General features: G+C 50.5%; 10 protein-coding genes, 1 long non-coding RNA gene and 1 pseudogene across 35 annotated transcripts; 4 read left to right on the top strand and 8 right to left on the bottom strand.

Moving 5' to 3' along the window:
* Positions 1-2,030: 2,030 nt before the first annotated feature.
* On the bottom strand, positions 2,031-13,854 carry LOC311515505. 2 transcript variants are annotated; one of them, XR_014710162.1, is made up of 4 exons: positions 13,734-13,854; positions 12,889-13,011; positions 5,191-5,704; positions 2,031-4,535 (listed from the first exon to the last, which is right to left on the bottom strand). It is a non-coding gene; the product is annotated as an uncharacterized lncRNA (long non-coding RNA). The 2 variants fall into 2 exon arrangements; XR_014710163.1 differs by lacking the exon at positions 5,191-5,704.
* Positions 13,855-13,998: 144 nt separating this feature from the next.
* LOC311515497 (uncharacterized protein) lies at positions 13,999-27,441 on the top strand. Of its 3 annotated transcripts, none has more exons than XM_084618605.1 (3): positions 13,999-14,121; positions 16,728-16,854; positions 22,447-27,441. In XM_084618605.1, exons 1-3 carry the CDS (start codon positions 14,098-14,100, stop codon positions 23,937-23,939), a joined length of 1,644 nt encoding a protein of 547 aa, XP_084474731.1. In that variant the 5' UTR covers positions 13,999-14,097; the 3' UTR covers positions 23,940-27,441. The 3 variants fall into 3 exon arrangements, with proteins under 3 accessions (XP_084474731.1, XP_084474730.1, XP_084474732.1); XM_084618604.1 differs by having other exon boundaries at positions 22,444-27,441; XM_084618606.1 differs by having other exon boundaries at positions 14,039-14,121; positions 15,327-16,854; positions 22,444-27,441.
* A 12,298-nt stretch (positions 27,442-39,739) lies between these two features.
* On the bottom strand, positions 39,740-40,275 carry LOC311515504 (histone H2A pseudogene; annotated as a pseudogene). Its single transcript has one exon. The product of its transcript is annotated as a histone H2A pseudogene (transcript).
* A 4,732-nt stretch (positions 40,276-45,007) lies between these two features.
* LOC311515498 (uncharacterized protein) lies at positions 45,008-59,591 on the top strand. The gene is made up of 4 exons (XM_084618607.1): positions 45,008-45,149; positions 50,728-50,854; positions 51,435-51,548; positions 52,412-59,591. Exons 1-4 carry the CDS (start codon positions 45,108-45,110, stop codon positions 53,710-53,712), a joined length of 1,584 nt encoding a protein of 527 aa, XP_084474733.1. The 5' UTR covers positions 45,008-45,107; the 3' UTR covers positions 53,713-59,591.
* On the bottom strand, positions 58,037-75,315 carry LOC311515503 (zinc finger protein 92 homolog). 7 transcript variants are annotated; one of them, XM_084618616.1, is made up of 3 exons: positions 74,500-74,675; positions 72,426-72,552; positions 66,131-70,274 (listed from the first exon to the last, which is right to left on the bottom strand). In XM_084618616.1, exons 1-3 carry the CDS (start codon positions 74,521-74,523, stop codon positions 69,685-69,687), a joined length of 741 nt encoding a protein of 246 aa, XP_084474742.1. In that variant the 5' UTR covers positions 74,524-74,675; the 3' UTR covers positions 66,131-69,684. The 7 variants fall into 6 exon arrangements, 5 of the variants coding, with proteins under 5 accessions (XP_084474744.1, XP_084474742.1, XP_084474745.1 ...); XR_014710161.1 differs by lacking the exon at positions 66,131-70,274 and adding an exon at positions 58,037-60,486; XR_014710160.1 differs by lacking the exon at positions 74,500-74,675 and adding an exon at positions 74,692-75,315.
* Positions 75,316-130,453: 55,138 nt separating this feature from the next.
* LOC311515495 (uncharacterized protein) lies at positions 130,454-139,828 on the top strand. Of its 2 annotated transcripts, none has more exons than XM_084618601.1 (4): positions 130,454-130,555; positions 134,419-135,095; positions 137,329-137,532; positions 138,640-139,828. In XM_084618601.1, the coding sequence occupies exons 2-4, from the start codon at positions 134,558-134,560 to the stop codon at positions 139,677-139,679; spliced, it is 1,782 nt and encodes a 593-aa protein (XP_084474727.1). In that variant the 5' UTR covers positions 130,454-130,555; positions 134,419-134,557; the 3' UTR covers positions 139,680-139,828. The 2 variants fall into 2 exon arrangements, with proteins under 2 accessions (XP_084474727.1, XP_084474728.1); XM_084618602.1 differs by having other exon boundaries at positions 130,466-130,657.
* A 25,244-nt stretch (positions 139,829-165,072) lies between these two features.
* On the top strand, positions 165,073-177,839 carry LOC311515502 (uncharacterized protein). The gene is made up of 5 exons (XM_084618615.1): positions 165,073-165,193; positions 165,362-165,486; positions 169,597-169,723; positions 170,461-170,562; positions 171,731-177,839. Exons 2-5 carry the CDS (start codon positions 165,463-165,465, stop codon positions 172,576-172,578), a joined length of 1,101 nt encoding a protein of 366 aa, XP_084474741.1. The 5' UTR covers positions 165,073-165,193; positions 165,362-165,462; the 3' UTR covers positions 172,579-177,839.
* Positions 177,840-188,578: 10,739 nt separating this feature from the next.
* LOC311515492 (zinc finger protein 783-like) lies at positions 188,579-204,227 on the bottom strand. Of its 2 annotated transcripts, XM_084618593.1 has the most exons (9): positions 203,842-204,227; positions 200,619-201,020; positions 199,942-200,068; positions 199,154-199,267; positions 197,833-197,946; positions 197,286-197,405; positions 191,890-191,994; positions 190,915-191,028; positions 188,579-190,595 (listed from the first exon to the last, which is right to left on the bottom strand). In XM_084618593.1, exons 1-9 carry the CDS (start codon positions 203,863-203,865, stop codon positions 189,634-189,636), a joined length of 2,082 nt encoding a protein of 693 aa, XP_084474719.1. In that variant the 5' UTR covers positions 203,866-204,227; the 3' UTR covers positions 188,579-189,633. The 2 variants fall into 2 exon arrangements, with proteins under 2 accessions (XP_084474719.1, XP_084474720.1); XM_084618594.1 differs by lacking the exons at positions 188,579-190,595; positions 190,915-191,028; positions 191,890-191,994 and adding an exon at positions 193,148-194,527 and having other exon boundaries at positions 203,842-204,193.
* A 3,590-nt stretch (positions 204,228-207,817) lies between these two features.
* Positions 207,818-215,391, bottom strand: LOC311515499 (zinc finger protein 783-like). Of its 2 annotated transcripts, none has more exons than XM_084618608.1 (6): positions 215,165-215,391; positions 214,340-214,713; positions 212,511-212,637; positions 211,162-211,275; positions 209,116-209,229; positions 207,818-208,519 (listed from the first exon to the last, which is right to left on the bottom strand). In XM_084618608.1, exons 2-6 carry the CDS (start codon positions 214,634-214,636, stop codon positions 207,957-207,959), a joined length of 1,215 nt encoding a protein of 404 aa, XP_084474734.1. In that variant the 5' UTR covers positions 214,637-214,713; positions 215,165-215,391; the 3' UTR covers positions 207,818-207,956. The 2 variants fall into 2 exon arrangements, with proteins under 2 accessions (XP_084474734.1, XP_084474735.1); XM_084618609.1 differs by having other exon boundaries at positions 207,818-208,516.
* A 6,249-nt stretch (positions 215,392-221,640) lies between these two features.
* LOC311515491 (zinc finger protein 783-like) lies at positions 221,641-232,365 on the bottom strand. The gene is made up of 7 exons (XM_084618592.1): positions 232,155-232,365; positions 230,879-231,235; positions 230,090-230,216; positions 225,873-226,028; positions 225,120-225,233; positions 224,773-224,877; positions 221,641-224,013 (listed from the first exon to the last, which is right to left on the bottom strand). Exons 1-7 carry the CDS (start codon positions 232,176-232,178, stop codon positions 222,785-222,787), a joined length of 2,112 nt encoding a protein of 703 aa, XP_084474718.1. The 5' UTR covers positions 232,179-232,365; the 3' UTR covers positions 221,641-222,784.
* Positions 232,366-233,514: 1,149 nt separating this feature from the next.
* On the bottom strand, positions 233,515-252,770 carry LOC311515493 (zinc finger protein 783-like). 5 transcript variants are annotated; one of them, XM_084618595.1, is made up of 7 exons: positions 252,699-252,770; positions 250,852-251,208; positions 249,750-249,876; positions 244,708-244,863; positions 243,934-244,047; positions 243,586-243,690; positions 233,515-236,438 (listed from the first exon to the last, which is right to left on the bottom strand). In XM_084618595.1, the coding sequence occupies exons 1-7, from the start codon at positions 252,732-252,734 to the stop codon at positions 235,300-235,302; spliced, it is 2,034 nt and encodes a 677-aa protein (XP_084474721.1). In that variant the 5' UTR covers positions 252,735-252,770; the 3' UTR covers positions 233,515-235,299. The 5 variants fall into 5 exon arrangements, with proteins under 5 accessions (XP_084474721.1, XP_084474723.1, XP_084474722.1 ...); XM_084618597.1 differs by lacking the exon at positions 252,699-252,770 and adding an exon at positions 252,055-252,165; XM_084618596.1 differs by lacking the exon at positions 252,699-252,770 and adding an exon at positions 252,055-252,160 and having other exon boundaries at positions 250,852-251,211.
* A 2,473-nt stretch (positions 252,771-255,243) lies between these two features.
* LOC311515490 (zinc finger protein 746-like) lies at positions 255,244-276,958 on the bottom strand. 8 transcript variants are annotated; one of them, XM_084618590.1, is made up of 9 exons: positions 276,788-276,958; positions 274,637-275,230; positions 272,353-272,754; positions 270,201-270,327; positions 268,137-268,250; positions 267,842-267,955; positions 265,556-265,660; positions 264,822-264,935; positions 255,244-257,857 (listed from the first exon to the last, which is right to left on the bottom strand). In XM_084618590.1, the coding sequence occupies exons 2-9, from the start codon at positions 274,988-274,990 to the stop codon at positions 256,980-256,982; spliced, it is 2,208 nt and encodes a 735-aa protein (XP_084474716.1). In that variant the 5' UTR covers positions 274,991-275,230; positions 276,788-276,958; the 3' UTR covers positions 255,244-256,979. The 8 variants fall into 8 exon arrangements, with proteins under 8 accessions (XP_084474716.1, XP_084474717.1, XP_084474710.1 ...); XM_084618591.1 differs by having other exon boundaries at positions 255,244-257,815; XM_084618584.1 differs by lacking the exon at positions 255,244-257,857 and adding an exon at positions 258,935-262,180.
* Between the last annotated feature and the right edge of the window lie 4,120 nt (positions 276,959-281,078).

Genomic DNA, 281,078 nt, shown 5'->3' with positions numbered 1-281,078 from the left:
TGGTGATGGTAGGCTTTTAGGCTGCTTCTCAGTTTTGATCATGGTTCCCCCATCTGCTGGAATAAAGGGAGGATCTATTTCCAAAATCTCTTATGAGGAAAGCCTAATTATACTCAGTAATAATAGCCAGAGAGTTGGGTGACCTCCAGCACAGGAACTAGCATAATCTTATGAATATGCTGGCTAAAGTGAGTCTAATCTGTTAACAACATCAAGAGTCTGAAATTGATGGTAGTTAACAGTCTTTAAAGCAAATGTAAAAGGTTAAGTTTTTGGTAAATCACTTACCTAGGAGATCGAGAATTAGCACACAACTGCATCTCAGGGCACAAGGGAGAACAACAGGGACAGAGATTCCTTCAGAGTAAGGCCACCCATGAGAGTTGTCGAGTGGTTGGAACAGACCAAGGGGCCAGGTACTCTTGGACATACTCCTGGCTCCCCACTAACTCCCTGCCTTCCACAGGGAGCCAGTGACAGAACTGGGACTAGAACCCAGGTCCCCGACTCACAGTCATTTCCTATGACCACTGGAGAAAGCTGCCTCTGTTATGAAGCTGCCTCCGTATCAGTCACATGCACCGTTCCCTTCAGAAATCTGTCTCTTGCCAAAAAACTAGAGCAATGGTGATGCAGCTCCTCCCCTTCTTCTGCTTAGTAAGAACTTCAGAGTCTAATCGGTTTCATCTAAATCCTCACAGTTTCCTTATGCTCTTTACTAAAAAACTCAGACACTCACTTGGATGCACCTGCTCCTTCTCTCAAGATGAGTATAGCCCAAAAGAACAATAGCGTGTAAAGAGTATTTGGCAAGAGTCAGCCCACCTCTCATTTGGGGCCCAGAGGGGACAGACTAGGAAGACCATCGCTTCAGCTTGGTTTATGTCAGAATATTAGGCTTATCTAACAGTGGCATTTCATTATCAGGTGCAATCAGTTGCTTTGGTCGCAATGCTGTGTTCTCTGAAGTGACACATGTTCCCTTTCCCCACTCTAGCCACCCCTTGAGCCCCCCTCTGACGGGCTTTGACACATCACTGTGCAGAAGCTGTTTTCCATAATCTAGTTCTTGCCTCTGGTCATTGACCCTTCAGCCACTTCGGACATGTCTACCCTAGAGTTATTTGACAGGTTTCAGAGTAACAGCCGTGTTAGTCTGTATTCGCAAAAAGAAAAGGAGGACTTGTGGCACCTTAGAGACTAACCAATTTATTTGAGCATGAGCTTTCGTGAGCTCCACGGTATGCATCACGAAAGCTCATGCTCAAATAAATTGGTTAGTCTCTAAGGTGCCACAAGTCCTCCTTTTCTTTTTACCCTAGAGTTATGTCGCCCTACGTTACGTCGGCACATGGCCACGGCAGTTAGTACATCGCTTGTGCGTGTGCATACCTGGCTGCTTGTGTTGGCGGTGCTCAGGGCCGGCCTTAGGGAAAATGGCACCCTGGGCGAACTTGTATATTGGCATCCCCCCATCACTCCTGGCCCCCACGGGCTCCCTGGGCTTCCCTCCCCCCATCACCTCTGGGCCCCGCTGCCTCCCGCAGTGTTTAATTTGTATTGAAAGAGATGCCAGAGCTGAGTCGTGGCTCAAATTAAGCACCGGCAGGGCGGCCTGATGCTGGCGGGTGCTGGCCGGGCGCCCAGCTCTGAAGGCAACTCCACTGCCAGCAGAAGTGCAGAAGTAAGGGTGGCCTGGCATATGGTGTGTTGCCACCCTTCTGCACCTTGGCTTGTGGTGCCTGATGCTCGGGCATGTGGCTCAAGGCAGGCTTCGCACTGTCGCAGGGTGACTGCATCTTGTCAGAGCCCACGGCCCTCCTGCAGCCCTCTGGCCACCCCTGGCTCACCCAGGGCACTGGTTCAGATTTTGGGGGGTGGGAGGAATCTTTATTCATGATTCCAGGGACTACTTAGGCACCTGAAAACTCTAGGGTTTTTTCAGATAATAATTTAGGGATTAGCTGACAGGAGCACTTTCTCTAATCGTTATATAAAGAAAGAAAAAATATATACAGTACAAATGCCAATTAAAGCCACGTTTAAAGTTTATATGTAAATTTAGAACAATCAGGAGATAATACAGCAAGATATTCCCCATCCCAAGCCTTGAGGTGTCAGTTCACTATCTTTAGTGGAGATAAATAAAAATAAATATAATTTGCTTACCTTCTCTAACAGAAACACTGTGTTACTGCCATTATCTCCTCTGTTCTAGTCAATTGTTGTTCATTTAAAACATAATTTCAACATGTGTGAGTAAGGGTTTTTTTCTCTTTTATTAAGAAAGGGAATTAATTTTTCTAATTATTTCGGCATCTATGTTTACTGATCACAATCATGTCTGTGACTCACTAACATTTGACTCCATCATTGCTATTGATATCAGAGCTGGAACTGCGTTTATTTTCATGCAAATTTTAAGTTATTTTACAGATATAACTAAAAATATAATTTGAACATAAGCCACCTTCATCTGCCCAGTGTCTAAAGTTATGTGTTTAGCTAATGTTTTTTAAACTGGCATTACTAAATGAGTACAAGCTAAAGGTGCATTCTAGGAGGATACTATTATTTGCTTGTACCACTTTAAATAATGAATGACAAAGCACAATATGATAATAACAGTAATAATTATAATTACTCCAACGAGGACAGGTTAGGCATTTTAGAACTCACTACTCAAAGAATTCAATGTAAGCATAAGAGAGAAATAAAATTATGAAATGCACAGACCAGTCAAAAAACTAAAATAACAGCACTTTGAAAGAATAAAATTACAGAGACTATATGTGTATTGCAGGAAGTACCAACAAGTACAAACAACAATATAAGTATGTGTTGGGGGGCGATGAGTGTGAAAGAGACAGCATTTGTGAGCTGCTGGCATGTGTGAGCTGGGGGAGTGTGTGAGAGACCGCGTGCTGCCCCTTGAAGAGAGCTGCACTCAAGAGTCTGAAGGAAAGCTCCTTCAGATACAGCAGTAGCCACCAGCAGCTCCGTCCCTCTCTTGGTGAGCCCTGTCCTCACACACACACCCGCCCCCGCTCTGTGGAGACAGGGTACATGGGCGGGGGGGGGGCGGAGGCAGCCTGACATCAGAGCCCCTCCCCGCCCCTTTACAGCAGACAGGAAGTTCCTGGGAGCAGCTGGCTAGGGGCAGCTCCAAGACAGGGGGCAGGAGCCATGGGGTTGAAGATGCCAGCAGGGGGAGGGGCACCCCTGCTCCGGAGGTGCCCCATTTGTAACAGTGCCCGGGCTTGCACCCCATTCACCCATGCCTAAGGCCAGCGCTGGCGGTGCTTGCACTCACCAAGAGCACTTGTACTGATGCAGAGTGAAGTGCACCATGGGTAGGTATCTCACTGGAGAACTCGCCACCATCCAGCACAGGGTCTTTTTGAAAGATTTTGCAATGCTTGATGGCTTTGGTGGAATGACAGTAGAATGAGCCTTTGGTCATTTGAAGGGTCGCTGGCGTAGTTTATTTACCAGATTGGACCTCAGTGAGAAAAATATCCCAATGGTTATAGCTGCCCACGGTGTCCTACATAATATGTGTGAAGCAAAGGGGGGAAAGTTTCCACCAGGTGGATGGTAAAGGTGGAGCGGCTGTCTGCTGAATTTGAACAATCAGATACAAGGGCTATTAGAAGAGATCAACGTGGAGCTATACATCTCAGGGAGGCTTTGAAAGACCATTTTAATAGCAAGCCAGAGTAATGTGTGTTGCTGCAGTGTGCTTTACCTGGCCTTGCTCTTTTGCAGCCCAGTCTGAATCTTGTGCTGATTGCTGTATATGTAGGAATATTGCATTGTCAATAGACCTATTAATTTTGTTTGTGAATGATGTTATGAGTTGTGTGACACAGTGCAGTAACTGGGAATTGGTCACTTTCAGAACTGATCTATATCAGCCAGCATATGTTGTGAACCAATAAAGATCAATTATGTTCAAAAATATATAATGTTATTCTGTAGCATTCAAAAGAAAACCATTTCAAATTTTATAAACCTTAATAAATTTAGCAAACAGAACTTATGAAGGGGAAAGAACAGTCATTTCCATTTCAGGTACACATACACCAACTGGGGCTTTCACAGGTCAGTGTATGTGAAGCTGTGATTGTCTTGTCTATGCACTGACCCCTGATGCCACATGGAATGTTCAGGGGCAGGCCAAGGGAGGTCCCGATATTGAATTCTCTGTGGGCTCCAGAGGAAGGTGAGCATGGGATTGTTGAACCTGCAAGTCCACCAGAGTCTGCAGCATCTCTGTTTGCTGTCTGAGAAATGCAGGCATGTCCTACTGCACGTCCCTCTCCTTCTCCTGCATTTTTTCCCTCTCCCCTCTATCCTTCTCCAGGATGTCTGCAAGAGTGACCCTCCAGGCCCTGTGTTTGTTCTCTCATGCAGCACTGGCTTGCTGGATCTCCTGCAACTTGTCATCCTGAGCCCTCTTCTTTCTCCTCCTTATCTGGCGTAGACATTCATGGGTGAGTAGGAAGAGACCCTGAAGGCTGCAGTGGTAGCAGCTGTAGAGAAAACACACAGAGACACCGTGGTCATTATATTCACAATGGAAATCAAAACTTAAGAGGCGGAACTCACTCCCCTTGCTCTCCAAAAGTTGTAAGCACATTCTCACTTCTGCTTGGGATTGCTTGTGCACAGCACCAGTCACAACCATGGTGAATATGGTCTGTCGGGGTTGGGGAAATGAGGTGGGAATAGCTTGGTTACATGGTTCTAGTTGTATAGGGCAGCAGCACTGAATACTGGCACTGTTTTCCACAGTAATTTTAGCTGATATCTCACTCCTGAGGGTAAGAGGCAGACAGAGCTCAGTGGCTGCTGGCATCCGCATGCCACCTGGGCCCGTATACTGCTAGTCTGAGCGCTGCAATATTGCCTGCTGGAATAATCGCTGAGTGGTATGGGACAGTGTCCTGCTGCAGCAGAAGAAAGAAGGCAGCCCTCCCCAGAAACCTTTGGCAGAGGATTGCAGAGTACCTCCATGGAAGAGTCACTTAGATCTCTATGGAGGGTTCATGGGACATCTTAGTGCACATACACAAACTGCTCCGCATGGCCCCCACTAACTCTAGAGTAAAAATGAATAAATCAAAATATGAGTGCTGCTACTCTGGGGGGCCAGCCTTGTAATTTAAAAATCAAGTGCACACGTACCCAAGGTTCCTTCCCCTGCATCAGGTTTGCCTGTGCTCGACTGATGGGACTGGCTGGACTGCGGTGGAGTAAAAAACAGGTCCTGGCTTGCTGCAGAGCTGGATCCCCCAGTTGCCTGTCCCCCATACTCCTCTTCTTGCTCCCACCTTCTCCTCCTCACTGTTCGAGGCAGGGGCCTGTGACTCAGGCTCCTCTGAAGTATCCACGGTGCTCTTGGGGATGGTGCTTGGGTCTCTGTCGAGGATGGCATGTAGCTCTTTGTAAAAGCAGCAGGTCTGCATTAGGCCAGGGAGAGGGCAGTCAGGCCTAGGCGATGGAGCCACAGTCAGGCCCAGTGATTAGGGCCAGAGTCAAGGGTCAGAGCTGGAATCAGAAGCCAGGAACCAGAGCCACGGGTCAGAGCCAGAAGCCAGGAAGGCAAAGGAGCAAATATTCCTCTGTCATAGCAGAGCTGTTGGTGGTGGCATGTCGGCAGCAGTTGCTCGGGAACCAGTTGTTTCTAGCCCTGTAGAGTCTTAGTGCATGAATGGGTAAAAATCATTTTACAGATGGGAAAAGTGAGTCTCAGAGAAACTACAGGCCTGAATTTTCAGAAGTACTGAGCGGGGATACAAGAGCAGAGGGAAGGTTTGTGCTGGAACCTCCACTGTGACTCTCTCAGTAGGCACTGGACCATGGAGAACGTAGTTCAGACAGTTATCCACTGCATCTGATTAAATTGTGGACTCTGGTGCTGCAATAGCTTTGTCCCAACAACTCCAGCAGCGTGTTTTGTCCAGGTCGGATTTCTTTGTGGGCAGGATAGTAGCATTCCCTTTTTACTGTGGCTTTAGTCACTCTCAGAAATATCTACCATCTAGCAGGGGGTATTCAGAAACATTTTGAGTGGCTGCTTTCGCACCACAATTAAAAGGGAAAATGTTAACAGGGGCAGTGGCCTGGTAGGGGTCTACTACTGATCACCAAATCAAGAGGAGGAGGTGGATTTCCAGAACTAATAACAGAAATACCCAAAACACAAGAAAGACCTTGTAGTGATGGGGGACTTTAACTACCCAGACATCTGTTGGAAAAGCAATACGGCAAAACACAATATCTCCAGTAAGTTCTTGGAATGTGTTGGGAACAATTTCTTCTTTCAGACGGTGGAGACAGTAACCGGAGGTGGTGGTGGGGCAGCCATTTTAAACTTGATGCTGATTAGCAGGAAGGAACTGCTTGCAAATCTGAAGGTGGAAGGCAACTTGGGTGACGGTGCTCACAAAATGATAGATTTCATGAGGCTAAGGCCTGGTCCACGCTCCAAAGTAGATGGGAGGGAACAAATGCCCTCAAGAACTAAATCTAGGGGATGACTAAGGGGAACATGATAATCATCCACCAATATCTGGGGGCAGATCCTCAGCTGCTGAAAACCAGTGTAGCTCCATTGTAGTCAATAGGACTCTGACAATTTACACCAGTTGAGGATCTGGCCCATGCATCCATATTAAGGAAGCACAGGAAAGGGTTAGGAGGAGAACCTTTAACTGATGAAAGGAAGATGAACCAAGAAAAAATGAGATTGGATCTCACCTTATTTTCCTCTAGGCGCTTACAAATTGTTTAATCGTTTGTTCCAGTATCTTGCCAGAGATCAAAGTAAGGCTGACTGTCTATAATTCCCCTGATCTTCCTTTTCCCCCTCTTTAAACATAGGTACTCTGTTTGCCCTTCTCCAGTCCTCTGAACCTCACCCATCCCCCAGGAGTTCTCAGAGACAATCACCAATGGTTCAGAGATGGCTTCACCTAGTTCCTTAAGTACCCTAGGGTGCATTGAATCAAGCTCTGCCAACTTGAATACATCGCACTTATTTAAATATTCTTTAACCTGTTTTTTCCTATTCTGGCCTATTTTCCTTCCCCTGATTATTAATATTAATCATGTTAAACATCTGGTCACAATTACCCTTTTTAGTGAAGACCGAAGCAAAAAACCCTTCAGCCTTCTGTGCCATCTGATAAACTCTCCTTCTGTGTCATTAGCTCTCCTTCCCCATTAAGTAATGGACTTGTACGTTCCTTTGTCCTTGTCTTACTTCTAATCTATTTATAGAACCTCTTTGTCCTGCCTTTTATGTCCCTTGCTAGTTGTAACTCATTTTGTGCCTTATCTGTTCTGATTTCGTCCCAGCATGCGTGTGCTGTCTGTTTGTAGTCATTCTTAGCAATTTGTCCATGTTTCCTCTTTTTGTACAATTTCTGTTTGATTTTCAGGTTATTAAAGATCTCCTGCAGTAGCCATATTGGTCTCATATTATTCTTCCTGTCTTTCCTTCACATCAGGATAGTTTGCCATTGTGCCTTTAATATTGTCTCTTTTACAAACTGCCAGCTCTCCTGAACTCCTTTTCCCCTTAGATTTTCTTCCTATGGGACCTCCTTACCTACCAATTCCCTGAGTTTACTGAAGTCTGCTTTTCTGAAGCCCAGTGCCTTTGTTCTGCTGTTCTCACTCCCTTTCTGCCATTAGAATAACGAACTCTGTTATTTCGTGGCCACTTTCACCCAAGCTGCCTTCCGCCTTCAGATTCCCAACTGGTTCCTCCCTGTGAGTCAGAATCAAATCTAAAATAGTGCCCCCCGGGGTACATCCTCCACCCTTCTGAAACAATATATTGACAGCTCTATTTAATTTAGCTGGAGGAGTGGCGTTTCATGCTTAAAAGCAATTTTAGGGATGTCTGAGAAATATGATGGGGTTTCTCAGTGTAACAGCCACATCATAGAGGTCCAGGTGCTTCACCACCAAGACAGCAAGCAACCCCTGCCTTCCCTTGGGGCCTGATCAGTTCTGTGGCTGCAATGTGGCTCCCTGTTAACAAACTGCTGTGGGAAGGCACAGGGTGGGATTGCGGTAAACCAGGCAGCTGGAACGTTTCATTAAACCACACCAGCATGGACTGTGACCTGGTGTGATTTTGCCATCTAGGTTAGGTCAGCGCTTGGCTGGGAGACCCCAGGGAGAAGCCAGGTACTGCAGAGAACAGTGTTCCTGAGGCAGGGGTGCCTCTCTTGTATCAGTCAGTACTGGAGCAGTCCCCCAAGTTTTTAATTCCCCCAGGATGTCTGCACTGCCAATTCTCTGATCCTCAAGGGTCATTCTAGCCCCAGGACCTTGCACCCCCAGAGGACAAGGCAGGCTTGGAGTCCATGGGGTAATATTTAAACATCACGGCCGGGCGTCCTGACAATGGAGGAAGTTGTAGGAGGCGGTGGCAGATTAACTGCGGGAGCTTTGGAACCTGTGTAGAAGAGTGGGGGCATCAGTGCCGGAACTGTGGCCAGGCTCTCTGCTCCTCTTCTTCTCCCCAAGGATCCTCCCCCTGGCAAGGCTGGAAGCCAGAGCCAGGCCATGGTAAGAGCCGCCCAGGGAGCCCAGTCAGCTGTGGGGAGCTCTGGATCCTCCACCTGCCCTGAGCGCCAGGGTGCCCGAGAGCAGCCCCTGGCCCATGTTCCTACCCCTCCTGGCATGCCGCCCAGGGCAGATGGAGAGTCCAGGGCTCCCCACAGCAGTCCAGGGCTCCTTACCATGGCCTGGCTCCGGCTTCCAGCCTGGCCAGGGGGTGGGGCCTCGGGGAGAAGAGGAGGAGCAGGGGGCAGGGCTCTGTGGCGAGGGGGTGTGGCTAACTTAAGGCCCATCTCAGCCCCCCATTGGGAAAAGGGAGGTGCTTTGTGGTGGGGGAGCTGCTCCCCCTGCTGTGAAGCACATCCCCTACCGTTCTGTACCTGTCCGAGGCGAGGACGGACAGGAGGAGAGGCGCCCTAGGGGAGCAGTGGCCTATGTGAGTTAAGCTACAGTCCAGTTACCACATCTCCACATCACAAAACCCCGCCATTAGCTAACTGGGTCCCTCGGCGTTCTGCATTTAAGGGGGATCCTTGCTACCACAGCCTTTGTTCGGGCAAAATGCACGTTACCTTCCACCTTAAAACGTCCCCTGAAGGTCCCCTGAGGTCGCAGGGCAGTTGCCCCGTTGCATTTCTCCATCCCAGTGGGACATCGTGCCGTGTTTTATTACGGCACGAGGACACAAGTGTCATGGGGAAATTATGTTGACCTGGGAGACAAACTGCTTGGAATGTCTCCTGCTCTGGAACAGGTTGGGGCCGCCTCCTGTGCACCCCCTTGTGGCCACTGGCCGCTCCGGGGCACCGTGCCTCAGTTGCCATCTTCCTCAGGCCCTCAAACTCCACACACTGGGTCAGTGCTGGAGATGTGGCTTAGCCTTCTGGCCAAGCCACAAACAAACATGTCCAACTGAAAAGTCCCAGCACATAAAGGGTTCTTCTGCCCTTCATGGGCTTTTCTTCAGTCTGCCCTCTGGGCCCTGTTCTTAATCCCTTTCTGGGCTACCTTTGAGTCTTCTCCCTGCCCCAGTATAGCGCTCTCAGCCCCCAGGCTAGCTCCACTGGTATCCTGTCTGCGGGCGCTGGCTCCATGCCTTCTACAGGAGGGGTCGGGCAGCCAGCCCCCTTCCTGTGATTCCTCTCCTAGCCTGAGCTCTCTCAGTCCTTGTAGAAGGCCCAGGTGTCCATTAAAGCATCAGAGGGCCCCTCTAGTCGCACCCCCTCAGACTGGGTATGTCTACACTGCAGCTGGGAGCGTGCCTCCCGGCCTGGAGAGACACACTCATGCGAGCTCTGCTCAGTGTAGTGTGCTAAAAAGAGCAGTGTGGACTTGGTGGCATGGATGGCGGCCGCCCAGGCTCGGACCCCAGGGGTCTCGGACACCAGTGGCTAGTCTGAGCTGCCGCCTATGCAGCAGCAGCCACATGGCTCTTGTTAGCATGCTGGCTCAAGTAGAGGAAGAGGTATGATATAGTAGAGGAAGTAGCATACCATTTTACAGAAAGGGAAACTGAGGCACCAAGCAACTAAGGCCAAAATATTCTGACTTGGGTAGCTAAAGTAGACCCCTGTATCCATATTAAAGCACTTAAATAAGTAGCCTCATTTGCAGACAGGCTGAGTACCCAGCAACTCCCCCTGAAATCAATAAAATATAATCCAGCTCCATACCATTCAGCACCCAGGTTTGAAAGGTTTGGCCTAGCTCATCTACCCAAGGTCAGACAGTGAGTCAATTACAGAGCTAGGAATGAAGCCAAGCTCTCCTGATTCCCAATTTTGGATTTCACCACCAACACCCTCCTCCCTGGCCCCTTCAGACAGATGTTGTGTCTGAAGACTGCACAGTGTGTTCTTCTGTTGCTGGACAATCTCACTAGCCTCTCCCACTGCTGAGGGCTCCGCGGCCGACACTTCTGAATCATGTGCTCTCTCCAGGTACTCACCTGGCCCCAACACCTGAACACCTCACGCTCTGTAATGTATTTATCCTCACAGCTCCTGGGAAGGTCAGGACGGGCTATTAGAATTGTATAGATGAGGAATTCAGGCCTGCCTGCAGGGGTTGGGTTTCTGTCCAGGAACCGGGCTTAGTTGCTGGCAGGAATCAGTCTCATGGCAGGAATCAGGCTCACCTTCTCTGTGGCCGGTGTCAGAGTCCTGAGTCCCAAAGAGATCTTGGCTCCAAGGGAGGTTGTGGAATCCCCATCACGGGAGGTTTTTAAGAACAGGTTGGACAAACACCTGTCAGGGATGGTCTAGGGGTTTATTTGGTTCCGCCTCTGCACAAGGGGCTGGACTTGATGACTTCTCAAGGTCCCTTCCAGCCCAGCATTTCTATGATTCTATGAAAATCTTCTCCAGCTCCTCAAAAAATGGACAGGTCACATTACTACGACCAGCACCCCTGGTTTTAATAAAAAGAAAAGGAGTACTTGTGGCACCTTAGAGACTAACCAATTTATTTGAGCATGAGCTTTCGTGAGCTGTAGCTCACGAAAGCTCATGCTCAAATAAATTGGTTAGTCTCTAAGGTGCCACAAGTACTCCTTTTCTTTTTGCGAATACAGACTAACACGACTGTTACTCTGAAACCTGGTTTTAATGTAAGTCCGAATGAACTGTTTGTTTTTATCCGGCACTGATTGGTGTCCTGGTTCTGGCCCCTCACAGTCATCTGCTTAGCAATGGCCACAAAAAGAGCTTCCTGTACCGACTCCTCTCCACAGATGTGATAAGATTCAGGGTCTCAGCATGGTTCCAAGCAACTGCTCAAGGCATGCTGTAGAGGCTTCTGGAGTAATATCACAGCAAGGCGGATATACTCAAACCCAGGACCAAGGGGGCAAAGTCTGGCCCCACACCAGATTTTAAATGGGGGACAGGACATCTGGTCAATGTGACCCCAGAGCAGCGGAGGGCACACAGGTAAACAGACAGGTCATTAATGGTTGCCTGCAAAGCAATGTGGGATAGTAGTTGGAGGACTGCCAAAGTAATACGCTGCAACATTGTCTGCACGTGAGCAATTGCCTAAACTAACTCAATTTGCAGCAAACGTAGTTCTCTTTGAAAGACGACTCCTGTGTCCTTGATAAATCCAGAGTTTTAGTGGACTATAATGAATTGCATCGTGTGTACGCAAGTATTTTCAAACTGGTTTAACTCCCCCCAATCCTATGTGGACAAGCAGGCCTGGGCCGTATCCAAAGCCCAGTGAAGTCAGTGGGAATCTTCTGATTAACTTTAAAGGGCTTTGGGGCAGACCCCAAATAACTTGTTCAAGATGTGCAGGCTGTCCATGGCAGTGTAGGGCACTGAACCCACGGCAGAGCACTAACCACTGGGCCAGGCTTCCTCTCCAATCACAAATAAGCATGTGAGGTCTTTAAAATCATTTTGTGGTTCCCATCTTGTGATGAATGAAGCCCGGCTTGCTATTTCCTGGGGAGAGAAACACAGCTTCGCCAATGCTTATCACACGGTTTGTCCAAACTGATGCCTCATGGTCCATATAAACTGATGCTGCACAGTCCATATAAGCTGATGTCACTGATATAATATTTAGCACTTTATTCTCAAAGTGTTTTGCCAACAGTAACTGCTCAGATACTACAGAGATGAATGCCATGGATATGCCTATAAATAAATATTAATGACCCGGATCCTGAGCTGTGCTTCGGACGCTTGCTCCTGGGGCTGTTTTATATCAGCTACCCATGGCCCCAAGGGGCCTTTCCAGTAGCCAGGGATCAGCATAACATAGGGATGCCTGTGCCACCCCCTGTTTTCTTGGCTATGTTCTCTGCTAAGATGGGGGCATGTAAGAAACATTATGGTGGCTCTATGTCCCCCAAGATACTCCCCTACACAGCCTTATACTGGGCTTCACAAGCCATAGTTAACCCTCCTGGCATCCCCCTGAGCTGAGAGGCAGGCGGAATTAGCTCCGTTTCTCAGGGGGAGGAAGTGAGGCACACAGAGCTTAAGTGATGTGCCCAAGGCCGCAGAGCATTGTGTTGCAGAGCCAGGACCAGGAGCTGGCTTAGCTCCTAGCCCCATGCTCAGGACACACCTCTCTCTGACGGACCCCCCCAACGACATGACACTGAGCTCCAGCTACTGACACACACAGACCATTTCTGGGCCCAGGGGCTGCTTTCTGCTGCAGCTGGGGAGGCGTGACGTTCCCATTGCATGCCTCCTACTGAGCTTGAGAGCCCCAGCCCTCGGTCCTACCAGGAGAGAGAGGCCTGGCTTGGCTTAATGGAGGGGTGCCAGGGCCTGGGAACGCTTTGGGGTTTACCTGAGAGTAGTGTGGGACCCAGAAGTCTGTTGGCAGGAGCCCAGCTTCATCGCTGTCCTGGTGCGGCAGGCCGAAGATCCAGGCTACCCCAGAAGAGGGTAAACAGGGTGCTCATCGAGGAGCCTAGAAATCCGTTTGCCAGGGGGAAAAAGGTGGAATTTGCATTTTTACAGAGAATCTTGAGTTTTTACATTGTGTGAAAAAATAAAAGCCTGTGTTAACAAGTCACTATTTTTTACTGACAGCACCTGTGTCCCCTAGTGAGTGCAACCTCCCCCTCCTGGGGTCGATTTTTGAAGGTGCTTTGAATGTACAGCGGAGCCCCGTTTATCTGCTGGACCTGGGCCCGGATGGATAACCAAAACTCGGGAGAACCGGGAGAACCGGCAGAGAGCTTTCCATCCTTTGGCCTCAGATTCTGACCGCTCCCGGCCCAGTTGCTGTCAGCCCAAGGAGGCCGGTGGTTCGGGTCATACAGGAGCCGGATAACGGAGGCTCCCATCAGTGGGGTTCTCCGGGGCATAAGGAACACATTGTGTTCAGCAGGGTTACCTGGATATGGACATCTGTGGCTAGGGAAACTCACGTTCACTTTAAACCTGGGAAAACACGGATTTTTAGGGGTGAATTTGAGGGGGTTATCACGGAAGATCCGGATCCCCGGTGATCCGGTTTCACACGCCTGGGGCCGCCCCAGCGATCCGGTTTAGCAGGCTGGGGCCGCCTGGCGCTCTTGGGCTCGATGATCCGGCGCCCCCTCCCGGCCGAGGCATTGCAGTGACCCGGGCTCTGTGCCATGGCCGCATGCCCGGAGCTCGCCCCGCCGCGCCGCTTTGTGTCCAGACCTGTGCGCGGCTGGTGCGGGCAGATCCGGAGACATCCCGGGTTCCGCGCTCCGCACATCGCCCGGCTCCGGCTCCGGCTCCGGCTCCGGCTCCGACCTCTCCCCGCTCGCCAGCCTTTGTCTCCGTCCGCACCCGCCTCTCGCCCCCGCCCCCTGCTCCAGTTCCAGCCGGTGCGCGCCTGAGCCCGGCTGCGGCTGCCCTGGGGAGCGGAGCCGCCGAGCGGGGCGGAGGAAGGTGGAAACCCCCCGCTGGAGCCGGAGCCGGCCGGAGCCGGAGCCGGAGCGCGGCTGTCTGCGGCTGAGCAGCCCTGGCCGCTTTGCCATCTGCCAGCCAAGCCTTTCTCCGTCCGCGGGGCACCAGGACAATGCCTGGAGGGGCCTCGGCTCAGGTAGGGCATTTTACAATCAACTTCCCCGGTGTGGCCGCGGAGGCGGGTGGGGGGCGATGCGCCGCGCTTCCTGGCAGCCGGGGCCGTTCCCCTCTGCACCAGGTACATCAGGGATGCGTGCAGACAGGTCCGGAGTGCCCGGAGCGTCGGACCCTGGAGGCACACGCAGACTGGCTGGCTAGCTACAGATAGGGCTCCTATCCACAGCATCTGAGCCCTCTCCCAAGGGTTTTAACCAAAGAAGTAACAGTAACAATGTCTTCCTTCCTAGCCTATGGGGGGGAAAGAACTCGATTTATTCAATTGGGGGGGGGGCGGGGGGCATATGTTTGTTTATGTGAAAAACTCCTTAAGGGACCAATAATGGAACAGTTCTAAAGCTACCAGCAGGATTTGAACCTAGGTGCTTCAGAACCAAAATAGGAGAGGCCACCACTTGAGTGGAAGGGGCAGCACTATTACATGGTAGCAATAGAAGGCTATTATCCTCTATGCAAATCAGCCACTGGCAGGAGGGGAGCACACTTCATAAGCATATTGCATTAGGATGTGGTATGAGTTTTGCATGGGAGGCACAGTGCACCGAGGCAGAAGATTGGTGCATACTCAGTGCAAGAGAGAATATCAGAAGAATTTGCGAGACACTGGGGAGGGAGTGGTCAGTAGGTGTGCATTGCACCTGGGAGAATTACAGTTCACTGGGTCCATGTGAACCAAAAAGATTGGAAACAGAAAAGGGACCAGATAGGAATAATCCGTCTGTGAAATCAAAAGATAAGGGCAGGAGAAAGGATGACCTTGCGGCAGCTGTCTGGGGTTTTTCTCTGGAGCTGAGTTAGTAACTGGGTTTTTGGGTCGGTGCCCAAACCGAAACAGCCAGAAAAAAATCTCATTGGCTTCATACCAAAGCTGAATTTTTAAAAAAATTCTCAGCAAAATGAAAAACAGAGAAATTTCATCTGGGTCCAACTAAAGATTTCAAATGTCGATTGGAAACAAGATTTGGTTTGGAAATAGTCATTTCAGAACGAACTCGCCAAACGCTTCAAAATGTTCCGCCGTTTCTGAAATGTTTGTTCGTTTTGGGTTTTTGTCCAAAACTATTAATTGAATTCGACTCACATCCACGAATCATTTCGGTGCCCTGGAAAAATGCCTTTTCCAGAAAATTCACTATTTGCCAAAAATATGTTGCCTGCATCTAGTTGTCTCCCAGCACCTCTCGTGCCAAGCAGAGGGGGGACTTCCAAGCCATCCTGCACTTCAGAATGGCCTGGACCCATCTGAGTAGGACACCTCATCACAGCAGCTAAGAGGAAGAAGAAGGACTTTGAAAATTATGGTGATTTGGGGTAACAAAAAAATGCTGTCGGAAAAGGTAAGGCCGGGCGTGAATGCAGGGGATGAAATCAATGAGGGCTCCACAATGGCTCGCCTAATAACGTGCTGCTTAAATCTGGCCATCGGTCAGAAAATTACCAAAGAGGAGGTGTGGTCGCCGAGGCTGGAGGCTGGAGCTGTCGATGGACAGCAGGAGACGGGATACATGCAGAGAACCAGAATATATACAAAGCAGCTCATCCAGATAACATGCATTGTAAGGCTTGAAAGGAATTCGCTAATGACTCTAGAGGCCTGAGCAGACAGGAAGAAGGTAGATCTTGGTGCATTGAAAAAGAGAGAAAGCTTAGCAATCGCTGTGTGGTTTGTCACACTTTAATCTCTAGCAATGTCTACTGCTATATGGATAGATATTGATGGTAGCCTAGAGACTGACGTCAAGATCTGAGCCCCATTGCGCTAGGCACTGTAAAGACATGTGGTAAGAGATGGTCCCCTCCACCAGAGGTTACAGTCTAAATAGACACTGCTGGGGAGGGGAAACAGACAGGAGGTGTTTTGCCCAAGGTCACGCAGCGTGTTGCCAGGAATAGACCCCAAATCTCCTTCATTTCAGTCCAGTTCTCTCTCCACTGGATGACACTACCTTTCCTCAATGGAAGGAATATTAAGCGTTAAAAACCCTGTAAGCAACTGGAGGCTGGTGGAACCATGAGCAATAGGCAGCGAGGGCTAATAAAGAACCAATCACGCCAGACAAATGTTATTGCTTTTATTTGGATGAATTCACAAAAGTAGCGGCTGTCAGGAGCTCACTGGCAGCAGTGAAATTAGACGCTAAGGGAGCCTAAGTGCAGGGTGTCATGAAAACTTAAGTTTACCACTAATTGGAACTGGTTTGGCCACGGAGGTATGGCTTGGAAATAGGGGGTGCAGTGGGGTGGGGTTATAAACGGAAATTAAGGGGACTGAGTCACAACGCCAGGTGAAGCTGGAGAGAGATACCCAGGAGGGTTTTGCTGGGCTTGATTTTAGGCTGGGTTTTAGTTACGGCGTGTTTCATGATCTGGAAAAAGAGGGGAGAGGCCCACAAACTGCATGCACCAATGGCATTGCAATGGGAAGCCTTTTCAACGCCAGGGAAGACAGAGGAGGATATGAAGGGGCCTAGAGAGGTCGGTAGGCTGGGCTGGAACCCCACAACTGCCAGGGACAGGTGGTGACTGAAGCAGCAGGTGCTGAGCGTTTGGTGCTTGTTATTGCAGGTGCCGGTGACGTTCGATGATGTCGCCATCTATTTCTCCCGGGAGGAGTGGGAGATGCTGGCGGAGTGGCAGAAGGAGCTGTACCAGGAGGTGATGAGGGAGAATTATGCAAATCTGATTTCTCTGGGTAAGGATCAGCCTTCGTTGTTTTACTGGGTGCAGCAGGATCATTGAAATCCCTGGGCTGTCTTTAGTCTATTATTATTCATTATTTGTTTTACAGTAACCCCTAGGGGCAACCAATCCAGGATCAGAGCCCCACTGTGCCAGGTGCTGTATACACTGGCTTTAAAAAGCTAGTCCGTGCTCCAGGGAGCTCCCAGTCCTAGGATAAGTCTTGCCTACTAAGCATGCAGTGGCCCAGATCATCAGCTGATGCAAAGGTCTGTAGTTCCATTGAGGTCAATAGAGCTATACTGATTGATCCCAGTTATGGTTCCGACCCCTGGCGTGGCATCCTTGGGGAAAGACAGCGTGCTCCTGAGGGTCAGTAACAGATGACCACCCCCGAGTGACGCTGCACCCCGTGCTGCTCCAGCCTTGACCCTCTAACCCCTTGCATGTGGGAAGCACAACCCTTTCTAATGCTGCGGTCACTGATGTGAGCCTCCGGCACCTACCCAACCCCCACAGAGGCTTCCTGTCTGAGCCCCACTTGGTAAAACAGGAAGCCTCGTTCTTGGAACCGCTCCGCAGCAAAGCAGGACACTGGAAAGCAGACAGGCGCGTTCGGCCCTCAGTGCTGCTCTCTTATCAGTGGAATGAGTCACAAGCAGAAGCAGGTCATTTCTCAGTTTCCCCGAATGGAGGGAGAGAAATTCGCCCATCACATGGCTAAAGGACCAGACGTGTCCCGCTCATGGTAGGGGAGTGGACTGCTATAGACCAGCAAATCGGGAGGAGGAGGTATTTTTAGAACAAATAGCAAAAGCATCCAAAGGACAAATCCCAATGGTAACGGGGGACTTTAACTCCCCAGACAGCTGTTGGCAAGGCAATATGGCAGGGCACAGACTCTCCTAACAGCTTGGAATGTGCTAGGGAGAACTTTTTGTTTCTGAAAGTGGAGGAAGTAACTAGGGGGCTGCCATTTTAGATTTGATGCACGATTTGTACGCATGATTTCTCCCTGTCATATAAGAGGCTAACAACAAAAACAGCACCCCGAGCCCAGCGCCGCTCAGGCCTAGCACTCCAGGCTGTCGCCTGGGTCACCTGCCCCTAAATCCAGGCCTACTACAGAACACCCTGCCATAACAGAAGGAGGGGGTAAAACGTACTTTGTTGCGGGTGGGATGGGGTGGGCAAAAAAACAGACTGTGGGAGTTTGCAGGAAAACACTACATCTCTTGTCAGTTTACTAAGAGTAGCCTATTTGGGAAATTGCTCATTTTGGGAAATTGCTCATTGCTCAATTGTTTGAGTTTCTCTTTCCCAGCCGTGTTTATTTCCCTCACTCCGAAGCCGGTGCAGTACACCAGCCCAAGTCAGGGCCAAGAATCACACTCCTGGGTCGTGCTGTTCTGTGATGCCACATATGCGCACTCAGTCCCTGGTGTATCAGCTTGCTGCCAGGGCTGTGAGCAGTTTTTCCGTTAAATGTTTTTTGAAAAGCAGTAATAATCCTGACACATAAATAACTTGAATGGGATGTTTCAAAGTTCTCAAATCGGTGCTCAGAGTCCAATATAGCTGCCTCAGGAGATCTTTAATGACCTGAAAATCAAACAGGACTTGCACAGGAAGAGGAAACATGGACAAATTGCTGAGGATGACTCTAAAAAGACAGCACCCGCATGCAGGGACAAAACCAGAAAGGCTAAGGAACAAAATGAGTTCTAACTAGCAAGGGACATGAAGGCATTAGGCATTAATTAATTAATTAATTAATTAATTAATTAATGTATTAATAAATAAATACATCAGCAGTCACAGAACACAAAGGAGAGTGTGGGTCCAGTACTTAATGGGGAAGGTTTTGCTTCAGTCTTCACCGAAAAGGTTAATAATGACCAGATGTTTAACACAATTAATATTAACAACAGGGGACAGGAACACAAGCAGGAAGAGGGAAAGAACAGGTTAAAGAATATTTAGATAAGTGAGATGTATTCCAGTCAGCTGAGCTTGATGAAATTCACCCCAGGGTACTTAAGGAAGTAGCTGAAGCAATCTCTGAACCATTGGTGATTATTTTTGAGGACTCAGGGGGGACGGGTGGGGTCCTAGAGGACTGGAGAAGGGTGAACATATAGCCGATATTTAAAATGGGGAAAAAGGAGGATCCAAGGAATTATAGACCAGTCAGACTAATTTCGATACCTGGAAAGATACCGGAATAAATTATTAAACCCATCAATCTGTAAGCCTCTAGAGGTGGTGAAGATGATAAATAATAGCCAACATGGATTAGGCAAGAACATATCATGCCAAACCAGTCTAATTTCCTTCTTTGATAGGGAAATCTGCCTAGTAGATGGGGGGAAGCAGTAGATGTGATATATCTTGACTTTATAAAGGCTTTTGGGACATCCCATGTGACATTTTCATTAGCAAATTAGGGAAATGTGGTCTAGATGAAATTACTCTAAGGTGGGTGCACAACTGGTTGAAAGACCGTACTCAGAGTAGTTATCAATGGTTCGCTATCAAACTGGGAGGGTGTCTCTAGTGGGGTCCTGCAGGTGTCAGTCCTGGATCTGGTACAAGTCAGTATTTTCATTAATGACTGGATAATGGAGTGTAGAGTGTGAAATGTACAGATGACACCAAGCTGGGAGGGGTTGCAAGCACTTTGGAGGACAGGATTAGAAATCAAAACAACCTTGACAAATCGGAGAATTGGCTGAAATCAACAAGAGGAAATTCAGTAAAGACAAGTGCCAAGTACTACACTTAGGAAGGAAAAATCAAATGCACAGCTACAACACGGGGAATAACTGGCTAGGCAGTAGTATTGTTGAAAAGGATCTGGAGGTTGGACTGGATCAGACTGAATTGAATATGAGGGACACAGGGTGGGTGAGGTAATATATTTTATTGGACTAACTTCTGTTGGTGACAGAGACAAGAAGTTGGTCCAGTAAAAGATATTATCTCACCCACCTTGTCTCTCTAATATCCTGGGACCAACGCGGCTACACCACATCCCGCTTTGCTCAGCACTGGTGAGGCCCCAGCTGGAGTTCTGTGTCCAGTTTTGGGCACCACAATTTAAGAGATGTGGGAAAACTGGAGTGGGTCCAGGAGAGCGACAAAATGATGAAAGGTTTAGAAAACCTGACCTACGGGGAAAGGTTGAAAAAATTGACGTGTTTAGTCCTGAGAAGATGGGGGCAGGGGAAGGGGGATGGACCTGATAACAGTCTTCACATATGTAAAAAGCTGTTATAAAGAGAACCATGATCAGCGGTTCTCTTTGTCCATTGAGGGTAGGACAAGTGGTAATAGGCTGCATTTGTAGCCAGGGAGATTTAGATTAGATATTAGGAAAAACTTTCTGAGGATGGCTCAGCCCTGGAACAGTGACCTCGGGAGGTTGTGGAATCCCCATCATTGGAGGTTTTTGAGATCAGGTTGGACAAACACCTGTCAGGGATAGTCTGGGTCTACTTGGTTCTGCCTCAGCGTGGGGGCTGGACTAGATGACTTCTTGAGGTCCCTTCCAGCCTGACATCTCTAGGATTTGGGAAAGCATATGCTGGCTTGAGTGGGACTTACGTTGTGCCTCAGCCACATGCTGGCCCCCTGCACAGGGTAAATTTCACCATTTCGAAATCGCTTTAAGATTGTTGCTAAAAAATCCACCTTCTGCTGTTACTATGCACGACTTTGAGAGGGTCAACAAGCACGTGGACAAGGGGGATCCAGTGGATACAATGTACTTAGATTTCCAAAAAGCCTTTGACAAGGTCCCTCTTTGACAAAGGCTCTTAAGCGAAGTAAGCCGTCATGGGATAAGAGGGAAGGTTCTCTCATGGCTCAGTAACTGGTTAAAAGACAGGAAACAAAGGGTAGGAATAAATGGTCAGTTTTCAGAATTGAGAAAGGTAAATAGTGATACCCCCCCACCCCCAGGGGTCTGTACTAGGCCCAGTCCTGTTCAACATATTCATAAATGATCTTGCAAAAGGGATAAACAGTGAGGTGGAAAAATTTGCAGATGATACAAAACTACTCAAGATAGTTAAGTCCCAGGCAGACTGCGAAGAGCTACAAAACGATCTCTCAGAACTGGGGGCCTGGGCAACAAAATGGCAGATGAAATTCAGTGTTGATAAATGCAAAGTAATGCACATTGCACAACATAATCCCAACTCTACATATAAAATGATGGGGTCTAAATTAGCTGTTACCGCTCAAGAAAGAGATCTTGGAGTCATTGTGGATAGTTCTCTGCAAACATCCACTCAAGGTGCAGCAGCAGTCAAAGTGAACAGAATGTTGGGAATCATTAGGAAGGGATAATAAGGGATAGTTAATAAGACAGAAAATATCATATTGCCTCCATATAAATCCATGGTACGCAAACATCTGGAATACGGTGTGCAGATGTGGTCGCCCCATCTCAAAAAAGTTATATTGGAATTGGAAAAAGTTCAGAAAAGGGCAACAAAAATGATTAGGGGTATGGAACAGCTTCCGTATGAGGAGAGATTAATAAGACTGGGACTTTTCAGCTTGGAAAAGAGACAACTAAGGGGGGATATGACAGAGGTCTATAAAATTCTGACTGGTGTGGAGAAAGTAAATAAGGAAGTGTTATTTACTCCTTCCCATAACACAAGAACTAGGGGCCACCAAATGAAATTCATAGGCAGCAGTTTTGAAATAAACAAAAGGAAGTATTTTTTCACACAACGCACAGTCAGTCTGTGGAATTCATTGCTAGAGGATGTTGTGAAGGCCAAGACTACAACAGGATTCAAAAAAGAACTAGATAAGTTCTTGAAGGACAGATCCATCAATGGCTAATAGCCAGGATGGACAGGGATGGTGTCCCTGGCCTCTGTTTGCCAGAAGCTGGGAATGAGCGACAGGGGATGGATCACTTGATGATTACCTGTTCTGTGCGTTCCCTCTGGGGCACCTGGCATTGGCCACTGTCAGAAGACAGGATACTGGGCTAGATGGGCCTTTGGTCTGACCCAGTGTGGCCGTTCTTATGTTCTTATCACTCTCAAAACATTGTGGGCCAGACTCATTCCTGATGTTCAGGGAAGTCAGTGGAGCTACTCCAAGGATACATGTGAGTCTAGGATTTTCCTTCAGTTTATCCAAGAGACAGTTAAGAGATGCCTAGATCACAATCTCTGAGTACCTCCATGGAGAGGAGATTTTTGATAGTAGATGCCTCTTTAACCTAGCAGACAAAGGCCGAATGGTAGGTGAAGCAAGGGAAATTCAGGTTATAAATAGGTCACACATTTTGTAACAGGCAGGGTAATTAGCTATTGGAATAACTAACCTAGGGATGTGCTCACTTCACCATCACTTGAAGGCTTTAAATCAAGACTGGATGTCATGCTAAAAAGCATGCGTTAGCTGGCCCAGAAGTTTTGGTCTGGATGTAGAAATCACTGGGTGAAATTCTCTGGCTTGTGTTCTGTAGGAGGTCAGACTGAAAGATCGGAATGATCCCTTCTGGCCTTAAAATCTATGACTCGTTACCACCACCCCATCCATAAATAATGCCTGGACTCTTTTCTCCGTCCAGCAGGGGACTGGCCCAGGCAGAGAAGCAAGAAGAAAAATGAGGAGGAATGTGCTGAAAAGTTGGAAGCCCCTGAGCTTCCGACTGGAATCGGCTTGGCCAAAGGCTCAGAGAAGGCAAAGATCTGCAGCACTCGGATCGCCTGCGTCCCAGAGCCAAGCAGCGAGGAAGGCGGCTGGCTGGGGCAGCTTGTTGAAGGTGGAAGAGGGAACAGCCACTGCATGCAGCCCAGTGGGAATCAGGGACCCAAGAAAAGGGCGAGACCACACAAGTGCGATGAGTGCTGGAAAAGCTTCACCTGGAGATCGGAGCTGGTTCAGCACCTCAGGACTCACACCGGGGAGCGGCCATATAAGTGTGCTGAGTGCGGGAAGGGCTTCAGTCAGCACGTCAACCTGACCATCCACCAGCGTATCCACACCGGCGAGCGGCCCTACCGGTGCAGTGAGTGTGGGAGGGGCTTTACCCAGCATATCAACCTGACCCTCCATCAGAGAATCCACACTGGGGAACGCCCGTACCAGTGCTGTGAGTGCGGGAAAAACTTCATCCGCAAATCCAACCTGGCCAAGCACCAGAAGATCCACACGGGCGAGAAGCCCTTCCAGTGCGCCCAGTGTGGGAAGAGCTTCGTGCACAAGTCCGGCCTGGTGTCGCACCACAGGACCCACACAGGGGAGCGGCCGCACCAGTGCGAGGCGTGTGGGAAACGCTTCGGCCACAAGTCGGGCCTGCTCTCGCACCGGAAGACCCACACGGGCGAGCGGCCCCACCAGTGTGCCCAGTGCGGGAAGAGGTTCCGGCATAAGTCAGGCGTGGCCTCACACCAGAGCACCCACACGGGCGAGCGGCCTCACCAATGCTCCCAGTGCGGCAAGCGGTTCTCCCGCACCTATGAGCTCATCTCCCACCAGCGCCTGCACACGGGGGAGCGGCCCTACCCATGCGCCGACTGTGACAAGAGCTTTGTGCGCAAATCTAACCTGGTGAAGCACCAGCGTGCGCACACGGGGGAGCGGCCCTACCAGTGCGGCCAGTGCGAGAGGAGCTTCTCCCAGAGGTATGAGCTGGTGGCTCACCAGATCACCCACACTGGGGAGAGCCCCTATACCTGTGCCCAATGCGGGAAGATCTTCAGCCAGAAGTCAAACCTCGTGAAGCACGAGCGCATCCACACCGGCGAGAGTCCCTTCCCCTGCACCCAGTGCGGGAAGAGCTTCAGCCAGCGCGCCAACCTGGTGAAACACCAGCGGATCCACACCGGGGAGCGACCATTCCAGTGTGCCCACTGCGGGAAGAGCTTCAGCCAAAAGTGCGAGCTCGTGTCGCACGAGCGGATCCATACTGGGGAGCGGCCATTCCAGTGCACCCACTGCGGGAAGAGCTTCAGCCAGAAGACGAGTCTGATCGCTCATCAGAGGATCCACATGGGTCAGCGACTGAGTGAATGTGCCCAGGGCGATGCCCTCCCATCCAGCTCTGTCTGGCATTCCAGCTGATGCCAATGGGGGGCTGACGTGCAGACCAAGGGTGGTGCTGGGTATGGATCCATCAGTAAATATCTTCTTGCCTACCAGGGAGCAAACAAGGGAGGAACTAGGGCTTTCAAGTGGGGACAGCTTGAGATTTCCAAACACATCCGAGAAAGGTTTTAAATGGCTCCTTGAATCTCCCTTGTCAGGAGAGGGTGGATATTTCAAACCTGTCTTCCGGTTAACAATCAGCAGATTGGGAAACACCATGTAATTGTTGAGAAGTCCAGGAAACATCTGGCAAAGCAGGAACCATGTTGAATAGCAGAGTGTTCCCCCAGGAGAAGAGGGGGCAGATTTGGAAGACGCAGGGCTGATTCAAACCTTGGGTTTTCCAAATGTCTGATGATGAACCTTCTGAGCTTGACTGACTCTCAGGAAGACTGTAAGATGGGGGTAGACCCCTCATCAGTACCCTCAACTAGCCAGTGGGAACATGGAGGGCTGGAAGGGGTGGAGAATGATTAATGGGGTATGAAGAACAGCTGGTCAAATAATATTCAGCAAATATATGATCTGGTTCTTGTTGAGCAATGAATCAAAGAAGTAACTTTTTGAAGCGTTCATTCAGCTGTTGAAAACTGTTCCTCAAAGAAATTATTTGGGGCCAGGTTCACAAAGGTGTTTAGGTGCGTAAAGATGCCGATAGGTGCTAGTGAGATTGACAACAGCACCTAGTGAGTCAGGCACCCCACTCCCCTTGACTCTCAGTGGTATCTCTGGCCCAGGTCCTCAAAAGTAGTTATGCACCTAACTCCCAGTGGGAGTTATACTTGGAGGATCTGGCTGGAGGCGCCTAACCTGCTTAGGAGCTTTTAAAATTTTTTGTATGCGCTTAGCTGCATCTCTAGACACCAAAATGCTTTTGTAAATCTGGCTGTTGACCAGGGCTGGCCATACCATGAGGCAATCTGAGGCAGCCACCTCAGGTGCCAGACTGGGGGCGGGGCGGCACCACTAGGACCCAGAGTTTCAAAGTTTTGGCCCAAGTGAGGGGGCATAGGGGCGTCATTTTGAGCTCCCCGCCTCAGGTGCCAACATGTTGTGGGCCGGCCCTGCTGTTGACCAATAACAGCAAAGGCCAGTGCGTAATGCTGAGCCCTTTCCCTGGTCTTCTCCCAGAGGCAGTTCTATTTCTGTGTGGCAGGTTTAATCACATCCTGGTGCGTGGGCGATCAAAAGCCATTATGCCTGATGCTCTTTCAGTGGTGAGTAAGAAATAATGTCAAAACTATCCCAATAATAGTTATTTCCTGGATGCTGAATTGATTAAACTTATCCCAACTACTTCATATATATAAACCCGTTCTTTCAAAAACATCAGTAAAGGAGGACACTGCCCTGATTATGTGGAAATATATATGCTATGACATGGCTAAGATCATGAAACCATGTGTTCTGATAGCCTTCTCTCCAGTGTGGTCCCCACACATAACCCATTAACTGAGAGACTCTTTTCAGAACCATTGTTTTAAATTAACAGTATCAACTGGATTTAAATTGGTGTCTTCTTTAGCCCAAAGAGGAAGTTATATTTTCTTCTGATCTGTCTGGATAAACTTAACACAGTGGCCTCAAACTTGTAAAACTGCCTCTCAGGCTGGTATTCCTCTCTGCGCTCCTCACACGTGATCTGACTCACCTCTTTAATGAATGCTGTTTCCTTTTTATTTATGCACTGATCTAATTATTTCCATTATGTACCATATAAAAAAGCCTTCCCCGTGTTAATAGATGCCTTTTTAAAGCACAACGTGTAGTTCAAAGATAGGAAAATTCTTCATGGTCTTTGACTCATTGGCTTTTTTTGGTCTGCTTTATGTTTTGCTTCCTGTAGTGTAACTTCCATGTCTTGCTGCCTGCACGGAGGCCTTGGTTTGAACTCTGCAGTCCTTATTGCCCAGGGGTTGGGTTATAATTTGGGTATGATTCTGTAAGTGCTCCGTGCCCGGGAGTCTGGTTGACTCCGAAGACAGTTCTGTGATTGGAATGCTCATGGGACTGGGGCCTGGTGTTTCAATTCCTCTTAGCCATGGATGGCTCCCACCTCTACATCACCTTCTCATCTGACAGGAATGCTGTGACTTCCATTACGCCGGAATGGAGAGCTGGGCAAGGAGCAGCCGGCTAACGCTCAATCCAGACAAGGCACAGAGGTGATGCAAGTGGACAGGGGAAGTGTTTTGAGGAACTGTTTGCAAAGGTGACCTGGCCCTTCACTGACAGAGTACGTTTACCCTGCCACTCACAGCAGAATCCTGCTTGGTTTCTCATTGCTCTTGAGTTTCAGCTAGCTGCGGCGATCAGAAAAGCCAGCTGCTACTTCCCATTAGCCAAACAATTATGCTCATTCCTTTCTGATGTGGACCCAGCCACAGAGACCCAAGAATGTGTTGCAACCTTCTCTATCTGGGCTTACCAAGGAGCTGCATCTTCTAAGCAAAACTGTCTGGCATCAGTCAAACAATGGGTCCATTTCTAGGTGCTTGCCCTGAATGGGCGAGAGTCCAGAGACCTCTGGGACCACCTGTCTTCTCCATTCCCCGCTATCCTTCCTACACTCAGCGGGGACGCTGAGGGTGACAGAGCCCAGATTTCATCTTGTGGCAGCAGAAGAACAAGGTTCTTGGTGAAAAGCCCACGCTTGTGACAACCACTTCACCAGCACATCAGCTCGATACACACATCTCACTACCTCGAAAGGATGCTGTAAGAAGACACCTGCTTAAACTAGCATTTCCCCATGCAACCAGGTTGTAACGACGCCGTTCTCACACATCATCAGCTACCAGTGTCAGAAAACAGATTAAAGGGAGAAAGGTTCAGAGTTTTACCTCCTACATGTAAAATGAAGGCTCAATGCCCTGAGTCACTCCGCCCCTGGCGATGAGTGAGACAGCAATACCTACGGATAAATGAAATCAAGTAGTGCATTCAGGGAACAATGCCAAAGCCTCCTTGTCGCTAACTTCACCATGTCAGTTCAGATACAGGGCAAGAACAGGCTGTGTAGCTGAGTGGACAAGGTCTCTGGATCAAATTCTTCCTGGACATAAGCAGACAAAACTCCCATTGAAATTGCTGGGAGTTGCCACCACTCACACCAGAATGGGACTGGATTTCGGGGCTTGCAAAGGTGGTGAATTCAAATCCTATTACTTGAGGATACTTTCTTGTCTTGGCATCAGATCAACTGTTATGTTTTCACTACTTAATTATCATCATCAACCAAAAATGTGACTTTATCCTTCAAACACTTAGTATCTGGAGTGATGCTTTCTATCATGTAGGCAGTTCTCCTCCTGTCGTGAATATTTACGGGATCAGAGTCTTGCTTTGTGTTCAATGAAAGTATTTAAATAGTTTTCAGAGTAACAGCCGTGTTAGTCTGTATTCGCAAAAAGAAAAGGAGTACTTGTGGCACCTTAGAGACTAACCAATTTATTTGAGCATAAGCTTTCATGAGCTACAGCTCACTTCATTGGATGCATACTATGGAAAATACAGAAGATGTTTTTATACACACAAACCATGAAAAAATGGGTGTTTATCACTACAAAAGGTTTTCTCTCCCCCCACCCCACTCTTCTGCTGGTAATAGCTTATCTAAAGTGATCACTCTCCTTACAATGTGTATGATAATCAAGGTGGGCCATTTCCAGCACAAATCCAGGTTTTCTCCCCACGCCCCCCACCCACAAACCCACTCTCCTGTTGGTAATAGCTTATCCAAAGCGATCACTCTCCTTACAATTGGCAAAAAGAAAAGGAGTACTTGTGGCACCTTAGAGACTAACCAATTTATTTGAGCATAAGCTTTCGTGAGCTACAGCTCACTTCATCGGATCCTTACAATGCGCACGATAACCAAGGTGGGCCACTTCCAGCACAAATCCAGGGTTTAATAAGAACGTCTGAGGAACAGTGGGGGAAAAAACAAGGGAAAATAGGTTACCTTGCATAATGACTTAGCCACTCCCAGTCTCTATTCAAGCCTAAGTTAATTGTATCCAATTTGCAAATGAATTGCAATTCAGCAGTCTCTCGCTGGAGTCTGGTTTTGAAGTTTTTCTGTTGTAATATCACAACTTTCATGTCTGTAATCGAGTGACCAAAGAGATTGAAGTGTTCTCCGACTGGTTTATGAATGTTATAATTCTTGACATCTGATTTGTGTCCATTTATTCTTTTATGTAGAGACTGTCCAGTTTGACCAAGGTACATGGCAGAGGGGCATTGCTGGCACATGATGGCATAGATCACATTGGTAAATGTGCAGGTGAATGAGCCTCTGATAGTGTGGCTGATGTGATTAGGCCCCATGATGGTTGCCAACTGTGCCCACATATCTATTCAGGGGACACCAACAGGAGAGTGGGTTTGTGTGGGGGGGGGGCATGGGGAGAAAACTGGATTTGTGCTGGAAATGGCCCACCTTGATTATCATACACATTGTAAGGAGAGTGATCACTTTAGATAAGCTATTACCAGCAGGAAAGTGGGGTGGGGGGAGAGAAAACCTTTTGTAGTGATAAACACCCATTTTTTCATGGTTTGGTGTGTATAAAAACATCTTCTGTATTTTCCACAGTATGCATCCGATGAAGTGAGCTGTAGCTCACGAAGGCTCATGCTCAAATAAATTGGTTAGCCTCTAAGGTGCCACAAGTCCTCCTTTTCTTTTTTAAATAGTTTGTTTCTCAGTGAAGTAACTAATCATACAGTACATCATAGATGGTTTGCTTGGTTATTAACTATTGTTATTTGATTGTATTATTTATGTAGTACCAACACTGTACATTAAATGTTACATGCATGCAGGTCGTGGTCTGAAGATCCTTGCTGGTGTCTATCAGATTAGCTCTACTGGCTTCAACAGCTGAGGATCTGAGTGGTGGAGAGAGGACTTTGCAAATCTATTCCTACACATTGTTTAGTTATTGGCCATAAAAAGCTTTGAAACTGGCAGGTGCTGTATTCCATAGAGTGGTTGCCATTTGTAACAGGTCGGGGCACTCACTGACACAGTGCCTCCTGCTGGTCAGTCCAGGAATTAGCTCATCCAGCTCAGGAGCGCCCTCTTCTGGCCAATTTCCCTGCCCTTACCTGCCTCTCTGTAGTCCCTTTATCTCCACCACATATAGGCCCCATGTCCATCCTGGACCACGGTGCCCCTTACCTTGGGGAGCTGCCCCTCACCCAGGGAAACCCACTCTCCTGAGCCCACCTCATCTCAGTGACTACTGCCAATTGTCATCTAGCCCCTTCTCTCAGGGGCACACTGAAGTCTGAAATGGCCACTCATCACTGGCAAGGGGGTGGTTGGACCTGCTGCTTTTTCTTGCCCTGGCTGCCTTCCTGCAGCCCTAGTACGTCCTCAGGCCTTTGCTGCAAGGCCTCAGACTGGGAGGTCGCCAGGCCAGAGCTCCCCAGCTCAGCCTGCCCTTCCCCAGCACTGCTCTGTCCAAGCTACCCCTGTCCCTACCCAGCAACTAGGTCCTTCTTGCTCCACTACTGGAACAAGACTCACCTCCTTCTGCCCAGGAGCCTTTCTTATACTGGCCCAGACGGGCCCTGATTGGCTGCCTCCAACCCGCTCATGATTGGCTCCCTGGGGCAGCCCTCTCCCAGGGCTGTTTTTAACCCCTTCCAAACCGGAGCACGGTGACCGCTCCACTACACCATTATACAGCCAACATTTATCGTCACCCTAGAGATGATGTCACAGTGATTTCCTATGCTAAGCATGTCTCTGATAGGCCAAAGTTGGTAGCGGCTTGCCTTTCATTGGTGATCATCAGGGATCCTAGTTGTCAGTGATAAACAAACTCCAAAATTCTCCAATAAAAAAAAAATCCATGTTTTCCCACGATTAAAATTCAGGTTATGTTTAGCGCTTTCCGTGTGTCTACAACTGTCTGCCTTCTCACGTAGTCTACAGCCTTGCTGTGTACAGTACCACACAGCACAGTGCCATCCACATGACATTTGTCCTTGCCAAACTCAGGGACACGGGGTTAGGGGTGGTTTTCAGGTTTGTGGCCTCTTTTCATAACTTAATTACTCACGGCTGGAGGCTGAAGTGAAATTTGAGATGCATTTAAACACGAAGCTCTGTACACCAGAAGCAGTTTGTTGGAATGTGTTTAGCTATGTACATTTAAAGCACATTCAAAAATCAACCACAAGAGGGGGAGGCTGCGCGCACTGAATACGTGACACTGGTACTTTCAGTAAAATCTAGTTAATAGTTAATATATGTTTTAATTTTTTCAGAAAATGTAAAAAACAAGATTCTCTGTAACAACGCAAATCCCGCGTTTTTCCACGGCAAGTGGATTCCTAGGATCCCTGGTGATCATTGTAAGAATCAAGCACTATTTTTTAGGTTTGATTTTTAAAATAAGCAGCCTGATCCAGCTGCCATGACCCTTGCTCAAGCCAGCTGTCCCACTGAAACCAGTGCCCCTCCTGATCCCGGTGGAAATACTCCTGCTGACTGACACTCGCATGAGCCAGATCAGAATTCAGCCCCTTAAAGTCAATGGGGTGACGTTTTTCATTCATATTATTGTCATTATAGTAACCTCTGGAGGCCCCTCATATCGAGTTCTGCACAAACACACAGTGAGAGAGATTTGCTGCCCAGAGACCTGGCAGTCTAGCCAAGACAGCTGCAGGGCTGCAAGGCGACAAAGGCACAAAGTGGTGCAGCGACTTGGCCGAGATCACACAGCAGCTTAATGGCAGAGGTGGGCCTGGAACTCAGGTCTCTGAAGGGTCAGTGTAGACCTCTGCTTACAGCCATCTTGAGCAGGGAGCACTGCCATGGGGACGGGTTGCAGGCTCAGGCCCTGTGTTTGTATCGCAGACTAATTCCTCGGCGTTACAGACACGCTAGCCAAGGGGGCATAGCCTGGGGGAAGAAAGGCCCCGAGAGGAACATTTCTTCCCTTTGGACTCTTGCATCCCTCAGTGCTCTGCTGCATTACTTGTGCCGGGTGAAATCCACGCCCTAGGGCTTGAGCGGCATGTGGAAGTTTCCTAGGTCTCCCATAGCCCCTGGCTCAGAGCTGAGCCCCAGCTGCTGTGCCAAGACCTGGCCCTTCCTATTTATTGCAGATGTTTAAAAAAGCTTTTGTGTTGCAGAAGCAAAAGCGCACAGTGAGGGCTGGTTTCTTTGTAGGGGCTTGTGCATGGACATAGGTCTCAGCGTGACCCAGCGAAATTACTTTGTAGCCCTGCTCTTTGGTTTGGATTTTTCAATGTGGAATTGTCTCAGTATGTTTCTGTTGCATTCAGGGCACCTTCCCTTTCGGGCCTGTAACTGTGGGTCAGTTGTACCAAAGGACTGTGTAGCCTAACGGGTAACGTGTCTGGTTTGAACTTCCAACTCTTACTGGGGTTATACTTTTATTAAATGTCTAAGCAGACTGCTCCATCACTGTGCTTCTAGATAAGTTCATCCTTGAACCACGTCTGTAAAGGGAAAAAAATCCAAAACGTGCAACATCAGTAGATCCAAGCTGGAAAATAAAAATTTCAGCCATATAGAGATGCCTATGCAATCCACTGGCAAAGCATGTGTCATGTCCCCCTCAACTGGCTGGCTCCTATAAGGATAACGGCCTACTACTGCTGTTGCTGTTGAAGTTACTCCTTTAACTCAAGTGGTAGAGGTTGGTTCAGTAGAGCTGAAGGTTTGGGATGGAAACCCTGCTGAAGACCTATGAGGCAGGGGTCCATTACATCTCAACAGCTCGGTTAGAAAAGGGTTAACATATTACGTTTAAAGGGCAACATGCAGATACGGTAATTTGGTCTCCCCTTCTGCAATTGACTGAGGCTTGATCTACACGACATACCTACTTCAGTCTAACTATGTCGCTCAGAGGCATGAAAAATCCACACCCCAGAACGATGTATCTATGCCGACCTTCACCCCCACCCCCATGTAGACAGTGCTATCTTGCTGGGAGAGCTTCTCGGGCCGGCATAGCTGCCGCCTCTCTCATTGGCTTAGAGCGTCTTCACCAGATGTGCTACAGCGGTGGAGCTGCGCCGATGTAACTGTAGTGTAGACCTGCCCTAACTCACTCCTGGGAGCTTTAAACTGGGGAGTGGCAGCTCCGTGTGTCACATCAGCCACCCAGCAGGGCATAAAGTCTAGTGGTTAGGGACCGAGATTCACGTCTTCTGGGGTCTGGTCCTCTCTCTGCCCCTGAGCAAGACACTTCCCCTCTCTGTGCTATAGGTTCCTCAGGTGTCAATGGGGGATTGTATTCATTGCACAAGGGGGGCTTCATTCATTAAAAGCTCAATCTTGCCAGCCCCTTACTTAGTCAATGGGAGACATTCCATGTACTGAGGGCTTGCAGAATAACATGGCTGCTTCTTGAGATATCAGGGCCCAGATCCTCAACTGGTGTAAATCCTGTCACTGCCCTGACTTTACATCACTAAAGATTTGGCCCCACATCTTCATAGGGCTGAACTCTTTATTTTCCTATTTAGGGTTTTTATTAAAACCCGTGAGATACGCTGGATCAGACATGGTGTCGAGATCCCCACTGTGTTTATCGAGATCCCAGAGGGGCAGGGTCATAATAGTGCACTGTATTATTATTTCTACATGGCTGCCTACATGATTCCAAGTCAAATGGAGGACAGGTCGAGCAAAGGCTATTAGCCAGGATGGGCAGGGATGGTGTCCCTAGCCTCTGTTTGCCAGAAGCTGGGAATGGGATGGATCACTTGATGATTACCTGTTCTGTTCATTCCCTCTGGGGCACCTGGCATTAGCCACTGTCGGAAGAAAGGACACTGGGCTAGAGGGACCATTGGTTTAATCCAGTATGGCTGTTCTTATGTTATATTCTTAAATACATCAAACAACTATATCCGGTGCTATGTAATATTCAGATTCTAATTAAATGAGCATATGCAGAGATATATTGGCTGCCGTTCATTCTTGTCTCCTCTCACACCTCATTGCTTCTGCCTTCCAGAGAAGTAAATAACAATGGGGAAAATTCATCCTTGGTGTAATTTAGCTCAGGGGGTCAACCTGTGGGTCATGACCTAAAATTGTGTCACCAGAATGTGTCAAAGGGTCACATAGGAGGCCTGGGCATTGGGGAGGAGGTCAACTCCAGCTTCTTGGCAGGGAGACCCTGGCGTGGCGGGGGGAGGATGCAGAACCTGCCCTGCACCACCCCACAGTGACCGCTCCTGTAGGGCTGGCTGGGCTCAGGCCCCTGCTCCGGGCGCTCTGAGCTGGTGCATAAGGTTGTGGTGTCACTCAGGTTTGGCCCAGCTACCTCTCCGTCATGGTGACAGGGTGCAGCCAGGCCAAATCTGAAGGCGTGGCAGTGTGACCCATGCACCGGATCACAACACCAGTCATGCAAATATGGCCTGGCTGGCCACCCGTCAGCAAGGGCCAAAGCTGAGCAGCACTGCACCCCTGAAGGTCACAACACCGGGAGAGGGGACCCAACCGAGCCCAGCCAGCCCCATGGGACAGGAACCGCAGGAGCCACCACCATGGTATGCAGGGTGTACCTAGTTAGTACTTATTACATTAATGTGTATATTGTGGATGCAAAATGTGTAGTAAACCAGATGTTTTTTGCATTAAAGCTATTTACTGGGTCATGGCGGGCCGTCAAGGTTACAAATGGGTCCTGAGCCCAACCAGATGGAGAACCGCTGGTGTAGATGGACTGGAATTCAGTCCAGTATTTTGTTGCATCAGGATCCAGCATGTGGGTGGTCCCTTGGCTATTCATGAGGAAGCAGCAAGTCCCAAGTGAATTGCTTGTATTCAGTTATTACACCAAGAACATAGTGGATGAAATAGCTCACTGAGCAACTCCAAAGTCTGGCATCTCCTTGTGTCACCCTAGCCGGTGTCCTCTCGCCTTCGCACCTCCTGCTGGATACAGGCAGTGTCCACAAGATGGCACTAAGGTGCAGTCTCCACTCTAAACAGATGAAGAAGATGTTTATTTCTTCCTGGGACCCACCTCCTGTTTCTGTCCCACTCTACTCAGTACTGGGGAGGCCCCTGCTGGAGTTGTGTGTGCAATTCCGGGTACCACACCTTAGGAAAAATGTGGACAAGTAGGAGAGAGTCCAGAGGACAGCAGCAGAAGTGATAAAAGGTTGAGAAAACCTGACCTGTAAGGGAAGTTCTAAAAAACTGGGCAAGTTTAGTCTTGAGAAAAGAAGACTGAGGGGGGACCGGGTAACAGTCTTTAAAGAAGACAGTGATCAGTTGGAACAGGCTCCAAGGGAGGCTTGGGAACCCCATCACTGGAGGTTTTTAAGAACAGGTTAGAGCAGGGATTGGCAAACTTTGGTCTGCGGCCTGCCAAGGGAAGCCCCCTGGCGGACCGGGCTGGTTTGTTTACCTGCCGTGTCCGCAGGTTCGGCCGATCACAGCTCCCACTGGCCGCGGTTTGCCACTCCAGGCCAATGGGGCTGCAGGAAGCGGCAGCCAGCACATCCCTCGGCCCACGCCGCTTCCTGCAGCCCCCATTGGCCTGAAACGGCGAAACACGGCCAGTGGGAGCCGCGATGGGCCGAACCTGCAGACGCGGCAGGTAAACAAACCGTCCCGGCCTGCCAGGGGGCCGTGTGCCAAAGCTTGCCAATCCCTGGGTTAGAGAAACAGCTGTCAGGGATGGTCTGGGTTTCCTTGGTCCTGCCTCAGCACAGGGGGCTGCACTAGTTGACCTCTCGAGGTCCCTCCCAACCCAACATTTCTATGATTACATCTTTCTTGGTGTCCTGCTCTGCAGCATTAAAACAAAATAGCTTCTGACCTTCTGCTTGTGAAGAAAACCTTCCTAATGCGACACAATTCATTGCTAGCTGCAGACAAAGAGCCTGAAACATTAGCTCTGAAAGGTGTGAGCTGCTCTTGATCCTATCCATGGACTGTTAACTGGCACTCCGTGCTGGGTTCCCTGCCCAGTGCTTACCCAGGTGCTCACAGGGTTGCCAACTCTCATGATTTTGCCAAGAGTTTCATGATAATGATTGTTTCTCCAGCCCCTGGCCCCCCCCCCCCGGCCCCGTGCCCACTCTCTCTCTCTCTCTCACACACACCGTGCTGCAGCAGAGCCATGCATTGTACAGCGAAAGCTAGAGGGAGCAGCTCGCGCCGCTGGTGGGGAAGGCTCTGCTCACAGGGAAGCGCTGCCTCTTCCATCTCTGCTCCTCCTCCCGGAACCAGACACATGCACGGGCCAGATGTGGCAGAGTCAGCCTCTGCAGCCCCTCTTGTTGCCCACTGGGACATAACTCACCCTGCCTCAGTTTCCCTCAGTCCGTGGTTGGCCACTGCCTCCCACATGGTCTGATGCTGCGGCAACTTACCCCTCACCCAAAGTTCCCCTCCCAGGAAACCAATGTTCCCAAACAAATATAACAAAATCAACAGAAGATGCTCTGTCCCAGCCTTGGGCGGGACCCCATCCTTCTACTCGGGTTTAGCTAGTTACCCCTCACCAGCGCTCCCTGCCTCAGGCCTGCCTTTCCTCCGGGGAGACTCCCAGGCACTGATCTCTCTCTGTGCCGGACACAACCTTAGACAACAGTCCCAGGGGCAGCATGAACAGAAGGGCCTTGGCCCCTCGTGGGCTCAGCACCCTGTTCTTTCTGCTCCTCTCTCAGGGCTTCCTCTGGGAGCCTCCCCTCTTCCGGGGCCGGTCTCCAGAGCCTTCCACCCTTCCGCAGCGCCTTGCCCTAACAGCTCTCTCGCCCTTTGTTGGCATTGCAGGACCCCTTCCCAGCCGGGTTTAGTAACTGACCAGGGCCGCCTGCTCCCTAGCCAATCGGGATCAGCTGGGGGAGGTGATCTGTCACAGCCTGGACCCGACTCTCCCTAATGGGCCAGCCGGCCTGTGACACCAGGCCTCTCCCTTCGCATACAGTCCAGTGGGACAACTGGTGGAGGAATCTCACCTCCCAGAATGGCCTGCGTGCCAGCAGCTTCCTCAAGGGCTGGTGAGTCCGGGAGAGTCCCTCTGCCAGCCTCTCCCACTCCTGGTCCTGCGGAGCTGGGCACTATCACGACCACGGCTCCTTCCCGGAGCGAGGCCCCTGCACTGCGCCCCGAAAAGTGGGGTCCCGCAGGCCAAGGAGTGGGGAACACGGACGGGAGTGGTGCTTGGCTGCGCTCGCAATGCATCGGGGGATGGGGGAAGGGCGTGCCCCTTGGTCCCCGGTCCCGTGCCTGGCGCAGGTTATTCCATCCCCTCCGTCTCCTTTGACTGCACACAGTCAAGCGCTCGGAGGCCTGTCCCCAGCAGGGCCAGCTCGCCCCGCACTCCCAGAAGCCGGAGGTGCTGCTGGCAGCCAAGGCCCTTCTCAGGCCAAAGTGCTGTGGGTGCCTTTTATTTCTGCCTCTTCTTTTCACCCCCTCCCTGGCCCAGGTGCCTATGGGAGCAGCGCACCCAAGCGAACGGAGGAGAGGTAGAAATAGCAGCCTGGCCAGCAAGCACCAAGCGGGCAGGTTCACGTCCAGCAGATGCCAGTTAACCGAGCTGGGGCTGCTGAAGGAGGCTGGCGTCCTCTTATTGCTATCGCCCAAGGTGCCCAGCCAGGGGCGCTGCGTGGGCCCTGCAGGGACGGGGCTCTGTGCACCAAGGGCAGAGCTGCAGGGTCTCCTCTGCCTGTCGCTCCCCCATAGAGACAACCCGACATCTCTGCCTCCAGACCTACCCACCACCATCCAGCCCCAGATCCCGCCTGCCCCGCTGCTCCTCTTCTCCACTCACCCCTGAGTTCCTGGCACCGTCTCTGCAAAGGCCCTTAGGCCAGGAGAGAGAAGGACCTGGCTCAGCCCGGCCTGTCCATTACACTGGCTGCTTTGCCACCTCCCAGCTGGGAACTCCAAGCTTCCTCTGGTGAATTCAGGGGAGAGGAGGAGGAAAATCAAGGGCACCATTTCAGATTTTGGTGAAGGGGGGGAGGCAACTTTAACTGTGATTCCAGGGGTTACGTAGGCACCTGAAAACTCTAAGGGAGGCAGATAACGTAACAATTAGCTGACAGGAGCCCTGTATCTAATTCCTATATAAAAGAAAGAACATTTAAATAAATATTAGACCCACTCAGCTCTAATATAACATGTTCTTGTTGTGGCAAGTCACTTAAGGGACACCAATTAGGTTTAAAATGTTAATGTATACTCTTACTTTGTTACTAACTCTGCAGAGAAAGAGAGACCCCATCAGGACTCCTGGGTTCTATCCCGCTCTGGAAGGGGAGTGGGGTCTAGTGCAGGGGTGCCATTTAGGAGGAGGTGGGTGGGCTCCTGTCCCCACATTGAGTTTCGAACCAGAGATCTGCTCACAGTGCATGCCCTAGGCCAGCTCTGGAAGGGAGTGGGGTCTAGTGGGTTACAGCACGGGGCAGATACATCTGGGTTCTATATAAGAACATCAGAACGGCCATACTGGATAAGACCATTGGTCTATCTAGCCCAGTATCCTGTCTTCTGACAGTGGCCAGTGCCAGGTGCCCCAGAGGGAATGAACAGAACAGGGAATCATCAAGTGATCCATCCCTTGTCGCCCATTCCCAGCTTCTGACAAACAGAGGCTCGGGACACCATCCCTGCCCAGCCTGGCTAATAGCCATTGATGGACCTGTCCTGCATGAACTTATCTAGTTCGTTTTTGAATCCTGTTCTAGTTTTGGCCATCACAACATTCTCTGGCAAAAGGTTGGACTGTGAAGAAATACTTCCTTTTGTTTGTTTTAAATCTGCTGCCTATTAATGTCATTTGGTGGCCCCTAGTTCTTGTGTTATGTGAAGGAGTAAATAACAATTCCTTCTTTACTTTCTCCACACCAGTCAGGATTTTATAAACTCTATCATATCCTCTCTTACTCCTCTCTTTTCCAAGGTGAAAAGTCCCAGTCTTATTAATCTCTCCTCATACGGAAGCCGTTCCATACCCCTAATCATTTTTGTTGCCCTTTTCTGAGCCTTTTCCAATTCCAATATATCTTTTTTGAGAGGGGGCGACCACATCTGCACACAGTATTCAAGATGTGGGCGAACCATGGATTTATATAGAGGCAATATGATATTTTCTGTCTTATTATCTCTCCCTTATTATCCCTTTCTTAATGATTCCCAACATTCTGTTTGCTTTTTTGACTGCCGCTGCACCTTGAGTGGATGTTTGCAGAGAACTATCCACAATGAGTCCAAGATCTTTTTCTTGACAAGTAACAGCTAATTTAGACCCCAGCATTTGTATGTAAAGTTGGGATTATATTTTGCCATGTGCATTACTTTGTATTTATCAACACTAAATTTCATCTGCCATTTTGTTGCCCAGTTGCCCAGTTTTGTGAGATCCCTTGTAACTCTTCACAGACAGCTTTGGACTTAACTATCTTGAATAATTTTGTATCATCTGCAAATTTTGCCACCTCACTGTTATCCCCTTTTTCCAGATCATGTATGAATAAGTTGAACAACCCTGGTCCTAGTACAGACCCCTGGGGGACACCACTATTTACCTCAATCCCCTACAAAATACTGACCATTTATTCCTACCCTTTGTTTCCTATCTTTTAACTGGAATGCCTGGCAGTGCTTTCAGTATCATCTAATAATCCTTAATTTAATTTAATGACAAGCCTTTTGTTATCTTAATCACCCAGCCTCTGTTTATAACAAACTCCCTGTCCCAAGGGGGAAGCTGAGAGCAGCACAGAACTCATCACAGTCCACACTCAAGCTCTGTCTGGGGCTAGGGCATGTGCTGTGAGCAGACCTCTGGTTCAAAACTTGGGGGGAGGGGGGAAGGAGCCCCCTCAAAATGGCGCCCCTGCAGGAAGACTAGGGTTAGGGGTCCAAAGAACATCCCTGGGCTGATGCCGTTGGCTCCACCAGGGAAGATTTGGGACAGACAGCCAGCGTGGAGAAGTGAAACTCTGAGAAAAGTTTTGAAAGCAGCGGAGGCCTGTTAGATAGAGAGTGGAGGCCTGCCAGCGCAACTGAATAACACAGCAGCATGAAAAGTCCTAAGGGCCAGAATCTCAGCTGGTGTCAATCAGCAGAGCTCATTCATTGAAGACTTGGAGCTATGCTGATCAACAGCAGCCAAGGATCTGGCCCTACATGATTAATTCGACATTTTAAGATGGGTTTCAAACCAAGAAATCCAATATTGTTGCATCTCTCCTCCCCTGCCAGGCCTTTCATGTCCCAGGATAAGTTTGTTTTCCTGCCTTTTACCTTCCAGCACCTTAGTGCAAATTCAGCTGCTCTTATGGGAGGAAAGATCAGGCTTCCAGACTATCACAAAAGACAGAGAGCAAAATGCGCTGCCGACAGCCATGGTTCTTTAAGCCACTTATCCATACAGCACCTAAGACTTTACGGTCCAAATTCTGGTCTGTCGAAGCCAATGGCAAAATTCCCATTGGCTTCAACAAGACAGGGGTCTGGCCCTTCCTGTGCAAAGCGCTGTGGAGGTATTAACTAGTCCACGGTAGGTAAAAATTGATTTCCTCCTTTTACAGATAGGGAAGCTGAGAGACACAGAGATTAGGGAACTTGCCCAAGGCCCAGCTGCAAAGCTGGGATGAGAACTCAGGACATCACGCCTCCCGGGCTCAGATACATCCCACGCAGCGCCCCCTTTCTCTTCTCCATATACACTTTTATGAATCCATCCCTGGCAATGAAAAGCAGTGCTGGATTTGTATCTTTTAATAGAGCACGTGGGGGGCTGTGAAAGGGAAGGGCCAAGTCACTCCTATTTCTCCTGGAGGGTGTTCTCCCCCAGCAAACGAAGACTCTTGCTCCTGGAGGATTTGCTGCTCTTGGTCTTCAGCAGCATAGCCTGGCTGTTGGGTAGGATCCCCCCCTGGAAGACAGCATCGCTGCCCAGCAGTAGTTTGTGGAGGTCCTTGTTACGGCGGATGGCAAGCCGCAGGTGCTGCGGCGTGATACATCTCCTTGGGTCATCCCGGGTGGCGTTCCCAGCCTGTGCCAAGAGCTCAGCGGTCAGGTACTCAATCACGGCAGCCAGGTAAACCAGTGCTCCTCCTTTGATCCGCTTGATGCAGTGTCCCTTACGCAGCATCTTCTCTATATGGTCCACAGGGAACTGAAACTTCTCCCGAGAAAACTGGGACTTGGAGTTTGCCTGAGGTGCCTCCCTGGTCTTCCCCAGCCCAGACATGACTGCAAATTCCTGCAGCTCAGTGGCACTCCGTGCAGTAAACAGCAAGAAGAGCGAAAGAGGCTCGGATTGAGGATTCAACGCTATGGCGGTGGGGGAAAGGGAGGGAGGAAGGATGGCAACCTTACATTTTGATTCGTTGGGTATGAACCAATGGGAAGCAAGATCCTTTATTAGCCAATGGGGATATTTCCTCTCTTTATGATGTCATTTTCATTAACAGCCTGTTGACCTTTGCAGTTTCAAGGGAGAGGTGAAGACGAGCATAGGTCTTTTTAGACAAGCTCTTGTGTAATATGATCTTAATTTACAGGATAATTCCTTTAACTCATCACGTTTACACACATCATGTGCAGAGGGGTGGGAAGATGTTGGCTTCCCCTAGCAAATACTTCCTTCTCAAACATGAACCAGCATGGGTTCTTCCCTGCGCACTCCTAGCTGATGGTCTCCTCGTCACTGAGCTACACAAGTTGGAGATGGACAAGATCGAGTAGTAAACACTCCCAAAGGATGGAGCCATGCCATCCACAGCACTTTACAAAGATGGGTAAGTATCACGCAGGATAAGTGACTACACTCACAGTGTGGCAGAATCCAGTCCTGTATTCTAATCCTTAGACCACACTGTTTCACATCTAGTCAGGTCATATCTAGCCCTTCTCCAGTCTTTTCCCACTACTTCCCTTTGGAAACTCTTCTGCACCCTCATACTTCAGTATAATGAAGGCACTCAGATACTGCGGTGATTGGCAGCAAGATAAGAACCTAAATAGACAGATGGAGATTACTTGCTGTCAGTAAGCTTTCCGGATATTCATCATATATCTGCCCTTTCTTAATCCGTCCCATTACAGCTAGTTCTCTCTTTATAACACCCTAAACAATTCCTTTTCCTGCTTGGTGTTTATGAGATCCTACTGAAACTCACCCACCTCACAGACCTTTGAAGCATGGAACTGACGTGCTCCATACCTGCCATTCCCCTCCAAGCTAAGAAACCCCGTCTGCTTCATCCACCATCTACAGAGTCATTCTGGTCACCACACACGACCTTGCCCATCCTCCCTGGGTGGATGGAAGATGCCCTCCTCCCAGCCCTCAGAAACATGCCCCGGAAACACCTTTGTACCAGGTGCAACGTGCCAGATTGACAGCTCTGGATCCTGAGCAAAAAGGTGCAAAGCTTGAGGCTCAAAACAGCCTATATTTCCCCATACCAAGATGCCTCAACGTTGGCCCATGAACCGTAGGTGCCCACTCCGTGGGTGCACCGGGGCTCAAGCACCCATGGGGGAAAAATAGGGGATGTTCAGCACCCACAAGCCACAGCTGCCCAGCGAGGCTGACGTTTGGCGGCTGGCGGGAGGCGCTCGGGGGAGGGGGCATACCGTGAGTGGGAAGAGGCGGAGCAAGGGCGGGGCCTCAGGAGAGGGGCTGAGCAGGGGCAGGAAGAAGTGGAGTGAGAGCAGGAAAAGGGGGAGCGTGGGCGGGGCCTGGGGACGGAGCGGGGATGGCGCACCCACCGGGAAAAGCACAAGTCAGAGCCTGTGCTCATACATCACCAGCAATAAAGACTGCCATGGGGTGCCACCCCAAAGAGCCCAGCATGGCCCCGCCCATGCTCTGCCAGGGAGGCCCCCTGCTGCTTGCCCTTCCCCCTCGGCCCCCCAGCCCAGGCAGGCTGGCTGCTCCTCTTCAGGGAAGTGTGCTGGGGCTAGGGGACTTGGAGTGGCTGGGGCCGCCCAGCGCTGGGGGGTCCCTGGGTCCTGGGGGTGCGCTGCCTGGCGCTCAGGGGGGATTGCGTGCTGCTCACCTGGGGGGGGCTGCATGCCGCCCGCCCTGCTTGGCACTCAGGGGGCACCCACCTGCTTGAGGGCTGGGGGGGCTGCGTGCTGCCTGCCAGGTGCTCTGGGGGGGGGGAGGGCTGGCGACTGTGGGGGTGGGGGCTCTGGGCTCTGGTGGGAGGGGCAGGGCCGGCCAGGGGCTAGTCTCCGCAAGCTGGTGGGTCACCCACCACTCATGAAGACTGCACAATTAGAACATGGTTAACATTCTGCTGATGATGCCTGAGGTGGACTAAAATCCAGCTCACTCACCCACTCTCCACCACTGCAGGGCTGACAGGAGTAAAAACCAGTAAAAATTTTGTGTCGCTAAAACGTAGCAGCTCAGACGCTGCCCGTGCAGAGGGAGTAAGGAGCAAGACGGTGCCACTTTAAAGTTCCCGCCACAATGAAGTTCAAGAAGAATCAAAATTCAGGTAAGCACAGGGCATTAAACCTACTACGAAGCCTGTGACCAAGTGGATTTTTCCTCCTTATTATGTTGTATGCAAGCCTATGTGAATCTTACCCTTTTACACGAATACTGTGTGTGCCTCAGTTTCCCTGTGTATTGCACCAGTGCCTGGGTGGTGGGGATAAGGATGTGTGACTTTTGCCGAGACCCCGGGGGCAGCTCCAGCTGCCTGCACATAGGCGATGGCCAATGCCCTCCGTAAGCAGGAGGGGGATGCGACCAGGTGACACTTTGCCCTGGAAGCGAGAAAAAGACCAAGAGAAGGGGCAACGAGTGTGTCGGAGGTTGGGTTGCTGGAAGCTGGGCAATCTCCTGTTTGGGACTTGGAGTCTGGCCCAGGATTCTCCAAGATGGACTTTGCTGAAACTCACTGATTTCTGTGCTAACAAGCTCTGTTCTACGTGGTGTTCCTGTTGACTAATAAACCTTCTGTGTTATACACTGGCTGAGAGTCACGGCTGGCTGCAGAGTTGGGGTGCAGAGCCCTCTGGCTTCCCCAGGGGTCCCGTCCATGTGGACCCGCCAAGGGGAAGTGTGCGGTGTGAACAGCGGGGCTGAATGCTCTGAGGTCGGACTGGGAAGGCCATAGCTGAGGAGGTTTTTTGCCCTGAACAGCATGCCCTGAGGGGAGTCACGTTACCCGGAGTCCTGGCTGGCTTCATACAGAGCAGTTCCAGAGCACCGGGCCTGTGACTCCGTCACAAAGCCCAAGATGAAAAGACACGTGGGAGGAAGGATGGTTTGGTCATTAAGGCACAGGGCCAGCATTCAGGAGACCGGGTTTCAGTTACCGACTATCACATACATTTCCTCTGGGGCCTTGCGTCCATTGCTTAATCATTGTTTAATCTCCAGCCCAGTATCCGACAGCGGCCAGTGCCAGGTGCCCCAGAGGCATAGGCGCCAACTCCGTGGGAGCTCCGGGGCTGCACCGGCAACCCCCCATCAGCTCCCTTCCACCCCCCAGCACCTCCCACCTGCTGGCGAGCCCCACAAATCAGCGCCCCCCCCGTCGCCCATTCCCAGCTTCTGGCCAACAGAGGCTCGGGACACCCTCCCTGCCCAGCCTGGCTAATAGCCACTGATGGTCCTATCCTCCAGGAACTTAGCTAGTTCTTTTTTGAATGGAGATATTAGCACCAACATTCCCCGTGGGGGGCTGTTATAAGGATAAAATCACTCCGCTTTGTGAACTGCTCTGCTCCCTCTATGCCAAGCACCCCAGGAGAGCCTAAAAATAAACCTGACTGTATTTGGGATCAAACACCATACAGAAGCTTGTGTGGGAGAAGGGGAAGGAGACACATACCCGTTGCAAAGCCCCAGCCCCGGGGCAGGTACATTATATCAATGAAACTGAAAGGGAGGTGAGGAGATTTAAAATTGATAGCAGGAAATATTTTTCACACAATGCACACTTAGACTGGGGATCTGCCACATGAAGTCTAAGAATGCAGTAAAATTCAAAGAGGGATGTGATGTTTATATGGCTAACAAGGACAGTCAGAGTTTCGATAGTTAATGCTAACCAAAAGGGAAGGGAGCTAAACCTTGCACTTCACAGTTTAAAGCACTGGTTCTCAACCAGGGGTACGCAGAGGTCTTCCCCGGGTTCATCAACTCATCTAGAGATTTGCCTAGTTTTACAACCGGCTACATAAAAAGCACCAGAAAAGTCAGTGCAGTACAAACTAAAATTTCATACAGACAAAATGAGACAGTCAGCACTGTTTCCCTAATAATGCACTGGGACACTTTTGTATTTTTATGTCTGATTTTTTAAGCAAGTAGTTTTTAAGTGAGGTGAAACTTGGGGTACACACGACAAACCCGACTCCTGAAATGGGTCCGGTAGTTGAGAGCCACTGGTTTAAAACAATCTCTAATGATCGGAGAAGAGGATAAAACTCCTCATGGGGCAGATTATCCCACATCTACTGTGCGGTTTCTTGCCTCTTCCTCTGAAGCTGCCCAGTGTCAGAGAGGGTACTAGATCCATCCTTGAGGGGGCCATTTAGGGGTATGGGGCAAAAATTGGGGATTGGTCCTGCTTTGAGCAGGGGGTTGGACTAGATGACCTCCTGAGGTCCCTTCCAACCCTGATATTCTATGATTCTATGATCCCCGCTCTGATCCAGTGGGGCAGTTCCTGTGTTCCTGCTCTCATGTGGCGGAGACCCCAGGCTCGGGCCTCTTGAAACAGACTATCACAGCTTGCCAGGCCCTTAACCAGAGCCCGGGTTGGGGGTTCCCAGTACCAGTGCCCGCAGGCTCCCCGTTTTTAAGGGTTGCCCTGCCCAGGCTGGGCACGGGTTAGCGCCTCCCCCCTGAACTGGCCCGCGGCCACAGCCGGGAAGGGCGGGGAAAGGGGCTGGGGGCGCAGAGCTGCAGGACACCCCGAAGCCCAGCTGCGGGCGGCGCGGCCCCGGGGCAGGACGCGCCGGGAAGGGGAGGAGACCGGCGGGCGGGGGAAGGGGAGGAGACCGGCAGGCCGGGGCTATGCCGAGCGGGGCCGCCAGGCGTCCCTGTGGCAGGACTCCCGGCCCGTCTCGCCCGCTCCCTGCTCCGGAGCTCGCTTCCCGTCCTCCCGGGGCGCGGCCGGCAGCCCGGCGCCATGGGGCGGGAGAGGCCGCGGGCCGGGGCGCCCCCGGCTCAGGTAGGCCGGGGCTCAGGGCCCGGCTGCGGGGCGTGCGAGTGGGGAGCGGCCCCTGGCCCCGCAGCCACCACAGCGGGGCCTGGAGCCTGCGCCGGGCTCCGGCCGCCTTCCCCGGCCCGCTCCAGCCCCTGGCTCCGGGGGGCGGCGTGGGGGGAGCCCGCGGCCGGGGAAGGGGAAGGGGCAGCTCCAGCCCGCCGGGCTGGGGAGAGCCGAGCCGCCTGGCAGCTGGCGGGTCGCCCCGCCCCGCGTGCCCGGTCCAGGCCCGGGCGAGCTGCGGGTGTGTCCGGGGAGTCCCAGGGATGGGCTGGCCCCTGGGTCACCGCGGCCGGAGACCCGCCTGCAGGCGACCCCAGCGCAGAGCTCTTCGGAAACCAGCCCGGCTGGGCTGAAACCTGGCCGGGGATGGAGAATCCGCCCGCCCCGCGGGGCTTCATTACCCGTCCCCATTAAAGTCCCAGAGCCTTGGGCCAGCAGGGACCGATCCAGCCCCAGCACGTCCCGGTGTTTTCTAATCATGGTTCCTTTTGTGTGGTGGAATTTGTTAGGTTGTTTTATCCATTTTGGGGGGGCAGGGCGAGTCCTGCCTACCCCCAGTCTATGTGGGTTGGTGGGAGGCCCTAGGGTGGGGGGCGTGTGGGGTCCTGCCCCCAGGGCGGGAGGGGAGGTTGGCTCCTGTCTTTTTTCTGCATTTCTTATCTGCGAATGTCCGTTGATTGCTGTCTAGCTTCCCTTCTTTTCACTTTTCTGTTGATTTTTATATCTAATTGTTGCCTTCACCTTTGAACCGGGATGGGCTGTTAGCCAAAGCTGCCCTCTTGATTTGCGCTACAAGGGGGGGTGAGGTCCTGTCTTTGACTGGACCGGCTTCTGTGGGGGGAGAGAGGAGCTGTACAGAGCTCTTCTTCGGGTCTGGGAAAAGTACTGAAGCGTCGCAGCTAAATACAAGGTGGAAGAGATTGTTTAGCGTAATTAGTTGGGACCATTCAAGGTGGAGTGGCTCGTTAACATATCTGCAGTCAGAGGACAAAAAAGTTTACAGATTGTTGGGTCTCTGTTTGGTCCATGATTTTCCATGGTTGTTCGGTCCCAGTACCTAACAGGGTTATGAATTTAATCTCCCAGGCTCCTCTTTTGAAAGTGTTGTGCAGGTTGCCTTTGAGGACGAGGACTGAGAGGTCGGATGTAGAGTGATCGCTTTGTGAGACGTGTTCACCCACCCACAGCTGACAGGGTGTTTTTGACTTTTATCATTTGCCTGTGCGAGGTCATTCAAGAGTGTCGTGACCGTCTGGTGTGACCCACCTGGTTGCTATCGGGGCATTTAGTACACTGGATGAGGTACACCACATGTTGTGATGGGCATGTGTAGGATCCATGGATCTTGAAAGGTGTGTTGTAGGCGGTGTTGAGCATTGTAGCAGTGGAGATATGTCTGCAGGTTTTGCATCTGTTTTGACAGGGTCTGGTGCTGCTTTGAGTTGGTGTGACCAGGTCTGTGGGGAGCTTGCTTCTGATGATGAGCCTGGAGTTGTGGGGGGCTGTTTGGTTGCCAGAAGTGGGGGTTCAGGACAGATTTCTTTCAGGATGGGGTCTCCATTGGGGATGGGTTGTTTGATGATTCCCCATATGGGTTCCAGTGTGGGGTGGTAGGTGACAAGTAGGGGTGTATAGTCAGGGGGCTTTATTTCTGTATGGAAGCAGGCTCTCTCGGGGTATGTGGGTGGCCTGTTCCAGGATACAATCTACTTCTCTGGTGGAGTGTCTGTGTTTGGTAAAGGCGGTTTTGAGTGTGTTAAGGTGTGAGTTCCGGATTTTCACCTCCAAGCATAGTCTGTGGTATCTGAGTGCTGAGCTGTAGATAACAGATTTCTTGGTGTGTTTTGGGTGGTGACTGGATCTGTCAGGATAGGTGTGGTGATCCGTGGATTTCTTGTATGTAATTATCTGTAGGGCTCCATTGCTGAAGGTGATCGAGGTGACCAGGAAGTTGATGCTGGTGTGGGAGTGTTCCAAAGAGAGTTTAGTGGACGGGTGGTGGTTGTAGAAGTTGTGGTGAAAATCTATGAGGGAGTTAGTCATCTGTCCAGAGGATGAAAATATCATTGGTGTCTCTCAAATATATCATTGTTTTTGGGGTGCACTTGTCTAGAAATTCTTTTATGTATAAATAGGGTGGCACATTGGGGAGCCATCCTAGCACCCAGGGCTGTTCCCATGCTTTGGACTAAGTGTTTGTTGACTGTAAAGTTGTTAGGGGTGAGGATGAATTGGATGAGTTTGGCGATGTGTTTGGGGTGGATCTCTGAGGGTTGTCCATTGTCTTGCAGATATTTGAGGTTGGCAGCGATACTGTCATTGTGAGGGACGTTGGTGTTAGGGAGGTTGTTAATGTTGCGGCGTTTGTGGAGGAAGCTCGTAGCGTCCTGGAAGAAGCTGGCCCTTTGTGTGGTGTGCGGTTTGAGGATGGCTTCTGTGAGTCCTGATATTCCTTCAGTAGGAGTGCCGTGGCCAGATATGATGGGTCTGCCTGGAGTCCCCTGTTTGTGTGGCTTTGGAAGCATGTAGAAGGTCCCTGGGGTGGGTCGTGGGGGGTCCATTCGTAGGATTTCTCTTTCTTCATTGTGGAATTGCAGCTTTTTGGCCCTCTAATCAACTCTTGTTAAAGAACTCCCCATTTTCAGACACATTTTTCTGTCTGCGTTTTTCCTCCCAGTCAAATTCACTGAAAATTTTCCTCAGCTTTGGGAAATTAGCCCTTCTGAAGCACCATGTATATGTATTACTGGTTGGGACTGTCCTCCGTTTGCCTATATTGAATGTAATCAGGTCATGATCACTGGTCCTGAGGCAACCACAGCTTCCAGGCTAGCGGTTAATTTACCTTTGCCAGCCAGAATGAGGTCCAGAATAGTTACCTCGTGTTGGGGGCAATACCTTTTGGGTTAGAAAAGTAACAATGGCATTTCTGTAGTGTCGAGAAGCGCTTGTCAGACCAGATGCCGTTCGTCGTACTGTACAAACACAGAACAAAAAAATGGTTCCACATCTTTAGAAACTCCTAGTGATGTTTTATTATTGGCTGCATGAGGCCCCCAGCACATCATTCCAAGCGGAAGTCCCTCAGAGCTGCCCAATTTTTCTTTCCCCACATTACAGACAGGTGCCTACGGAGAAACTCCCTCTGTTCCTTGACTTGATAAGGTGGCGTGTACCAGACCCCTCCCTGTGCTTTGTAATTAGCACATTGATCCATATGCGTTCAAGACCCTGAGGTTCTGAGTTATCAAAAACTCTAAAACAGGTGTAGAAATCCCCCCCCCTGTTCTTTTAGCCCCGATGTTCATCCTAAACAGGTTACAACCATTCATTTTAACATGCCAGTCTTGCAAATTGTCCCACCAGGCTTTAATAATTATAGAATCGTAGGACTGGAAGGGACCTTGAGAAGTCATCTAGTCCAGTCCCCTGCACTCAAGGCAGGACTAAGTATTATCTAGACCATCCCTGACAGGGGTTTGTCCAACCTGCTCTTAAAAATCCCCAATGCCGGAAATTCCACAACCTCCCTAGGCAATTTATTCCAGTGCCGAACCACCCTGACAGTTAGCAAGTTTTTCCTAGTGTCCAACCTAAACCGCCCTTGCTGCAATTTAAGCCCATTGCTTCTTGTCCTCTCCTCAGAGGTCAAGAAGAACTATTTTTCTCCCTCCTCCGTGTAACAACCTTTTATATACTTGAAAACTGTGATGCCCGTTATATCACATCCCTTCTCATCAGTGAGAACTTCCAATTCCGTCTGCTTGTTACCCAGACTCCTACATTGGTATAGAAGCAATGGAAACATTTCTTCCCTTCCTCTCTGTCACATTCATTCAGATTGTTTGTGAGACACGGAGTCTGACCTTCTATCGCCTTTGCCTCCTTAGCACCCTCCCCCTTTATTGTTAGTTTAATGCCCTCCTGGCTGCTCCAGCTAGTCTCCAACTGAGCTAAGCCCCCACCACCTGGGATATGCAGGCCGTCTCCTGCATCTTCCTTTGAGCTAATCAGTTCCTGTGTTCCCTTCCCTCCCACTCCTGCCCTGTCGTATGCTGACGATGTATAATAATTAGGGCCCTACCAAATTACCACAGCCATGAGAAACGCGTCACGGACCGTGAAATCTGGTCTCCCCCTGTGAAATCTGGTCTTTTGTGTCCTTTTACCCTATATTATAGAGATTTCACGGGGGAGACCAGTGCTTCTCAAATTGGGGGTCCTGACCCAAAAGGGAGTTGCGGGGGGGTCACAAGGTTATTTTAGAGGTATTGCGGGATTGCCACCCTTACTTCTGCACTGCGGCTGGCGGCGGCTCTGCCTTCAGAGCTGGGTTTCCGGCCAGCAGCCTCTGCTCTCCGGCTGCCCAGCTCTGAAGGCAGAGCCACCGCCAGCCGCAGCGCAGAAGTAAGCGTCACAGTACTGAAAACCTGCCCCCCCAACTCCTTTTTGGGTCAGGACGCCTACAATAACAACACCGTGAAATTTCAGATTTAAATAGCTGAAATCATGAAATTTACAATGTTTAAAATCCTATGACTGTGAAATTGACCAAAATGGACCTTGAATTTGGTAGGGCCCTAATAATAATGTAAGAAAACCCTATCCCCAAATTACAGATCTAAACAAAAAATATTGTGGAAGGTACCTGACACTTTCATGGTTTGCTCTGCTTGTACATGGAAGTAACTGGTTTGGTGGCAGCTGAAAAGGAGCCGGGGGTTAGAGTGGGGCACACACTGAATATGGGTCAGCAATGGGATGGAGTTGTGAAAAAGGCTAAGAACATTCTGGGGTGTATTAACAGGAGTGTCGTACGTAAGACGCAGGAGGTCATTGTCCTGCTGCTTTCAGCACTGGTGAGGCCTCAGCTGAAGTACTGTGTCCAGTTCTGGGCACCACACTTCAGGAGAGATGTGGCTACAAACACCTGTCAGGGATGGTCTAGCTTTATTTGGTCCTGCCTCAGTACAGGGGGTTGGACTTCTCGAGGTTGCGTCCAGCCCTGCATTGCTATGATTCTATTATTGTGCGCTCCTTTCCCTGTTCATGTTTGTCTTGCCCACTTACGTTGTCAGCTCTTTGGGGCCGGGACTGTTCCCTAGTCTGTGTGTGTGAAGCACCGAGTGCAGTGGGGCTCTGAGCTTGACTGGGGCCTCTGGGCACTACTGAAATGCATGAATTAGATAATAAAAGCCCCGGGTGCAGGGCCTGAGCAGCATGTCTGAGTGGAGGCTGGACTCAGGCCTGGCTTCCCTGTTAATAGCCTAGGATAGTATATGCACCATCCGAATAAGACATGAGAGAGCTCTGAACAGGCCTCGGATAGTGTCAGTCAGCCCAGTGAGCCCTGAGAAAGCAAAGGGTGCCTCCTGTTCCCTTCCAGGACCTTGACGTTACACCCATGTGAGGTGGGCTGCCCTTAGGACAGGTGTCTGCTGTCAGGCGGGTGCCCACAGGTGTGACCCTCCTGCCGGGCTGAGTCTGGGGCGGCAGGAGGTGGAAGCAGCAAGGGCTGAGCATGGAATGCTTGTCATTGCAGGGCCGGGTGATGTTTGAGGAGGTGGCTGTCTGGTTTTCCCGGGAGGAGTGGGAGATGCTGGCAGACTGGCAGAAGGAGCTGTACCGGGCCGTGATGCTGGAGAACTATGAGAATCTGTTTCTTCTAGGTAACAAGTGACTTGGGCTGGAGGATATGGGATTTTGGAGGCATGTTCACTGCTTCAGACACACTCAGAATCCCTTCAATAAGCATTTGAAATATCCTGGGATGGCCTGAAATAGCCTGTGCCCTTTGTAACACTCACTCAGGTGTTAGCCAAGCAGCCACCCTGCTTGCCAAAGCAGGAATCAGTTCTGCTGCAGGGAGCTGGCCAGCAGCCAGGAGAGAGCCCTAGCCCCAACCAAGCTAGCCTGGCTAGCGCTCACTTTGCTGCCGATTGGTTTGGTGACCTCCAAATATGCAGGGATCCACAGATGTTTCACAGATCCCAAGACTGGTTTTCCCCTCCCTGTACGTTAACCCTTTGTAGGGGGCACCATCAGTAATCAGCGATGCACTTCCAACCCTGATGATCAGTGAGACTTTTGAAGCCGTCTCTGCAGTACAAGAGTAGAAACTGATGTTTCCCTTCAGTGAAAGTTAAAACCAGCTTCACATTTAGAGCCCCAAAATCAGGCAGACAAGTGAGCTCTGCAGGTGCCAGGGACTGGCTCTGTCCAAATGCGATTTTCTCTCTAAATAAACAGGCCATGCAGATGCCAAACCTGAGATGATAACCAAGCTTGAACGAGGGGAAGAGCTGTGTGTCGGGGACCAGCAGGCCCCGGAGGGGAGAGAAATTCTTCCAAGTGCTTCCAGGGGTGAGTATTCCCAATGACTGCTTATACCCAGCTCTGTCAGCCCTGCTAGCTCAGCCTGGGACTTTCCCTGAGCTACAATATCAGGATTTGGGCTGTTGAAGTTAATGCAAGGTTTGCCTGCGTTGAGACAGACCAGAACCTGAGAAGTGAATCCAGAGCGCAGCCCGTTATAAACTGGGAGTTTTCATCAAGATTAGTGCAGTAAAAGCAGCATTCTATAAATGAACCTCTGCCCCTTGTAGGACCTTGGTACCTAAACATCATGGAGACTGGCTGGGGTAACAGTCTTTTCCTACTGCCTGCTAACGTGGTTCGTCTAGTAGCTTGGGTGGGAGACGTTAGGTAGCAGTGCTAACAGCTCGGGGTTCACACCTGACTGAAGATGCATAATAGAGTGGGTGGGGTTGCTGCAGTTGAACAGAATATCATTGGTTTTTTTCCCTGTTGCCATTTAAAAAATAACTAGGAAATTTCATTACAAAATCCATGTTAAAATAGCGTTATTTGGGTTACAGAGTCAGACACTCCAAAGCTAGGAAATGCCAAATTTATGTTTACCCGTGCAACTTAAATTCAGCCCCTTTTGTATCATTAAGATCTTTAATTACATGATCACATATTGGTTTTGCACAGGACCCTGGCCTTATTCAGTGCACAGGACATCTGTCAATCTGAATTTTCCAACATTCTGATGCTTGGCTTTGCCACCTAAATAACGTTCCTTTAATGCAGTTGTTCTGCATGGAATATGTATGAATTTTACCTTGAGAGTGTCTGTAACTTGACCTTTCACAGTGGTTAGACAGTTAATTCCCACCTCATCATGATACAGATTTCTAATATGAAGCCTATCATCTGTGCAGAATTTCTCTGTAATTTTCCATCGGCAAATTGGTCCAGGAAGAAAACTAAAAGGGAGTCGGACCTGGAAGAATGTCATAGAAGTCCAGATGTTCAAGGGACCTCATCAAAAAAGTTCAAAGAGAAAGTTTTGTGCAAACAAACCAGAAGATCCAGCAAACTCACCAGTGACCCTGATCTCCAGAGCTGCGGCACAAAAGAGAAGCTGCTGAAATGTACGGAGTGTGGGAAAAGCTTCACCAGGAGGCAGAATCTGAGCACGCACAAGAGAATCCACACTGGAGAGAGACCTTACGAGTGCAGCGAATGTGGGAAGAGGTTCAGCCGCATGCAGCACCTTGTGTCACACCAGCGAATCCACACAGGAGAGCGACCTTACGAGTGCACCGAGTGCGGGAAGAGCTTCAGCCAGAAGTCCAACCTTCTCACGCACCAGACCATCCACACGGGGGAGAGGCCCTTTAAATGCACGGAATGTGGGAAAAGGTTCAGCCAGAGAGTCTACCTGACCCAGCACCAGAAAACCCACACGGGAGAGAAGCCGCATAAATGCATGGAGTGCGGGAAGAGTTTCATCCAGAGGAAGGTGCTCTTGACGCACCAGAAAAGTCATGCCGGGGAGGGAGGGCCGTACCTATGTCCCGACTGTGGGAAATGCTTCACCACACGGCCAGGACTGAGGTATCACCAGAGAATCCACACCGGGGAGCGGCCGTACCCCTGTGCCCTGTGCGGGAAAGGTTTCGCCACCAATTCCCGCCTGAAATATCATCAGCGGATCCATTCGGGAGAGAGGCCTTATCAGTGCAGCGACTGTGACAAACGCTTCCGGCACAAGTCGGCTCTGGCCTCCCACCAGGGCATCCACACCGGCGAGAGGCCTTACAAATGCACCGAGTGCGGGAGCAGCTTCCGCCGCCGGAACGGGCTTGTCAAGCACCAGAGGATCCACACGGGGGAGCGACCCTACCCGTGCGCGGAGTGCGGGAAGAGCTTCAGCACGAGGAGCACACTCACCGATCATCAGAGGACCCACACCGGGGAGAGACCCTACAACTGCAGCCACTGCGGGAAAAGCTTCAACCGGGTCTCGCAGCGCCGGAAACACCAGAGAATCCACACGAAAAAGCGACCGGAATGTGCCGAGTGTGGGAAAAGTTTCCGGAGTGAGAAGGAGCTTGCCACGCACCAGAGGGTCCACACTGGAGAGAAGCCATACCAGTGTCCCCAGTGCCAGAGGCTCTACCATCGGAAGAACGAACTGGCCAAGCACCTGAAAAGCCATGTGGGGATGAAGCCATAACCTCGGGCTTATGGAAGGTGGGTGTGGACAGACCCACACCAGACACGTACCAGCCCTCCAGGCTCAGCACTGCTCCATTCCAGGAGTGTCTCGAGGAGACGTATCTGTGAGTTAGGAATGTGGGGAGGGAGAGGGAGTGGTCTTGCGAGGGCAGGGTGTGGTCAGGGAAGTATCTCCCTACTGCTGTCCCTGTTCAGGGCCTGAGCCGGGATTCCAAGGGGCAGGCGGGGCTGGAAAACCCTCTTTCACCAGACCCACAGAGCAAGGCAGTCCGGGAATTGTAGGCTCCAGAGAGGCCAGGACTGTAATAGGCCTGTTGAGAAAGGGCTGGGTTGGGGTATATAAGAATCTACCTTCCCTCAAATGCAGGAGAGACTCAGAGGGAGCCAGGAGGGGTCTCTGAGAAGAAGGGGCAGCTTATCTATCGTTTGGTTTGGTTTGCTCATTTTACAGAGACAGAACTTTTGATTTAGGGGTTGTCTACACACAAGTTTACACCAATTTAGGTAAGTCAGAACAAACCCCTGTGTGGACACTCTTACTTCAGTTTATTTGAGCACAGATTAAATCTGTTCCTGGCCAATTTAACATAAATGAAGTAAACCTGGTTTAAAGAGAGAGAAAAGTGTTCACATGGTTTTTTAGACCTTTTAATTAAAGAGGATCAATATCAGACCCTCTGTCAAACTGGTGCAACTGAGCATGTAAATGTTTGGGATTTGAAATGACTGTGGGACATCCCCTACCTCAAGGGGGACTGTCCTAATTCCAGAAAGATCGGGGAATGAAAAGCCCTGAACCGCAGATTGGGGTAAGGGAAAGGTGTTTTGTTTTAGAGGGGGCCATGGCCATGGCTCCTTGTTTGGTTTAGCGGGGTAACTGTATGATAGCAGTGCCCCAGCTCTGGCCTCCTGTGGCTCTGCTAAAGTTAAGGCGGAGAACTCCTTTCTCTTTAAATGTTGGCTCTTCTGAGTGCTGTAACTTGAATTGCTTGGAAAGATACATATGGAACCAGGTTGGGAAAGTTTCCCTCCGAAGTCAAATCTTGCACAGCCCCTGAAAATTCCCACAAGAAATGGCTGCTTTGTAATAAACATGCTCTGGTTCAACCACAAAATACAGGCTTGGTGCAGGAATTACGGGGTGGGGTTCTGTGGCCTGGCTGTGCAGGAGGCCAGACTAGATGATCACAAGGGTCCCTTGTGGCCTTAAAATCCACAACTATACCTTTAGCTGTGTGGTTTGTGCAGAAGGAGGAGAACCCTGAGTAACTGTCTGTAGCACACAGACCCCTGCAATAGCCACAGTGCCAGGCCTTGCAGTGGGTGGGACAGGCAGCCTCCACCTGCCAAACCTCATATAGCAGGGCTACCGAATCAAGGCCTAATACTGCACTGGATGCAAAGTCAGAGTGTCAGGCTAGGGAGCTCCCCAGATTGCAGGTAGAAGCCAGGGATGCTGAATATCAGTAACTGAGCATGTCAGCAGCTGGAACGGAGAGTGGGGAGGAAAAATCAAACCGCAGAGCACAATGGGGTTGGCAATTGCAGCTGTTGAGAACCTGCTTTCGGAACAAGCTGTGTGCTAAGCAGTTGCATGGAAAACAGCCAGGTCTGTAATATTCAGCTGGCTGGGGTCCTAGGGATGCTCTGGTCTCTGGCTGTAAAACAAAATGTCCTAGAGCGAAATGGGAGAGCTACAGAGACAAAGAGTTGCTCCCAGCAACAGCTCAGGGGAAGTGAGATCAGACCACCGATGTGCATAAGAACGGACACACTGAGTCAGACCAAAGTATCCATCTAGCCCAGTATCCTGTCTTCTGACAGTGGCCAGTGTCAGGTGCCCCAGAGGGAATGAACAGAACAGATAATCACCAAGTGATCCATTCCTTGTTGTCCATTCCCAGCTTCTGGCAAACAGAGGCTAGGGACACCATCTCTGCCCATCCTGGCTAATAGCTGTTGATGGACCTATCCTCCAGGAATTTATCTAGTTCTTTTTTGAACCCTGCAGAGTGAAGGGATTGTGTTATTATTTTGTAGGGTACCATGTTGACTGGTAAAGATCGTAGAGATGCTGGGGGCATCCATGCCCACAAGCCCCTGAAGATGCAGACACTTGGCCCTTCTTGTATTGAGCAGTGTAACTTACCTATGGCTGTGGGGGCCGCTCCTCTGTGTTCTGCAGGGAGGCACGGGAGATGAGTACACTTGGTGCCTCTCTTCCCCAGCTGAGAAAAATCACCCCGACTCCCCCTAGCACCCAAACACCTTGCTGACCCCATCTCCCTACATGGAGTCTCTCCATGCAAAGCCAATTGCTTCCTGGCCGGCCCAAGGGAGCCACCTCCTGCTGGGTCCCAGCCTGAAGACACGCTCAGGATCGGGTGGCAGGACGGTGGTTCAGGGCAAGGCAGGAGGGTGGAATCCTACTAGGGAGGGAGGTTTTGCTGAGACTCCCACCCGCATTTCCCAGCAGCCAGGAATCCTCCCACTCCCTGCTCCAGCATGGCAGTCCCAGCCTTTAACATGAGAACAGCCATACTGGGTCAGACCAAAGGTCCATCTAGCCCAGTATCCTGCCTCTGACAGCGGCCAGTGCCAGGTGCCCCAGAGGGAATGAACAGAACAGGTAATCATCAAGTGATCCATCCCATCGCCCATTTCCAGCTTCTGGGAAACAGAAGCTAGCGACACCATCCTGCCCATCCTAGCCATTGATGGACCTATCCTCCATGAATTTATCTAGTTCTTTTTTGAACCCTGTTATAGTCTTGGACATCACAACATCCTCTGGCAAGGAGTTCCACAGGTTGTATGAAGAAATACTTCCTTTTATTTGTTTTAAACCTGCTGCCTATTAATTTCATTTGGTCAACTTTGTCAACTCATCCACCAATATTAACCATTTCCCTGGTGCCAGCCTCGTTTCCAAGGGTTACAGTGTGTTCTTCTGATCTGCTCAGTGGCTGCTCATTAGATACAGCAATGCTATGACTGATATCCGGGTGTCTCACAGTGAAGGGGAGCCAGGTCCGGGTATAAAGCTCGCCTGGAAAAGGCTGTTTCTGCAGCTCTGCTGCTGTGTCCCTCTGTGACTGGGCAAGTCACTTCCCTTCTCGCTCCGTTTCACCTCTGAAATAGGGACTCTCGCGCTGACTTAGTGCAGAGGCTTCTGTGGGGGATAAAGTTTGTCCAATGCCTGGGAAGAGGTCAAGCGTTAAAGAGCTCTGATAATGAAACAAGTTCAGCTGTTCTAACTGGAGGCAAGAGGATGAACGTGAACTTGGACCAGGCAGCTGTAGAGGAGCTAAATATTTACTACTATTAAGCTTCTCTCGCTTTCTTTGCTGGGCGTTTGGTTTTGCTCCACCACGAGGCTGGAGCCTGAGGTTGCTGAGTGGAAAGCCTCGAAATGCATTTCCCTTTGAGGATCAAAATGTGCCCGCAGTTGGTAGGTCAAAATCAGCTCCCACCGCCCTCCGAAAGCACCTGCCAGACAGCTAAGAATTGAAGAGCTGTGCGTGGCTGGAAAGCTTGTCTCCCCAATAGCAGCTGGTCCAACAAAAGATATTACCTCCCCGCCCTTGTCTCTCTAATCTCCTGGGACCAACACAGCTACAACAACCCTGCCATCAAGGCAGTTCTGTTCTATATACAGGGACAGCACTGGGGGGGGCTAGTGTCAACCCAAAATTTGCCTTAGCCCTCCCAGAGACACCCCTCCCAGAGCTGGGCGCCCAGCCAGCAGCTGCCACCATCTCTGGCCACCCAGCTCCCGCCGCCAGGGCAGTCTCCCCTTCTGTGAGAAGCTGATCCATGGCTAGCGTGGCACTGGGAGAGCTTGCCCAATGCTAGAAGTGGGCATTCCCAGGTCGGTCTCTGCTGAGCTGGGAGGCTGAAGGGGGCCTCTGGCTCAGGAGTGGGAGCTGCAGCTGCTTCTGTACTGAACAAGCACTCGGGCTCCTGAGGGCTTGAGTTAAAGACACACACACACCACACACAGTCTCCCTCTCAGACAGTCTCCCCTACGCACTCCCCCAACACACACACTTTCTCCCTCCCTCCCTCTCTCTCTCTCTCTCACACACACACACACACTCCCTGCAACACACACCGTTTCTCTCGCCCTCACACCCTTGTATTGTTGTTACTTCTTGGTACTTCCTGTCGAAATGCGCAAGGCACATATATTCTCTGTCCGTTTATCTGTCAGAGTTCGTTAAGGATCACAGTGCTGTTATTTTAGTTTTTGGACTGGTCTGTGCATTTCCTAATTTTATTTCTCTCTTATGCTTAAGTTTAATTCTTTGAGTAGTGAGTGCTAAAATGCCTAGCTTGTCCTGGCTGGAGTAATTATCATGGTTACATATTGTGCTTTGTCATTTATTATTTGAAGCGGTACAGTCAAATAACAGTATCCGTCGAGAATGTAAATTTAGCTTGTACTCACCTTAGCAATGCCAGTTTTAAAAAAAAAGCTGAACACAGAATTTCAGACACTAAGCAGATGAAGGTCGCTTATTTTCAAATTGTATTTTTATTATATCTGTAAAATAATGTAATACGTATGAAAATAAATGCTACTAATAGTAAGGACAGAGTCAAATGTTAGTGAGTCACGTACATGATTGTGCTCGGTAAATGTAAATGCTGAATTTATCCAAAAAATAAATTCCTGTTAATAAAAGAGAAACTTAACCACATGTTAAAATTATGTAAATATGTTTATAGTGGAGTGAGAAACAATTGACTAAAATAGAGGAGATAATGGCAGTAACACGGAGTGAGTCTGTTAGAGAAAGTAAGCAGATTTTAAGCAAATTTTATTTATTTTTATTTATCTCTACTATCGATAGTGTACAAAGTAACAAACGTGTGTTTCTGAGACCTGTGTTAAGGCTCCAAAATTGACACCTCAAGGTTTGCGATTGGGAATATCTTGCTGTATTATCTCCTGATTGTTTTAAACTTACATATAAACTTAAAATGTGGCTTTAATTGGTGTTTGTATATATATTTTCTTTCTTTATATAGGAATTAGATGCAGGGCTCCTGTCAGCTAATTTCTAATTATGATCTGCAAAAAAACCTACAGTTTTCAGGTGCCTAAGTAGCCCTTGGAATCATGGTTAAAGTTGTGAGACCCCCCCCCCCCCCTGCAAAATCTGAAGTGGTGCCCCTGTGAGGAGGGCCATGCAGGTTTGTGGAATTTAGGGAAAAAGGTACAAAATTTGGGGATTCGCATAAAGTTACGGGATGGTGAACACTGCGTTATGGGAAGTTGATCCCATGCTCCCAATCACCTCTGTGTTACCCATTTGGGCCCCAGCATGTGTTCCCAAAATACAGTGCAGTGGACGGTGGTGAGTTGCACAGTGAGATATGTACCCACGATGCACCGCACTCTGAATCAAAACAAGCGCTCCTGGTGCCTACGCTCACCGCTGACACAGGGAGTCAAGTAGGAGAGCACTTCAGTCTCCCTGGACACTCAATAACAGACTTAAAAGTGGCCGTTCTTCAACAAAAAAACTTCAAAACCAGACTTCAACGAGAAATGGCTGAACTGGAATTAAATTGCAAACTGGACACCATCAAATTAGGCCTGAATAAAGACTGGGAGTCACTGGGTCACTTCAAAAAAATAATTTCCCCTTTGTTGACACTCACACATTCTTGTTAACTGTTAAGAATGGGTCACATGCACCCTAATTGAATTGGCCTCGTTAGCACTGACCTCCCACTTGGTAAGGCAACTCCCATCTTTTCATGTGCTATATATTTATACCTGCCTACTGTGTTTTCCACTCCATGCATCTGATAAAGTGAACTGTAGCTCATGAAAGCTTATGCCCAAATAAATTTGTTAGTCTCTAAGTTGCCACAAGGACTCCTCGTTTTTGCTGATACAGACTCACACGGCTGCCACTCTGAATACTAACTGGCAACTGTATGCTGACATAACTTGAGTTAACATAAGTTTGTAGTGTAGATATGGCCTTGGATATATGAATTGTGCGGGAGAGGTAACAGCAAAAGTATGAGGGGTTTAGGCTCCTACTTTTGTGGATCTGGACCTACTGCATCCGAAAGGCTCAGGAACAAAAGGGCACATAAAGAGAATCCCATAGCATTTATTTGTTTTTAAAATTTCATGACTTGGGGGTGTAAACTCATGATTTTGCATTTGTGTGGTTGTCAAGCAATCTGGGGGCTGTAGATGTGTGTTCATTATGTTGTAAAAGCCAAAACTATAACTGGGTTCAAAAAAGAATTAATTAGTTCCTGGAGGAAAGGACCATCAATGGCTATTAGCCAAGATGGTTAGGGATACAACTCAATGCTCTGGGTGGCCCTAGCCTCTGACTCCCAGAAGCTGGGACTGGAGAACAGGGGATGGATCACTCAGTAATTGCCCTGTTCTGTTCATTCCCTCTGAAACACATGGCACTGGCCACAATCAGAAGACAGGACACTGAGCTAGATAGACCATTGGTCTGACCAGTATGGCCACTCTTATGTACAGTAAAAATTACAGTAGATTTTTGCCTTTGAGAAGGATTTAATATGAGATAGTATGCTGCCCTTAATGAATATTTGGGAACCAGGTTCGACACATGTGAAAAAGCATTAAGGGCTGGATTGAGAGGCAAAATAAGAGTTAAGAAAGGCACTCCCCATTGGTGGATGAAATGAAAATGAAAACGTTTTGACACCAGGCCAGGAAAGCTGTCAGACTGGAAATCCCACGCTCCACCAGAATACATTTGTGCTAGAAAAAGAAAAATGTTGAATTAAAATTTCCAAATGAAAAATCACAGCACACTCTAGGAAGTGCACTATGAGAAAGGCAGGTGTCATTGCTAAAATGACTAGCAGCTATTCACTTACCTTTTCAATGATTATTTGCTATTAAGCTATAAATTACTAGCACAACGGTATCCATCTGCACAATGTTGACAAAGGTAAACGATGAAGCGCGAAGAGTAATAAAAACATTTTAAAAAGTAAATTAGAAGGAGCAAAACTATATTTAAAATTCATTACAAGGAAGTGCAATTCAGGGAATCAGCAGCGGATAAGACACATTTGTGAACTGCTAGGAGATGTTATGCAGATATAGAGTTAGTCCTTAGCAGAGGTAAGCGCAGGTGGGGGGGGGAGCGAGAGCAGCCCCCGGCCCGTGTCCCAACCCGCAAGGGCATACTGCCCAGGGCAGGTGGCGGGTCCGGGGCTCCCTACAGTGGCCCAGACTGACCTGCTCCAGCCCGTGCTCCTGGGCCATGCCCCACCCCGTCGTCACTACTCCCTGTGCCTTGGAGCCAGGTCCCCCCTGCTTGGAGCCAGGTCCCAGACAAAGCTTACGGTCCGCAAGCAGTTGAAAGGTGGTGGAAGCTGAGGAGCAGCTGCAGCCCTCAGCAGCAGCAGGAGGAGATGGGAGCACCACAGCTGCCCGCTCCATAGAGTCATCATAGAAGATCAGGGTTGGAAGGGACCTCAGGAGGTCATCTAGTCCAACCCCCTGCTCAAAGCAGGGCCAATCCCCAATTTTTGCCCCAGATCCCTAAATGGCCCCCTCAAGGATTGAACTCACAACCCTGGGTTTAGCAGACCAATGTTCAAACCACTGAGCTATTCCCCCTGCCCCCTAGAATCATAGGACTGGAAGGGAACTCGAGAGGTCATCTACTCCAGTCCCTTGCACTCACAGCAGGACTAAGTATTATCTAGACCATCCCTGACACCCAGGTGTTTGTCCAACCTGTTCTTTAAAATCCCCAGTGAGGGAGATTCCACAACCTCCCTAGGCAATTTATTCCAGTGCCTAACCACCCTGACAGGTAGGAAGTTTTTCCTAATGTCCAACCTAAATCGCCCTTGCTGCAATTTAAGCCCATTGCGTCTTGTCCTGTCCTCAGAGGTTAAGGAGAACAATTCTTCTCCCTCTTCCTTGTAACAACCTTTTACGTACTTGAAAACGGTTATCATGTCCCCCCTCAGTCGTCTCCTTTCCAGACTAAACACACCCACATGTTTCAATCTTCCCTCATAGGTCATGTTTTCTAGACCTTTAATCATTTTTGTTGCTCTTCTCTGGACTCTCTCCAATTTGTCCACATCCTTCCTGCAATGTGGTGCCCACTGTGGTGGACACAGTACTCCAGTTGAGGCCTAATCAGCATGGAGCAGAGCAAAAGAATTACTTCTCATGTCTTGCTTGCAACACTCCTGCTAATACATCCCAGAATGTTTGCTTTTTTTGCAACTCATATTTAGCTAGTGATCCACTATGACCCCCAGATCCCTTTCTGCAGTACTCCTTCCTAGGCAGTCATTTCCCATTCTGTATGTGTGCAACTGATTGTTCCTCCCTACATGAAGGACTTTGCATTTGTCCTTACTGAATTTCATCCTATTTACTTCAGAGCATTTCTCCAGATCATTTTGAATTTTAATCCTATCCTCCAAAGCACTCGCAACCCCTCCCAGCTTGGTATCATCCGCAAACTTTATAAGTGTACTCTCTATGCCGTGATCTAAATCACTGATGAAGATGTTGAACAGAACCGGACCCAGAACTGATCCCTGCGGGACCACACTCGATATGGCCCTTCCAGCATGACTGCGAACCACTGATGACTACTCTCGGGGGATGGTTTTCCAACCAGTCATGCACCCACTTTATTGTAGCTCCATCGAGGTTGAACGCCATTATCCTTATTGTGCTGTTTCCCCTCCTACCATTCAAGCTGTTCTCTCCCTCTCTGTGCTGTAAGTCCGGGGAAGCCACCCTGTATTCTTCACACCACAGAGAAAGGTTGACTCCAACTGGGACACTGGCAGCCCCGGTGCCAGCTCATGCCAAGGCCCCTAGGCCCCAGCTGAACACTGACCGTGCAAAGCTAGAAACCAGGCTGGCTCCCTGGTGTGTCACTGTTGTTCAAGCAGATGTTAAGCTTCTAAGAATGTGTTTAGACTTTATGAAACGCTTGTCGGATGCTGCAGGTATTGATCTCCCTGCGCAGCAGCCCGTGTCCTACGGTGATCATGTTTGCATTGTAAACCTCCGCCACGGTCAGTCACCACCCAGGAAAGCAGCATTACCTGATGGCAGCTGCAGGGTTCTACAGGTGATGCTCGGTCCTGCCCACCACGGAGGCCCATTGAAACCAAATGAGTCATTGTGAAATATGAACACTGACTTTAATTGCTTTCCTCCCCCCCCCCCCCGCCCCCACCAAGAGGAAACCTGCGTGTGAATAATCCCAGCAGCTTGGACTCTGGGGAGAAGGGAATAAAAAGCCCCACCCAGGAGAACTTGGGATCCCCCAGCTGCTTGAGATTGGGGAGGGCAAAAATTTCTAAGCATGAGGAACGGAGCCCCGACTGTGTTGTCTGGGTTAGCCCTAAAAAATGTCTAGCACTGCCATATTACAGCAGCGTTATCACCTCCTGAAACCTAGGACCGGAACTCATTTGTGCGTGCACGTTTACCTGCTTTAACCGTGTAAATAACGCTCATTTCTTTTCCTTACTTAATAAAGCTCTAGGTAGTTTACTCTAGGATTGGCTACAAGCCTTGTCTTCGGTGTGAGATCTAAAGTGCAATTGACCTGGGTGAAGTGACTGGTCCTTTGGGACTAGGAATAACCTGAATATTGTTGTGATTTTTGGTGTAAGTGACCATCTTTCGCACAGGCAAGCTTGCTTGGGTGGCAAGACAGACCAGAGTACCCAAGGGGACTGTTTGAAACTCCATGGTAAGACTGTTACAGTACGTGAGGAATTTATACTTGGTTGGTGAAACCTAAGTATAGAACTCACAGCCAACTTGGAGTTTGTGCCCTGGTTTTTAATGGTCTGCCTTGAGGTTGGTACTCACGCCCCTCCAGAAAGCTTAACGTAAAGCAGATTCCCTGCTGTATGTTGAATACAGGGTAAGGTCGAAACCAACTTTCAGTGAAAAACTCAAAGTAAAACCAGTATCAGCAAGACCTACAGCAGACTGGTTACAAGCTGTCTTCAACCTAAACTTTGAGCTGCCCATTTACTCGTTGACTTGAATGGGGATGGACGGTCAAAAGCAAAAAGCTCCAGAAATTCCCTTAGCATATTCAGTGTCACGTGATCTGTACCACCAGTTTTGCAGAGATAGCCACACGTTTGGGGCCTACCAGAGCGCCACTGGTGCCAGAGGCCCGCTACCCCCTCGCCTTAGGGATGTGCCTCTGTGCAGGAGCCCTGGCACCCACACTGCTGCCCACCCCCCAGCACTGTGATCATGAGCCTGGGGCCAGGAGCAGCTCAACTTCCTTGCAGGTCGGAGGCGAATGGGAGGCAGCAGACAGGGGCTGGTATTCTGCCGCTGGTACCTGATAGCTCCCCCCAAAGGTTGGGAGACGTTGCTGTAAGTTCATCGTGGCCTGCCTGGTTGAGCATTTCTGCCTCTCCTGGTGCAAAGGTTCTCTCCTCACTAGCCCCAGTCTTCAGCCTTGCACAGCAGCACCTGCTGCGTACGATCAGTCCACCGAAACTCAATTGGCACGACGAGTCATGATACAAGTGTTGCCGAAGCACAAGAAGAAGAAGAAGAAGAAGAAAAAGGACAGGCCCCTCGCCTGTCTCTCGGGGAGGATACAATACACCCAGGATAGAGTAACTGTCCATGGCCATGTGATTCTCACCGGGAGCTGGATTACACGGGTATTACACCACAATAGCTCTGCCTGTCAACTTTGCCATGGAGACAAGTCCTTACCCTGCGCCCCTCCTTGGAGCGATTCGCGCTAAACCTGGGAAAGCAGCATCTCAGCTGCGCAAGGACAGAGAAGAGCCGGGTGGGAAATGGAAACATTTATCAGGGGGCTGAAGATTTGGTTTTCGAAATACTCGTGGAGCTGCCCAATCCCTTGGATGAAGCAGGAGTGTAAAAACCACTGCCTGGGGGAAAGGGCTACTTGATGTTATTGTTCATTGCCAAGTTTAGCTCCAGTGTCTGGTTCTTTTGACAAAGTAGAAAATAAAACAGGCCCCGGAGCTTTCCCATTCCCAAGTGCTTTTTGTCCAAACATTTCAAAATGCTTCATTAAGTCTCGCTACCCTGCTTTCAAGCAGCTGAGTTTTACTCTGGCTGCAGCCGGGGAAAGTGGAGCACAAAGAGATTAAGCGGCTGGCCAGGGTCCCACACACAAATACCTGGGGCGTCCTGACCCCCACTCCAAGTCCCTCTTTCCTTCCTTGTGGAAAAAATGGCAGTCCAGAATGTCCAGACTGGACTGACCCTCATAGTAAAGACTTGACAGCAAAGCGCCGAGGGGCTCTGGCAGATATCCTGGGGAAGGAGTTCCCCGAGTGAGGTCCCTGGCCAGAAAAGACCCTACCCTCAGCCCCTTTCAGAGGGAAAGTCAGGCCAGACAGCACGTACCACCCTGCTGAGTTTAACTGCCCTAGCGGGCCAGAGGGGCGCAGTCATGGGATTAGTAGAGTGGTTGGCACGGGGGGGGGGGTACAGTGGCACAGGTGATGCACAGCAACTCCCTGGAGTTTCACCATCATTTTGATCAGAGCGACAGACCCCAGTGGAAGCTCTCCTGGGTCCCTGATGGACTCAGATCTATGACCTGCATTTCCCCTGTGTCTTGAGCCGGTCAGAGCCCTCTTTCATTTAGGTGAGGGTCACTTAGCCCCACGGGTTTTTGCTTTTTGTCCCACGCCCCAGTATCCCCGTAAAACCGTATTTATCAAAAGTCAGTCTCTGAATCTTCAGTCCTCGACTCGGACCCCTAGACACACTGTCCCCACAAGTACAGCGACTACTTGTGCTGCCACCAATGGGGGGCCGGGGGGAGGCTGAGTTAAGGGGGCCAAGGAGAGTCGACACAGCTGAGCTCCCAAGGAGTGCAGAACAGACCAAGAAGCCAGACCCAGCAAACCTGATTCAGAACCCCCCGGCCCCCGCCACAGAAAGGCCACGTGGAGAGCAGTCAGCTGAGGGTTACTCTAGGATTCCCCCCTTTCGTTTCGGTTCGGTGCCAGCCCATTCTGACAGAACACGGATACCACCCAAAGCGTCAAGCCACCCCAGCTACGCGGATCGCTCTTCCGGTCCACCGCCAACTTCCTCAGGGCGGAACGAGCCGAGAATACCTTTCGCCTTCCTCTGTAGCATGGGGCACGGGTCACTTGCTGGAGGATTCTCTGGTCCTTGAGGTCTTCAAACTACAATTTGAGGACTTCAATAGCACAGATATAGGTGTGAGGTCTTTTTTAGGAGTGGTGGGTGAAATTCTGTGGCCTGCATTGTGCAGGAGGTCGGACTAGATGATCATAATGGTCCCTTCTGACCTAAATATCTATGAATCTATGAATACCTAGCTCAAACGCACTTTGCGCTCAAGTGCTAGATGACCCTCCTAACCCCCAACCCCGCAGGAGGTGGGAACCTGCTATGAGCTCTGCGACTGACCGATCAGGAAATAGTAAGCGATCTCCCCAAAGCCCCCAAGGGAGTCAGCCTCAGAACTCAGCAGCTCAGGGCTCCTAAGCCATTGCTCACAACATACCTGCCTCTGTGGCTACAACATTCTGGGAGCTCTGCTCGCTGAAGCTAGGTCTACTCTATGAGCGAGGGGCACGAGTCTCCTGCTTGTGCATGCACACTCGTGCTTGCTCGCACCAAGCTCGCACACGTATCAATAGCCACGGGTAGCGGGGCCGCGGCTGAGCCCTGCAGAACACAGACCCGCTGCTTTCAGGCGCGTTTGTGAGCGGCCCGGCTCAGTCGTGCCACCCGGGCTGCTGCAGCCACCCGGCTAGTGACACCTGTGCTCGCTCGCTGGGCGCTCGCTGGGCGCTCGCGCACGCCGGGGCACCCCAGCCCTGGCTCCTAGCGCAGGCAGAACCTCGGGGGGAACTCGCCTCTGCTCCCGCTGGCTGAAGTGGGATTTGAGTGGTGCATAGGCCATCTGCGTGGGCTGAATTTCCCCCGCAATTCTCTCACTTTTAGACGTGCTGGACAAAATTCAGCCACAACTCCTGTTGAGGGCAGTCTATTTATTGGCCCTCTCCCGCACGTTCCAGGCTTGCACTGCACCTGTGGAGGTCAGGGATCCTCCAATGCCTGCTCTCTCCTCTGCCCACCTCCCCTGCTGGTGGTCAGAGCTGACCTCTCACTTGCACCCGACTTGCGCATCTTCTGGAAAAGAAATCCAGGGTGCTGGGCGCTGAGCCCCTCCCAGGCGGTCCTGCATGCTCTCCCTGGCACCGGCGGGCGGGCAGAATGCTCAGCGCCATGAGGAGCCCAGCCCTCCATCTTTATATGGCTCTTCCTCACGCGGTGTCTGCCCGCCTCCCAGCTTCATCCCACGAGCTCAGCATCGCAGGGACTGCCTCTTGTAACAGGCCCTCAGGACCGAGAGATCCTGCTCCATGAGGCTCCCTCTGCACCTGCTGGGACAAGGAGCTTTCTTCAGCCTATCTGGGGTTACTGGGTGTGTTTCCACTTGACCCTTTAGGGTGCTCCATGATGGGTGCTATGAAAGAAACAAAACCCGTCTGTACCCCCGGTCGGGTCTTGTCTCCAGATCAATTAGAAACGTACCAACAATTGCCAAACAAACAAACGTTTCAATTGCCTTGAAACAAAGCACAGGGGATATCCTGCACCCAAGAAGTTTGGCGGGACGACTGGTTGGCTTGTCTGCGACACCCCGGCCAACCCGCCTCTTTAAGTAGCAAAATGTTCACAAACACTAGCAACTAGTCACCTCCTGTCTATGGTATGAGCCTCAGGGCCAAACAAATCACTGGTGTATTGCCACTGAAGTCAGGAGATTTACATCAGGGATGCCTTTGGCCTATAGCTTTGAGGAGGACTCATTCTCAGGAGCACTCCTGAAATTTGCAGGGCGATTACTCGGAGCGTTGTCAAACTCACGTCCTTCCTCTGGGCACCGCTTTGAAGGACAGCCTGATCCTCAGCTGGTGTAAACTCGCATAGCTCCTTTGAGGTCACTGCTGCTCCACCAATTCACACCAGCTGAGGATCTGGCCTTAACTGGGCATCCTCTCTAGCAGGAGGTGGGTTGGGTTTGGTTTTCATTTCCGGCTGTTGTACCTGAATCCTGGTTTCTCCCTTCGCTGGTCTGCTGCGGATGGTAACTTGATTTTGCAGCTGAACACGAGACATATTAAGCCACCCCAACCACTCCTCCCCTTTTCCCTGGCAGCAAAGCTCCCCCAGGCTTTGCTCAATCTTCTTTCAAAAGGTCCCAGCTTTGGGGCTTCCACAGCTTCCTCTGGGAGACTGTGTCACAGACAAGTAGGTCTCCCTTTCGGAGACTGTTATTCAGCCTACATTTACCATTGCTCCGTTTCAGCCTGTTGTCTCTAGTGAGTCCCCCTTTACCACACTAGACATTTTTTTCCTCCTCCCTTTGGTTATTACTCTGCTCAGTGATTTCCAGTCATACACCCAATTGGTCCATTGATTTGGCCTCTCTCCTGTGTGGGCTCCCTTGTGCTGAACTGTTCATAGAGAGTGACTTTCAGAAACAAGCAGACAGCCTTCCCTGGCTGATCAGGAGTTCATACACCTGAAAGAGTTCCTTCCACTCCTAAGTCCAGAAGGCAGCCCACTTTGAGGAGGAGTTCTCCCCCAGATATGTATTTGTGCATCTTCCCATATTTAGAAGGGGTAAATGGTTACCCTGGATTTCTTGTGGCTCGTTAGACGTTCATGAAAATTGGGAGCGTCTCCAATATCTTTTGGGTGAGTGAATATCAACAAAAGATTTTCCTGGATTCAGTTCCCAATGATTGAGATGTTCACCTGCCATCTCCTTCCGTATGGGCTATTACCCCAGTGCCTCATTGCCAGGAAAAGGAAAGTTGTCGACCATGACCACCCGGAATGGGAGCTCCCCACTCAGCTCTTCCGCGCACAGGTGAGTTTCCAGGGGACATTGCAGACGCTCACCCTGGGGGAAGATGGGTGCATATCCCTCAGCCACATGTGCTCTGTCCCCATGGTGGGTTCTCTGGTGCAGGAGGAGAGGATGCTTCTGAATGAAGCCCTTTCCACACTGGGTGCACCAGTAAGGTCTCTCTCCCGTGTGAGTCTTATAGTGACGTTTCAGGTTCTCCCCCTTCTGGAAGCTCTTCCCGGACTCCTGTGTGCTTGTGTTGATGCATCTTGAGGGTCCTGACAGCATCCCCACAAAGGATGCAGCCCTAGGGCTTCTCACCAGCGTGCGTCCTCTGGTGCGTCACCAGAGTCTGCTTGTGCCGAAAGCTCTTGCCGCAATCACAGCAGACGAAGAGACTCTCCCCGGTGTGAGTTTGCTGGTGAACTTTCAGCACCCGGTGCGTCCGGAAGCCCTTCCCGCACTCGCTGCGCAGGCAGGGCCGCTCGCCCGGGTGGATTCTCCGGTGTGTCACCAGGTGCTGCTTCCGGATGAAGCTTTTCCTGCACTCAGTACAGGGGAACGGGCGCTCCCCCTTGTGCGTGTGAAAATGGCGCTTCAGGTTCTCGCTCCTCCGGAAGCCCTTCCCACACTCGCTGCACGTGTGCTTGGCGGGCTTCTGCGTAGCGCGAGTTTGCCGATGCCGTCGGAGCTGCTTGGGCACCGTGAAGCCTTCTCCGCAGTCACTTGCCCCGGTGTGAGTTCTCACATGCCTCACGAGCGACTGCCGGTGCCTGAAGTTCTTCCCACAAGCCTCACACACGTGGAGCCTCTTTCCCGTGTGGGTTTGCTGGTGAATGCGGAGATCCCCGCGTCTCCGGAAGCTCTTCCCGCACTCACCGCAAGTATGGGGCCGCTCCCCCATGAGGGTCTGCTGGTGCAGCGTGAGATGCACGGGCGAGCAAGAGCTGTCCCCGCAGCCAGGACCGCTGTACGGGTTCTCTCCAGCATGGATTCTCTGGTGGACCCCAAGGTTTTGCTTACAGCTGAAACTTCTCCCACCGTCATTACACCTCTGCAGCTCCTGCCCAGCATGAGTGAACTTGAAGAACCCGGAACGTCTGGAAGCTTTCCCTGCCCTCGCTGCAAGGAAACGCCCTCTCCCCCCGGTGGGTGCTCTGGGGTGTTTTAAAGTGGGCAGACGAGCTGAAGCTCCTCCCACACTGGGGGCAGTTATACGGCGCCACCCCTGAATGGGTTCTCTGGTGTGTTACCAGATGGTGCTTTTGGCGGAAGCTCTTTCCACACTCCAGGCAGGGGTAGGGTCTCTCCCCGGTGTGCGTCTGAAAGTGGCGTTTCAGATTCCCATGCTTCTGGAAGCTTTTCCCACATTCGCTACATTTGTGAGGTTTCTCATCTGGGCTGAGCTGCTGTGGATTTGCGGTTTCAACATGCTTTCCTTTCAGGTGGGCTTGATTTCGTTTGTTTCTCCTCCCCACAGCAAGGCTGCCCTGACCAGTGCGGTTTACTCCCTGGATAGAAAAAAGCGAATGATATTCCTTTTCAGAGTCTCTGAGTGGTGTCTCGAGTTGTCCCAGGTTCTCAGCATTTTCCCTATCATCCTCATCCTCCTTCTTTAGGAGCCTGAAATCAGCTGCTGGAATGAAAAAGAAAAAAGTATTCTGGGCATCCACATGTGTTGGTTGCAAAGACCAAATTTGTTACCACCTAACACTTGCTCCCAAGACATTTCATCCCTTGACACGCAGGTCTGCTATGCCTGCAGCTCAATATACCGTGGGTAGCAAGTGTGAGCCTGGCCCAATTATGGGGCTGATTCTGCCATTCTTGCATTAAGCACTCCCACTGAAACCAGTGGGACTATGTGGCCCAGGTCAAGATGGGGGCTCTTAACCCAGAGAGCCCAAATTGCAGCTCTCCAGACTGGAGCGCTGGGAGAAGACCCGATCCCAGTTTGACCCCCGGGGGTTTTGGGGTGGCAAAAGGGCACGGGCCACATAAACCTTCCCACATGCGGCATGCGAGTGCTATCAACCACTCCCAACCTAAGGGAGGGCATGAAACTGGAAGGGCCTGGTGTAACTCCCACCAAGGAATGGGAGAGATGCTGGGGCATCCATAGGAATGTTGGTGGGTTCGAACTTCCCCAGGTCACTGGCTAAAGTGACCTCACTCAGTTCGGTCTCAAAGCGGGGAGAGATGTGACAAAGAGGGACTGTTCTTAATGTTTCCTCTGAATATTGTGGGGGTGCCTCAGTTTCCCCTAGGCAGCTCTTAAGTATCTAGGTGGTTGGATAAGGGTGAATGATCATTGCAGAGCCCTAGAGGGCAGGGGTGTGCAGGGGTCTGGACACAGAGAATGGCCGACACCCTGTTTCCTGGCAACTGATGGCCTGGCCCTTCCCCCCTGCAAGGTGAGAGCTAAAGGGTTGGAGAACAAAGGGATCAGGTGCCCTCCTGGCCCAGGAAAGGGACAAAGCCCAGAGGAGGAGGGGCTGGAGAGAGTTTCAGTTTGGGGCTGGCTGGGGACATGGAGTGAAGTGCAGACATGGTTGTCTGGCTCACTGCCCCCCAAAATGGACCCGGCTGAGGGGTCCTGTTCTCTGCACCTACAAGCTCTGTGTTAGACCATGTTCCTGTCGTCTAATAAACCTTCTGTGTTCCCAGCTGGCTGTGAGTCACGTCTGACTGTGAAGTTGAGGGGCAGGACCCTCTGGCTTCCCCAGGAGCCCGCCTGGGCGGACTCGCTGTGGGAAGCGCACGGAGGGGCAGAGGATGCTGAATGCTCCGAGGTCCGACCCAGGAAGGTGGAAGCCGTGTGAGCTGTGTGTCCTGCAGACAGGCTGCTCACAGAAAGGAGACTTCCCCAGAGTCCTGCCTGGCTTCGTGGGGAGAAATCTTTGGAGTAAGGTGAGATAGGATGACAAATGTGGCTGTACCTTAGAACAATTTTCCAAACAGTGTGTGGTATTGAATTAAGTTTGAAGGTCCATGTAGCTAAGGGCTTCTCTGAAGCAGGCTTCAGGAGAACACTTGCTGTGAAACCTGTTATCTGAACAGGACTCACTCCTGCATGGACCCCTCAGTGAGTTTTCCTGGATACTCTGATCTCAGCCCATTCTGCGTGTGCTCTAACATTCCTTGAATCCTCTACTCCAGCTCCACAATCCATTGGATCTCATCCTCCAGTTAATCTCCCCGAAACAAAAATTCATTCTTTTCACTAAACAGTAAACTCTCCCATGGGCCCCTGGGATTGATAACGGCCTGGATCACTTTCCCAATATAGCCCAGCACGAGCACTCCTCTCTGATGGCTGCTGTTGTCTCCGGTGGTAGCAATCTGTTCACTGTTTCTATGGCCAGGAAGCTATTAAAGTTCCTACTCCCTCGCCGGTAATTTTATTTCTTCCAAATCCTGATGCTCCCAGAGCGATGGCCCTTCCTCCGGATTGTGCAGGGAAACAAGAGCAGATCTGGGAACTGGATACCCTGTTCACAAAGACAGGATGACACACCTGTCTGCAAGGTTCTCCTTCCAGCCTATGCTCTATTCCCCACCCCTGGAGCAAGAGGCTCTCCACAGTGATAGCAATCCACACCCGCATCTGAGCAGCATCACTCGTAGTGGGGCCAGGACTCAGCACTTCAATGTTCATTTGCAAAAGCTCTATGGCTTTTTATGTACCGGGAAAGCTGGGGCTCGGATATTCGTCTCAATCTCTGATCCCACCCAGGAATGTCAAAGCTCCAACACGCAGTCAAAAACAAAGAAAACTGATCTTTACCTAGTGAAATCAGATGATTGTAATTCTCCCTCATCACCTCCTGGTACAGCGCCTTCTGCCATTCTGTCAATTCCTCCCACTCCTCAAGGGTCAAATAGACAGTGACGTCCTCAAATATCACAGGCACCTGAAATCAAGAGGAACATGCGCTCAGCACCTACTGCTGATGCCCTGAGACTCAGCCAGGCAGAGGGAAGTGTTTGTAGAGCATCTTTATATTCTGCTCTGGATGGTTCATATATGCAGTCTCATTTCTGGACACTTGTAAACTCCCAGGAATAGGAACTGGGTTTTGTACAGAGTCAGTGCTCTCTAATTTATCCGGTGGCATCTGAGCACCTCAACAAAGAGATAAAAAGCCCCAAAGGAGCTTAGAAGTTGTAGTCTGAACTTTACTGCTGCTACATGGTTTCCTCATTGCTCCATCTCTACACACACAGGCCTCTCCTCCACTCTTCCTGGACATCTGGAGCTCTTAGTCTCACACAGTGCATTGGCCAATCACTTGCTAAAGGCCCCTTCTGACCAATCAGAACCTCCAGAGCAACGTCCGGTCAGTGACATAGGAGCTTGCATGAGAGAAAAGTAAAGTCCTGATTGGTTGGAGGCACTTTACTATCCAGAGGTTTTGTCTGTTGAGTAGATAGTTCTGCACCCAGCCCTTCGGAGCCCCAATTAGTGGGTTATTCCTTACAGTGCATTGAATCCATCTCCTCTATAAACTGCGCATATAGAATCTCCACACCTAATCGGAGATTACGGCTTCTCGCTGAAACACGTCTGCATGTTCTGTCTCACAGCGGGCTTGGTCCAAAGCCTACTGAAGTCAATGCAAGTCTTTCTAGGACTCCAGTGGGCTTTCAATGAGGCCCGAGACCCTCGCATCTTTTCCCTGCTCTTCGCAGCCCTGAACTCGATCCTTTTTTTGGAACATGTTGGGGTGATACTGACGTTTATTTTTGTCTTTTAAGGGTTGGGTGAGGGAGGCCCAGTGTTTACAGCACCAGCGTCCCTGCATTTTAGAACACGAGCAGCCGGCTGCAGGCTATGAAGTGCTGTAGCCCCGTTACACAGTTGCCAATTTTCACGCGGTAAATAAGCACCCCAACTTCCACAATAAGCCAAAAAAATCAAGCTAATCCCACTTCAAAACAAGGCCAGAACAAGCCAATCCCTAAGAACCCCAACACGCTATGTGACTGGATCCCCCCGGCCCGCAGTCTGGGTCCGTGCTGGGCCCGCTGCGCGCCCCTGACTCTCTCCCCGCTTGCCCTTGCTTGCTGGGAACCGATCGAAAACAATGACGCAACTAGCTACAAGCCAAACAAGCAAAAAACTAGCCAACAAGCAACTCACAAGCCAATTAAGCCAAAAACAAGCGCAAATATCTGCGTTTTTTTCACGGGTTTGGCATGTCTGCCCTGTCAGTGCCAGAAGATTAGGGAGACAAGGTGGGGGAGGTCAGATCTTTAACTGGAGCCGCTTCTGTTGGGGAGAGAGCCCAGCGGCTCCAGTAAGGGAGACGCCCTCCCCCACCTTGTCTCTCTGGCCAGCCAACAGAGGGGGAAGCGCAGAAGGGTTGAGCGTTACCCCTGCAGGGGCCCGGGGACACGCTGCATGGAACGAGCGCCCTAGGCGGGCTCTTGGCTCCGATCTCGGGCCCCGATCCTGCCGCGTGGGCGAGCCCCCGTGCTGGGCGAGGCCCCCCTGATTGCAGGATCCGGGGGGCGCGGGGCCTTCAGAGCCTGCGGGAGTGGGGCCGGGGGAACCCACCCCCTGCCCTGCCTCTGCCTGGGACCAGCTGAGGGCAGCCCTCGGAATCCCCCGTTCACAACCCCGTGCCCGGGGGCCGCCCCCCAGCGCCCGAGGGAGAGGGGGGAGCGGCAGCGAGGCACGTGTTCCCGGCAGCCGGGGAAGCTGCTCCAGAGGAGGCCGCCGGGGCCGTGCAAACTCCGCCCCTGATCCCGGTGAACCGCGGGGTGGACCTGCCCCGGGCAGCTGCCGGCCCAACCCCTTTCCCCGGGACCCTCCCTCGCCCTGCTGGGACCCACCCGCAGCATCCCCCGGCTCCTACCCGAGGGCGGGCCCCGTCAGCCATCGCCCGGGCGCTGCTGCAGCCCAGCGGGCGCCCGGCTCCCGGGAGCCCCGGGCTCCCCGCACGCTCCCGCTTTGCCGGGGCGATGCCGCCTGCGGGGCTCGCGGGCACCCCCTAGCGCCCCGTGTGCGTAACCACCGGCCGGGCTGCGCCGGGAGAGCCCGCCCCTACCTGCCGCCGCCGCTTTCAGGCCCCCCTCGGCCGGGCGGGGTTCGGGCCCGGGCTTGGGCCGGCCGGGTGTACGGAGCCATTAATAGGAGTTGGTTCTGGGTCCAAAAACCACCCGCGCCTAAAGCACGCGAGGGGCCGGGGGCTGGTTCCTCCCGTGAGCGGCTTGCCCCAGCCCGGGGTGAGGGGTGGAGGTGGCCACTGGAAGGGTCCGCGCTTCCTTTCCCGCAGAGCTGGTTTGGGGGTCGGTCAGCGGCGGCAGTTTCCCTTGTGCACGGTGATGATGCTAATCAGGACGGGCGAAGGGCTTTTTCAGCCCTGGACTTTGTTAACATGGCACAGGGCGGAGGGGCACGCCGAGCCAAACTCTGATACCTCGTGTGCAACGTGCGGCGCTGTCTATATGCTGCTCGGCTCCCAGTGGAGTCACTCCGGATTTATAGCGGTGTCAAAGCAAGAGCAAAATTTCACTGGAGTCTCTGGAATGATTGATCCGTTCTCACTTCTCCCGCCTGCATCCGACTGTAGGAGAACTCCAGGACAACCGCTTCATGAAGGAATAGCCAGCTCCCTGACCCAAGGCCCTCTTGGCACAGCGGTACATACGGGTTGCAAGGATCCCCTGGGTCTGGTATGTTTGTGGTAGCCTGCCCATTAATGGTATGTAGGGTCTCCAATGAAAGCCTGTGTCACACGGGTTATCAAAATCATTGCGAGATGTACGGAAAATAGGTGAAGAGTTCTGTTTTATGCTAAAAACTCTGCTCTCTGGGGCAGTGAGTTAAGGCAAGTCACTGACAGGTGATCCACAAACTCCTGTCAAGCGGGGGGAAGAGACATTTATCTCACTCTGGCCGGTCACATGCAAGTTAAGTACTGTACGACTCACAATGGACGGCCATTTACGGTCTGAGCAAAATGCTAGTCACTAGGTGGTGGAGGTTGCTGGACAAAACAAGAACAGCCGGGGTTCTCCTGTTTACAGTAAGACAATGAACTCTTGAGACTAGATTTGGGGTGCAGATAAACCCCCAGTTCTCCTTCCGTCTATGTGAACAAACCGCTAGCGGGTTTGATCTTATGGGAAGGGGTCTCAGCCAAATCGGTTGAAAAGGCTGGGGAAAGGACAGGGGACTGGGTGGGGGAGTCAGCTACTCACAGGAGCCAGGGCCAGGCCTTGGGAGTCCTATTTAGGGGCTAGGGAGCCTGTTCTGATTTTGTCTCATACCTAACCATGTGTTTGGGGGCAGGGATAGCACAGTGGTTTGAGCATTGGCCTGCTAAACCCAGGGTTGTGAGTTCAAGCCTTGAGGGGGCCATTTGGGATCTGGGGCAAAAATTGGGGATTGGTCCTGCTTTGAGCAGGGGGTTGGACTACATGACCTCCTGAGGTCCCTTCCAACCCTGATATTCTATGTTTCCAACATTCTGTCTGCCCCTCGCTTGAATCTCAGTTCTCTGATTATAAACATCTCCTCCTTGTCGCTCTATGTCTACCGGAGCTGCGTGACGCAGAGCGGGGACCCTGAGCGGGTGTGTTCTGCTCCTTTGGGAGCAGCGAATCTGAGAGCTCTGCGCTCAGCGGGCTTAGGAGTGCTAGTCATAATGTAGGATTCAGGCCTGTATTTCCGCCTGAGACAGAATTTTGGGCCCTGTTTGCCTGTTTGATTCTTGATACACTTATATTCTTACTAATATGTGTGAACAAAGGGATCCTTACTGAAATGTGTAAACAAAGGGCAAAAATGTGGCTTCTGCCTGGCCAGGTGGGTTTGTTGGTGTAACAGGAACAGATAAGAGCAGTTAAAGTGTTACTGGGCATGGCCGGCAGGCGTGTAACAGACAAGCACACACTTGAAGATTGCCTCAGCTCCTATCTCAAGAAAAGGTCAACCAGTCGGGAGGGGCAAGGAGGATTGGGGGAAGGTATAAAACATGAAAAGGCCAAAGAAATGCCTTTCCTGACCATAGCACAACCTCGCTCCTTACCCCTCCCATGGGGTACAAAAGAGGTGGGATGAAGACCCCAGACTCACGGCCCCCCCAAAATGGGACACAACCATAAACTGTAAGGGTATGCATTGCAGGTATAATTATGCCTGCTAAAGGGGAATGGGGACACGGGGTAAAGGCTCTGCGGCGTCGGAGCCAGGAAGGGGGACGCGGGGTAAAGGCTCCGCAGCATCAGAGCCAGGAAGGGGGTGGTCGTGCCCTCGAGTTAATTAGATCTGCAGAAAGAGATTCTGTTTGTAATGAACTATTTTTATTGCTCCAAACCCCCTGCACACAGTACATGAGATTACACAGGATTCACAGGTATTGCTGTTAGGGATGTAACTATCCTTTAAAGAAGTACCCGTTTAAACTATTAAAATTATATTGTTAACTGTTTAATCGTTAACCATCTACCCCTGGTGGGGGGCTACCCACCCTGCTGTCTCTGGAGTGCAGTGGGCTGGGGGATCATTTGCGTGTGCATGGCTGGGCGTTGCCACCCCTCGCTCTCCCAGTTTCTAGCCACTACCTAGTGCGGCTAGTTCGGCAGATCGGTGCCAGGGCAGAGCCAAGCGTTCCAGCAGATCCAGTGGTTCCCAGCCAGATCCACTGCTGCAGCCAGTTGCAAGAGAAGCAGAGCTGGGGGGCTGCCCCCGACGGTGCCCTCTCTGCCGGACACAGGCTGATCCAATGGCCCCCCAAGCCACGAAAGCGTTGCAAGCTCCCGCGCTCCCCGGGTATTGCTGTGACATTTTTGATGTGCGCATTAGGTATTACAATGTCACAAATTATTTTACCAACTGGTTTTAAACGTTAATTGGAATATATTACCGGTAAGACTAACGCTGATCGGTTAACCGTGTAACATTTTACCTCCCTAACTGCTGTACGGTTCTACCACACGTGACAACACTGCAATAAACCCCTTCTCTCACCCCTAGGGAGAGACATTGGTTTCTGCCATTGCTACTCACAGCAGCGAACAATTACTGAGTGTTCCGAGTGACGTCTGCAGCACGCGCCCAATGCCTCCGCTGATGCCAGCCGTTCTTGTGCCTTCCAAGCTCCCACAGAGGAGGAGGTGCAAAGACAGCAAGATCAAGCCCTAGCCTGGCTCAGAGAAGCACCGGGCACACAAACTTCACACTAGATTTTTTTTAAAAAGCATCCAAATTTTTGTGTGTGTCAGCGTGGTGCTGGAGAAAGGTGACAGCCCAGGAGACAGGCTGCCTCTACCCCCAGAGCATGTACACAGACAGCGTGGCACAAGCAACCCAAACCATGCTCTTGATCTGGGGAAGTCCAGTTCTAGCAGGCAGGACCATTAATTCGGCACAACTCATTCAAACCTCAGCCTCTCTGCTGGGAACACCACGAAGGGGGCTAATTTGGGAAGGGTACATGGACATCTGTCCACTGGTAAAATGGCTGAGACCCGGCATACTCATTTCCCATGGGCCACTTTCCATCAATATCAACCCCAGTGAGATTTAAACTGGTAACCCAGCAGTAGAAAGCTCTCCCTCTCATTCGGAATTGCTATTCAGTTCTCGACTTTTCTAAAAATCGCCTGTGTAGATCCTGCAAAGTCTGGTGACTCCACCAGGTCTAACACCTCAGCACGTTATGTGACCTCACACCTACCAGAAAACAGCTAAAGCACTGAGCCACCCTAAAGGTCACAAAGCAATTCCTGGAGACTTTCCTAAGTGACAGATCTGCGTGTGCGTGACTTTAACGATAAAGCTGTCTACTACTTGGACTCCTTTTAGTTCTCCAGAGCTAGACCAGCTAAGGGGGAAGAGAGCTGGATTCCAAACCCTCTTGGACATCAGTGGGAATTATTGTGGGGATTTCCTCTGGCCTGTGTTACCCAGGAGGTCAGACTAGATAGTTGCAATGGTCCCTTCTGGCCTTGGAATCTAGGAATCAACAGAATTGTTTAAGTTCAAAACATTTTCACAGGGGCAAAACTTCTGAACATAGTAAACACACAGCCAGCAGACGTGTTGAGCAAGAACGTGCCAGTTTTACTTTTCAGAGTAAAACCACCCTTTAAATAGTTCCACTCAAGTCCTACGTGCTGATATACGGTGATTTTATTAAGGGTGAATTGAACAATGAGCTTTAAAGTGTCCATCCCATCAGGTGGGTGGGAGAATATTTTTTACACTTTTTGGATGCTGTTCCTACCTTGGGAACATAATATGTTTCCATTTGTCAGGGCAAGTTTTCCCCACGTGCAACAAGATGTTGCATTTTTGTTCTTTCTGTGCAACTTGCGGCCCAGCGGATTAAGCCTCATGGCTTGTTTTATTGTAACGCACAACAGGAAAAGTGAACTTTGGAACCGTGATCACCGAGACCAGCGTTTCTCTTGCATGAGTGACCTGGTGACGCCGAAGATCATGAATGGCTTGAAAACATCTCCCACACTCTCTGCACAGGCAGGTGGCTTGGTTATGTGGGTCTCCTGGTGTCTGAGCAGCTGTTGCTTCTGAATGAAGCACTTCTCACACCTGGTGCATTTAAACCGCTTCTTCCCTGCATGGACTCTCAGGCACATTGCCGGGTCTCACTTTTGAGCAAAGCATTTCTCATATTCAGCGCGCACGTGGGTCCTCTCTGCACGAGCGAGCTGGTGACGGTCCGGAGCTGCATGATTTGAGAAGTGCTTCTCACATGGGTTCCTTTTCTTCTTGTCCTGCTCCAAGGGATCTGGGATTGTAGCTGACCTCTTGTCGCTCAGGCCAGACAGATCTAACGTTACGGGCAGCCTCCTGTTCTGCTTGGAGACGTTGCTCTCACTCGGGCAGGCTTCTTCCTTGACGGAAGTCTGCAAGGCATGCTCCCTAGAGTCCCGGGGTAATAGACTGACTTGTCGCAGGCTTACATCATACGCTTCGTCATGCCTCTCCACCTTGAGCTGGACCCCGAGAGCATCTGCAGGATTAGAATCAATGGCCGGACAATGGTCAGTGACAAAGCACTCTGACACGACAATAGATTTTGTTTCACGGGGGGATTCCAAGACACAGAACCTTTTAGAAACTTAGTATGGTCCTGCAAGGGGGCCAGCTCGGGACTCACAAATCCACTTGACAAGAGGAACTCTGCAACGTGTAGCCTCAGGCTCTTAGACCAGAACACAAGGGCTCTTCTCAGGCTTTGCTTCACCAACAAAGGTGGCGGTGTGCACAGTTCTACGTCGGTGGGAGACGTTCTCCTGCTGACATAGCTCCCGCCGCTCGTTGGCGGTGGTTTAGTTCTCTCCCGCTGGCACAGAGCGTCTACACAGAGATCTTACAGTGGCACAGCTGTGTAGACATGGCCTAAGCTGGACAAAATTGACTCCGCAAACCCACCGGCATGTTTTGGCAGATAATTTGTTATCCAGACACTGTGCTCTAGACCTGAATTGTAAAAAAGATCCCCCACCACCATCTATACCAAGATGTGAATTCAACAGTGAAATGAATACAACTCCCCCTGAGGTTTTGGGCCTGGATCTGACCCACATCACTTTCCCTGCTGAGTGCGGGTAGAGCAGAAGCCATTTCATCAGGAACAACAGACCGGCAGGATTTTGGTTTTGGCAGAGGGAGACAACTGGTTACATTTCTAGTTGCCCTGACTCCAACCATTACTGGGGGTTGCAAGGTTGGTCATTCCAACGCAGCTGAACCTTCTTCCCTGTTACTGGCTGGAGGAATATAGGTGCACAAAACTGCACCGAGTTGCCCAAAATACAGGGCAGGAATTCCATATTAACAGAGATCACTGTAGACACCTTTTCTGAGCAGTGTGGAGCACAGGAAGGGATCCCTATCCGGCCAGACACCACAGAACCCACCGTAAACTTCCCATTGATAAAGGGAGACAAGGGAAAAAAAAGCAAAGGAACATTGGTATGATCCAAGAGGGGCTGTGATGTAGGCATGCCCAGACCAACCCAGGCAGGCATTAGACCTCCTGCACGTCCAATCACCCTCTTGATACTTCACCTAAGGGCGGGGTAGTGTGTGGTCTCTGCCGAAAGCTCAGAACTCGCTGATCATCCTGGATAATATGAGAGGTTTGTACGGGAAATGTTTTAAGAGCTATGGAAAGTGTAGGATGTTACCTGTTGGAGAGAGGCGGGGCGGGGATTTCCCCCGCTACAGGCGCCCCTGCCAAAGCGCCTCTCCCCTGCGGAGCCAGCCTGCCCGGCCCGCGGTGGCCGTGGGCCTCCTCCCCGGGCTGGGGAGCCCCGGCCACGGCCAGCCCCCCGGCGGGGAGGTGCACGCAGCTGTGTTGCCACCACGGGGGTCACCCAGCCGGGGCTGCAGCCTCCTCTCACCCCCCAGGGCTGCAGGGGGGCTCGGCCCGGGCCATCCTGGCTGGGATGATTTAACTGGGAATTGGTCCTGCTTCGAGCACGGGGTTGGACTAGATGACCTCCTGAGGTCCCTTCCAACCCTGATATTCTATGATTCTATCACTTGCCGGGCCCCCCCAGCAGTCGCAGCTCCCCGGCGGGGCCGGCCCGCTAGCCAGGGTCCCGGCGCATTCCAGCCCCTACCCGAGCCGCAGTCATGGCCAGCGGGCTCCGCCCGGGGCGCAGCGGAGGGGCCCGCGGGCGGCCGGTCCCAGCTGAAGGCAGCGGCAGCCGCTTGGCCCACGCTGCCTCCTCCCCCTGGTCCCGGCAGGCTTGCCTGCGAGACGCCTGCGGCCCCCGCGGCAGAGCAGCGCCCGTGCCCGGCCCGGCTCTCGGCCCGGGGCCGGCGTCTCCTCGCAGCTCCATGGGTCCGCTCTGCGCCGCTTGGCGGGGCCGCCTGGGAGTCCGGATTCAATCCCAGCGCCGCTGCCGGAACCCGCTGCCTCAGTTTCCCCTTCTTTAAAATAGGGAGAGCAGCGTCCCTGGCACACTGGCGCTTCGTTGAGCGAGGGGGAGTCAGGTGAGATCATGTTAGGGAAACCACTAAATCGCAGGGTCCTTAAGGCTTCCGAGGGGGGCTGTGGGTGCATGTCACTGGAGGTGTTTAAGAACAGGTTGGACAAACCCCCGTCAGGGTTGGGCTGGGTTTACTCAGTCCTGCCTCAGCACAGCGGGGGGCTGGAAGTGGTGACCCTCCTCCCTCCCACATCCCTTCCAGCCGCCCCCCCCCTCCCGATTCTGTGATTTTACAGCTTGCCCCTTCAAGAACGCTGAGCTCGGCAAACCGCAAATGTCTACAAACCAGGACAGGCTGTGTTAAGGTACAAGCCAACATAACCTTAACGCTGCCCTCTTTTAGCGCTGCCGATAACGCGTACCGTCCCACTCTGCCTTTTCCCTGTACTGGACAGGGCCCCGCCTGCATTTGCTCTGTGCTCGGACAGTGACTCTGCTTCCCCCACAGAAGGCCACATTTGGGAGATTTAACTACCCCGTCGGACCCTTTTACAGCCCTGTCACACCTGCACACAGGATACCACCTAACCCTGTACTATCCCCTCTGCGTTGCTGAATCCACAGACTGCTCTCCTGTCCCACCTCGCTCCTGGCACTGACCCAGAAGTCACCCAATTTCAAGGCTGTATGGGCTGAACTCTGTACTGCCAGCTTTTCAGAAGTTGAGTTTCATTGAACTCCACATTCTGGAAGGGCCGGAGCTGTCACCAGGCCACCTTAACTCTGCGTTCACAACGGTTTTTGCCATTTAATAATGTATATTGTAATAGCTGGGGAATCAGAAGAATTTCCCTGCCCCTACTTGGCAGTGAGGTGACATCACACACCAGCTGTCTGCCATGCTCCACCCCAGAGGTGACTGCATTTTAGTAATGAAGTGATTCCCTGATATATAATTTGTTGTGGGATTCTGCCGAATGGAGGCTATTTTAATTTTCCACCTTTTCCTTAATCCTGAGAGTGACAGTAACCACTGGATGGAGAGCGTTATACATCTTCTGTAACCCTGCCTCAGTTCAGTCTGTCTCCAGCACTGTCACCTCTCCCACGTTAACCCATCACGATAGAGTCTGAGAAACTCACAAACACTGATGACCACATCCTCCCAACACCTCGGTGGTATAGGGGACCTTTATTAGGCCAGTTTTTACAGATGGGGAAACTGAGGCACGGGGCCTTGAAAGGCCAGATTCTGCACTGTGCAGAACAGAAGGTGCAGCATGATGGGGGTGGACAAGGATGTCTCTATGCCACCTTTGTTCCTTCCTAGATTCTGGGCTGCTCTGGGTTGAAGGGGTGTCAGGTGGGGGTGGCCCCCAATTAATTTAGGGCCTACTCTCACATACAGCAGCTTCCCAACTGCTGCCAATGTGCTGCTCCACAGCCAAGAACTGGCAGAGCACGGAGGGGGATGGGAGGTGGCGAATGAATGCCTGCCCTACTCTCCCCTAGGAGCGCCCTGCCCCCTCTACACCACTGGAGCATCATAAAGCGGTCCAGAATCTGACCCTAAGTCACATGGGAAATCTGTGGCAGAACTGGTACTGGCCCCAGATCCCCTGAGTCCCCATCCAGCGTATTAGCCACAAACCTCCTTCCTCGCACCTGAAAGGTGACAGCTACCTACTAGCACCTGAAGGGCTGACGCTCCAAGGGTGGAGAAGAATTGTTTGGGATGGCTCGGGTGTCCAGGTAATCTCCCATGCCTCCATGGATGGGTTTAGTAACAGGCTGTATTCGTTTGGTCAATAACATGTTTTAGTTGCATTTGATTTTTCTAAAGTTTAGGAAGAGGTAACAACTAGCACAGGAGTCAATGCACACAGACCTTCTCATCTGACAGGTGTAACTTTTATAACCCTGACCCAGTCAGGTGACTGGGGCCAGCAAATGACTCTCATACTGAGGCTAGTCCAGTCTCATTGGTGGCTCTGCTCGCATGCTAAGCTTTCCCCCTCTCTCTTCACTTTGCCCCAGCTTCCCATTGACTACAGACATCCCAGGAACTGTGGTCATGTTTGTTAAATTCAGGAGAGTTCCCTTTGATTCTTGGCCGCTGCAACCTCCATTTATGCTCCTTTCTTTTTCCCTCTTTCCCCGGAGGACCCATCAGGAGAAGGATAATCTTAAACACACATGCTCGGTGTGAGGGACTGTGACGCATTGCCAGAAAGGGTTAAACATCCTGCAAAATAAATAACCCTCAAAAGATATGTGGGGAGATAATGTTTGTGTTTTTGTGTATTTACATATGTATGAGTAGGGTGAACAATGTAATCAGCAGTCCCTGTCTATGCTGAATTCTGATAATTCAGAAATGAAAAGTACATCCTATCATGTAAATGAATTGTAAACACAGGATATCTCGGTATTCATCTCTCTTTAAAATGTACTGTGAATGGGGCAGGAATGAGTAAATGGCCTTATGTTAATTCATATATATAAGCGCTGGTGATGGACCTCCTTCAAAGTCATCCTAATTCCCAACTTGTCAAAAGACATGAAATTACATAAAAGATCCTTGGGTCCTGATTCTGTCATCTCAGATCTGCTTAGGTTTCATCAGGGAAGTTTAAGTTGCAAGACTGAGGTCCCAGTTATGCTGGTACGCCCTGAGTATGAGATTTGGACATTGGACTATAACCTATGAACTATCTCTAAAAGAACTCTTTGCAACTACAAAGCTCACCATCTCTGCTATGAATCTGAACCACAATGGTTTGAATTCATGTCTGTATGTATATTGGTCTTTTAACCATACTCTCTCTCTTTTGTTTTTTAATAGATTTTAGTTTCGTCTATAAGAATTGGCTGTCTTGTGTATTTGGGTAAGATCTGGAATATTCAATAACCTGGGAGGTAATGTGTCCGATCCTTTTATATGATGAAGTAAGATGATGTAAGATTTTCAGGAATCTTCATCACATTTGGCTTAGATACCTGGAAGATTTGACTTAGATACCTGGAAGGAGGCCTGAGGCTGGATCACTTTTGTTAAGGAAAAGTTAGCACACGTGACTCCATTTTGGTTTGGGGCCCACCATTGTTTAAATGCCAGCACATCATACACCAGGAGGAGTGATCCTTAGATACTGAATCCCTGTGAAAATCCTCCTCCTTGTCTCCAGCCTGCCTTGACTCCCAGTATCTGGTTTTTGTCAGTCTCTAACTCCCTGTCTCTTGGCCTTGATGTGAGGCCTCCCATTCTGATAATAAAAGTTACTGATGCATGGCTTTAGGACCATGCTGTGTAATTAACATATTGGTATAGCACGAGGAATGCACCAAGCAGGGATAGGTGGTAGATAAGACAAGGGTTTGTTTATTGGCTAAGGTTTCCGATGCACGAGGGCAACATGCTTTGCTAAAAAGTATATAACCTTTGTATAATCTGTGTTCAGGGTCCCCCCCGGCTAGCAGGGGAGCACCACGCTCGAGCGTAATAAACTTAGTGTTTTTTGGGAACTCTGCAGTTGTGGACTTTGTTTCTGTGCCTCAGCCTAGATTCGAACTGTGCGTGACCTATCAGGTATAATTCGCAGCATTGGTGTGCGTGTCCTACCAGGTGTAATTCGCAGCATTGGTGGTGCGTGTTCTATCAGGTGTAATTCACAGCATTGGTCCTATCAGGTGTAATTCACAGCATTGGTCCTATCAGGTGTAATTCACAGCATTGGTGTGCGTGTCCTATCAGGTATAATTTGCAGCATTTGTGTGCGTGTCCTACCAGGTGTAATTCGCAGCAGTTGTATGCGTGTCCTACCACGTGTAATTCGTAACAGTTTTGGCGACCCAGATGGGACTCTAGGCTCGCCCCAACAAGCGAGACTACACTCCTCCTCTCGGACAGCTCCAGCCGGCACAGGGTGAGTTCACCTTTGAGAACTCCGAGGAGGGGGGTTGTGAGCCGTCGCTTAGGCGATAAGGTGGCACATTTTGTGTTCTTTTGGTAGCCCATTATAGGTTCTGGGCAGAGTGTAAGTAAGGGGACCCCTTTGGCTGAAATTCTCGAGAATTGGGGGAATATTTCTGGCACCCATGGGTTAGGTAGGAAGAAAGCTGTTATTTTATGTAAGGTTGAGTGGCCAGCACTAACAACTCAAACATCTGTTAAATGGCCACCGGATGGGTCCTTTGCTGGGGATACATTAACAGCGCTTAGAAGGAGGCTGGAGGACAAAGCTCCAGCCCAGATGGATTATTGGTATGTATGGGACAACTGGGCTTATGCGCATGCGAAAGGACATCCTCTTTCCTCTTCCTTTTCTTATTCATCTCAGGAGTCTCCAGCCCCGCTCTGTGCTATGCCTGCTTCTGCCCCTCCTCCGGCTTACCCTCGGCTTTCTGACTTATGCCCGTCACCTCCTTGCTTGCCAATTGCCGTGCTTTCTGTCCAGGTGACAAGCCTCATGTGGGGAGGACTCGGGTAGCCCTTGTAAGTGAAAATATTTAAGAAAAGAGACCAGGAGGGCTGGGGGCTAGTTAAGAAGCCCACCCTCCTTGTTAATTTGGTAGTGAAACAAAGCTGGTGCTCATGGAAGGGACAGTTCAGAGAAAAAAAACAGGATCGGGCCCAAGTGGGCAGGCAACAAATAAAGAGATTGGAAAACAGGTTGGAAACTTGAAGGTCATAGTGAAAAAAGAGGAGTAAATAATTACAGGAATGGAAAACATAAATCCCGGAATAATACTTGGAATGGTAAAATCTAAGTTAATTGGGTGTCATTTTAAAAAATAAGCAAGTAATTTAAAAAAAAAAAAGTAAGAAGTTAACTCTTTAGTTGCTGGAAAAAATTAAGCAGTTGAACTTTGTAAAATACTGGAAAGAAAAAAAATGCTTGGTTTCTTTGCAGCCATTTTGGAAAAAAATGGGCCCTTTTCCAAAGAAATGCAATTATACAGTGCTACTTAATTAATATCTTATTAGGTTCCAAGGGGCTACAATAGGTGGTGTCTTCCTTTTCAGGTCACTGTGTGTTTGACAGCAGAAGTTAAAAGTAAAAGGCAATCAAAAGTCTGGTAAAGTTTATTGTGCCCTTTTTAAAGTAAGAATCTTTAACCTGTGGATCCAAAAGCAAGCCAGAAAGCATTTGTTTTAATGTAAATTACCTAACTAATAAGGTAGAGGCCACTGAAACCTGGGCTGCCTATAAAACAAATACAAGAAAATATGGGTAATTCCTCTGTTTTGCCTGCAATTAACAAAGGTATTTGTATAAAAAAAAAAAATTTTAAGCAATGACTGACTGCCCAAAAGGGATAGATCTGTGCTTTTTTTTGTCTTTCAGAAAATCAGAAAAAACTGATGCCAGCTGAAAAGCAATTCAACATCTCATGAATTTACTGGCACAATAGGAATTCTGTTCTGTGTTCTATGTCCTGTCATAGAATCATAGAATCATAGAATATCAGGGTTGGAAGGGACCCCAGAAGGTCGTCTAGTCCAACCCCCTGCTCAAAGCAGGACCAATTCCCAGTTAAATAATCCCAGCCAGGGCTTTGTCAAGCCTGACCTTAAAAACCTCTAAGGAAGGAGATTCTACCACCTCCCTAGGTAACGCATTCCAGTGTTTCACCACCCTCTTAGTGAAAAAGTTTTTCCTAATATCCAATCTAAACCTCCCCCACTGCAACTTGAGACCATTACTCCTCGTTCTGTCATCTGCTACCATTGAGAACAGTCTAGAGCCATCCTCTTTGGAACCCCCTTTCAGGTAGTTGAAAGCAGCTATCAAATCCCCCCTCATTCTTCTCTTCTGCAGGCTATACAATCCCAGCTCCCTCAGCCTCTCCTCATAACTCATGTGTTCCAGTCCCCTAATCATTTTTGTTGCCCTTCGCTGGACTCTCTCCAATTTATCCACATCCTTCTTGAAGTGTGGGGCCCAAAACTGGACACAGTACTCCAGATGAGGCCTCACCAATGTCGAATAGAGGGGAACGATCACGTCCCTCGATCTGCTCGCTATGCCCCTACTTATACATCCCAAAATGCCATTGGCCTTCTTGGCAACAAGGGCACACTGCTGACTCATATCCAGCTTCTCGTCCACTGTCACCCCTAGGTCCTTTTCCGCAGAACTGCTGCCTAGCCATTCGGTCCCTAGTCTGTAGCTGTGCATTGGGTTCTTCCGTCCTAAGTGCAGGACCCTGCACTTATCCTTATTGAACCTCATCAGATTCCTTTTGGCCCAATCTTCCAATTGGTCTAGGTCCTTCTGTATCCTATCCCTCCCCTCCAGCGTATCTACCACTCCTCCCAGTTTAGTATCATCCGCAAATTTGCTGAGAGTGCAATCCACACCATCCTCCAGATCATTTATGAAGATATTGAATAAAACCGGCCCCAGGACCGACCCTTGGGGCACTCCACTTGATACCGGCTGCCAACTAGACATGGAGCCATTGATCACTACCCGTTGAGCCCGACAATCTAGCCAGCTTTCTACCCACCTTATAGTGCATTCATCCAGCCCATACTTCCTTAACTTGCTGACAAGAATACTATGGGAGACCGTGTCAAAAGCTTTGCTAAAGTCAAGAAACAATACATCCACTGCTTTCCCTTCATCCACAGAACCAGTAATCTCATCATAAAAGGCGATTAGATTAGTCAGGCATGACCTTCCCTTGGTGAATCCATGCTGGCTGTTCCTGATCACTTTCCTCTCATGCAAGTGCTTCAGGATTGATTCTTTGAGGACCTGCTCCATGATTTTTCCAGGGACTGAGGTGAGGCTGACTGGCCTGTAGTTCCCAGGATCTTCCTTCTTCCCTTTTTTAAAGATTGGCACTACATTAGCCTTTTTCCAGTCATCTGGGACTTCCCCGGTTCGCCACGAGTTTTCAAAGATAATGTCTTGTGGTGTTTGTCTTGTGGCCAGAATTGCTGTGTTTAATTTTTCATAGGACAGTTTAGTTTAAAACTAAATAAAAGGGTTAAATCAAAATGCAGATACTTGTTTTATTCAACTTGGAATACAAAGTGTTTAAATAATATCAAAAAATGTAATATACTAAAGTTTAATACATTTGCTTATGTAAAAAAAAAATTTCATTGGCCAGATCTTTTAATTAAAAAAATTGTTAAAATTTGCACACCAACAGTCTTTGGAAGCAAGGACATGAAAGGTTAACCCACTCCCCATATTATACATGAGATCCTTCTGGCTACCTCACATTTCTAGCCAAAGGGCTGAAAAAAAAGGAAAGCTATTGGACACCAGAGGTTGTACCAAGTGGACTCCTCAAAAGTGGGTGTGCTTGTCCTGGCTTGTTGCTCCAAAGCTCTGTAATAAAGTCATTTTCCTAGAAGGGTGTATGTGGCATACATTAAACAATAAGACTAAAGTGCTGTATAATGGGCAATGTACATATGTTCCTTTTTAAACAAAAGTGTATAAGTAAAAAATGAAAGTTTCCTTTGCAGGTTAATAAAAGCCAAAAAAAAACAACAACAAAAAAAAACAAAGAACAAGCTAATTCAATGCTGTAGCTGGCAGGCTCGGTCCAAAAATAAGACACTGGCCTGCCCAAGGACACTACTCACAGCTAGGATTTGGCTAACAGCCAAGAAAGAGGGGGGCTTAAATGTGCCCAAGCAGCTGTGAGATCTGCAACACACTGCCAGACATTAATGAAATGTGTTAGGTCTCTGTATTTACAGGTAAAAGAAGTCCTGCTTCAAGAATCCTGAGCAAACCTGCCATTTGTTAAAAGCAGGTGACTGGATCTACATAAAGGTCCATCAACAAAAGACTACTCTGGCCCTATGCTGAAAAGGCCCTTATTAAGTCCTGCTAACTACCAACACCGCTGTGAAGTGCCAAGGACTGACTGCCTAGACCCATGCTTCTTACTGCAAAAAGACCCCTCCACCTCGAGGTGACTTCACTCGACTACTGGTCAGCCTGTCCCTCCTTCTGGGTTTTTTTTCTTTCCTCCTTTTAAACAGCAAAAAAAACCAAGGTAAAGTGCTAGTAACCTCTCCCTTGTCCACTGACAAAGCTAACCTGCATTCAGTATTTGCTAAAAAAATCCCCAAAGCACTACAGGGTGACGTGCTAGTAACCTCTCCCCTATGAAATGCAAAACCATGCCTGTTCCAAAAAAAAAAAAAAGGAAGAAACACCTGCTCTGCTAAAACCACCAAAATCCAAGGATTCCTGACTGCAAAAGACACTGAGAATTGGCCTTGATGGCAAAGACAGAGCATTGTACATTGGCAGGGAAAAAGTTGCGGAATGTATTCTTGGGAATGTGAAGTAAAGTGGTGGGGTGGGTTTATTCCAGAGGCTGGAACCTGTGCTTGTAGGCAAGTATAAATACCAAAAACGCCTTACAGCCACGAACATTACTCCCACCATCTGCCACCACTCCTTTGCAGGTAAAGGTTCCTGGATCCATCATAGCTACGTTAAGTTGGCGCTGGGACCCCCACCTGACCCTGACAAGCCATTGGATGAGCCACTTCACGAATGAACACCACGACCAACCCATGGACTGAGCTTTCCAGCTACTGGGACCTTCACAGCCCACCAGGACTTTTAGTGTTCCTGTTTATTGGCCTTACATTGGGGGTAGTGTTTTTTGTATAGTACAGGGGAGGATGTCGACATTGGTATGGTTTGCCTGGGGGGATCCTCTCCCTATTCCCAAGTCCAGTACAAGGATGAGAGGGCAATAGCTTCTTGAATTTAACCCGTGCTATCAAACAGGGTGTAAATCGAACGCAGTGTTGGATTTGTATTCGTACCCCCACATATTTAGGTCAGGGGGTCCCGTTGGTAGGGGTACCTATCCTCCTTAATCGAACACTCCAAGCTCAGCTATGGGCAAACACTACATTTAACTGGAATGTTACAATCCAAATATGGTCTATTGATATGGTGGCCCAGGGTAATTACGCTTCATGTGTGTCGCGATGTAAGGGCATAGAAAATACAGTTTTTGTAGGGAATTTTGTAGGGTGCAAGGACACCACCCAAATCAGCTCTGGTGCGGGAGGCCCCTCTACCTACTCCAGGACCCCGTGGCCGGTCCCCGAGGGGTCTGGCTGGTATTGGTTATGCAATCACACAGCCTATACGGTTCTCCCAGCAGGATGGTGTGGTACATGTACCTTAGGGGCTATAATACCCGCCGTGACAGTACACCAGACCCTGACCCGGGGAGAGATCCGCAATCTAGTATGGCGGGACCGACGAAGTATTCCTTTAAACCCCCTTTCTTATCGGCCCAAAGGCTTTCACTCCTTTGTGCGTTGGTTTCTGCCATGGTTGGGAGAAAGCGAGCAGGAAAAAGCTATATGTAAGCAGTGTCAGGATGAGCTCCACCCTGACATCTGGTGGTGAGGTGTGGCAAGTTGTGGAAAAGAACTTCAGGGGCAGATCTCATTTGCATAGGCACACCCACCACGCCTAGAATGAGACCATAGCTGCCCAAATGGTCACTTTGGCCGCTGTGGGATCCCCAGTGTCTCTGTTATTGGGGCAGGAAGAATAAATTGTTATTACCCTGATTATGGGAACTGTGCTTGGAACTGTACGTGGCCTTTTGTTACGATGGAGGGATTCACCATCATCTAAGTAGCACTCGCTAGGCAAGGGTCATGGGTTCCAAAACTGTGTGAATGGAGAGAGGCTGGGGACAAGTATTAATACTTGGTGGCATGGGCCCCTTGGTGAGGGCCTTACATGCTGATTGTACTTCCTCCTCTCTCCACTGTGGAATATCAGAGCTAATTTTGATTTCATTAGAAGTCTAGTTATAGGCTGCTGAGCTCACTTTGGGCTGACAGTGCACCAGCACTGGGGCTCCCCTACTATAAGCTGAATTCACCTAAGAGCTGAAATCACTGAGTGTTGTGTTAAGTAGTGGGGGAGCCTGAAGATATATTGTGGAGCAGTTTGCGGGACGGCTGGTGAAGCAGTTCGACGCGGAGCAGTGTGTGGATGGCAGGAGCTGCTTGTGGGCCGTGGAGCTGAGTGAAGGAGTTCGTGGGGCGGCTGGCGGAGCGGAGCGCAGCTGAGCGAAGGAGTTCGTGGGGCGGCTGGTGGAGCGGAGCGCAGCTGAGCGAAGGAGTTCGTGGGGCGGCTGGTGGAGCGGAGTGCAGCTGCGCGAAGGAGTTTTGTGGGGCGGCTGGCGGAGCGGAGCGCCGCTATGGAGCTATGGGGCGGTCAGCTTCAGATCACGTAAGGTGCCTCTTACCCCCGTCCCATTTCCACCCAGGTTGGGAGGTAAAGCTCCGCCGATAAACTTTCGAACTCTGGGGCTGCCCTGACCAGGGACAGAGACTTTTGGGGCATTGGACTTTTGGGGTTGCTGGACTCAAGAACCAAAGGGAAAAGGGCATGCCCCAATTTGCCTGGGGTGGGGTTGTTTTTGCTCATGGGTTGTGTTATGAATCCAGTTGGTGGTGTTTCCCCAACATAATGCCACATTGTTTCTCTCTGTTATTAAAAGACTTTTGCTACACTCAGACTATGTGCTTGCGAGAGGGGAAGTATTGCCTCTTGGAGGCGCCCAGCGGGGGTGGTATATATTTGTCCCAGGTCGCTGGGTGGGGGCTCGAGCCGGTTTGCATTGTGTTATTGGAATGGAACCCCTAGATATTGAACCCGGCCCTTGTTGCTGCCAACTCTGACGGGCAGAAGGGTTACATTTTTGGGGGCTCGTCCGGGATCGCCTGGGTCAGTACCCCTCGCAAGCACCTGTTGAGTGATCCACTACATTGGGAAACAATTTATATATTTTTTTTGTTTGTGCTTATATTTTGAGGAAATTACTGTTTGTATAATGGCTAATATGTCAGGTTTGTTGGGCCCTGGCTCAGCAGCTTCTAGCTCGGAGGCTGCAGCCTCGGCTGATGATTGGACAAAAGCTCTGGGGCAAATATTGGAAAAGGTTGTGCTGCCCCATGCTGAGTCAGACTCTTGTCGTAAGTTAAGATTATTTGCTGGGGAGGAGGAGTTTGAACCCTGGTTAGAGCATACCACTGAAATGCTGCAAGAGTGGGCCGTACCAGATGCAGAAAAGCGAAGATGCCTTATAGAGAGCCTTGGCGGCCCAGCATTAGATGTGATTCGCACCCTGAAGCTCATTGACCCTGGGGTCAGTGTGAAGGACTGCCTAGAGGCCCTTGAACACAACTTTGGGAGCGTAGAGGGCCCTGAAGACAGCTACTGTAAGTTCCTTAATTCCCGACAACAAAAGGGCGAGAAGGCTTCAGCCTACATACAGAGACTGGAGAGACTGCTTCAGAGAGCTGTCATGAGGGGAGCAGTGACTGCTGAGCAGATGGATCAGACCAGACTGGCTCAAATTGTAAGAGGAACTCAGTATCAGAACCCGATTCTACTTCATCTCCGGCTAAGAGAACGACGGGAACATCCCCCAAGTTACTCCCAGCTGATAAAAGAGGTCCGAGAGGAGGAAGAAAGGCAGGCTGCCAGTGAGTTTTGGGAAGCCCAAACATCGGAGCCAGCCAGCACAACACCACTGCAAATGGCCAGTGTACTGATGGTGAGCACCAGAGAGGAACTTGCCCAACAAATGCAGGTCCTGACGGAACGGATAGCTGAGCTGCAAAGTACCGTTGACCGAGTTAAGACTTCTAGGAATAAGAAGCCTCAAACTGTGGCGATTGAGAAGCCCGCACTTAGAGCCACCATCCCCCCCAGGCGAAGGGGGAAAGGTCAATTCTTCTGCTACCGATGTGGTCAGGATGGACACAGTGCTGCCAAGTGCCGTAATGAAGAAAACCCCTCCTTAGTGTATGGAAAGCTGAGGATCAGTTGGGAGAGATCCGGTAGCTGCCAGAGGGTCTGGGGACGGGGACCCCCCAGGTCTGCAGGATTTGAAGATTCCCCCAGAAAAGACTTTCCAGCTGGGATCACTGCAGGACTGATAGGGCCTCGAGCAGAGGTCATGGTGAGGATCGAAGGGGTGGAGTGTAAAGCAGTGCTTGACACTGGATCTCAAGTGACTATTATATTTCAGTCATTCTACCAACAGATGCTTAGGCACCTGCCTATACAGCCACTGACTGGCCTTGGCCTATGTGGCCTCAGCATGGATGAATACCCCTATCAAGGGTATGTCATAGTGCACCTGGAATTCCCAGAGGAGGTTGCTGGGGTAAGAGAAGAGGTAGACACAGCTGCCTTAATATGCCCTGACCCTAAAGGGACTTCTGATGTGTCTGTGCTGATAGGGACCAACTCCAGTCTCTTCAAGGTACTCGCGGATTACTGCAGAAGGCGGGCTGGAGACCAGTACCTGAATACCCTGATGATCCATACGCTTTGTGCTGAAGCCTATAGGAAAATTGAGAGCGCTAAAAGGGACACATCTGAGCTACCGCTTGGGGCACTGAAGTACGCGGGCACAACCCCCTTAGTAGTGCCTGCAAGGACGGAGCAAGAAGTGCTTGTCATGAGTACCTGTCTGAAAGGCAGTAAAGGGACGTTAGCAATGATAGAGCAGCCGATGGGAGGAGAGCTCCCTGAAGGAGTGCTGGTCCCCAGTGGAGTCATAACCCTACCTGCTGAAGCCCAGGAAAGGGTGACTATACTGATTGCTAATGAAACGAGTCGTGATATTTTTGTGAAGCAAGGACAAAAGATAGCAGACCTCTTTGAGCCTGAGTCGATTGTAAAACCCCAGTATGAAACTCCAGTTCCGGCAATAGACCCAGCAAAGTTTGACTTTGGAGATTCACCAGTGTCCGAGGACTGGAAAGATCGCCTGAGGAAGAAACTTTGTGAAAGATCCAAGGTGTTCTCACTGCATGAGTGGGATGTGGGATGTGCAAAAGGAGTAGAGCACAATATCAGACTACATGACTCTCGACCTTTCAGGGAGAGATCTAGGAAGATTGCTCTCTCTGAGATGGAAGATGTGCGACATCATCTTCAGGAGCTGGCTGCGAATGGCATCATTACAGAGTCCCGCAGCCCATACGCCTCACCCATTGTGGTAGTCCGCAAAAAGAATGGGAAAATCCGGATGTGTATTGACTACCGCACCCTAAACAGCCGTACGGTGGTCGACCAGTACACTATGCCTCGAGTGCAAGACGCCTTAGACTGTTTGCTGGGAAGCCAGTGGTTCTCTGTGTTGGATCTTCGAAGTGGATACTACCAGATCCCTCTGGGAGAAGAAGATAAGGAGAAGACAGCCTTCATCTGCCCATTAGGGTTTTATCAGTTCGAACGCATGCCCCAAGGGATTTCTGGAGCACCTGCCACTTTTCAACGTCTCATGGAGAAAGTTGTGGGAGACATGAATTTACTGCAAGTGTTAGTTTATTTGGATGACCTGATTGTGTTTGGAAGAACCTTAGAGGAGCATGAAGAAAGACTTCTTAAAGTGCTTGATAGGTTGGAGGATTATGGTCTGAAGCTTTCAATTGACAAATGCCAGTTCTGCAGAACCTCAGTGAAGTATGTGGGTCACATTGTGTCCCAAGAAGGTGTGAGTACTGATCCTGATAAAATAGAAGCACTCACTACATGGCCACGTCCAAGTAACTACAGAGAACTCAAGACCTTCCTTGGATTTAGTGGCTACTACCGCAGATTTGTGAAAAACTATGCTACGATTGTAAAGCCTCTGAATGATCTTACCAGGGGACATCAGTCCAGCAAGAACAAATCTAAGTCCAAGAATAAGGGGAGGTCCCCAAAGCCTCCTGTGCAGAGACACAATGGCCCCTTTGCACCATTTGGGCCACGGTGGGATGAGAGATGTGAAAGGGCTTTTCGAGAAATCATTACTTGCCTAACTCATGCTCCAGTCCTAGTTTTTGCTGACCCAAGCAAACCATTTATCCTGCATACTGATGCCAGTTTGGAGGGTCTGGGAGCAGTCCTGTACCAGGAAGTGGAAGGCAAATGTAAACCTGTAGCCTTTGCCAGCCGAGGATTGTCTGATAGTGAAACTCGCTATCCCACCCACAAGCTGGAGTTTTTGGCCTTGAAATGGGCCATCACTGAGAAATTTCGAGACTACTTGTATGGTGCTCAGTTCCAGGTGTGGACAGACAACAATCCACTGACTTATGTGTTAACAAGTGCTAAGCTGGATGCTACAGGGCAGAGATGGGTGGCCGCCTTGGCTAGCTATGAGTTCAGCATTCAGTACCGATCAGGGAGAAGCAATGTAGATGCAGATGCATTGTCCAGGCGTCCGCAGGCTCCAGAAGTTGCTGTGATACCCACAGATGGAGTGAGAGCTATTTGCAGTGTGAGTCGCCGAGAGCCAGAGGCCCGTGAAGACTTTCAGGGATGTGTTGCAGAAGCTTTGGGCCTGCCCCCTGAATGCATGCCTTCTGCTTCGGTGAACTATATTGCATTAGACCAATCTCCTTTGCCCATGCTCAATGCGGCTGACTGGCAAGAAGCCCAGCGGCAAGATATTGACATTCGTGATACACTACTTGCCAAAAGGGAGGGGCGAAGCCCAACTGCGGTTGTCCCACCTAACCCGGAGGGTAAACTACTATTGAGAGAATGGACCAAACTAAAACTGATTCAGGGAGTGCTACACCGAATGACCACTGACCCTTTACAAAAACAACGAGCACAACTAGTACTGCCAAAAAAGTACAGAGCCCTGGCCATGAGGGCCCTGCATGATGACTTTGGGCATTTAGGGATGGAGAGGACCCTGGAACTTATTCGTAGTAGGTTCTATTGGCCCCGAATGGCTGAAGATGTTCGCAGGAAATGTGAGACTTGCGCTCGATGTGTTCAAAGGAAAACTCTGCCCACGAGGGCTGCATATCTCAAGAACATCACCAGCAACAAACCTTTGGAGTTGGTATGCATTGATTTCTTGTCTGTAGAGGTAGACAAGAGGAATGTTGGAAACATTCTAGTAGTGACTGACCATTTTACACGGTATGCACAAGCATATCCCACACGTGATCAGAGGGCCACCACCGTTGCTCGAGTATTGTGGGACAAATATTTCTCAGTCTATGGATTCCCGGCTCGGATACACTCTGATCAGGGGCGGGATTTTGAGAGTCACCTTCTGAAGGAGGTGCTGAAGATAGCAGGAATTAAAAAGTCTAGGACAACGCCTTATCACCCCCAAGGTGATCCTCAGCCAGAGAGGTTCAATCGAACCCTATTAGATATGTTGGGAACTTTGCGACCAGAGCAGAAGGCAACCTGGAGCCAGCATGTCGCATTTCTGGTGCATGCCTACAATGCCACAAAGAACGATGCTACGGGAGTCACCCCATATCTCTTGATGTTTGGGCGAGAACCAAGATTACCCATAGACTTGTGCTTTGGTGTATCAGAGGATGGAGATAGCTATGAAACTCATCAGCAATATGTATCCCGACTAAGAGAAAAGCTGCGGGATGCTTATCGCTTAGCTACCGCTGCGGCTCGGAAGAACGCAGACCGCAACAAACATCGATATGATGCTAGAGTGCGTTCGCAGGAGCTCCAGCCGGGGGACAGAGTCCTGCTGCGAAATTTGGGTATTGCTGGCAAACACAAGATAGCTGACAGATGGAAGGCAATACCTTACCTGGTGATGGAAAAGCTGGGAGATCTGCCGGTCTACAAGATCAAACCTGAAGACGGTCCAGGGCAAATAAAGACGGTGCATAGAAACCTTTTGCTCCCTGTGGGGGAATTGGTAAGCACCCCTTGTGAGATGGGCCACGGCAGGGCCGCCGGGCAGAACAGAGGTGCTAGACCAAAGCCGCCATCCAACACAGACAGTGGGCCCCCTGCAGCTAACTTACCCCTATTCTGCACATCTGAGAGTGAGTCTGAGGAGGAAGACACAACCCTGGTGTATCCTGGGATGGAGACAAGATTTCAGTCTCGATCAGCTGAACCAAACGAGAGTTTTCCCTCTTCCGCCCTAAACCCAATGGCGGAACTATTTAGGCCCCTTTCTGATACCCCGGTGCTGCTGATGAGACCCCCCTGTGATGACACACACAGGTTAGATGTAAGCAGTGTCAGGATGAGCTCCACCCTGACATCTGGTGGTGAGGTGTGGCAAGTTGTGGAAAAGAACTTCAGGGGCAGATCTCATTTGCATAGGCACACCCACCACGCCTAGAATGAGACCATAGCTGCCCAAATGGTCACTTTGGCCGCTGTGGGATCCCCAGTGTCTCTGTTATTGGGGCAGGAAGAATAAATTGTTATTACCCTGATTATGGGAACTGTGCTTGGAACTGTACGTGGCCTTTTGTTACGATGGAGGGATTCACCATCATCTAAGTAGCACTCGCTAGGCAAGGGTCATGGGTTCCAAAACTGTGTGAATGGAGAGAGGCTGGGGACAAGTATTAATACTTGGTGGCATGGGCCCCTTGGTGAGGGCCTTACATGCTGATTGTACTTCCTCCTCTCTCCACTGTGGAATATCAGAGCTAATTTTGATTTCATTAGAAGTCTAGTTATAGGCTGCTGAGCTCACTTTGGGCTGACAGTGCACCAGCACTGGGGCTCCCCTACTATAAGCTGAATTCACCTAAGAGCTGAAATCACTGAGTGTTGTGTTAAGTAGTGGGGGAGCCTGAAGATATATTGTGGAGCAGTTTGCGGGACGGCTGGTGAAGCAGTTCGACGCGGAGCAGTGTGTGGATGGCAGGAGCTGCTTGTGGGCCGTGGAGCTGAGTGAAGGAGTTCGTGGGGCGGCTGGCGGAGCGGAGCGCAGCTGAGCGAAGGAGTTCGTGGGGCGGCTGGTGGAGCGGAGCGCAGCTGAGCGAAGGAGTTCGTGGGGCGGCTGGTGGAGCGGAGTGCAGCTGCGCGAAGGAGTTTTGTGGGGCGGCTGGCGGAGCGGAGCGCCGCTATGGAGCTATGGGGCGGTCAGCTTCAGATCACGTAAGGTGCCTCTTACCCCCGTCCCATTTCCACCCAGGTTGGGAGGTAAAGCTCCGCCGATAAACTTTCGAACTCTGGGGCTGCCCTGACCAGGGACAGAGACTTTTGGGGCATTGGACTTTTGGGGTTGCTGGACTCAAGAACCAAAGGGAAAAGGGCATGCCCCAATTTGCCTGGGGTGGGGTTGTTTTTGCTCATGGGTTGTGTTATGAATCCAGTTGGTGGTGTTTCCCCAACATAATGCCACATTGTTTCTCTCTGTTATTAAAAGACTTTTGCTACACTCAGACTATGTGCTTGCGAGAGGGGAAGTATTGCCTCTTGGAGGCGCCCAGCGGGGGTGGTATATATTTGTCCCAGGTCGCTGGGTGGGGGCTCGAGCCGGTTTGCATTGTGTTATTGGAATGGAACCCCTAGATATTGAACCCGGCCCTTGTTGCTGCCAACTCTGACGGGCAGAAGGGTTACATATAGTTAACATTTCAGCTGCTTTGGAACTAATGGCAAATGCTACTGCAGATGCTCTCTCTGCCCTTCAAATTGAAGTCACCCAGCTATCCCAAACTACATTGCAAAACCGCCTAGCCCTGGATTATCTCCTTGCAAATCAGGGCGGGGTTTGTGCTCTGGTCAATTCAAGCTGTTGTGTATGTGTAAATCAGCACCATAGGGTGGAAACTGACATCCACATCCTCAAGCAACAGGCAGCCCTAGTCCACCACATCAGCCTCGACACTACCAGCGCCGGATTCCAGGAGGTCTGGGACTGGCTCACCTCATGGCTACCGGATGTGGGGACTTGGGGACGGCGTATTTTGTATTTACTTTTTTTTGACTGTTATTGTTTTTGCGTTATTTTTTGAATGCCTACAATGCTGCAGTATGTGCTGTCGGCAGTTGCTAACCCTGCAGCGCGGTTACTCAGCCCCGATATAGCTTACTGACGTACAAAAAAAAAGGGAGGACTGTTAAGGAAAAGTTAGCACATGTGACTCCATTTTGGTTTGGGGCCCACCATTGTTTAAATGCCAGCACATCATACACCAGGAGGAGTGATCCTTAGATACTGAATCCCTGTGAAAATCCTCCTCCTTGTCTCCAGCCTGCCTTGACTCCCAGTATCTGGTTTTTGTCAGTCTCTAACTCCCTATCTCTTGGCCTTTGATGTGAGGCCTCCCATCCTGATAAGAAAAGTTACTGATGCATGGCTTTAGGACCATGCTGTGTAATTAACATACTGGTTTAGCACGAGGAATGCACCAAGCAGGGATAGGTGGTACATAAGACAAGGGTTTGTTTATTGGCTAAGGTTTCTGATGCACGAGGGCAACATGCTTTGCTAAAAAGTATATAAGCTTTGTATAATCTGTGTTCAGGGTCCCCTCCTGGCTAGCAGGGGGGCACCACGCTCGAGCGTAATAAACTTAGTGTTTTTTGGGAACTCTGCAGTTGTGGACTTTGTTTCTGTGCCTCAGCCTAGATTCGAACTGTGCGTGACCTATCAGGTATAATTCGCAGCATTGGTGTGCGTGTCCTACCAGGTGTAATTCGTAACACTTTAAGGGAACTGTGTTGTTGGGACTTCTGAGTAACCAGTGAGGTAATAAAGAAGCTATTTTAGTCTGGCTTGGTAAATCTAAGTATTGGAATATCCACCAGCTTTATGAGGATTGTCTGCCACATTCTTTGCAGTTCACCCTAATTGAGTGATCTCAGCTGGCCCCCACTAGGACCATCGGTCACAGAGACAAACTGAGATGCAGTGATTCTGGCAGAAACTTTTAGAGCTGCGTTTGCCCTCTAACAAGGTCCATGCAGCTTTAGGCTGCACATGGAGGCCTTACAGGGCAGGAGGGCAAGAGTCCTGTTGTATACAGCTCTGGTTCGACTGCCCTGAGTGTTCTGTTCTGAGCACCACTTTACCTGAAAGACATTGACGAGCTGAGAGAACGCAGAACTGGGGAGGATATAGGCCCGATTCTCCAGCGCAAGGTGTCGTCATTCCTGCCAGGGCTCCGTGGGCGTAAATTGCTACCAAATCAAAATGATGGCATTTTACACTGGTCTAAACAATGACACTGGTAGGTCCCTGCTTTCAGGGCCAGTCCCTTGCTGGTTTTGCAAGATACAGTGTTATTCCTCCATTTCTGTGAATGCCTGCAGACTGGCCACCTCCAGGAGCACCTATTGAGTTCTGGGAGGAGCTTGTGCCTGCCCACACCTGAAGGCCCCTCCCACAGCCTAAGGGGAGGAGCTACCAAACCCAGGGCTCAAGTGAGGTTGGGGGATAATGACAGACAGGGTCAGGAGTGAGGGTCATAGGTCCAAAATCAGAGATCCAGAGGGGGACACCAAGCAGAGAACCCCAGACAGCGCCCACTGCTCCTCGAAGGTGTCTAGGGAGCCAGCAGACATGGCCCAGAGGAACTGCTCAGACGCGTGATCGAAGGAAGGAACAGAAGTAGTCCTCACAGTCCCACAGCACCTCCCCATCCAGTATCCTCCTCCTGGTGGAATCGATGGCCTCCTTGGCCAGCACCAGGAGGAGATTGACAAGGAGGTCTCGTGACTTCGTGGGGCCACGGAGAGGGTGTGCGTAAATCAGGAGGTGCAGGGAAAAGCACAGCCAGAACCGATGGAGAAGATTCTGGAGGAGAAGAAAAAGGGGCTACAACCTGGCGCACTCAAGGTAGATGTGCATCAGGGTCTCCCTCACGCAGCAAAAGGGGCAAGTGTCAGGGAATCCTGCCAGGTACATGCCCTGGATCACAGCTCCATGAAGGAGCTGCCAACTAATATCCCCCGTGGGCCATGGGATCAGGGCAGAATACAGACTGGCCCACCAGGCACTTCCAGGAGCAGCTGAGACAGTGACAATGATGGTGTGAATGAGCGGGTGGGGAGAAGAGGAGGGTGAGAGCTGGGAAGGGCTGAGGAAAGAGGGACTAGATCGAAGGATAAGGGAAGAGAAGAGGAAGGAGCAGAGGGAAAAGAGGATTAAAAAGTCGAGAAAGTAAAAGAACAGAAGGTTTCAAAGAGGAAGAGAGAAGACAGGATTTGGAGCTTGGAGGCCCCTAGTTGAAGAAAGGCCACAAGAAGATTGAGGAGGCTGGAAGGATCAACATATGCGTTAAATCCTCCAGCCTGGGCTGAGAGACATTTGAGAGGGAGACATAACAGTCTACCAATATCTGATGGGGGTAAACACCGAAGAGGCACAAGAAATAATTACTGGACAGGGAAAAGTTTCTTTAGTTTGTGATCGATTCCCCGACCCCCCACTCACACCCAGCCGAACAGTCTCTACTGCAGTGCAGTACTTCTCAATTACCAGCTTGCAGTGACGGGCACACAGCATCACACTGCTGCTGCGTACTCAGAAATTCAGTAGTCACTATGGTGTGCAAAACACCCTCCGTGGCTGGTAGCGGGGATGCGACGGGGCATATACTGCATAGACCCATGGAGAATAGCGCCATCTCCTGCTTTCCCCCAAACTTCCCAAGACCGTTGTATTTCATGCCAGTGTGCAGCATGGATGTGCAAAGCCTGCCCCAGGAAATGCAGTATTTCACAATCAAGACGTTAAGAAGCTGCCATGGAAATCGCTCTGGCACTCAGCTACAAGGCTCCTAAATAGCAGATAAAGGCTCCCCTCCACAGCTCAAATTATCTTGCAGTCCATTAAAAACAGGATAACAAAGGTTCAGCACATACGCACTGACAGTATGGACCACTCTGGTGTTCAGACTTGCCGAGATTTTTAAGTCATTGTAAGTCATCATGATTCCTACTTAGGGACTAGGGCCCAGAGGAAATTAGGAGCCTGAATATCTTTGTGGATCTGGGCCTATTTTTTTTCTGCTGATCTCTCATCTTGGGTGTACGACTGCTTGGGAGCCCAAATGGAGACATCTGTCATCAGTGGTGACTGAAAATTTGAGGCTGTATAAATCTGTGATCAAAAGATTCCCTCCTGCAGCGCATCTCTGTCAGGAGCACACGCTGTTTCACACTGCGCACCCAGCACCGCACCCAGCTGTGTCATCTCTGCAGCTCTCCCACCCAGGAGCCCATGTCCAGCGATGGTTACCATTCAGCTCATTGCTCATCAGATACAGGAGGTGGCAGCTGAGGACTGCAAAAAATGTTCAGATCTATTCAACGACAGACTGCCAAAACCACAGCTCGACGTCCTGCTGCTTAGTTAGGCCCTCCTCCAGCAAACCACTTAAGCATGTGCAATGGGACTATTTGTATGCTTAAAATTAAGCATGTGCTTAAGTGCTTTTCTGGCTCAGAGCCAGAGTACGTGTCCTTGCAAAACACAGGTGTAATCTGGTAGACTGGATTTCACCGTTTCACCGATGAGTGAGGGACAGTGTAAAACTGGTTTGCAGGCAACTGCTTGGGAGATTTGATCGGTGTTTGCTGGTTTATATATTACTATGAAACACCATGAAGCCTTATTAGTCATTTAGCAAACCCACACGCAGACTTCAGCTCCCTACATCTCCAAACCAACCTCTGCAAAAAAAGAAAAGAAAACCCTTCCACTTCTGGTTGCTTGGTTTGGCGTCAATCCAGCAATGCACTTAAACACATGCAGTGAGACTGCTCACATGCTTAAAATTAAGCATGTATTGAAGTGCTTTGCTGGAGAGGGGCCAGCAGGTCTGGGCTCACAAATCACTGACGATGCTGTGATGAGAAAACCAGACATCAGGCTGGAAGGTGCCTCTGCAGCCCTGGGTAGGGGACCGTGTAAACCTGCCTTGCACACAGCTGGCTGGAAGATTAAACCAGTGTTATATGTTGGTTTAGATTTTGTAACTATGAAACATCATGGAATCTTATTGAATCGCTGAACCGATTTCACTAAAAAAAAAGTCAGCTCCATTCAACGCCTTGTCCCCACCTCAGCTTCCGGCTGCTTAGCTTGGCCCCAGTCCAGAAAAGCACTCAAGTGCATGCAGTGGGACTATTCACATGCTTAAACTTAAGCATATGCTTTAGTGCTTTGCTGGACCAAGGCCAGAGCGCGCGGTCTTACAAATCACTGCTGGGTGCCGGAACAAAAAAACAGATGGATTTTGCCTTTGCAATACCAAGTCAAGGACGGTGCAAAGCCGGCTTGCACAAAGCAGCTTGGGAGAATCGTAACAACTCCATAGTAGAAGTTGAGTTCTGGAATGCACTTGAAAACGAGACACAAATTCTTGGTTGTTTTTATATGGAGGCAGCCTTATTCCGTGTGACATTTCCTATGGTGTTAGCTGTTACGCCCTTTGAACTTCCGGAGCAGTTTTGGCTGGATTCTGTGTAATCCATTTGTAATGGGTGGCACAGGGGCCGACTTTCATTTTTGTAGGTGGGCGCTGCATCCTGGCTCTGCCCTAGGGTTGCCAACTTTCTAATTGCACAAACCCAAACACCCTTGCCCCGCCCCTGCCCTGAGGCCCCACCCCTTCTCTGAGGACCTGCCCCCACCCACTCCAGCCCCCCTCCTTCCGTCACCTGCTCTCCCCCACCCTCACTCACTTTCACTGGACTGAGGCAGGGAGTTGGGGTGCAGGAGGGAGGTGAGAGCTACAGCTGGGGGTGCAGGCTCTGTGGTGGGGCCAGAAATGAGGGGTTCAGGGTGCAGGAGGGGGCTCCGGGCTAGGACAGGGAATTGGGGTGCAGGAGAGGGTGAGGGCTCTGGCTGGCGGTGCAGGTTCTGGGGTGGGGCTGGGGATCAGGGGTTTGGGGTTTAGGAGGGGGCTCCAGGCTGGGGCCAAGGAGTTTGGAGTGTGGGAGCGGGCTCAGGGTGGGGACAGGGGATTGGGGTGTGGGCTCCAAGAGGGGGCTCAGGGCTGGGGTAGGGGTGTGGGAAGGGGTGCAGGAGCAGGGTCTGGGAGGGAGTTTGGGTGTGGGAGGGGGTTCTGACCTGGGGCAGGGGGTTTGGGGTGCAGGCTCCGGCTGGGCAGTGCTTACCTCAAGCGGCTCCCAGTCAGTGGTGCAGCGGGGCTAAGTCAGGCTCCCTGCCTGCTCTGGCTCCACGCTGCCTCCAGAAGCGCCCGGCATGTCCGGCCCCTAGGCAGAGGGGCCAGGGGACTCTGCACAGTGCACACTGCCCATGCCCACAGGTGCCGCCCCCGCAGCTCCCATTTGGTCACAGTTCCCGGCCAATGGGAGCTGCGGAGCCAGTGCTGGAAGCGGGGGCAACACACGGAGCTTCCCTGATCACCCCTGCACCTAGGGTCCGGATATGCCGGCCACTTCCGGGGATCTGCGTGGAGCCAGGGCAGGCAGGGAGCCTGCCTTAGCCCTGCTGCCACACCGACTGCATTTTCAATGGCCCCAGTCAGCAGTGCTGACTGGAGCTGCCAGGGTCCCTTTTCAACCAGGCATTCCGGTCAAAAACCAGATGACTGGCAACCCTACTTTGCCCCGTGGCCCTGCCCCCACTCTGCTCCTTTCCCCAAGACCCCATCCTCGCTCCCCCCTCCACCTCCACTCCATCCCTTCCCCAAGCCCCTGCCCTTGCTCCACCTCTTCCCATCCCCACTCCACCTCCTCCCCCCAGTACCTCCCACCTGCCACCGAACAGCTGATCGGCAGGGGCCGCTGGAAGATGATTGGCTGGTGGCTGGCGGATGCTGAGCACCCTCTATTTTTTCCCCATGGGTGCTCCAGCCCCGGAGCACCCACAGAGTCGGCACCCATGGGCATGCCGAGGGCAAGGCGGAGAGGATGCAACATTGCAGCTCTAGCCATCTGGAACTGGTTTTATACCTGGCTCAAGAAAATACCATGAAAGGGGCCTACCCTGAATTTTCCCTTATTCAAAATGGCCACCATCTCTTATTACTGCCAATGGGTTGAAGCCGGAAAGGTCGCCGCCATGGCCCTATGGGCGGTATCTCCCTGTGGAAGAGTGAGGCTGCCCTTAGTAAAGATGGCTGCCACCTCCCACTGTATTCAATGGGATTGAAGCCCTGACCACAGACATGATGGCTGCCACTGCAGGGTTCAGGGGGCTGGACAGGGCACAGGGGCTGTGAGGAGCAGCAGAGGCCTCGTGAAAGGGGGACAGGGAGAGTGAGGGGCAGCAGGAGGCAGATTTAGGGGGTGCAGAGGTTGTGGGGGGCAGGAGGGAGGGTGATGGGAGACCAGGGGAGTGTGGGGCAGCAAGGAAGCTGAGGGAGATGCAGCCGGAGTGGGGGGCAGGAGGGAGGCTGAGTGGGGAGCAAGCGGGAAGTGTTGTACAGGAGGGAGGTTGAGGGGGGAACGGAGGTTTTGGGGAGCAGGAGGGAGGCTGAGTGGGGAGCAGGGTGGTATGGGGGCAGGAGGGAGGCTGAGGGAGGAATGGGGGATTTGGGGGCAGAAGGGAGGCTTAGGGGGAGCAGGGGGAAGTGTTATATAGGAGTGAGGCTGAGGGGGAATGGGGGGATGTGGGGGATAGGAGGCTGGCTGAGGTGGAGCAGGGAGCAGGAGCGTATGGGGACAGGAGGGAGGCTGAGGGGGGAGCAAGGGGGAAATGTTGTACAGGAGGGAGGTTGAGGTGTGAACGGGGGATTTGGGGAGCAGGAGGAGGCTGAGCGGGGAACAGGGGAGTATGGGGGGCAGAAGGGAGGCTGAGAAGGAGCAGGGTGAAAGTGTTGTATAGGAGTGAGGCTGAGAGGGGAATGGGGGGCAGGAGGGAGGCTGAGGGGGTGCACAGGACAGTGATAGAAGTGGGAGATGGACAGGATTGGATGGCAGCTCCCGCAGCTGGGGGTGGGGGTGGGGAAGGGGAGTCCCCTCTGAGCAGCCAGGAGAAGGAAGGCCGTGCTGCAACATTGCTATGTCTACACTGCACTTTTGTCATTAAAACTTTCGTTGCTCAGGGATGTGAAACCCCCCCCCCCCCCAACAACAAAAGTTTTAACAACGAAAAGTGCTGGTCTGGACACTGCTTCGTCCCCTGCCGCCAAACTACTGCCCCTCGTTGGGGGTGACTTTATTTTGTCATCAGGAGAGCTCTCTTCTGGCGACAACGAGCAGCTGTGCCGTTGTAAGGTGCACAGTGTAGACGTCGTCTGACTCTCGTGACTGATGACTAGTGAGTGCCACAGGTTGACTGTGCGTTATGTGTAACACTTCCTTTTGTTTGTTTTAAACCTGCTGCCTGCTCATTTCATTGGGTGACCCCAGGTTCTTGTGTCATATGAAGGGGTAAATACCGCTTCCTTATTTACTTTCTTCACACCATCCTGATTTTATAGACCTCTGTCGTAGCCCCACGCTGTCCGAGTCTGAGTACCCCAGCTGTGATAGTTTCAGGATTAATCTACTCCGCATTTTTTGCATTATTCTTGTGGGTGCCATAAGTAGCAGGAAGTTTTACAATGCAGAGAACTTGCCCAGTGGAGTCTACAGCCAGAATGTGCAATGTAACACATTATGTTTCATTTATTTATTAGCTTCAAACAGCCCTTGACAATTTACCCTTATCCAAATGAGAATATTGGTTGGAACTCAAAGTCAATGTAATGTTTGTTATCATAGACTCATAGAATATCAGGGTTGGAAGGGACCTCAGGAGGTCATGTAGTCCAACCCCCTGCTCAAAGCAGGACCAATCCCCCAATTTTTGCCCCAGATCTCTAAATAGCCCCCTCAAGGCTTGAACTCACAACTCTGGGTTTAGCAGGCCAATGCTCAAACCACTGAGCTATCCCTCCCCTCTTTATAATTTGTATAAAGAACTTGTAAGGGCATAATTGCATGTGAGACTGAGCATATCTAAGGGTAGTTAAATAAAGTTAAAGTAGAAGATATGGGATAGTGTCTCTGTTGTGTTCATTTGGATGTTGGAAAAATACACCTGCTCCTTATTATTAATTGCTGTATTATTAAATAAACACTGACAACCTGAAATCTAGTCAATTTCAAAAAGGTCTCACTGCCAAATTTTGGGTGGTTTTGTTGTTGTTTACAGTCGTCGTTTCCTATTTTTCCAGACATCTTTCTCTCCCTTGTTGCTGTGTGAAAGTCCGGCACAAGCAGTAGGGGAAAGTGCCTGACTATACAGAAGGAACAGTGACACCAGCTTAACCCAGAGAGCTGTTGAATGCACAAAACTCACTGGAAGAACAGATTTTTTCTCTCTGACTTCTTTCCGCCACAGCCCTCGCAGGTGTTCCTTGTAGTAACTGGAGGTAAAACTGTCAGACAGAAACGTGACTTTATTTTAAGTTGATGCTGTCTATTTAAGCAGAAGGCTGCATAGATCAAGATGGACCATTGCACACTGGCACACACAGGTCCAGATCCACAGCCCCTCCTCAGATCAGGAGCTTTAGACCCTAAGGAGGTACCTCAGCAGACAAATACAGAAAACGAGGTATGTAACACCATTAGCAATGACCCAGTTCTCACTGTCTCAAGGTGTTTGACTACACTGTGAACATACCCTGAGAACTAAGCCACATAGCTTTTTGGCCAAGAACAGCTCTTGGCCCTCAGTCCCATGGAGGCCTGGCCGTGGGCCCTCCAAATACTGCAGCCCTTGATGTTCTGGGGCCTCCAAATATGTTCCCACTTTGTCAAAGTGGCCTGAATCCTGGGGCAGCTCTGCTGTGCGATTAGGCCAGCTTCCATGTGCAGTCAGTGACTCCTCCCCCTCCTCACTGGGCTCCTAGGCAAATTTCCTTGGGGTACCCGCAGCTCCCCCAGTTCCCAGGCGGGGAGTCTCCTGGCTCTCTAAACTGCTAGCTTATGTGCCACTGCAAGTGTCACCCTTCGTGGGGTCTCTCCTAGGGGAGACCCATTCCTCCCCCTGCGGCCAGATTGATGGGCTGGGATCCTCCTGGTAAGTTCCTGTGGAACTGTCCCTGCACAGAACTGTCAAGCTTGCCCTGGTAGACAGAGTGTGTGTATCTGTCTTCTACTTTGAGGCACGTTCCTCTGTTGGTCTGCCCTGGACCAGCCTCAGTAGTTCACAGGGGTGAGGGCCCGCGGTCCCTCAGGCCCTCCTCTCCCAGCCAAGGGACCACTCCAGTCCTGAGCTGCTTCCAGTCCTGCCTTTGCCCATGGAGCTTACTGCAGAGACCTGCTCTCCCAGGGCAGCCAGAGCACAAGCACCTCAGCTTCCTACTGCCTCCCTGCCGGCCATCCCCATCTCCTTGGGGACACCTCCAGCTGTCACTGCATGGGGACCTTCCCTTATGCTGAGGTCAAGCCAGCAGCCAGTTCTGCACTGTCTTGGGGTGGGCACGTCAGGCTGCCTGTACCTGCCCCGGGTCACCTTCTTTTGGCTCTCCGTGTAGCTTTACCTCTCCCAGGAGCTCACTGGCCCAGATCAGGGTCTTTGGGGGCCTCCCCTCACCCTGCCCCATCCAGTCTCTGGCTGGTCCCTCCAGCATCCCTGCCAACAGCCCCACAGCCACCCTAGAAGGAAGAGGGAGTGGCAGTCAAATGGCCATCATGGAATTCCTTGTTTTTGGAGGGTGGGGTGAGGAGAACAGAGGAAGGATTTAAGCTTGGCAATTTTTTGAGCCAGACTCCACTTCCGATGCTGGCATTTTCTGCTGCTGGCCACAAGTTCCCAAACAGAGCAAGTTTGAGGGCAGCCCTCGAATCATGGGAGATGGCTCCTGAACCGGCTGGAGGCAGAGAGACTATTATTTATGTTACAATAACATGTCGACGCCCCAGTCAAGACTCAAGGTGCTTGATGCTGTACACCTCTCACGATCTAGGCTTAGGATAAGCACTGCAGACAAGGGGGAGAGAGAAGGCTGGGTAACATTAAGGATGATTTTGCAGAAATAAGCAGGAGTCGCAGCTCAGCACCTGCCTAGCCAATGTGAGCGGCCAGTGTCCAGGCAGAGGTGAGTCTTCGGGGAAATCCGAGGGAGGATAAGGTGATGCCCAACAGTCCGGCTTCACAGAAGAACTGCCACCTCAACTCTGCCCTTGTGGGAAGCTTGGGGAAGGAGATGCTACAAGTCTGAGGCAGTTCGGGTTACAGATGCGATCTGTAGCGTATGTTGGCTGTACTAATAGTGAAGTCGGATTCCCATTTACACCAAGGATTTTCACACTGCGCTGGCAGTGGGGGTAAATGTAACTGATACATTTTAAGGCCACTTTTCCCTGCAAGAGCTAGAGCCTGCCACCGTAGCTACACTTCCATTTTGAGCGCACCAGTTTGATCTGGAAATTACCCCTCCAGCTCCAGGGCAGACGTCCCCTTTGTGTGACTGGGACGAAGGCTGACGTCTCTGGATGGGTCTGTATTGTGAGGTGGCTCAACTTCATTCCCTTGCTGCGCAGGTTGTACGTGAGGGAGGTCTATGTGTAGCAACACACAATGCAGTGTTGTTTCTGCAGGGTTTTCTCCCCCTGTTCCTGAGTGGGATTAGAGCAAACAGAGACCCCTGTCCAGCAAAGCACTTAAGCATGGGAGTAATCCCATTGCACATGCTTAAGGCCCTGAACCAGTCAAGCACTGGAGTCATGTGACTATCCAGCCAATGAGATGACTCACATGCTAAATTAAGCACGTGCTTAAGTGCTTTGTTGGAGTGGGGCCTAAGTGCTTTGCTGGATCAGGGGGTTTTTTTGTTTTTTTTTCTGCTGACAGCAGCAAGTCATCAAGGCGCTTATCCAGCAAGGCACTAAAATGTGTGCTTAATTTTAAGCACGTGAGCAGTCCCATTGCACATGCTTAAGTGCTTTGTTGGCTTAGTGCCTAACTAAGCAGCAGGAAGCAAAGCGGGGCGGGGGTGGGGGGGGTTTGCTGAGGCTGGAGCAGGATGAAGCTGAACACTGTTTTAAGTGAAGCCTGCTGAGGGATTGAATGAGACCCTGTGATATGTCAGAGTCATAAAGTATAAAGCAGCCACCACCAGGATCATTAACACCCGGCTCTGCTGTGGAACAGTTCTGGTTCTTCCACACCTGATACACCTGACTCAAAGCCCCAGCAGCAAGAAAACGAAACATTCATCTGCCTGGCAGTACATAGCCTCTACTCTTCTACCCAATGGTACACAGCTTCCCACCGCCGGACACCAAAGAGCACACGCCAACCATAGCTTTAACTCCAGGGATACCAGCCTTCTTCCCTCCCCGTACCAAAGCGCCCCCATCCACAGTGCTGTCAGCTTCAAGAGATCAAAAATCACGAGTCAGACCCTAAAAATCATGAGGTCGGCCCAAAAACCATCAGTCGTTTTTTTCTAAATCCAATCATGGTGTAGTCTGTGTTTTGACACTTTAAACTCCCCTCTGTTCCTCTACCAACCTGTGTGATAATTTCAGGTTGAAAAGTCAACCGTTAACACATACAAAATATACGCCTCAGCCTGGCTGTTCACATGGAGAAAGCACTTACCCTCTCCTTGTCCCTGAGACAGGGGGACTGCTGGCCATTTCCTGTTACTGTCTTGATCCAGTAATGCTACTTCCCTGCCTCCCCAGTCTCCTGCCCCCAGTGCTCCAGGACCTGCTCTTTGCTCTAAGGCAACAAGTGAAGGCAGGGTTCAGTGGCAGGCCAGGTCTGTGTCCTCAACCCTGAGGCTCTTGGACAGAGCTCTGCCCAGCCCTGAAAATCACGGGAGGAGCCTCTCATGTCATGATGACAGCTCCTCCTGGAGGCACCAAAATCCTATGGACATCACTGTTTATTTCTCTCCATTCTGAGAACTGGCCATTTATTCCTACCCTTTGTTTCCTATCTTTTAACCAGTTACTGATCCATGAGAGGACCTTCCCTCTTATCCCATGACTGCTTGCTTTTCAAAAGTCCATTTACATTAAATACATTTTTTAAATGTTTTGATATTTTTTGTTTTAGAAATCTAGAACTGTTATGTGTTTTGGTGTAACTTGCATTATCCTTATATTAAGTTTGCATTATCCTAACAGAACATTTAATTTATTCATATATGTTTTATATGTTGCAGGTCAAAGTGAAAATGAAAAGACAAAAATCAATGCTACAATTTTTGCACTCAAAGACCGCAAAAACCAACCAAGATGAAGAACACACCAAGAACCAAGAATATACCAACATGTCATCTCAAGGTTCAAGTGGTGTATCTACATCCAACCAGCCCAAAGCACACATACAGCTACCTACTGAAGAAACAGTGTCTCCAAAACCTAAAGGCAGTTCCCGATGTTTGTCGGTCAAAGTTTTCCAACGTATTGAAGTTACAAAAGATGACTACTGGCATACCTCTTGCAAAAAAGCTTACGAAGAAGGAAAGCTTTGCAGTGCTACAATTGGTAAAAGTGGAGGAGCTTGGTTTGGCAGACCGATCAGCAAAGCCAGTGCTGACAAACTATGTGAAAAGGCTACAAAACACCAAGCCTCTGGATTGCACTGACATGCAGAAAGCCTTATTAGCCGGTTACTGTCAAAGCCAATTTTAGAAGTACTTAATGAGGCTGTTAAGAATGCTGGTGACACAACACAGTTTATGTGAACAAACATGGCTGTCACATCATACTTTGTATTTAAGCAAGAGATACCACATACTACAGGCTGGAGGCCATGTTAAATGCATTGTCACTTATTAATCCTGAAGGTAGACACTGGTTCCGAACAAGACCAGCAAATGCTCACTGTCTTTCTGCAAGAAACTCAACTGACTGGTTAGAAGCATACAGTGCAACAGTGAAAGACTCAGCAGTTGAAAAAGTGAAGAACTCTGTCACCACATTCAAAATATGTGCATGCATGGCTGATGAATGCATGGAAGCAAATGCGTGTCAAGTATTAAGACATTGCATATCTTATCTTGATGTCAGAGGTAGGCCAGTAGCTGCATTTCTAGATGTTCTGGTTATAGAAGACACATCGGCTGTATCTGTGACATCTTAGAAGAGTTAAATGCTTGTCAGTTGAACCCAAAACAGATGGCTGCTTGTGCATTTGATGGAGCTGCAAACTTCTCTGAAAGACATGGTGGACTATAAGCTTTGCTCAGAGAAAAGTCTAACCCTAATCTCTCTTATACACACTGCAGAGGCCATCTACTCCAGTTAGCACTAGTACGAGGTGCAAACTCTTCAAAAGACATTAAAAAAGCCATAAATTTAATGTCTTCATTATACTCTTTTTTTCAGCAAGAGTCCGAAAAGACTGAACATCTTGGAAAAAACAGAAGATACACTGGTTCTGAAGTTCAAATTAGTCCAACCTGGGAAAACCCACTGGCTTTCTCATGAGTGATCCATGGATGTTGTCTCAAAATTACTGCAACCGTTATTACTGGCTTTGGAAAGAATCTACCAAGATGGGACAGATCTAAGTAGTGAGGATGGTGGTCTACTTTTGCTACTATGTTCAGAGAAGAGTATCGCCATTCTCCCTCTTGTAAGTCTACCGTTGAAACCAGTTGAGTCATTAAACAATATCATCCAGGCATCTGCTACAACAATAGTAGATCTCTGTCCAGCAATGGAAGCTACATTTGGCTCAATCAGAGAGATATCCATTGAAAACATACTGGAAGAAGCAAAGACTTCAGTCCAGAAGTTGACTAATGAAGGCCCTTATACTGACTCCTTAAATGAAGAGGACAAGAAGTGTTTGTTGAGACAGCTGAAAAAGTACACAGACTTGATTCTTACAAATCTACAACAGCAACTTCTGGATTCTACTCAACCTCTACAAAGTTTTTGCCGACGCCTGTCCTATAAAACACGGACAGTTGAGTGGAGTGAGGCACTATCAGCCATGGGGCTGCCATGTGCTCAGGACAGAATAGAGAATTTGAACACACAGTGGAATATCACATGATGAATGAATGAAGATTTGACTGCAACTTCTTCTTTATGATCACTAGTGCCACGACCTGATGTTTGTGTCCTGTTTCCTGGGCTGAAAGAAGTAGGAATTCATCTCTTGCTACTCCCAGTCACAACAGCTACAGCTGAGTGTTCTTTTTCGTTCTGTTTGGATGGGCCCATGCTTTGGGGGGGGGGCCTCACAGACCTGTGTAAACTTTGCACTTTGTGGGCCAGCCACTTATCAGGGGGACTAGAGAGTGACAAGGCACAGCCCTAGGTTTCTCATCTGGAGACCCCACATGTCTCACCCCAGAGATGAGCTGGATGTGGGAACTAAACATGAGTTCAACATGGAAAAGATCAATCAAAATACAATAACCCTTCAGGAGCTGGATTTGGTTTCATCTAGGACCTCAGTGCTTAAGATTCCAGCTCTGAGTTCACAGATACAGCTCTGTAGTGGGTGGCTGCCCCACTCCGATAGGCAGAGGTTAAAAGCAGCCAAGCTAGGCTGATTGGGGAAGCAGCCACAGCTGTGGCCAGCTCACTTAGGGCTCAGCTGACCCTGATCAGAGGGATGGGGGCCAGGAACTGAAGGAGTCTCACTCTAGCCCTGGAGCGGGAAGGGCTATAGCTGCCTGAGAGGAAGGGACCTGAACTGGAGCAGCGCTGGGGAATAGGGCAAGAGAGCTGGGGAGTTCCAGCCTGGTAAAACCCCAGGCTGCAGGCCTTGTTGAAGGCCTATACAGCCCGGCAATAGGCAAAGGCAGCAGGTCCCACCCCCTTGCCAGTGATGAGTGGCCATTACAGACTGCAGCCTGCCCCAGGGAGTGGCGGCTAGATAATGACTGGCAGTAGCCACTGAGGCAAGGTGGGTTTAGAGGGTTGGGGGTTCCCCTGGGAGGGGAGACCCAGACTGTGGGTTACTGCTTGGGGCAGAACCCTGAGGTAAAGGGGCATCAGGGTCCGGGAGGGACACGGGGGCCTGAGGCAGGCAAGACACCAGCCTGCAGAGGGTGCTCCGGGCTGGAACAGAGCTAATTCCCAGGATGACAAGAAGGAGGCGCCGCAGCGGTGAGTCTTTGCCTCGCTATAAACTCCCATAGGATTGCAGCACTCACTATCTGAGACCAGGTGGGGTGAGGTATCTGTGGGTTGGGTTGGAAAGAGTGCCCAGTTCCAGGTCATAAGAACAGCCCTACTGAGTCAGACCAATGGTCCATCTAGCCCAGTATCCTGCCTTCCAACAGGGGCTGGAGCCAGAGGCTTCAGAGGGAATGAACAAAACAGGACAATTTATCAAGTGATCCATCCCCTGTCTTTGCAGTGAGAGGTGTAGGGACACCCGGAGCATGGGGTTGCTTCCTGAACCATCTTGGTTAATCACCATTCATGGACCTATCCACCAGGAACATATCTAATTATTTTTTGAACCACATTATACTTTTGACCTTCACAACATTCCCTCGCAATGAGTGTTGATAAATGCGAAGTAATGCACATTGGAACACATAATCCCAACTATACATACAAAATGATGGGGTATAAATTAGCTGTTACCACTCAAGAAAGAGATCTTGGAGTCATTGCCAGTATAGTCTAGCCCTCAGAGTTCAGAGGTGCTTTCGCATGAATTCACGGGGTGAGGAGAAGTCACCCTGCTAGTTCCTACAGCTCACTCTGGCCACTGGTTTTCATCATGCCACCGTTCACTCTATCGCTCCGTCCCCAATGGCCCTGCACCATCACCTTCTGCTGCCACCTGCCACTGTGACCTCCGCGAGTCGGTCTCTGGAGGTTCCTCCAGCCCTCGGTGATTTCAGCTCTCAGTGGGGAAACCTTGCTGCTGTGCAGGCTGGGCCGTCGCTTCCACAGAAACGCTGTCCCGCAGCCGGTCTGAGCACTTAGACCTGATTCTCAGCGATTTCAGCTCTAGTGGTCACTTAACAAACCAAAAGACTCTCTGTGGAGCCTAACTAGTTCTCTTTCCCTCTAAACAGGAGAGGGGGGCAGGTCAGATAGTGCCTGTGACTCTTAGGCAGGGCCCACCCCACCAAGCAAAACCCCTGTCCCCAACCTCTGTCTCTCCACTGGGGTCTGGCATCCAACCCCCCTGCTTAGCGAGTGCTGTTCAGTTGAGGGTGACCCCCCCAGTCAGGACAGGCTAAGCACAGATCTGCTGCCCTTTATTCATACAATAACAACAACAACATTTAATTACCCCCACATTCAAATTTAATTTTTTTATTAAAGCTAATGCTAAAATTATATAACACACAGGTTAAGGAAAGAGTGTCTATACAACTGGGTATAGTGTTTAGATTATCCAAAAGTACAAAGACTGGGTTAAAAGTCATACAATACATGTAGTACATAATCTGCAATAACCCAAATTTAGGTGAATAAATTTAACGATACAGTTTAGATATTAATATCCAAATATTCGAGTACATCACTCATGAAAGGTTATACAGAGGGTTGGTTGTGGAAAGCAAATATATCAATGAGTGAAGATTGTCCCTCAGCACCTGAGAATTTATTAAGATGATGGTTTTTTTTTAAAAAAAAGAAAGGTACAGAGTATAAGCGTAGACGTTTCTGGTTATCAGAGAATAACATACAGATTATCAAGGGGTGTGAAATTCGGTTTAAGATTGGATGTCATAAGGAATATATAATCTGCAATATCCCTGATTGGGGTAGAAGGTTAACGGGTCAAAGTACAGACATTGAGATATGGGGGTATGTTGTTCATATAATGGCCATGTTCAGATGTGGAGTATAATGAGTGGATGCTATGATGAGGATGGATTGACCTGCACTTGGTGAGATTTAATGTTCAGTGAGTTTATGGGTCCAGTTCATATGGTCCAACGGAAAAAGTCTCTCGGTCCCTTTCTTGTAGTCGATGTACGATGTTGCTCGGGCTCACGCCTCCTGGTACTGTCGATGGCCAGTGATGTGTTCGATGAGGCCAGTCAGCCTCACCTCAGTCCCTGGAAAAATCATGGAGCAGGTCCTCAAGGAACCAATTCTGAAGCACTTAGAGGAGAGGAAAGTGATCAGGAACAGTCAGCATGGATTCACCAAGGGCAAGTCATGCCTCACTAATCTAATTGCCTTCTATGACGAGATAACTGGCTCTGTGGATGAGGGGAAAGCAGTGGATGTGTTGTTTCTTGACTTTAGCAAGCTTTTGATATGGTCTCCCACAGTATTCTTGCCAGTAAGTTAAAGAAGTATGGGCTGGATGAATGGACGATAAGGTGGATAGAAAGCTGCCTAGACTGTCGGGCTCAACAGGTGGTGATCAATGGCTCCATGTCTAGTTGGCAGACGGTATCAAGTGGAGTGCACCAAGGGTTGGTTCTCGGACCGGTTTTGTTCAATATCTTAATAAATGATCGGGAGGATGGTATGGATTGCACCCTCAGCAAGGTTGCAGATGACACTAAACTGGGAGGAGAGGTAGATACGCTGGAGGGTAGGGATAGGATACAGAGGGACCTAGACAAATGAGAGGATTGGGCCAAAAGAAATCTGATGAGGGTCAACAAGGACAAATGCAGAATCCTGCACTTAGGACGGAAGAATCCCATGCACCGCTACAGACTAGGGCCCGAATGGCTAGGCAGCAGTTCTGCAGAAAAGGACCTAGGGGTTACAGTGGACGAGAAGCTGGATATGAGTCAACAGTGTGCCCTTGTTGCCAAGAAGGCCAATGGCATTTTGGGCTGTATAAGTAGGGGCATTGCCAGCAGATCGAGGGACTGTGATCGTTCCCCTCTAGTCGACATTGGTGAGGCCTCATCTGGAGTACTGTGTCCGGTTTTGGGCCCCACACTACAAGAAGGATGTGGAAAAATTGGAAAACGTCCAGCGGAGGGCAACAACAATGATTAGGGGACTGGAACGCATGACTTATGAGGAGAGGCTGAGGGAACTGGGATTGTTTAGTCTGCAGAAGAGAAGAATGAGGGGGGATTTGATAGCTGCTTTCAACTACCTGAAAGGGGGTTCCAAAGAGGATGGGATCTAGACTGTTCTCAGTGGGAGCAGATGACAGAACAAGGAGTAATGGTCTCAAGTTGCAGTGGGGGAGGTTTAGGTTGGATATTAGGAAAAACTTTTTCACTAGGAGAGTGGTGAAGCACTGGAATGGGTTATCTAGGGAAGTGGTGGAATCTCCTTAGAAGTTTTTAAGGTCAGGCTTGACAAAGCCCTGGCTGGGATGATTTAGTTGGGGATTGGTCCTGCTTTGAGCAGGGTTTGGACTAGATGACCTCCTGAGGTCCCGTCCAACCCTGATATTCTGTGATTCTATGTAGATGTCCCTGGACCATTGTATGGTTGGTTGTGGAAAGCAAATATATCAGTGAGTGAAGATTGTTCCTCAGTAGCTTAGAATTTATACTACACATGATCTTAGCCACCTAGGCTGAGAAACGATTTGTCACCCAACACCAGCCAAAACTGTAACTCAACACCAGCAAAAATTGATCACTTAGGCAACACAAATCTGTCTGCTTGGATACGGAGGCAGAGTAGATGTGTTCATGTAAGCCTTTCTCCCTCATCCCCCAGCTGATCACTAGCTGTCAGGGAAGAGCTCATTCAGACCTTGCTTACAAATCAGAATATAAATTATTACGTTAGCCAACATCCCCAAAACAAATGCGCCGACATTGTCATAAAAACAACAGCTATGTGAGGAAGCCAGTATTTGTTCATACTTTTCAAACGCTGTTATGCTTTTTCAGGTATAAGTATTTTATCACATCACGTATATGCTTTTAAAGTGTGAATTAAAGTTTCAATTTCAAATCAGATTTCCAACCAATAACTATATTGGCAACACTGCTTAATTAGTTGACCACTGTGGGGGTGCTGGGAAAATTCAGGGGTGTGTGTGTCTAGGGAAATCCCTGAGACTCCAGAAGCAATTTATCCCTAGGTCTGACATCCTTACCCAGCTAGGTCAACATTTAGCACTTCTCCCTCATCAAATCCTGATACAGCTACAACCTTCCACTCTTCCCAGGAGACACAGACAGCGATGTCACCTAACCTCACTGGGCCCTGCAATCAGAAGCATTATACACTCAGCACCTTCTGACACCCTGAATCTTGATGTAAGAACCCACAGCCTACAACCAGGATTGGAAGGGTTTGAGTCAGCTGCTGATTCTGCCTCACCACCTGGCAGGTGGCTCAGGCAGGGTGGCCACCACATGGTGCTGAGAGATTGACCCCTGCAGGAAGTCGTGCCCTAAAGGGCATGAGCAACAGCCCCCTGTGGTTTCCTGATTGGCGCGCATTTCCCATATAAACTAGGAAGACATTTCTGGGAGCTGTCTGAGTAACACAGACCTCTGGTGCACACCTGCCTTGATCTCATACTCCCAGCTCTCAACATAGGCTTGGCTCCTTACCCCCATCCCTGGTTTTCTGTCTTTGGCCTAAGACTGTGGCTGACCCTGTAAGGATGAGGCCTTTGTCTGTGGCCATATTAAGAGAGCAGCAGCCATGAGCTAAGAAGCAGAAAGTCACATCCTCACATTCCATCTAAATAACATTAAAACAATGTAATATTGGGCTGTTCAGAAGGAATCCTGTCCTAATAACACCCATCATCACAAGATAAAGAAACAAATCTTAAGATAGTTAAAGAAAACTTTGTTTGATAGCATTCTGTATGACAAGAAATCACTTATCAAATTGTGGTTGTGAAATTCCTATTTCTTTATTGTTTTGCCTTTATGGTCCCTACTTCTCTATTGTTTATCTGTATGGTCTCTGTCTGGCTCTTTGATTGCTTCTGTCAGTTGCATAACTAATTTTGCTAGGTGTAAATCAGCCATGGTGGTGAGGTATGATTGAGGTATGGAGCGGCGAACAGCAGAGTGGCTAACAGAGGGAGTTTGCCTGGGATCTGTCTGAGAGGAGGTACACTAAGGGCTGCATTAGGGAGGCTGTGTTGGTGAGTATCTGAGTGTCTGTTTTGGGGACAGTTGGACAGTTTGACCATGTGCTTGATTGGTTGTTTGTTTGAAAAGTTGTGAATTGGGAGTGCTTTTTTCCAGGTGAGTCTCGAGTGGGCCTGACTGTTATAAAAAGCCAGTCAGCTGTGAACCAGCTGAGCAGTGAACAGCAGAGAGGCTAACAGAGGGAGTTTGCCTGGGAGTTCACCCGGGGAGAGCCCACTGAGGCTTACATCTTGCCGGCTTCTCTGAGTAGTTACTACAACTCCTGAGGAAGCTCGTAGAAGGAAGGTAATATAGATGGGGAGCATTCAGCTGTTGTGACCTGCACTGGGTATGCCATGTTTGTCTTTCTTCCACAGGACAGAAGTGACTTTGTCTGTACAAAGTGCAAGCTGGTCTCCATATTGGAAGAGAAGGTTCAAGGTCTGGAGAAACAAGTATCGACCCTGCGTTGCATAAGAGAAACTGAAGATTTCTTGGACAGACATCAGGATATGCTTCTACGGGCACAACGTTCTGAAGATTCAGAGCAGGCTGCGCAGCAGAGACAGGAGGATGGTGAAGAAATTTGGCAGCATGTGACCTCCAGAAAAAGAAAGGGGAGCATCCATGTACCAGCAGCACAGATACCAGTAAGCAACCATTTTCATGTTCTCTCCACAGGTACTCATGCGGAGAGTGGGCTAGATGATACATCTAGGGAAGGGAACAGAAGGAGACTCCGCCGATTGGAAGGCATGAGATGCACTGTCCTAGGGATGGGGGTTCCACAACCACCACTCCCAAGAGGAGGAGGCGGGAGGTGGTGGTCAGGGACTCTCTCCTCAGGGGGACTGAGTCATTTATCTGTCGCCCCGACCGGGAAAACTGAGACGTCTGCTGCTTGCCATGAGCTAGGATTCGCGATGTGACGGAGAGACTGCCAAGACTCATCAAGCCCTTGGATCGCTACCCCTTCCTGCTTCTCCATGTGGGCACCAGTGATACTGCCAAGAATGACCTTGAGCAGATCACTGCGGACTACGTGGCTCTGGAAAGAAGGATAAAGGAGTTTGAGGTGCAAGTGGTGTTTTCATTCATTCTCCCCGTGGAAGGAAAAGGCCGGGGTAGAGGCCGTCAAATTGCTGAAGTCAACAAGTGGCTACGCAGGTGGTGTCAGAGAGAAGGCTTTGGATTCTTTGACCATGAGATGGTGTTCCAAGAAGGAGGAGTGCTAGGCAGAGACGGGCTCCACCTAACGAAGAGAGGGAAGAGCATCTTTGCGAGCAGGCTGGCTAACCTAGTGAGGAGGGCTTTAAACTAGGTTCACCGGGGGAAGGAGACCAAAGCCCTGAGGTAAGTGGGGAAGTGGGATACCGGGAGGAAGCACAAGCAGGAGAACGTGAAAGGGAGGGCTCCTGCCTCTTACTAAGAAAGCAGGACAAACAGCAAGTTATCTCAAGTGCCTGTACACAAATGCAAGAAGCCTGGGAAACAAGCAGAGAGAACTGGAAGTCCTGGCACAGTCAAGGAATTATGATGTGATTGAAATAACAGAGACTTGGTGGGATAACTCACATGACTGGAGTACTGTCATGGATGGTTATAAACTGTTCAGGAAGGACAGGCAGGGCAGAAAAGGTGGGGGAGTTGCATTGTATGTAAGGGAGCAGTATGACTGCTCAGAGCTCCGGTATGAAACTGCAGAAAAACCTGAGAGTCTCTGGATTAAGTTTAGAAGTGTGAGCAACAAGGGTGATGTCGTGGTGGGAGTCTGCTATAGACCACCGGACCAGGGGGATGAGGTGGACGAGGCTTTCTTCCGGCAACTAGCAGAAGTTACTAGATCACAGGCCCTGGTTCTCATGGCAGACTTCAATCACGCTGATATCTGATGGGAGAGCAATATAGCAGTGCACAGACAATCCAGGAAGTTTTTGGAAAGTGTAGGGGACAATTTCCTGGTGCAAGTGCTGGAGGAACCAACTAGGGGCAGAGCTCTTCTTGACCTTCTGCTCACAAACCAGGAAGAATTAGTAGGGGAAACAAAAGTGGATGGGAACCTGGGAGGCAGTGACCATGAGATGGTTGAGTTCAGGGGGAGGGATAGCTTAGTGGTTTGAGCATTGGCCTGCTAAACCCAGGGTTGTAAGTTCAATCCTTGAGGGGGCCATTTAGGGATCTGGAGCAAAAAAAATTGGGGATTGGTCCTGCTTTGAGAAGGGGGTTAGACTAGATGATCTCCTGAGGTCCCTTCCAACTCTGATATTCTCAAGGAATCAATTCTGAAGCACTTAGAGGAGAGGAAAGTGATCAGGAACAGTCAGCATGGATTCACCAAGGGCAAGTCATGCCTCACTAATCTAATTGCCTTCTATGATGAGATAACTGCTTCTGTGAATGAGGGGAAAGCAGTGGATGTGTTGTTTCTTGACTTTAGCAAGCTTTTGACATGGTCTCCCACAGTATTCTTGCCAGTAAGTTAAAGAAGTATGGGCTGGATGAATGGACGATAAGGTGGATAGAAAGCTGCCTAGACTGTCGGGCTCAACAGGTGGTGATCAATGGCTCCATGTCTAGTTGGCAGACGGTATCAAGTGGAGTGCACCAAGGGTTGGTTCTCAGACCGGTTTCGTTCAATATCTTAATAAATGATCTGGAGGATGGTGTGGATTGCACCCTCAGCAAGGTTGCAGATGACACTAAACTGGGAGGAGAGGTAGATAGGATACAGAGGGACCTAGACAAATGAGAGGATTGGGCCAAAAGAAATCTGATGAGGGTCAACAAGGACAAATGCAGAATCCTGCACTTAGGACGGAAGAATCCCATGCACCGCTACAGACTAGGGCCCGAATGGCTAGGCAGCAGTTCTGCAGAAAAGGACCTAGGGGTTACAGTGGACGAGAAGCTGGATATGAGTCAACAGTGTGCCCTTGTTGCCAAGAAGGCCAATGGCATTTTGGGCTGTATAAGTAGGGGCATTGCCAGCAGATCGAGGGATGTGATCGTTCCCCTCTAGTCGACATTGGTGAGGCCTCATCTGGAGTACTGTGTCCAGTTTTGGGCCCCACACTACAAGAAGGATGTGGAAAAATTGGAAAACATCAGCGGAGGGCAACAAAAATGATTAGGGGACTGGAACACATGACTTATGAGGAGAGGCTGAGGGAACTGGGATTGTTTAGTCTGCAGAAGAGAAGAATGAGGGGGGATTTGATAGCTGCTTTCAACTACCTGAAAGGGGGTTCCAAAGAGGATGGGATCTAGACTGTTCTCAGTGGGAGCAGATGACAGAACGGGGAGTAATGGTCTCAAGTTGCAGTGGGGGAGGTTTAGGTTGGATATTAGGAAAATCTTTTTCACTAGGAGGGTGGTGAAATACTGGAATGCATTACCTAGGGAGGTGGTGGAATCTCCTTCCTTAGACGTTTTTAAGGTCAGGCTTGACAAAGCCCTGGCTGGGATGATTTAGTGGGGATTGGTCCTGCTCTGAGCAGGGGGTTGGACTAGATGACCTCCTGAGGTCCCTTCCAACCCTGATATTCTATGATTTAAGGATTGTTTTACAACATGTTTGGATTGTTTAGAAAATGATTTAGTAATATTTTAGTAAAATGATTGGTTAAAGTGCAGCTAAGCAAGACTCAAGTTTCACTATATAAAGTGGGGTCCAAAAAGAAGTTCTTTGGAACCAACTCCAGGACACAGCCCCAAGCTCAGAGCTGCCAGACCTCAACACTCTGCTAATGACACCAGGCAGAAGCTGGAGTTTCCCCAGATGACCTGATCCTGACTGGCCATCAAGAAAAGTTCATCTGTCTTATTGGGAGTGGTGAGCACTGTATGCTTAGTGTGTACAGTCTGTTTTGATAATTGTTAATAAATAGAGGTTAAGTAGGATATTACTGTGTAAAGCTCTTTCACTGGTAAAAGACCCCACAAACCCACAAAAGATTAAGCCCTGAGTCCACAGAGAATGGGTGTTTGCTCTGAGTCCACAGGGAATGGTGTTTACCCAGAGCCCTTGGAGCCCACGGAGGAGTAGAGCCCGGAGCCTATGGAGGGGTAAAGTTAGGTGCCTTTCGCCTGGAGCCCTAGGAACTGGGAAAGGGTACGGGTGCCTAAATCAACCGGGTTATGCCATGAGCCCTAGGAACTAGGTATAGGTGGGATGTCCTAGGGTGTGCAGGCAACAAATTTAGGGTAAAGTGGGTGCCTTATAGTGTGTATAACAGAGAATTTTGTGCAGGTAACAACCCTGGTGAAAGAACCTGGCCGGGTCTGGACTGACCCCAGTTCTCAGTTTGGTAATGGACTCTGACTTTGCAGCTTTTACCTGACCTGGCCTGGTCCCAGACTGATCTCTGCCCTTCGGCCCTGATAGTGAGCAGCTTGCTCCATGTCCCCGGGCTGGCCCTGACACGCAGCCTGGTGTCGTTTTTTGTTTTGTTTTGGGTTTGGGGAGATTGCCCCATCAGCTGCATGGAGAAAACCCCGGAAAAATCATGCAACTGATTGGGCAACTGAGCTGTATTATCTGGTCCATGGGCCCTTTCTGTGGAAGGGAAATCCCCCTTTTAATGGGGGTCCTGGGGAGGTGAGGTGGAGCCAGGAATGGCCCTGGTAACACAGCTACATTGGATCTGTGCTGGCGGAGGGCGGGGGGGGGGGAGTGTGGGTGCTGCAGTCTTCAGATCCCATGTGGGGGGGATAAGGGATAGCTGAGAAACCCACCGTGCTTGGGGAAAAGACCTGCCCTGTGGTTTGTTCTGTAAACCCCATGGAATGATTTGGGGAAGCATTAAAGGGAGCTGCAGGAGCTCAGCGCCCCTCAGGATCAGGCCCACAGGGTAGATTTTTTTTCTGCTGGTATTTCAGTGATCAGAGAGTCAAATATTCTGTGTGTTTTCCAAACTCAGCCTTATTGCTGCAGAATATCTTCTATAATGAGCGGGACTTCAGGAGCATCTAGTTTCGCTGGATGAGGGCTCCAGCCGGGTGTTTCTGACATGAAGCTCAGCAGTGAAAGGATTAACAACATCAGCCTTTAAAGGGCACCACCACCCCTGGGCAGGTCATGTTTCCTTGGCAGCTACTGGTGCAGCCAGTATCAATGCAGATCCCGCAGGGAAACAGGGTTACATTCAGAAGCCTCTACCCAACCAGAAGGGCTGAAAACTTGCCATTATTACTAACAAAATGTTAGACTCTGAGGACCACAGAGAGCCACTGAAAGGACAAATCCAGAGATCCCACCCGATCTCCATTGTCCTTGCCCAGGTCTCACCTTGGCAGAAGCCCCTGCAGCCCCTTCCCCTGTCACTGTCGCCTCTGAATTATCCATCTACAGATTCTAGGGGAATCGCGTTTCTCAGGGATCGCTGGGCAGAGGGCAGAAGATCTGGCTTTTTGGTGCCCGGACCTCTACATTTTACCTCCCCTTGCAGCTGGGCCTCTCAACCTCAGTGGCTTATTGATCACACAGCCACTTCTTGACCTCAGAACTGCTCTGCTCAGTGGCTACGGTGGGACTGCGTCCTAGAGCCTGTGTTTGCTGCCGTGACTGCTGGTTTTCATTTTCACCAAGGGGATAGAGACATTGTAAGGACCCTGCTGGCTCATTCGAGAGGGTGTATTGGGGAAGGGGGGGACACTGTGCTAGCCCCTCGTTTAACACCGAGCCTGCAGAGGACTCCACAATCCCTCCAGCACAGCAATCAGTGAAGGAGGTCAGAGTGGACCTGGCTCAGAAGGGAGCTGGAGGCCGCAGCCTGGGAGCTGGCTGCAGAGGGACGGCTGGAGAGCAGGCAGCCTGAGAGCTGGGGCTGGAGGCCCTGGGAGCCGGACAGACACATCCTGGTGCTGGCTGTAGCTACAGTGGGAGGACACAGGGCTGTGGCCTGCAGGCAAGCGGACAATGTGGAGAGCTTACCCAGGCCTTTGTTAGGTGTCATATCGCTGGACTAGACTGCTGCGAAGGACTGGGCAAGGATCAGTTGGATTCTCTTGGTTTAACTGGGGCAGTAACCATGCCCAGGGTGCCTGCCGCTGTTTATTTCGGCCAGCCCTAGGGAAGGAACCCTCTGTCACTCAGGGTGTGTGACTGTTGTGTGCGGAGCCCAGGAGGGCTGGAGTCTGAGGGACAAAGAATTGGGACATCTGGGATGATCCTGAGCCCACAAGAGTGGATAGCTGGCAGTGGGTACAGAGCACCCTGGCAGATTTCCTGAGACAGCCACCTCAAAAGAGGGACAATCTTAGGAAAGCCCAGGCAGGTGCCAGCCCTGCTGGAGCCTGTAGAGCCCGTTGCTTGGACTCCTCTGAGCGCATGGTGCACCCCATGAGCTACCAGGCCACTCGGGACTGGTGTCCTACAGCCACTCCCTGCAGTGGGGCTGGTTACAGCATGTCACAGGCACACTGGTGGTAGCGTTGTGGACGTCCATCACCAAGAGAGCCAATGTGCTCCTTGGTTCTAGCAAGATGTCTCCTGCACCTCCGGTAGCACTGAGCCTGGGGGTGGTTATGACATCAGCTGTTGGGGTAAATGGTCTCACTGCTGACTGGGCAGGCTGCCGGCCACTTTCTGTTTGGCTCTAACACTCTGTGACACTTGCAGCCAGGGTATCTGGTTGGCCTTTGTGCCATGGTATTTCTTCTCTCCTTTCCTGGCATGTCTCTGCATCAGGGTTAACTCAAGACGTTTGTTAGATGCTGGCACCTCTGCCCATGGCTTGCTGAGCTGGTGACTCTGATAAAGTGCTGTGACGGGTGTTGCAGAGTTCCAACAAAGCTCAATACAAGACCCCTTGAATCTGCTGGGACTTTTTAAATAGCTGCTTCTAGGGACTTTTCCATTAATCCAGTTGCTGTGAGGGGCTCATCTACCAAAGAGAATTGTCAAAATGAGCCACTCCTGCATTATGGACTAGTAACTCATCTAGAAACTATAGTACAGAACAGAATTATCAGACACATCCATAAACATGATTTGTTGGGGAAGAATCAACACGGCCTTTGTAAAGGGAAGTCATGCCTCACCAATCTCGGAGAATTCTTTTGAGGGTGTGAACAAGCAGGTGGATAAGGGTGATCCAGTCAATACAGTGTACTTGGATTTTCAGAAAGCCTTGGACAAGGTCCCTCACCAAAGGCTCTTAAGAAAACTAACTAGTCATGAGATAATAGGGAGGTCCTCTGATGGATCAATAACTGGTTAAAAGATAGGAAACAAAGGGTAGGAATAAATGGTCAGTTTTCACAATGGAGAGAGTTAAACAGCAGGGTCCCCCAGGATCTGTGCTGGGACCTGTACTGTTCAATGTGTTCATTAATGGGGGTTGAACAGGGAAATGGCAAAATTTGTGGATGATACAAAATGATTCAAGATAGTTAAATCCAACACAGGCTATGAAGAATGACAAAGGGATCTCACAAAACTAGGTGACTGGGCAACAAAATAGCAAATGAAATTCAACATTGATGAGTGCAAAGTAATGTACATTGGAAAAAATAATCCCAACTACACATATATAATTATGGGTTCTAAATTAGCTGTTACCGCTCAAGAAAGAGATCCTGGAGTCACCATGGATACTTCTCTGAAAATTTCAGCTCAGTGCACAGCAGGGGTCAAAATGGCTAACAATGTTAGGAACTATTAGTAAAAAGTGTAGAGAATAAGACAGAAAATATCCCAATGCCACTCTATAAATCCAGACCTTGAATATCGTGTCCCATTCTGGTCACCCCAAAAAGGATAGAGTGGAACTGGAAAAGGTCCAGAGAAGGGGAACAAAGATAATCAAGGCTATGGAATGGCTTCCATACGAGGAGGGACTAAAAAGATTACGGCTGTTATCTTAGAAAAGAGGCAACTAAGGGAGGGTATGATAGAGGTCTGTAAAGTCGTGAATGGTGTGGAAAAAGTGAACAGAGACGTATTATTTACCTTTTCCCATAATACAAAAAACAGGGATCAGCCGATGAAATTAATAGCCAGCAGGATTCATATAAACAAGGGGAAGTACTTTTTCACACAATCCACAGTTAACCTGCGGAACTCATTGTCATGGGATGCTGTGAAGGACAAAATTATAACTTGGTTCAAAAAAAGGATTAGATAAATTCATCCAGGAGAGGTCCATCAATGGCTATTAGACAAGATGGTCAAGAATGCAATTCCATGCTCAGGGTGACCCTAAACTTCTAACTGTTCTGTACAGTCCCGTTGAAGCCCAGGCACTGGCCACTGTCGGAAGACAGGATACTGGGCTCGATGGCCCATTGGTCTGACCCAGTCTGGCTGTTCTTAATCTTATATTCTTAATCCCACACTTGAGCAAACTGCTCCTCAGGCTGTGTTGTTGTGTCATGATTAAGCACATTGCAGGGTGTGGGAGCTGAGGGTGCTCAGCCCCTCGCAGACCTGGCAGTGGCAGGATCAGGCCCTTTGTGAAATTCTTTTTGGAGGAAAGAGAACACCAGGAAAGGTTGGTCCTCGCTGATGACCATTTACAGCCATTCTCTTCCTTGGGGACAGAGGCCGTGCACTAGCCAGAGGCAAACACCCTCACGCTTCACCTGCGCCCTGCCTAAACTGAAACTCCCCCACATCTTGCTTTGCCACTCCACTCCCTCCTTTGGTTTCCAGGGCTGCAGGTGTTGTTGCCGCGCTGTCACCGGGCAGAAACTGAACCAGCCACCTCTTTCCTCCCACACCATACGGTTTAGGTGCTGGCTCCTCCTCCTGAGCTCACTCCCTCTCTAACAGCAGCTCTTCTCCTCCAGAGAGACTCAGCATCCAGTCTCGAGGGTGCCACCAGCTGTCCATGATCTGCTAATATGCACATTTGGGATGGGATTTACTAGTCTCTTGAACCTCCCACAATCCTGTCCTTGACTTGGTCCCTGTACCCCTGTCACAGGGGAGCCCCAGGGACAAAGGCATTTCTCCTCGAGGCTCAGGGCGGCCACTCTCTCCCTGTATCTTTCCTGTAAGACCTCACCTAGACATAGCTTTTGTACTGGTATAACTATTTCGAGTAGGGTGTGATTTTTTTTTAACCACCTTCATTATATCAATATAACTGCTAGTCTGGACATGGGCTCACCAGTATAACGACACCTTATAGCTTATTCCCCTTTCTGACAAGTATCAGCTATACCAGGATAAGCTCCTTTATACCAGCAGAACTGCGTGCACAGTAGGAGGGTTGTCCCACTTTCGCTAGATCGGTGTAGTTAAATGGATTCTAACGTGTGTGTAGACAACACGTAATCCTCTGTCCTATCAGCTCGCCATCTGCTTTTCAAATCTCAGCCAAATCCCCTGACTTTCTCTACCAATCTCTTAGATCGTGAGCTACTCTCCCAAGGGAACCTCCATCTTGGACTGGATATAGAACATAAGAATGGCCATACTTCATCAGACCAATGGTCCATCTAGTCCTGTATCCTGTCTTCCAACCGTGGCCAGGTGCTTCAGAAGGATGAACAGAACAGGGCAATTGTGAGTGATCCATCCCTGTGGTTCAGTCCCAGCTTCTGACGGTCAGAGGTTCAGGGACAATCGATGAGTGAGGTGCATCCTGGCCATCTTGACTAACAGGCATTGATGGAGCTGTCCTCCATGAACTTACCTAGTGTTTTTTTTTTTTAACCCGGTTATACTTTTGGCCTTCACAACATCCCCAGGCAATGAGTTCCACAGCTTGACTGTGCATTGTGTGAAGAAGTACTTCCTTTTGTTTGTTTTCAACCTGCTGCCTATTCATTTCATTGAGTAACCCCGAGTTTTTGTATTGTGGAAGCAGATAAATAACACTTCTCTATTCCCTTTTTCCACACCATTCATGATTTGATAGACTTCTATCATACCCTGCTTTAGTTGTCTCTTTTCTAAGATGAACAGCCCTAATCTTTTTAATATCTCCTCAGATAGAAGCTGTTCCATACCCTTGATTATCTTTGTTGCTGTTCTCTGAAACTTTTCCAGTTCCACTCTGTCCTTTTTCAGATGGAGTGACCAGAACCGGGCACAATGTTCAAGATGTGGGTGCACCATGGATTTATATAGAGGCATTATGATATTTTCTGTCTTATTTTCTATCCCTTTCCTAATGGTACTTAACATTCTGTTTGCTTTTTTGACTGTTATTTTCAGAGAACTATCCACAATGATGCCAAGATCACTTTCTTGAGTGGTAACAGCAAATTTAGGCCCCATTATTTTGTATGTATAGTTGGAATTATTTTTCCCAGTGTGCATTATCTAGCACTTATCAACACTGAATTTCATCTGTCATGTGGTTGCCCAGTCACCCAGTTTAGTGAGACCCCTTTGTAACTCTTTGCAGTCAGCTTTGGACTGAACTATCTTGAGTATGCAACAGGAAAAATCCTGCCCAGGTTCTCCCTAGGTGGACTGCATGTGTAGCTTGCTAGGTTCTCAGATTCCTTTTCCTACACTCAGTTTCTCTCCCCTTCTGTTATTTTTTATCTTATCTGTTTTATTTAATTCTATATAAAACATTTTGGGGATCTAGTGTACATGAAAGCTGTTATTCCTTGTATATTGTTTGAATGTAAGACACACGGCCCATTATGCTAGCTGCTGCACAGAGAAGTAACACAGAAAACACTCGTTGCCCCAGAGAGTTCACCATCTAGGTGTCAGGATGCAACAAGTGGATATAACAGACTGGGGCTGGGAGATAAGAGAAACAAAACTATACAGAAACAGAGAAAAATTGCATCATGTAACTGCAATCTTTTTATCTGCCTAGACGCCCCCCCCCCTCATCTGAGCACCTCCTCCCAGATATTTATGGGTTAATCTTCACCTGCTCCCTGTGAGGTAGGGGAGCATCACTGTCCCCAGTTTCGTGCTGGGGACCTGAAGCACAGAGAGGCTAGGGGATGTGGCCAAGGGTACACAGGAAGGCTGTAGCAGAGCCCAGAGTAGAGGCCATCTCTCCTGGCCTGAGGGCTGCTTTCCACCTGCTCCATCCCAGGTTTCGGTGTTGGGGAACTCAGCCAAGCAGAAGGAGGAGGAGGGAGAAGGCAGCATTTGTGCCAAGCCAAGGTGGAGCGGGGGCGGGGCGGGGGGGTCCGTTTATTAGACCGTGTGCAGGGTGCCTCCAACAAGCAAACCCTGTAGCTGACCTCTCCCCCCGCCACCCCCGCTGGAGAACAAGCCTCCGTGGGTCGGGAGCCAGCAGAGGGCAGCAGCAGGCTCGCCGAGCCTGCCACTCGGAGGCAGAGGAAATGAAGGCGAGTTCCTCTGAGTCAGGAGCCATTAGCCCAAGAAGCTGGAGCGCCCAGCGCCAAGCGCCGTGAGTGCGGGCGCGGGGAGCCGGGGCGCGGAGCCCAGCCTGCGGCCGGGCGCTGGGGGGACCCGAGCGCCGCCGCCGCCGCCGGGTGGGCGCCCTGCTCAGGTGGGCCGTGGGCAGCGGGCGCGGCGGGGCCGCTTGGCCCCAGCAGCCGGGGCACGGGGCGAGCGGCGGGGCTGGGAGTTCGCGGACAAGGGCGAAGCGCCGGGCCGGGCCGCCCCGTCCGGGCCGCCCCCGGGAGCCGAGCCGAGCCTGCCGCGAGCCCTGCCCGGGGGGCGACGCAGGCTCTCGCCGCTGGCCCCCGCTCTGGCAGCGGGACCCACCGGCTGCGGCGCTGGCCGGAGGGGCGGCGGGAGCGCGGGTCCCGGCAGGGGGCCGGGGTCCCGCTCGCCCCGGGGGGCAGGGCCCTTCCCCGGCGGCACCAGAACTGGAGCCGCCGGCCGGGCTGGCCCCGGGGGCTCCGCGCGCCTCTCCCTGCTGCAGCGGCGGCTCGGCCGGACTGGAGCCGAGCCAGGCGGGGGGGCGGCTCCGGCACCGGGGGGGCGGCTCCGGCACCGCGGAGCCCGCCCGGGGCTCCCATTGTCCTCGGCGGGGGCCGGGGCGCCCCGGGGTGGGCGCGCTCCGCCGCCGGGCGCGGGGCTGGGGCAGCAGGGTGCGGTGCGGTGCGGGCGGCCCCTGGGAAGGGCCTGCCCGGGGTGGGGGGGCGCCCAGGAGTCTCGTCCCGTCCCCCCGCCCCCCCGGCCAGGCCAGTCCAGTCCCGTCCCGTCCAGCCCCGTCCCTGTCCGGCCCTGCAGCCCCAGCCGCGCCGCCGGCTCCGACCCGCGCCCCGCCGAGCGGGGGAGGGGGAAGCGAACAAAAGGCGGCCGCCTGCCAGCCCCGCCGCTGCCGCAGGAGCAGCCCGGGGGGGCCGGGCGCGGGGGGCCGGCCCCAGCCGGGCGGGCTGCGCTCGCAGGAGGCCGCTGAGCGGCTCAGCGCTGGGGCGGGGGGAGCGGAGCGGAGCAGATTAGCTCCCCAGCCGGCCGTGGTATGCAGAAAATGTTGAGCTTGGAGAGTGTGTGCAGGGCATAGCCCTGTGTGTGTGCGCGTGTGTGTGCACGGCATAGTCCTGCGTGTGTGTGCGTATGTGTGCAGGGCATAGCCCTGTGTGTGTGCGCGTGTGTGCGCGTATGTGTGCAGGGCATAGCCCTGTGTGTGTGCGCGTGTGTGCGCGTGTGTGTGCAGGGCATAGCCCTGTGTGTGTGCGCGTGTGTGTGCAGGGCATAGCCCTGTGTGTGTGCGCGTGTGTGTGCAGGGCATAGCCCTGTGTGTGTGCGCGTGTGTGCGCGTATGTGTGCACGGCATAGTCCTGCGTGTGTGCGCGTATGTGTGCAGGGCATAGCCCTGTGTGTGTGCGTGTGTGTGCGCGTGTGTGTGCACGGCATAGTCCTGCGTGTGTGCGCGTGTGTGTGCACGGCATAGTCCTGCGTGTGTGCACGTGTGTGTGCAGGGCATAGCCCTGTGTGTGTGCGTGTGTGTGCGTGTGCGCGTGTGTGTGCAGGGCATAGCCCTGTGTGTGTGCGCGTGTGTGTGCAGGGCATAGCCCTGTGTGTGTGTGCAGGGCATAGCCCTGTGTGTGTGTGCGCGTGTGTGTGCACGTGTGTGTGCACGGCATAGTCCTGCGTGTGTGCGCGTGTGTGTGCACGGCATAGTCCTGCGTGTGTGCGCGTGTGTGTGCACGGCATAGTCCTGCGTGTGTGCGCGTGTGTGTGCAGGGCATAGCCCTGTGTGTGTGCGTGTGTGTGCGTGTGCGCGTGTGTGTGTGCAGGGCATAGCCCTGTGTGTGTGCGCGTGTGTGTGCAGGGCATAGCCCTGTGTGTGTGTGCAGGGCATAGCCCTGTGTGTGTGTGCAGGGCATAGCCCTGTGTGTGTGCGCGTGTGTGTGCACGTGTGTGTGCAGGGCATAGCCCTGTGTGTGTGCGCGTGTGTGTGTGCAGGGCATAGCCCTGTGTGTGTGTGCAGGGCATAGCCCTGTGTGTGTGTGCAGGGCATAGCCCTGTGTGTGTGTGCAGGGCATAGCCCTGTGTGTGTGTGCAGGGCATAGCCCTGTGTGTGTGCGCGTGTGTGTGCAGGGCATAGCCCTGTGTGTGTGCGCGTGTGTGTGCACGTGTGTGTGCACGGCATAGCCCTGCGTGTGTGCACGTATGTGTGAAGGGCAAAGCCCTGTGTGCGTGCGTGTGTGCGCGCGCGTGTGCAGGGCAAAGCCCTGTGTGCGCGCGCGTGTGCAGGGCAAAGCCCTGTGTGCGCGCGCGTGTGCAGGGCAAAGCCCTGTGTGCGCGCGCGTGTGCAGGGCAAAGCCCTGCGTGCGCGCGCGCGTGTGCAGGGCAAAGCCCTGCGTGCGCGCGCGCGTGTGCAGGGCAAAGCCCTGCGTGCGCGCGCGCGTGTGCAGGGCAAAGCCCTGCGTGCGCGCGCGCGTGTGCAGGGCAAAGCCCTGCGTGCGCGCGCGCGTGTGCAGGGCAAAGCCCTGCGTGCGCGCGCGCGTGTGCAGGGCAAAGCCCTGCGTGCGCGCGCGCGTGTGCAGGGCAAAGCCCTGCGTGCGCGCGCGCGTGTGCAGGGCAAAGCCCTGCGTGCGCGCGCGCGTGTGCAGGGCAAAGCCCTGCGTGCGCGCGCGCGTGTGCAGGGCAAAGCCCTGCGTGCGCGCGCGCGTGTGCAGGGCAAAGCCCTGCGTGCGCGCGTGTGCAGGGCAAAGCCCTGCGTGCGCGCGTGTGCAGGGCAAAGCCCTGCGTGCGCGCGTGTGCAGGGCAAAGCCCTGCGTGCGCGCGCGCGTGTGCAGGGCAAAGCCCTGCGTGCGCGCGCGCGTGTGCAGGGCAAAGCCCTGCGTGCGCGCGCGTGCAGGGCAAAGCCCTGCGTGCGCGCGCGTGCAGGGCAAAGCCCTGCGTGCGCGCGCGTGCAGGGCAAAGCCCTGCGTGCGCGCGCGTGCAGGGCAAAGCCCTGCGTGCGCGCGCGTGCAGGGCAAAGCCCTGCGTGCGCGCGCGTGCAGGGCAAAGCCCTGCGTGCGCGCGCGTGCAGGGCAAAGCCCTGCGTGCGCGCGCGTGCAGGGCAAAGCCCTGCGTGCGCGCGCGTGCAGGGCAAAGCCCTGCGTGCGCGCGCGTGCAGGGCAAAGCCCTGCGTGCGCGCGCGTGTGATTCTGTGCGCTTGGTAGTGCTCTGTGGGTGCATGTGTATACACACTATGGGTGCATGTGTGCGCTGTAGCGTATATTTTATAAGCTATAGAGTAGTATCTACAAATGAAATCATAATATCACGAAACCAGACAAATTCCAGACGAAGTTACTTTGAAACGAGACATTGGAGCGTTCCGCCCGGCCAAGGTCTCAAGGGGCCGTTTCAAGCCTTGTGCAAAAGCTCGATTTCACGGTTTTTCCCCCTTTCTAAACCAAATTTCGCTGGCATGGGCAGGTTCCCGTGGAACTGTTCGATTTTGACAAAGGGGCGTTTTCTGACCGAAAACCATGGTTCTGTTGGGCAATTTTGGACCAGGTCTGATATCCAGCTGTTTCGGTACTTTCCTGGTCCCCATCTCCATGGTCTCTGTGCACCTTGCAGTCCTCACAACTCCCCAGTGTGGCAGGGGTGCAGTATTATCCCCATTCGCACATGTGGAAACTGAGGCACAGAGCGCTTAGCAGGACGGGCAAGTCTTTCTTCTGTAATGCATGTCTGACCAAGCAGGTGTTGGCTCTGGTTCTCCACCCACAGAGGATCCCAGGCTTGGAGTGGGCTAATGGGTCTAACTGGGGGTTATCAACTCTTCCACTACAAGATGGATTGTCGAAGGAGGGTGCTTAGACAGCCCGCCTTTACCTCTGGCTTTTTCTCCTCTCTCAGGTGCTTTCAAGCTGGGATGAGCGTCTCCCCCGCCACCTGGCACTCTGGAGCAGTTCTTTAATCCTCCCAAACCACCCATATCCGTCCGGATTTGTGTCCCGGAGCAGGATTGGCTCCAGGCCTTTTTCCCCTTGGCACCATGGATTCCTCAGCTGCTCTGGCTTCTGCTCCTCCTTCTTCGGCTCCCTCTGGGTCCCGGAGCCCAATGTTTTCCTCAGGAGCCGACCGAGAGGAGTGGGGACCTAGGTTCAACTGTGCCCCTTCCACTTCTGCTGCAGCCTCCCAGGGGTTGGCCACATCTGGCCGGAAGAGGAAAGCCAATTTCTCCAACGACGAGACAGAGACTCTGGTCTGGAACGTGGTTCGGCACTTCAGCGCCCTCTACGGCTCCGAATCCCTCCGAGCTCACCCTGTGCGGCGGAAGCAGCTGTGGACCCAGATCCAGAGCCGGGTCAACTTCCTGGGCTACACGGAGCGCTCCATTGATGATCTCAAGCACAAGTGGCGAGACCTTCGGCTGGACGTCAAGAAGAAGATCACCTCAAAGAAGCATCCCCCTATGAACAGGGCAGGAGGGCCTCTCCACAAACCCCGCCTCACTCCCCTGGAGAAGATGGTGGCCTCTACCTTCTTACAGGCCAGCCATGATTCAGAGCCCGAGATCATCTTTGACCCCGGTGAGCTAACCTTTGGGTTTCTCTGATAGCAGGTCTGATGCACATGAGCTCACAATGGTGGTAGGGTCAGGGAGGTCTATGGGTAAAGGAGATGGAGCCAGAAGACCATTCCTCCAGGGAAAGGGGCTTTCATGAATATCTGTTTCCATCCTGTTGTCATCATCTGAACACATCAGCCTCACCTAACAGTAATGTAACAGATCCCTGGCCCTCTGGGACTTGGTTCCTGGTGAACATTTACTTATTGTGCTAGCTCAGAGAGGATAGTGAAAAAAGACTTGTCAGTTTTGCCTTTTTTCTAGTCAGTCTCCCTTTTGGGTTTTCCTGCAGTAGGAGAATACTGTCATGTCTGGGTGGCAAAGGCTGCTGGGAAATGTTTATACTCAAATAGCCAAACTAAAGGAAATAGTTTTCCCTGGAATTTTTTTAAAAAATGGTGAAAATATTCCTGTTGCTCTTCGGTTTTGTAAAACTTTTTTGTTTTTAAAAACCTCTAAATACTGCGTCTAGCCTGATCGCATCCCTTTTACAGGTGACTTGCAAGGGGGAAAATCATGGGTTCGTGCCCTCTTTTGACTGCATGGGCATGTGTTCTTCGGAGTCAACAGTGCCACTGTGAAATGGCACTGGAGCTGTGCAGTGGTTGCACTTGCTGACACGTTGTGCTCACTTGAGCTTTAGCCTCTATCCTTGGATAAGCCAGCCAACCGGAGTTCAGGGCTTTTGGATGTGGGCAGGATTTGGGCAGCACTCGAGTTAACTCTGCAGTGACAACAAGTCCTCAGGTGTATCAAGTAGGGTTGAAAAGTTTCTCCCCCCACACCCAAAAACCAAAAGTGGGGGATGGGGAGGCACAAGGGAGTCTGCTTGTTTTTACATTAGAAATGTAGGTTTCCTCTGGTCTCTCTTTCCTGTGAGCCTCTCTGCTCTACTGTAGAACTTGAAGGAACATGCATGATTTGTCTGATGTCAAGAGTCACCTGATGAAGGCTCTGATTCAGCAAAGCACTTATGCACCTGTCTAACTTTTTAAACATACTCAAGGCCATCCCTCTTAATCAAAGCACTTTAGCACATGCTTTGATTTCAGTTATACTTACCCACACTGCTTAAAGTTAAGCATGTGCTTAAGTGCTTTGCTGATTTGGTGCTAAAGTTAGGCATGTGCTTAAGTACCTTGAAGGAGTGGGACCTAATTGAGAGAGTGATTTTTTTTCCAGAGTGATTAAAACTCTTTGTTTTATTTGCTTTTTGTTACCCACTATTTAACTCAAGTGCATGAGACACACTTGGGAGAGAAACCTCAGGGTTAAAGACTCTCTCCTCCTTCAGTGAAACATGGAGAGAGCTCCTAGTCCAGATGTCTGGAACTACCACTAAAGCAGGAAAGACCAGACTGGACATTCTCAATATGTTGAAGGTCAAACAAACAAAACCTTGGGTTTTTTGTTTGTTTAAAGAACCATTTCAGGCAGCCTTTTATACTTTATAGAGGACCAAAAATAAATAAAAGGGGCCAACTCCAATTTTCGTTCCCTTTGCTGCTCACCTTTAAGATCAGATCAGATCACTAGCTTTTGGTGAAGGAGGGACATACAAGCACAAATTGTTAATTTAAATGTATACTGTAAAAAATCCAGGCTGTTTTGGGGCTAAACACGGCTTATATAAAAACACAATGGAAATATCCTGTTGGACTTCATAGAAAATCCTGATCTTTCTGTAGGGTGTTTTTGGACCGTCCTGGAGCGCTGATCAGAGACTGATCTCCCTGCTATAGAATTTTATAGGGCCGTTCTGAAAACCTATAGAAAGCATCTAGTTCACTTAAGTTCTGTAGTTTGTTGGAGTAATTTTTACATGCCTCTGTGGGGTTCATTCCAATTCCAATGGCTGGGTTAAGCTAGACAAATTCAGATTGGAAATGAGACACACATTTTTAATGGTGAGAGTAATTAACTGTTGGAAGAATTGACCAAGCGTGGTGGTGGATTCTCCTTCACTAACAATTTTCAGTCAAGGTTGGATGTTTTTCTAAAGTATCTGCTCTAAGAATCATTTTGGGGCAGTTTCCTGGCCTGGGCTATGCAGGCAGTCAGACCAGATGATCACAATGGTCCCTCTTGGCCTTGGGATCTATGAAAAGTCCTATAGGATGTTTCCCTTGGGGAATCCTAGCCTGTGATAGCATGATAGTCGCTATCCTCTTAAGTCAATCGTCTTTCTCTTGCAGACTTGTTCTTCCCAGGTGCGTCCAAACAATCGATCATGTCCTTCCAGCCTGCAGTCAGCCACCCCAGCATCTACATAGACACCAACGGGCAGCCCTCTTCTTTGCCTGACGTGGAAGGTTCTGCCGTGCCTCGGCTCGCAGTCCAGAGTCCAGACCCTTCTGTGATCTGTGAATACAGCCGAGGCGAGGGGCAGAGCAGTTCAGGTAGGAGTAATGGAGAAGCTGCCAGTAGCCACAGTGAAGGCCAGGCTGACTGTCCAGGGCACAGGCCTCTTTGATAGTTGGGGAAAGCAGTGGCTGGTGCCTGTTAAAGGCTCAGCCAGAGGCTCCTGAGCATGGGGAAAATGATCACACTAATAATGACTTTTTTGTGACGCGCTGTCTCCTGCAGGCGCCGCGGTGGGGATGCTGTTGAAGGCCAAGGAGTGGTTACATTTGTTATTAAAAAGGGTGAAATGATTGTGACTCTGAGAACCTGGGCCAAGCATGTCCATTACGTAGCCACAGTGAAGTTACACCCGGAATGGAGTAGGGCCCCATAGTCAAATCTCAGATCTCCATGCACTCCTGGAGAAACTCTTTGCAAAGATGTGTCTCCACTGTCTGCTTCGAACAGCCCAGTGGTTAGCTTCAGGGCAAACACTTGTGCATTCACAGTGCTCAAACTGTGGGTGACTATTCCAGTGCTCTTGCCCTCTAGTGTCCAGTGTTCTAACACAAGAACAAGGAGACAGTCAATGAAACGAAAAGGCAGCAAATTTCAAACTGATCCTAGACAATAAACATTTTTCCTGCAGCACACAAGTAGCCTGTGGAACTCACTGCCACTGGATATTGTTGAGGTCAAGAATTTAGCAAGATTCCAAGATAGAGTGAGCATTTATATGGATGAGCAAACTAGCCAGCATTATCCAACTTAATCCTCAAAAATAAATTGGAAGGGATGTAACAACCTCATGGTTCAGGGCTCAAGACAGCCTCAAAGTATTGGGGTTTAGGAGGAGACTCCCTCTGTGGGGCCAGATTATCCCATATCTGCTACCGCAGGCTTCTTACACCTGCCAGCAAAGTAGCAGGTTCTGGCCGCTGTCAGGAAAGGATACTGAACGTTCCTGGTGGGTCTGAGCAGCGCCCATGCAGCCCTGCCAGGGGTCTGTGTGTCTGTGGCTGCTTTGAGTGGATTTTTAGTAAGAAGAAGATCCTGGGGTGTTCCCAGGGATGTGGGGAGAGGGGACCAATTGGGAATCTAATGCATGGCGCCACAGACGGTGAAGCAGATAGACTTACCTGCTAGCTTCTCTTCTGTTTCAGCCGAATCGGGGCCGGAGCTGCGAACTCCAGAGATGTCGGCCATATCCCCGCCTCTGAGAAACGAGTCCCTTGTCTCCTACGCCTCCATGTCGGAGGAAGAAGAGCGGGAAGGCCAGGAGGTGGACGGGTGCCCCGGCGCAGCGATGGGCCTTCAGCCTGTCCCGGAGTCCCAGCTGTCGGCCGAGGAAAGCGCGAAGGCATCCCGGCAGGCCATGCTCATCCGCCGGTGCAATTCCCAGGGCTCCATGAGCTCCCTCCCCGAGGATACGCTCAACCACGTGGACGCTCACGCAGACTGGGCCCACGAAGGGGTCTCCGACCTCCCCTCCTTGGGCAGGGTGCTGGACGCCTCCCAGCCGGAAGAGGAGGAGGGCAGCCGGGGCCCCGAGGTGGGCTCCTTGCCCAGGGTACTGATGGGGCCCACGTGGGAGAAGCAGCAGCAGGAGGAGGAGGAGCAGCATCAGCAGCAGGCGCGCTCCCCGCTGCATGGCGCGCTCACCGAGGAGTCCCTGCCCTCCTCCGCCTCGCCTCAGGAGGACCAGCCCCCTGCCCCGGTGCCGCCCTCGCGGGGCCTGGGCTGCTCTTGGCTGCGGGAGGGCAGGAGGGAGAGCTGGAGGACTAACATCCACCGCCTGCTGGACCTGGAGGAGCAGTGGGACCAGCTGTACCACCAGGAGCTGGCCATGTGGCAGGAGGAGCGGGCCACGCAGCGCGAGGAGCGGGCGCGGGACAGGGAGCTGCAGTTCCGTCTGCTGGGCGTCCTGACGGACATCCGGGACGAGCTGCGCTACCTGCGGCAGGAGCGGGCCGGCGCGCGCCAGAGCCAGGCCCCGCCCGCCGAGGCCGAGGCCGGCGGGCTCTTAGACCAGCCGCCCAAAGCGGAAGTCAGCTTCCCCGGGCCCACCCTGGGCAGCGCCGGCTGGGGAGAGAGCGCCATGGCCAGCAGGAACCCCTATGGCAGCCGGGGGCGGGGCCGGCGCCGGGGCCGGCCGCGTGGCTCCGCCTCCAAACACAGACGCCTCTTCCTGACCAATAGCTAGGAGTGGCTGGGGGCTGTCAATTCCAGTGACGGACATGGTGTGCGGACAGCCCTCCCGGAGCCGGGGGGTGAGCGCACGGGGTGGGCACGCCGCGTGCGCCTGGACATGGCAGGGCAGGGGTGAGTGTGGTGGGAGGGGGGGGATGCCCGCTACAGAGGCTGCGTGTGTGTGCTGGAGGCGTGTGTGTGGCGGGGGGGAGAGAGGGGACCATTTGGGAATATGCCCGGTGTGCAAACACCTCGGTGCGAGTGTGAGAGCTGGGGAACCGACAATGCCAGTGTAAGTTTATGGCAGGTGTGGGTGCACTTTGAGTGTCTGCACCAGCACCTCTCCGGGGGGGGGAAGGCGTGTGTGTGGGGGGGGTGTGCGACGTGGGGAGAAGTGTGCGAGCCTGTGGTGTGCATGTCAGTGAGAATGGGGTGTGAATGTATGGGCTGCAGGCAGGACTGCAGATATGGGGGGGGGCGAATGCATGTGCTTGTGAACTTGCAGTGGCAGATGTGAAGGAATGCATGGGTGTGAGCACGTGGCACATATACGGGAGAGCTCTGCAGGGCTGGTGTGCAGTGGGAAGTGTGTAAGGCCATAGTGGTGCGTGTCTGAGTGCAAGTGGGTGAGCATGTACTGCATTGTGCGTGTGGACACAAGTCCAGTGTGTGTGAATGAGGCAGCCGTGTGGCAGGGGGATTTGTTTGGGAATGGAGGGGTGTAAGTGAGGGTGAGCAACCCTGGGAGGCTGTGATTGGTTGCCAGGGGGCGTAGGAGGGGTGGTGTCCATGGCATGAGCGTGAGCATGTGTGCTTGTGAAGGTGGTGTCTGTCTGAGCAGTGGGGGGGTGTTAGTGCCCAGTCCATGTACACAGGATGTGTGCGCACACAGCTGGATGTCTGTGGCCATGGGGGAGAGCCAGCTGTGCTCAGGATGGCAAGGTGTGAATGCAGGGGGGCATGCTGTGTGTGTGTGTGTGAGAGAGAGGGGTGTAAATGACTGGCTGTGATTGCACCCGAGAGGTGTGTGCACAGGAGTGTATGACTGCCCGGCAGGGCACGCTGGGGGCACAGGGACAATCAGGCAGCGGCGCACTTGTACGAGCAGGAGTGGCTGGGGGTGGGGGCTGAGTGCACGTACGTACGTGTGTGTGTGTGAGCGCACGGGGAGGTGAGTCCGAGCAGCGGTGGGAGGGTGCGTGTCTGTCGTGCATTTAGGAGAGATGCTTGTGTTGTGGGGGGCGTGTGCATGTGAGCCGGGGGGGGGGGAGCTATTTTAAGACAAGGCCGGGGGGGGTGGCTGCATGGAAATGCTGCACTCCGCCATCTGGGAGGTGCGTGTGTGTGTGACCCGGGGCATGTGCCTGACGGCAGGGGGCAGATGTGCAAGTGCGCTAGGCTGAGTAGGGTCGCTACTTTCTGGGGGGAGGAGGGGAATTAGGAATAGTCGCTGTCCTGCGAGAACATTTTATGCAAATCATTTAATAACCTAATTTGCATATAACCATAAACTTCTGTTTTAAAAAAAAAAAAACCCAAACCCAAGCCTGTGTGTGGACTCAGTGCTGGTTAAAGCTGGGGGGATGGGCACTGCACCCATTCTTGGTTAATATTTAGTGCCACTTTAGATGCCCGTCCTCTGGCTCCGAAATGCCTCTTTGCATTGGCAGCTTCTCCCTGCAGCTCCTTCCCCCAGGCTCTCCTGGGGCAGGCTGGTCAGTGGCCGGAGGACAATGGGTGAGTGGATGGCTACCGGGGTGCTGGCTTTCCTGACCAGAGGGCTGATGGGCAGGATGGTGTGAATCCAGCTGAGGGCGAGTCATTGGCCTGATGGATCCTGCTCTGCACACGCCTGTTCCCTTATACAATGCTCGGTGTTCCCAAATAGCTCTCGAGCAGACTGGGAACTCCATCAACTCTTTTTCCAGGTGGGACATCTCTTAACACACTGGCTGGTGCCCGCGTTATACCCTTAGCACTGGGCTCTCCCCAGGTGGCTGGCAGGCAACATGTCTCCTAGCACTGAATCCTAGAGCCAGACTGACTGTAGGAAGTAAATCGTTGGCTAGGAAGGGGCAAGGGTGACCTGACTCTGTTGCCCTCCAGCGCATAGAAGTGTGGTGTGAGCTGTGCAAGACAAGGACTTGCCCCTTCTGTGTTTGGTGCGATTCAATCCCTGCCTCACTCGTGGCCAGCTGATTGACCCTGCCATGACGGGCAGCTCAGTTCCTGCCTGGTCCTTGTGGGTGTGTGTGCTCCATGGCTCTGCCCAGAATCATGGTACCAAGCGTGCTCAGGTCTGGGCTGGATTTCCTGTTTGGAGATGAGACCCGACAGGCAGCTCCATCCACTGTGAGGCAGCTCCTCCTGGTGGAGTCACAGGAGAACTGGAGTACTTGTGGCACCTTAGAGACTAACCAATTTATTTGAGCATAAGCTTTTGTGAGCTACAGCTCACTTCATCGGATGCAGAACTGGGCTCTCTCTTCTCCACCCCAGGAGCATTCTCTAGGGCAGCCTGCAGACCTGGGAAGGGGAATGCAGCTGCTTCCATGGCCAAGCGGGGGCGCCACAGAGCCATCCAGCCCAGAATTAGATGCTGCTGAGTGAACAGACCCTGGACACGTTTCCTGCAAGGATTCATGCCCTGGGCGGGTTCCATTCATTTCTCATTTAGAAGCAGAAAGGCTCTTTTCCTGTTTTCAAGCTGGCCCTGCTGGGCGGTGTCCCCTCGCCACACGGTTCACCCTTCCTTGGTGTAAATCAGGCTAGTGCCAAGGAGGTCAATGCAGGAGCTGGCTGTGTGCTTTTGAGTAAAATCTTGTTCCCTCCACATTGCAAACATGAGAACTGTGCCCACCCAGGGCTTCTGGAAGCAAAGTGTTCCCACGTGCATGTGCCAACCAAGGAATGCCTTTTCCCAGGTAAGACAGAGGCAGCAGGATCTGATGCGGGGGTGGGACTGCACTGGGGCATATTACTCTGTGTCCTGCAGAGCTAATTAATACACCGGGGCCTGGGCTTGAGTGGAGGTGGACTTTGGTTTAATGGAAGATACCCAAGGGCAGTGGCTCTCAACCTTTCCAGACTACTGGACCCCTTTCATGAGTCTGATTTGTCTTGTGTACCCCCAAGTTTCACCTCACTTAAAAATGACTTGCTTACAAAATCAGACATAAAAAGACAGAAGTGTCAGAGCACACTATTACTGAAAAATTGCTGATTTTCTCATTTTACCATATAATTATAAAATAAATCAGCTGAAATATAAATATTGTACTTACATTTTAGTGTATAGTATATACAGCAGTATAAACAAGTCATTGTATGAATTTTTAGTTTGTATTGACTTTACTAGTGCTTTTTATGTACCCTGTTGTAAAACTAGGCAAATCTCTGATGAGTTGACATACCCCCTGGAAGATCTCTGCATACCCCCCAGGGGTTTGCGTCCCCCGGTTGAGAACCACTGCCTAAGGCAGGGGTGGGCAAATTTTTTGGCCCGAGGCCACATCTGGGTATGGAAATTGTATGGTGGGCCATGAATGCTCACAAAATTGGGGGTTGGGGTTTAGGAGGGGGTGAGGGCTCTTGCTGGGGGTATGGGCTCTGGGGTGGGGCTGGGGATGAGGGGTTGGAGGTGCAAGAGGGTGTTCTGGGCTGGGACTGAGGGGTTTGGAGGGCAGGAGGGGGATCAGGGCTGGGGCAGGGGGTTGGAGTGCAGGAGAGGGTCAGGGGTGCAGGCCCCAGGCGACACCTCACGCAGCTACCAGAAGCAGCAGCATATCCCCTCTCTGGCTCCTACACAGAGGTGCGGCCAGGAAGCTCTGTGCGCTGCCCTGTCTGCAGGCGCTGTCCCTGCAGCTCCCATTGGTTGCATTTCCTGGCCAATGGGAGCTGCGGGGGCGGTGCTTGGGGTGGGTGCAGCATGCAGAGCCCCCTGGCTGCCCCTACTTGTAGGAACCGGAGGGGGGCCATGCTGCTGCTTCCAGGAGCTGCACGGAGCTGGCGGGAACTCAAGGGCCACATTAAAACATCTGGAAGCCTGGATGCGGCCCCCCGGGCTGTAGTTTACCCTTAGGCCAGAGGTGGGCATGGAACTCGCACCTGACGCTCTCACCAGCCCCGTAGCAGCACAGGTGTTGGAATTGCTGACTTCTCGTGGTCCCTTCCAGCCCTACTCTGCTGTGATTACCCGAGCCCATGGAAACGGGAGTCTCCGCTTTTATCAGTGGAACCCTTTCTACTCTCCGGATCCACAGCGAAGAGCACTTCTTGTCTCTAGCTCAGCCTGTCTTCGCAGCGAGCAGGTTTGGCTGAAGCCGTTGGCACCATCTTCCTCCCTAGATTTCCCATTTCCCCAGTGCAACTGTGCCCTCATGAGCAATTCCCACCCAAAGAGATGTTTGCTGTTCCTTGTGCCCTGTGCTGGGGCAGAGCGGAGAGCCAGGCTGGCATTCTGCTAGAGTGGCTCCTTCCCAGCCGTGCTGGAAGCCAGATAGTTTTTGCCCCATTCCCGATATTCATAGACTGTTTTATCACCTCCGGGAAGTGTTAACAAACCAAGGAGAGATGGTAAGGTCCAATGACAGGGCTCCGGGCTGGGTGGGAGCTGTGAAGCCTGGGTTCTATCCCTCGACTCTGCCACTGACTCCTTACGTGACCTTGAGAGAGTCCCCTTGCTGCTGGCTGCCTCAGTTTCCCCATCAGTAAAGTGGGGTTAACACTGCCCCTTTGGGAGCTGTGGATGAAGGGAGCTGTACAGGGGCTGGGTACAAAATCAGCCTCTTGCTAAGCTTTGTTCCTCTTTCCATTCCCTCCTCACGGCACACTGGCTCTCTGGGGCTGAGCCACGCAGTTGGAGATGCAGAGGCTCTGTTGCTGTACGAACCCAGTGGCGATAGGCGCATTAGTTAGCGTCTCCTTGCGGAGGTAACTCGTCCTTCCCTGCCCTGAAATGCTCATAATCCCACTAGCTTCCTGACCGTCACTTTGCTTGGGAAGCTACTTGCTCATTTGCTGCCTACCCAAGGTCCCTCTCCACTTTAATCCTTCCCAAGCCTCCCCTCCTCTTCCTGGGCCTGTGTGATCCTGCTGACGCATGAGCCTGCCTGCTCTATTCTGGGGCTGCACTGAGCAAATCTGCTTAAGGAGGGGAGGAAGCGGGTGACTTTCCCCTCTTGATCAGCTGGCAGCTTTTCATGTGCTACTGAAGATCTAGGGTCCCTTGGCTCTGAGTTCCCCTCCCTTGGGCCTCGCAGAGCATCAGGGGTGAGCTCAGACTCCCCTGGGGCTGGTAGACGGGTCCTGCGACAAATCCATGGCTGACTGGGCCTGTATGGATTGCACGCTGCAGCCATCCAAACCATCACGCTGGCAGCTGATCCTCCTCCACTGACAGCACAGGGCTAAAGGAGAATCTTCATATGGTGCCAGCAGAATAGAGCTTATGACACTACTTGGTCTAGTCCCGTAGAGGTCAGTGCTGCACATACACACTAGCCAGAGATTACAACTTAAATATGAGAACAATGGACAGGAAAGAGGCCGCTCGCCCTATGTTTGGCTGCCTGCCACCAGCCTGCAGGTAAAAGCTGTTTAGGGCCATGTACGAACAAATGGTGCAGCCTTTAAATCCTGGTGGAGTTCTAATGCTAATTAATGAAAGAGCCCTGTGAGTGCCTCCCAGCGACCAGCTCTTCCAAGGACTGTAATTAAATGCCCTGGCCTTGGCTAGACTGGGAAAAGGAGGCATGTTTGGCAAACCTATTAGTTAACGTGGTAATTAACACGTTCTTAAACCCTACTCAGCACCAAGTCTAGACAAAAAGTGGGGTTTTAAATGTGTTAGCTGGGACTCCGAGGTCGGCTGGTACCAGCCAACGTGCTCTTAAACTGTCCCTGTCTAAGGCTTGGTCTACGCTGCAAACTTAGGGTGACATAAGTCCTCTTGAATCAACCTAGCTGGGTATGTGTCTCCCCTTCAGTTTGTCTCCCACAGATGTAAGCTCCCCGCTATGGCAACACGGTAACACCGCTGCCGGGCGCGGTCAAAGTACCGTGGTCAAACAATGCCTGACATGGACCGCTCTGGTCACCGTTGTGAACTCTACTGCCCCGGGATCATGGAGACCAGAAGCCCCCCACCCCCCTCCACTTTAAAACCCTGCACATTTCCCCGATTGCCCAGCTTGGTGAATACATCTAGCGACTCTCCATTGCTGCGTGCAAGTGCCCAGCTAACCATGCTGACGACGCGCTCCAGACGCACTCCAGGAGATCTGGGTCTTCCTGGGCCGGTGGGGAGAAGAGACCAGCCACAGAAAGGTGGACCTCTATGACCAGATTGCTTGGGGGATGCAGGAGAAGGGGTCCGACAGGGACCCGCAGCAGTGCCCTGTGAAAGCAAAGGAGCTGGGGCAGGCATGTTGGAAGGCCAGAGAGGCCAACAGTCAAGACGCAGACCTGCTGCTTTTACAAAGAGCTGCATGCCACACGTGGCACAGACCACCACCGTGGATACCGCCGAGCAGCCCGAGTCACAGGCCCCTGCTGTGAGCACGGAAGAGGAGGAGGAGGAAGATAGGGGACAGGTGACTGGGAGGCCCAGCTATGCCACAAGCCAGGACCTGTTTGAGACGCCACCGCAGTCCAGTCCTTCCCGGCAGCCAAGCACAGGTGGGCCCGACGCAGGGGAAGGAACCTCGGGTAAGTGTGTAAATGTATTTCCCATCACAGCGATGTACCAACGGCGCCTCCAGCTTAGCAGTACACAGCTGTCGACTGTTCATTAATTTACTCGTACTGGAGAGGCAGTGACAGACCAAAGAGAGGGAGCCTTGTTATCTGCCCTTTGTTCCCCTGTAGAGTTAGGCAGGGCAGGCATGTGGACCAGTTCGTTTATGTTCACAGGGACGTCCCTTGGATCCTCGGGAGAGAGCTCAATGCAATGTCCATGGCGGTGCTCTGTGATCCTGTCCCAGAGGGTTCTAGGGATGGGTGCCTTGTTTCTTCCTCCCCAGAGGGACACTTTCCCACCACGCCAGTCAGTGATAACTTCGTCAGGCACCACTGTCTCTGCAGAGTATACGGGCCCAGGTGGCTTAGGGATGCCAGCAGCAGCTGTGCTCTGTGCCTGGGTTACTCAGGAGCGAGAGATCTGCTGCAATCACCACTGTCTGTGGTGCCAGGATTCAGTGCTGCTGCTCTGTACTCATAGCTTCATGCAACCGAGTAATTCCCTCCTCGTTTCCCTCACCCATGATGGGCCACACTCACCAGGGCGGGTGCTGTGGGTGGGGCCGGGCACAAGCACTCCGAAGCAGAAGTGTTAATAAACACGTCTTGTTTAACACTTTAGGGAAGCAAGGGAAGTGGGCGTTCCCTTGACTTTTGCTCTCTGTTGTGAGTATACTGACAATGGTACCTCTGGGTGTTTTATCTGTAGCAGGTGCTACTGGGGCCTTGAGAAGTTCCCCCTCGATACCACCAAATGCTTGAGCCAGGTAAGGAGGAGAAAGAAGAGGTCTCAAGATGATGCCATGTTCAGTGAGCACCTGCAAGCTAGTGCTGCATCAGCCTGTGAACAGAGGGGCTGAAGGATGAATTGTGCAGGTAGCCAGGAGAGAGAACGGAGCCTGTCTCCTGTCTGCTCTGAGTCCCAGTAGGAACCAACTCTAAGGGGAAAAACAATTGAAGACGGTTGGCAGTTTTTCAAAGAGACATTATTAAGGGCTCAAGATCAAACTATCCCACTGCATAGGAAAGACAGGAAGTCTGGCAAGAGACCACCCTGGCTTAACCAGGAGATCTTCTGAAATGATCTGAAACTCAAAAAAGAGTCCTACAAAAAGTGGAAACTAGGTCAAATGACAAAGGATGAATATAAACAAATAACACAAGTATGTAGGGACAAAATTAGAAAGGCCAAGGCACTAAATGAGATCAAACTAGCTAGAGACTTAAAGGGTAACAAGAAAACATTCCACAAATACATTAGAAGCAAGAGGAAGGCCAAGGACAGGGTAGGGCCATTACACAATTGGGGGGGGGGGGAAATAACAGAAAATGTGGAAATGGAAGAGGTGTTTAATGACTTCTTTGTTTCGGTTTTCACCAAGAAGTTTGCTGGTGATTGGACATCTAACATAGTGACTGCCAATGAAAATGAGTTAGGATCAGAAGAGGGTAAAATAAGGAAAGAATAAGTTAAAAATTACTTGGACAAGTTAGATGTCTTCAAGTCACCAGGGCCTGATGAAATGTATCCTAGAATACTCCAGGAGCTGACTGAGCAGATATCTGAGCCATTAGCAATGATCTTTGATCAGTCATGGAAGATGGGAGAGATTCCAGAAGACTGGAAAAGGGCAATTCTAGTGCCCATCTATAAAAAGGGAAATAAGGACAACCCAGGGAATTACAGACCAGTCAGCTTAACTCCTGTGCCCGGAAAGATAATGGAGCAAATAATTAAGCAATCAATTTGCAAACATCTAGAAGAGAATTAAGTGAGAAGCAACAGTCAGCATGGATTTTTCAAGAACAAATCATGTCAAACCAACCTGATAGCTTTCTTTGACAGGGTAATAAGCCTTGTGGATAGGGGGGAAGTGGTAGACATGGTATATCTTGACTTTAGTAAAGCTTTTGATACTATCTCGCATGACCTCATAAACAAACAATGGCATTTTGGGATGTATAAGTAGGGGCATTGCCAGCAGATCGAGGGACGTGATCGTTCCCCTCTATTCAACATTGGTGAGGCCACATCTGGAGTACTGTGTCCAGTTTTGGGCCCCACATAACAAGAAGGATGTGGAAAAATTGGAAAGAGTCCAGCGGAGGGCAACAAAAATGATTAGGGGACTGGAACACATGAGTTATGAGGAGAGGCTGAGGGAACTGGGGATGTTTAGTCTACAGAAGAGAAGAATGAGGGGGGGTTTGATAGCTGCTTTCAACTACCTGAAAGGGGGTTCCAAAGAGGATGGCTCTAAACTGTTCTCAATGGTAGCAGATGACAGAACAAGGAGTAATGGTCTCAAGTTGCAGTGGGGGAGATTTAGGTTGGATATTAGGAAAAACTTTTTCACTAGGAGGGTGGTGAAACACTGGAATGCGTTACCTAGGGAGGTGGTGGAATCTCCTTCCTTAGAAGTTTTTAAGGTCAGGCTTGACAAAGCCCTGGCTGGGTTGATTTAACTGGGGATCGGTCCTGCTTTGAGCAGGGAGTTGGACTAGATGACCTCCTGAGGTCCCTTCCAAACATGATATTCTATGAAACTAGGAAAATGCAACCTAGATGGAGCTACTATAAGATGGGTGCAAAACTGGTTAGAAAACCATTCCCAGAAAGCAGTTATCAGTAGTTCACAGTCATGCTGGAAAAGCATAATGAGTGGGATCCCACAGCGATCAGTTTTGGGTCCTGTTCAATATCTTCATCAATGATTTAGATAATGGCATAGAGAGTACACTTATAAAGTTTGTGGATGATACCAAACTGGGAGGGATTGCAAGTGCTTCGGAGGATAGGATTAAAATTCAAAATGATCTGGACAAATGAGAAATGATTGGAAGTAAATAGGGTAAAATTCAATAAGGACAAATGCAAGTACTCCACTTAGGAAGGAACAAGCAGTTGCACACATACAAAATGGGAAATGACTGCCTAGGAAGGAGTAGTGCGGAAAGGAATCTGGGGTTCATAGTGGACCACAAGCTAAATATGAGTCTACAGTGTAATGCTGTTGCAAAAAAAGCAAACCTCATTCTGGGATGTATTAGCAGGAGTGTTGTAAGCAAGACACAAGAAGTAATTCTTCTGCTTTACTCTATGCTGATTAGGCCTCAACTGGAGTAATAAGAAAAGGAGTACTTGTGGCACCCTAGAGACTATCCAATTTATTTGAGCATATGCTCAAATAAATTGGATAGTCTCTAGGGTGCCACAAGTACTCCTTTTCTTTTTGCGAATACAGACTAACACGGCTGTTACTCTGAAAAGTGGAGTAATGTGTCCGGTTCTAGGCACCACATTGCAGGAAGGATGTGGACAAATTGAAGAGAGTCCAGAAAAGAGGGACAAAAATGATTAAAGGTCTAGAAAACATGACCTATGAGGGAAGACTGAAAACATTGGGTTTGTTTAGTCTGGAGAAATGAAGACTGAGGGGGGACATGATAACCGTTTTCAAGTACATAAAAGGTTGTTACAAGGACGAGGAAGAAAAATAGTTCTTCTTAACCTCTGAGGATAGGACAAGAAGCAATGGGCTTAAATTGCAGTAAGGGAGGTTTAGGTTGGACATTAGGAAAAACTTCTTAACTGTCAGGGGGGTTTAGCACTGGAATACATTGCCCAGTGAGGTTGTGGAATCTCTGTCATTAGAGATTTTTAAGAGCAGGTTGGACAAACACCTGTCAGGAATGGTCTAGATAATACTTAGTCCTGCCATGAGTGCAGGGGACTGGACTAGATGACCTCTCAAGGTCTCTTCCAGTTCTATGATTTCTATGAAAAGGAGAGGGAGATGCACCAAGATATAATGGGGCTTCTCTGGCAGCAAACACAGATGCTGCAGTCTGTTGTGGACCTAGAGGTACAACAATTCCAGGCTCACCTCCCTTTGCAGTCCATGGAGAATGCCACTATAACACCTCCCTCAACACTTCACATGGCTTCCGGGGCTGCATCCCTACCACTCCACTGCAGGGAACATTAAGGATAACCACAGCTTCATATACACTGACCTGTGAGAGCCATGGTTGCTGGATGTGTAGCTACAATGGGCATGAATGTTCCTTCCCATTCTCTAAGCTCTGTTTCATACATTTATTAAGGTATAATGTATTTGCTTTAAACCTGAAAAAAAATTGAAGTTTTTATTACTCATTTTGTGCCCCATTGTCCTCGGCTGGCCACTTGCTCCAGGAACTGACCCTTCCTGCCCATGCATGCCATGGTCCATTGCCTCCAGGAGGGCCCACAAAAGGCTAATCTGTCCCTGACTCCACCTCCACCCTGATGGCAACTTTCCCCCCTTTGCTTCACAGATATTATGCAGCACACAGCAGGCACCTCAAACCATTGGGATTTTTTTCACTGCGATCCAGCCTTGTGAGTAAACAACACCAGCACCCTTTCAGTCTACCAAAGCCACATTCAACTGCCATTCTGCACCTGTTGAGCTGGTAGTTGAATCTTTCCTTGGTGCCAGTGTTCAGCTTCATGAGTCATAGGAGTAAGAGAGAGGCTGCATCCTCCAGGATCACTGTTGGCATTTTAACATCCCCAATGGTAATCTGCCCGTCAGGAAAGAAAGTCTCTTCTGCAGCTTTCTGAACAGTCCTGTGTTTTTAAAGATGCGAGTGTCATGTACCTTCCGTGACCCGCTAACACTTATGTTGGTGAAGTGTCCCTGGTGATCCACCGGCATTTGCATAACCATAGGAAAATAACCCTTTCTGTTGACTTACTATGTGGCAAGATGGGTTTATGCTCTGGTGTCCCTGTGCCACAGGGCTGGGGTGAGCTCAGCACACAGATCCAGGAATATGGCCTTGTGCATCCAGAAGTTCTGCGGCCACTGCTAATCTTCCCAATCCTGCATTATGGTGTGAAACCAGAAGTCAGTGCTTGTTTCTCAGGCCCAGACACAGCGCTCCACCATCTGCAGCTGCTCCGTGAATGCCACCAGCAACCCTGAATTGGTTCTCGCTGTGTCCCTCTGCAAACTGTCCGTATTCCCCATTGAGCTGGTTCATCTTGTGACTCTGCAACGACTGGCAATTCATGGTCCCTGTGCTTGCACCACTCACGACGCTGTGGAGGCTCCATGCTTCGGCCAGAGATGACAGCCAGGGAGGAGAGCCCGGCAGGTTGGTGAGATTTTTAAAAAAGGTGTGAACATTCTGGGATATAAATGACATTATGGGATGGAGACAGGGAAGGATGACCATGGAGAAGTGGGGGCGGGGAGAAAAGACTCTGAAAGGTTCCTCTAAGCGGCCAACCTTTAGGCTCACGTCCAGACTAATGAGTTGATCTGGCTGGAGAGGACAGGCCAAGGAATTCACGCCAGTCCCCATGCTGAGCCAGTAATCCCCGGTAGCTTCCCCAAGGAAGGAAGCTTAGGAGGCACACTGAGCACCCACGTACGTGAGTCCCGGTGGCCTGGAGAGCGACACGCTGGTCCTGGCCGCTGGGCACTTTGGGGAGCGGTTTGATATCTTGGGAGCAGGTTGTTAAGCACATCAGTCCCTGCTCAACACCGTTGCCTGCACCCCTTCACTGCATGGGGTGCTGGGCCAATAACTGAGTGTGGGAACAGCACTGGCCCATGGTAGCTACTGCGTATTGCAACCAGTGACAGATGGTCCCCGTCCCCTAGACGCCCCCTTCCCCCCTGGGCCCTGGCCACACGAGCAAACAGGCTGTGGAGTCCCAGAGCCGCTGCCTGGTCTCTGCCAGTGAGGCAGCCGCTAGCCATGCCCAAGCCCTGCCTGGAGGGGGCCCCGCAGCCCCTGTTACCAGCCAAGGGCTGCAGGAGCAGCTGTGCTGCCGGGCTGGGCCTGGGCAGAAGGCTTTGTCCTCCCCAGGGTTTTCGTGGCTTTGCACGGCGGCCCGGGCCACAGCCTCTCCTGCCCGGAGGCTTGTGACACATGGAGGGCGGAGGACCGCGGTGTAAGGAGAGCAAAGTGAGAGGCCATTGCTAGGCTGCGGTCCAGGAGAGCTCTCCAGAGAACGAGCTCAGAAGGTGGCCGGGGCAGCACTAGGGCAACTGCCCCCTGCCCAGAAATGGCAGTAAACTAAAGCCACCTTCGCACCTGTTCTCTGGGTCCAGCCCAGCTGGGAAGTAGCTGCCAGACTTTCCAGCTGCCATCAGGGGACCATGCTCTCTAGGTCCAGCCTGCAGAACAACTCCACTAGGGGGCTCCAGGGGTAAGGGCCTCATTTGCTATGGGCAAAGGGGGGCAGCTGTCCCCCTCAGCCTCAGTTTGCCCCTCCCCACCCCCCCATGACTTGTCCTAGGTCTATACGTTCCTCTCCCCCACCCTCAACTTTGCCGGCCAGAACAGAAGCCCATATACTGCTCTATAGACCTACACAGCTCTGCCCCCCACCCCCGAATTTTTCTGAAATGATGCCCCTGTCCAAATAATGGAGCAGGCAGGCAAGGACGTAGAGCTATCCCTGGGGAGAGGCTGGCAGATGCATCGAGCGGGACATTGGTCGTGCTCCATCCTTCACTAGCTCGGCAAGGAGAAGCTCCCAGGAGGCTCTAGCCATTGTAAATATTTGAAGAACCTTTAGGGTGGTGGGTCGCTCGGGCCGGGAAATGGGAGGGAATGTCTGCGCGGCAGTCGGGAGGGGTGACAGCAGCACTTGGGAGCATACCCCAGCTAGCTAAAAAATAGCACTATGGCCCTGGGGCACTGGGGGCAGCATGGGTAGCCACCCGAGCACAAGCCAGGCCTGGGCCTACAGACGATCTCGGGTGTACCCTCAGAGAGGCAGGAGTGAACCAGGGAGCTCAGGAATGAACCCAGTGCTGGAAATGCCAGTTTAACATGGGGAGAAGGCATCCAAATGGCACTCGCATTCTTAAAACCTCACAGTCCCCAGTTCTGCTCGGGGTGCCCAGCTAGACTTGGGGTGCCCAGTTCTGCTCAGGGTACGCAGTTCTGCTCAGGGTGCCCAGCTAGACTCATGGTACCCGGTTCCGCTTGGGCACCCAGTTCTGCTCCGAGCACCCAACTAAGTGCAGGGGCAGGGCCCTCAGCTAGTAACAATCTCTCTGAGCCTGGGATGGCTTCCATCCATGTCTGATTTTCTCCAGATTTCTTATTAACCAAAGAAGAGGTCAGCTGGCCTGGCCCATGTCAGCTTGCCTGAGCAGAGCAGCAGGGAGAGACAGAATACAAAGCCCCCTTAGCCAGCCAGCTGCACCCCCACCAGTCTGTCCAGAGCATCTGCGTCAGTAGGGCCCAGGGAGCCGGCTGGGGTGTCTGGCCGTTGGCGCATCCTGCCGTGAGCAGGTGTATCTTCAAATGGCACGGTCTGGCTGATTTCACCCAGCTCTCTGTTGAGCCCAGCTGCCCCCTGCCTCTGAGTCTCTGCTGCGAAGCCCTTCACATGAATAGCCTCGGAGCAGCCTGGAAGCCGGATGATCTTGCACAGAAGGGCGGTTTCTCTCCGGGAGCAGGAATCTCATTGTCCAGGAGCTCGGGGGACGTGCAGGTGGAAACACATTTTTCTGGTGTATGCCGTTAACATGGTTCCACTGATGGGCTGACGTCGCCATTGGCCCACAGGGCACCAAGCCAGGAGTGTGCTGGCCAGACGCTCAGGACAAAGACACACTCACAGGTAAATGGTGTCTAATAAAGTAGGCTCCCCCATTAGCTAAATCACTTCTTTAGCCGGCTTTCCTCCCTGAAGCCCAGGCTGTGCTCGTGCTAATGCTGAACCCTTTCACAGCCATCAGCTGTGAGGGGGAGTGTGGTCTAATGGTTAGATCAAGATAGTGGGTGCCAGGACTCCTGTGGCAGCTTCCCGGCTCTGCTACGGAGTGACCTTGGACAAGTCAGTTAATCACTCTGTGCCTCAGTTTCCCTCTCTGTGAGGTGAGGGTGGCAGCTTTGCCCTAGGTTGCCGTGGAGCTGCAAGGTTAATGAACAGCTGCCTGCAGAGCAGTGGGAGGAAAGGCCTTGGGGCTGTGAGCACAAACTGTTCTTTGCTCTAGTGGACTAACCAGCGTGAGTCTCAGATCCAGCCCAAGCCAGATTCTAGTGGGCTCTGAAGATGGCCTTGTTTCATTACTGACCTAGGGGAAAACTCCCCTGTCCGCTGCATGCTGAGCCAGGGGCCAGCTGGGGTCAAGCCATGTGGCTCGGCTGAAATCAACGGAGCTACGTGGATTGACACTAGCTAAGGATCCTGCCTGGTGGCTTTCGGTGCCTATGTGAGATTCATGGAGGGAGGAGAGCAGCATATCAAAGTCATGAGGGTTCACCGCATCTTGCCAGCTCAGAAGCCATGCAGGCCTTGTTGTTGAGTCTTCTGAGATGAGCTACATGTGATGTGTCCACGTCCCTGGTTTTTGGGCAAATCGTGAGCCAGAAGACCCTCTGTCGCTGTAACAAACTGGCTCTTATGCTGCCCCCCACTGGATGGAATTGGAACTGTCCCACCTGTGTGTCACAGACCCTATCTTGCTAACTGAGATTCTCCTTCAATTATGCTTGTGGAGCGGACTGATCTCAGTTCTAGCCCCACTGAGGCCATGAAGTCCCACCTGGGCAGCAGGGAGCAGGATTCTCACAAGTCCCAGTTGGCTTTGCGTTTGTGCAATGTTTGGGGTTTGTTTGCCAAGCCGGCAACAGCGTTAAATCCAATAGCAAACAGCGGGTGGGTGTAACTGCGAAAGCTTTATCAATATGCCGCAGTTCAGTGGAGTGGCCGAGCGATGGCAGCAAAACCAAAGAAAGCAGCCGTGCTGCACGGACACCAAGAACCGTCTGGTGTCAAAGCGAAAGACATGCTGGGCCCCGGGGATGATCTCACTTGGCAGCAGGGTGTCAACGCTGAACTCTGAAAATCTGTTCCTGCCTCTCATGAGCTATGCATGAGTGGGATTGCTTTTGTGTACCCATGGAATAAGACACACTGTGAGATCAGTGTCATGGGCCTGCTGCCCGTAGTACGTTCCCCAGCTCTGCGCGTGCACACACAAGTTACAAGTATCTGAACAATTAAAAACGGGGGGGCATCTCAGGAACGCCTGGGTTAAGTGACCAATTTGCACCACTCACTCTAGCCTGGGCGGCCTGCTGATATACCAGTTGCAGTTAGATGAGGCCCTGAAACAAAAACCCTGTATCAAGGGCCTGGTATGAGGCCTAAGGCCTGAACTAAAGTAATGGTCAAGACTTCGTTAACATAAAGCAAAGTTAAGCTGTGAGCCAGAGGCAGGCCCTGCTTACAAAAGCCGGCAAGGAGAGGGCTGATGTTGCAAAAACACACATAGCCGAAAGGTCCTAGGTACTAGAGATATAAACATGTGTCAGGATGGTACCGAGAACGCTCGGATATGAGCACATTCCACACAGATAACAAGGCACATGCTGACCCATCCTAAAGACAGGGGCAAAAGGGTAATATGATGGATGGGGTTGTTTTGCTCTAACCAACGTGAACAAGGTGAGAGGCAGCACCTTACTACGTAGAGGGTCGTCAGGAGTGAGGTGTAACTTGTTTGTAGCTCTGCATAAGACTTTACCCCGAGGATATGTCTCTGTCTGGCCTGGGGCAGTGGTAAATCACGCCATGGACTGAGCCAGTCCATTGTCAGGGAGCACGTATGTACTAGCAGAACTGTAGACATCTGATCCGGGGCGCTAGAGACTGTGTTTCGTTTGGCAATAAACCTGGCTGGGTGCCTTCGTACCTTGTCGGAATCTGTGGTCCTTGGGGTTTCTCTCGGGGTCTGCTGTGTCAGCGATCCGCGCAGAGCCGGGGCAGCACACAGAGGGAACACACGCACGCAGCTGGCTGTTATCAACATTGGACACAGCAGAGCACCACACCGGTGACGTCTGACAACGTTGGTGACCCCGACCGCTGATCTGGTGAGTAAGTGAGCTGTCTGCTGTAGCAATCGCGATCTAACATGACAGAAAACCACGAGCTGAGGAACCCCCTTATCCTCTCCCTTCAAATCCCCACAGAGTTTGATAACTCGTGGACCCGCTGGATTGCCAGTAAAGGGGGTCCATATGAATTTAAAAAAGAAAGTGGGGAAACTTGAACTGGCATTTGTAAAGCAATGGTAGAAACAGAAGCTCTAAGAAATAATAGAAGTAAAAAAGCTAGGATTTTGCAATGAATGTCCATGGCAGTCAGATGGCTTAAACAACACGCCAACATACTGGCCAGGCACGTAATGGAGCAAACCAGGGAAGTTCAAGGGATAACTAAAGCCTTGAAGGAAGCAACCCAGGCAGTCAAGCACTGGAAAGCCCAAGTTTTTTTAACAGGGCAACAGGCAGTCCAGACTCACGATCTGCTCGAACAGATAAAGCAGGAAAACAAAAAATTGGAGACAGCTGCGGAAAACCTGCAGAAGAAAAATGTTCCGTCCCCTGTTGCTCAACAGACTTTGAGGGTTTTTCCAGTCCCAGAAGGATGGGGGCAGAAATGGAAGCAGGTGGCCCTAGCTAAATTAAAAGATGGAACATGGGACAACTGGAATGGAGGCTGCACTGGGGACATGTGGATGACCCAGCTGGATCATCCTCTCTTGACCCGTGGGCAGGGGCCACTGCAACCACCACCTTATGATGAGAACCAGGTTTTGGACAAACCCTCCCCAAAGCCTAGACCAATTCCTGTTAAAACAGGAGAAATGAGGGAAAATGGGAGAGAAAGCCCTACCGCGGAACCTGACCCTGACACCCCACTTTACCCTTGACGCTACCCCACCAACTAGTGTTCCACCTCCATTGAGGTTATGGAACGCAGTGGAAACAGCAACAAAAAAAATTAGCAGACACTTGAAAACAGCCCTACCCCCATGGCAATTATGCAGAAAGGAAAATGGAGGCACCCAAGTGCGGTACAGATACACCTCACCCACCTCGAGCGAGCGGCTTAACAGCCAGGCTCGATGCTTTAAAAATTAATGAACTAATTGCGTTAGCTGGAGCTGTCAGCCCCCCGCCTTCCAAGAATTTTAATGAGTTTATCGCATGGCTACGTAAATGCTCGCAGCTGTTAAAAGCAGTGGGAATTGATGTTATAGGAACCAATTTTAGTACAAACCCCGTTGGGACCACTGAATTGTCATACCCTTGGTTTTGATGATGATGTTACGCAAATGGTTAAACGTGTGGGGCTCAAAAGCATTTTAAGTTATCCAGTGGATTCGCTGCACTTAAAGGAATTACAGGAATGGCAGGAGAGGCTCCGGCCAAGATGGCTGACAGAAGACAAACGTATGTTAGGTTAACAGTGGGGGATACTGATCTCGAGGATTTGAAGCAACTTGTTTTGGAGGCACTGCCTCTGGGGTGACCGAATGGATGAATGCTTGGTGCGAGAATGGAGGCAGAGACGTACCTTGGAATGAATGGATTGGAAAAGTGGAGACTGCGGTTAAACAGCAGGAAGGAACTCCTGTCAATGAGCTGCGAACACAGTTAGGACAGTGGAAAATCGGGGGTCCTGGATACTCTGCCTGTGGCCGTGGCCGGGGTAGGAGACGTCGTCATGGAATGAACAGAGGTAGAGGAGTAAACAGAGAGAGTGAATGGGTGTCGCCTGAAACCTTGAAACAGGAGACTCCAGATCTTAAAGGGGAGAATGAGAAGCTGCGGACGCAGCTACAGGCATGTCTGGTTGGCAAGGGGTCTCAAAAGGGGGAAGAAAAGGCAGCGATGAAGGTGGCTAAGGCAACTGTGGCTAAAGCAATGATCCGATTGCTCATCATTCACTACCACAGGACAGTGCTTCCTGCAACTCAGACTGTGTTTTCCAGCCCCCCATGGCAAGAGATGTCTGGGGACCCCCACGCTGAAGCGCCCGAGTCAGGGATGGGCTTGCAGATTTTCTATTGGGCGTAGGGGCTGGAATGCCTATAGTAAAAGATCCATTTAATGTGTATCCAATAGTGGATTCCATACAGATCCAGGGCATATCAGGAACTAAGCAAACATATGGGGCCTGGGTCACTTGCTGGAGGATTCTCTGCACCTTGAAGTCTTTAAACCATGATTTGAGGATTTCAATAGCTCAGACATAGGTGAGAGGTTTTTCACAGGAGTGGGTGGGTGAGATTCTGTGGCCTGCCTTGTGCAGGAGGTCAGACTAGATGATCATAATGATCCCTTCTGACCTTCATATCTATGACTCTATGAATCTATATGATGTTAAAACCCTCCCTCTCCGGCTTGGTGTACGTACCCTTCAGGAGAAGTGTGCTGATGCAGGGAGAGACAATCTAATTGGGGTAGAAACCATCAAACGATTGGGATTAATTCTGAACGTCCCAAACATGTGTATCATACAAACTCTCACTGTAACGGGAGAAACAAATAACGCTCACGTGATCCCTATGGGACTTGCTACTCAAACGGCGAAAGCAATAAAGCCCAAACAGCCACCTCCTGCACCAGAAGGCTGGGAAGGTTGGTGAGCTGCAATTCAAACCATCCGAGCAGTGAACTCCCTAGATACAGGGAAAATACAAACCGCCATTACAGTAGAAGGAGACAACCCCCATTCATCAAACAATACCCAATACCTCAGAAAGCAAAAGAATCTTTATGGCAAGTTACAGAAGAATTGGAAAAATGAAAATTAATTCGAAGGTATTCAGCACCTAACGCAGCACCAATCTGGCCAGTCAAAACCCTGCTGGCACATGCAGATTAACTATTGACTATCGGGGGTTAAACAGAACTGCCAAGCGGGGAGCCCCCAGTAATGGCTGCTTACTCAGAATTGTTGGAGGTGGTAACCCCTGACGTGAAGTGGTTCTCAGTACTCGACGTGGCAAACAGCTTTTGGAGTTTACCTTTAAACCCAGAGTCTCAATACAGAACATATTTTGTATTCTAGGGTATATGCAATGTTGCTGGAATGTTTTGCCTATGGGGTACTGTGGCGCACCCACAATATTTCATGCTGTAGTGAGAAATATGAGAGAGAAGGAGGGGCTGTTACAAACGGGAAGGATAGTCCAGGATGTAGATGACATTTTAATCGTCAGTGAAACAGAGCAGGAACACAGTGTTAATGTGGCAGTTATTGACTTGCTGCCAAGCATAGGACTTGAAACTTAACCCCTCTAAATCCCAGATTAAAGAGAGAGAAGTGCAATATCTTGGAATTCGACTCAGTGCAGGGGGAAGGTCTGTGGATAAGGAAAGGGTAAAGTGCGTTGTTAACCTCCCTATGCCAGTAGATACTAAATCTTTGCAATCTTTTTGGGGATTCACTAACTTCTGCAGAGAGTTTATGGTTGGGTATGCCGAGAAGGCAGGTCCCCTGTACGAGGTACTTAAAAGACCACAGTGGACCTGGACAGAGGAGGTAACTAATGTATGGGAGAGCTTGAAAAAAGGGTTAATGGAGGCACCTACCTTGGTCGCCCCTAACAACGAATTCCCCTTTGTATTGTACCCTAGTGTTAAGAATTTCGGTATTGTTAGTGTGCTTACCCAGGACACTGATGCTGGGGAGAGACCCACTGCTTATTATAGCAGAGCATTAACAGGTCCAGAAAGCAAACTGGACATGTGTGAGCAAACTGCTCTCGCTGCCTATTGGAAACTACAAAAAGCTCAGGCAATTATCAGAGCGAGCAAGGTGATTATAAAGAGTCACCATGAGCTGGGAAAATTACTCAGTCAGGAAAACCTGTCTAAAGGACGTGTGAGAGGAGACAAGGCCATTCAATGGGTCTTTGCTCTCATGTCCGAGAATGTTGGATTAGTCCCACTAAAAGAACCTGAAATATCTGTATGGGGATTGACTATAAGCGATCAAGAGCATGTTTGTGAACCCCCTCCCCCCCCAAACGGGAATCCAAAGCACACCCTGTCTTTAAAGCAACCCCAGCTGAACAGGTGATTGGAAAAACCATTTGGTTTGTGGACGGTAGCTCATATTACTCTGAAGGAAAACGAGTCACTGGTTTTCCAGGGATTTGTTTAACTGGAAACCTACAAAGAGTTAACTTCTTCCAGTACAAATTGAGCAAAGGGGGAACACAGTCTGCAGAAGTGTCAGTGGTCTTAGAAGTTTTAGCTAGAATGAAGAACAAGCAAACAGAGCTAATAATAGGAACTGATTCAGTTTATGTTTACCAGAGAACCGCCATCTACCTACCATGGTGGAGTAGTGTAGGTTTTACAGGAACTGACAGATCCAAAATTAAACACAAGACCTTATGGCAGCAAATAGAGAAATTGGCAGGGCAGTATCAGAGGATCCGGATGGTTAAAATAAAAGCCCATAAGAGAACAAGTCCGTTGAAAAAGGGAAATTGAACAAGCAGATAAAGTGGCTAAGGAAGCACCCCTCACTGAAACGCCGTGGGAGCCCACACCCATTGCAGTAATCACCCGGGCTCAGGCAAAACAAGAACAAGAAAGGGAAGAAAACAACCAGAAAGGAAAGGAGTACTTGTGGCACCTTAGAGACTAACCAATTTATTTGAGCATGAGCTTTCGTGAGCTACATCCGATGAAGTGAGCTGTAGCTCACGAAAGCTTATGCTCAGATAAATTGGTTAGTCTCTAAGGTGCCACAAGTACTCCTTTTCTTTTTGCGAATACAGACTACCACGGCTGCTACTCCGAAACCAGAAAGAGCTACAGTTTTTACAGGACCTGCAGGCAAAAGATGACTTAATACAGCAATGGATAGTAGCAGTGGCAGGGTGTCCCGTTGAGAAAGGAGGGAGACCGAATTCTGGCAAAACCAGAAAAGGAATGGGTCCTGGTAATCCCTCAGCAGATGCAGTACCTCCTTTTAGGATGGGTCCATGGTTCAACTGTGGGAGGTCACCCAAAACAGGAAGAGGCGTTAGAAAAATTTAAAAAACTGGGATGGTGGCCTGGAATGAAAGAGGATTTAAACCTGCATATTCATAGCTGTTTAACGTGTGCTAAGCAAGACCCTGCTAGAAGAAAAAGACGTGGAGAGTTAATGCATCAAGCATCAAAAGGCCCCCTTCAATGTTTACAGGGTGATTTTGTGGGACCCTTGCCTACTGCTCCTAGGGGAAAGATTTTTGTTGATAATCCTGGATAGTTTTAGCACCACACTGGTGATGTCTGACAACACCAGTTTTCAGGCCGGTCTGGGAATGGATGTGAATTTTATACTTGGAGAAATCCCCATTAAATGGTCACTGCTACTCAAGCGGAACTAGGGTGCACCAATGGTGCTGCCCATCGAGATCATGCAGGAAAAGCAGGCACCAGTCTCTCAGGGTGACAGCTGAACTGCGGTCTCTCTGCCCACAAGAGAGCTTCAAACTAACAGCAAGCGCTAAAGAAGTGGAAACATTAGACTGAAATGATAAAAGAATCCCCCATGGGTTAACAACCACCTTTGATCACAGACTCGGACGGCATGGGACAACCTTAGATTTTAACTTTGGGAGGAGAGAATGCATGTGCAGATGCATTTAATTATTTGCATTCCTTTCCCCCATTTTAAGGAATACGTACATAGTTACAACTGGGTCTCTTTTTGAACTGCCTATGGATTAAACACCTGGGAAATTTAACATTGTTGTGGATCCTTAACTGCACCTTAGCAGTGACTGTTTCCTTTCCCCCTCCTCTGTGGCCAGATACAAATTCTTTGCGTGGTTTACTGCCCTCCCTCTTGTTTCAGGCTGGGGTAACTGCATGTAATCAAGTGGAGTTACTGCAGGTTTATGACAACTGACAGCAGAATCTGGGCTTGTGTTTATATAAGGATGGTGTAAAATGAAACTCTGACACTGCAAGCGCCCCAAGTCTGGTAGGGATGTTTGAAAACAGAGCCACGCTTTGTTTCCTGCACCCATCAAAATGACCTTGGTACAATAACATGGTTGGAAAACTCACAAACATCTCAAGGCCCCATTCCTTGAGCTTCCCCTGCCGCAGCGAAGCAGTGGGACAAATCCAGGAGGTGTTACTTAGATCTCAAACAAAAGAACTCCTCTCTGACAAACTAATTCGGGGTTGAGGAGTTCATAAAACTGAACATCTCAGAACTACAGCAGGGCTGGTGCATACGTTGCAGTATGGTCTATTGTGTCACTTTCTTCTTGTCCTTCAAATCACTGCAAGGAGGTCTCCAGTGGCCTGAAGACATCGGAATGGGAAAGGATCGTGACATGTTGGCCATTGACATCACTTTACCTTTAGGCGGTTTATTTCTTTTTTTCTGTTGGTGTAACCGCTCGTTCAGCAGGTTGGTGTTTGTAAACTCCAGGTTCTGCTGTATGGGAAAATTCCCAGGGGGAGTGAGACTGAGTGAAAACTGAGGCCAGAGTGTGAGCTCAGGGTCTACATCTGGAATAATTCCGCTGCAGTGGTGATTGCCGTAGCGAGGAGTTCTATAGAAATGCCCTGTAGACACCGGTGGGATCACCCCTGATTTAAACCAGCATAACTGAGATTGCAGGCTGGCCCATTTGGCTTCCGTGAACATTTGTTCCAAGGATCTGATTCTCTGGTCTGCTTCACACCCCTTGTGCCATTCTGGCAGCAGAAAGGAGCCACAAACTGAATAGAACTGGCCCCAGGGAGCTAAGTCCAGCATAAGAGGGTACCCTGGCCAGCACTGAATGGCTGAAAGGGCTCTAAGACAGTCCCTAGCAAGGGAACGTGTCCAGCACAGGGAGGGAATATGACCAGGAATGCCTGGTGCTCTGGCTATTCATGACTGACAAATGGCCCATAGAGGGCTGCTCTAACTTGCCTGGGAAGTGAAACAATGGCTTACAGTCACTTCTTTTCATACCACAACACGACCACAAACAGGGATGGAGAACTGGGGCCTGGGTGAGGACCCCCCTCCTCCCCACATAGTGGGCCCAATGTGGGGAGTGGCCGGCTTTAGGGCTTCAAGCCCAGGCCCAGAGGAAGTGGGGAGGGAGCAGCAGCATCTCCAGGAAGTTTTCCTGCTGACCAAGCCTCTGGTGGCCAGAGGGAGCCGAAGCTGGAGTGGGATCTGGGCCACCCTTTGACACGGGGCCGACCTGTGTGGATGCAATGAGAACATGGCACCTGCCCTTGCATGCAGGGACTCTGCTCCCAGCACAAGTCTCCCCAGCTACTTATGCCGATGATGCCCAAGGGCTGAGCAGGGCGCAGGCTTGGTGGGGGGACGGAGTCACCTCGCACCTAGTGCAATATCAGAGTCTCCCTTACAACTTTCTCACGCGGCCGTATCAGAACCTGCTGATGGTGGGGTCAGCTGTGAAACCCCAGTGGGCTTCGCTGGAGGAAAAGCCTCAAGTCCATAATTTCAGAGGGCCAAATCCTGGTTCAGGCAAAATCGCCACTGCCTTCAGTGAGAGTTTGGCCACACCCAGGCCTTCAGGGTTGGGCTTGAAAACTTCACCCAAAATCATACACAGATGCAAATTATTCCACTAGCTGAGCCCAGGCTATGAAACGATCTGGTCAGATCTGGCTGCCTGATAGGCCAACACATCAAAGGGGTAAAAAATCCCAGGCAGCGGCAGGCTCCTTCCCTGGAATTTGAAGAGCATTTTGGCAGGTGACTTTTCCCGTTACTCTTGGTCAGCAGCTTCAGAGCCCTGACCGGAACTGTGGCCTCAGTGACACCAATGACAAAACCTCCACTGACTTCAATGGGGCCAGAATGCCAGGCAATGAGGAAATGGGCCTGTCTTAGGGCTTGGGCATCGGGTGTTGGGTTCATCACCACAAGAAGTTAGTCAAACGTCAGGTCAGTGAAGAGAACACCAGAAAGCCAGGTCACGGGGGCTGATGGTTAAGATATGAAAAACAGCGATAGTAAAGTCTTGCGCCAATATTTTCAAACCTGTGTACCAACATCTTAGACACCTAAATACATATTTAAGCTTCTAAATACAATCGGTTGGGCTTTCTGCAGAGCAAAGCACCCAGCACTCTCACTGAGAATGGGTTTGGTCCCTCTGGAAATCAGACTGCTCTCAGACAAGCTGCCTGTAAATGTATTCAGGTGCCTGACTGTGTTTGGAGCCACTGGTCTTTTATCATTGGTAGGTCCCAAAGCATATTACAAGGTGGGTAAGCATCATCGGCCCTGTTTTATAGATGGGGAAACTGAGGCACTTGAAGGGTTCCTCGTAGTGCTGAGGTCTCAGAGCACCAGGGAGCTGAGGCAGGAAATGTCCGTGATTTGGCAACACTTCTAGGCCCACAACTGGAGGCCTCTGCACAATAGTGCATTGCACCCTATGGAGGTGGGGTTGAAATATGAGTTCAGGAGATCAGGGCAAATCCCTGGTCTTATCCCCAGGCTCATTAATGTCTACACCGGGGAGATGGGATCTAGCATTTAAGTCTCATCTGAGCGATTCCCACACACTCAGATGTACCCCAAGCCGCCAGCTCAGCGCTGGCCCCATGGCCCGCTCCAGCAGAGGGGCGAGTGGGACGGGAACGGGTGCCTCTGTGGCTTCCCTCCCCTATCCAGTGTCCGGCGCTCATCCCAGGCCCTGCTGGGAGATGTTATTTATCCCCTCTCCCCCTAGGAAGCCAGGGAGGGTCTGTGCTGGGGACTGTGGCTGGCACACGCCGCCGGCATCCCACAGCAAGACCTGGGCAGAACTACATCTCCCAGCGTCCCCCTCTAGCAGCAGCCCACACGGCCCCTTCCTCCCAGGCTGTTACAAATGGAGATGGCTCTGATGTAGGGAGATGCCCCTCTGATTTGAGGACCATCTCGGCAAAGGGGGATTGGACCAGCCAAAGCAGTGACCCTCTGGAGCCCTGTTTGGGGTGCCCCAGCTTGACCCCCCTCACTGGCCCTGAGGGCCACTCCCTCCCCATATCCCCTGCCCTTGCTATGAGCTGTGGCAGCTAATCTTCCCCAGCCCTGTATTCATCAGTTTGTGGAGCGGGGCAGGGGGCAGCCTGCACCGGCTGATTGGGAACTTGCTTTTGCAGGCACATGAAAATGTGAGCGATGGATCCCTGCGAGGTGGACAGATCAGGGTGACGGCTGCTGACCGGCTCCCAGCCCCGGACACCTCGCGTTACCTGCCGACATGTCTGAAGGGCTCTCCCGCAAGGTAAGGGTTGGGTGTGCGGTCAGACCCGAGCAGCTTGTGGTTACTGGTCCCCTGTTGGACAGGATCAGTGCCCGGGGTTCCCTGTGGCCGTTCCCAGCCATCTAAACCGGACACCCCAAGCTCACCCAGGCCTCACCCCTGATTGAGGAGAACAGTCCCCAAGTCACCAATATGTTTATCATTGTCCCCCCCACCTCCCCCCAGATCGACTAGTCCAATGGAGCAAAAAGACATGCCCCGTCTGCCTCTCTTGGCAGCTTTCAGACATTGGCAGGTGCCAGTCGATCGTGGCCCCAGCACATCACAGACCAAGGCTGGTGCTAGGCCCTGACGGGGGTAAATTAAGCAACATGTCTGACATGTCAGTAGGTATCTGATTTGAAAGTGCCTGAGGCCAGGGCTCTGGGAGTCATGGCTGATGTTCCCTGGTGTTTAATTTCCATGCTGGGCAGGGGGGTGGGGACTCGAGACCTGGCTGCATGAGCAGGAACCATTCCTCTGAACCCCCCAGCATCGCAAGGGTTAAAACAACACACACACACACACGCACGCACGCTCGCGCTCGCTCGCTCGCTCGCTCCCCATCCAGACAGCCTGAGAGACAAGACTCTTGTGTTCCCTTTGCCTGTTTTAAACACAAGTCTCCAGCCCAGCAACAGGAGACAAAGGACCGGGTAGCTCAGGCAGCTCTGTCTATAAATCCCTAGCATCAGCTGTGCCTTTCCCTGTCTTTGTCCTATTATGGGGGTCGATTCTGCCGGGCACGGAGCCTCCCTCAACTCCCACTAGCTGCACAGAGAGCGGAGAGTGCTCAGCACCATCCGGGGGAAAGGTGCACTTCTCAGGATCAGCCCCGTTGCCTTATACCCCAGGGACCTGACTGGCTTCTACAGAGCTGTTCTGGCCCTAGGCTTTACCTTAGGTGGGGAGCCAAGGGCAGGCTTTTCTGACCCACCTGTCCACTGGCTTCAAATGTTCATCCCTGCCTTCTCTCTCTATTGATCACTTGCCATGGAATGACAGGTATGCACATTGCTCCACAGCTCCACGCCCTTCCGTTCCCCGTTCCTCCCAGGCTGGTAGAAACAGCTTCAGTGTGTTCTGGCTCTGGGAAAGTGCCTTGAAGCCATGAGTGGGGCTTTACATGCAATAGGGACAGGGCACGTTCTCGTTAAGGTAGATCACAAACTGCGCTTTCCGTGGCCTCGTAAACATTAGACGCGGGAGGAGAGATGAAAAAGGGTGGGACTGTTCAGCTGAAAATAGAGGTGCGTGAGGGGGGGAATATGAGAGAGGTCGAAAAAACCAGGACTGGGGTGGAGAAAGCGAACATTTCCCCCTTCACACAACACAAGAACCAGGATCACCCAATGAAATTAATGGGCACCAGGTTTAAACCAAACCAAAGGGTGTTTTTCTTCAGACAAGCCACAATTAACTTGTGGAACTCATTGCCATGGGATATTGTGAAGGTCAAAAGTATAACTGGGTTAAAAAGAAGAGTTAGATAAGTTCATAGCAGACAGGTCCATCAACAGCTATTAGCCAAGATGGTCAAGGACGTAACCCCATGATCTGGGTGTCCCTAAACCTCCAACTGCCAGAAGCATCTGGCCGTGGCCACTGTCAGAGAAAGGATACTGGGCTAGACACATAGGCGCCGACTCCATGGGGAAAAAATGGTGGATGCTGAGCACCCACCGGCAGCCCCCCCATCAGCTCACTCCCACCCCACCCCCAGCACCTCCCACCGCCAGCAAGCCCCACTGATCAGCGCCTCCTCACCCAGCCTCCTGCACGCCATGATCAGCTGTTTTGCAACGTGCAGGAGACTGGGGGGATGGGGGGAGGAGCGAGGCGGTGCACTCGGGGGAGAGGGCGGAACTGGGCAGGAAGAGGCAGGGCAGGGTGGAGCGGGGGCAGGAAGAGGTGGTGCAGGGGTGGGGCCTTGGGGGGGAAGGGTGGAGTGGGGGTGGGGCCTGGGGCAGAGCTGGAGGTTGAGCACCCCCCAGCACTTTGGAAAGTCAGTGCCTGTGGCTAGATGGACCATTGGTCTGACCCAGTACAGCCTTTCTTATGTTTTTAATATTCTGTTATGTAATTGAGTCCATCCATGACAATGCAAAATTGTTTCTTATTGTACATGACTGGGCAGAGCTCAGTTATCTGGATAGGGTGAAATTCACCCTGTGCAAGGGATCAGCACAAGTGGAACTTGAGTGGTGCCTAGATCTTGTAGGGCTGAAATTTGATGTAACTGGTCTTTGTGCTGGTCCCTACAGGGGGGTGAATTTCACCTGTACTTTGTCACCAGTTCTGAACCTTATTCAGTTCTTGGCCTCAAGAATATCCTGTGCCAATGAGTTCCACAGATTAATTAGATGTTGCATTTTTTAAAAAAAATGCTGTCTTTGTGTCCATTGTAAATCTGTTGCCCTCTCTCGCCATCCTTTCTAAAGCGAGGTTTCTAATAGGGAAGGGATCCTCAAGGGTTATTATCATCCCGCACACTCAGATGGTGACCTCCAGACCCAAGTCCAACACTTTCCCTCTAGCAACTTGGGCATGTAGAAAAATCAGGGTAAGAGATTGGTAAGGAGACAAGACGGAAGGAAGCTTGTTGAATGCGATCTAGTTAATGGCCAACCGGGACCTATTTTTAGGCTTGGAGTGAATAGGTAGGGCCAGAAGGATTCCTGTTCTAATCCCATTCACTTCACTGGAGCTATCCCAGGGGTGGATCTGACCCAGTGTTTTGCCTATCTCCATCATAGACGATAAACTTTCTAAGCTCCTCTTCCACGATGGCGGGGGGAGATACCCAGAGGGCCTCTGACAGGGATCTAGCAATGGTGGTGAGTCGAAAGTCCAATGCGGTGCTGGGATTGTGTCTAGACAGGGGCTCTGCTCTGCTCTGCACCCGCTCCCACCTGCTTGCAGTGAGAGGGCTAAGGGGGGCAGAAGGGTCTGACGTGACTTCCATAGCGGCAAACCCAGCATTTGGCACTGCCCGCACTGGTCAGCTGGCCATCTTTTCACGAGGCAAAAGTGGGACACGTGCAGGAGCCCCGCCCCCCTCCATGGCCCCGCCCCTGCTCCTGCTTTTCCCCTCTTGGCCCTGCCCCCTATTCCTCCTCTTCCCACTGAGGCCCTGCCCTCTGGCCAGGAGAGAAGCCAGAGCTGGGCAGTGATAAGAGCCACCCAAGGCCCCACCCCTGCTCACCCCTCTCTGCCCCCTGCATCGCTCACCCATAGGGCTGGTAAAAAGGCCCTCCCACTTTGAAAAGTAATGGGGCCATGGGCCCCTGGCCGGCATCCTGGCCAAATTCCAGCTCTGATCATTCTGTCCTGCCTCCCTGAATTCCCCCGGCAGCTTCAGCAGGAGACAAGATTCTTCTTACTTCCTGCCCCAGCCACAGGTCCAGACTTTTGAGTGAAATGCCCTGGAAAGTTGCCTTAGTCACCACTGTCAGTTATCTGTTTGGCAAGTTGGAAAGGCCTCTGGATGGTTCACTGCCCCACGAGCCACCAGACTGAACTAGAGGGGAACTGAAAAAAAAATCCAGAAACCGGCAACAGCTGGGGTTTTAAAACATGCCAACAGACAAAGGCAGCGGTTAAAAAAAGCAACTCTGATTTCAGTCTGACTCATGGAGACGTGCCCAACGTCCTGCTGCCATCTCCCTCTTCTCCCCCGTCGGGGCCAATCACGCCTCGCGCCGGCTGTTGATAGTACAGTCCTTCAGAGCACCGAGAGGCCCCAGCTGAAAGAGACTGACCCTTCCCCAAGGGACGTAGTCTCATAGACAACACAGGCCATTGATGGAAGGGGAAACAGAGGCACAGAGAGCAGAAGGGACTTGCACAAAGCGCCCAGCAAGTCAGCAGAAGACCCAGGAACACAACCCAGTTCTCTTGTATCCCAGCCCAGCCCTCTGTCCATTGAACCATATCTTGTCTTAAAATTGGATTGTGCACTCCTGGGGACGGGACTGTGTCTCCCCATGTGTTTGTTTAGCCCCTGTCCCAGTGTGGGCCCATGCGCGGGTGGGTGCTGCTGTTCTATAAATGAGACTAATCACACCAAACGTGCACTCGTCGCTGTTTCAGGTCCCCGTGACGTTTGACGACGTTGCCGTCTATTTTTCTGAGGAGGAGTGGGAGATTTTGGCAGAATGGCAGAGGGAGCTTTACAAGGAGGTGATGAAGGAGAACCTGGAGACTGTGCTTTCTCTAGGTAAGACAGTCATCTGCCTTCCCTGTACCCGGTTCCTCCCTCCTGCATTACTTTGGACAGGACTTGCCGGTGTTTTGTGTTACACTGTAATGAACTGGCTGGGGTGCAGAGGTGCACACTTCCCTCTAGTGGATGAGATTAGAACTGGCCAACTGTGTGTCCTAGGCCCCATACTGCTAACAGCTAAATAAGATTGTCCTTTAGCTCAGGTAGTAGAAGATTGTGATTTCAGAGCAGGGGGAGCCATGTCATAGCATCATCCCACTCCCAGATTCCAGCTGGCTGTGACAAGCAAACTAGTTAGAACAGTGAAGTCCCAGATGGCCCTGTGTCTGTTACAATGCAGGTGTAGAATTACACACTTTCCTTCTCACGTTCCTCCCAGTGACATTCAAGGAAATAAAAAAATATATCGATAGCTTAACGAAATGTCCCCCAATTAAACTCCCACTGTGGCGCATAAGTGGTCAGACTGTGTGGAAGGCTTTGTGGAAGAAGGGTGTCTCAAGAAAGAGCCGGTGTCACCAACTCGCGTGATATTATCATTCATATTGTGATATTTGCTGTTCTTCTTAAAGCCCCAACTCCTGGAATCAGGTGATTACATGAGAGTCTCAGCTTTCCTTAAAAGAAAAAGTAAGTTTCTAGCCCTCCTGGTCTCGGAGAAAAGCTCTGCTGAGTTTCTCAGAGACTCCTCAATCTGAACTCTAAAGCTTGTCATCGTCTTTCTCGGGAAGGATTCCAGATCCCCAGACCTGGCGTCGTGTCCCTGACGGAGCGAGGGGGAGAGGCTTGTGTCCAGTATCCCAAGGACCCTGCACCTGAGACCCACTTTGGGGGTAAGTGTATGGCTCACAAGGTTCTGTGGGCCAATCTGACGTGGGGTCCGTTTCTCTTCTCCTGAAGGTTTTGCACAGGCTACGTCGAGGTGGCCAAACTGCAGCTCTTTTACCATTAAAGTGAGGCTCACAGAGCCCCCCAAGCCTCTCCCACTCTCTGCCTACCAGACGGGGGTTGGGAGGAGAGCTCAGGGCTTCTGTCCTGCGGGGGAGTGGTAGGGCTAGGGGCTTCTGCCAGAGATGACTGGTGCCTGCTGAGGGGGGGGCACAATTTAAAGGTTCGCCCCCCTCCAATAGCTTGAGTCATGCCACACCAGGCATGCCCCTTCTCTTCTCCTCAGGGGGGTGTTAGCTCCCCGTGGAGAGGCAACGGCAAACAGCTGGGAGCTGCAGGGAGGGGCCTCTGCTTTAGCTCTGTGGGAAGCGTCAGCCACAAAAACTGCAGCTTTCCTTGCAGCTCCCAGCTGGTTTCCTCTGCCTTTCCCCACAGCTGCAGCTCCAGGTGCTGGCTCCAGCAGCTGCTGTGCAGGTCTCGCCATGTGACCGAGCAGGGCCAGCAAATATCTGGGGGGTACGTGCCTCCATGTGCCCCCCATGCATCGCCTCTGGCTTGTGCCCCACGGGTAGGGGGGTGTCTCAGGGATTCAGCCCCGGGGAGGTGTGTCTGCTGGGGCTCGGGGCTTCAGCAGGAGCAGGGCTGAAACCCCAAGCCCCAGCAGGTGCACCCCGTCTCTCAAACTTCTGAAGGTTGTCGTACGTGGCTCGGAGGGTCAGTAAGTTTGGCCACCCCTGGGCTACTATAAAATCTGCACCCAGCATCTCAGCCAAAATCCTCGTGGAGTGGAACCATGTTCCCGCTGTTCCCCCTAGGACGCCCAGGGCTTGACTTGTAGTGGGGACATGGCGAGCGGTACAGTGCTCTGAGAACCAAGGCCATGACACACAGACTAGTACCAAAGGACTGGCCACGCCCACAACCACCCCAACGCTGTGGTTACCCATGAACGTGTAAGACAGAGAGAGATGTCCCCAAGTGATTGACCTGCCCAAGCGCCCTCCAGCCCCAGGACAGCGCCCCCAAGAGGGCCGTTTGCACTGCGCGGACTGAGCAGTGAGGGGCGGGGGCTGGGCTGTTTCGGTGGCACCATGCTGTATTGGAACCTTTCAGGAGACGGCTTGCTAGGCCCTGACCAAGAAGCGGACGCCATCGAGTGGGTTGCGGAGCAGCCTAGAGAAGCCCCTTCTCTCCCCAGCTGTGATGCACGTGTCCAGTGGGGCTGGAGCAGCTGCAGCGAGTTGGGACCGCGGGGGCAGCCTGGGTTACTGGGCCGCTGGGGAGCTGGCTCTGGAGCTGTGCCCGACGGGCGCGAAGACACCTCCGGGCTGCAGCCGAACCGCCAGCAGAGCCAGGCAGAGGAGCAGCCGCGCCCGCGCCCCAGGGCCCGCACACGGGCGAGAAGCCCCACGCCTGCGCCCAGGGCGGGAAGAGCGTCGTCAAGCGGTGCGCACCGCGGGGAAGCCGCACCGGGTGCGAGAGGACCTTCATCCTGCGCTCCAACCTGGTGCCGCACCTGCCGGAGTGCCCAGGGCCGGAAGGGATTCATCCGCCACTCCCAGCTCCCGCGCCCCGGGGACGGGGAGCCCCCCTGCCGCTGCCTCAAGGGCGTCCACCAGCCGACCAACCTGGCCACTCACCAGTGGACTCACCTGGCGGAGGGGGCCCTGCCGTGCAGCCAGCCGGGCCGGGCCTTGCTGAGCCCCAGGGAGAGCTGGGAGCAATGTTCCCTCTCAATTTTTGACAGGCCGTGTGCGCAGAAAATCTCTTCAGTGCAAATGGCTGTGCGCGCGGTGTGTCGCCGTGTGCACGGGGTTTGGGATCTGCGTGCACCCGCACACGTGCACAGCTTGCAGGGCACGGGGCCTAGGAGGGAAGCAGCCGACGCGGTCGGAGGCTGGCGGAGCCGGCTCCTGTTCAGCCAGGCCTGCATTCCTCTGGCAACACCAACAGGGTCCTAGGTGGGCAACACTCAGCCAAGCACCGTACCTTACCCAGCAGCCAGAGCGCGGCTCGGCTGAGCACCCGCACGGGCCTCTCTGCAAACTGGTGTGAGCACACGCATGGTCCTGTCCTGCTGCTCTGATTATTGCTTTGTACTGCAGAATCATCTGGTCCTAGGCCAGGGGCTAGGCGCTGTACAACACAGAACAGAAAGGCCATCCCTGCCCCAATGAGCTTACTTCTAAGAGAGGAGAAAACAAACAGCTGCAGACAGACAGGCGGGGAGCACAGGGAAACAATGAGACAGTCCTGGTCAGCAGGATCAGCAGTGAGCTCGGCCCCCCCACTGCCGAACCGAACCGGTGTCAAGTTTCCTAGAGAGTTTTCCTCTCGCACAGTGTCAATACCTTCCATCTGTCTCTATCCTTTACCTCCTCCGTTGCAGCGAGCCACACACACAGGCTGGGCGTCCCTAACTCCTCTCTCTCTCCTTCTGGCAGTTGTAAAGCCCTCATCACTGCAAACCCCACCCAAGGAAGGGCTCAGTCATAGTTTACCTGCATCGCCCTCTGCCTGAGCTACCAAACATTAGCCAGGCGGGGGTGCTGCTCTTTCTCCTGGGCATGTGTCTTTGAGTCCTGTTGCTCTCTGGGAGGCCGGCTGTGCACTGCAGATGCATTAGGTCCTCCAGCTGGGCTCTCCGTGTGGGCACCATAGCACTTGTTTCACAACCTCTCTGCTGGCACCCTGCGCTTCTTTAGGTTTTGCTCACCTCACAACAAGCTACCTCAACTTGCTCAACAACCAAGCTAAAGCTACCTCAGCCCCCTTCTGTTCCCGGCATCTCTCCTTGCACATGTTCCTCTCTGTGGAGTCTTCTCTCAGCCAACGTGTTGCCAAAGGGCTACTCCCAAACACAGCACAGGCTCGGCATCAGTCCTTACCAATGGAGGACATCCAGCCCCAGGACAATATACAGCCACCGTTTCCTGGTGTGGGTGCCATCTGCACAGGACCTGCTTGGTCCGGCCAGTTCAGCTCCCCTACCCCTGCTAGGCAGGCATGTTAATCAACGGCCTCCTGTGGGAGACCCCCTCGGAGGCTAGCAGAGTGTTAGGGATCCAGCCCGCGGGCCGTAGTTTGCCCATCCCTGCCCTAGGAGGTTAGCAGAGTGTTAGGGCGTTTTCACTCACCCTTAGGACACAGGATGACAAGATGTCTCTTGGCTCCCAGCTATATGAACCTGTAATATCCAAATGCAATTGACGTCACCCATTTTACTGGGATTCTCCTCCATTTAGAATCCAAAAAGTCAGTCACAGAAGGACCTAGTTAAATCACATCATGTTTATCCCAGCGGACAACACAAAGCTGTTCCCCGTTCCATATTTTCCATGCCTTTGCCAGGCCAGTCTTCAGTGATTCCAGAGACAGGGCTTCCACTGCTGCTCTTGGGCAACCCCATGCGCTGGGTGTCCCTAAAGCTCCGACTGCCAGAAGCCGGGATTGAACAGCAGGGGATGGATCACTCAAAAATTGCCCTGTTCAGTTCACTCCCTCTGAAGCATCTGGCACTGGCCACTGTCACAAGACAGGATACTGGGCTAGATGGACCACTGGTCTGACCCAGTGTGGCCGGTCTTATGTTCTTAAACTAGTCCCCAATGTAACAGAGGTCAGTGGTAAGATGCTTGTGTCCCTAGAGCGTTGAGAAGCTATCGGGGGCAGCAATGAGCACCAGTTTTCTATGCAGACCTGGCCATGCAGCCTCTGCAGAGTCAAAGACCAACACAGGGTGGGTTCCCCCATCACGCTGCTGTTCACGTCTCGCTAAGTTCTTGCCGTTTTCATGCTCTAGCTGTCCTGTAACATGGGGAGAGACACAGCCCAGGGATTAGGCCACTAGAAACAGCTGAGTTCCAGCCCTGGCGCTGACAGTGATACCTGGGGGCAAGTCACTTAACCACTCTGTACCTCCACTGCTTCCTCTGTGAAATGGGGGTGAGAGATGTCATGAAGAGCCATTAGGGTTTGTACCATGTTACCGTGCTTGGCTCAGGTCTATGAGGGACAGGGAGGGTCAATTCCACTGACATCCACAGAGCTGCCTCAGTTTCTGGCCATAGATCATTTGGCCCTGAATCTCTGCGGTTTCAGGAAACAGAGGGAATCTTCAGTGAAATTACTAAGCGGAACAGTGTTTCAAAACTTGACATTTTTGAATAACAGGGAGTCCACACTGTGTTTACAGGCAGAAAATGCAAAATAGTCATTATTATTATGAATCATTAATACTAATAACAACAAACAGACAAAATGATGCTTGTTACATGGCTATTTGAGGGGTGCAAGGAAGGAATATTGCTTTACTTACCTCCCCCCACTTTATTTCTGGTACTAGACTGTTTGCCATGCCAACATTTCTGTGAGCACAGATTCATTTCTGGGTTTCAGAGTAGCAGCCGTGTTAGTCTGTATTCGCAAAAAGAAAAGGAGGACTTGTGGCACCTTAGAGACTAACCAATTTATTTGAGCATAAGCTTCGTGAGCTACAGCTCACTGAATGCATCCGATAAAGTGAGCTGTAGCTCACAAAAGCTTATGCGCAAATAAATTGGTTAGGTGCCACAAGTCCTCCTTTCCATTTCTAGGTCTGACTCTAATGCCTCTCGTGGTAGAGGGCTGAAGTGAGGTGATGGAGCCTTTAGGACGGACCCTCTATATACTTGCTTTCCTAAGTTTAAGGCAGACACTTAGGGCCAGCAGCTGATCTCAGTATGCCAATATAAATCTGCAGTGACTCCGCCTAAGTCATCAGTCAGACCCTGAGGTCGGAAATGCCCCTCGGTCCTGTATAAGCATGTAACTATTGGGCGGCATTTCCTTCTCGTGGTATGGGAGTGTGTGTGTCAGTCCAGTCTGGAATCTTTTGGGCTCTGTTTTTGCGCGTGATAATGGCCCCGAACATCTGGTGGTAATTCTCTAGTAACCTGAAAGCTCTTTGGCAGCTGTACTAGTTTATCTTAAGGCAGGACCCCCTGATCCTCCCTCAAAACAGAGACGTGAACAGAACTGCAAATGCACCCGCTGCATCCCAGAATTCAATGCCGTAGCCAGTTTGCATAATGGAAAATTGCTTTATCCCGGACCCCCTGCCTTTCCATTAGCTGTTTAATCTCCTTCTCGTCCTAACCCTGTTAAGCCCCTCCACTACAACTGAATTGTGTGGCAGCCATTTTGCATTGTCACACCAGCAGTGAACACATGACATTACAGCAAGCATGTGAACGTTCAAAATGGCTGCTGCTGGGGCCTGCTCCTTTTTCCAAATCTCTGGCCATTCCGAGCCCAAGCCCTGTTTGTAGAGAGAGGATCTTCTTGCTGCTTACAAAGCCAAAGGAAGGCTGGGTGGAGGGGGGAAGGGTCAGAGCTTTTGATCTCTGGGTTTAAAACTGGATGTAAATAAATATCATACGAACTCAAGTCAGGAATAAGGATGATCTGGTATTTGTGTATTTGGGGGGGGGGGGGTTCTTCACTTTTTAAAGGATTATGTGTTGAGAAATGTATTGAATTGTATTTTAAATATATCTGTGTATATCTAACGTCACCTAATTTCTAATATTTAAATGTTGGTGAATAATCAAGTGGTTGTTTCTATGTTGGTCATTGATGTTAATGAATTTTACTGTAAATATATCCAGGAGATAAAACTGACCAGCTACTGCTTTAAAAGGGACTTTTTCCTCCCAGTGCCTCTGCCTGGGTTTCTTTTTAATGTTCTGGTGGAGCATAAGTAATGCAAAAACCATAACTAATCATGTGTGAATGTCAGGCAAGGGATCATTACGATTTATTTTGTGCATGTGATAAACATAAATGCTTTAAATAAAAACCAAACCAGACCCAACACCCATGCTATGTTTGTCAAACTCTACGTTAAATTAAATCAAGTTTAGCAGTAGGACCCTCTCGTTCTTTTGCGTTAGCTGTTATGGATATAAAATGAATGTTTAAAAAGTGCAGTGTGCTTGTGTTTTATTTACAGATGGAGTTATTTACAGAAATATGAATGAATAAAGGAAACTGTTTGTTTTAAAAGCACAACATGTAATTAACCTGTAGAACTCACTGGCCCAAGATATCACAGAGGCTAAGAATCAAAACAGGGCTGTATATTAGCAAACATCCATAGCTATCTAAAGGCAGATTTTTTTATGAGGGTGATAAAAGATTGTGCTTCAGGGCATAACCCAACTATTATGGGTTTAGGACAAATTTTCCTCCATAGTATGGCCACATTTTTACATACTTGTCCATTACAGGGTTTCTCTCACTCTTCTCCAAAGTATCTGGCACTGGCCGTTGTAGCAGAGAGGACACACAAGTGGACGGACCATTGGTCTGAACAGGTATGGCAATTCCTGGGTTGAGTGTCTGGGAGAAATACTCTGTAGTAAATGGTTATACTAAAGCCTCTGTCCATAGCTTGAAAGCGGACTGGTTGGTCAGAACTGATTCCCCTCTGCCTCATGAGGCTTCCTTGTCTGTTTTCTGTTAACGAACTCATCACCCGCTGGAATATATTTTCCACGTTCCATATGTAATACATGGGAGTTGGGGAAGTTCAAAGACTGAGCCAAAGTGTCAGGGGTTTTGAGCACCACAACTCACTTTGAAGGCAGCCGGCCCGCTAGCTATGTATTTCTAGTACAACAGACCTGCTGGGATCTAGGCCCTATGAAGTGCTTTGTATTTGGAGCATTAATAATTATGGGCCACAGTTTTTGCTTGCCTAACACTAACTGCCTAGGGCCTGACTTCCAGCATTGCTCAGTGCTTGCCGCATTTCCCACACTCGGTACATTTACAGACGGTCTCCTGTATTCATTCCCCGGGGTTCGACAAGACTTGGTTTCCTACAGAACCCTTTCCCACTCGCCGTATGAGGGATGGGCCTTTCTCTGGCATGGATTAGTTGGTGAATTTGAAGAAGTGGTTTCAGTCTGAACCTTTTGCCACATTCCCCACATTTATAAGGATTCACCGTTGCGTGGCTTCCCCTTTCACATTCTGCAGCCTTCGGGTCCATTTCTCTTGCAGGGTTTCTCTGACGACTTTTTGGATTTCTTCTAACTCTTGCAGGCTTTCCCCCTCTCAGAGCTTCCCATAATGGTTTCACTGGCTCTCTCTGAGGCCATTTTGAGTAGGTCTAATTGTTCAGCACATTCCCTGTGGTGGTTCTTTTTTTGGTTTGTTTATTTGGTGAACCTCTCATCTGCTGCAATAAAAAGAGGGTCAAGACATTATTATGGGAGGCATTGGTAATCCTAGAATCATAGAGATATAGGGCTGGAAGGGACCTCAAGTGGTATCTAGTCCAGCCCCTGGTGCTGAGGCAGGACCAAGTAAACCTAGTTCATCCATGACAGGTGTTCTTAAAAACCTCCACTGATGGAGATTCCACAACCGCCCTTGGAAGCCTTTTCTGGTTCTTAATTATCCTTAGAGCTAGAAAGTTTTTCCTAATATCGAACCTAAATCTCCCTTGCAGCAGATTAAGCCGATTACTTCTTGTCCTACCTTCAGGAGACCTGAAGAACAATTACTCACTGTCCTCTTTATAACAGCCGTGAACATATTTAAAGACTTATCAGGTCCCCCTCAGTCTTCTTTTCTTAAGACTAAATATATCCTGTTTTTTAAAACCTTCCTTCACAGGTCATGGGTTTTCTAAACCTTTGATAATTTTTGTTGCTCTCCTCTGGATTCTCTCCAGTTTGACCACATCTTTCTTAAACTGTGGCACCCAAAACTGGACACAGTTCTCCAGCTGGTGTCTCTCCAATGCTGAGGACAGCAGGACAATGGGTCTTACCTCTGACACTCCTGCTAATACACCCCAGAATGATATTAGACTAACCCCCACCACGCCTAGTCACCCCTGGCTCCCCCGGTACCCCTGTCCCCACTGGCTCCACCAACACCCCCTGCTGTCCCCGCTTCTGAGGCTCCTGCCTCCCCCAAGCATGTTGCTAGGGACCCTAATGGGAAGTCAATGACTACTGCTCACCAGTGAAATAGCACACACTGAGCTGCAGAAAACAGGGCTGGTACCTAGCCTACCCGGTGGGCAACCTCCGATAGCCTTGGTCACCCTGCACACAAGTCTCTGGGACGAAATAGCCCCGAGGCTGCTCAGACTCACACCAGTGTGTTATGGGAAAAAGGCTACTTGTGAAAACCGCTGGACTGCAGTTTTGGAGGGACAGAGCGAGATTCACCCGCATCACTCCAGCTGGCTGCCTGCAGCCATGCCCTGCAGCCTGGTCCATGCTGGAGCATCCTGCCCTCCCAATGGGGCGAGAGTTACACCTGCCAATGCACAATATACCTAGACCCCAAAACGTATGACGCCGCCTAATCTCGGGGGTTCTGTGCCCCCCCCTCCAAGCCAGCAGCATTTGGGAGTCAACTGAGATTTTAGCATCCGTGTAAAAGGCTTTTGGAGCCCCAGTTTGGTCTCTCTAGGAAATCTCTGCAGTGTCACACACTGCCAGGAACGCAAGGGGAAAGTGTCCAGGGGATGGACTTTTATTCCCCCTTCAGTGTGTCACTGCACAGAAGCAAACACACCAGCTTCCTACCTGAGCAGGGCCTCTGGGCATCTCACAGTCTGACTCCCCTTCACATCTGCCAGCTGCAGCTTTCGTTTCTCGGCTGGAACTCCCGGAGCTTTAGCGCTGCAGGTCTCGCCCCCTCCAGCATGCACCCCTGCTCCGGCTGCTGGAGGGAACAGGGGTGTGAACTAGAATCAGTGACTGACTGGGAGGGGAGACGACTGGAGCAAGGCTGCTTGGCTGGGGGTGATTGGTGAGTGGACCCCCTAGGAGAGTTAAAGGCTGAGGAAAGCAGGTGCAGCTTTTCTTTAATAACGAACCAGTGAGATCTTCCCCCTGTGGAAACACCCCTTAGAGGGGCCTTTGTGGAGGAAACAGCCACTGAGATCCCCTTCCCCTCCCCCCACATCAGTCCACAGGGTGTGCCTTTCCCATGGAATAGGCTGGGGGGTTCGCTCCACAGCCCCACAGATTCTAGGGGGATGCACACGAGGTCGGGGTCAGCTGCATGGAGTCCCTGCACCTGAATGGGACTTCAGCACATGCTTAAAGTTAAGCATGTCATGAATTGCTTTGCTGACGTAGGGCACAAATTCCTAACGCCCCCATCCCTCCACTGCTGCACATGGGCCCCGGGACATGGGGTTAGCATAGAATGGGGGGCGGGGGCCGTCTTGCTAAAATATTGGCAGCACCTCACTGCCTAGCTCCTGTTGCCATCTCACTTCTTAGAGCTGGATCAAAGTCCCGTTCGACTCGACGGCAAGAGTCCCTTTGAACGGAGCGGTGCAGGAACGGGCCCTTCGAGTGAAGGATTTCAGCAGCCCAGCTCACGTCGGTGTGATTTCTTTCTTGCATGGCCAGGTTTGGGGTAATGTTCTGTTCTTCACTATACCAGTCAGCCCTGATGTAGAGCTCCCCTTTCTGGAGCACAGTGTGCGCTGTTTGGCACAGTCCAGCTCGGTCTCAGCCCCTTTGACAGGTCAGGCAGCATTCAACCAGCTCTCCAGAAACAAGCAGGGCACGGGTGTGTGTATGGCCAAATAACCCTGTTAGTCCGGACTCCTTGTTGTTTTTGTGGATACAGACTAACACGGCTACCCCTCTGATCCTCGGCATCCAAGAGGGACGGCTATCCAATTCATTTCCTTTGCTCTTCGGACTTTGAAGCTGTCCTGCCTTGTTAGTTTTGTGATTCCAGTTCTTCTGAGGGAGCCAGTGCCAGATAGCAAGGGGGGCTGCTCTCTGCCTTGATTGCTCTAATTTAGGACTTGTCTACATGGCAGTCCAGACCACGTGGGTGTGAACTGTAGGGCGCTCTGATGTGTCGCACTTTAACTGCCTGTTGTGTTAATTTAGATGGAATAAAGAGGTCCAAAGGGTCCAAGGTGTCAGGGTGGCCCTCTCACTGTCCAGTATTAAACAAGGCTCAGGGCTTGGGGTGACACTGCCTTCGTCCCCGAGAGAACTGCACGGATGTAGTAACAATGGTGCAAATGGCCCAGGCACTGGGTTAGTACGGAGTCAGGCTTAGGCCAGTGCCGCTTAATCTGCTAACAGAACCAAGTTCGTTCCACTGCGTTCGTTCCACTGGTTGGATTGGTCCAGCGCCTCTACGTGAGGGGATTGCCGTGGCTGAGCTACACGGATGTAGCTACAGCAGGGCCAATGTCCTTCGTGCAGACAGGGCCTAAGGGAAATCGCGTCTAAGGCTATGTCTACACTATGGAGCCTATGCCTGCTAGTGTAGACACAGCCTACGCCGACAGAAGGAGTTTATCTGCCAGTGTAGGAACAACACCGCCCTGAGGGATGTATCCTTGACCGCCCTAACCCCCCCCCCCCGCTGCAATTTAATCCCATTGCTTCTTGTCCTATACTCGGAGCTTAAGAAAAACTATTTTTCTTCCTCGTCCTTGTAACAACCTTTTATGTACTTGAAAACGGTTATCATGTCCCCTCTCAGTCTTCACTTCTCCAAACTAAACAAACCCAATTTTTTCAATCTTCCCTCATAGGTCATGTTTTCTAGACCTTTAATCATTTTTGTTGCTCTTCTCTGGATTGTCTCCAATTTGTCCACATCTTTCCTGAAATGTGGTGCCCAGAACTGGACACAATACTCCAGTTGAGACCTAATCAGCATGGAGCAAAGCGGAAGAATTACTTCTCGTGTCTTGCTTACAACACTCCTGCTAATACATCCCAGAATGAGGTTTGCTTTTTTTGCAACAGCATTACACTGTTGACTCATATTTAGCTTGTGGTCCACTATGAACCCCCAGATCCCTTTCTGCAGTACTCCTTCCTAGGCAGTCGTTTCACATTTTGTGCGTGTGCAACTAATTGTTCCTTCCTAAGTGGAGGACTTTGCACTTGTCCTTATTGAATTTCATCCTATTTTCTTCAGACCATTTCTCCAGATCATTTTGAATTTTAATCCTATTGTCCAAAGCACGTGCAACCCCTCCCAGCTTGGTATTGTCCGCAAACTTTATAAGTGTACTCTCTATGCCATTATCTAAATCATTGATGAAGATATTGAACAGAACCGGACCCAGAACCGATCCCTGCAGGACCACACTCATTATGGCCTTCCAGCATGACTGCGAACGACTGATAACTATTCGCGGGGAATATTTTCCCAACAGTTTTGCACCCACCTTATAGTAGCTCCATCTAGGTTGTATTTCCCTAGTTGGTTTATGAGAAGGTCAAGTGAGACAGTATCAAAAGCCTTACTAAAGTCAAGATATATCACATCTACCGCTTCCCCCCCAACCACAAGGCTTCTTACCCTGTCAAAGAATAGTATCACTGTACCATAAAAGGAAAGAACACAAACCGTGTCAATAGTAAGCTTATGAAATGCATAGAGGCGTCTGTTTCCAGCAGTTGACAGACGACACACGGATAAGGACATGCAGGGCGTTGGGATGGGGCCGAGACTGTCTTTGCTTTAGATTGTAATACAATTTTCAATGCCTTAGGACACCCCATATTGCCTTTCATGGTCCTCCTCTCCCTCCTGGGGGGACTGTGAGCTATCAGCTGATGAACAATGCATTACAAAATGCAGTTTTTAAATTTCAAAAGCAATCAAACTCCACAGGGCAGGGCCTGTTTGTTAAGCTGTGTCTGTACAATGGGGCACTCTCTCTAGTGAGGTCTCTGAGCACAGCTGCAATCTGTGTTCACTAAAATAACAAACTGTATGAAGTCTTCACAGAGTACTCAAGTCCTAAGTTTAGCTTTGGCCTTCCTGATGGCGGAAGATAGACTCACACAGAGCACAGGATTTCAAAGGGTCACATTTCTTTTCGTTGTTGGCTTTTAAAATGGATTTAATGCTGACAAAAGGTCAGTGTGATGGGTTGGACCCCCCTTTCGGGGTGCCACCCGATGTGCTGGGGTCCCACTGAGCCAACCCTTTCCACCTGCCTGGGTTTCCTCACCCTGTTCTTCCTAATGACCCATCAAGGCTGATTGCTTACTGTCTGGTGGGCGTTTCCCAAGTACACCCACAGTTGTAATCGTTACATAGACAATATTCCTAACTTCAGATACGGAAATGATTCACGCCTACCACTTGGATAAACACATTCAGTAAATCGCAACCTTTCCATTGATACCGCACATGACCCATCTTGCATAGAACATACCTTAGTTATGCCACAATCACATCCTAACAATATTTCTATGAAGAATATGGGGAGGGGGTAACGTCACAGCCAGATTTTTGTTCCTCTCGTTCTCCCAGAGCTGGTTTCAGAGCCAGATCTGAACAGCGGTCCACGAGGAACCAGACTGAAACCCACTAAGTCGGGGCGGGCAAACTTTTTGGCCCGAGGGCCACATCTGGGTATGGAAATTGTATGGTGGGCCGTGACTGCTCATGAAATTGGTGCTTGGGGTGCGGGAAGGCTCTGGCTGGGGTACGGGCTCTGGGTTGGGGCTGGGGATAAGGGGTTCGGAGGGGGATCAGGGCTGGGGCAGAGGTGCGGGAGGGGGTCGGGGAGCAGGGTCCAGGCAGTACTTACCTCAAGCAACTCCCAGAAACAGCGGCATGTCCCCCATCCGACCCCTAAGCGGAGGTGCAGCCAGGCATCTCTGTGCGCTGCTCTGTCCGCAGGCGCCACCCCTGCAGTTCCCATTGGTTGTGGTTCCCGGCCAATGGGAGCTGCGGGGGCAGTGCGCGGAGCCCCCTGGCTGCCCCTACACATAGGAGCCAGAGCGGGAACATGCCGCTGCTTCCGGGAACCATGCAGAGTGGGGCAAGACCCCAACCCCGCTTCCCAGCATCTGGGGCGGGGCTGGGAACCAGCTGGTGCAACAGCTATCACAAGCCATGGGCAAATACTAAGAGCAGCCCCCAAGCTGCTCCTGCCGCTGGGCTTGTGAGCTGGTCCGTTGATTCTTCCAGTCGATCAGGCACTCTGCTACCTGTTCGGTGGCCGGGAGACTGGCTCTGCTGCAGGCCCTGATTGGTGATGCTAGCAAAGGTAACGAGGCCCTGCTTGCTGGCATGGCCCTCCCTGCACTGGGCACAGTAGTACGGACTCTGCCCGCTCCATGCATGCTGAGAGAGCAGCGGGCAGTGAAGCTTTCCCAATGGCCTGTGAAAGCCCTGTGCCATCCCCCGCACACCCCCTGGTGGCCAGTTGTGGCACTGCAGGTGCACTCTGCCTTCATTTCCCCAGATGGGTTGTCAATAAATTCACTGTCTAGGATCCAGACAAGGGGAAGCTAAAACAAACTAAGTCCCCTTTGGTGAGGCCTCAGCAAAGGACCCGTTGTAACAACAGCTCATTAGGCCCTTAGCTCAGAGCTCCTAAAGTTTCTAGGCCCAGTAAGACCAGACCCCAGGCCAGGAGCCAAAGAGAAAACAAACTGCCCACTACACCTTGCACAGCTTCCAGTCTGCTCTCCTGCTCCTGTTTACACAATCCAGCCCCAGGGCAGGGCAGAGACCTGTTTTATTACCCCCAGGCTGTCTTGGCAGGGGTAGTACGCTCCTTCACAGGCCCCTCTCCCGTGCGATCCCTGCCATGTATGCTCAGGGCGCTCCGGGAGGCAAAGCCTTTCCCACATTCATGTATCTGGTTCCTCTCCAGCGCGGCTCCGCTGATGATTTGTCAGATGCAGCTTCTGAAGGTAGCTCTTCCCACACCCGGCGCGCCCGTGTGGCCACTCTCCGGAGCAGATGCACCGGTGCAGACGCAGGAGCGGCGGCTCTTCCCACACTCCGTACCTTGGTATCTGTCTCCCACATGGAGGCCAGGATACCTGGCCAGGTAGTCCTCTGAACCCTAACCCCGCTCTCTCCTTCGTTGCATCCATGTCGCCTTTCGTCCTTGGGGGTCCTCCCAAGCGCACAGAGGCAGCACTTGGAATGGCAGCTCTTACCATACCCGGAGCATTGGGCTGGATCCTGCCCTCCGTGACTTCAGGTGCTGGACAAAGAGCTCCTGAAAGCAGGTCTCTTGCCGCAGTCGGGACACCGGTACCTGTGTGGAACTCCTGTTGCGTAGCCAGGAAGAAAGCCTTTCCCTTGGAGATCTCTCTCCTATGTGGGTTCTCTGATGCTCATCAGGTATGGACTTGTACACAAAGCTGTGCACTGGGAACATGTATACGGCTATTTGACCCTGTGCTTTATCTGATGGATGCACAGATAATCCTCACAAATGAAGCTTTTCCCACACTCGGGGCACTGGAGGGTATCCTGTCCACGATGGGTTTTTAGGTGTTTGGTAAGGTGACATTTGTACGCTTCTCTTGCTCCTCGCCTGCATGTGTGATCTGATGGGCCCGGAGACCATTCTTAGCATCCAGGCTCTTCCCACACACCGTGCATGCAAACAGTCTCTCTCCCCGTGACATTGCTGGTGTTTGCGCCGATAACTCTTGGAGATGAAGCTCCAACCATACTCTGTACACGTGTGTTCCCCGACATGAGATCTCTGGTGCAACGAAAGATAATGCCGGGAACTGTAGCAGTTACCACACACTGGACATTTATAGGCTTCCTTTGTGTAGTGAAGTCTCTGGTGCAACAGGATTTAAACTTTTCCCGCATTTAGAGGCTTTGTGTAGTGGCTCCCCTTGGGGACAAACTGGGTGGGATTACGGGGTTTGTTGGAATGTGAATGTTTGCCCACTCTGGAAGGGCTCTTCCCTTCAGCGAATTCTCTGCTGTGCCCTCAGGTATTACTTGGAGCTAAAGGTTTTACCACACTCGCTCCATTTGCTCTCCCCTGTGTGGGATGTATAGTGCAGTTGAAGGTAACGCTTACAAAGGTAATTCTTCTCACACACCATGCATTTATGCACAATCTCCTCCTGCAGGTGACTTTTCTCATTCATGGAGAGATCACTCTTTAATCAAATACACTATATCCACCGGATCACCCTTGTCCTCAAAGAATCCTACTAGATTGGTGAGGCATGATTTCCCTTTACAAAAGCCATGTTGACTCTTCCCCAACAGATAGTGTTTATGTGTCGGATAATTCTGTTCTTTACTATATTTTCAATCAATTTGCCTAGTACTGAAGTTAGGCTTACTGGCCTGTAATTCCCAGAATCACCTCTGAAGACTTTGTTTTTTTAAATCAGTATTACATTAACTACCCTTCAGTCATCTGCTACAGAATCCAATTTAAGCGATAGGTTACATATTACAGTTAGTAGTTCTGCAATTTCATATCTGAGTTCCTTCAGAACTCAAGTGAATACCATCCGGTCGATAAATGCAAAGTTATGCACATTGGAAAACATACAAAATGATGGGGTCTAAATTAGCAGTTACCACTCAAGAAAGAGACCGTGGAGTCATCATGGATCGTTCTTTGAAAACATCCGTGCAATGTGCAGTGGCAGTCAAAAAAGCGAACAGACTGTTAGGAATCATTAGGAAAAGGCTAGAAACAGAAAGGATCATACTGCCTCTATATAAATCCATGGTACACCCACACTTTGAATACGGCATGCAGTTCTGGTCGCCCCATCTCAAAAAAGATCCATTAGAACTGGAAAAACTACAGAGAAAAACAACAAAATGATTAGGGGTATTAAACAGCTTCTATATGAGGAGAGATTAAAAAGACGAACTGTTCATCTTAGAAAAGAGACAACTGAGGGGGGATATGATAGAGGTCTATAAAATCCTGACTGGTGTGGAGAAAGTGTTATTTACCCCTTCACATAACACAAAAATTAAGGGTCACCCAATGAAATTAACAGGCAGCAGGTTTTAAACAAACAAAAGGAAGTACTTCTTTACACAACATCCAGTCAACCTGTGGAACTCATTGCCATGTGATGTTGTGAAGGCCAAAACTATAAGTGAGTTCAAAACAGAAGTAGGTAAGTTCCTGGAGCAGTGGTCCCCAACCATTCTGTGGGAATAGAACATTCCTATTCCCAACAGACTGTGGTGGGCGCCAAACACCCCGCCGCCCAAATGCCGCCGAGAACTGGCAGCGGAGAGAAGCCTTGCTGTCGAAATGCCGCCGAGAAACGGCAACACTTCTTGGCCGCCTTTTGGCGGGTGGTTCTCAGGTGGCCGCGCTTGGCAGCAGCATTTCGGCAGCACGGTGTCCTGTGGGTGCACACAAGTGCCCCGGCGGGCACCATTGCACCTGCAGGCACCGCACTGGGGACAGGTCCATTAATGGCTATTAGCCCAGATGGTCAGAGATGCAACCCCATGCTCTAGCTGTTCCTAAGCCTCTGACTGCCAGAAGCTGGGAGTGGATGACAGGGGATGGATCACTTGATAAATTGACTGTTCTGTTCATTCTCTCTGAAGCATCTGGCCACTGTCAGAGACAGGATACTGGGCTAGATGGACCTTTGGTCTGACCAAGTATGGCTGTTCTTATGTAATTACATAGATAAATTACTCCTTACCTAGTAAGATCAATGCTTCACAGAGCTCCCTCATCACCTCTTGGTATAGCTCCTGCCATTCTTCTAAAATCCCCCACTCCTCCTGGGAGAAATAGACTCTGAAATCCTCAGAAGCCAGGAGTGGAAGATGGGGGACATCACTCGATAATTGCCCTGTTCTGGTCATTCCCTCTGAAGCACCTGGCACTGGCCACTGTCAGAAGATAGGATATTGGGCTAGATGGACCTTTGGTCTGACCCTCTATGACCATTCTTATGGTCTTTAGTGGTGAAGGGCTGACCCACTGCTAGAGAGCAGGACAGAAAGGGGGCTGTGTCTGCCCTGTGCCACAGAGCTGTAAAGTATCACATTATAAAAGAGGCAGGGGAGTCCTCTGGTCCCTGTTTAGCCAAACTCCACATTTCATACTCAATCATTCCTCAGAGCTCAGCTCCTCCAGCCCCCAGGTTATTAGAGCTGCATTTCTCTGAAGGCCTTCCAGTTTAGCAGTGTCCGCACTGCCATGCGTAAAGCTGGCCACAGGACTCCATGAGCAGCCAAGGCAGGGCCAGACCCACCCCTGCTGCAGGAGGGGCCACGTTCCCATACGCACCTCAATATTGCAATGCTGCTCTTAACAACTGGTTCCAGGAACACCCACGTAGGGCCCCACAAAGAGCAAACCACGCAGACCAGGGAAGGGGGAAAGATCAGGGTGGATACTGGCCATGTCAAGCAGTGTGATTTGGTGACTCAGATCAGCCTGTTTTGCAGCCATTATCACATTGCAAACTCGGGTCTAATTTGCTTCCTGCTACCTACCCTACATCCCATTCAGTCATTGCTGCTTCCTAGATTTCTCCCTCCCATTGGATCGTTTTTCCCCAGATGCGTCAGCTGCATTTTCCCAAGTGCCTGTCACACGCAGGCTCAGTCTACGCTACAAAGTTCTGGAAGCAGAGCTATGTTGGCTAGCAGTGCCGGGGTGGGGGGGACCCCACACCCCCTAGCTATGCTGGCAAAACCCCCAGCGTAGATGCAACGATCAACCGTTTCTGGCAGCAGAGCTCATACGCGTTGCTGCTGTAGCCACATTGGTCCCGGGATACTAGAGAGAAACTGGGTGAGGTCAGATCTTTCATTGGACCAACTTCTGTTGGGAACAGAAACAAGGTTTCAGCCGTAACAAGCTCGGAAGCGTGTCTCTCCTCCCAACAGAAGATGGTCCAGTGAAAGATATGATGTCCCCCGCCTTGTCCTGGCCTAGCGAACGGCGTTCAGGGACATGGGGTACCTGTTGGTAAGAAAAAAAAAAAATCTCCCTCCATTAGGGGGCTCTGCCGGCACAGCATAGCACAAGGGTCCCCAACGCAGTGTCCGCGGGTGCAATGTTCTGGGTCTGCACCAGAGAGGACGGCTAGTGGGGTCCCTTTTTTCCCCATTTCTCCTCCTCCCCTTGCCTCCACCCTGCAGACTATTGCACGATTACCACGGCAGGCCCACCTTAGGGCACCCTCTGCAGGCAAACTTCCCTGGCACAAAGGGCAGCCGGGCAGCCCGTGGCGGCTCAGCGCTGGGAAGAACGCCGCTCCCAGCCTACCGAGGTGGAGTGACCGCAGCCTCAGCAATGCCCACTGTGGTGGGAGTGCTCGTGTGGACAAGGTGCCTGCGGCTGCCGGCTTCTGGTCCCTGTGTCACCGAGAGTTAGGCCCGGCTGGGCAACGTGCGCCCGTGTAGCTGCAAAGGTGCAAACCCCTAACGCAGAAGGGCTGCAGCTGTTCCAAATGGGACTCGCCCCAGCACTGCACCAGGGCAGCGTCCCTGCAGGAGGGGGCTGCAGTTCTCCTGAGCACGGCAACCTTTGCACCGGCATGCAGGGCGCTCCCAGGCGCCCAAAGGCCAGAGAAACACGTGAGCTGCAAATTCAGCCGGCTGCGTCATCCATGCAGCTCCACTTCCCCCGACGCCACTGCCCGGTTCTTTCTTCACGCCAGTGCTGGCTCCCCAGTGCCGACAGCCCTGCTGTGAGAACAGGAGAGAGCTGCCCGAATTGCCTTTGGCTTGGGGAGAAAAAAAGGCCTAGTCCAGCAGAATTCAGCCAAACTTTATTCTCCATTGTGCAAGAGAAACAGAGAGAGGGACGAGGGCAAGGATGGCTCCCTACATCCCCAGGAGATCTGAAAGCAGCTGGAGAGGTTCAGGGCAGCAGGAGCGGCAGAGGAGAAGGCTGTGATGCCCGAAGATGTGACACTGCTCCGGGTGGCAGAGACCAGGCCTACATGAGCAGAGGGGGCAGAAGAGTGCAGAGAAATGTGCTCAGTTCAGTTTCACAGAGGGTTTTAGCCACAGGAAGTTTCCTGCTAGAGGAAAGCAATGTGGTCTAGTGGTTAGAGCACAGGGCGGGGATCCAGGAGCCCCAAGTTCGATTCCTGCCACTGCGTGACCAAGTCCTTTCACTTTTCCTGCCCGCGCTTGGGGAGAGCCAGGCTCCTCTGGGCCCAGCCCAGGGGAAACCTTGCACAAGGGCTGAGTATCATCATCAGCTCCCAGACCTCCCCTCAGCTCTGCTCTCGCACAGAGGCATCTGGGTGCAGGCTGGGGGCCGGCCCTGGCTCAGCACTGTGAGTTCGCTGATGGTCTTTGAGGGACTCCTTGTAGCGGAAGCTCCTCCCGCACTCCCCGCACGGGAAGGGCCGCTCGCCGGTGTGGACGCGCTGGTGCTTGAGCAGGTTCTGCTTGCGGATGAAGCTCTTCCCGCAGGCGGCGCACTGGAAGGGCCGCTCGCCGGTGTGGACGCGCTGGTGGTTCTGGAGGTGCTCCTTGCGGCTGTAGCATTTCCCGCAGGCGGTGCACTGGAAGGGCCGCTCGCCGGTGTGCAGCCGCTGGTGGTTCTGGAGGTGCTCCTTGCGGCTGTAGCTCTTGCCGCACTGGGCGCAGGCGTAGGGCCGCTCGCCGGTGTGGATGCGGGCGTGGTAGGTGAGCCGGGAGCGGTGGAGGAAGCTCTGCCCGCACTGGCTGCACTGGTGGGGCTTGGCCTTGCCGTGGGTTCTCAGGTGGATAATCAGGTTCTGCCGCTGCTTGACGTTCTGGCCGCCCTCGCTGCGGGCACAGGGCCTCTGCCCACTGCGCGTGGGCTGGGGGAAGCTCCTTCCGTACTGGACTGGCTCATCTGCCGGGGAGCAGGCCTGGGATTTCACGGCACTCGAGACAAAGGGCCTCTCTCCTGCCCACGCGACGTAAGGGGCAGCCGCATCTCGGCTCTCGCAGGGAACTCTGCCCCAGCCAGGCCCCGATCCTGCCCCCACGGAGGGCAACGGAGATTCTGACCCTGGAAGCAGGACTGGCTGCTCAGAGGATTTACTGAGCGCAGCTCCGCACTGATCCTCCACCACGTGGGCATCCCAGGGATCTCTCTGCTCAGGACTCCAGAAAACCTGCCTTTCCGACATCATCTGGTGCTGCTCGCGATGGGGGGGATGCTCCTCAAGACACTGCACCTCCGTTTTGGTCACAGTCCCACCTGGAACACAGAGAGAATCCAGCCACCTTTGTGCCAGGAGAACGAGCCCCCGCTCGGCTCCAGCCGAGATCAGGTCCCCTCTGTACCTGGCATGGTCCAAACACATGATAAGAGACATCCCTGCTCTGAAGAGCTCCGGTACTATGCTGCTAAGGGCGATCTGAGAATCCACCTAGACAGACAGAATCTAAACTGACCCGTGCGGGATGGGGAGAGAGGTCTGATCGTTATCCTGAGCGCTGCCCTCTCTCATTAGCTAGAGTTTGTGAAGCCTGTTAAGAGCTATGGGCCAAAAGGCCACATTCAAACTATCACTCACTGGTGCTTAAAGCCATCAATGTTTCTCTTTCCCCGGAGTCCTGCCGGCTCCCAACACAGGCCTCTTCCCCTTCTTCTGTCTGGGCCACAGCTCCCTTGGGGGAAACTAGAGATTCTGTTGGCAGGAGAGAGAACAACATTACAAAGTGTCCCACGGAGATCAGAAAAGCAGCTCCCGAAACAGGGCTCCGCCCAGTGGCGTTCTCTCTGGGGGGTGGGCTAATTGGACACACCTGAGGATCCGGAGCCAAAGGAAACCGGGGTGGGCTTGAGACCTGCTGAAAGGTCACAATGGCAGGTTTAGCAGCTGTGACCGGTGGGAAGCCAGGAGTGACGATCCATTATGGGGAGGGCTTACGTGTAAAGCACCGGCACCTTGCGGGGGGTGCTGTTGTACAGGGATCAGGAAGCTGCTACGGGAAGCAATGAGACTCTGGAGCAATTCAATAGCAACCGTCTTTTCCACCTACGGCTCCGCCACAGTTCGAGGGGCGGTGGCTGAGTGGCTAAGGTGCTCCACTGCAAGCCTGAAGGTCGTGGGTTTGCGCCTTGCTCAGGCCACCTCGCCCAGCTGCCAACTGCGTCCCTGGTTGGCTTAGGGCAGTCCCAGGCAGCTGCATGTGATGCTGACCACAGCGCTTCTTCGCGTACTGTTGGCTATGAAACCGACATGCCGTAACTGCCTCAGCCCCATGAGCCGTTGGCTTGTAGGGACAGACTTCACCTGTGGCCCCAAGCACCTCCCAACCTTTCCTGTATTTATCCTCCCACAGGGGCAGCCCTGTTAGCCTCATTACGCAGATGGGGAACCGTGGCACAGCGTGATTCTCACAGGCAGGGAATGAACTCAGATCTCTGGAGTTACAGGCTGACCACTGCACCGGCCTTCCTCTCTCCTCCTTATATAGGAGTTTAAGAGGATTTGGTTAGGTCTGTTTTTCTTTCCAACTCCAGCTACTGTAGGTGGATTACTGACCTGTCCCGAGTCCCGTGGGGATCTCTCTCTCTGCTATGTCCCCCCGGTCCCTGACACATGGCTCTTCCGTCCAGGACAGGAGGTAAGGTTTGGAAATAGCACCATCTGGAAAAGGACATCAGAGGCGGTTACATTTCACCATCAGTCACTGGGTCCCTGCCATGTTACGAGGACTTGGAACCAAGAACCTGTCATTGCCAGAGGCCAAAGAACTCTACTGAAGACACACAACTGAGCCAGTGAGGACTAGGGTAGGGACAAGATGTACCAGAAGGACCCAACAGGAGAACATGGGCGCAGGCCCAACACAGACCAGATCAGAGCAAGGTCATACACACATCAGCCAGTCAGGTCCATGGAGACTCTGGACCACCTCTTGGGCACTGGGGGACGGGAGATTGGTGGTAACCCCTTCCCCTGCAGCATGCATCTTGGGTAGCCAGCTGTAGCAGGGGCTTCCTCTCCGTGCGTGCAGAGGCCAGGACGAGGGACCACTGAAGTCCTATGGATTCAGTGGGCCGTCCAGGTGAGGCGGCTCCTAACTGGAGATTACAGAGTGTTTCTCGCACCCGCCAGGCTAACAAATAAGGAAACGATAAAGTTCAGGGGCGGCCAGCTCATGGGGAAGGGAGCAGCAGTTTAAGGGCATGTTGCTGTGTCAATACCCAGTTCTTGGTTAGCATGGTCTCCCCGCACACATCCAAGGACTCTAATAACACCCCTGCTGATCAGCACAACCCGACAGGGCCAGAATCACCCACTTCCACGTGCCAGGTTCTGATGTGCTTCTGCCTGGCAGCAGGTTCGTTTGGCCTGTAGCAGCCCCAGCGGGCAGCTCGTGGGGGACCAAGTGGGGGTCTGTACTAGCGTGGCACACGTCAGACGAGCCCAAGCCCGCGGATGCCAGTGGCACTCACTGCCCCCAACGTGGGCAGAAGCAAACCCGCGAGGAGGGAGTTTCTATTAGGTTCCGATGGAGAAAAAGGGGCCGGATCCTCATGTACATTAGAAGCCCTGCCACCGCTCCGGTGGCATAAAGGAGCTTGGAAAGTGGGTGGAGCTATCACGGCACTTTTATACTGGCAGAGCTTTAGCATAAACGAGACTCCGGTCAGGGTGCACTGGCCCTGGTGGGCCACCATCAGTGTGAAAACCCAGAAGGCAGCGCATTGCTGCGCTCATGACAGTGGTCTCCCCTAGGATTTCATGGGGCTGGCCAGCTGCGTAGGGTTAGCTGTAGGAACGATCCAACATCAAGAACAGCCCAACACAACTTTATTTTGCATTGCATCTGCCATATAAAACTACACCGCCAAACACTTGACAGAGTTTAACTGCACGCTTATGAAATTAAAATGTAAAAACAACGGGGGCGGGGACACAGAGCAACGGGTGAGAAAGAATCAATCTACATCCAGAGGGAGGAGAAATGTGGGGAGAGGCGGTTCTGGGGGCAGGAGCTGCAGAGAAGAAGGCTCTCACACAATCTTGCCGCTGTGGGTGTGGAGCGGGAGAAAGGAAGCGGGTTCTAGAGAAGAGACCCAGGAGTGAGGCCATGGGGGGGTTTAGAACCAGAGCGGGACGTTAGTGGGGACTCGGGGGGACGGGAAGGGACGTGGCTGTTCTCTGGGTGTGGGAGAAGGCGGGGAGCAGCATTCGGCGCATGCACCAGCCTTTCCGGCTCTCTCTGCAGGTTGCGTGGAAGGGGCTGGTCCAGGGGATGGGAGATGGGTATGAAAAACGTGCTGGGGGTCCCTCCGAGGACGTGCCAGACACCCCGGCTGCCTCGCGCCCCGCGGACGTATTTGGTAAAAGCTTTGTTTCTGGCACGGTTTTTCACTTCGTTGCCTTGGATTTAACTCGTGGTCGGTTACGACCCAGTCCCGAGCTGCCATGTGGTCTAGTCCACGGAGTCCCAGGATCTAATCCCCAGTGCCTAGGGCCTGCGGGAGCCCAGGCGGGGGCCCCAGCTCCGCGCCATGAACCCGCTGATGGTCTTTGAGGGACTCCTTGTAGCGAAAGCTCCTCCCGCACTCCCCGCACTGGTAGGGCCGCTCCCCGGTGTGGATGCGCTGGTGCTTGAGCAGGTTCTGCTTGCGGATGAAGCTCTTCCCGCAGGCGGCGCACTGGAAGGGCCGCTCGCCGGTGTGCAGCCGCTGGTGGTTCTGGAGGTGCTCCTTGCGGCTGTAACACTTCCCGCACTCCTCGCACTTGTAGGGCCGCTCGCCGCGGTGGATCATCTGGTGCCGCACCAGCCCCGAGTGGCAGTTGAAGCTCTTGCCGCACTCCCCGCAGGCGTAGGGCCGCTCCTTGGCGTGGCTCCGCTGGTGGATCTTCAGGCTCTTCTTCACGCTGAAGCTCTTCCCGCACTCGGCGCAGCCGTGCGGCCGCTCCTCCCCCAGCACGCCGGCTCCCCGCGGGATCAAGGTGCCCGGTAACTCGCCGAAGCTGCCGTCCGAGCGGAAGGATTTACTCAGTCTGTTCTCGCCGGGGTCGGCTTGCTGCGTCACCGAGCCACGCTGGCTCCCGTAGGCCGGGGCCTGGTAGAGCGGCTCCCCAGAGCCCCCTAGGAGCCCCAGCTCTTCCGGGCCTGCCTGGCGGTGACGCTGCTCCTCCGACTTCACCATGAGCCCGTCGCCTGCCGGAAGAAAGAAAGAGAATCTCATCCCTGGCTCTTTGGGGGAAAAGGCCCCGATCCACAGCACGGTCCCACGGAGCCGAGGGTCTCAGTGGCCTGGGCTAGGATGAACTGGGATGGAGACCAGCGGTGAGAAGGGTTTGAGCTCTCTTGGTTACATCCAGCTGCTTGAAGAAGGCCAGCCCCAGCCCCGGGAGAGAGGGTCAGTATCTGGCCCAGGGGTGGATTTCATCCAGAGAGAATTGGGTCACTGCCACCCAAAGCACTCTCTGGCCCCAACCACATAGGAAACAGGGCTTTGCAGATCATTCCCGACAGTCCTCACAGGGCCTGGGCCAGGGCAGCAGGACAAAAATCCCCATGTGTTTTAATGTGTCATAACAGTACTTTCCCCTCCTATCACATCTCCTAACCGAGGAGCACAAAAAATTCAGCAAACATTAACCACTTCACCACCAGCTAGATGAGCTAACAGTCCCTACTGGCCTCAATCTCTGAGCATCCCAGGAGAGCTGGGTCCCAGCTCCTAACACCTACTGTATGCTCCCTCCCAACTTCCTGCCCGAAGGAGAGGCTGGGGGTAGGGAGAGAACCCAGGAGTCCCAACTCCCTCCCTCCAGAGCATCTTTTGTCCCCATTCTACTCTATTCTAGGCAGGTCCTTACACCATCCTGATCGCCACAGTATCTGAGCGCCTTCCAGTCACGCTTTAAGCGGCGTGACGACCCTCCGTCACGTGGTGATCAGACAGTGGAGCGCTAATAAAGGTTTCTGGCTTGGGAAAAGATTGTTTGTGCCAATTTTCCACTCTAAGCATATTATTAAGATCTCAGCTGAACAGGCACCTGGCTGGCACGCAGGAGATGTGGGTTTCGTTTCCAGCTCTGTCACATCCACCTTGGCCAAGGCATTCGTCTCTCTGAGACTCAGTTCCTCATCTGTACAATGGGGTTTTCTCTGTCTGGTCTGTGGAGCTTGTGAGCTCTCATGGCAGGGCTGTCTCTCGCTACGTGGCGTGCAGAGCCCAGCACAATCTCAGTTAAAGAGTCTAGGTGCTACCAAAACCCAAAGGAGCGCTCATCACTGGAAACACCCAGCCAGACACTCAGCTATGAAAACCAAACAAACCCAAAGTCGTACTTTCACAGCTGAGCACGTTAACCAGTTGCAGGCTAAAGCCAAAACATCCCAGATGGGTGCCTACTCCTAGCTAGGAGCAGCCGTCTCCCAAGGTTTGGGCACACATGGAGTTGAACAGGTGCCGGGGGAATGTACCATGAGACTCCAAGGTCTCTGGCCAACGGCAGAGGTATTTGAAACAGGGGTTATTCCGGGTGGCAGACGCGGAAATGAAAAAGCATTTAATCGCTTCCCAACAGCTATAATCACTGAGGCTCTAACCACCTGCGCACACGCAACCCTCCCTGGGACTAAACAACGGGGGAAGTTCCCCACTAGGCCTCACGCAGGTGCTCTGCGCAGGGATCAGCTCCAGGCCATCTCGGATAGCGCATAGGAGAGGAAGGCAGCATCTAAGTTCCCTCTAAGCTGCACGGCCGCGCAGCTGCCTACTAAACCCGGACAGGGGCTCAGGGCTGTGGCGGGGAGAGGCGCCCCTCCCTGCCAGCCCCAGCGCGGACCTGCCCCAGACTTGCCGCCGCCAGGGGAGAGGAGCCCCTCCCCCGGCCTGGCCCAGGCCCACCGGAGCTGCCAGGGAGAGGAGCCCTTCCCTCGGCCCAGCTCAGCTCTGCCAGAGCGAGGTGCCTTTCCCGCAGCCCCGAGCTGCTGTGGTGAAAGAGGGCTGCGGGGGAGAAGGGGGTCCTCTCTCCCCACCACAGCCCCAGGATAGCATGCACCCCAAGGGACCACTGTGATCATCTAGACCCGCCCACAAATAAACCCTAGAGCAGATTGTTTTTTGAAAAACATCCCATCTTGATTTAAAAGTGGTCAGTGCTGGAGAACCCACCACAACCCCTGGTAAAACATTCCCATGGTTAACGACCCTCACTGTTAGAAACTGCACCTTGTTGCCAGTCTGAACTTGTCTAGTTTCAGTTTCCAGCCATTGGGTTGTGTTAGACCTGCTGTCTCTGCTAGCCTGGATATTGGCTCCCCATGGAGGTACTTGCAGACTGTCATCAACTCACCCCTGCACCTCCTCTTTGTCAGGCTAAACCCACTGAGCTCCTTGAGTCGGTCACTGTACTAGGTCCGGCTCCACCAGCAAACCCTCTCGTAGCATCTTTTCGCCAGGAATGCGGATACCTACTCCCCAAATGAAATGAGCTATGCCAGCAAAGAGACTTTTTGCTGGGATAACTGTGTCTACACTGGGGCTTTTGATAGCACAGGTGTGTGTGTGTGTGAGAGATTTTTCACACTTCTCACCAACACAGCTATGCCTGCCGAACATTCAGGTGTAGACCCAGCCTGATGCCACTTCAGCCACAGCCAGCTGAAGACTCTGTGAAAGGCCGTGTGGACGAAGGAAGGAAGAGGGAAGCTGCCCAGATCTAGACCGATCAGGAAGCTTCTGCAGGAATCACTTGGAGGGAGATTCTTTGGCCATCTTTATACACGAGATCAGACGACACGATCACACTAGTCCCTTCCGGCCTTAAAAATCTATGAACTGGTGTCTGCCACGAAGACAGGACAAACCTTCCCAACTGCAGGAGCGCTCCCAAGCGGCAGCTGGACTGCTGATTTTTGCGCTTTAGCCCCTGGTTTTGGCTTCTTTTAAGCCATTGCTCACCTGGGCCAGGGCCAGTGAGGATTTCTCTTTCGGCCAGCTCCCATGAATCCCGGACACAGGGCTCTTCCTCTTGCTTAATCCAGGATAAAAAGTCCTGGGCAGAAATCAGAGCGTCTGCACCTGAGGGAGAAAATGAAAACACGCTGCTTTCTAATATCCACAGAACACTCTGCTCTCAAGTGGATGGCCGGACTCTGCGTTGGGGGGAGCCAGAAGGGATGCAGACAGGTGCACGAGGCCATTCAAACCTGTCCTGTGCCCTGGAGGTCAGACCGCTCACAAAAAGGAGGGATTAGAATCAGAAGAAGCTGGCATCTAGGATGAAATGGAGGCCTCCCCTCCTTCCCCCCCCGCCTCCAAAATCAGAGGCTGCTAAATTTGGGCCTCAAGTGACTTGCCCAAGGTCATACAAGTCAGTGGCAGGACAAGACCCATGAAATGGATGAGCAAAGCTACAGAACCAGCAGAGTTCTGAGAGGAAGCTGTGCTCAATTTCCTGCTCTCTCACACACTCACTATTTGCAAGTTGTTTGCATCGATTAGTCACCTGCACAGGGATCCGCGGGGATGCCTCTCTCCTCCGAGAACTGCTGCTCCCCGACAAAAGGCCCCTCCTCTTGTTTGATCCGGGACAGAATGTCGGGCGTTGACATCAGAGATTCTGTTCAAGGGATAGAGAATTAGAAGAGGTTCGTGTATCGGCCATTGAACCCTTCGCACCCATCTCAAAGCAATGCCGTTTCCGCACTCCAGAGGGGGCATGTTCTGAATCGACACGAACGTGTTAGCAAGGCTCTTGGCTGAGGGGTGAATACGGTACACAGCATATCATCGTGCTATGCATGGACGTGACATCACTGGACCTGCTGAGGTGCTTTAGAAATAATAATTCATTAAGCTCCGAAATCTCTCTGTGAGGTAATTAAGTACTAAGCATTGATCACTTCCACAGGTGGGGAAACTGAGGCACAGAGCAGCTATGCCTACACTTTCCAATAGGGACCTAACTTTAAACTAACTCATTATCCAGGTGCTGAGCATCCAGAACTTAATTTGAAATCAATGGGAGCTCCAGGTGATCAGCATCTCTAAAAATCACACACGCGGGGTCTCAAGTTGGGCACTAAAAAAATGGGGACCCCCAAAATCAGAGGCCACTTTTGAAAATCTGAGCTTAAGTGACTTGCCCAATATCCCAAAGCAAGTCAGTGACAAAATTAGGAACAGAACCCAGGAGTCCTCACTCTAAGCCTCAATGCTCACCAGCTAGAAATCACTGCTTTCCCAGTACGGAAGAGCTCACATAGCGGGTCGAACCAATGGTCCATCTAGCCCAGCATCCTGCTTCCAACAGGGGCCAGTACCAGAGCTTCAGGGGCAGTGAACAGAACAAGGCAATCAAGGAATGATCCACCTGTCTTCCACTCTCAACTTCTGAGAGCCAGAAGTTTAGGGACACCCAGATCATAAGTTGCGTCCCTGACCCTCCTGGCTAATGGCCATTGACAGACCTATTCTCCATGAACGTATCCAGCTCTTTTTTGAACCCAGTTATACTTTTGGCCTTCAAAACTTCCCCTGGCGAAGTGAAGCAGCAGTTAAGCCTTAAGAGAAGTGGTTTAGAGCCCACGGTACAGCCATCACCAGAGATAAGGAGCGAGCAGTGAGAGGCTGAGGAGTGTAGCCAAGTAAAAGGGTACACCAACGGGAAGGTGTCCTGAATGGTTAAAAGACCAAAAAGAGCCGAAGAAGTCAGGACTGGAGGAAAACCATGAGCAACACGAACAGGCCTCGAACGGGACACAGACACATCAGCTGCAATTCGCATTCCACTCCCTGTCTCTGAGTGCTTGAATCTCATTCCTCACCTGTGCAGGGCTCTGGAGGGATTTCTCTCTCCTTTAAGTTCTGCTGATCTTGGACACGTGGCTCTTCCCCTCGTTCAATCCGGGGCTCGGGGTCCGCTTTGGAACGGGTACGGTCTGTTCACAGAAAAGATACCAGTGGAACCCAATGTTTCATTTTACAGCGTGCGATTGTTAGAGACCTTTCATTTATTTAAAGCCAACCCCATTTCATCACTGGAGGGGACGGGGGGAACTTTGCAGCAAAAGCTATGGACAAAGACCCTGTGGGAAGGTAAAGCATTCAGGGGAAGGTGGGCTGTGCTCTAAATTCGAAGATCTCCGTATGGAGAGGAGCTCACAAAGTACAGATGGTAAACCACTCACCTATTCATAAAACTACAGCAGCTCAAACCAGTCCAAGGCAGGGAAAGCAACACCCGCCTGTACGTCTACTCACCTGGCTCCGCATTAACAAAGCGGATTTTTCACTAGTGCCATGCAGAGCCATGCTGAACATGCACAAGTAAAGATCAGTATTGGGGCAATTTTAGCCCTGATGTCAGCAAGCACGACTCCAGAGATGATAAACCCTGGAGACGGATGGATTGGACCCATGACAGGGCAGGGGAGTCTCTCCCATTAAATGGGAGGGAGTGTGGATTGGAGGTCTAATTGCTAACCTTCGGGAGAGTCTAGCCACTGCCCCGGCTGAAATGAAAAGGCCTTGCGCTCTGCCTGGAGCTGGGGCTGTCTCCGGCACATCACAGATCACACACACCGTCCGGTAAGCAATGAAAACGCATGTTTACCCAGCGAGCTCAAAGATTCATAGTTCTCCTTCACGAGGTTATTGTACAGCTCCTTCTGCCAGTCTTCCAAATTCTTCCACTCCTCCGCAGAGAAATAGACAGCCACGTCGACAAACGTCACCGGCATCTGCAATCACAAGCGTGTGGGAGGTCAGTAGAACTGGCCTGCGTTAGGCAGGAGGTCAGACCAGACAATCGCAATGGGCCCTAAAAATCTACCTGTGTAAGCTGGGAGTCTCAGTCCAACGCCCAGGGAACAGTGTCCATATAACCAAAGTCAGCATCCCTTTTGGTGCCAGTTGACACCTTTGTTGGCAGTCTCAACAAACAGGCCAAAGACCAAATGGGCCATGGAGGCTGAACTGCTCTAGTTCAATGGTTCTTCCAGGAGAGGGTTGCGGTGAGACAGCGGAGGGAAGCTCGGAGCGCTGCCCGCTCCTCTCAGACACAGGAAGACTTCGGTCTCCAGTGCCACCAAGCCAACACCTTCCCCCAACATCAAACAAAGATTCACAGGAAAGAAAGCGGAGTTACACTGACCCACTGTATTATCCAGCATTACTGCTCCTCCTCATTCCAAGCAATTCCACAGCAGTAAACACAAGGACCTACACATCATGGAGATATTACAGAACATTTCAGCACATGCTTCTCAGCACTAGCTGCGGTATCGTTACCTTGGGGACCTCCCCTTTAGTGCCTGGGGGGAGTCTCAGGACCCAGAAGTTCCTGTTCTTCAGCAGGTTCTCCACGTTCTCCAGCCTCCTCTGCAGCAGCCCATATTCCTGGATCAGAGTTCCCAGCACGGCCCACTTACTCTCCAGCTGGTTATTGAACTCCATTGCTGTTTTTTCACAGTCTATTAATTTCTTCTCGGCCGTCCCAGATCTCCCCTCCAGGCTCAGCAGGCGTGTGGCCAGCAGATCGATCTTCCGCTCCATGGCCTGCACTGTGGCCACCACAGTCCAGAGAGAGGCCTCTGCCGTGTGCAGCTGTGCTTCTCTCATGTGAGCGCGCTCGGGGACAAGGGGCGGCTGCAAAGGCAGCAGATGTTGCGCCTCGACGTTCCATTCCTGAATCTGTTTGCAGGGAGAGAAATCAACAACGGCTGAAGTCGTGTTTATTCAGTGGCAAAACGCTAAAGGATCAGGGAGGATGCAGATCAGGATCCAAACATCCCAGTGTTTATCTGAACCTCACTGGCTGGGATTTGGCCTGGATCTCTCAGGAACTCAAGCTCTCGTCTGTGAATTCCAGTGCATCCTGTTGCCAGCCAATCTAGAAATGCAAGGCCATACTTCCCCACTTCACTACTTGGGCTTCCAACCCCAACTGGAAAGAAAGTACAAAGACTGGCAAATATTCACTGGCCAAAAGGAAAAGAGGCAAACTAGGTCAGTTCTTATTGTAGTGAATTCCTCCTCCCACAACAACATTCTAACCTGCAGAGGAATGTCCAGCCAGGCCAGGCCAGCCCAGGGAAGCCTGGGGAGAAGAGAACGTGATAGATGAGAAGCACGGCCCAGGGAGGAAGGGAGCACGTGCAGGGGACGCAACAGAAATTAGCTTCAGTCACAACAAACAAAACACACAGCACTTGAGTGGCATCCAGACAAAACATCTCCCTGATGTTACACTGAGCACAGGACAGTGCGCGGGTGACAGTTATTTCAGTGGAGCCTATCTAGGTATTTATACCATGTTCATCAGTGGGATAGCTGGAATAGTCATTTGCTCCCACTAACACCAGTTAGGACCTGATCCAAAGCCCACTGAAACCAATGGGAGTCTTTCCACTCATGGTTATCACAGCAGGAGTTAGGAAGCCTAACCGAGGATCAAGGCTCCGTAGTGGTAGATGCTGCACAGAAAAATGACAGAGACTTTGCTCCAGAAAGCTCACAATCTACAGGTCAGAGACAGGACACAACAGATGACTAATCAAATGAGGAGGGTGCAGGTTGGGAGGATGAGGGCAACACAGAGCAAAAGAATTTAGCAGAAAAGTAGAAGCCATAGTCTATGGACTCTACCTGGCTTTGGGCAGACCTTTCAGGGCCAGCAGGAATGAACGGCCAATTTTCCATCATGGCAAATGGTGAAGAGGGAGGTGCCCCACGGATCTGCACTAGGATCAGTGACTAAGATATTTACTAATTGGGAAGAAGGGGGCAAAGGTCTGACGATGGCAAAAGTAATTCAAGTTAGTCAGGACTAAAGAAGGCTCAAGAGAGACATTTCCAGCCTAGGCGGATGGACAGCACAAGGGCAGATGAAATTCCTTGTTGACAGACACAATGTAACCCACTCTGGAGGATGTATTTTGAGCTTCCCGGGCACGCTGTGTGAAATCCAAACTTCAGTCTACCAAATCAACATGTAGCTGTGATCAGAAAAAGCAAAGACAATGTCAGATGCACGAGGAGCAGGACAGAAAACTATACTGAGCAGATTATTGTTCTAGTGGGCTGGGAATTTTTCAACAAACTTTTTCCCTGACTAGAAAATGCTGATTTGTCTAACCTGAAATTTTTCACAGAAATGGATCCGTTTTGAGGAAACTTTTGTCAGGAAGGTTTCCCGAGTCTAGGATGGAATTGCTGGTCAAAACCAGAGAGCATCTCACCCCAATGGTTAGAACAGGGATTTGAACAGAGGTCTCTGACATCCCATTACTGGGCTATTGGCTATTCTAGAGGGAATCTCTCATTCATGTTTTTTCACAGAAAATTTCAAAAGGTCCCGGTTTCCTTCTGATGCAGAATGAAAATAAATTTTGAAACCTCAAATTTTTTTTTGCAAAATTGAATTTGTGTTTTCCGCCAGCTCTAGTTTTTACACCATCATACAACTCAATGGGACGCCCTTGGCTGGACTCCTGGGGTCAGTTCTGGTCACTCTTTCTCAGAGAAAATAAGCAGAGTAGAAGAGGATTAGAGATGGACAACAAACAATTAGAGGCCTGAAAAAGACTTCCTTAGAGATTGAAAAGCTTGGGGATGCTTAGTATAGACAGAGCAGGAGACGATACAGGTCTACAGAATACCGAATGGTCTAGAAACAGTCCGTCAGGAACTCCTCTTCACCTTCTCTCGGAGCATAAGAACAAGGGGGCGGTCAATTAAAGTGAAAAGTAAATTACTTTAAGCAAACAAAATTGTGTTAGTCGGTGGAACTCACTGCCACAACGTATGTTTGAAGCCAAGAGCTCAGCGAGGATGAAGGCAGGCCTGGACATTCCCATGAATCATAAAAGCCTCCCAAGAAGGACTCATGCTTCAGGGAATGAGCCAACTGGGCAAGAGTCTGGAGTGCTGTTGATTCCCCAGCTCAGCTGAAAACAACTTTCCTGCCCCAGTGAAGCCCAGGTGTCCCTTTCCCAGTCCTGACCTGCGGCTGCACCATCCGGCCCAGGAGTCCCCACCTAGCCTGAATCCAAAGGTTCAAATCCCGGCAGGGGCAAGGCAGTCCCCTCACGCCCGCTGTTCCGCGTGGACAATCAGGCGGCCAGGGCACTTCCAACCCGAAAGGCCTCACCCCACCGCCCCTGCTCAGACCGACCCACGCTGCTGGGGCCCTCCGCGGATGTCCTGCCCCCCCGAGGGGGCTGCCTCTCGGCTGGGCGCTTTGGGGCCGCCCAGGAGGGCCGGGACGAGGGGAAATAACCCTCTCAGACAGCCCTCGGCGGGCGATGCGGCGGGCGATGCGGCGGGGGGCGACTCGCAGCCCCCCCGGGCCGGCCCGTGCTGCCAGGAGCCGCGAGCCGCCCCCAACCCGCGCGCTGCGGCCGGGAGCCCCCGGGCGGGCTCGGCGGCACGAGCCGGGCCGGTCCCCGCGCCCGGGCTGCGGCCAAGCCCCGCGCCCGGCTCAGCCCGCGGGCCGCGCCCGGCGCTCCCTTACCTGGGCGGGGGCCCACTCGGCCATGGCCCCGCGCTGGCTGGCTGGGGGGGGAAGCGGCCGGGCCGGGGCTCGCTAGGGGCGTGGGCCGGGTCCCGCGGCCATGCTGGGGAGGGAGCGGCCCGAGTGCAGCCTGGGAGGGAGCCGCCGCCGCCGCCGCCGCCTCGTTGGTCCTGCGAAGAGCGCGGGCGGCCGGCGCGCCAGGGGCGGCGAGCTCCGAGCAGTGCCGCCTACCGGGCGCGGGCGCAGCGAGCTCCGAGCTCGCCGCCGGGCCCGCTCCATGCGCGGGAGCCGGGGCGCAGGGGCTTGTCCTGTATCCGCCGGGGCGAGGGGCCGGCAGGGGCCGTGCCGGGCCAGCGCCCTGCGGGGGCTCCGGCCGCCGCCCCGGCCTCAGCCAGCGCCGCCCTCCCGGGATCGGCCCCGCCGCCCGGCTCCCTGCCCCGCGGCCGGCGCCCCCGCCTTTAGCCGCAGCCCGGGCTGCTCTCCCGCCGTCCTCGGCACTCCCCCTCGCCCCTGGGGCTGCAGGGAAACGCCCCGAGAAAGGAAAGAAATATAGCCACGAATGACTGACGTGTGGGGGCCCAGCCTTGATCCCGCGCCGCTCAGTGCTCGAGGGCAGGCAGCTCTTCGCGGGATCAGAGCCCCCGGGCTGGCCCATGTCAGCCGGCGTGGGCTGGGGGGCTATAAAATTGGGCTCTGGCACCCTCCCCCAGCCCTCGCCCAGGTGACTACACTGCCCTTTCACAGCCTCGCCAGCCCCTTGTATTGCAGTGTAGACATACCTTTGGAGAGCCAGCATCAACCATTTCTTCAAACGCAGCTGCGCGACCATGAGGGCACTGGTCCGGGGATTCTAGCAATCCCCAGCTCCTGCTACAAAGGGTCTGGACTGAGTCTCTGACCCCTCTGGCGCTTGGGGCATAACCCCCTGCTCTGTCACCTCTTCTATTTCACTGGTGCAGCCCTAAGCCACCATAGCGGAGTGGGGGATGCTGTGCATTCTCACAGCGGAGCTGTCAGAGGAAAGCAGGAGCAGTCAAATCACCAGCCACAGGTGCTAGGATACCCTGAGGTTGAGGATGGTATAAATCCCTAGCCAGAGGAGAGAGCCGTGCCTCAGTTTCCTGCTCTGTGCAGAACAGTGGTGCGTAGCTAGTGGCCCTGAGTCAACACTCTCTCACAGGCTATGCTGGTGCAGTTCACGCAGTGGAGTCACACTGGTGTGACAGAGAGACCCAGGGCCAGCATTTGCAGCAGAAGAAAGTCTCCGTTCCATGAAAATGGTGGGAGGGGGAATCCTGGCTTTTCCACTGACTTACTTAGGCCAGTCACAGCATCTCCATGCTTCAGTTTCCCATCTGTAAAATGATAATGACACTGAGCCACCTACCTTCCAGGAGTGATCCAAGGATGAATTAGCTTAGCATCTGTACAGTGCTTTAAATATGTGAAGAGCTATATGAAAGCTGATGACCTGATCCCCTTCTCTTCTACCAGTGTCAGTCAGGGGTAATGCCACTGGCCTAAGACCCACAAGATAAGAACCAAATCCTCACTAGAACTGTCAGTGTGCTCAGCCCTCCAGGGATGGATCGTTTTACTACTTAGTTGCTCTAGAGCAGTGGCTCTCAATCTTTCCAGACTACTGTATCCCGTTCAGAAGTCTGATTTCGCCTTGTGTACCCCAAGTTTCACCTCACTTAAACTACTTGCTTACAAAATCAGACAAAAAACAAAAACAAAAGTGTCACAGCACATTACTGAAAAATTGCCGACTTTCTTATTTTTACCATATAATTATAAAATAAACTAGAATATAAATATTGTACTTACATTTTAGTGTATAGCATATAGAGCAGTATAAACAAGCCATTGTCTGTATGAAGTTTTAGTTTGTCCTGACTTCACTAGTGCTTTTTATGTAACCTGTTGTAAAACCAGGCAAATCTTTGTTAGTGGAGAGCACCTCCACTAACAAACTGACAGGTTTCAGAGTAACAGCCGTGTTAGTCTGTATTCGCAAAAAGAAAAGGAGGACTTGTGGCACCTTAGAGACTAACCAATTTATCTGAGCATGAGCTTTCGTGAGCTACAGCTCACTTCATCGGATGCATCCGATGAAGTGAGCTGTAGCTCACGAAAGCTCATGCTCAAATAAATTGGTTAGTCTCTAAGGTGCCACAAGTACTCCTTTTCTTTCCACTAACAAACTAACCCTCACAGCAGGCCAGGAACTAATCCTCATTTTAACCACTGGGAAACAGAGAGAGCGAGAGAGAAGTGATTTGCCCAAAGTCACAAAGGGAACGAGTCTGCACTAGGACAGGAATTCCCTGCCCCCAGTCCTGTGCTCTGAGCTCACCTATCAAAGCGGAGTAGGGCCCCTCACTACTCAGATACAGCAAAGGAAAAATAATCATGACAGAACTTGAGAACCAAGAGCACCATCTAGAGGCTGCAGACCCAAACGCTGGAACAGAACTGCTTTGCCCAAAATAATTTTTATTAAGGTGAAAGAACATTATTAGAAAACTATTTTTTAAACACATACATACACGTAACGTTATCATTCTAGATCACACACATACTGTGCACGTTAAACCATATGGTAACAACACACCACTTTTTAAACCAGAGATAAAGGAAGGTACTGTTTTTACAAAGAGATGACCAGAACTGCTGGCCCCGGAGCAGGGAGCGTGTTTTCCAGCAGTCACATTAGTAGGAACAGCAGAATCCCAGAGTTTGTAGGGATGGGGCTTTTACCTGCCAAGATCTGCACTCAGGCTGTATTGCAGGAGAAACCCCAAAATTACTTGCAAATTACATCATTTTGCCAGTTACACCCATTTGCTAACCATTGACTGCTGGCATCTTCTTATTTCTCACAAGCAACTCATGGGATCACCAGGCCTTGAACATACAACTTACACTGCCATTTACTCATTCATTTGGCCCCACTCATTCTGTCAGTGCCTCAATTTCTCTTCCCTTCAGCGTGTCTTCCTCATGCCCCACAGCTGTTTCCCTCACACCACTGTATGGTTATCTTTAGGGATGTGGCTTTCATGCTATGGCCCCCAATTCTAACCTCAGATACTGGGGGTGCAACTATAAACATAAAGCAACAGGAGTTGTTTTCTTGTATCAAAAAAGCAGACTGGCAGCCCACATTCCCTTGGCTGATACTTGCCCTGCACAAACAGCCTGTGGGTAAGATTGCTCTTGCTTTTAGGTTTAAAAACGCGGCCGTGCTCCCTCACACCCACGCAGCTTCGTCAGGCCACATGGCTGTGACAGGCGGGAGCGCACACAGGTTCTCGTGGGCTGTGCAATTTCCCCTGGGGCGTAGTGACAGACAGGTGCTTGGGGCTTGCCCATTTCCTGTTGCGTTACCGTGTTGCTGTTCTCAATGTCTATTCACCGGGCTGCCATCAGCACCAGGGTTTATTCTCACCCCACAGTGCCCATCTTCAATACCTGCCTGGAGCTGGGCGCAGCCTGCGGGTGACCCAGCTCGGTGCCATGAACCCTGGCGTGATCCTTCAGGGACTCCTTGCAGCGGAAGCTCCTCCCGCACTCCCCGCACTGGTAGGGGCGCTCCCCAGTGTGGATGCGCTGGTGCTTCAGGAGGTGATGTTTCTGGATGAAACTCTTCCCGCAAGCAGAGCACTGGAAGGGCCACTCCCCAGTGTGGATACGCCCGTGGTTCTGGAGGTGCTCCTTGCGGCTGTAGCTTTTGCCGCACTGGGTGCATTTGTAGGGCCGCTCCCCGGTGTGGACCAGCTGGTGCCGGACCAGGTAGGACTGGCAGATGAAGTGGATACCGCACTGGGAGGGCCGCTCCTGGGCGTGGCTCCGCTGGTGGACAGCGAGGCTTTTCTTCGGGCCGAAGCTCTTGCCGCACTGGAGGCAGGAGTAGGGCTGCTCGCCGGTGTGAACTCGGTAATGCACAGCCAGCTTGGAGGGCTCGGCGAAGCGCTTGGCACACTGGGCGCAGGGCCGCTCCCCCGAGTGGATGCGGGAGTGGTAGTTGAGCCGCGACCGGTGGATGAAGCTCTTGTTGCACTGGCCGCACGGGTAGGGGCGCTCCCCGGTGTGGGTGCGCTGGTGCACCGTCAGGTTGAAGTACCTGCGGAAGCTCTTCCCGCACTGGCTGCAGATGAAGGGCCGCTCCTCCGTGTGGGTCCTCTGGTGCTGGGTGTAGTGCTCCTTGCGGCCAAAGCTCTTGGCGCACTGGGCGCAGGGCGCTCGCCCGTGTGGGTGCGGCGGTGGCTGCTGAGTTTGGACTGCTGTGCAAAGGTCTTGCCGCACTGGGCGCAGGCGTAGGGCCGCTCCCCGGTGTGGGTGCGCTGGTGGGACAGCAGGGTGTCTTTCCGGGTGAAGCTCTTGCTACACTGCAGGCAATGAAAGGGCCTCTCTGTGGGCGGGCTGAGTTGGGGGACAGCAGTGCCCTGGGGCTCAGCGATTTCATTCCAGCCGCCCCTGCATTCCTTGGGCTGCCCCAGGTCGTTCCTCAGCTGCATCACCGGGCCAGGCAGACTCTCACAGGGTGCTCCCCGCTCAGGAGTCTGCACCTCGCTCTCTCTGGATGTCCCCAGTTGCACCCCATGTGGCTCTGGGCTGTCGTGGCCTTCCCTGACAGTCCCCTCCTCCATTTTGATCACAAGCCCATCACCTGCTGCAACAAAATAGAATGTTTTTTTCCCCCCCATTTCATCTACTTGGGGCATAAGAAACCACTTGGGAATGTAGTCGCTTAATACATGTGATCATGTCCCCTGTGTTGGGCATAGCAAATACAAGAGCTTCCTAATTCCCGACAGCTGTACCAATGCCGCCATGACCTGCTGGCCCTAACCCCAACGTGTGCTGAATTGCCCAAACAGCCAGATTCACGGGGCAGCTGATACACTACAGTGACCGTTTCAATTTTCCCCTTCTCCAGGCCCGAGCCCAGCACTGACCTATAACCCCACATGGATCAGGGGCTAAGGCACAGGGCTGACATTTTGGAGTGGAAGAGACCCCAGTCTTCTGATCACTGACTCTGCGTGACCTCGGGCAAGTCGCTTTTGTGCTTCAGTCTCCCAGTCTGTAAAACAGGAACAATGGCATTTCCCCTTCTTTTCCAAGTCCCTATGGATAAAAAAAGTGCTGTGGAAGTGCTAAATATTTCCATCCCCTCCTGCTCGATGTGATACCCACAAGAGATTTGCTGGACTCTCTCATTTAACTTCTCTCCCAGTTTACAGAGGCTGTTACTCTAGAACTCACACATGCTGGGATCTGCAGGGATTTCTCGGTCTTCCAATTGTTGCTGATCTCTGCTGCACGACCCCTCCTCTAGTTTAACCTGAGATAAAACGTCAGGTGTCGGAACTGGAGAGTCTGTTCACATAAACAGAGTTATTTTATTGCTGTAACACCTAGCAGCCCAGTCACAGCCCAAGCCCCCATCCTGCTAGGTTCTGTGCAAACACAGATTTGTATAGACTTTACTCATGCAATTATAATGCTTCACAGAATCATAGGACTGGAAGGGACCTCAAGAGGTCATCTAGTCCAGTCCCCTGCACTCATGGCAGGACTAAGTATTTTCTAGACCATCCCTGACAGTGGTTTGTCCAACCTGCTCTTAAAAATCTCCAATGACAGAGATTCCACAACCTCCCTGGGCAATTTATTCCAACGCTTAACCACCCTGACAGGAAGTTTTTCCCAATGTCCAACCTAAACCACCCTTGCTGCAATTTAAGCCCATTGCTTCTTGTCCTATCCTCAGAGGTTAATGAGAACAATTCTTCTCCCTCCTCCTTGTAACAACCTTTTACGTACTTGAAAACTGTTCTCATGTCCCCAGTCTTCTCTTCTCCAGACTAAAAGTAATACTTGCATATTATTTTTCATGCAGAAAGCTCAAAATGCTGTACCAAGATGGGTACACATTAGTATCCCCTCTCATACACATCCGCTTTGAAGGCACTAGGAGGTTGACCTGGCTTGCCTCAGGCCACAAAGCAAGGCAGTGGTGTACCAGGAAGAGAATTCCAGCCTCCCAATTCCCAGTCCTGAATCTGATCCACTAAGCCACAGAAGCCACTGAACACTTCATAACAGATTTCAAAACCGACTGCAAACTGTGGGATGCTTTGGTATCAGGTATATTCCGTCAGCTTTGGAAACATTTTTAGTCATGCCTTTTTGGCCAAGTTAATTATCACACTCTTCTTCTATCACACTCATTCCTGGAGCTCATATGAGAGGCGATGGCTTAGCATCAGATTTGAAATACCAAAACACTCTGGAACCGCAGGTTCAAATCCCAGGAGAGTCAACTGAGCTCTTAATCCTTCTCAGGTAGAGAAATGGAGTCTCATGCTGTCTTTACAATGTATGTGGGTGAGGGCTGGGGAAGGTATTTCAGAGAAGACCTTAAAAATAGAGGTGCTCTCCAGAGATGATAGGAGCTCAGACACATTCCTCAGGAGTACTCATCCTTAGCCAAAGTACCCTCTCCCTACTACTTCTGCATAGCATGCAACGTGGTCGCTATGGCCTTCCATCCCAGAGGTGGCTGCATTTCAGTGGTGCTGTGCACGTGTAGTTTGTGATGGCTGTTGGATGAAAGGCCCTTTGTAAATGTAAGATACTGTTGTTTACACAGAGGAGAAACATTGCTTTGTGTTTTAAATTGTCTATGAAAAATTAAAAGTGGATCTCAGACCTTTGCTGGGGTGAGGCATGCGCTGAATGGACATGGGCATGGACATTAAGAAAGCTCCAGATGGGACAAAGGGAAACTTTAGGGTCCAGATGTGCGGAATGCCCAGAATGCTGAGAACACAGAGTGTTAGATTCAGAGTCAGTTGGGAATGAGATCGGTGGAGATTCCAAGAGTGACAGCTCTCGCAGGCAAGGATAACAGAAATCCATGGGCAAGGGGGTTGTGTTGGAAACCATGGAACAATAGGAGCTACCGAAAGCTTTATTCGATTTTTCGCTAAGTAACTAAAGTGAATAAACAGGACAAATGGGGAGTTCTGGGCTGTCAATCTAGCCTCTTCCAGGAGCATCGAAACCACATCATACATATAAAAAGAAAGTTTAAGTGGAAGGTCGGATACCAGATAAGCACGCAGATACCAGTGAGGGGCACTGTGCAAGATCCTAGAGAGAGTTTAGTCCTTCGTCTGGTAAGTTTACAAAGGTTAAAGAAAGCAAACTGTTAGCTAGTGATCTTTTAATCTGAAGATATAATTAGTCATTTGACACAGCACATAGCAGCTTCACTCCACTGTCCGTTTCAGATCTATTACTCACCAGTGCTGGGATCTGCAGGGGTTCCTCTCTCCTCCAGAGCTCCCTGCACCCTGACACCTGGTTCTTCCTCCTGATCAGTCGGTGATAGGATGTCAGGTTTGGAGATGGTACAGTCTGTTCATGGAAAGAGACATTAAAAGAGAAAGTGTCTAATTAATATTTGCTAGGCACCTGGCAGAAATTTTAAAAAAATCTAAACCAAGCCCCACAGCGTCAGTTTCTCACCAGAAGGAAGAGAGCAACCTGAACAGATTCTAATGTTAACTAAGACCATACAAGAAAGTACATTAAAGCCTTGGTGGGAGCAGGGTTGTAATTCCTAGAAGAGATGCAGGTTCCCAGAAATGATGCAGTTTGAAGACTTCTTCACTGCACCAATATAATCCCCTTGTCCATTGACAAACCTGTGGAAAGGCCAGAGTCTATTTCAAAGACAAGGCCAGGCCAAGGAAGGGATATGGGGAGAGGAAAGACATAGAATGGTTTATATAATTGCATGTTTCTGAGCCAGCAGAAATTAAAATATAATTCTGGTTTATTGCTAGTTAATTACTATATTGGGGAAAAACAGCTCCCTTGACTCATGCCACAATCTCCTCTGAAACCTGTGGGCACATGCACACGTGTGTAGGGTTTTAAGTGGTATTAGTAATAAATATGGAACATTATGTTAAACTGCTGGAGGCTACCACTGTTCCCTTGATAACCTATGCAGCTTTGATTCAAGAAAACACCCTTTCAAGGCAGCGACGGCACATACACCCTGCACGCAGACTAGCCCAGGGTTTTCTATGCGGGGGCGAAGCACATGCATAAATAAATGCAACCTTCAAATAAACAAACAGGACGAGACCTGAAGGTATCAGAGCCAGGGCTGTGTGTGTTCCAGGCTCCTTTCAAATGGAGGATGGGTGGAACTGACCACCGAGCAAAGGCTCTGTGGGACCTATATGTTCATTCATAGAATCATAGAAGGTTAGGGTTGGAAGGGACCTCAGGAGGTCATCTAGTCCAACCCCCTGCTTGAAGCAGGACCAATCCCCAATTTTGCCCCAGATCCCTAAATGGCCCCCTCAAGGATTGAACTCACAACCCTGGGTTTAGCAGGCCAATGCTCAAACCACTGAGCTATCCCTCCCCCCTGAACCCAAAGGAGCTGTCACCTCCTAACTATTTATTTATGCAGCTCACCAAGGGGAAAAACAAGGAAGAACTAGCTGAGGTGCTGTCCCCATCTTTCTTTCATGCCCTAGGCTCCGGTTAGGCCTAAGCTTTAGTCAGTGAACCTGGCAACCTGACACTTTGCTTAGCTCACAGCTTCTCATCAATATGTGAAATCTGATTTTTACCCAAGGAGATCAAAGAGTCATAGCTGTCTTTCATCAAGTTCTTGTAAAGCTCCTTCTGCCATTCTTCTAAATTCTCCCACTCCTCCCTGGAGAAGTGGACTGAGATGTCTTCAAACATAACCGGGACCTGAAATCACAAGCATTACACGCACAGCACTTTCTGCTGCCATCCTATCCGCACACACCTTGCTTTTTATCTTATATTAAAAGACAGCTGGCCAGGCACCAACAGTGACCAACACCCAGCACGTCCCACCAGCTGTTTGGTTATATACATGAAATGTGTTGGGTTAGTTCCTCTCAGACAGCCAGCCACATCACAAATGGCACGAACTGGTACCCATGCTGGTATTCTTGCCAGAGGAGACCAGGAATGGACAAGGACAGGGAATTTACTCTTTGATCCCTACAAGTGAGGATTAATGGGAAGGAGCATGGACTAGCGGTAAGGAAGGAAAACTCAAATTAGCAGGCTTGGGATCTAACCTCAGCTCTGATACTGACATGCAGTCTCATAAGAACATAAAAACGGCCATACTGGGTCAGACCAATGGTCCATCTAGCCCACTATCCTGTCTTCCGACAGTGGCCAATGCCAGGTGTTTCAGAGGGAATGAACAGACCAGGTAATCATCAAGTGATCCATCCCATCTCCCTTGACCATCCTGTGCCTCTGTATCCCCATACGTACAATGGGGATAATCATAGAATCCTAGAATATCAGGGTTGGAAGGGACCTCAGGAGGTCATCTAGTCCAACCCCCTGCTCAAAGCAGGACCAATAATGCTGCTTCCCCAGCACTTTAATGTGCTTACAACCCAGCTGAAAGGTGCTATACACATGTAAAGGAGACTTCTCCTTCTAGGCTACCTCTTTCTGCTGCTCATGACAGGTTACACCTGATTTAAACTGTGCCCAACTGGAGACCAGACTGGAAAGCTAGATAAAGATGCCTTGGTCTAAAACAAACTGCGGCATTTATATATCTGCCCACAATTACCCAGTTCTCTCTCACCATTCAGTGGAGGAGCTACGGCACTGTTCCCCCACAACAGGCCCACTATTTCACTATCTATTGGATACATTCATGGGTCCATCAACAGCTATTAGCCAAGATGATCAGGGATGCAACACCATGCTCTGGGAGTCCCTCGCCTCTGACTGCTAGAAGCTGGGACTGGATGTCAGGGGATGGATCCTCAGTAAAATGCCCTGTGCTGTTCACTCCCTCTGAAGCATCTGGCACCAGCCGCTTGTTGGAAGACAGGATACCGGGCCAGAAGGACCATTGGTCTGACTCAGCGTGGCCATTCTTATGTTCTCTGCTGGATGCTTTGTGGCTTGCTCTGTCTGAGGGCCAGCAAACGGCAAAGCGGGAAGCTCAGCTGACTGGCAGTAAGTATGCAGCCCGATTGGAAAAGCATTTTGGAGACCATGAGAGTAAGGGCAGAGAACGATAAACCTGGTTCGTCAATCAAACACTAGGCAGGTGTTTACCTCACCCAATCACGCTCCTAAATCAGACTGTTCCAGGGTGGTGCAGAGATCACGGGAATATTAAAGATCCTGTCAAACGGTGATCATAGAATATCAGGGTTGGAAGGGACCTCCGGAGGTCATCTAGTCTAACCCCCTGCTCAAAGCAAGACCAATCCCCAACTAAATCATCCCAGCCAGGGCTTTGTCAAGCCTGACTTGATCCAGCACCAAGCTTTACTTCTGCTCCTCATTGTGAGCTGGGATATTTGCACTCGGGGCCTAAATACCTTTGAGGATCTGGGCCTCAGATACTACAGTGATGAGACCACGGAGGTCCCTAGACAGTTACCTTGGGGACTTCTCCCTTAGCGCCTGGGGGGAGCCTCAGGATCCAGAAGTTCCTGTTCTTCAGCAGGTTCTCCATGTTCTCCAGCCTCCTCTGCAGCAGCCCATACTCCTGGATCAGAGTTCCCAGCACGGCCCACTTACTCTCCAGCTGGTTCCCAAACTCTGCCACTGTCTTCTCACAGTCTATTAGTTTCTTCTCGGACATCCCCGTTCTTCCCTCCAGACTCAGTAACCGTGCGGCCTGAGAGTCCACCTTCCTCTCCGCGGCTTGGAGGGCAGCCAGGACAGCGAGGGACATCTCTGCCCTTTGCAGCTGCCCCTCTCTCCGGGGGGTCCCTCCGGCAGCGGGCAGGGGCCGCAGGGGGCGGCCGGAGCCTGTTCAGGACAAGACACCAAGCTGAGGTTGGGGGGCACATGCCCAGCTAACAGGTCAGAGGCACGGAGAAATGGGGGGCCACCATTCCCCAGCTCTGACCCAGGAGAAAGGGGCTTCAAAAGGCAGCGCAGCGGAGCAAAGCCTGGGGCTCACACGCTCCTGCTCTACCCGAAGGCGAGGGAGGGAAGCTCGGGCCGGAGGAGGATCCTGCGGCAGCAGGAGGAAAACAACCCACGGGGGCGATGCCAGCTGCCGCGGGGCTCACAACCCCACCGGGCCCGGCGCGGGGTCCCGCTTCACCCCGGAGCGAGCCCGGAGCCCCCTGCACGGCCCCCAGGGGCTGCTACCAACCCCAGAGACAGCGCAGATCCCCGGGCCGCGCCGCCCGCGGGCCGCTCCCGGGGCCCGGGCCGGGCGGGGAGAAGCTCCCGGGGCCCGCCGGGCCCTTACCTGGGCAGCGGCCCGCTCGGCCATGGCCCCCCCGGGCGGGGCTGCTCCCGCGGGCCCGGCCCGGCCGAGCCCAGCTCCCGCTGCGGGCTGGGCAGAGTCCCGGCGCCGCCTCGCCACGGGCCGGCCCCGCTGCCGGGCGGAGCGGAGCGAGCGCGGCCCGCAGGGAGGGAGGGAGCCGCGGCCTGGCTGCCGGGGCCGGGCGGGGTCGGGCCGGTCGGGGAGCGCGGCGGCAGCGGCCCCTGGCGGCGGGAATCGCCTCCCTTTCCCCGCCCTCACCGGACGAGAGAACAGGCTCCGTCCCTGGGGGACCCGCCCATCCCCGTGTCCTCGGGCAGCTGGGGAAGCAATGGGGGGGGGGGGGGCGGCACCTGCCCCTATTCCACCGCGCGCCCGCCCGCCGCGAGCCCGGCCACGGGCCCCAGCTCAGGGGACCCCGAGCTCTCTGCCCAGGTGCCTTGGCCGGGGCGGGGGATTCCAGCCACTTGCAAATTGTCCCCCAGGAACCCAGCTCTGGGACCAGAACAAAACAGGGACTGGTGCTTGGGCTACTGGGCCTGCTGGAAAACCCACAGGGGGTGACCAGAAAAGGGGTGAAGATATTTTTAATGCTTTCAGTTGTTGGAAAGTTTGCTGGGTATCATATTGTCAGTGAGTTAGGGAGGGTCTTTCAAAGAATCTAAAATAACTCTAGGCCTTTTGTCTCCCCTTCCTCTGTGCCAACCCATTGTTGGATGCTGCAAGTCACCTGCATTTTCCTTCTGAGCCCTGACAGGTAAAGTCCCCATTCCCACTCCCGATGGGACCATTGGTCTGACCCCCGCTGGCTGTTCTTGTGTTATGGTCTTACGAGATTGGAGATGGGGTTTTGGGGTTTACTAATTGAATTGCTCAAGTAAATGGCAGGGCAGCCGTGTTAGTCTGTATCCTCAAAAAAAAAAGAGGACGACTTGTGGCACCCTAGAGCCTAACCAATTTATTTGAGCATAAGCTTTCGTGAGCTACAGATGAAGTGGGCTGTAGCTCACGAAAGCTTATGCTCCAATAAATTGGTTAGTCTCTAAGGTGCCACAAGTCCTCCTGTTCTTTTTTCAAGTAAATGAGGCACCCTCATATGCTTAAACTTTGCCTCACAAAATTTTAAAAAAACAGTATCCCAACTAGCACAGAAACTATGATTCAGAGGATGGATTAAACCTACCAGCACCCAGGGAGGCACACAGCATCATGAGAAGCCTTAGGCCAGGGAGTGCTTTGGTGAGGAAAAGCAGACATGCTTTGAGGAAAATCTGTTAGGAAAATACAGGCCTTGAGTCTGCTCTCACTCAGAGTGATGTAACTCCACTCAAGTCAAAGGAGTAACACAGGCCTATCTGAGAAAAGAGTCCGGCCAAAGGAAGCTGAAATGGAGCAACCCCATGGGGCAGAGGCCTTGAGCAGTCTCTGTACAGTGTGAACTCCACCCATGTGATGTAGCCACACAAAATAAATACTTGCAGCACTGCCAACCCCACAGGTTCAAAAATCATAAGTCAGCCCCCCCAAAAGATTATTTAAAAAATAACAACTGTCCCAAGACTCGAGACAAGACTGCGAGAGTTAACAGTGTCTTTTGGGTGGGAGTGAAGGTTCTGCTTCCTGATTAGTGTAAACGTATTAAAAATCAGTAAGGAGAAAACCACATCAATGGGGAGTGCAGAAGCACTTGAGCAGCTGGAAATAGAGCCCTGAAGCAGGACTGGATAGGCAAAAAAACCCAGGCTGCAGTAATTTGCACACAAACACTAAACCTCTCATCAATTTACCACAAGTAGCCTCTTTGAGAAATTGCTAATTATTTTGTTTGAGTTTATCTTTCCCACATGTGTTTAGCTCCTTCTCTCTGAATCTGGTGTAGTTCAACAGCTCAAGTCAGGTCAGAGAATCATGCTCCAGGGTCGTGCTGTTCTGTGACGTCACATATGCGCACTCAGTCTCTGGTGTATCAATTTGCTGTCAGGGCTGTGAGCAGTTTTTCCGTTAAATGCTTTTCGAAAAGCAGTAATAATCCTGACACATAAATAACTTGAATGGGATATAAATAACTGGGGTGGTATGTTTCAAAGTTCTCAAATCAGTGCTTAAGCAGTTTAAACAATTCTAGTTTTTTTAATAACTTACTTTTTATAATCACTAAAAAAAAACCCTGCACCTTATAAGGCAAAACGGTGGTGCAAGATGTTTTAAGCAAGATTTGTTTTATTGTTTTAGAGGTAAAAATTGTGTCTGAATTCCTTTTATATATACAAATAATATATTAACTGACCGTGTTTTGGTTTGTTCCTTTTTTTTAGTTCCATGGGGGAAACTCACGCTCTTGCAGGATCGAAGGTTTTTCAGGGTAGCAGCAGAATAAAAATGCAAGAAACAACGCAGGAGCAGGTGGAAGTAGCAGTGGGTATTGCAGGGCGGAATGGGAGCAGGATTCAAAAATTATCAGGCGGAGGGCTCTAGCTGATAGCAGAAAGCAACAGGAGTTTTCACCCTACTGCCTGCCTCTACACATTGCAATAGGGTCCATGTTAAAAGTGTGATTTGCTTATTGATGATACTTACAATATCCTGAACACTGTAGCAGGTAACTGCAAGCTCACTGCGATGTAACGGTACGTGTTCCTATTGCTGGGCTCACTCAAGAGGCTCTGTTAAACCTTGGTTAACAGTGAACAATGGAGTGGAAGATGGCAGCCTTCATGGGGGCCCACTCTGCTAAGTAAGCATTCACAATGAATGCCATCAACTCAGCGACCGAACATTGCTCAGCGATCTCCTGGTCATCAAAGCAGCAACTCAGCAAATCCTAAAGTTCCTCCTCAGGGCCATACAACGTGCCAAATAGGCCCTGGAATAAGAATCCTGCAACTTAATGTTGAAGGAGTCTCATGGGCAAAATGCAAGTATCTTGGAAACTTGCTGAAGACTTATAACATAGATGTCCTCATGTTGCAAGAGACCCATGTTGGCAACGACCAACAGGCTAGGCGCTACCGTATCTATGGATACAACTTAACAACTAGCCATCATCATCCTAAATATAGCTTGGCAATATACATCAAGGACACCGTCACAGATTTTAATGTTATTCCACCAACCAAAGAGGAGACCACCTTTACCACAACTATCAAAGTAGGGGAGCTCCACATTACCAACGTCTATAAAGCCCCAAGCACCAGATGGCCAAAATCAGCGCTACCCAGCTCTCCTATTCCATGCATCTATGCAGGTGATTTTAATGATCACCACACTATGGGGGGCTACAAAACAAACGAAACCGATTGCGAAGATCTCATGGATGGGATATCTGCACAAGACTTACAACTAATCTATGAACTAAAACAACAATCAAGATTCCTTTCAAGCCGCTGGCAATGTGGGTACAATCCAGACCTAACATTCGTGTCTAAAGACCAGTGTGGTAATACTCTGACCACAACGTGTGAAGTATTATCCACATTTCCAAACAGCCAACACGGACGTATAATGATCTACGTAGGCAGCAAAATTCCCGTGTTCTTTCTGAAACAGGTACCACGATGGAATTTTGCTAACGCGGATTAGGATGTCTACAAACAGACCGTTGAGAAAACTGTTGCAAGGATTCCAGCGAGACCAGAATGCTATCAGCAGTTCACAGGCCTCTTGAAAGCAGCAGGAAAACACATTCCTTGGGGCTTCCAGAGAAAGCTCGCTACCTGCCGGACAAAAGAGACGCAGGAGATGCTCTGGCAGTATAATCAGACCAGGGCTCTCATATTGCAAAAGCCCTGCTACGCTCCCTTGGCACAGCAAGACGCCGGCGCTGGCTTGACTGCGTGCAAACCCTTGATTTTACACATTCAAGTCACCGAGCCTGGACACCACTACGACGTCTTGGGGCCGCTAATCCCACAGAGCGCAGGCCACCGAAAATCTGGCCAAACTCAATAGCTTCCAAACTGGTGGAGAACACAAAAGGACCCTTGATAAACACACAAGAAGAGAAGTGTATCAAGAACTCTACCCAACACTTCCATCAATCCCCCAAGGATCTTCCACTGTCAGCACTGAGGAAGTAAAAGGACTTGCCACGATGAAAAAAGGGAAGACTGCAGGCCCTGACGGTATTCCGCCAAAATTTCTCCATCTTGGTCCCAAAGGACTCCAGTGGCTAGCAACATTGTACTCCACTACCTTAAGGACAGTACGGATCCCTGAAATATGGCATGAGGGAATGGTAATTGCTATTCCAAAGCCTGGAAAGCCCCCTGATGAAGCAGGAAACTATAGGCCCATTTCTCCACTATGTGTAACCTGTAAACTTCTTGAACGTATCAACCTCAAAAGAATATGCCCTTTTACTGAGCCAGTTATCCCTGTCAAGCAGGCAGACTTCCAGCCAAAATGCAACTGTGACCAAGTTCTGGCACTCACAACTCACATTGAGTCTGGCTATCAAAAAAACCTCAAGACTGGCACAGTATTTGCTGACCTGTCATGTGCGTATGATAGTGTATGGATTAAGGGCCTGATGCTGAAACTTGTTAAAATTATCCCTTGCTACCAAACACTTTGCCTGTTGCGGACCATGCTGAGTGACAGGGGCCTACTGGGGAATAAGACCAGCTCACCCTGCAGCATAAACAATGGGTTACGCTTGCGCCAGCCCTTTTTAATATTTACATCAATTACATGCCTCCAACTAAATCACGAAAATTTGGATATGCAGATGATCTTGCCAGGACAATCCCAGCATCAAACCTCCCCGACATTGAGAAAGCACTAGCTGAGGACCTCAACAATATGGAACAATATTTCTGGAAATGGAGACTCAAGCCAAACCCTGGAAAAACAATAGTAAGCGCATTTGATCTTGATAAGCAGAGTGCCAAAAACACACTGAAAGTAGTTTTCTGTGGTAAAAATGTGCAACACGATGACACCCCAACATATCTGGGAGTGAAACTTGACCGCACCCTGTCCTTCCATGATCATCTTGAGAAGGTAGCTGGAAAGATCAAAACGAGAGCCAACGGAATCCAGAAACTAGCAGGTACAACCTGGGGTCCATCAGCATCACTGTTGTGAACCTCTGCAATAGCACTTGTATATTCAGTAGCTGAATGTTGTGCGTCAGTATGGAGCATGCAGCCACACACGACTTGTGGATACCCATCTAAATACAGTGGTGCGGTGCATCACAGGAACCCTTAAGGCAGCTCCAACCCCATGGCTAGCTGTCCCATCTAACATCGCTTTCCCGCCAATACGCTGAATGGCTGCAACATTCCATGAAGCTCAGCAAATCCAGGAAAACAGATGCCTTCCTATTCCTCAAGACCTTGACAATGCCCCTCTGACAAAGCAGGACTGTTCTTAATGTTTCCTCTGAATATTGTGGGGGTGCCTCAGTTTCCCCTAACCAGTTCTTAAGTATCTAGGTGGTTGGATAAGGGTGTATGATCGTTGCAGAGCCCTAGAGGGCAGGTGTGTGCAGGCATCTGGACACAGAGAATGGTTGACACTCTGTTTCCTGGCAACTGATGGCCTGGGCCCTTCCCCCCTGCAAGGTGAGAGCTAAAGGGTTGGAGAACAAAGGAATCAGGTGACCTCCTGGCCCAGGAAAGGGACAAAGCCCAGAGGAGGAGGGGCGGTAGAGGGTTTCAGTTTAGGGCTGGCTAGGGACTGGAGTGAAGCGCAGACGTGGTTGTCTGGCTCACTGCCCCCCAAAATGGACCCAGCTGAGGGGTCCTGTTCTCTGCACCTACAAGCTCTGTTTTAGACCATGTTCCTGTCGTCTAATAAACCTTCTGTTTTACTGGCTGGCTGAGAGTCACGTCTGACCGCACAGTGGGGGTGCAGGGCCCTCTGGCTTCCCCAGGAGCCCGCCTGGGCGGACTTGCTGTGGGAAGCGCACGGAAGGGCAGAGGATGCTGAATGCTCCGAGGTCAGACCCAGGAAGGTGGAAGCTGTGTGAGCATTGTGTCCTGAAGACAGGCTGCTCACAGAAAGGAGACTTCCCCAGAGTCCTGACTGGCTTCGTAGGGAGCAGTTCCAGAGCATCGCCCAGGGACTCCATGACAGCCCCCCCCCCCAACTTCTTAAGTCCCGCAAGTCTCTCTGGGAACATTTGTTTAGCCTCATGCAATCAGGTTATGATCAGAAGGAAGCTTGGAAAGCAGATTGGGCTAAACAAGACTTTAAAAATAAGCACCTTGTGCCAGATCCCATGCAGAAGGTTCCTGGGTTTGACCCTCCACGGTCATCTTGATCAACTCTAAACCAAATTTGAACCAACCATGGTAGATGCAGAGATCTAATGCACAAATGGAAAATCAAGGACTCCCTGGTGTGCGAGTGTGGTTCCCCACGACAGCCCATCGAACATATCACTACCTACTGCCCAATGTATAAAGATGAAGGAGGCATCACTGCAATAAATTCTGCTACTCCTGATGTAGCCATTTGGATCCATCAACTTCAGGTGTAATTGTAGTTGCTGCTCTACACCAGTCGTACAAAAGAAGAACAGCGGACAATGCAAATTATAGTACGTACATCAAGATAATAGCTTCAGGGAGAAACCCTGAAATGGCTGAGGAAATGTTGGTGGGAACAACCGCCTTCTCACTCGGAAGGAGGAGGTGACAGTGTTACCTTTAGGTTTTAAAAGTCATGATCAGATCTGTACATGTTACATGATAAAAAAAAATAACACAAACACCCCCCCATACACACATGCTCCCCACCTGCCCAAGTGAAAAGCTCCAGGGTGGTGATCTGCCCAGATAATTCCTGTGTCAGGAGTCTGGGAGAACATCTCTTTGGATTTACCTACTAACATAGGGGCAGGAAGTAGGACTGCTGTGCACCCCCTGGCTTGAAAGGGTGTCCATCATATAAAGAGTTCACAGTTTGGTTCAATGGATCTCATTATACCCCACTATACAAATCATTCCAGCCCCCGTCCCTACTAATCTCCCATGTGTTCCCCATTTATTCAGGGTTTTGTTTTTTGTTTTTTTTTAACTCCTGAGTCCCTCTTCTGCTGGAGTCACAGAACTCAGATGTCCTCCAGGTGAGTGAAGGCCAAAGCAAGGGTCACGTTAGGAACAAGAACAAACTAGACCTCCTAAGCTATTGCTGGACGTGGACCATGGAGCTGACCTTGAGATGTCTGCTTATGTCCTAAGCAATTGCGATTCAGTCTTGTCCAGTGATGCCCAGCAGCAGGCCTTCCATACAGAGTGCCCATCCCCCTCCTACTCCCAGTCATTCATGTCCCTCTGACTTCTTCCTCTCCCGGTGCTGTCCGCCTGCCGCCATGTGGGGATGTTTCACAAGCAGAAGTTGGTTCCCCTGCGTGTCCCCATGGTGCCGTTGCTGCATTTTCAGTTGAGAGAGAAGAATCCTCCTCAGCTAGTGTCCCTGGTTCCCCTTTCAGGTGGTGACAGAAGGAAGCCCACTGGCTGGGTTTCCACCTCTCCTCCAGGGGCTCAGACACACGCTGATCTGATGGGCTGAAGCTCTCTCTAAACCATGGACGTTTCAACTCCTCCTCTTGCCTTTTGTCTGACTAACGCACCTGCTGTACGTTAACTCCACTGGCTACCACGAATCTTCCATCTTTACAACCAGGAGTCCAGCCTCTGCTCCCTGTCCGGGGCTCTGAGAAACCTCCGGATGCCCTTGCTCTGCACTGTGGAGGCTCTGATGTTCTTTCAGAGAGTCCTCGTATTGGAAGCTTTTCCCACCCGTGCCACACTGATGTGGCTGCTCCCTGACAGGGCCCTGCTGCTGTGTCTCTAGCTCAGGCTTCCCCGTGAAGCTTTTCCCGCCCTCAGTGCGGCGCTTCAGCCCTTCGCCCGACGTGTTACCCTGATGGCCGACAGACCCGCCATGGCTTTTAGCAGCTGGGCCGCCCTGGTGCGGTCTCTCTCCCATGTGGTTTCTTTGGTGCTTCATGAAGCTCCTCTTGAGCGTGAAGCTCTTGCTGCACTCAGCGCACTGGAAGGGCCGCTCGCCGGTGTGCACACGCTGGTGGTTGAGCAGGTACTCCTTGCGGCAGTAGCTCTTGTCGCACTGGGGGCACTTGTAGGGCCGCTCCCCCGTGTGGACGCGCTGGTGGTTGTTGAGCTTGGACTTCTCGCTGAAGCGGTCGTCGCACTGGCTGCACTTGTAGGGGCGCTCGCCGGTGTGGACGCGGTAGTGGTTGGTCAGCTTGGACTGCTGAGTGAAGCTCTTCTCGCACTGGCTGCACTTGTACGGCCGCTCGCCGGTGTGCAGGCGCTGGTGGGAGATGAGCACGGCCTTCTGCCGGAAGCTTTTCTCGCACACCGTGCACTGGAAGGGCCGCTCCCCCGTGTGCACACGCTGGTGGTTGAGCAGATACACCTTGCGGCTGTAGCTCTTCTCGCACTCGCTGCACTTGTAGGGCTTCTCCCCGCGGTGAATCATCTGGTGGCGCAGCAGCTCTGACCGGCAGTTGAAGCTCTTCTCGCACTCGGTGCACTTGTAGGGCCGCACCTTGGCATGGCTCCGCAGGTGCTTGACGAAATTCCCCTTCAGCCGGAAGCTCTTCCCGCATTCACCGCAGGCAAAGGGCTTCTCCCCCGGCTGCGCCACAAAGCCCTTGAGCAGGCCGAAGTCTCGGTCGCACTGGGTGGATTTCTCCACTCTGCTGACTGCAGGGTTAGCCAGCTGTGCAGCCACTCCCTGCTGTAGGCTCTGCAAACCCTCCTCTTCTGATTTCACTGATGACATCCCCTGCAGCTCCAGCTTCTCCAGACATCCCTTCCAGGACTTCTCCTTCTCTTTGCTCACAGTCCCATCATTTGCTAAAGAAGAGAGAGAGAGAGAGAGACAGACGAGCATTAGTGCTTTGATCTGGAAGGAAACTCCCCTGGCTTAGAGATTCTGTGCAGAAAAAAAAATGACACTTGTTAATGGTCCAATGAATAATTTATAGCTTCAGTGTAATTAACTCAACAGACTTAAAGTAGGGCTCATCTTGGCTTGAAATCTTGTCTGCTAGACAGCACAATTTGGGTTGGATGTCATGACATTTCTAGCCTACAGACCTCCTGCATCATGGCATGACTTATGTTATGAGCCTGAAACCACCCCTCCAAGCTGGGTGTCGAGGGGTAAACATTCCCCCAGAGAAGGCATGGGGGCAGGCTAGAGGAGGGACCCTGTTCCTCTGCATCCCATCAAACACTCAAAAAGGTGAAAGATGGGATCAACTGCCCCCCACTACTCCAGACAGGCGCGGAGCTGTGACCGATACCCGCCATCAAGTGATGACTGTACATTTACAGTGGGGCTATTTGACTGTCAGCTCTTTGGGGCAGAGATTGTCTTTTTGTTCTGTGTTCATAGACCACCTAGCACAACAGAGCCCTGACTTGGGACTGCAATGCAAATAACAATAAACGATCACTTAGAATAGGAAGAAAACCCAGAAGTGGAGGAGATCCTATGAACTGCAGGTAGCTACTCCACTCACTTCCTTTGAGGTGTTTCAATCCCTTAGGGCCCCACTCTTCCTCAGAGCCAATGGAAGTTTTGCACAAGAGCAGCCAGTCATTGCTCACCCATGCTGGAGCCTGAGAGAATTCTTCCTTCCCCTAATTCCTGATGGTCCCCAGCATCCAGCTCTTCCTCTTGTTTGATCCAGGTTGAAGTGTCAGATGTGGAAACTGGTGATTATGTTAATGAGAAACAAACAAATTAGTGTGTGTTTTACCAGCACTTATTGACCTCTTTCTGCAAAGGATTTGGGGCTAGAGCTGTCTGGGATGGGTGGGAGGTTGGGTAACATTTTGTGGAGAGAAGGGAAAACAGATGAGAAAACACATCCAGACAGATGTGGTTATACATGATGATGGGCCAGGTGCTGTTCACGCCTCTCACCAAGTCCAGGTTCCAACCCACTCCTCACCTGTGCTGGGCTCCACGGGAATTTCTCTGTCCGCCGAACCCCTCTGGCCTCTGATACATGGCTCCTCCCCTCCTTCAGCCCGGGGCAGGATGTCAGGGTTGGAAATGGCATGGCCTATTCATGAAGACAGAGTTGAGGGGAAATGAGTGGTTTATTCATATTCACCAGCCACTTACATGTGATTTTAAACCTGAGCTGAACAGAGGTAGAACTGGTGATCCTCAGGAAAGCAGATCTCTGCTTTTCCCAGGGGAGCCTGAGGAATTCCCACACTCCTGTAATATTGTTCCCTGCAGGGTCACACAGCTGCCCACTTTTCATCCTCTTGTCTTGGGGGGGGTTCACTTCTGCCGGGGCAGAGGTCAGGGCGAAAAGGGGGCATGGCAGGGGCTGAGACAGGGCGTGGCTGGCATGTGGGTTTCAAGTGCAAATCCAGTTCATGAACATGAGATGCCTGGCAGATACTTGGGAGGGCTCCAAGAGACTCCTACAGCCAGCCAGGAGTAGCAGTTCACCTGTGTGTGCTCTGGAGCTGTGCTTCCAACAGGAAGTTCAGTGCCTCGTATGCAGACTACAGAACACTTCGTGGCCCACTGGCCTGCAGCCCCCTTCTCTCATCTTCCTTCAGCTTGTTGGATGATGAGTAACAAAGCGCTGGGCCCTGCCGACAACTCTCTCAGCCCTCACCCAAACCCTGCATTTTTTTAGTCCTTACAGAGAACGTGTGGGTTTGTGATACTTGGTAGAACTCACCAGCGCTAGGGTCCACAGGGATTTCTCTTTCCACCAACCCTTCCTTCTTCTGGATTCTTTCCTGTAATCCTTCCAGGGATTCCCACCGATCCCTGACACACGGCTCCTCCCCTCGTTCAATGCGGGACAGAATGTCTGGCTTAGAAACAGCGTAGTCTGTTCATGGTAGCAGATGTTAAGGGAACGTCATGGCCTATTAATATTCATTACAAATAATGCTAAATGATTTTAAACCAGCTCCCCTTCTCTCGCTGGAGCTGACGACAGATCTGAAAGGAGGCCAATACCTAATAAGGATCCTGTAAAAAGATACCATTTCTTGTGGAGGTCGGGTGTGCTTCCCAGCAGAAGAGCCGGGGTTTACCACATAGAAGGGGAGTTGATACGCACAGTGGTATATCAACCCATTTGTTGGTGAACCTAAACCTGAACAAAGTCTACAGAAAGAAAAGGAGGACTTGTGGCACCTTAGAGACTAACCAATTTATTGGTTAGTCTCTAAGGTGCCACAAGTCCTCCTTTTCTTTTTGCGAATACAGACTAACACGGCTGTTACTCTGAAAGTCTACAGAGTCCCTTCAAGGCCAGAGCCAGTTCAGGGAGGAATGCTCAATGCTGTATTACCAGGTGACACAAAAGAAGAGGTTACTTAGCTTACTGTAACTTGAGTTATTTGAGGTGCTTGTCCCTATGGTGTGGTTGCCGTAAGATACATGCACGCCTGTGTGCTCTCAACCAGAGACAGCAAAGCAGTGTCTGCAGGCCTGCGCAGAGCAGCCCCTCATGCCTCCAAACAAGACTCGCTGCCACTCAGTTCCCTCTCTACAGCCGAGGGGAAGGAAGGTGGAGCATCCATAGGGACAAAGCATCTCAAAGAACTCAAGGTCTTATAAGGTAAGTAACCTCTCCTCCGCCTTTGAGTATATATGTCCCGATGGGTGCTCCACCAGAGGAGACTCCCAAGCAGTAACTTGACAGGGAGGCAAGTCCAAGATTGTTTGGAGGATTGCTTCACCAAAGGTCATGTCATATCCCTAGAAGTAGGTAAGATGGCATAATGCTTGGCAAGGGTGTGACCAGAAGACCAAGTTGCAGTCCTGTACATTTCTGTTATGGGCAACATCTTTCAGCAGAGCTATAGCTGTGGACTGAGCTCTGGAGGAGTGTGCTGTTCTAACAGGTTGAAATGCAACCTGAAACTCCTTAGACAGTCTGAGAATGGAAATAGGTTGTCCATTCCTCCTCTCTGCAGATGACACAAATAATCTTGGAGGAGCCCAGAAGGTCTTAATCCTGTCAGGGTAGAGGGTGAGATTCCTTCTGACACCTAGTATAAGTAGACTGGTCTCCCCTCCGGAGGCTTTGGGTAAAACACTGATAGGCAGCTCTCTTCATTAATGTGGTATTCTGAAGAGACCTTAGGAAGGAAGCGAGGATGGGGATGCAGTGTAACCTCATCTCTATAGAGGGTAGTAAATGGCGGGTCTGCCATAACAACACCAAGCTCTCCCATTCTTTAAGAGATGGCTCTAAAGAACTAAGTCTTGAGGGAGAAGTGCAGGAGAGAACAGGTAACCATAGGTACAAAGTGGGGGCCCTCAGGGCACTGAGAACCAAATTAAGGTCCCACTTGAGAACTGGAGTCTCTACAGGGGGAAAAAAAGTTGTGTAGCCCCTTGAGGAATCTGGCATAAGTGATGTGGGCAAAAACCAAGAAGCCCTCAGTGGGTGACTGGAAGACTGTGACAGCAGCCAAAAGTATTTTGAGTAAGACAAATTTATAGTGCGGACCTGACATCAGTATAACTATGCTGCTCAGGAGTGTGGATTTTTCACACTCCTGAGCAACAGTTATACCAACCTAACCGCCAGTGTAGACAGCGCTAAATTGATAGGAGGGCTTCTCCCGTCGATGTAGCTACCGCCTCTCACAGAAGTGGATTAACCACACTGACGGGAGAAGCTCTCCCATTGGCACAGTTGTGTCTTTAATCAAGTGGTGCAACTGCAGAGCTGCAGCATTTTAAGTGTAGACCATGCCCTGGATTCACTGCTAGACCCTGTATCTTCAAATCCAACAGGCAGCCCAGGATTCTGGAGAGTGGAACCTCTGATGCTTGAGACGAGTGCAGAGAACAGCAGGAGTGGAAGCTTTTCCACTTCTGAAGGTAAGTTTCAAAGTACTAGTTTTACTGCTAGATAGGAGAACTGACTCGACCTTATCCGAACGGGTTACTTCCCTGCTCAAAACTCACCTAGAGCGATGTGTACTGGCAGTACGGGGGTCTCTTTCTTGCTGGTACTCTATAAAATTGTTCACCAAGGTGACCCCAAGGATTCCAGGAAGCCCAACTAGGGGGCTGATTGGGGAAAGTCCCCACAGATACTTGTAACGCCTGGATATGGAGCATCTGATGGGGTACTGAGCACTCCCCAAAATAGTGGCTTAGCAGGGTGTGGTGGTATAATGCTGAAAAAGAGCCCTGTACTGAGACCTCTGAGTCCAAAGTATAATCATCCCCTGGGCAGAACGCGGGAGAACCAGATACAGCTGCCAAATGCAGAGGCTGGACATCTGACCGACGTTCAATCCAGGAGGATTGTGGTTGCAGATGTCTGAGCGGTACCAGGGAAGGAGCTTTCGTAGAGGTCAGTAACAGGGGACATGCCAGTTCCTCCGGTATGAAAAGGCCCTCTGGAGAGAGAAACCTGGAGGGTACTGAAGGGCTACGGTATGCGCAAGTCTGAGTTTGTACCAGAGCCTGGACAAGGGCGCCGTGCTGAGATGGTGAGCACGGTAGCAGAGAGGCTTGTAGAGAAACTTCTCTGACCTCCGAGCTCTGGTGCAGGGAAGGTGACGGTACTGGGAGTGTCAGTAGGAAGCCTGGTCACATCTCAGGGCCGAGAGGGGTCACTCAGTACCAAGGTAGATGACTCCCTGTGTTATTAGAAGACTTCTCTGGATGCTGCTTCTTGTGAGGGGCCAGCAGCTCGGTTCTGGAATCAGACGGCACCTCAGCTGTGCCCTTAGAGGAACACAAGGCCTCCTTAGAGTGGAATTTAGGGGGTGACCCACCCCTCTTTCTTGTTTCCCAGATAAGGGCAAGAGGCGGCTGCTTCTCAGAAGTCCTCGCCTCTCAAAGTGCTGCTGGAGCAGCCTGGGACGTGGAGGCCAATGTACAGAGGAGGACGCGGGCCCCACCAGCGCTAGTGAGCATTCCATTAGAAGGTACTTCAGTCTAGCCTTTGTCTTTCCGAGACCTGCCTCTAAACCCTGAACTGATCTTGCACTTGGACAGAATGTGGGTGTCTCCAAAGCAGTTTGAATGCCTGTCACTACAGGGAAAAGACCTGTGGCAAGTTTGGCAGGACTTAAACCCTGGGATCTTTGGCATAACGCAGAGTGCTAATGGACCAAATTGGACGATAGAAAGAAAAAAGAGCGGGGGGGGGAATCCCTCCTCTCAACACAGCTGTGTTAAAACTGAACGCAGAAATAAAATAATCACACAAATAAAGCAAAAACTAAGAATAAATCACTATGTTAAGAAAGGCGGGAAGCTGAGAACCAGCGGACATGCAACCACTCCATCTCGAGCCGTAGGCAGTTGAGAAGGCACTGAGTGGCAGCAGGTCTGCGCCCCCCTATATGCCCTCGGTGGGAGGCGCCACTCTGGCAGGCATAGGCCTGTAGACACTGCTTTGTCGTCTCCAGTCAAGGGTGCATGGCATGTATGCATCCTACAGTGCAGCACCCTATGGACATACACTCAAAGGACTAGCTGATACAGTGGTAGGACTGAGATTTTAAATCAGCAGAAGACTGATTTTACCACAGGATGGGGTGATCTGGCTCTTTAAGGAAACGAAGGATGGTTTTGTATTTCAGGCACTGGCCTGCTACTCAGAACATCTGGGTTCAATTCCTGGCTCTGCCACAGACTCCCTGGGTGATCTGGCAAGTCACTTAAACTTGCCGGACTTGATCCCAAACCCTTGGAAGTCAATGGGAGACATTCCATATCCTTCAAAGGGTTTGGGGAAACTAGATATTAGAAGAAAAGAGTTTTAAATAGGAGGGTGTGTGGTATGAGCTGTCTATTGCTAATGCTCTGGGAAGTAGTGATCCACTAGAAATCAAAGGAACTGGAGAATAACCTGCAACAGGAATCAGAGTAGCAACTGTTTCTAATCAGAGAGTGAAAACCGATCCTTACCCAGAGAGATCAGAGTCTCATAGTTCCCCTTCATCACGTTTTTGTAAAGCTCCTTCTGCCATTCGTCTAAGTTCTCCCACTCCTGCTCATTGAAATAGACGGAGACATCATCAAATGTCACCGGCACCTGGAATCACAAGGGTTACAATAAGCTTCTTTCTTAGACTATAGCGGCTTGACTCGAAGCCCACCAAAGTAAATGCCATTGACTTCCATAGGCTTTGGAGAAGATCCTTATGGCAGGGAATGTATCTTATGCTGTGCTCTTAGTTGAACCAAGTCTGGACCAACAATTTTAGCAGAAACTTTGAAGAGTCAGGCCCAAAAATCAGCAAAAAGATATGTGTCTCCTGAAAGGTGCAGAGCACCCTCGCCTCCCACTGACCAAATGCAGTATTTGCAGCAGGTGTTCTGTTGAAAGCATATGGTGGGCTGGGCACATGGGGCTGGCTGTCATCTAGATTTCCAACCACTGTTTCCAAACTGCATCAGACGTGATGCATAAGTACACTCCTAATATTACTTTTCCACATCAGCACTTGCTGGAGATGAAAGGCAAATCAGTGACTGAGCTGGAAACAGAGCCCAGATGTGCTGTACATTATGCATAAATGACTGGACTGACTGGGTCTGGCAAGTGAGTTTTTGGACACCATGAAGCCAGTAAGATCACTCCCTGCATCCGCACACTTATAAAGTGGTGAATTAAAGGGCCTGCACATCAGAAGATATGAAAACCCATCCAGTATCTAAGTTTGTACCCCTCAACACTAGCTGGGATATTGTTACCTTGGGGACTTCTCCCTTAGTGCCTGGGGGCAGTCTTAAGATCCAGAAGTTCCTGTTTCTCAGCAGGTTTTCCATGTTCTCCAGCCTTCTCTGCAGGAAATTATTCTCCTGGATCAGAGTTCCCAAAATAGTCCATTTACTCTCCAGCTGGTTACCAAATTCCATTGCTGTCTTCTCACAGTCTGTTAACTTCTTCTCAGTTGTCCGTGTTCTCTCCTCCAGATTCAGTAATCGTGTGGCATGGGAATTCACTTTCCTCTCCACAGCTTGGATGGCAGCCACTACTGTCCACAAGGAGATCTCTGTAGTGTGGTGATGGGCTTCATTCACAGGAGTTTGTTCAGGGACAGTGGGATCCTGTTTCCAAGAAGAGAAACTGAAAGTCAGCATCAGGGAAAAAACAGCCTAAGAGCCCTTCAGCACTACCTGGGGCTGGATCCTCTGGTACAGTCAGGATCCACACAGGGGAAAACTATTTCCTTTCCTGTACCGAAGGAGATTTGAAATGGAAACCCCACCATGTCTGACTCATAGGAAGTATGGAATATTCATAGGCTATAGGGCTAAAAGGGATCATTCGATCATCTATCCCAGTGGTTCTCAAACTTTTGTACTGGTGAGCCCTTTCACATAGCAAGCCTCTGAGTGCGACCCGCCCCTTATAAATTAAAATTTTTTTTATATATTTAACACCATTATAAATGCTGGAGGAAAGCGGGGTTTAGGGTGGAGGCTGACAGCTCGTGACCCCCCCATGTAATAACCTTGCGGCCCCCAGTTTAAGAACCCCTGAATTCTAGCCTGACCTGCACACCGCAGACCCTTGAGTTTTACCCAGTTGCTAGTCCTGTACTCAGGCCAGTAACTAGTGCGTCCCGACAGCCCGGAGCTGGCTCTGCGCACCCCGGCGGGGACCTACAGCCCCCCAGGGCGCCCACGGCCGGGGGCTCGGCGGAGCTTGGACACAACAGCAGGAAGCCCGAGCACGACGGCCGGTTTCTCTGGGGCAAGGGAGGCTCCCGCACAGACCGACAACCTCCCCGCCGGGCCGGGCCGGGCGTGCGCCCAAGGGGGCCCCCGGGAACCGGGCAGCTTCCCCCCAGCGCCCGGGGCGGAGCTGAACCCCCCGGGGGTACCTGGGGAGCAGCGCCGGGCCCCGCCCCTGCCGCCAGGGACCCCCCCGCCCGGCCGGGCAGCACCGCGCTCCCGGGGCAGCCCGGGCCGGGCGGGGAGAAGCTCCCGGGGCCCGAGGCCCCCCCGCCCGCCGGGCCCTTACCTGGGCAGCGGCCCGCTCGGCCATGGCCCCCCCGGGCGGCGCTGCTCCCGCGGGCCCGGCCCGGCCGAGCCCCGCTCCCGCTGCGGGCTGGGCAGAGTCCCGGCGCCGCCTCGCCACGGGCCGGCCCCGCTGCCGGGCGGAGCGGAGCGAGCGCGGCCCGCAGGGAGGGAGGGAGCCGCGGCCTGGCTGCCGGGGCCGGGAGCGGCGGGGCCGGGCGGGGTCGGGCCGGTCGGGGAGCGCGGCGGCAGCGGCCCCTGGCGGCGGGAATCGCCTCCCTTTCCCCGCCCTCACCGGGCGAGAGAACAGGCTCCGTCCCTGGGGGACCCGCCCATCCCCGTGTCCTCGGGCAGCTGGGGAAGCAATGGGGGGGGAGGGGGCGGCACCTGCCCCTATTCCACCGCGCGCCCGCCCGCCGCGAGCCCGGCCACGGGCCCCAGCTCAGGGGACCCCGAGCTCTCTGCCCAGGTGCCTTGGCCGGGGCGGGGGATTCCAGCCACTTGCAAATTGTCCCCCAGGAACCCAGCTCTGGGACCAGAACAAAACAGGGACTGGTGCTTGGGCTACTGGGCCTGCTGGAAAACCCACAGGGGGTGACCAGAAAAGGGGTGAAGATATTTTTAATGCTTTCAGTTGTTGGAAAGTTTGCTGGGTATCATATTGTCAGTGAGTTAGGGAGGGTCTTTAAAAGAATCTAAAATAACTCTAGGCCTTTTGTTTCCCCTCCTCTGTGCCAACCCATTGTTGGATGCTGCAAGTCACCTGCATTTTCCTTCTGAGCCCTGACAGGTAAAGTCCCCATTCCCACTCCCCTGATTGTAATGGGCTCAGTTCCATCTTTAGCACCCACACTGATAGGAGATAATAGACACCAGGTTTAAAACAAACAAAGTACTTCTTCCCACACCACGCAGTATACCTTTGGAACTCTGCCAGTGGACTGTGTGAAGGCCAAAATTATAACTTGGTTAAAAAAAATAGGTAAGTTCATGGAGAATAGGTCAATCAATGGCTAATAGCCAGGGGATGCAACCCTATCCACCGGATGTCCCTCAACCTCCAACTGCCTGAAGCATCTGGCACTGGCCCCTGTCAGAAGACAGGATACTGGGCTAGACAGACCATTGGTCTGACCCAGTATGGCCATTTTTATGTTATGCTCTAAAGAGATTGGCAATGAGTATTTCTTTGTTTACTAATTGTATTGCTCAAGTAAATAAAGGACCCTCATATTCTTTAACTTTGCCTTTAGTTCTTATCACAAAATCAGTTTTTAAAACACAGTATCCAAAATAGAGCAGATGTGTATAAGTAACGATGATAGAGAGGATTTATTAAATTAAGCAGCCGGAGAGGCACCGAGTGTCATCAAAAGAAAGGCTTTACTGGGAAAGGGGTATTGTGAGGAACAGACATGCTTGCTTTGAGGAAAATCTGTTAGGAAAACACAGGCCCTGAGTCTGCTCTCACTCCTAGTTATGTAAATCAACAGCAACTCCACTGAAGTCAAAGGAGTAACACTGCCCTACATGAGATAAGAGTCAGGCTAAAAGAAGCTGAAATGGGGTAACCACTAGGGGACAGAGGCCTTGATGAGCAGTCTCTGTACAGGGGGGACTCCACCCATGTGATGTAGCCACACAAAAGAGATACTTGCAGTATTGCCCATGCCACACATTCAAAAATCGTCAGGCCCCTCAAAATCATGACTTAAAAACAAATAGATGTTGGGCTCTTCTTTCTTGCCTTCTGAGATTTTAGGTTACACTTGGTCACATTTTCAAGTTTTTATCCACAACAAGGAACAGAAATGTGGGGTTTTTTTTAAACAAAAGCTTAGAGCCTCCTGTAATCAGTTGCCTCTAGGAGATGGGGCTTGACAGACACCCAATATCCCAAGACTCGAGACAAGACTGCAAGAGTTAACGGTGTCTTTTGGGAGGGAGTGAAGGTTCTGCTTCCTGATTAGTCTAAACATATTAAAAATCAGTAAGGAGAAAACCAGTGCAATGGGGACTGAAGAAGCACATGAGCAGCTGGAAGGAGAAAGCAACAGCATCCTTCAGCCCACGGCCTGTCTCTACACATTGCAACAGGGTGCACGTTAAAAGTATGATTTGCTTATTAATGATATTTACAATATCCTGAACACTGTAGCAGGTAACTGCAAGCTCACTGCGATGTAACGGTACGTGTTCCTATTGCTGGGCTCATTCAAGAGGCCCTGGTAAGCCTTGGTTAACAGCGAACCATGCTAATTACAGTACGTACATCAAAATAAAGGATTATGGGAGAAACCCTGAAATGACCGAGGTGTTGTTGTGGGGGAGGTAGGAACAACCGCCTTCTCACTCTGAAGGATGAGGTGACCGTGATCAGATTTGTACATGTTACGTGATAAGAAATAGCTCAACTACCCCCCCACACACACACCCCACTTGCCCAAGTGAAAAGTTCCATTGTGGTGACATGCCCAGATAGTTCCTGGGTCAGGACTCGGGGAGAACATCTCTTTGGATTTACCTGCAGTACGAACTTCCCATGTGTTCACGATTTTTTCAGGGTATTTCTCATTATCTCCCCCACTTTAATTTTACTCTCGAGTCCTTCCTCTGCTGGAGTCACTAGAGAATTCACATGACCTCAAGGTGAGTGAAGGCTAAAGCGAGGGACACGTTAGGAACAAGAACAGACTAGATCTCCTAAGCTATTGCTGGCCATGGGGCTGAACTTGAGATGTCTGCTTATGTCCTAAGCAATTGCGATTCAGTCTTGTCCAGTGATGCCCAGCAGCAGGCCTTCCATACAGAGTGCCCATCTCCCTCCTACTCCCGGTCATTCACGTCCCTCCGACTTCTTCCTCTCCCGGTGCCTTCCGCCTGCAGCCACGTGGCGATGTTTCACAAGCAGAAGTTGGTTCCCCTGCGTGTCCCCATGGTGCCGTTGCTGCATTTTCAGTTGAGAGAAAAGAATCCTCCTCAGCTAGTGTCCCTGGTTCCCCTTTCAGGTGGTGACGGAAGGAAGCCCACTGGCTGGGTTTCCACCTCTCCTCCAGGGGCTCAGACACACGCTGATCTGATGGGATGTTTCAACTCCTCCTCTTGCCTTTCATCTGACTAACGCACCTGCTGTACGTTAACTCCACTGGCTACCACGTATCTTCCATCTTTACAACCAGGAGTCCAGCCTCTGCTCCCTGTCCAGGGCTCCGAGAAATCTCCAGATGCCCTTGCTCTGCACTGTGGAGGCTCTGATGTTCTTTCAGAGATTCCTCATATCGGAAGCTTTTCCCACCCGTGCCACACTGATGTGGCCATTCCCCAGCATGGACCTGCTGGTGTGTCTCAGGCTTCCCCGTGAAGCTTTCCCCACACTCAGTGCGGCACTTCAGCCCTTCTCCCGGGTCATTACCCTCATGGCCGACAGACCCGCCATGGCTTTTAGCAGCTGGGCCGCCCTGGTGCGGTCTCTCTCCCATGTGGTTTCTTTGGTGCTTCATGAAGCTCGTCTTGAGCGTGAAGCTCTTGCTGCACTCAGCGCACTGGAAGGGCCGCTCCCCCGTGTGCACACGCTGGTGGTTGAGCAGGTACTCCTTGCGGCTGTAGCTCTTGTCGCACTTGGTGCATTTGTAGGGCCACTCTCCCGTGTGGACGCGGTAGTGGTTGTTGAGCTTGGACTTCTCGCTGAAGCTGTTGTCGCACTGGGTGCACTTGTACGGGCGCTCGCCCGTGTGCAGGCGCTGGTGGGAGATGAGCACGGCCTTCTGCCGGAAGCTTTTCTCGCACACCATGCACTGGAAGGGCCGCTCCCCCGTGTGCACACGCTGGTGGTTGAGCAGATACACCTTGCGGCTGTAGCTCTTCTCGCACTCGCTGCACTTGTAGGGCTTCTCCCCGCGGTGAATCATCTGGTGGCGCAGCAGCTCTGACCGGCAGTTGAAGCTCTTCTCGCACTCGGTGCACTTGTAGGGCCGCACCTTGGCATGGCTCCGCAGGTGCTTGACCAAATTCCCCTTCAGCCGGAAGCTCTTCCCGCATTCACCGCAGGCAAAGGGCTTCTCCCCCGGCTGCACCACAAAGCCCTTGAGCAGGCCGAAGTCTCGGCCACACTGGGTTGATTGCTCCACTCTGATGACTGCAGGGTTAGCCAGCTGTGCAGCCACTCCCTGCTGTAGGCTCTGCAAACCCTCCTCTTCTGATTTCACCAAGAAAATCCTGTGTGGTTCTAACTTTTTCAGACATCCCTCCTGGGGCTTCTCCTCCTCTTTGCTCGCTGTCCCATCATTTGCTAGATTAGAGAGAGAGAGAGAGAGAGAGGCATTAGTGCTTTGATCTGGAAAGAAAGCTCCCCTGGCTAAGAGATTCTGTGCAGAAAAAACTGACAGTTTTCAATGGCCCAATGAGTAATTTATTGCTTCAGCATATGAACTCAACAGACCTAAAGTAGGGCTCGTCTTGGCTTGAAATCTTGTGTGCTAGACAGCGCAATTTGGGTTGGGTGTCATGACACTTCTAGCCTACACACCTCCTGCATCACGGCATGACTGATGTTATGAGCCTGAAACCACCCCTCCAAGCTGGGTGTCGAGGGGTAAACATTCCCCCAGAGAAGGAATGGGGGCAGAGTAAAGGAGGGACCCCATTCTTCTGCATCGCATCAAACACTCAGCACACAGGATCAACTGCCCCCCATTAGTCACACAGGCAGTGACTGACATTCACCATCAAATAACGGCTATACATTTACAATGGGGCTGTTAGACTGTAAGCGTCAGGTCAGGCTATGCCTGCTACCGTAATGAGAGTAGATGGTACTACCTGCAGCTCATCAACCCCACTACCTTGTGGGTAGCCAGGGAGGGCATAAGGTAAAGGGAGCAAACCCTGACAGAAAAGCCCCCTGCCTTGTGGTGAATTCGAGAGAATGTAAGCCTATGCGAGTAAACTCAGACAGAAAATCTGGAGCAGAGCTCCAAAGGCAGTCAGAGACTAATATTTTAGAAACTTTCTGGCAACTCCTGCAGCAGATCAGGTACCAGATGTATTGGTTCTTCCTCTTCTCTGGATTTTACCAGTGACACCGAGAGGGGGGTCCTGATGCATGGGCAACTCAGGGCCTCCATAGCATATGCCCGGGCTTGTGCCCTGGAGAGGTACTCCAGCTTCACCTCACATGTCGGCACAACTCGGGAGGCAGTCGTCACTGCTTCTAAGCTCTTACTCTATTGGCACAGAGTTGAATGCCAGGGGCTGTCTCTGACGGTGGGAAAGATCATCATATCTCACTGGACAACTACCACCCCCCATAAAACTGGGCAGCCCCCAGACAATAGGGTGTTATCCCACCACAGTCTGCCTGCTTCAAATGGGTGTTTGGAGCTTAGAGTTTTATAGCTTGACAAGTGGACTGTGACCAATGCACCAGGCAAATCAAGTAAAAGAAAGAAAACATCCTTAAAGACAGGATGCTGGAACGTATGCACCATGACAACTGGATTACCTGAGGACCTTCAACAGATCAACGATGCACGTAAAACTGCCATGATCAATGACGAGCTGAAACGACTCAATGTGGATATCGCATCCCTCCAAGAAACTCGGCTAGCATCAAGCAGCTCTCTCAGAGAAAAAGACTACACGTCTATCTGGCAGGGGGAAAGCGCAGAAGAAACACGAGAGCACAGAGTGGGATTTGCCATTGAGAACTCACTTTTGGGGATGACTGAGCCACATACAAATGGATCAGAGAATTTTGGCAGCACACTTGTTCACATCTGAGGACTCAGTCAATCTTGTGAGTGTGTATGCCCCAACGCTCTCCTCGTCTTCTGACATCAAGGACCAGTTCTATGACCAGTTGAACACTACCATCAGCAGGATTCCAAAACACAAATATGTTTTCCTGTTAGGGGACTTCATGCAAGGGTGGGAGCTGATCATAAAGCATGGACCAACTCTCTTGGTCAGCACGGAACTGGTAAGATGAATGTAAACCGTCAGAGACTGCTAGAACTTTATTCCTATTATCTCTGTGTAACAAACTTATTCTTCCAGACAAAGTCGCAACACAAAGTGTCTTGGAAACATCCCTGATCTGGCCACTGGCACCAACTGGATCTTATCATCACAAGGCATGCCAACCTTAACATTGTCCTCATTACCCAGAGTTATCAAAATGCTGATTGCAACACAGACCACTCTCTGGTACACAGCAAGATCAGACTTAAACCAAAGAAAATACACATATCTAAAGTAAAAAGATGCCTTCATATTAACCTTAGTGCCATAGCAGACCAAGAAAAGCCACACCAATACAAGAACATACTACAAACCCTTGAGACCAGTGATTGTGTCACAAGTGCCCAGCTGAAGCATGAGCAACTGAAGAACACAATCTACAATGCAGCTCTGAATCTTTAGGAAGAAGAAAAACAAGATCAACGACTGGTTTGACGCATATTCCAGTGTATTGACACTAGTCATAGAGGCCAAACACACCAGCCTAAACCACCTACAAGAGAGACCCAAATGAGAAAACCTTACCAGTGCTGAGAGTGGCAAGAACCAAGGTACAACAAACTGCTCAACACTGCACCAACGACTATTGGCTGCACTTATGTGAAGGCATCCAAGTAGCAGCTGATGCAGACAACATCAGAAACATGTATGACGGGATCAAGAAAGCCTTGGGTCCAACTTCAAAGAAGACAGCCCCATTGAAATCAACAACAGGGGAAACAATCAGTGATCGCACCAAGCAAATGAATCCCTGCGTAGAACACTACTCTGACCTTTACTCTAATTAAATATTGTTACGGACATAGCCATCAACGCCATCAAAAGCCTGCCTGTTATGAACCAACTTGACAATGAGCGAACTATTGAGCAGCTTAGCCTTGCCATAGATGGTCTCCCCAATGGAAAGGCCCCTGGAAAAAACTGCATAACCGAGGTTATAAAATGCAGAAAATCTATTCTACTGCAACATCTTCATGAGTTGCTCTGCCTATCCTGGAAAGAAGGTGAAGTACCACAAGAAATGAGAGACGGCAACATCATCACTCTATAAAAACAAGGGTGACAGGAGCGACTGTAACAACTATTATGGCATTTCCCTTCTTAGTATTATGGGAAAAGCCTTTGCCCACTTGTCCTGAACAGACTTCAGACCCTTGCAGGCAGAATCTATCTTGAATCACAGTGCAGCTACAGAGCTGAAAGGTCTACTATCAACATGATCTTCCTGCTGAGATAACTACAAGAGAAATGCAGAGAACAAAAGAAGCTCCTCTACATAGCCTTTGTCGATCTCACAAAGGCTTTTGACCTTGTCAGTAGAAGTGGACTATTCATGCTTCTAGAAAAGATTGGATGTCCCCCCAGGCTCCTAAGCATGATTCGATCCTTCCATGAAAACATGTACAGCACAGTTCAATATGACTCATAGCGGAGTTAAGCAAGGCCGTGTACTTGCCCCAACTATGTTTGGGATCTTCTTCTCCCTGCTACTGAAACAAGCTTTTGGTTCCTCAGCTGAGGGAATCTACTTGCACACAAGGTCTGATGGATTGCTGTACAATCTTGCAAGACTCAGATCTAAAACCAAGACTCGGGAGGCCCTTATCCAACACCTCCTTTGCTGATGACACAGCAGTGACAACCCACACAGAAGCTCATCTTCAAAGTTTAATGGACAGTTTTTCTAAAGCCTGCCAAGACTTTGAGTTTACTAGAAGCCTAAAAAAGACTAACAATGTGCCAAGGAGTTGAGGAAGCACTCTCCATCAAGATCAACAACTATGAACGTGAAGCGGTGAACAAATTCACATGCCTGGGGTCCACTATCGCAGTCAACCTTTCACTTGAAACAGAACTCAACATCCACATTGAAAAACCCGCCACAGCAATGTCTAGACTGAACAAGGAGGGTCTGGCAGAACAACAACTGACAGAACACACAAAGATCTGTGTGTATCATGTGTGTGTTATCAGCACACTTTTGTACGGGAGCAAGACCGGGACCTTATATTCTCATCAGGAAAAGAGGCTCAACAGCTTTAATATGCGTTGCCTTCAATGAATCTTTGGAATCTCTTGGAGGGACAGAGTCACCAACACTGAGGTCCTCGAACAGGCCAGCATATCCAGCATCCAAACACTCCTCAAACAAACAGAGAAGCCTCCGCTGGCTTGAGCATGTGTGCTGAATGAATGATAGGCGCATCCCAAAGGACATCCTCTACGGCAAATTGGCATCTGGAAAAAGACGCAACGGAAGCCCAAAATTGCATTTCAAGGATGTGTGCAAGCGAGACCAAGAAATGGATGTGGACAAATGGGAAGATCACACTCAAGACCGGAGCCTTTGGAAACAAGAGTTTAACAAAGGTCTCTGGAGTTCCGGGAGAAAGCTGTCCAGCTTAGCAGAGAAGAAAAGAGCTCACAGAAGGCAGGGCCCAAAGAGTCAAGACACCACCTTTAAATGTGACAGATGCAGCAGAGATTGTCTCTCTCAAGTGGGTCTCTCCAGGCATAAAACCAACTGAGTAAATTCTTTACCTCTCAGGGGCGCACATTCATGGGCTCCTGAGACTGATGGATGCCTACTACTATTAGACTGTAAACTCTTTGGGGCAGAGATTGTCTTTTTGTTCTGTGTTCATACAGCACCTAGCACAATGGGGCCCTGATTCAGGAGTGCAATACAAATAATAATAAATGATCATTTAGAACAGGTAAGAACAAACAGAGGTGGAGGAGCTCCGAGGAGCCGCAGGTAGCTACTCCACTCACCTCCTTTGAAGTGTTTCAATCCTTTAGAGCCCCACTGTGACACCCTGACACCCCAATATTCACCACTGTCATGTAGTTAGGACATGTTTTGTACAAAGTATGTCTTGTAAGGTATCATTCTAAAAGTCTTGATCTGCTAGACCTTAATATCTCATTGGATTGTATGTGCTATTGTTGTATGTGAAGTTATGAAGTTTGGCTATATATGTCAGGTTTCAGAGTAACAGCCGTGTTAGTCTGTATTTGCAAAAAGAAAAGGAATACTTGTGGCACTGTAGGGAGCCAGGTTGGCTCCCCTCCGAACCAGAGGGTAAAGAGCCACCCTCTGAGCCTGACTGGGCAGGGCCAGGCCAAGCTTCCGCCAATCCCCGGAAGGGGAAAGGTGGGACAGGAAGTACAAAGGACGGGGCCCTCCGCCCAGTGAAGAGAGCACCAGGGAGGGAGACAGACACAGGCTGCTCCCTCGCGATCTTGCTGCTGACCCAGGCGAAGCCCTGGGCAAGGAGGAGCCTGACCGGGGGGAAGGCCTGTGGCAACCAGGGCTGCCGGCCGCTGAATACCCAGAGGACCTGGAGGGGCCTGACTGCAGCCCGGGCCAGCGTGAGTCCGATACCGAGGGGGAGCGGGAGCGGCCCGCAGCGGAATACCAGGAGAAGATGGAGGGACCGGAGCGGCCCGCCTGAGAGACCAGGTAGGAAGTAGCCCAGGGGCCGAACTACACCGTGGGGTGGGTGTGTTTGGTTAGCGGGTGCGGACGGCCCCGCTGACCCAGCAGCAGGACTTTTGCCTCCCGCCGCTGTCAGGGCCCTGGGCTGGAACCCAGTGGAGTTGGGTGGGCCTGCGTTCCCCTACCCCGGCACTCCCCCGCCCGAGGGGCGCGCCGCTGACTCCGGCCGGCACACCTTCCCCGCTAATTCCCCAACGCCCGGAAGGTGTGGCCGAGGCCTGCCACGGAGACCATAGCTCTCCATTCGCCTCTAGGGGCTCGGAGGACCGACCGACACCTGTCACAGGCACCTTAGAGACTAACCAATTTATCTGGGCATAAACTTTCGTGAGCTATAGCTCACTTCACCGGATGCATACTGTGGAAAATACAGAAGACGTTTTTATACACACAAACCATGAAAAAAATGGGTGATTATCACTACAAAAGGTTTTCTCTCCCCCCACCCCACTTTCCTGCTGGTAATAGCTTATGTAAAGTGATCACTCTCCTTACAATGTGTATGATAATCAAGGTGGGCCATTTCCAGCACAAATCCAAGTTTTCTCCCCCCACCCCCCCCCAACCTATTTCCCCTTGTTTTTTCCTACCCCCCCCCCCCTCAGACTTTCTTGTTAAACCCTGGATTTGTGCTGGAAATGGCCCAGCCTGATCATCATACACATTGTAAGGACAGTGATCACTTTACATAAGCTATTACCAGCAGGAGAGTGGGGTGGGGGGAGAGAAAACCTTTTGTAGTGGTAAACACCCATTTTTTCATGGTTTGTGTGTAAAAACGTCTTCTGTATTTTCCACAGTATGCATCCGATGAAATGAGCTGTAGCTCACGAAAGCTTATGCGCAAATAAATTGGTTAGTCTCTAAGGGACTATATATGTGTTACTGAAACATGTTGTGGGGTTGAAAACATCCACATGCAGCCTTTCAGGTACAACAGTAAAAAGGCCAAACCATGTTAATGGCTTATTGAGGAAATGCACACAAACATGAGGATTACCCCAGGAACTGTGTACAATAGAAACCTCTCAGAGATAGCGCTACACAATAAGAACTCTTTGACCCAGGTCACAGGAAAAGAGCTTTCCAGCAAGTGGGGAGAAGATATAAAAGGGGCATAATGATAGCATGGGGGGACCTCACTCTCCCTACAACACCACGACTGGAAACACATTGGGGGCAAGGACTGAACTGTGGGAAGTGATGGTCCCAGGTGAGAAGGATTTTTAGCCTGAGTATGAAAACCTGGGAAAGCCAAGGCAACATGTGCCTTAAGAATCTGCCAGCCTGTTTATCACTCACGGTGAGAATTTGCTAATTTATATCCTACCTATCTAGTGTTTTAAGCTCAGTTTGCATTTTTTGTTTATTTACTAAGGGGATCTGCTTTGGTCTATTTGCTATCACTTACAATCATTTTTAATCCATCTTTTGTAGTTAAACAACTCGTTTTTGTTTTTCTAAAACCAGTTTGTGGAATTCATAACTAAGGGGCAAAAAGCTGTGCATATCTCTCTCCACATTGAGGGAGAGAGCAAATGTTATGTACTTACACTGTACAGTTCTTTTGAGTTTACACTCCAGAGGGGGGTGAGCACTTGAGTAACTGGGCAGTTCCTTAGCTGAGCCTTCTCATGCAGAGCTAATCTCAGTGTCTGTGTGTTTCTGCACTTGGGGGTGTCCCTACTTGTATGTGCGCTGGTAAAGTGCAGCCTGAAGCTTGGGGAAGGGCTTGACAGGCTGCATAGCAGTACAGTGTTAAGGGAACCCAGACTGGTGGGTCAGGCAGGCGGAGTGGTACCCCAGTACATCAGGTGGCTCCCCAGACCGGGGCGGGCAACCCATCACACCCACTCCCCCATAGCCAATGGGAGTTTTGCACAAGAGCAACCTGCAGGAGCAAGTCAATGCTCACCCATGCTGGAGCCTGAGAGAATTCTTCCTTCCCCCAATTCCTGATGATCCCCAGCATCCAGCTCTTCCTCTTGTTTAATCCAGATTAAAGTGTCAGATGTGGAAACTGGTGATTATGTTAATGAGAAACAGAAACAAATTAGTGTGTGTTTTACAAACACGTATTGACCCCTTTCTGCAAAGGATTTGGGGCTAGAGCTCTCTGGGACGGGTGGAAGGTTGATAACATTTTGTGGAGAGAAGGGAAAACAGATGTATAACCACATCTGTCTGGATGTGTTTTCTCATGATGATGGGCCAGGTGCTGTTCACGCCTCTCACCAAGTCCAGGTTCCAACTCACTCCTCACCTGTGCTGGGCTCCACGGGAATTTCTCTGTCCGCCGAACCCCTCTGACCCCTGATACACGGCTCCTCCCCTCCTTCAGCCCGGGACAGGATGTCAGGGTTGGAAATGGCATGGCCTATTCATGAAGACAGAGTTGAGGGGAAATGAGTGGTTTATTCATATTCACCAGGCACTTACATGTGATTTTAAACCTGAGCTGAACAGAGGCAGAACTCGTGATCCTCAGGAAAGCAGATCTCTGCTTTTCCCAGGGGAGCCTGAGGAATTCCCACACTCCTGTAATATTGTACCCTGCAGGGTCACACAGCTCCCCCTGCCTTGTCCACTTTTCATCCTCTTGTCTTGGGGGGGGGGGGGGGTGTTTCACTTCTGCCTGGGCAGAGTAAGGGCGAAAAGGGGGCGTGGCAGGGGCTGAGACAGGGTGTGGCTGGCATGTGGGTTTCAAGTGCAAATCCAGTTCATGAACATGAGATGCCTGGCAGATACTTGGGAGGGCTCCAAGAGACTCCTACAGCCAGCCAGGAGTAGCAGTTCACCTGTGTGTGCTCTGGAGCTGCGCTTCCAACAGGAAGTTCAGTGCCTCGTATGCAGACTACAGAACACTTCGTGGCCCACTGGCCTGCAGCCCCCTTCTCTCATCTTCCTTCAGCTTGTTGGATGATGAGTAACAAAGCGCTGGGCCCTGCCGACGACTCTCTCTCAGCCCTTGCCCAAACCCTGCATTTTTTAGCCCTTACGGAGAACGTGTGGGTTTGCGATACTTGGTAGAACTCACCGGCGCTAGGGTCCACAGGGATTTCTCTTTCCACCAGCCCTTCCTTCTTCTGGATTCTTTCCTCCAATCCTTCCAGGGATTCCCACCGATCGCTGACACAAGGCTCCTCCCCTCGTTCAATGCGGGACAGAATGTCTGGCTTAGAAACAGCGTAGTCTGTTCATGGTAGCAGATGTTAAGGGAACGTCATGGCCTATTAATATTCATTGCAAATAATACTAAATGATTTTAAACCAGCTCCCCTTCCCTCGCTGGAGCGGACGACAGATCTGAAAGGAGGCCAATACCTAATAAGGATCCTGTAAAAAGATACCATTTCTTGTGGAGGTCGGGTGTGCTTCCCAGCAGAAGAGCCGGGGGTCACCACATAGAAGGGGAGTTGATCGGCCAGAGCCAGTTCAGGGAGGAATGTTCAATGCTATATTATTACCAGGTGAACAAAAGGAGAGATTACTTACCTTACGGTAACTTTAATTCTTCAAGATATTTTATCCCTATGGGTATGCGCACCATAAGCTGTGCATGTAACCAACTTGCCTAAGAGGGAGATATCTCTTTAAGACAGTGGAACTCAACCTGCAGCCCAATCAGCACACAGCTGTGGCCCATGTGACATCCCCAGGGCCATACAGTTAGTCTATATATTGCGTGAATGCGGCTCACATAACATATAGAGAGCTACATATGTGGCCCATAATGGTAAATCGGTTGAGAACCACTGCTTTAAGAGATCTATGAGGGGAGAGGGTAGGAGTAAGTTGTTCTGGGGTCATTGTTGCTAGGCGGATTTAGAACTCCACATCTGGAAGTTTCTGGAATTGGGTGTGGTAGTTCTGGGCATGCTCCAGTAGGTTCCCTGTTGCTGGGGTCAGACACCAGGACAGCAACCAGGTAGGGCCTTTTGCAAAACAGCTGCCATGTGCCCTGCGTAGGCTGGGAGAAGCTGAGCCCAGGAGCAGAAAGCAGATTGTTTTCCCTAACTCTGAAGCATTTTTCAGCAGGTAAGTAATGTTGTTAAACCGACAACAGGGAAGCACAACCAGCGTTAATTAAAGGAAGGGGAAATTGGGAGGTAAATTTATTTTATTGTAATTGTATACTGTGAACGTTGTATTGATTTTATCCCAAATGTTTTAATTACATTAACTCAACCAGTGCGATTCACCAGCTTTTCTTTAAAATTGATCATGGGGAAAGAGTCATTTATATTTTGCAATTTCTTGTAACAGGGTTTGTTTTAAATCTATACACTTAACTGAGTGATTGGCTAGCAGTGATTTCAGCAGAGGAAGAATCTGCATGGATTCCAACTGAAGATTCCTAGAAGCAAGTGGAGGGAAGATGTTGCTTTTGAACCAGCAGACTGTACAGATTTGGTGGTCAAAGAATCAGACTCAGGTGAACTCAACCTAAACTTTTGGGAACTCTGAGTTTCCCCTCACTGTGTTTCTGTGGAGACTGAGCTGTTTAGATTTAATTTGTTTTCTTTATGTTTATGCATAACTGTGAAGACAATGTATACAGTTGCCAAGTTATGTTGTAGAAATTAAGTTATTCTTATTCATTATGTTTCTTTATCATAAGATTTATAATGTTGGTACTTAATTAAGTTCATTCCTTTTGTTCTTCTGGGGACTTGAATGTGGGGAGGTTGACACTGTGCAATCCTTGCTGAAAATCCTTAGACTGAATTTTGGGTTTCCAGCTACCTTTCTGTGGGAGTTGGGTTTTTTAGGCACTAGAGAAGGACAATGAAATGAACTCATCCCCCCGCAAAGGTTACATGTGCACACCCATGTGCTCTCAATGAGAGACAGCAAAGCAGGGTCTGTAGGCCTGCGCAGAGCGGGACCTTGTGCCTCCACAAAAGGGCGTATAAGGAGGTGTGAACTCACTGACACTCAGTTCCTTGACTGTGAAGAAGAGCATCTGCAGCCGAGGGGAAGGAAGGTGGAACTGACATAGGGACAAAACATCTCAAAGAACTCGAGGTCCTATAAGGTAAATAACCTCTCCTCCTCCTTTGAGTGTATATGTCCCTATGGGTGCTCCACCAGAGGAGACTCTCAAGCAGTAAACTCCACAGGGAGGCAAGTCCAAGATGGTTCGGAGTACTGCGTCACCAAAGGCAGAAGTAGGTAAGATGGCATAATGCTTGGCAAAGGTGTAAACAGAAGACCAAGTTGCAGTCCTACACATTTCCGTTATGGGAATGTCTTTCAGCAGAGCTATAGTTGTGGACTGAGGTCCGGAGAGGAGCGTGCTGTCACTTTGTGAGGGGGCCGCATTGCAGCATGTTCTAAACAAGTTGAATTGCAACCCATTAGACAGTCTGAGTGGAAATAGGGTTTCCCTTCATCCTCTCAGCAGATGATACAAATAATCTCTGAGAAGCCCAGGTAGAAGGTTAGAGCTATTCTGACACCTAGTATAAGTAGACTGGTCTCCTCTCCAGAGGCTTTGGGTAAAACACCGATAGGCGGCTTTCATCTAGCTCTGCCATAAGAGCACTGAGCTCTTCCATTCTTCCAGCTGAAGAGACGGCTATAAGGAACTAAGTCTTGAGGGAGAGGTAGAAGTCTCCACCTCTCAAAGTGCTGCAACAGCCACTGGGACATTGAAGCCAATGTAAGGAGGAGGACGCGGGCCCCGCCGGGGCTAGCAAGCATTCCATTAGAAGGAGCTTCAGTCTAGCCTCCCTGAACTGATCTTACACTTGGACAGAATGTGGGTGTCTCCAAGGCAGCTCAAATGCCTGTCACTACAGAGAAAAGACCTGTGGCAGGTTTGGCAGGACTTAAACCCCAGGATCTTTCGCATAATACAGAGTGTTAATGGACCAAAATGGACTATAGAAAGAAAAAGGGCGGGGGGGGGGGGGAGAAGCTGTGTTAAAACTGAATGCAGAAATAAAAATGATCACACAAACACAGGAAAAACTAAGAATAAATCACTATGTTAAGAAAGGCGGGAAGCTGAGAACCAGCGGACATGCAACCACTCCATCTCGAGCCGCAGGCAGTTGAGAAGGAACTGAGTGGCAGCAGGTCCGTGCCCCCCTATATCCCCTCATTTGGAGGCGCCACTCTGAGCAGATGTGGGCCTGCAGACACTGCTTTGTAGTTTCCAGTCAAGAGCACATAGCGTGCATGCATCCTACGGTGCAGCACCCTATGGACATACACTCAAAGAACTAGCTGATACAATGGTAGGACTGAGATTTTAAATCAGCAGAAGACTGATTTTACCACAGGATGGAGTGATCTGGATCTTTAAGGAAACGAAGGATGGTTTTGTATTTCAGGCACTGGCCTGCTACTCAGCACACCTGGGTTCAATTCCTGGCTCTGCCACAGACTCCCTGTGTGACCTGACAATCACTTAAACTTGCCAAACCTGATCCAAAGTGCTCTAAAGTCAATGGGAGACATTCCACATGCTTCAAAGGGTTTGGGAAAACTAGATAGCTGTAGCTCACGAAAGCTTATGCTCAAATAAATTTGTTAGTCTCTAAGGTGCCGCAAGTCCTCCTTTTCTTTTTGCGAATACAGACTAACACGGCTGTGTTAGGATATAGATATTCAGGCCTGTCTGTAAAGGCCTATCCTTTAAGAATTTAGGTGTATTCTTAATACTTGGCTAGTTATAGAGGTATAAAAGAAAGAATCAAAATCACTGTCTGATGGTGTAAGAGCCTTCTTTTACTGTGACAGTCTGAGGCCCTGTTCTTAGGCTAAGGCCTTTGGCTAAGCAGCAGAGGCAGCCATAAGCTGGGAAGCGAACGGTCACATCCTCACATTCCAAACTAGTCACACTGAAAGAAGGTGCTATTGGGCTCTTAGGAATACAATCCTGTCCTGATAGTGCCTATCGCCTCCAGAGAAAGGGAAGTGCCTAGATAATGTAAAAGGAAACTTAGTTTGATAGCATCCTGTCTGGCAAGAACTCACTTATCAATAGCTGGGATGTGAAATCCTCACTTCTGTATTGTTTTGTCATTATAGTTCCCACTTTGCTATTGTTTGTCTGTATAATCTCTGTCTGGTTCTGTGATTGTTCCTGTCTGCTGTATAACTAATTTTGCTGGGTGTAAACTAATTTAAGGTGGTGGGATATAATTGGTTACATAATCATGTTACAATATGTTAGGATTGGTTAGTTAAATTTCAGGAAAATGATTGGTTAAGGTATAGCTAAGCTGAACTCAAGTTTTACTATATAGTCTGCAGTCAATCAGGAAGTGAGGGGGTGGGTGTGTGTGGGGAAAAATGGGAACAGGGAATGTGGGTAAGGAAATTGGAATCATGTTTGGCTAAGGGCAGGAATGGGAACAAGGACACAGGTGTAAGGCTCTGTGGTGTCAGAGCTGGGAAGGAGGATACTAAGGAAGGAAACTGGAATCATGCTTGCTGGAAGTTCACCCCAATAAACATTGAATTGTTTGCACCTTTGGACTTCGGGTATTGTTGCTCTCTGTTCAAGCGACAAGGACCAGGGAAGTAAGTGGGTGAAGGAATAAGCCCCCTAACAGGCTGCTACTCTGAAACTAGATATTAGAGGCATCGCAGCGATGAACAGGCTCCTCGCGTACTCTGCAGCATGTAACTACAACGGTTATCTGCAGCTAGGAAGCACTGGACCAGATATACATCTGCAGTTTCCAATTTAGTTCTAAATAGGAGGGTGTGTGGTATGAGCTGTCGATTGCTAATGCTCTGGGAAGTAGTGATCCACTGGAAATCAAAGGAACTGGAGAATAACCTGCAATGGGAACCAGAGTAGGAACTGTTTCTAATCAGAGAGTGAAATAGCTATTAGCCAGGATCAATGGCTATTAACTAGGATGGGTAGGGATGTTGTCCCTAGCCTCTGTTTGCCAGAAGCTGGGAATGGGCGACAGGGAACGGATCACTTGATGATTACCTGTTCTATTCATTCCCTCTGGGGCACCTGGCATTGGCCACTGTAAGAAGACACGATACTTAGCTAGATGGACCTTTGGTCTGACCAGTATGGCCGTTCTTATGAAAACTGATCCTTACCCAGAGAGATCAGGGTCTCATAGTTCCCCTTCATAACATTCTTGTAAAGCTCTTTCTGCCATTCCTCTAAATTCTCCCACTCCTGTTCATTAAAATAGACTGAGATGTCATCAAATGTCACCGGCACCTGGAATCACAAGGGTTATAATAAGCTTCTTCTTAGACTATAAGGACCTGACCCAAAGCTCACTCAAGTGAATGCCACTGACTTCCATAGGTTATGGAGGAGATCCTTATGGCAGGGAATGAATCTTGTGCTGTGCTCTTAGATGCACCAAGACCGGAGCACGAATTTTAGCAGAAACTTTGAAGAATCAGGGCCAAATTCAGCAAGAAGATGTGTGTCTCCTGAAAAGTGCAGAGCACCCTCAGCTCCCACTGACTGCATGGAGCATTTGTAGGTGGTCTGTTGAGAGCATCTGGTTGGCTAGCTGTGGCGTAAGTTTCCAACCACTGTTTCCAAATTGCATCAGAAGTGATACATAAGTACACTCCTAATATTACTTTTTCACATCAGCACTTGCTGGAGATGAACAGCAAATCAGTGACTGAGCTGGAAACAGAGCCCAGATGTCCCGACTCTCAGTCCCGTACATTATCCACAAACGACTGGACCAACTGGATCTGGCCAGTAAGTTACTGGACACTTTGAAGCCAGTAAGATCACTCCCTGCACCTAAGGTGTAATAAAGTGAATTAAGGGGGCCTGCATATCAGAAGATATGAAAACCCGTTCAGTACCTAAGTTCCTATCCCTCAGCACTAGCTAGGACGGGATAGGCAACCTATGGCACGCGTGCCAAAGGCAAAACACAAGCTGATTTTCAGTGGCATTCACACTGCCCGGGTCCTGGCCACCGATCTGGGGGGCTCTACATTTTAATTTAACTTTAAATGAAGCTTCTTAAACATTTAAAAAACCTTATTTACTTTACTTACAACAATAGTTTAGTTATATATTATAGACATATAGAAAGAGACCTTCTAAAAAACTTAAAATGTATTACTGGCACAAAAAACCTTAAATTAGAGTAAAGAATAAATGAGGACTCAGCACACCACTTCTGAAAGGCTGCCAACCCCTAAGCTAGGATATTGTTACCTTGGGGACTTCTCCCTTAGTGCCTGGGGGCAGTCTTAAGATCCAGAAGTTCCTGTTTCTCAGCAGGTTTTCCATGTTCTCCAGCCTCCTCTGCAGGAAGTTATTCTCCTGGATCAGAGTTCCCAAAATAGTCCATTTACTCTCCAGCTGGTTACCAAATTCCATCGCTGTCTTCTCACAGTCTGTTAACTTCTTCTCAGTTGTCCCTGTTCTCCTCTCCAGATTCAGTAATCGTGAGGCATGGGAATTCACCTTCCTCTCCACAGCTTGGATGGCAGCCACTACTGTCCACAAGGAGATCTCTGTAGTGTGGTGATGGGCTTCATTCACAGGAGTTTGTTCGGGAACACCAGGAGCCTGCTTGCAGGAAGAAAAACGAAGTCAGCATCAGCAAAAAACAGCACAAGAACTGTTTCCCTTCCTGTAGTGAAGCAGATTTGAAATGGAAACCCCACAATGTCGGACTCATATCAAGTGTGGAACATTCATAGGCTTTAGGGCCAAAAGGGACCATTCGATCATCTAGCCTGATCTCCTGCGCCCCACAGGCCATTCAGTTTTACCCAGTTACCCCGGTACTGAGCCAGATAACTAGTGTAGCGGTCCTCAAACTGTGGGTCGCAATCCCCTGACTCCGTTTTCACGAGGCTGCGGGGGCAGCTCCGGGAAGCGGAAGGTGGGGGGTAGGGCCAGGTGTCCGGTTTTCAGCCGGAACGTCTGTCTGGCCGAAAAGGGATCCTGGCGGCTCCAGTCAGCACCACTCACCCGGCCCTTACTGCACGAACTAGCAACCGACGAGCTGGTGTCTTGACGCTCTCCACAAGCCCGCGCTCTGCGCACCCCGGCGGGGACCTACAGCCCCCCAGGGCGCCCACGGCCGGGGGCTCGGCGGAGCTTGGACACAACAGCAGGAAGCCCGAGCACGACGGCCGGTTTCTCTGGGGCAAGGGAGGCTCCCGCACAGACCGACAACCTCCCCGCCGGGCCGGGCCGGGCGTGCGCCCAAGGGGGCCCCCGGGAACCGGGCAGCTTCCCCCCAGCGCCCGGGGCGGAGCTGAACCCCCCGGGGGTACCTGGGGAGCAGCGCCGGGCCCCGCCCCTGCCGCCAGGGACCCCCCCGCCCGGCCGGGCAGCACCGCGCTCCCGGGGCCCGGGCCGGGCGGGGAGAAGCTCCCGGGGCCCCCCCGCCCGCCGGGCCCTTACCTGGGCAGCGGCCCGCTCGGCCATGGCCCCCCCGGGCGGGGCTGCTCCCGCTGCGGGCTGGGCAGAGTCCCGGCGCCGCCTCGCCACGGGCCGGCCCCGCTGCCGGGCGCCGCGCAGTGCATGCCGGGAGCGAGCCGCGGCCTCGCCCCCCAAGAGAAGCGCCTGAGCCGGAATCCGCAGGGGCGCCGCGAGCGGACAGCGCCGCCTGCAGGGCGCGGCGGAGAACGCAGCTCGTGGCCCGGAAGGTTCAGCCCGAAAGGCCGCGTCCATCCTCCCCTGCTGTGCGAGCCCCGCCTCCCCCCAGCACCAGGCGGGGGTGCCCCTGTAAATACAACGGATATTGATTCAGAGATTTTACCCCCCTCCCTCCCTCCCCACCAGGGTCCCCTCGACTGAGCTCCCGTACTAGCCCTTCCATGGCACCCCTTACCGCCCTGCACAATCCACACCAGAAAGAAATCCCCTTAAGTCCGGACCCAAGGAAGAGGAGGACTTGTGGCACCTTAGAGACTTAACACATTTAGCTGAGCACAAGCTTTCCTGAGCTACAGCTCCCTCCACCGGGTGCATTCCACAGCGGGCCAGTAAATACCTGGCCCTAGTGCCAGGGCCCGGGCTGGTGCAGTTACGGACAGATCACTCACGGCGCAAGCCCCTGCCAAGGGCCTTGGAAGGGTCATGGAGAAGCAGGGTTGTGCCAACCCTCCCAGCTTGGCCTGGACTCCCCAGCAGTTAAAGATGATGTCATGTGAGGAAATCTCCAGGAATTCGTCCAACCAAAGCTGGCAACCCTACAGAGAAGATCAAGGGCCCAGATTTATGAATAGTGGAAAGACTTCAGTGGGGCTACATCTGAACCCAGCCCTACCTGCTCCCTCGCAAATAAACCCACATTCTGCAGCATGGTCCCTGGATTATGCAGCAGTTTAAATTATGAAATTACAGGCCAGATCCTCAGATGGCGTAGAGTAGCCTCGCTCTGTTGACTTCAACTTAACTAGGGTGATATACAGCCAGTGAGGAGCTGGGCCTAACTTTCGTTAAATGAGCTGAATATGAAATGATCAGTACAAGAGCCTGCATGTTATTTATTTTGATACTGAGCACAATTTATGTTGCCCCCACATTTTCAGCATTCAGTAGGCCCCAGATTTTTATTTCACTGCATCATTGAAGTTGTCATGGGGGAAAGATTCAGGCAGCTGGGACTTGGAGGATTAGCACAAATGGAGACATTAGAGGCAGTTTGGGACTGTAGGATAAGCACAGTAGTTTGATGTTTCTGCTAAAATGAGTAGCAGACTCAATGGTTTTTACATTTGAATTACCACTGTTAGGATCCAGAGGCAGCACCCTATACAGATGTGTGGGGCGAGTGGTTTCAGACAGTCTGCCAACACAAGAAAGCCACACCGCATGAGTTAGGTCAGGTCTGCACTACAGATCTATATCAGTCTAACTATGTCACTCAGGGTGTGAAATAATCCACCCCCGGAGCGATGCAGTTACACTGGCCTAATGCCTCGCATAGACAGCACTATGTTGGCATGAGAACTTCTCCCACCCCCATAACTACTGCCTCTACAGCAGGGGTTCTCAAACTGGGGGTCAGGACCCCTCAGGGGGTTGCGAGGTTATTACATGGGGGGGTTGCAAGCTGTCAGCCTCCACCCCAAACCCTGCTTTGCCTCCAGTATTTACAACGGTGTAAAATATATATACAAGTGTTTTTAATGTATAAGGGGGGGTGCACTCAGAGGCTTGCTGTGTGAAAGGGGTCACAAGTACGAAAGTCTGAGAACCCCTGTTCTAAAGGAAAGGAATTAACGACACCAATGCAAGAAACTCTCACCTTGGTGCTAAAGCACTAGAGTGGTGCACACAAAGACAAGCCCTTACATTCAGTTCAAGTTTCCAAGGTTATCTGGGCAATCATAAGACCTGCAGCCATAAGCTGAATAAGCGAAACACCGGATTCTGAAACACATGCTCTGGGTGGCTGGTTTTGGATTACCACAGCACTATAGGCCTTAACTTTTACCAACTCATAATTATGATTTCAATAGGACTACTCAGACTTAAAGTTACGCACCAAGACATGACGCTTCGTAGATAGTTTCAGGTGCTTATTTTTGCTCTCCGATTTGTAACTATTAGGTGAGCTATGGTTTTGGATTGAAATGTGCTACTTCTCAGATACTGTCTTGAAGACTGAAGTCTGAGACAAAAGAACTGCCTTTCCAGATGAGACCAGTTCTCCATCCCCGTCCAGGGGTCCATCTCCGACAGCAACCAGTACCAGCTCCTTCAGGGGAACAACAATTTCCATAGTGGAAGCTTCTTCTTAATCCCAGGCAGTTCGTGACAAGCTTATCCACTGGCACCTTGATCGTTGATTGAGGCCTGTAGGCTCAATCAGAATATAAATAATAAATTGGGGAGGAGGGAGAATAAATTCCCTGAAACAAGAGAGTGTTTAGATCCCTTATATCTTGTTATCCTAACAAGGGTAACTGTGACTGTTCTCATTATCTGTATAAGCATTGAATCATGCTTCTGGAACCCTACTGAGAAACTGGCATTGACAATATCTTGTAGCAGAGAGTTCCACGGGCTCATTATGTGTTGTGTAAAATAGGATTTATTTTTATCAGGTTTAAATTAGTTGCCTTTCAATTTCACTTGATAGCCTCTTGCTCTTGTTTATAAGACAGGGAAAACACGAGCACCCAATTACCTTCCATGCCATTTAACTCAAATACCAAAAACAGATGGGGAAAAAGAGCACTATTAAATATTTACCATTTTCACTCTTTAGATAAGTGCTGACACAACTCCCAATCTACACGTCTAGCTCTTCCAAAAAGACCCCTACAAAAACAGGGAAGACTAAACTTGATGTCAAGCAGGAAAAAGAAATGTTCTTTGGAAACTAACAAAAATCTTTCAGGTCTTTTGTATACATCACCATAAAGAAATGTAAGAGGGTGCACACCTAATTCTTCTGTCCCCTTTGCAATTCACCTCTAGGAATGCTGTGTTTTTACTATAGCCCTCCAAAGAGGCTCATCTGGTTTTTGTAGTCACCACACCCAACCCTCACCACAATGGACAATTATTTTTTGAATCAATAGGTTTTATGTCCATTTCACTTTTGTTACAATTTTTTTTATTAGAATAAATGTCAGATGGACAATGTTACAGGACAGATTTGTCATCCAGGTTACAAGACAAAAGAGGTACAGAAGAAAGGCAGACAAGAGCTTTGCATATCCATTTCAAGACAATTAGGATGCAGACTATATACAGGCCACCCAGTAACACCACCTCATATGGTACAAAAAGCGAAACCAGAATGGTACCCAGCACTAGTAGAGGGGAAGTAAGTAACCTGGTGTTATTGAACCACCAGTGTGAGTGGAAGGGGTGAGGGGGGTATCAGAAGCAATATACACTTACATAAGAAAACCTGTGCCATTTCTGTACCACCACAAACCTGGAATTTCCATGCTCAGAGTATTTATGAAACTACTCCCAAACCATAGCATCATCGGGAGAATCGTTGACGCTACCCAAGTTCAGCTTCTCAGTGTTCATAACAGCCCATTATTCCCTGCAAACCATTCATGGTGGGGAAGGATCATCAGCCATTCCCACCAGTGAGCGATGACAGAGTTTAGCTGCCATTATACATGTGAGAACATAAGTCCCGAAAAAAACCCACACAGAGAGACGAATTTTTATTGTTTAGGGGTTTTTTCCTTGCGAGGACAGGACAGGACAGGCGCAGCCCTAATGTTAAGATTATCGTCTGAACCTTGGACCAAAAGAAACCTATATTGGAGGAGAGCCAGCAAAGAAGGGCTTCTGCGCTGCAGGACAGCGACACCTTCCCACTAGGAGGGCAGGTATTAGGACACAAATCTTGCAGGAACAGCTGATGAGATTTCAGCCCCATTGAATCTAACCTAAACCCTAGCCCTCACTCTGCTCACCGGGATCCAGACATGCTTCCCCCCCCAGCCCTAGCCCAGCTCACACTGAACTGTGGGGCAAGCTTGTGAACATTCTGTCTGATGCTTTTAGAAGTCATTTCGACAGCAAGGTGGCGCATACAAATAGCACTGCACAGACCTAGACTCGGACACTGCCCCAGGGAGTGTACCAGCTAAGTAGGACAAGACACGGCATAGGAAAACAGATCAGGTGTGGGGATTATTGACTAGCAGGAGGAGGAAGGAGCAGGGGTTGCTCGGAGAGGAGAAATGGCTCTGTGCAGATGAGAACAGGGAGACCACTCCAGGGGTGTGGGGGGAGCATGATCCTGAGAAGGGGAGGAGTCGGGCAGACCTAGGAAGAAGGATCTGGACTCAGCACTCCCAGGTTTTTACCAGGAAGGTGCCAGGTATTTGCCGAACCACAGCAGTTAACCCTTTCACGCATGCAGATTCCTTCAGGCTCTGGAGAGCTAGAGCGCAGGTTTTACACCACTTGCCCTTCAGCAGATCCTGCCTCTCCCGCAGCGTCGAGTGAGCAAAGAGGGAGTCTGCCGCAAGCACTGCAATCTCGCACACTTTAGTCAGCTGGTGCGGAGTAGAGATCAGACGCTCTTCACAGGTTTGTCCAGGGAGCCTGTGGGAGGATGAGATGCCGGGGCCCAATAGGGTCATTTACAATTGGACAGGAACAGCCCCACCCCACACACACTCCAGCCCTGAGGCCTACCAAGCGCAGGGATGAACTGGTCTGGACATAACATGCTAGCTACAACCTAGTCACCCATCCCACTCCTTGGTGTTTTCCCGGTCTCCAGTCTTCGCCCTGGGGAAGCCTGCTCTGACTGGTCTGCCCTCTGCTGATCCTGTGGTGGCATCGTACCTGGGAAGACAGCCCTGCACTTTGCACACTGGCAGGGCGTCCCAGTCTCATGGCTCTGCAGACGCTTGTGGAAGCTGGCCCTGACCTTGTAGCTCTTCTTGCAGACAGTGCATTGGAACAGCCTCTCCCCAGAGCACGCTCACTGGCCATTGGGCAGACGCTGCTTCTGAGCGGACCTCAGCACACTGGCCGGCCCTCCCTCTGGCCTGGAGCTGCTGGCCCGCACAGAGCTTGGCGTGGCAGCTACAGTCCTTGCCACGCTCCACGCAGTCCTGGGGATGCTCCTTCCTATGCCCCCACTGGTATCTGAGGACACTCCCCTTCAGCTGGAAGCTCTTCCCGCACACTACACACTGGAACGGCCTCTCCTCCACGCGGACTTGTTGGTGATTCAGAAGGAGCCACTTCCGGCTGTAGGTCTGCTCACAGCCGGTGTGTTTATACGGCCTCTCCCCAGCGTGGCTCGCATAGTGTCGGATGAACTCCAAATGGCACCAGAAGCTCCTGGCACACTCAGTGCACTGATAAGGTATCTCTCTGGAACAGCTCCTGTGCTGTTTCCCAAAGCTCACTTTCAGCCGGAAGCTCTTCCCACCCTTCGTACACGTGATATATGGCCTCCCTCCCGCGTGGCTTGCCTGATGGACGAGGAGAGGGTTGGTGCCACCCAAATCTCTTCCACTTGAAGTCGGCTCCCCCAAGACAGTGCCTGCCAGGCTCCTTGGCGGCGTTAGGGAGCCGCACTGACCCTCCCAAGCTGTTGTAGCAACCAGACTCTGGGAAACACTTTCCCCTGAACTTCCAAAGAGCATGTCACGCGGCTCCAAGTCTTCAGGATCTTCTTCATGTTCCTGCACCTCCGTTTTAATCACAATCACCTCATCTGCAGCAATAGAGAGAGAATCAGCGACATCACTCCCTTTGCCTGTGTGAGCGAGAGAAAGAAGCCTCTGCTGATTCAGCCATTCAGTGACTCAATGCAGAAAAAACTAAACCTGTCGGCTTATTGAACGTGGCCGATAAAGTAGACAAGGGTGACAGTTTTCAAAAGAGCCTAGGTGGCTTAGGAAACTTAGTCCCATTTTGAAAAGTTACTAGAGACTTTTGAAACTGGGATTTAGGCACTTTTGAAAACTTTACCCAAGATAAATAATGAGTGCACGCACACATGATCTAGGGCCCGATTTGAAAAATCAGCAGAGCAGCCCCCTTCCTGCTCAACACTTCTGAAAATCAGACCATTAGCCTCTAAACTGAGAGAGGAGATTTCTGCCCTGAAAACCTGTCTGTAAACGAGAAGCTTCACATCTTTGGGTGGAGCTCTGGGAAAAGGGTGTATTTAAGTACCGGAGTATGAGGGTCAGCGCTGAGTCCAGAAGGTCTAGACAACTGGAGAGCAAAAACTATCTAGTTAAGGTTATCATTCTATTCCCATTATAATCCTATTTTCAGAAACTCAGTCTTCAAAAGTTACCCTTTTGCCCCGAAACTTTTCATATATGGTCTGAAACCAAAGGAGATTTCCTTCCCCAAATTTGAGTGACATTTGTCTGGACATTCATAGAAAAATGTAATTAACCTTCTCAGTTTTGTAATTTTGCTGCTGATATTGGCGCTTAATAGTATCTTAAACTTGTGGGGTCAAATTCTCAGCTGGGGTAAATCGTCATTCCTCCATTGACCTTGATGGCGCTCCACCAATTTACAAATTTCACATGTGGCTAGTCCTTAGTGAGGAATAACTGCTTAGTAAATGGGGGGAAGGGTATTTTAAACAGTAAAGTCATAACGCATAAAAAGTGTTTTTTGTGAATGTGCTGTAAAAATCAGGGATTTGGAGCAATCAAATTTTTGAATTGCTCCGCTCCAGCTCCACTCCGGCACCAACAGTGACTGCTCCAGCTCCGCTCCAGCTTGGCTCCGACCTCTGACTCAAATTCATATTTAACTAAATAAAAAAGTGCATTCTGTCATTTTGAAAAAACATTTTTATTCAGACTTTTAAAACCATTTAAATGTCATCAACAATGATACAAACTAGAATCATTCATAATTCATTCTGTAAAAAATTATTGCAGCAATCAAGTCATCTTTCACACCCTGACGCAAACCATTTAAAATTAACTTTAAAGCCGAAAACAGTCGCTCTACACCAGATTGAGTTGTTGGCATGCTCGAAGCAATTGTAAAGTCAGAAGGAACAACTGCGATCATCTCGTCTGACTGCCTATATTCCACTACAGGATTTCCCTGAATTAACTTCTGTTTCACAAACAGCAGCTCTTTTAGAAAAACATCCAATCTTGATTTAAAAATTGTCAGTGATGGAGAATTCACTACAACACTTGATAAATTGTTCCAATGGCTAATCACCCTCACTGTTAAAAATTAGTGTCTTATTTCTAGTCTGAATTTGTCTAGCTTCAACTTCCAGCCACTGGATCGTGTTACACGTTTGGCTGCTATAATCATAGGACCACAGGGTCAGAGGGGACCGCAAGGATCATCTAGTCTAACCCCCTGCCAAGATTCAGGATTTGTTGTGTTTAAACCACCCAAGACAGATGGCTCTCCAGCCTCCTATTGAAAAGCTCCAGTGAAGAAGCTTCCACAACCTCCCCAGGTGTCTGTTCCTTTGTCCTACTGTTCTTACACTGAGGCAGTTCTTCCTGAGATTTCATCTGTCTGCTCTGCTGCAGTTTTAACCAGGGATTTGGAGCAATCACATTTTTGAATTGCTCCGCTCCGGCACCAATAGTGACTGCTCCAGCTCCGCTCCGACTCCACTCCGCGACTCAGATTAATTTTTAACTAAATAAAAAAGTGCATTCTGTCATTTTGATAAAACATTTTTATTCAGACTTTTAAAACCATTTAATTGTCATCAACGATACAAACTAGAATCATTCATAATTCATTCTGTAAAAAATTATTGCAGCAATCAAGTCGTCTTTCACACCCTGATGCAAACCATTTAAAATTAACTTTAAAGCCGAAAACAGTCGCTCTACACCAGCTTGAGTTGTTGGCATGCTCGAAGCAATTCTACAGGCAGCCTGAATGCGGTGTGGGTAGCTGTGAATGGCCTCAAAAACACACTTAACTTTCAGCCTCCCAATAGACTCCATCGCCTCACAATCTTCCCGAAAGTTTCTCTCAAATAACGCTTCGTTACAATTATGAATTGCAGAAACTCGCCGGCGTCTTTCTTGTTTATCCAATTCCTTTTCGAAGGCGTCCTCTTCTGAAGAATTGGTGCTTGAATTATCTCCATTTCCCTGTGATGGTTGAAGACGTCTCAGGGATGGACGCTCAAACAAGTTCAGAGTGGATACGGAAGTTTGAGAACAGCCTGCTATTTCTGAAGGATGTGAACTTTCCGAAAACGCAAATTCGATGGTTGAGGACTCCTTCTGTTGTGTTTTGTTTTCTTCAACCTCTTTCGCCGAGTTCAAATGTAGCAATAGATTTTGTTTTTCGAGTCGTCGAGCAATATCAAGGAGCCCTTCCTTTGCCTTTGGTATTTCCCTTGAGGTAAGAAGAATCCGATACCGTGGGTCAACATAAACTCCAGCAAGGAAATGAATATTGTCAAAAAGCTTCTCTTCGTGTTTCTGCATGGAGGATAGAATTCCTTCTGCAATTTGTCCACCATTTTCTTGCAAGAATTTTGACAGTTTTCGCCATTCCTTCATTAAAACTCCCGGGGTTACATCGACAGCTTGAAGATTCACGGTTGTTTGGTTTGGTTTTGCCAAGAGGTCTCGCAGGTTCTTCACTTCTTCCCATTCAGCTTTTGTTAACTTGAGTTCTCTTGTTCCAGCAGCAGCCGCCACTTGTTCACAGTAAGATTGAAAAACGAGAAGCTGATCAATCATCGCAAATGTTGAACCCCAGTGAGTCACCGTATCCAATGATTGAGTTACCCCATGTAGATCAAGCAGAACACTTTGAATACTTGGGGTTCGTAGTTTGACAACGACTTGTCGAATTTTTGCCAGAAATTTCTTTGCATGTTCTTTGTTCAGTCCATCCCAGATTGCCAACTGAAGAGTGTGAATACCACACCTCATCAGTTGGACTTTTGAGTCATCCTCATGAAGCCATGTTGGAAGTATGAGGCTGGGGTCATTAACCCATTGCGCAGCAGCATCCATGTTGAGTTCGATTTCATCCATTCCTTTAGTGCCTTCATCAGGCAAAACAGCTTCAGTTCTGTCCACATCTGTGTTCTCAGAGGTGGAAATGGTTTCATTGTCCTCGCTGAAATTTTTGACGGCACACGTCATGTTTGCTGCATTGTCAACGCAGATGCTCAGCACTTGCATTTCACTGATCCCAAATTTTTCTAAAATAGCTTTTACTTGACTTTTCACGTACGAAGAATTGTGACGCCCTTCAGTGTCGATTATGTCCAAGGTTTTTACCACAGCTTTATCTTTTCCTTCTTCATAGTACTGAGCACTGATTGCAAGGAAATGTCTGTTTCCACGAGTTGCCGCATCCATTTTCAGGTAGCACAATTTTTGCTCCAAAGCTTTCTTGAGCTCTTGGCGACCAGACTCAGCTGTGCTGACAACTAAATGACGAACCGCATCGTGCCCCGTCAAAACGCCAAGCTGCCGACCCATTTCACCTGCAATTTTTTGGAATCCTTTGTTCTTTAGCCTGAAGGTAGTGAGCGGTGTTGAACTCAAGCAAACCATTTCCATCAGCCCTTCACGGAAAGTATTGGCATCCATGGTGACTGTAACCTTTGAGGACTTCAAATATGAGTCAAGTTTTGTTTGCTCAATTTTGGGTTTCTTTTCAGATGAAGCTCCACAAAAAATCTTTTCTCCGGGAGTTTTCAAAGAGCCAGATGGACGTCGTTTAGCCGCATCAGTTTTCTGTTTTGCCTCATCTTCCTGGTCCTTTTTTGTAACCAGAGCTGCATAGTTTTCAGGATGGTTACGTTTTACATGCCGCCAAAGGTTGAAACTTTTCACGGCACTTGCTTCACTTGTCTTGAAGCTACATGGTTTGAGCTCGCCATTCACTTCCTTTTCCACCTTGCACGTTGCCGATTTCTTCTTTGCTTTTCGCAAAAGCCCAGATTTGGGGTTTTCAAATTCAAAAGTAAAGACGTCGTTGAGATCTTTTTCTGTAAATCGGCTATCAATTATGGGGGGCAGATTTGATTTTTTTGTTGAAGCCATGGCCAAATCTTCTTGTGCTGCTACCGCCTCCGAAGGTTTCTTGTTATGATCTTAGAAAAGCAATGAACAAAAGCATTACATTTTTTATAATGTACCTGCTTGGGATATCTTAACCACTTAAGGTACTTCGAATTTATTTTGGATTTTCTGGACAAAAAAATGATCGCATTTTCTTTTTACACAAAATTATTAATAAAGTATATTTTAATATTTTAACATGTTTCTTGCAGTTTTAATGAAGTAAGAAGTATTTTTAATACACATAATATACATTTTTATTTATAAATTGCAAGTTAGTTTTTCTTATGAAATTTTGCTGTAAAAATATTCAAAATATTTTACAAGTTTTTAATTAATATCTCAAAAATGCTTTAATATAGATATAGCAATGAAATGTGGTAGGTGCCGTAGCATTAGTACGTGCTATCGCTGTTCTACAACATTAACTTTTGGGAAGTAACGAGGCCACACGTTACAAGGCTGAAAATCAACTTTAAACAGGAAAGTGGATTCAAATTGCAAGCACAGTCCTTTTAGTAAAGAAAGCAAATTTTTGGAAATTTTTGCTTCATCAACCTGAATAGATTATACAAGATAGAGCAAATAACAGGTTCAATCTTGTATGATGTTTCCAGCCTGATGAAGGAAAAACATATTTCTGAAAATTTGCTCTCTTTACTAAAAGGACGGTGCTTGCAATTTGAATCTGCTTTCCCGTTAAAGTTGATTTCCAGCGTTCTATCATACAACAGCATTCAAATAACATTATTTAAACTACAGGCGTCGTGAACTGGGGGGACTACTGGGCCAATTTTATTTAATATTTTTTAAATCTTTGACTGTTTAACAGATACGACCCTGGAATATGATTTAATGCTAAAACATGCATTAAAACGGTACTCTTAATTTATTTTGTATAACTAACTGTTTCCGAGAAAACTGTTTAAAAATTTTAATCTGCTTAGATGCTTAGAATGATACAAACAATTTTACTTATTTATTTTTCAACTTTGGAACCATACATTTTAAACGTAATAATAAACAACCAAAAATTACTAACTTATTATGGAACATAATATTACTGCTCATAGCCAGGAGCAGTCAATGACAAGCCTTTCTTGAAATATGAAATAAAAATGACCAACAGCCAGTTCGGGATGCCTACGGTTTAAATAATTTTGGATAATGTAATATGATAGCACATACTAATGCTAAGACAGACATAATTTCATTACTTTATATTAAAGCATTTTTGAGATATTAATCAGAAATTAACTTTTCATAACCTCGTTGAAGGAACTGTAACTCCCTTAGGAAGAATTTTAGGACACGTGTTCACAGAAACGTTTTTCTTGAAATGACCTAAGGATTCACCCCCAAAGTTGTGTTGGACATTTTCCAACCACTCTGGATATATCACAAAAATCACTCCCAATTTATGTAAAAATGTTTACTGTATATTTATATGCTGCACACGACTTTTTCAGTAAATTTAAAATTACAAACTCCAAAAGAGCGTTGAACAGATGGCATATACAATAAGTCCGCCAGAGTGATACGGGAGCATGTACAAATGTACCGGTAACGAGAGCCAGTGTGAGAAATTAGCTTAAGTGATTAATATCTCTTGCGATATCTTAATATATCAATAAACAAAAACATTATTTTTTTTGCAATATACCTGTTTGCGATATCTTAAATGTTGCGTCTTGCGTCACACTTTTCCGTAATGGCAGCACTCAGCGCATCTCGTTGATCAACCCTTACAAAAGAAGTATCAACACATACTAATCTAACTATCTAACTAATCTATGCAAGTACGTACTCGCCTAACCTTGGCACAAGGGTGGGAGCAGTCTGCAGTGTTGCCGGATGTCTGATAATTATCTGATTCTTTAATAAAACATATCTCTAAAAAACTTGGTAATTTTGTATCTGTACATTAAATCTTGATTTCGGCCAAAGTGAGAAGAACTGTGACATATTATGTAAAGTAGATGTTAATATCAATTGTTATACAATCTGAAACTTTTTGGCACCATTAGGACTTTCTTGCTGAATATCATTCATTTGGATTGAAAATGAAAAAAGAAACTGGAGCAGTGGAGCAGTCAAGATTTTCTGTGCTCCGGCTCCAGGCAAAAACCTGCAGCTCCACTGGTCCGTGCTCCAGCTCCGGGCTCCACTCCAAAGCCCTGGTAAAAATGTCTATTAAATAGTTAGTCCGTGATTCAATACAGCTGCGAAGTTTACACTGTGCCACCTTGTCCAATACTGCTGCTAGGCACTGGATATATTTACTGAGTGCTGCGAACAAATAATGCACAGCGTTGCAAAAACCCGCCAGACACATCTCAATTGCAGCACAGGTAGCTTCTCCCTCCTCCCCTATTTTTTCCTTCTTTTCTGTCTTTTTAAAAGAAAAGAAAAAAGAAATTAAATGCAAAATAAATCTTGTGTTAATGCAATGCTCGGCTCAGAGTTCTGAACGAAGAACTATGGGTAATGCAAAAGTGAAGATTCTGATCATGTTAACTCAACTACATCATGCGACTGTCAAGCTTAGGAAACATTTCTCTTGTAATCATTGCATTTGGACAGTGTCAAGATTGCAAATTGTCTCCTGGATTTGAGGAAAAGAGGATTTCCAGCTATTTCACACCCTATCAAAGTTGTTACAATCCATCTCACCTGCGCAGAGCTCTGTATGGATTTGCCTTTCCTCCGAGACCTGCATATCCTGCACACCTGGCTCTTCCTCGACGTACCTCCCGCAGGAAGCGTAGCGTGCAGAAGCTTGGCACCCTGTTCACGACAGACAGAGGAACGCATTGCTTTTCTGATCTCCACAAACACTATACAAGGCAATGTCAACTGATCGTAACCCAGTGCTGTTTTTGGGCTGGAGGAGACACACATTCTGATTGGCTACAAACATTTCACTGAGGATCCACAGGAAATAAATGCAGAAGGGTTCAGAGCCAGGAGAACTTGAGATTGGTGGAAATCCAAAGGTGATAGCTGCGTCCATAAAGGGGCAGGTGGTACCGATAGGCCCGGGCCTAGAATGGAGCTGTACAGAACAGCATTGCCCCAGGTTTTGCTTCAGGAGAGCTCCCTGGGAGTAGAGTCTGCACCAGCCCTTCGGCGGGAGCAGTGTGCACTCCTCCCTGTGGCTAGCCAGCCCTGCTGGTAGTGTGGAAGTGGTGGGGGAGAGGGGGTAAGGACCTATGTTGTCTCCTTTTGGGGGTACAGCTCACTCGGGACTAGTAGGGAGCAACCTCAGCACTAAGGACTGCAACTGCCAGGATAGGAGAAGGCTCCTTGCACTATAATCTCTTGCTCATCTGTACGGGGACCAGCCAGAGCCTCGACCAAAAGTTTTACTGGATTTCACTCACTGGGCAGCTTAGCGCATCACTCACCAGCGAAGGGGTCTGTAGAGAGCGCTCCTTCCCCAAAGCGTTCCTGATCCTCGGCACAGGACTGTTCCTCTAGTTTAATCCACGATAAAACGTCACAGCCAAAGACTGTATAATTGGTTCATGGAAAGAGGTAATAATAGATGCTGTGTTTTATTCTTATATCTCACTGACTCATTCTGACGAAGCATCTGATGCGATTTTAATGTGAACACACAAGGGCTAAACTAGAAATTACATCATGATTGTCCATCCCTTTCTATTAAGTGCTGACATGGGCAGAGATTAGTCACCAAGACAGTTTCACAGAGAAGGGGAGACTTTGGAAAGTGTTCTCATATCTCTTGACTATGTAACAAGTGCTTTAGTGCAGTGATGGATGCTGTAGAAATATAAATAATTATGGTAGAAAATGTTCCAAGGGCCTAGCTCCTACAGCAATGGACACACTAGGAATACCCAAGGTGGACGGAAAATTATACAATCTGTAGAAGCCAGCAAAGGTTTTGTTGGAAGGCTAGTTTCTCCTTCTTTAAGTTCAGCTGATATCCGGAGAACGCTGACACAGGTAAGTCCAAAGGTGGCCATTTGGTATAACCACACGTGCAACATTACAGAGCTTTAGGTCATTGTTAAAAATCACTTATATAGTGCTGCAGACTCTAGACAGCGCATCAAACCACGCTGAAGTATCCAGATTCATAGTTTTTTAATGCCAGAAGGGACCATTATATTTTGTTTCACCTGCATAATGCAGGCCAAAGAAAATCACCCAATAATTTCTGCATCAAGCCCTAACTTTGGTTTGAACTACACACTGGCAAAAGAGAAGGCATAGCCATCTTGGGGATATAAAAAACAAATTTATTTGAGCTTAAGCTTTCGTGAGCTACAGCTCACTTCATCGGATGCATCCGATGAAGTGAGCTGTAGCTCACGAAAGCTCATGCTCAAATAAATTGGTTAGTCTCTAAGGTGCCACAAGTCCTCCTTTTCTTTTTGCGAATACAGACTAACACGGCTGCTACTCTGAGAAAAGACAATATGTAGGTATATACAAGCACATGATAAATGGCACAGGTACAGAGAAGGAGATCGCAGAATACGTATGGCTTGATGCGATCAGTACAGAGTGGGAGTATTACTAAATTAGAAAGTACTGTACAGGTATAGATAAGGAGAGGTTGAATTGGGTCAGTTTGTAGTGGCTACAACAGCCTGCCCACATTTCCTGGTTGCTGTTATCTTGTGCTAAGCTTTCATTTAAAGAACAAACAAACAAATAAAAATTCTGGTGCTTATGGTTGCCTGCCGACTGAATTTAATCAACCCAATTATATCTGCTTGAGTGTGCAAACAGCTTGAAACACCTCAGAAAGATACACACTGCTCCTATTCAGGCTGATGTGGTGTTGCCTCTGGAGCCTACCGATGGCAACTTGAACTCCCAACATTTTAAACTTTCACTGCTGATCGAAGCTCACAAGACAAAAAAGAGGAAGTATCCCATAATGAACTGAGTCATCCATTGTGGAGTCACAGAACGGCAAAGCTTGGACTGGAAATGGGTCTTGGGAAGAATCCCACCACCTTTTTCATCTCCAATCACACAGTGCAAAGGGATATAAGGAGATGGATATTTGGAGGTAAATATTTCCACCCATTCTCCTGCATTTTGACAGAAGATCAATAACTTTCCTTCCACCAAACATGTTAAATGTAGAGTGGTCAGCGCATGCATGCTGTTAGGCAGTGGTAGAAAGCTGGCACTAGATACGGGATACTGTAAATTGAGGTAAATCAATTACTCCTTCACCATTACCTTCATTTTGCTGTCAATCAATGTGTCTATTTCAGAGGCATTTATTTTACCCTACTGATATGAATGTCTCTCACTTTTTCCTCTTCACTAACTCACAACTCCAAGCGCAGTTTGAGAACAGCTGTTCAGCAGGCAACCAAGGGATTGATTTGGTCTGACTCTGGGTGTTCCAACAGCTTTAATTTCTTTTAGTTGCTGAGGCCCAAAGGTGAGTCACTGTCAACTTGCAATAGCAGGCAACCAACCAAAAATATGTAAGTCGAAAAGTGTGGTTTATCTTGTTATTGTTGCATTCCGTTAGTGTCTGGCTTGGACAGAGGCAGATTGCCAGCTTTTTACTTCACTCATCCCTGTGTAGAGGGACAGCACAAGCCCAATGGGACTTATGTGATGTCCAGCCTTTGTGCAGGTGTCCTGTCTGAAGAGGTGAATTTTACCCTTTGGAATGGTTTCAATCCATTACTGACCTGTGCTGGGGTCTGCAGGGACACCTCTTTCCTTAGCATTGCCCTGTTCCCCAACACACGGCTCTGCGCCTTGTTCGGTCTGGCACCACTGGCCAGGTGCAGCAACGGGAGAGTCTGCTCACGGGGGGGCGAAGGGAAAGAAGAGAGAATTCCATTATGTTTATCTAATATCTTTTTAGCTGCTGGCAACACATTAAAAATGTCTGAAAAGCTAGAACCACGAGGTTCACAAGAACTTTGGTTCTTGCTTTGTCCTTCCCATGCCCTTTCTAAATTGTTTTAATCCATTACTCACTGACGCACGGCTCAATAGAGATTTTCCTTTCTTCAGTGTCCTGCAGATCCCCGATATACGGCTCCTCCCCTCGCTCTATCCGGGACAGGATGTCAGGTTTAGAAACAGCATAGTCTGTTCATGGGAGATGATATTAGGTGGGATACAGTAGGATGTTTTATTCAGATCAGTTACACAGGGATTATAAGGATCCTTTCAACTGTGATATTCATTAGCTTTTTTTTTTTTAAATCACATTTATAACAAATCAGTTTCAATGAAAAGTAGAACCTGGTTTACTTAAACATTGTCTAGTGAGGGGCCAATCCTGCAGGTGCTTACTACCAAACACAGGACTTATTGCTGGTAGTAGGCCCATTAACTTCCCCAGTCATCACTGTTATTACCTGCAATATAGTAGCACCTAGAGGCTCCAAACAAGATCAGGACCCCATTGTCTCTATTGCCCAAACGTTGGTTCTTTTCACTCCCCATGTTATGGATAATGAGGCTGGGATGAATAGCCTGGATTCATCATACAAACTGCTGACATTGCTCCAGAGAGGCCCGATTCTGGGGAAGCTCTTGGAGGCTCTTTCACTGGGGGAGGTTAATTCTGTGTTCTCCTTTGGGAATGACTGAATGGCTGGTCATTTCAAGGTTTGACACCAGAGCCTGAGTTGGACTGTGGAATGGTGTTTACTGTGGGAGATGTGAAGAGATCATTGAACACCCTCCTCCTCCGTTCCTAGCAGCGGCTATGAGTTAGACTCTAATTTGGTCCAAACGTTCTTTATACCACACAGTCATTTGAATAAGGGGGAAAAGGTCCCTATATGGAAGGTTAGTATCACTTTAGATAAGCTATTAGCAGCAGGAGAGTGGGGTGGGAGGAGGTATTTTTTCATGCTTTGTGTGTATATAAAAAGATCTTCTACACTTTCCACAGTATGCATCCGATGAAGTGAGCTGTAGCTCACGAAAGCTTATGCTCAAATAAATTGGTTCGTCTCTAAGGTGCCACAAGTACTCCTTTTCTTTTTGCGAATACAGACTAACACGGCTGCTACTCTGAAACCTATATGGAAGGGTTATTGTAGGTCAATTTAGCATATTACTCAAGAACAGAGCAACTCCACAGGGATTGACGCATGCTCATTGCATCACAGCTACGCTGTTGAGGATGGAGGACACCAGAATGCCAAAGCAGCTGTGGAATGGAAAACTGGAAGCAGGTAACTATACAGGAGGCAGCCAGAAGAAACGCTTCAAGGACACACTGCAGCATAATCAGAAGCAATGCAACATTGCAGCTGGGAGCTGTCACAATAGACAGATCGCGCTGGCAAGCAGTCAGGGATGGGGTTACTCAGATCTTGATCCTGAGGCGCTGAGTCATACACAGCAGCAGATTCAGCGGGCACGGAACATAATCCCTTCCTCAACACTGAGCTACATATGCCCTCGATGCAGAAAGGACCAACACTCTCACATCGGCCTTTTCGGCCCCAACGTAACACTGTCATCAGCCTCATCTGCGGTCACCAAGGGCAACAACAATTCCTCAAGAACGGTGAATTTTAATTAGCTATTCTGTCGCTGCCTACACAAAATCAGCCATGTGGGGGGGAAACCCACAATGCCAGTTAAAACACTGTTCCTTCTCCCATGCAGACGGGACCACCAGTGCTAACTATTTTATGCTTCCCCGGGATCTGCAGGAGGAAGTGCACCTGCTTGGGGTTTATATTACCCTGGACTTGACTCTTCAGTTGTTTCTCTTTGGATACATTTTTCATCAACAGCTGACATGGAAACTAGCAACTTTCTGTATCTAGATTGAATTTGAAACGTAGATCCCACTGTGCTTCTAGTATGGGATAAGAGGAGGTGGTGGCCTTAAGCCCAATAGTGTATATTTTGGTATTTCTTCCACAGAAGGATGTGAGGAACTTGAGCTATCATAAACATCTGGAAGACTAATGGCATTGTCCCAGCACAAATCAAAGGAACTGTGAGCAGGAGGAAACCCAGTCCATGAAAGATCTCACCACTTCTAATAAAGGAATGAAAACTGATCCTTACCCAGTGAGATCAGGGTCTCATAATTCCCCTTTATGGTGTTCTTGTAAAGCTCCTTCTGCCATTCATTCAAGCTCTTCCATTCCTGCTCATTGAAATAGACGGAGATGTCATCAAATGTCACCGGTACCTGAAATTACAAGGGGGGAGTCACTCACCACCTTCTAATTCTGTCACACAGACCTTTTTATGTTAACTCTAAGAATGTTTTAAAGTTAATTTAATTTGAGTTTAGCCAGAATCAAGATACCATGATATTCAGCTCGTATAAATCAGCAATACTCAATTGTCTTCAAAGCAGCTATGCCTAGTTAGGCTAGCTGAGGATCTGGCCCCATACAGGGGTCAGAGTTTGCAGCTTGACATTATTATTATTTAATGTGACAGGGGTCCGTGATGGAATGCCTGTCTGCAGAGAACGTCTGAGCCCATAACCACCCATCCACTCCCATGCAGGATAATGGGAGTTTAATCAAGTAAAAATGATTCACTTTGCAATCTGCAGTTTAAGCATCTTTGATTTCCCAGTGAGAAGGGTCTAACTAACACTGACTGAACAGCTCCAAGGAACCATAATCAGCTGACAGGCACAGTAAATGCCAGCCAATAAGGTGCATTAACTTGGCACAATATGAATGGATTGTTTTCACGGTGTTGGAATTTCGTAACATTAAGTCTGAGTAACACTGACATTAACCGGTCTCGGCAGTTCCCATTTGCGTCCCTCTCTTCATGGGTCCGTCTATACAGTTCTTTCCCAGGTGCAGCACAGTTTCTGCAGGCGCACCGGAAAGCAGACGGGACAGCGTACCAGAGAGAGGCACAGCAGGGTTCATTGCAAGTGGGTTTCACACACAAAAGAAAAGTTTGAGTGGGGAAAGTCCAACCTCTTTCCGGCTGTTAGGCTAATGCGAATCGCTCAGTTGGTATCTGAGATGAGAGGGTAACGTTTTGAAATGCACAGGCCCAGTGGGCTTTGCCTATGAGAGGTGCAGAGTGTTGCAGAGGAAGGCTCTAAAATGGCAAAGAGGCAGCAGGGAAAGTCGAAAACTGAAAAGGGCTGGTAAGAGCAGACAGGAAGGATAGTCCAGTGGTTACAGCGCTCAGCGGGGTTCAATTCCTGTTCTTCCACGAATATCCTGTGGAACCTTGGGCAAATCTCAGTCTCTCTGTGCCTCAGATGTACACCTGGGGATTATAGCCCTGCCCTACCTCACAGGGGTGTCTTCTCTGACTATGAACTTTGGGCTTCTATCCTTTCCTTAATCCGGAGAGGTTTTTCAAGATGTTAGATTTGTTCTTCCATTCCCTCCCCTTTCCCCCAACTGCTCCCATCAGCACGAGAAGGGAGTGGGGTGAAAGTCATCTAACTAGTTCTGATCAGCACAGGGGTTGACTCAAAAAACCCTCTGCCACCCCATCAAATCTGAGCACTTTTAGAGCAGCAAAGACAAGGAAAGAACAAGCCTGTGAAAAAAATCCCTCGTGTATCTGGTAATAGAAGGGACTTACTTAATAAACCTTTTAACATGGTACAGCCCCTTCCACATGAAGCACTAAAAATGCTTTACGAATACTGGTGGCTTAAGCCTCACGTACCCCTGTGAGGAAGGTAAATATCATCCCCATCTTAAAGATGAGGCTCAGAGAAGTTAAGAGGCATGTCCAAGATCACACAGGAAGTTTGTGGCAGAGCTGGGAAATGAATCATAGAATTATAGCGGGTTAGGACTGGAAGGGACCTCAGTAGGTCATCTAGTCCAGTCCCTTGCACTCAAGGCAGGGCTAGATAACAATTAGACTCAGACTTCGATTCCCAGACCTCTGCATTAACTACAAGACCATCCTTTCTACTCTATGCTGACTTCTGCCTCCTTAGTGCTCGTTGAGATGTGCTGTGACAATGCTTATTTTCCTAGCTTATTGCTTTGACCACATCACCCCCCTCTCTGCATCCCTCCACTGCCCATCATATCAACAAGAAATGTCTCCTTGTCTGTATCCCCCATTCCATCTCATCCAACACTTCTATCGTAGATTCCTTGGGAAAGGGACTGTCTTTTTGTTCTGTGTCTGTACAGCTCCTGCCACAGTAGGGTCCTGGTCCGTGACGGGGACTCTTAGGCATTACCACCACACAGATAAAACTAGTTACCTTGGGCACCTCCCCGTTAGTGCCTGGGGGGAGCCTCAGGATCCAGAAGTTCCTGTTCTTCAGCAGGTTCTCCATGTTCTCCAGCCTCCTCTGCAGCAGCCCATACTCCTGGATCAGAGTTCCCAGCACGGCCCACTTACTCTCCAGCTGGTTCCCAAACTCCACCACAGTTCTCTCACAACCTATTAGCTTTTTTTCAGCCATCCACATTCTCCCTTCCAGACCCAGCAACCGCGTGGCATAAGAATCTAATTTCCTCTCAACAGCTTGGACTGTGGCTAGTACAGTCTGAAGGGAAGCCTCTGCACTTGGAAGTGGTGTTTCTTGTACAGACGTTTGCTCCGGGAGGACCGGTGGCTGCAAGGCGGCAAGGGGCTGCGGTTCCACCTCCCATTCATCAGCCTGTTTCAAGGACAGAAAATGAAAACAGAGTTGAAGTCACGTTCCCTATCGGCAAAGTTAGCTACAAAGAAACAGGACAAGCAGCCGCTCACATGCAACAGGCCGCCCAGACTGTTCAAGGTTGCATCTTTATCATCACCGGCTCACATTCCAGAAGTGATGGTTAAAAAGCTGCTGACATTTTCATTATAATCCTCATTTATAAGGGTCAATGGGAATGGTATTGAACTGAAATGTCCCATGCATCTCGGGTTTTGTCCTAATTTGTTTGAGGAAAACTGCAATATAAGGCAAGAGCTTTTCTAATCACGTTCATTTACAAACAAAAGTCAATCACTACAACAATCTTATGAGAAGAGAATTAATGAGCCTGGCATGAGGTCTCCTTGCCACAGGGCCCCAGAGACTCCCAGGGGATGAGCTAGACGGGGAATTCCCTGCGCGAAGAGACATCCTTGCACTAGCTCTAGAGAAGTGTAGTGTCAGCTGTGAGTGGCAGGAAGCACTAGCCGTTCTGAGGACACACTGCCCAAGTCCAGCGGCACACGCTCGGGGCGGCTCGCCTCCCCCACTGCTTGCACCACGGCAACTGTGCTCTATTTTTAGCATGTTAACTCAATCGGAGCTAGTGCAAATATGCCTCCTTAAAATGGGAATCAAACAACCAACTCCAAGTGTTGACATATCCTGGGTCTCTCGTTCTCTCTTATGGCCCATCTGCGCGCCAACATTTATCCCATCAGGAGATGGTGTTATATTCCAGCAGTGACCAGACAGGATAGGAACAAACTAACTGTACAAAATCGGTGCTCCAGTCTGTACAAACTTAAATTTCACAACACCCCAGGTAGGTAGGTAGATAGGTATTCTTATCCCCAGCATTCAGGTGCAGAAACCATTTTAGAAATGTTAAGCAACTTGCACCAGGGCAAAGAGTAAATGTGTCTGGACCAACATTTGAATCCACGTCCCTTTCTTCTCCTCATGTCCTTGTCATGAACTTGATGTTTTTCCAGAACTGTCCCCAAATAATATCTAATGCCCTAGATCACCATGCTTCCTAGGCAAATCATTTCACTGTGTCCTAGCTTTCCTCTCAGTAAATTAAGATCTCCTCAGTCATCAAATTTACTTGGCTTCCTAAATAAACTATGATTATTGCTGTTTTTACAGATGGGAAAACTGAGACCTGCTGGGGATAAGAAACTTGCCTCAAGAGCACTGTGGTCCAGCAGTTTAAATACAGGCCTGAGCATCAGGAGAGCTAGGTGTGTGAGAACATGAACCTCCATTGATCACCTCCCCAGCTAGACAGAAGACTGCAGTGAACCAGGCTTATAAAGCACTAGAGAAGCGTGAAGCATTATTAAGGCCAGTCAGTAGCAGACATGAAAACAGAGTTCAGGGGTCACAGGCCCATGCCCATTTCTCTGGCCCTGCAGAGATCCTCCAGGTTGAAGTTTCATTCACCTCTTTTGTCTCAACCAACTTTTCCCCCAAAAAACTGCTACATTTTTCCCAAAGGTTCCCAAAATCTAAAACCAGCTCATTCCACGTAAAGTTTGGCAACAAATATTCACCCAGTTTTAATCCCAATACTTTGCATCTCTGCAGCACCTTCCCTTGGAGGATCTCAAAGCAATTTACAAACACAGACATATTAAGACTCATAACCACCCCAGGGAGGCATGAAGTATTATTCCCCATGTAGAGACAGAGAAACTGAGGTTAAGTGGCCTGTCCAAAAATCACATAGCAAGTCAGTACAGAAGTGGGAACAGAACTCATGACTCCTGGCACTCAATCCTTTGCTTCAGCCAAGGAACTGTTCTTCCTCTCAATATAAACACATAGTGTTATTCATCAACCAACATTTAGGTACCTCTTCGATGATTTTTTTCCGGAAGGCTCCTCTTCCTTTTGGTTGCGATAGGGACTGTGGGTTCCCGTTCATGCTCGGGCAGACGTTCAGAGTCGGAACCGCTGTTTTGGTTAGAAGCAACCGCTTTCCAAATTCTAATTTTTTTTGCGTCACGCTTGAAATGTCAAAGCACTCGTCTGTGAAGTGCGCAGAGCAGATCAGCGAGCGGTCGTGTCCCCCTCTCCAGTCTGCTCTCTTCATCCGAACAAATCTGTCCCAAAGGCTCCTAACATGAGGGTCTTTTGGAAATTTGAACAAGGATACACCATCTTGGGTGGTGTTGGAACACCTGGCCACTACGCAGCGAGCTGGCATGGTTTGTAACGTAAAATGTTACTACGTTACAATGTCACTAGCAGGCAAGTTCTAGAGATTCCTCCAGCTGATCTGTTAGAAACCTTTGAAGGCTCTTTCCTAAGTAGCTCTGGGAGTTGGTTGCATCCCTGGTCTCCCAGTACAGTTCTGACACTGTAGCTGTTCGGTGTAATGCTCAGAATCCCAACAAGCGAGAACACTCCCTTCGTCAAACTCCTTGGCTTTTTATTTGAATGACACCTAAAAAGCAGAGAGAAAACCCTCTCATGCACATAACTATAATGATGTTGTGTAGCCACACCAGGTGCATGTAAAAATTCAGTTACTTATTTTAAATAAAAAATTATGCAATGTTTTACGAGCCTGGTTTTGAAAAGTTAGGTGTGGAACTGCACATACAAAATAAGTGCACAATTACATACACACCGTCCAGGTAACTGCGCATGCATATGCCTGGTTGTGGTCATTTCCATTGCTTTCCCAGACCGGAAGAAGAGCTCTGGCTGGCTCAAAAGCTTGTCTCGCTCACCAACAGAAGTTGGTCCAATAAAAGATATTACTGGACCCCCCTTGTCTCGCTAATATCCTGGGACCAACAAGGCTACAACTACACTGTACACAACCTTGGCAGTTATGCGGTTTGTGCACACAATCATGACAACTGCATGTGAAACTCGCACATCTAAAATTTTTCGACATTGGGCCCAACCTGTTCAAACTTCTGTGCTCCTCCCCTACCAATGTTCATCCCTGCACCTCAAAGCACTTTAAGAACAATTGATGCATTTTCAAAATCCTTATGTGAGAAATAAGAATCTGTTACCACTCCCATTGTACAGCTTCTGTGTGCCAGGCTGTCAGGGATGAAAGGACCAGTGCTTCATTTGTGCCAGGGCTTGCCAGAGCTGAGCCCTGGCACCTCTAGGCTTAGGCGTTCATAGTCCCAGCACCTCTGGCTTCGCCACATCAGTTATGAAAGTCCAAAAAAATTGATTAAGCTCCAGCACCTATTTGCTTGAGCCCCAGCTCAGCTTTCATTACAAATTAAGCACTGGAAATAACTCACCCAAGTCAGTAGCAAACTCCGAAATAGAATCCAGGCTGCTTGACATTAGGTAACCCTCTGACGCTGCAATGAGCCTCCTGTGTAAAGCGATGCTGGTGCCCTGTTAACACCCTCTGCAGCCAAGCACCTGCAGCCGCCAGGCCCTGACTACCACCCTCCAGGATGCAGCTCAGCAGGCACAAGCTCCAAAGGCCACCTGAGGCAGGCGAGCGGAGGCGCTAAGAACCAGCCCCAGCCCAGGAATCAAGGCATTTCCTTGCTAGCCTTCCCCCTGCCCGGCTAGGGCAGTGCTAGGCCCCCTCTCGCTAGCGCTGGGAAGCGGGGCGCTAAGAGCTGCGCCCAGCGGCAGGGCAGGGCGCCCAGAGAGCAGATGTGAGAAATCGGGACGGGGGTGGGCGGTAATAGGTGCCTATATAAGAAAAAGCCCCAAACATCAGATGTCCCGATTTTACAGGGCCAGTCCTGGTCACCCTAGGGCAGGGTGCCCCCGACCCTACGCCCCCCGGGCTGGAGGTCAGGGCGGACCCCCGGGAAAGGCAGCTCTCCCCCGCTGCACCGCTCTGCGCCTGCATTCGGAGCCGCCGGGCAACGTGTAAACGCCCAGCCCCAGGGGACTCCAGCCAGGCCCTGCGGGGAGCGGGTCGCTGGGCACACGTGCCCCGGCTCTGCAAGGGGCCCGCGGGCCAGGCACCGGGGCTACGTACCGCAGCGCCCCTGCTCCGGGCCCTTACCTGGGCAGCGGCCCGCTCGGCCATGGCCCCCCCGGGCGGGGCTGCTCCCGCTGCGGGTTGGGCAGAGTCCCGGCGCCGCCTCGCCACGGGCCGGCCCCGCTGCCGGGCGGAGCAGAGCGAGCGCGGCCCGCAGGGAGGGAGGGAGCCGCGGCCTGGCTGCCGGGGCCGGGAGCGGCGGGGCGGGGCCGGCGGGGAGCGGGGCGGCAGCGGCCCCTGGCGGGGGAAGCTCGGCATCGGCCGCGGCCGCCGCTTTGATGCCCTGGAACTGTTGTTAGCGGTTGTAACACGCGTGTCCACACGTCTTCAAGCCGGGGACCGGGGGCCACCTCAGGGGGCAAAGCCGTGACAGCGTGGGCGGGTCTTTAACTGAGGGACCCCGGTCGCCCTCCGTGCAGGGGAGAGTTTTAGCACCTGTGGGTGCCAGAATAAAGGGGCCCCCGCCCCCCTTCCCTGTGCCGGCCTCTATCAGCCTGAACTCACCTCAGACAGAAAAGGAGGCCTTGTGGCACCTTAGAGACTAACCAATTTATTTGAGCATGAGCTTTCCTGAGCTACAGCTCACTTCATCAGATGCATACCGTGGAAACTGCAGCAGACTTTATATACACACAGAGAATATGAAACAATACCTCCTCCCACCCCACTGTCCTGCTGGTAATAGCTTATCTAAAGTGATCATCAGGTGGGCCATTTCCAGCACAAATCCAGGTTCTCTCACCCCCCTCCCAAAAACCACACACACAAACTCACTCTCCTGCTGGTAATAGCTCATCCAAACTGACCACTCTCCAAGTTAAACCAGAACATGGGGGGGGGGGAGGAAAAAACAAGGGGAAATAGGCTTAAATAGAGACTGGGAGTGGCTAAGTCATTATGCAAGGTAGCCTGTTTCCTCTTGTTTTTTCCTACCCCCCCCCCCCAGATGTTCTGGTTTAACTTGGATTTAAACTTGAAGAGTGGTCAGTTTGGATGAGCTATTACCAGCAGGAGAGTGAGTTTGTGTGTGTATGGGGGTGGGGGGGATGTGAGAAAACCTGGATTTGTGCAGGAAATAGCCCAACTTGATTGTCATGCACATTGTGTAAAGAGTTGTCACTTTGGATGGGCTATCACCAGCAGGAGAGTGAATTTGTGTGGGGGGGTGGAGGGTGAGAAAACCTGGATTTGTGCTGGAAATGGCCCACCTGATGATCACTTTAGATAAGCTATTACCAGCAGGACAGGGGGGTGGGAGGAGGTATTGTTTCATATTCTCTGTGTATATATAAAGCCTGCTGCAGTTTCCACGATATGCATCTGAGGAAGTGAGCTGTAGCTCACGAAAGCTTATGCTCTAATAAATTGGTTAGTCTCTAAGGTGCCACAAGTACTCCTTTTCTTTTTGCGAATACAGACTAACACGGTTGTTACTCTGAAACCTGTCACCTCAGACAGGTTTCAGAGCAGCAGACCTGTTAGTCTGTATTCGCAAAAAGATCAGGAGTACTTGTGGCACCTTAGAGACTAACCAATTTATTTGAGCATAAGCTTTCGTGAGCTACAGCTCGCTTCTCAGATAGAGAGTCTGCCCTGCTCTTTTCTCCTCCCACTCCATGAACCATGGCCTCCAGCCCAGATCCTCAGATCCCGAAATCAATGGACATTAGGAGCCTTTGAGGATCTGGGCACTCCTCAGGGGCGCTGGGATAATTTATATCGTGGGGATCCTGGGAGACATGGAACCAAACTGTAAACCCTGTGTATGATGGAAACCACTTCCAGCCAGGGGGTGCAACCGCACCCCTAGTTCCAGCACCTATGGCCCTACTCCTCCTTTTTCCCTTCTCTCCAGGCTCTCATCCTCCCACTCCCCCTTTTTCCCCTGCCACACCCATCCACTCTCTGGCCTTGGTTTCCTTTCACTCCAGCCCCAGCAACAGGCTCCCTTGTGGGTAATTTGCTGGGGGCACCAGTGTAAATGGACAGCTGCATTCCACACCCACAGAGACTTCTGAGTGGTCTTTGGGTGTCACATCAACGGGTGACTAAAACAAATGAGTGGGTGGGTCGGTGGAGAGAGCACAAGGTAACCGTGAGAAGTTTATAATTAGTGGAACTAGCAGCAGTCGCAGCTGCTTAGCCATTGTCATGTATTTTGTAAGCAGCCCTGCATGGGTGAGTTTTAATTAGTTTTTTTTTTTTTAAACCCTTGCTGCACTCCAATAGATTTCAGACCGGCTTGAACCTATTTGACTGTTAAAATACTCACTGGCTCAGAGAACTGCTCATGTCCTCTGCAGTTTGGACTATGGGATGGGTGGTCGTGTGTTTAATATCACCCTCACTTAAAATGTTTCTTTTGTGAAAAAGTGGCTAATCTCAATAGTGCAAAATAGCCCAACTAAGGTACATTTACCAGATTACTGCAGCAAAACAATGCATGTACAGATGCACTGAAAATACAATTGAAAGGCAGCACAGCGTGTATGCCAGTTCTGACTCAGATCAGAGTTGTTCACATTGCAGCCATCCAGCAATGGACTGGCAAATCTTAATTGAGATAAACTGGTTCTACTTATTAGCCTGAAGCAGTATGTTGCTCCCACGGCATGCTTCCGTCCACAATGTTTCATGTTTATTGGAACAGGCCCAGTTCCAATTGATACTTTCCATGTTTTGCATCAGGAAGAAACAAGACAAATTATATTCCAAAGCCCTAAACGTCTAGGTAAGATCTTTACTGTCCTTTAGAAATAAAACTTAGGGATAGCAGAAATCACTTTAGTTATCTTTAGAAATCACAAAGTTAAAATCAAATGCTTCAAAGACAAAGGTTATTAAATATACCAAACACTCATTCACTATGTGTTAAAACAGGTTAAGAGCTAATCTCCATTAGCTCTGAATGGGCTGATGAGGTCCCATATACTTCCTTATTTTCTTTTAGGTCCAATGAAGTCTATGCCCTTCATGTAGCAAGATACAGCTTATCACCACAGTGGATTCTTAGCTTACTGGGCTATATTAACATTATGCTTACCCATAGATTGTCAGAAGGCGTGTATGACAAGAAAAATTAGTATTGTGATCATTTACAGGTTATTTAAAAGTAAATGTATAGTGCAAGTGAATGAATATTTTCCACTGTTGCTCAAGTGAGATGCACAACAGATCACAGTTCCAGCTCAGGTTCTTTCAGCCAACTCTGCTCTTGTTTTAGGGACATGACCAGCCCTTTTAGAGGCAAGTGGATCCACTTTGGGATCTCACATGAATATTTCTGGTATCCAGTATTCATTTGATGTTCTCAGGATCTCAATTTTATTGCTTAGTAGGTTGTGATATTTCACTATCCGGTGTATCATGCAAGAAGTATTGAGTTTTGCTGTTGAATTCTTTCAGTATTTATTTTTTTGCAAAGCACAAACAGAGAGAGTTCTGATTTGGCCTTACACATGTTTAGTTTACTTAGCAAGCTCGTCAAACTTTTAATCCTGAATGGCTACTGCTGCCATTGACACTATGTTGTCAGATAGTCTATGGCTACCCTCTGGCATTGCCACCAAAGAGATCTGTTGTGTAGTGTCCTGAATTGGGCGGGAGTTTCCTGATGGCTGGTTCCTTTAGTTATAAGTGCAACTTGCACAGTGGGAAAGTCCTTCACAGTCTCTGGATTTTATTCACAGATTGTAAAGTCAGAAGGAACAATTGCGATCATCTCGTCTGACTGCCTATATTCCACTACAGGATTTCCCTGAATTAACTTCTGTTTCACAAACAGCAGCTCTTTTAGAAAAACATCCAATCTTGATTTAAAAATTGTCAGTGATGGAGAATTCACTACAACACTTGATAAATTGTTCCAATGGCTAATCACCCTCACTGTTAAAAATTAGTGTCTTACTTCTTGTCTGAATTTGTCTAGCTTCAATTTCCAGCCACTGGATCATGTTACACGTTTGGCTGCTATAATCATAGAACCACAGGGTCAGAGGGGACAGCAAGGATCATCTAGTCTAACCCCCTGCCAAGATTCAGGATTTGTTGTGTTTAAACCACCCAAGACAGATGGCTCTCCAGCCTCCTATTGAAAAGCTCCAGTGAAGAAGCTTCCACGACCTCCCCAGGTGTAGATCAAGCAGAACACTTTGAATACTTGGGGTTCGTAGTTTGACAACGACTTGTCGAATTTTTGCCAGAAATTTCTTTGCATGTTCTTTGTTCAGTCCATCCCAGATTGCCAACTGAAGAGTGTGAATACCACACCTCATCAGTTGGACTTTTGAGTCATCCTCATGAAGCCATGTTGGAA

The sequence above is a fragment of the Lepidochelys olivacea genome, assembly GCF_965140295.1.
Source record: "Lepidochelys olivacea isolate rLepOli2 genome assembly, chromosome: 2".
NCBI lineage: Eukaryota > Metazoa > Chordata > Testudines > Cheloniidae > Lepidochelys > Lepidochelys olivacea.
This window is presented reverse-complemented; position numbering and strand designations above follow the sequence as displayed.

Excerpts from the sequence above, each read along its gene's own strand:
- LOC311515490 (XM_084618584.1), bottom strand. The coding sequence starts at position 274,990 with ATGCCAGCTCGCTGCGTAGTGGCCAGGTGTTCCAACACCACCCAAGAT. Across the intron at positions 267,956-268,136 it reads CTCTATTGAGCCGTGCGTCA|ACTCTCCCGTTGCTGCACCT; the intron begins GTGAGTAATGGA and ends CCCCGTGAGCAG. Across the intron at positions 262,181-264,821 it reads CCATACAGAGCTCTGCGCAG|ATCATAACAAGAAACCTTCG; the intron begins GTGAGATGGATT and ends TGCTTTTCTAAG.
- LOC311515503 (XM_084618616.1), bottom strand. The coding sequence starts at position 74,523 with ATGGCTGACGGGGCCCGCCCTCGG. Across the intron at positions 72,553-74,499 it reads CTGACGGGGCCCGCCCTCGG|GTGCCTGTGATATTTGAGGA; the intron begins GTAGGAGCCGGG and ends TCTTGATTTCAG. Across the intron at positions 70,275-72,425 it reads CAATCATCTGATTTCACTAG|CAGCTGATTTCAGGCTCCTA; the intron begins GTAAAGATCAGT and ends TTTTCATTCCAG.
- LOC311515502 (XM_084618615.1), top strand. The coding sequence starts at position 165,463 with ATGTCTGAAGGGCTCTCCCGCAAG. Across the intron at positions 165,487-169,596 it reads CTGAAGGGCTCTCCCGCAAG|GTCCCCGTGACGTTTGACGA; the intron begins GTAAGGGTTGGG and ends TCGCTGTTTCAG. Across the intron at positions 169,724-170,460 it reads GGAGACTGTGCTTTCTCTAG|GATTCCAGATCCCCAGACCT; the intron begins GTAAGACAGTCA and ends TTTCTCGGGAAG.
- LOC311515492 (XM_084618593.1), bottom strand. The coding sequence starts at position 203,865 with ATGGCCGAGTGGGCCCCCGCCCAG. Across the intron at positions 201,021-203,841 it reads CCGAGTGGGCCCCCGCCCAG|ATTCAGGAATGGAACGTCGA; the intron begins GTAAGGGAGCGC and ends CCCTGCAAACAG. Across the intron at positions 190,596-190,914 it reads ATTGATGGCTTTAAGCACCA|GTGGGACTGTGACCAAAACG; the intron begins GTGAGTGATAGT and ends TCTGTGTTCCAG.
- LOC311515499 (XM_084618608.1), bottom strand. The coding sequence starts at position 214,636 with ATGTCCCTCGCTGTCCTGGCTGCCCTCCAAGCCGCGGAGAGGAAGGTG. Across the intron at positions 212,638-214,339 it reads CTAAGGGAGAAGTCCCCAAG|GTCCCGGTTATGTTTGAAGA; the intron begins GTAACTGTCTAG and ends TTGTGATTTCAG. Across the intron at positions 209,230-211,161 it reads CCCTGCAGATCCCAGCACTG|ACTCTCCAGTTCCGACACCT; the intron begins GTGAGTAATAGA and ends TTATGTGAACAG.
- LOC311515491 (XM_084618592.1), bottom strand. The coding sequence starts at position 232,178 with ATGGCCGAGCGGGCCGCTGCCCAG. Across the intron at positions 230,217-230,878 it reads CTAAGGGAGAAGTCCCCAAG|GTGCCGGTGACATTTGATGA; the intron begins GTAACAATATCC and ends TTGTGATTCCAG. Across the intron at positions 226,029-230,089 it reads TGAGACTCTGATCTCTCTGG|ACTACGCTGTTTCTAAGCCA; the intron begins GTAAGGATCGGT and ends TACCATGAACAG.
- LOC311515498 (XM_084618607.1), top strand. The coding sequence starts at position 45,108 with ATGGGGCGGGAGAGGCCGCGGGCCGGGGCGCCCCCGGCTCAG. Across the intron at positions 50,855-51,434 it reads TGAGAATCTGTTTCTTCTAG|GCCATGCAGATGCCAAACCT; the intron begins GTAACAAGTGAC and ends CTAAATAAACAG. Across the intron at positions 51,549-52,411 it reads TCTTCCAAGTGCTTCCAGGG|AATTTCTCTGTAATTTTCCA; the intron begins GTGAGTATTCCC and ends TCATCTGTGCAG.
- LOC311515493 (XM_084618595.1), bottom strand. The coding sequence starts at position 252,734 with ATGACCCTTCCAAGGCCCTTGGCAGGGGCTTGCGCC. Across the intron at positions 249,877-250,851 it reads CTAAGGGAGAAGTCCCCAAG|GTGCCGGTGACATTTGATGA; the intron begins GTAACAATATCC and ends TTGTGATTCCAG. Across the intron at positions 244,048-244,707 it reads CCCTGTGGACCCTAGCGCCG|GCCATGCCATTTCCAACCCT; the intron begins GTGAGTTCTACC and ends CTTCATGAATAG.
- LOC311515495 (XM_084618601.1), top strand. The coding sequence starts at position 134,558 with ATGGATTCCTCAGCTGCTCTGGCTTCTGCTCCTCCTTCTTCGGCTCCC. Across the intron at positions 135,096-137,328 it reads CGAGATCATCTTTGACCCCG|ACTTGTTCTTCCCAGGTGCG; the intron begins GTGAGCTAACCT and ends TTTCTCTTGCAG. Across the intron at positions 137,533-138,639 it reads CGAGGGGCAGAGCAGTTCAG|CCGAATCGGGGCCGGAGCTG; the intron begins GTAGGAGTAATG and ends CTTCTGTTTCAG.
- LOC311515497 (XM_084618604.1), top strand. The coding sequence starts at position 14,098 with ATGCCTGGAGGGGCCTCGGCTCAG. Across the intron at positions 14,122-16,727 it reads CTGGAGGGGCCTCGGCTCAG|GTGCCGGTGACGTTCGATGA; the intron begins GTAGGGCATTTT and ends TTGTTATTGCAG. Across the intron at positions 16,855-22,443 it reads TGCAAATCTGATTTCTCTGG|CAGGGGACTGGCCCAGGCAG; the intron begins GTAAGGATCAGC and ends TTCTCCGTCCAG.